The 243793-nt window shown below is 46.5% G+C and overlaps 2 protein-coding genes, 1 long non-coding RNA gene and 1 other non-coding gene across 7 annotated transcripts; 1 reads left to right on the top strand and 3 right to left on the bottom strand.

The window, feature by feature from the left end:
• Positions 1–3762: 3762 nt before the first annotated feature.
• Positions 3763–132770, bottom strand: LRRK1 (leucine rich repeat kinase 1). Of its 3 annotated transcripts, XM_070268221.1 has the most exons (35): positions 132601–132742; positions 127803–128021; positions 84130–84293; positions 76860–77031; positions 76638–76741; positions 72720–72899; positions 72138–72286; positions 51222–51448; positions 50023–50150; positions 49770–49933; positions 48796–48933; positions 46157–46269; positions 44752–44828; positions 39618–39747; positions 38853–38965; positions 38212–38426; positions 36047–36211; positions 35281–35453; positions 34035–34155; positions 33607–33766; positions 32915–33191; positions 29191–29362; positions 26737–26900; positions 25572–25711; positions 23459–23708; positions 20843–21009; positions 17714–17911; positions 16419–16696; positions 14610–14804; positions 13732–13883; positions 12500–12617; positions 10972–11088; positions 7500–8353; positions 6995–7096; positions 3763–5193 (listed from the first exon to the last, which is right to left on the bottom strand). In XM_070268221.1, exons 6-35 carry the CDS (start codon positions 72865–72867, stop codon positions 5016–5018), a joined length of 5583 nt encoding a protein of 1860 aa, XP_070124322.1. In that variant the 5' UTR covers positions 72868–72899; positions 76638–76741; positions 76860–77031; positions 84130–84293; positions 127803–128021; positions 132601–132742; the 3' UTR covers positions 3763–5015. The 3 variants fall into 3 exon arrangements, with proteins under 3 accessions (XP_070124322.1, XP_023507219.2, XP_023507220.2); XM_023651451.2 differs by lacking the exon at positions 76638–76741 and having other exon boundaries at positions 132601–132770; XM_023651452.2 differs by lacking the exon at positions 76638–76741 and having other exon boundaries at positions 7500–8350; positions 132601–132770.
• Positions 132771–132830: 60 nt separating this feature from the next.
• On the top strand, positions 132831–167753 carry LOC138924278 (uncharacterized). Its single transcript, XR_011439198.1, has 3 exons — positions 132831–133022; positions 166071–166212; positions 167623–167753. It is a non-coding gene; the product is annotated as an uncharacterized lncRNA (long non-coding RNA).
• ALDH1A3 (aldehyde dehydrogenase 1 family member A3) lies at positions 135664–173395 on the bottom strand. 2 transcript variants are annotated; one of them, XM_001490555.7, is made up of 14 exons: positions 173099–173395; positions 172522–172764; positions 167388–167492; positions 165238–165378; positions 160637–160766; positions 160262–160323; positions 157484–157612; positions 155743–155856; positions 153272–153374; positions 150735–150919; positions 146026–146190; positions 144462–144619; positions 143565–143639; positions 135664–137537 (listed from the first exon to the last, which is right to left on the bottom strand). In XM_001490555.7, the coding sequence occupies exons 2-14, from the start codon at positions 172618–172620 to the stop codon at positions 137465–137467; spliced, it is 1539 nt and encodes a 512-aa protein (XP_001490605.2). In that variant the 5' UTR covers positions 172621–172764; positions 173099–173395; the 3' UTR covers positions 135664–137464. The 2 variants fall into 2 exon arrangements, with proteins under 2 accessions (XP_001490605.2, XP_023507235.1); XM_023651467.2 differs by lacking the exons at positions 172522–172764; positions 173099–173395 and adding an exon at positions 168855–172488.
• A 33055-nt stretch (positions 173396–206450) lies between these two features.
• Positions 206451–206512, bottom strand: LOC111769676 (U7 small nuclear RNA). Its single transcript, XR_002802451.1, has one exon. It is a non-coding gene; the product is annotated as a U7 small nuclear RNA (small nuclear RNA).
• Positions 206513–243793: the final 37281 nt, after the last annotated feature.

Here is a 243793-nt window from a genome sequence, read left to right as displayed (position 1 = left end):
ATCCCTCTGGCTGAGGGTCCTGGGTTGCCCTTCCAGGCAGGGGAGAGGGTGGTCATGACCCAGGGGCAGGGAGGGAGTCCTGGCCCTGGGTTGGGGGCTAGGCTGGGGCTGTCACATATACGGTCACTCTTGGACCCTGATGGGGTAAGAACTGTCATTGTCATTTCACAGAGAAGAAACGAGGGCCCCAGAGGTGGCAGAGCTTCCCCAGGGTCGAGGATTTAAACTTTCAGGACGTCAAAGTTGGCCTTGGGGTGACTAGGATGCAACCCTGGACCCCTTTGTAACTGTGGTTCCTCCAGGGAAAAGAACTCTAGACCACGCATACCCAGCAAGCTCTCTTGGGGCACATCGGCTCACAGAATGTTCCAATCCATCATTGCTGGGGCCCCTGTGCCCGAACCTGAACAGAGCCTGTCAGGGCCAGCTCCAGAGCATCACTCATTAGCTCTCAGGGCCCTGGCTGGGCTAATGGAAAACGTACCTGAACATTTAGGAATTGCATTTGGCTGCTAGTAATAGAGAGCTGGAAAATACTGGCTTAAACAGGAAATGGTTTCTGGTCCATGAAGTAATGAGGAGACTGGAAGTTAGCAGCTGGGGCTGGCATGGAGGGCTGCCTCCCCACCTCTGTCCCAGGTCTTCCTGGCACCCCCAGGGGCCCTGCCCTCATGCCCTATCGAGCACCAAGGAGGCAGGAGCAGGCTCGAAGGGGCTCCCACGGAGTTGGCCATTTTACAGCGCTTCCCTGAAGCCCCACTCAGCCATCTCCATGTCATGCCTGGCCGAGTTCAGTCCCAGGGCCACCCCCCTATAAGGGAGGCTGGGAGATGATGCACTAACAAAAGCAGTCTGTTACTGAGGAGATGGGGTGCCGTGAGCAGTTTCTGTCACAGTGACTCTGCAAGTGCTATTATAACCGACTGCCCATCCCCATTTCCTTCCAGATGGCTCCATTCAGCCCAGGATGGGAAATACTGTCAGGCATTCAGGGATGCAGAGTTTGAGGCCCCAGGCCCACCCGTGCCAGAAGATGCAGCTCCTCCCAGGGCAGCAGCCTGCTGGCATCCGGAGGGGGTTCATTTTGCTGGGTTTCCAGAGTCTTGGGGTGTGATGGTTCTGCGTCACCAGGCCTCCTTTGGGGCTCAGCAAGTACTTTCTGCAGGAGGAGCCATAGGGAAAGCAGGACCCACTCTCAGCCCCTGAGGTGCTTTGCAGGGAGGGGGAAGTCTGGTGCACCCCCAGGCAGGTCATTGCAGAGACTCTGCAGGCCCAAGCAGTCAGTGGCCCTGGAAGTGGGTGGTGGTCCAGCCAGTGACCAGTCATCAGAAAGGCTGCTGCTTTCCCAGGTGCAGGGTGTGGGTGGGAGGAGGCTGGCTGCCGTCTGCTGGGGGCTGTGGGTGCTCTCAACGTTGGGGCTAGGGGCAGACTAGGGTCAGAGCCCACCTACCTTTGCTGACTGTCCCCAGCCCCTCCTGCCCGTGCCCCTCTTTGCACGTCCACCTTGGCCTGGGACTCTCTGCCTGCATCCCAGAGACAGCTAGGGTGGGTTCTGGTTGAGCCAGGCCACGTGGTCGGGTGGATGTGACAGATTATTGTCCCTGTCCCTGAGACCTGATAGCCGCCAGGGGGGTCAGCTGCCCCCACGGAGGAGAGTGGTGGACAGAGGGGGACTTCCTGTTATTACCTCTGGACAGCAAGGCCAGGCCAAGGGCATCCTTCCTGGGGTCCGGGGCAGAAGTCCCTCCCAGCCTGGTTTACCTCCGTAAAGAGGCCTGTATACAATCTGAACAGGCAGAGAGGAAGATGAAAACAAAGGGCCCACTCCTCTGGGCCAGCCCAGGATTCTCCTCCCCAGCGGCAACTAGTGTCCACCAGAGCCCTGGGCATCCTTCAGGATATTTCCCCCGTGCACACCTATGTAGCTGTATGACATTTTTTACGTAAAAGTAACTCTATACACACCACACTGCAAGTTGCTTTCTAGAAAATCAATGCCTTTATTATACCTCAGAGAACCTTTCAGACCAGCACTGTCAGCACCGCCCCGGAGGGCTGCAGAGTGTGCCATTGTTGGAGGTACGGGCATTCTGACTTCCTTCTTGATAGAGGTCTAGGTTGTCTCCTCAATATATAACTGAGACCGTTATATATTGGGGCCATTATAAGCGACGCTGCAATGACATTCTTGTTCTGTATCTTTGGGCATTTTCCAGATATGTCGGGGTCAAATACTTAGTGGGACTGCTAGATCAAAGTTTAAGTGCATCTGAAATTTTATGGATACAGTCAAAATGCCCTCTAAGGGGTGGGCCCAAGGTAGACTGCCTTCCTTTCAGTCCATCTTCTACTGAGCAGTCAAAGTGATTTTTAAAGACAACCATCTAACACCCCTGTTTAAAACTGCCAATAGCTTTGCCGGGGACCCATGCCTATAGTGAGGTGCCTAGCCAGCCCCTGAGCACCCCTTCTTCACAACACTCCAGCCACGCCAGACTTTCATTCATCCCTCCCACACAGCAGCTTATTCCCACCACAGGGCCTTTGCATATGTGGGTCCTTCCACCTAGTGCCCTCAGATCTCCACATGCCTCTGTCTCTCTTCACCATTCTCAAGTGGTACCTCCTCATGCCTTGCCCAGCCTCAGCTAAATGCAGCAGCCCCCTCAGTCATTAGCTCCTGACTTCCCGACTTTATGGTCTTTATGGTCTCCTAGCTCCATCATCTCATTTGTGTGTTCGTTGTCATCTCCATCCACTAGAAGTGAGCTCCTAAAAGCAGAGATTCTTGTCTGTTAGATTATCACTGTGTCCCAGGGACAGTGCCTGACACTTAGTAGGTGTTAAGTAAGTAATTGATGACTATTTAACATTTGCCAACACGAGGGTAGTAAACGGCAGTTGATTGCTGTTTTGTGACTATCTCCTCACTGCTGGCTGAGGTTGAGTGTTGATGGTTATGGGCCTGTCTTTGCGGTTCAGTTGCTCACTCGTGTCCGCTGTTTTCCTAGTGGGTTTTCTCTTTTTTATTGAGATGTAAAAACTCTTTGGATACAAGATAAATGAGCTATTTGTCTCTCATTTGCCACAAATATTTTTTCCCAGTTGACTGTTCATCTTTTGACTTTGTGACAGTTTTTCCACGTAAGTTTCTAATTTTTATGTAGGCAAGTTCATTAACCATTTCCTGTCTGGTTTCTAACTTTTGGGAAGACGTTCCCCAAGCTGGCTCTGGGAGGCCATGGGCTGAATGTGGGCCTCTCCCCCAGCAGCTTGGGCCTGGGGCCGGGCTTTGCTCAGGGACAGGAGGAGGTGAGGTCAGAAAGGCGGGTGGGGACCGGATCGTGGCAGCCTTGAGTGTGGGCAGAGCAGCCTGGCTGCAGGTGATGGAGAGCGCAGGTGTGGGGTATGGGAGGGACAGGATCCAGTTGGCATTTGGGGGGTTAACTGGGCAGCTGAGGGGTGCTGGGATGAGAAGAGGCGCAGAGCACTGCTGAAGGAGCAGGGTGGGGACGGTGGTGAAGTGGGCAGGAGGCATAGACCCTCGGCCCCCCGGAAGTCGGTGCCCAGGCTAGTAAAAGGAAGCGGGGGGCCTGACAAAGCGGCCATCTCTGCCCACGGGAACTGCTGTGGGCAGCCTGCACGGGAGCAGCTGTGGGCCAGGGAGGGGCAGCCATCACGCTGGGCCATGGTGGGCCTGGGCGGGATGGAGCCTGTGTGGTAATTACAAGCACTTTACAGACGGAGGCCATGACTCCATTCTTGAGAGACTCTGTTTATTTTCAGATAAAAGGAATCATATTTGCCCGCATACCCCAGCAAATCTTAAGTTGGATTTTTATAATTTAATTTTAGAAAAAGGTCAACAACTTGAACTGGAGTATGATCTCACATTCAAACCCCTGTTCTGGGTCAAATGGTGACTCTTGTAACGAGGTGGATACGTGTGTGTGTGTGTGTGTGTGTGTGTGTGTGTATGAGTGTGTGCGTGTAACTTATAAAAATTTGTGTCGTGGGACCTATAAACCCCCCTTAACAGTTTCCTTTTTATCTCTGCTCTACATGTGTGTAGTAAATGTCTAGCAAATACATAATTTGGTATAAGCCCCATACGATGTGATTTCACAACCAGAGGCCTGACCACTGAGATACTCTTAATTTGTTAAAATGATAAACAAGATTATTATGTGCAAACAAACGGGGCTTGTGCTCCAGCTGCGTCCGAGTTTATTTTACAAAGCTATAAACACAAGGCCCCTTCTCCGGCCCTGCCGACTCAAATTCTCCTTCCTTTTGTCGGCAGGAGGACGTGAAGGCTGAGCCGGTGTTCTCGGCACTGAGCTAGCCTTGGCTTTCGGCTGTGTCACTTAAAGGAACCCATTCATCCCCAGATTGGGCAGTGCTCCTTGCCGAGGGTCCTTCTGAGAGTTTCTCACACAGACTTTCCTAAGCGGGAGACATCTGATCTCAGCTTGCCCAAGCGGAGCCCTGGGCCCCGGGGACTCAGGATCTTGTGAAATGTGCTGAGAGCTTGGGGGCCGAGGGGAGAAGGGGCAGGGGTCACGGCCCTCCTCTCACCCTGCCCCGAACTGCTCCCCAACTGAGAGCCTTGAGTGTAATTCCATCCCAGACCTGGGGAGGAAAATGGGCAGACCCTTTATACTGGGAAGGCCAGCCTCCCCTTTGTGTGACCCAGTCCCGAATGGGGTCCCCCCCCTACTCTTGGAAGTGGATGGAGGAGGCAGAGGGAGTTTCTGCCAACCAGACCCCATCGTCTTCCCTTGGGGTGTAAAACCAGCAGTGGGGGAATGGGGGTCTCCAGGTAACTGTCCTGGAGAAGCAGAGAACCCCCGAACCACCACCAGGGTGGTCACTTCTCAGCATTTCTTAGCAGCACGTGGTTGATGGGAGAATCTGGTCCATCTTCTGGGTCCTCAGAGGGCTGCGCTGCAGGTGGAGGGGTCAGGCCACTGGCCCGGCTGGGCCAACTCCGAGCCACTGTCATTCCACAGGAATTACCTTCTCTTCCGCATGCAAGCCTCCAGCCGGCCCAGCTCCTCGTAGGACTGGTAGAAAACATCAAACTCCCTGGTGCCCCAGCCCCGCCAGACAGCCAGGCACCACTCCATGTTTTCGTTCTCAAAGCCGCACACAACTGTGTCCTTTGCCACCACGGCCGCATCCATGAGCACCCTGCAGAGAGGAGGGGTCTGAGAAAACTCACAGGGGTCCCTACTCTGTCGGGGCCGGGACCCTTGCCCCGCACCTTCTCAGGAGCCTCGCTAAGGGAGGCGTCGTGCAGCCCAGGCTGGCACCACCAACATGCTCTGATGCCCTGCGTCTCCCTGCTGGTCCAGCCTGTGGGCAGAGGCTTTCTAAGGTCTGAAGGGCCAAGGCATTCACGGGGATTGTGTGTAAGGGACTGACTCCTCGGAAGGCCACTGATGCAATCTGAACAGGTCACCTCTGTAACTGGACGCAGACCCCTAAGTGTCCAGAAAATAAAATCGACTCTGATTCCTGCTCGTCAATGGCCCTGATGGATGGTGAGCCTTAGCTCACTGCCCCCATCATCAGCTCGGGCGCAATTCTTCCCTCATTCTAAGTTTCCACACGCTTAGGAAAAACAGGGTAACAGATCAGGCAGGAAACCTGTGCCAACAAGTCCTAACTATAAGTGCTTTTCTTGAGGCTCTAGGTTGTTTTGCATGATTTGTGCATGTCCACAAGCTTCTCAGGGCCTCCACCAGGTTGTGCAGCCTACTCCCTGCCTTCACCTCCTCCCCTGGTACCTGGCACCAAGGCCAGCATGTAAACCAGGATGTCTGGGGCCTCTGCCTCCCTGGGGCCTTGCAGGGCCTTGCGCATGGCGGGCACTCAGGAATCAACATTGGAGACATGTCTCAAAAAGCTGGTGGGCTCAGGCTATGACCCTCTTTTCTGGCCACCTGGCCTGCTCTCTCCCTACAGCGAGTATGCCTGGCTCTTGGTAAACCTGCCTTTGGGGGCTGAATAGGAAAAACAATACCAGGAAAAAATTCAGGGACACTAATGGTGGGCGCTCTGAAGTCAACGGGCCTGGGGCCTATAGACCCATCTGCTCTCCCAGAAGCATGACCTTCACTCTGGGAACTATTTCAGCCCAAGGCTGCCACCCACAAACTCAGCCAGGGCTCAGCAGCAAACTCAGAGCTTGTTTCTAGAATCAGTGGCAGGGCAAGGGTCAGGGGCCCCAGCGACTCGGGCAAGGGGAACTGCTGTAGATGTTTCCTCTGTCATTTTCCTGCTCTAGGGGAAACAGGCTGAATGGGATTTCTCCATAAGGGAGACTTACCATATGGGGCTGGGCAGACAAAGTGAGGGGTGCAGACATTGCCAGCTGCCAGAGGATTCTGGGAACACCACCCAACACCAGCCTCCCATCTCCACAGCCATTCAGACCATGTCCAGGAAGGCTGTCCTGCCCAGAATGACTCTCACAGTGGAATCTGGCCTGCCTCCCGGTAGGAGACCCCAGCAGATGGGTACGAAGGCATGGCTGAGCCAAGGCTGGGGCACGGCGAGGGGTAGATATGCTAGCCCATGTGGCCCCACTCAGTGCTGTCTGGGCAGGTGGGGCACCTCAGGAAGGGCTCTCCTGCTCGGCAAGAAGGACAGTGAATTACCTCGCTCCCTATTTCAATTGCACCTGAACTCTGGTTGTGGAGACATACTCCAGGCAGGGCGCTTGGTACATAGGCATGCTGGGTACGCCAGAAACAGGCAGCCGTAACCAGGGGCTGAAGCGTGGTTCAGCTGGTATTTGCTGAGCCCCTGGGAGCTGCCTGGAGGATCCCATCTTGCTCCTTCTCTGCCTTATGGCCACTTTGGTGGATGCAACGTTTATTTGTGGAGGACAGACGGGTGGGAGGCCATTGTGCAGGGATGTGGCAATGGGACCTAGATTCCCCACCAGCCATGCCCCAGGTCCTAAGGGAGTTGCCCTCTGTCTTACCCATGCGGAGTCAGCTCGCGGGCTTTTAAGACGGCAATGACTCGTCCCCTCTGGCTGCCTGAATCCTTCTCCAGGCCAATGACGATAACATCTCCACCGCGCCTAAGAAACCAAAACCAAGAAGGGGAAGCGTCTTGTCCAGGGCTGTGCTCCCCTGGGGAAATGGAACCAGTGTGCAGAAAGGCTCAGCACAAACGTGCAGTTTCTGTGAATGGATTGAGTTTCCAGAGGGCCCCGAAGCCGGGCGGAGAGGCCCTCTCCAAGGAGGAAACTTGACCGATCAAGGTTGACCTCGGCTCTCCTCTGTGCTGCCCTAGCTCTCTGGTGGGAAGATGAGCTTTAGTGCAGCCCTTCTAGATTTGCTAAAGAGAGCCCTCCAGATCCCAGAGTAGAGGAAACAGCTCCCGATGGATGGATCTCGACAGTGGCTGAAAACTCCGTTCGCCCTGCCCTCAAGGTAGGACCAGTGGCAGCACAGGAGTGCATCCCCTGCCGGGAAACCTACCTGGGGACCCAGATGACATCTTTCACGGCAAGGACCTTCACAGCCTGCAGGTGCTGGCTGAAGGCCTCCCCATCCACAGGGGTCAGGTCGTGCTCAGACCTGTCGGAACCCCCGGTGGGCCCGTGCAGCCGCTCAGAGTCCTCGTAGTCGGTGGAGAAAGGCACGCTGGAGGAGCTTGCTGGGGAGCAGGGCAGGCTTGAGGAGGACATGGGGACCCGGTGGGGTGGGGACGAGGAGTAGGAGGACATGGAGCAGTAGTCAGTCAGCGAGTCCTGGTGGGTCAGGATCTGTGTGCCCAGCTCCTCGCTGTACATGATGCTCACGTCCGCGATGAAGTCCCCCTCTGGCTCCTTCAGGCTGGCCACGTGGCTGTCTGGGGACTCTGGGCCCAATGGGCGCACAGGAAACATGTCCCTGAGGGGACTAGGGTCCCCGCAGAAGTACCGGGCACACAGCTGGTAGGTGGCTGAATGGTACATCACCAAGGAGTTGGCCTTGTCGTCCAGGCACCAGACCACCTCCTCCCCCGTGCACTCAGAGCTGCACACGACTGACGTGACCACTGAAGGGGCCGAGTAGGGTTCCAGCCGCCTGCTGATCTCCAGGGCCGCACAGTTGATGATCAGCAGGCCTGGCCCATTGCTGTACCAGACCTCGGACCCACTGTTGACCACCTCCATGGCCTTCACGGGGTAGGGGTTCTGCCGTGCATCTTCGTCTGGGATGCTGAACTTGGACCTGTTGGCTGTGTGTGAGCACAGGTAGGAACAGCTGTCATCTGGGATACCCCGCACCACTGGAAACACTGCCACAAGCCCGTCAGCCAGACCCGCCAGCACCAGGTAGGAATTCTGCTGGGAGAAGACAGGCACAGGTGATGCTCTTTCGTCTCATGCATTATAGGAGAAAAACAGAGGGGGTGCAAGACTCATCTTCTGCACATATCCCAGGTGGGCATATGCTGTCTACCAGTATACCTCGGAGGAGTAAGGCTCCTAAAAAGGCAGGGGCTGCCAGTGGGAGCTTCTGGGCATGCTCCCAGAGGAGGTGCAACTCAGGCCCAGAGGAACCACACCCACCCTCCCTGCTGGGAGCAGGAGAGGATCGTGCCTTCAAAGAGCATGGCCACAGCACCAGCACCCAGCGAGAGGTGTGTGTCACCTACACTGCATGGCCCTGCCTCTGCTCAGGCTGGGTTTACTCAGGCTGGCTACTTGCAATGCAAACAGCAGTGAGCTGCCTTCTTCTGGAGGTCAGGTGTGGTTCCCTCCCCTCCGTGAACTCTGTCTGTTAAGGCAACAGCAGTTGGGGGCACCCTGTGGGTCTACTCCCTGCTTTCTGCCTGCTGCCCTGACAAGGTGGGTGCTCCATGAGAGCAAGTGTGGGTCTGGCCTGGCTCAGGGAAGGGCTGAGTCTCATTCATCTCTGTGTCCTCACTCCTGCTGAACTAATTCTTGAAGAAATTTTGCTTCCAACTCCACCCTCTGGTGGAGGCACTTCTTGGCTGCTGTGCCTACACTCCCAGCTTATCATGTCTACTCTGAAATGCCTGTGGTCCAGCTGACGTTGACAGGGTCCTTGGGGTGCCCTGTAACCCTGCAATGAAGTCTGAGCTCTTCTGCAGCCACCAGAGGTCACGGGGCCGAGACCAAAGTTGCAGGGACCGGGCTGAATGCTGGGCCCCATCTGAGCAGGTGCGCAGAGCTGGGAACAGAGTGCAGCTTGCGGCCTAGATGCCAGGTGGGCCTAGGGTGGGGGCAGCACGGGTTCAGGAGAACAAAGCCAGAGCCAGGACAGAGCGGGGGTCCAGGCCTCGTGCCAGTAAGCCCCCCTGTTGGGAGTCAGAGGGTCTCGGGAGGTTGGGCTGGCCAGGCTAACAAGCAACCCAGCGTCTAGCTCCACAGCAAGGTCAATCAGCCCTAAGAATGTTTATCGAAATCTGTCTTCAGGATTTTAGGAAAGAAAGCAGCCAAAGCAAACAGGAGCAACATCTCTATCTGGAGTCCAGGCCCCATGCCCCAGCTGGGGCGGTGGGGAGCCCCACATACCTGCTGTGTGTGGACGTGCACATGCAAGAATGCAGGGACCTGCCATCCGTGGCTGCGGGGCAGCACGGCCTCCGAGGGGCAGGCACCCTGGCAGGGCGGCTCCGCACAGAGCCAGCTTTATTCCCTCTGGTCGTGCAGGCGATGGTGCCCTGGCTCAGGGGCTCTGGCCAGCGGTGGGCTTAAATAACGCTTTGTGTTGTGTTCTCCTGTGCTCTGGTGCAGACCGGGTCCCCAGCTGCCCAGCCTTGTCCATGGGGCCACAGTCATAAATGACTCTAAGGTTGATCTCATTTTTTTTTTTAAAGAAATGGAAGTGGAGAGGTTGCAGAGAAGAGTGCATATATTTTGGGACTGTCAGTAAGTAGTAATAATGCTCACATGTACCCAAGTGCCCCGGCAGAGCTTCGGGGAGGTTATGCCCAGAGATTTTTCTCCCAATCTTATGCCCATTTTGCAGATGGGAAAACGGGAATTGGATGATGGCAGCTAACATGTTTTAACCAAGCAACACCAAAACCGACCCCTGAGTGTTGACTGTGAGTGGGGTGCATGCTTGCTGCACCAACAGGTGCCCCGGGGCGGACCAAGGGCAGGGCCCGGAGTCCAGAGGCCACTGAAGCCAGGGAATGCCACTGGGGGGCTGGGCAAGGGTGGGGGCAGCTTCTCAGAGCAGGGGTCATCGGACCTGGAGAACTGAATAGGAGGCAGTCTAGAAGAGGCGTATGTGGGGGTGCTGCTCCTGGAGGCAAGGGCCCCTCAGAGTGCGGTGCTGCATGGGCCTGGGTCTGACTCCGAGGGGTGGCAGAGCCACCCAGGGCCGGGGCGGGGTGAGCACACTTGGGATTCATCTGAGAAAGGCAGGGCCTGGAAGGTTGACAAGATGAGTCTCTGGAGCCATAGTAGACAAAGAGGGACAGAGGTCTGGGACTGACGGCGACACTCCAGAGGCAGAGGCGGGGAGGAGAGCTGGCTGCCCTGCAGGGACGGGGCAGGGCCTGCCAGAGCCTGGTGACTGAGTGGCCATGGGGAGGCACTGGCCCACGCGCTTCCCAAGCCACTGCCATCAGAAGGGGAAGGGCACACACAGGCAACTGCTCCTTTATACCATTTGTATCAGAAAAACATTTCACCAGAATCTGGGGAGGTGGTATTTGCATGTGGAATGCAAGCTTTCCACTTAGCCTGAGGTTTTACTGGTCACAGAAGTTCTCACAAACCCAAAGGGCACTAAGGATGGCCCAGGTCTCCTGTCTCTCTAAGGCTGACTGTGACCTGGGCTTGGTGGTCCCAAGAGGGCATGGCTTTGTTCCCCCCCTCCTCTTATCCCCCCTGCCCCCAGCCGGGGGAGGAGACCCATCCCAAGGAAGGGAAGGGAAGGGAGGGATAACCCAATGCCTGTGCGTGCGCCTTCCCCCTTACCTCACCTTTTTTATAACAGGCACTGCCAAGAAGCAGGTGACGATAGCCGGAGTGTCCAAAGCCCGCTGGGGCGTGTTTAAGGGACACATGCCCTTGAGGCTGTAGATGTAGATCTTCTGGTCCTGCAGAGGCAGACGAGCCAACGTGAGACCCAGGTTGCAACGCGCCTGCCATTTCCTACGGCGGGGCACTTGGTCTTGGGAATCCCTCTGTGTCTCAGAAAGTAACACGTATTGAGACTTTCTGGTTGGTTGTTTTCATATATCTGTTCTTTGCAGAAATTTTGAAAACTATAGAATAGTCTAAAGAATAAAAATAAAATCGCCCCCAGTCCATTACCCAGAGAAAACCATGACTGTGATTTGGGGCCCAGACTCAGCGTCCTGTGGGTACCTGTGTGTGTGCACATTCTTGACAAGAGGGGGGCCACACTGCCATGCTGTTTCCACCTTTCCTTTTTGTGTGATGACGCACTGCAGGCACAGGCCCCGTCCTCCCGTGGCCACGAGGGAAGGATGGAGGAGCACCGCTCCACCATCTGCCCCTCAGGTGCACCAGAACTCAGCTCATCTGCGGTCAGACGTTCAGTCTGCTTCCAAGTTTTCATGACTATGATTACACTGGGATGAGCATTCTTACAGACATGTCTGTCTGTCTGTCTGTCTGTGTGTCTTGATTATTTCCTTAGAACAAATTCTTAAACCTGAAATTACTGAGAGCTTACGCGGTATGCATATTTTTGAGTTTCTGATGCATATTTGAACCATATTTCCCAACTGCCATCTGGAAAGTTTGCATCAATTTATGACAACCTCCCCTCCTGCCCCCAGTAGTTTCAGAGCATTTGTTTTCGAGCATTCCTCTCTGTTTCTCAGGAGACGGCTCCTGTGCTTTCTGCTGACTTTTTTCTTTTTAAAGATTGGCACCCGAGCTAACAACTGTTGCCAATCTTCTTTTTTTTTTCCTTTTTCTCCCCAAATCCCCCCAGTACATAGTTACATATTTTTTAGTTGTGGGTCCTTCCAGCTGTGGGATGTGGGATGCCGCCTCAACACGGCCTGATGAGTGGTGCCATGTCCACGCCCAGGCTCTGAACCGGTGAAACCCTGGGCTGCCGAAGTGGAGCGCGTGACCCTAACCACTCAGCCACAGGGCCAGCCCCACTTTGCCGACTTTCTTGACATGAAGGCAAAGGGTCTCTGAGCTGAGAGGATTTGCTGTGTAGACCTGGCAGTATTATAAGAAACCCAGTCTCTTTACCACCCCACTGGGGTTCTCTTACTGCTGGGATTCTGTGCTTGATACTTATCTTGGCCGCATCCCAGTTGCCAGCCAGGGACAAGGCAGGTTCTGTCACCCCTGGTGAGATGCTGCTGGCATTGCTCTGGGGGTCTCACAGGTGTGAGCTGGGGTTACTTGAAATTCAAATGTACCTGCGTGTCCTGTATTTTCATTTGCTAAATCTGGCCCCCTAGGGCCATCCTGCACCCAGGTTGCCCGCCTCGATGAGAGCCCTGCACAGTGGGTGGTTACCTCAGTGGCTGTCCACAGAGAGCTCTGGACCTTGAGCTGGCAGCTCAGCTTCATTCCTGGACAGTTCATCCGCTGCACTTCCAGGAGGCCCTTCTCTGTGTTCACCACTGTGTAGTTCCTACAACCGGTGACAATTGTTCGGTCAGCTCACGGTGGCCAGGGGCCGCCTCCCTCACCCGGGCCTGGCCTGCATCCACCTTGGAGGAGGACTTCAGCTGCGGGCTACGTCCACGCCCTTGAGTCCAGGGTCAACTTTTGTCATGTTCTGAGAGGCCCACGGACTGTTCATAGTCTGAGGCAGAGCCGGGTTCTGCCTGCCCAGTAATGCTTGAACATTTGGGCAGAGAAAGGCCATTCCCAATGGGAAGGAAGATTCTCCTCTTTCTGCGACCTTTGAGGGCTCGAAGAGTTGCCCGCAGCGTGAAGAAGGGACACCAGGAGTCTGCAGCTTCAACAAGGCCACTCTTTACCCTCCTACCGGCTATATCTGCCCCACCCCAGTAACATAGGAGCCCTCCATAGCACGGTAGACCAAGTCAAGACTAAAGACAAGATGGGTGAATTTCAGAGAAGACTGGGGGCCTCAAAACAGGCCCCCAACACAAGTGCTCTGAGAACTAACAAGCTGCTGTTTGATGAGAGCGGCAGCTCACGCCAGCCTCAAGTGGGCCTCAGTGCTACACTGCAGTCGCCCTTGACTCCTGCCTCAATGCCCATGGCGCACCTTCTCTTTTCTCCTTGAGCATCCAAAACCTCTCCCCATGTTCTCAACCTTTCTGCCACTTCACTGAGAAAAAGAGATGCAACCAGAAGGAAAGGCCCACAAATATCTTACTCAGGGCAGCCCTCCTGCTTGGCCCTGGGTCCCCTGCCCCTCACACTACTCAGCAACTCCACTCCACGAACTGCCTTCTCTCCCCGACCCCCAGCACCACTGACCACTCTACCATTAAGCTGTGAACAGCTCCCACCTTAAACCAAGACCCCCCCCTTCACCCCCACCTACCATGTCCCCGGTAGACCCCAGTTTTTCCTTGCTTCTCTTAACCACAAACCCATGCCCGCATGTGTCTATGTGCAGACTCAGCGCTCGCTCTTGTGCGGACTCCATCAGGCTTTCAACTTGCCCTCCACTAACGGTCTCTCACCATGGTCATCCCTGACTGCTCCTCAATTCCACAGTCGCCCCCCACGCCGGTCCCAGCAGGGTGTGGCAAGCCTCAGGATGTTACCTGGACTCCTCCTTCCCATCCCAGAACACCACTGTATACTCCTGGCTCTGGGACGAGAAGAAGGCTGTCTGCTTCCCGCAGGGCAGCTGGTACATGAAGGTTGCAAAGGTCGGGTCCTTCATCTGGCTCACTACCGACAAGGCCAGTGGTCGCTGAGGAAGAGAGGCCACCAGGGCCATGAGCAAAGGTCACTACAGCCAGATTGATGCCCATTCTGCCCATAAAACCAATGGTCTTGAACCAGGAGGAAGGAGTGGAATCTGCTCATTCAGGATCCAATGAAAACAGGGGCAAAAACAAATTCAGGTGTCTGCGGACTGTCATCGTCATCGATGGCAACTCAAAGTCAGGTGGTCAGGTTAGCCTAAACTCCGGTATTCCAGACCCCTGCCCAGGGACACACAGTCTTGTCAAGAATTCTCCTCAGACCTCATTTACTCTCAATAATTTAAACTAGCACTTCCAATTTGACAAATGAGTTTTAACCTCGGAGCCAATAGCCTCTTCTGAAAACAATTAGCTTTAAAACGACAGCATTACATTAAAAAGAGATCCTCACACTCTCTCTGCTCCTACATGGGGAGTGAATTGCTCTCAAGGGGTTGGTAGGCTTTGTTTGCATGACGTAACACAAAAGTTGGGGAAGAAAAGAAAGTTCATTTCTCCCGAGAGTGACACACACATAAAGAAAAGGAACTGGATGTATTAGGAGCAGTAAATATCTCTTTCCAGGGGAGGTGAGCAGCGAAGGCCTGCCCCATTTGTTCTAGATCCTGAGGGAAGGGTGGGCAGGCAGCCATATATGTGCACTCTGGAGACCCACAGCCTCAGCCACAGGGGCGGGAGGTGCCAGGCCCCTGCTCTGTGCCCCCAGCTACCTTCTCAGGCTTCGTGTCCCAGCACTCCATCATGAGAGCTTGGAGCCGATGGAACTGCACCTCCTCCGGCTGCCCCAGGATTGGGCGGATGCCCTTGGACAGCTTCTTGGCAATCTGCAGCTGGTGGTGGCCCAGCGCGGGCCGCTGTCCCGACAGCAACTCATAGAGCACCATTCCATAGGAGAACATGTCTACCTGGGCAGAGAGGCAAGCGAAGTCAGCTCCCCTGCCTGGTCCCAACAGCTTTCACAAGCTGGCCCTGAGATGGAGGGAGCAGGGAGACACGATGAGATAAGGAACACATGGCCCTGCCCAAAGGGAGACAATCATCAATCATCCACTGATCCATCTGTGTTTCTCCACCTGTCCAAACATCTGACTAGCCATCTCACCATCCATCATTCTGCCCCTTTATCCATCCCTCTTCCAATCCTCTCCTTCCTTCTTTCTATCCATCCATCTACCTGATCACTCATCCTTCTGCACGTTTATCTATCTATCCTCCTGTCCACCCATCCATCCATCTCACCGCCTGTCCTTCTGTCCATTTACCCACCCATCCTCCCATCCTCCCGTCGACACACACTGAGAACTTGCTAACTGTCAGGCACTGGTTAAGTGCTCCAAGGATGTGCTGGTGCTTACTCTTGAGTATCAAGACAAGGCAGAAAAACACAGACCCCAGCCTAATGGCTTGGTACTAGAAAAGCAGTGTAAGCAAATCCTAAGGGGGGGAATGTCTCCTAGATCAGAACATGTTGACTCCTCCAATTTTAATGTCATAAAAGGCCCGGCAAGGAGAAAGTTACACAGGCCTCCATAAGGGTCAAGAAGTAACATTTTAGGAGGAGAATGGCTGAGATGGACAGAGAATTTTCAATGTGAAGGTTCCTGTTATAATCTTAGTTCCAAAGTGCCTTGTCTCCATCATCTGCTACTAAGAAGTTCTTATTTTTGTCACTCTGCTTTGCCTTTTCTATCTTGGTTAATAGTCACAGGTGCCAAGTTAACCCACACATGCTTACGTCATTCTTGAAGCAATTAGTCAATGACCCATCTGCAAATCACCAAATAATGAGAAATTATAGACCAGGGAGTTTCAGTGCTGGGTGACTAATTAACCAGGGCTGGTACTGGATGGAACATGAGCATTGTAAGAGAGTTTTAAGTTGTCCGTGTGCCTGCATCTACCAAGCAGCTACCAGACAGGAAGGTAAACATTTTGCCATCATCTCAGCCAAAGCCGGCCATGTGGCTGCCTGGGAGGCCATCTCATCCTGCCAGGATTCACTCTCTTCTCTGAGCTTTGGTGATGTGGTCTCTGGCATTCAATTCAGCTAATGCCTTGTGATCAGTACCTATGGACCAGGAGCCTTTACCATCCTGATTCTGTCTGCTCCTCATGAGCCCCTGTGAGGCTGGTCCTTTGTTCCCATTTTGCACCTCTAAATGGCAGAGTTGGGACTCAAATCCGGACCCACTTCTGTCTTGGGCTCTTTGTCCACTGTGTACAGCCTTTACCATGTCTCTGAATCGAGGTTTGAGAATTCTGAGGCTAAGGCACTGTTCCTGAAGCTAAGGAGACAACAACCTTGACTTTACTAGGTGGACAAAGGCCCCTGTGCCCTTGTGGTTCAAGCCAGAGTCCCCTGGTTGAGCACGGGAGAGGGAGAGAAGTGTGCCTGGGGGGACTGGGAGCTCAGAAGCTGCAGGCACCACCAGGACTGCCTGGCTGGCCTCACATGGGGCCTGTGCTCCTGCACTGCGGGGCTGGGCGGACCAGGGGATGGCAGTGGGCTGGGTGGGTACCTTCTCATCATACACTATGCGAGGCCTGATCTCTGGGGCCTGGTAGCCGGGAGTGCCCTCCACGCCGAGGGCACCCTCGTGAAATGACTGCCGTGAGATCCCGTAGTCCGACAGCTTGATGTTGATGTGCTCCTTGACGTCGAGAGACCAGACCAGAATGTTGTCAGACTTCAGGTCACAGAAGATGATGTTTTTCTTGTGCAGGTAGGCCAGGCCGGAGGCAATCTGGTAGGCTATTTTTTGGGTGAGCATGTGTCCCAGGGGCATAAAGGAAGAATCTTTGCAAAGAAAAAATATCAAACTATCATTGTAATAGCTGTCTTCTTTTCTTACCTTCTGTCTCCCCAAATACTTTATATTCTATTGACGTGTTCTCGTCATTCTCCACGCTAGATGTCAGAAGAGACAGAGAATGAGCTTCTTAAGTAGAATATTATTTAGGATAGATGTGCTTGTTGTTACCGCTTCATGCACGGTATCTCATGCCTGGAATTGTTGGTATGATTGATTTTGATTGTTCAAAATCAACCAATTGATATAAAATCTGGAGTTCATCTCAGAGCAAGTTGCTCTATTGTCAAGGGGTGAGCTGTAGGTATAAGAGCTTCATTAAAAAAAAATTCTCTTCCATTGAGGGAGAAATGATTGATTTTAACTGTATTTCTTATTCCTGAGTCAAAAGACAGTGAGCTCTCTCCCTCTGTCGGCTCTTTGGAATTTAGTTACCCATTTCTCAAGGTAAACTATTTCAAAAGTTCATTAAAAACTAAGATAGGATGAAACTGACCCCACGGTCTCAGAGTTTTAACAGCGGTGGCCCTGTGTGGCGCATTATACACAGTTAAAGGAGGGATTTACGCGGCTGGTGGGCTCTCGGGCGCCAGGCCGGGCTGCGTGGGACCTCTTGGGGGCCTCATCTGATGCTCTCGCCTGCCCTCCTGGGGGGTATGACTCTCCTCCTTTCACAGGCCAGTAAATTAAACAACTTCCTGCATTATGGGAGAGAACCAGATCTGGGGACACGGCTCTATCTGCCTCCATACCGTGAGCTCCTCCAGCCTTGCCAACGCTACCACACAGGGTTGACACCTGGTGAAGAGCCTTTCTTCACCCACACAGAGTTGGCCACGTGAGCCCAGACAGCTGGGCCAGGCCAGAGGGAGCCCCCACGCCCACCCATGGCTTCCCTGGGACCTGTGCTACCCGCTTCAGGCTCTTGGGTCTTCCAGGGGCTCGATCGGGCCAAGCTGGGCCCCAGGCAACGCCCTGCGGAGCGTTCTTAGCATGGCTGGTACCTTTGGCATTCTCCGACAGCACGGTGTTGAGGCTGCCCAGCGGGGCGAGCTCCAGGGCAAAGCAGAGCGGGTGGATGCTGATGCCGATGAGCGACACGATGCAGGGGTGCTGCAGGGCGTGCAGCATGCTGGCCTCCTGCCGGAACTCCGAGAAGTTCTTCATGGCGTCCGTGGCCCGCAGGTGCCTCAGCATGGTGTCTGCAGGGGAGAGCACGGCTGTCAGCGCTGCCTGGGAGGGCGGGGGACGTGGAGCACCGGCTGCCCCGCTGAGCCCTGCACTACCCGCCCAGGGAGCCCTCTGGGCCACTCAGGGTGGGAGCCCCTGCCACGCTCGGAGCTGCCTCACAGGCACTCGAGGGGCTGGATGGGGCCGGGATTTACAGTCTAAGGCTCCAGTATTGTCACCCAGATTTTGGCCCCAAATGGTGGCATTCTTCAGACATTCTAGGCTGATTGCTCTTCCTTGGGTGCAAACTTGTCACACTCAGCAGTTCCTGCTCCCTCCATGGAGGACTGCGCATGTCCCCACCCTCGTCACCCAGACCCTGCTCTCATAGCCTCGCCCCAGCCCACTGCCGGCCCTGTGAGGCTCACAGTGGCATCTTATTCCAATCCTGCATCCCCAGAGTGTCGCCCAGAGCCTGGTTCAGACGACATGTCGGGAATGTGACCAGGCCCCGACCACTCACTTGCAAGGATGCTGAAGGCTGGTCGCTGCTGCTCACCTTCCTCCCCGCCAAGGAGCAGGGACCACCGAAGGCAGAAAGGCCCACCAGCCTCTCGTCAGCCAGAGAGAACACGGTGGGGCAGCCTTGGGCCTGTGATGCATCATTTCAGGCCAGAGGAGAGAGGCTATGGGCAGAGGGGGGCCATTTCTAGTCTGCACTGTATCCTTCTCCCAATGCCCTCGAAATGTCTGCCTGAGTCTCCCTGAGGGGCCTCTCCTGCCAAGTGGAGGGGCAGGACGCCACCCACCGTGACGTGTCCGGCCCTGAGGCCATGGAGCAGGGTCCACCAGGCCCTGCTGATCCTCTTGTGTCCTGATCTGTCCCTCCCCTATGTTCAGATTTTAAAATTGGGGATCATTGGACATGGAGGTTGAAACAGTATGAAAAAAACCTTGGCAATTAAGATGCATTGATTGTGCCAGATCTGTGCTGGCCAAATTTGGGTTTTTTAAATTTTGTTTTGTTTTCTGAGGAAGATTCGTCCTGAGCTAATATCTGTGCCAATCTTCCTCTACTTTATATGTGGGTTGCTGCCACAGCATGGCTGACGAGTGGTGGAGGTCCACGCCTGGGAAATGAACCCATGAACCCTGGGCTGCCAAAGCCTGAACTTAACCAATATGCCACAGGGCTGGCCCACCAAATTTGTTTCTTAAGTGTAAAGGTTTTGTTTTCACATTGGGTCTTTAACCCATTAAGAATTTATTTTTGGGGACTAGCCCAGTGGCATAGTGGTTAGGTTCATGGGCTCTGCTTCAGTGGCCTGGGGTCTGCAGGTTTGGATCCTGGGTGCGGACCTATACATCACTCATCAAGCCATGCTGTGGCAGCGTCTCACATATAAAATGGAGGAAGATGGGCACAGATGTTAGCCGAGGGCTAATCTTCTTCAGCAAAAAAAGAAAGAAAAGAATTTTTTTCAACTATGGTGTGAAGTCTGACCTGAGTCTCCACCCCAATAGTCAGCCTTTCCCCTCTGACTCATGATGTTACCTCTGTTAAGTGCCAGCTTCCCACACACATGCAGGCTGAATCTGCTCCCTTGACTGGCCTGTCTTTGCCCCCAGAGAAAATGGCCTTAATGCTTGTAGACTTGTAAGTCATGATGTTGGCTGGGCAGGCCTCTTTCCTTCGTCTTCCATTGTAGAAATTTCTCAGCTATTCTTGGGTTTTTGTCATTTCATAGCCATTTTAGAATTAGTAAAATTTCCCTCTCTCTCTCACACACACATACACACGTCCCCTCTGCTGGGATTTAGATGAGAACTAAAAAGAATGATAGATGTTAATTATGCCTCAATACCTTATGGTTTAATTGCTGCCGTGGAGGATACTTACCAATGGGTCAGTGCTGCACATGGGATCGCTGCTGAATTCTGGTCTGAGCTCATGTCTAGCAACTTTTTTTTTTTTTTTTTGGTGAGGAAGATTGGCCCTGAGCTAACATCTGTGCCAATCTTCCTCTACTTTGTAAGTGGGCTGCTGCCACAGCATGGTTTGATGAGTGGTGTGTAGGTTCGTGCTTGAGATCTGAACCCATGAACCCTGGTCTGCTGAAGTGGAGCCTGTAAACTCAGTCACTATGCCACTGGGCTGGCCTCTCATGTCTAGCAACTTTATGAAACTCTTATGGGCTCTGATGGTTGTCAATAGAATTTCTTAGATTTTCCGTGAAGAAAGTCACATTCTCGTCACCTAATTAAAATTTTGTCTCTTCCTTTCTGATGTTTTCTTCACAGTATTCTATGATTCTAATTTTTCTACCAAGAGTATAAATTACCATTATGATCATAGAGATGACCATGCTAAGCCCGGGGCAGTGAGAAATGTGATATTCAGCCAGCTGAAAGTGAGGAGGCCTCCTAGCACTGCACTGGTGGGGCGTTAGGTGGTGACAGGTGCCTCTAGGTGCAGCCACACGTGATGTGTGGGCCTGAGTGTGTCAAGGCAAGAAAGTGTTGCCTCCCCCATGGGGGTTAGGAGGGATGGGGGTGAAGTCACGCTACACTGGCTTCCCAGGCCATTCATCTGGAGCACCCACCTTTCTTTCGTTAGTGGAGATGGCTGAGAGGGTCCTGCAGGGTGAGGGTTCCCCCTGAGGTCTGACTGTGTGCCCCCACGTGCCAGGCCTGTGCTGTGGAAACTGTAAGGATGGCCCCTGCTCTTCAGGGCTCACGTCTAGACAAGAAAGTCATCTTCAAAAGCAATTTCCAGGCCTTGCTCAGCCTGCCCTCGGGCCTGTCCCACATCCTGTTAGGCACAAGGCAGGGCGGCCCGCGGGACCCACGCTGGCCTCCCACACCCTCCTCCTGCCCATGTGGCCTCATGCTGCCCTAAGGGGTGCGAAGTTTGGACCAAGGGAGCACATGTTTGAAAAGCAAGGCCTCAGCACCATGTTTACCTGCCGGGACATTAGCGAAGTTTTTGAATTTCTTGATCTGGAATCGCTTCACAGCCACAGGCTGGCCCTGGTACCGGGCCTGATAGATGACGGTGCCGCTCCCACCCTGGCCCAGGACGCTGCTCTGGTCCTCGCTGTGTTCCAGCTTGCTGTTCTCCAGGAAAAGCCTGCCAGAAACACAGCGTGGGGTCAGAAGGGACCTCCCCAGAGAGGCCTGTTGAGCTGAGAGGAGGGTTCCGGGTGGGACAGACGCGAGGATGAGCTTGGTTATTTATTCCCATTGCAGAGGCACAGAGCAAAGCCATCTGTGGGGCCAGACGGATCTGGGATGAACCCTGGGTCTGGGCGGGCTAAGCAGCCTCGTCAAGCCTTGGTGTCCTCCTCTGTCAGGTGGGCTCCTAACAGGACCCGGCTCAGAGGTGCGGATGGTGACTGGCATGGGGTGAAGCCTTTGAAGGTGGTGGACATAGAAAAAGATTCCTCTGGTCTGTTTTCCTCCAAAAGACTCTGTGCTTTGAGATCTAGAATCCATCAGACAAACCACGTTTTCCTACTGCTGGGTTAGTTGTTTCCCCATTTCTGTTTATTAAGCAAAGAATTATCTAAACGGCCATGTAGAGCTTCTGATAGGCATGACCAGTGTCCCCACAATGGATGGCTAGGAGTTCACCCAAGGGCAGGGAGTTTAGACCTTCTCACTGGTCTGTGTGACTAATCCCAGGTAAAAGGGAGATTTCTGTGGGGCTTTTGGAAATACTGCACGCCACTCCTGGAAGGGAGAGGGAGGGAGGGAGGGAAGGAGAGAGAGAGGGCAAGGCAGCCTCGATGTCCTGCCACTTCAGGGCTGCCTCCTGCTCTGCTGAGGTCCACCGGGTTCCTCATGAGCTACCTTTGCCAGGTGTCTCCACGGGAGCCCTCTGGGCCCCACAGGCCGACACCCTCTTCCCTGGGGATGCAGTTGTTTCCCATGCCTTCCAGGAACAGATTCTGCAGCTGCTCAGACTTTGCACAGCTCAACCACATCAAACTCCAGGCAGATGCAACTGTACCCGTTGCAGCCCTTGGGGATGCAGCAGAAGATGAGCTGGGCTGTTCTCCAAGTGCCCACCCCAAAATGACCGGCTTGGGATGTGTGTGTGGGCTCTTGGGGGCCTCCTAGGATGGGCATGGGGAGCAGAAGGAAGGTTGGGGATCCCTTGGGGCTCTCTGTTAGGACTCCTGTAAACTCAAGGCCACAGGACAGGGCTCCAAGGATGCCAGGTGCTCCCGCCCCCACATGCCCAAACTCCCACTGGGAGGAGTGTGATGCTTCCGGGCCATGGTTGGACCAGTGCCAAAGTTTCCAGAGAACCTCTGCTGGATTGTGAATCCTGTTCAGATTGTCAGGTTTTTCAACTCCTGGCCAAGTACTTTAGTTTAAGAACCATGCTACAGCCTGTAATTAGATCCAAACCAACAGGGACACCAATCTGGCTCTCCAGATTCCACGCAGCAGTTCCACAGCCCAGATCCAGCTGGGGCATAAAACATAAGAAGGTTCAGCAAATAAATGAAAATTCTAAAATGTGGGGCTGCCTAATCGGGCACCATCCCAAGAAATCTGATTTATACGAATACAAAACTCTGCACATGGTCTCTGAGGAGTGAGAATCCTCATGTTAAAGATTTGCGAATAAAAGGAAGTCATCTTGCACAAGAGCGGTGTTTAATTGTCATTTCCACCGATGAGGTAACTGGGAGTATTGAAAAGTACGAAGCCGGGAGATGATCCAGGGCAGGGAGCGATTTCCTAATTTAATAGACTCATCCAGAAGCATGCTTTGGAACCCCAATTCTGCAATATCTCAGAGTACTCCACATCTATTTTCTTGGGATGGAGGAGCAACTTGGAAAAATGAGAATATAAATATTCTTACCCCCAAAATTTTCATTTTCTTTAAAGAAACCAGATATAGCGATTCTTTGAATAATAAAACAACAGGACTTCACAACTCCAAAAAAGTTGGTAACTACCAATGTCAAATTGTCTCCAGGGAGACCAAATTATAGCTTCCAGTTTCCATGACTACAGAAGATTCCGTCTTTTATCAAGCACTTGGATTTTGTGACCATTTCCTGTTGGATGGGACCGCAGTTTAAACGTTTTCTATTTTCTCCAGCATTCTTTCCCCAGTTATTATCTTCGATCAGCACAGGTAGACTCAACTCTACCAACAGGTTTAGGGGATCTGAAATGCTCAGCCTCAAGGCAGGAGTCAGGAGCCCTCGTTTGCCAAGAAAGGAAATGAGGCTGTAGGTCTGGGAGTGCCCCCTCTTGAACACTTTCTATTCCTTGAGTCAGCAGCAAAATAGGCCTCAGAGGGGAGGAGCAACTCAGAGGAAGGGAGCTCCAGTTAATGTGAGGGAAAGACCGGGTGGGGTCCCAGAACGGCTTCACCTTCCAAGCGCCCTGGCCACCTGGGCCTGTTGTGGCCTCAAAACCAGAAAGCCCAAACCTGGTTCCCTTCAGGTAGCCTAGGATGGGAGCCTGAAGACCCCATGATTGGGCAGGAAGCAGTGGCTGCAGAGGCTCCCCACTGAGGGTGGATTGCTGTGCGGTGTGGCATTGTGGCATACCTGGCTGGGAAGTCGGTCATGAACAGCTCAGGGACCAGCTCCTGGAGAGGCACAGGGAGGTCGGGGTGTCTGGGGCAGGAGATGAAGTCCCGCTCGATGGCCGTCAGCACACAGTCCTCCATGTCGAAGTACTGCACACTGTCCGATTTCTCACTTGGGTCAGTGTGCTGGGCCCAGGAGCTCTCGCAGACCGGGCAGGGCACGTACTGCTCCATGAGTGGCGTCCCATCACTCTCCGTGGCCGTCAGGGCTAAGTGAGGACAGAGCGAGAGACAGCTCACACAAAGGCAGCTGTAGGTGGGTCCCTTAACAGTACCCTGCAACCCCAGGCTGGGTGGGCCCTTCACAGGAGGGGTCTGTCTGCCCTCACCTGGACCCCAAGAGTGGCTGAAATGTGACTGCCACACTCCAGTTCATTTTTGGAGAGCACGAGCCTTGATCCTGAAAGATGCATGCAGGGAGGGGTCAGGGATGCAGGGATGCACGGGACAGCTGCTGGGTGGTCCTGACCCCGAGCAGGCTGGCTGAGGAGGGGCCGAGGGCTTGGGATCCCTCCTGCACAGCTGGGCCCTGACAGGATGCTGTGGGCTGGGTCTGAGCTATGCCACGCTCCAACGACCGAACCACAACCAGTAAGGAGCCATTCTTAAAATTAGAAACATAAGGCTTGCAATTACTATGATCCTTTCTAGCAGAGCAGTGCAGGGGGAGAAATGTGTACAAATTATAACAGACAAAACCTAGTCATTCTACACAGGTTCCCTTGGGCAAGAGACACACAGCTTTTCTGCACACCTCTGGAAGGAGGTGCAAAGATGACTCTCCAAGGTGCCCTGGGAGGCACCTTGGGCGAGCTGATGGCCTTCTTCTTGCAGGGTAGGAGGTGGACTCCTAGAACCTTCCAGGCACATCTGCTGTCCACAGGCCTGTGTGTAACACACCCTGCCAGCTGTCCCCAGGCAGCCCTGTCTCAGGCCCTCAGCCCAGTCCTTCCTGTCTCAGGCGACTGTCTAATGGATGCCCAGTCAAATCCCAGCAGTGCCAGCTGTGGGGGACCAACGGTCAGCGGGGAGCCACAAAGGGCCCAGGAGGGTTCACATGGGCCTAGCAGCCTCCCTTGGATGGCCAAGCATCCCCAACCGCCATGACTCACACGCCAAACTGCCTTCTCTCAGGCCCCTTTCTAAGCTTTTTTCCTTGTAGGTCACCCTTCCCGTCGACACCCAAAGGACCCCAGGCCCTGGTGTCTGGAGCACACATCTGGAGCACGTCCTGCCGCTGTTCCTTAAGCATTTCCTTTGACCCTCTCCTGGGATGCAGGGCCAGCGTGCAGGTGAGGGAGCCAGCTCGGGGAGGCTGGGAGACTGGCCCAGCAGGCCAGTGGTGGTGCTCAGGGTCCAAACCCGCTCTCCGTTCTCTCGGCCACCAGCCTTCAGAGGCTGAGGGCTCACTGGGTAGAGGCTGTCCCACTTGGCCCCAGGAGGCCTCCTCCCTGCAGGACGCCCTGTGGGTTTGTCTCCACTCCAATAGCAAAACAAACAGAGGACCTCAACAGCTTCACTTCAAAAAGTATTTTCTTTGGGTGGACTGTCAATGAAGACACTGATCAAAGGGTCTGAAAAAGGCCGGGTGGGTGGTTGATCACCTCTGGGATTTGAGGGTGGCGGCCAGGCAGGGAAGCAGAAGGGGGCCCTGGCAGGTGTAGCTCCCTTCTCTCCCCACCCCTGCACAAGGGGTGCATCTCCAGCTGTGGGGTACTCCGAGATTTCAGCAGCACTGTCCTCACTGCGCGAGGCTTACACTGAGGGTCTTCTTGGACCACGCATGGTACCCAGGGTTGTCTTTCTTCCCATACACTGTGGGCAGCCAGGAGGCCAGGCCCTCACACGCCTGACAGGGACTGGGCCCAGGTCTGTCCTTCCCATGGCGCCCCAACCACGCCCAAAGCTGGACTCCCCCAGGGGTCAGGACTCTGCCAAAGGGCTGTTAGGACCCCTCTGGTTTCCTTGGGCTGAATCCCAGTGGGATTCTGTTCCCCAAATAAGGAACCCTGCCCTAATATATAATGAAATATTAACATGAGCAAACACTTGGTTCAAGAACATTCTCTCACCGGGAAACCACTGATCGATCAAGGAATTGACATGGTCTGTGATAAAAGCCATCGCTGAGAAGTCCCTCATTTCTGATTGGCAAATGATTTTTATTCCTCCGCTTTTTTTCTTTTTCCAGTTCACATCCGAGGATTCCACACTGCAACCCAGAAACAAAAAGGAATCCGTTGTGATCTGGCTGTGGAAGGCCCTGGTGTGAGCTCCTGGCCTCCAAGGCAAAGACCTGACCCCCAGGGGCCCACAGGGCCTGGGCCCAGCAGGACTGTCGGGGGTCTCTCGCATTTGTGTACCAGCGTGCGTGGCCCTGCCCCGTCCCCCCACCACCCCCCAACATGGCCAAGTGGTCACAACAAGGACTTTGCAATAAGGGATGCTCAGGCTGGGATCCGGCCCTTAGGTGAGGCCCTGGCGAAGTTCTTTCCCTCTCTGAACCACGGTGTTCTCATCCACCAAGCGACAACTGGGAGCTCGAAGCGGGAACATCTATATGAAAGCACCAGACACCAAGAGCGGCCCAAATCAGGCCCTCACGGAAAGTTACTTTCCCCTTTTTCCCTCTCTTCTCACAGAACTGAAAAATATTTTGAAAAATTCGTCGTAAATATGAAATAATCTTGTGTATTTATTAAGCCTGATTAAAAATCACCTGTTAAACCTGCAGAGCTGACTTTATGTCTATCTCTCTCAAAAAAAATAAAGAAAACAGGAGAAGGGAACTAAGTTAGGTATTCTGTAATGTCGCACATGGCATCAGGGCTGGGGAAACCAGTGGTATCAGCTGGGGCATCATCTCTTAGGATAAGGGGGTGTGGTTGGATGGCTGCAAGGCCCCTGCAGGTTCCACCTAATGACCATGGGGGTGCCGGAGCCTCAACCCTGAGCTCAGTGGCCGCCCACCTCCCTCAAGTCCTGGGCTGTGGTCACCACACTGTCCCTCACCTTTCCTGTCCTATAAGGGGAGAGAAGGCCGGGCGAGGATATGGGGAACCTCTGGGACGTTTGCAGGGGGGGGGGGTCTCCTATTTGGAGCAAGATGCCACGATGAGCTGCTCTCGGGAGCAGAACCCTGACACCAAGTGGACAGTCTCTTGGCAGAGGCTGCCCCTGGGGCTGTCTCCACGGCACCACATTGACCCAGTCAGGTGGGCTCCCACATGTTCCTACCTGAGGTAGCCCCCGTCAAAAGTGACCAGGAGCCCTTCCTGCCAATAGATGGTCTGATTTCTTTTCACTCTGAATGTGCTGCAGCGATTTCTCTGGTTTCCTGTAAAACTGTAAATGGTGACTCTCTTGTGTCTGCTTTTAGTATTCTTCTTGTTTTCAAAAAGCTGAAAGACAGAGAAAAGACCCTGCTAAGTATTCTGGGCTCCTCGCTGGCCCTGGGCAGAGCCCTGAAGAGGCCACATCGTGATAAATGAGCACCGTTTGTCCCACCCGGCTCATCCTGCTGCCCATTTAAACGGCGCATTATCTGCAGGGTCTCCAGGAGGCTCTGGGAACACATTTTCCCCAAAGGACTGAAATAGGCTTTTCTTCTTCAAATCTTTTCTTTCTTTGATTTTACAAGCAAAAATTTAGTTTAGAAAATGTGGAAAATACAGAAAAATGTAAGAGAGAAAATAAAACACCAACTTAACACCAAGCAGAGAGATCATGAAATTTTGGTCTATTTTATTTTAGGATGTTTTCTATCTACATATATGTTTATAAAGCAGCTGAGGCCATATGTTCTAATTTTGTATACTTTTTACAAACCTCACTTTTCCGATGCCATTAAAAGCTCATAAAATTCATTCTTCTAAAGCTCAATATTTTATTAAGTATAGTAACTTCTGAATCATTTTTCTTTGGACGTTAAGGTTGGTTCCCATCTTTTGCTCCTCAAGCCAGATGAACATGAAAAGCAAGAAGCTTTCTCCGATTTCAAATGATTTCCTTAGTTCAGATTTTAGTAGTAGGATTCCTGGGTCAAAGGGTCTGAACGTTTTCAGGCTCTAGATGTGTATTGAGGAGTCGCGTTCAAAACAATTAGACAACATAAACGCTGACTGAGGTGTGTGACCATTTGGAGATTCTGCGGCTGGCTGTTAGGGCTTAGCTCTGTGCTCATTTGAGACGTGAACAGTGGCATCTCATTGATCCTTGAATTTGCATGCCTTTGATTACTCCTGAGACTCAAGCCTTTTCCTCATCTGAATTTCAATAGGACTTCTTTCCCAATTTGAGTGAGGGATGCTGCCAGGAAGGGGCCCTGCCTCTGTGCCCAGCTTCCCCCCCACTCCCCCAACCGCTAAGCCCACTTGGGAGCTCAGCCCTCACACGATGCTGGTGCTTGGTGACCTCCCACTTAGAACGTGGTGGGAGGAAGAGTTCAAAGGGAGGGCAGAGTGACCGAGCGGGAACGGAGGACAGCCAGCTCCTGCACCCACTCCTTCCCTCACTGCACCCTCCTGGCGCTACAGACAAGTCTCCCTGCCCGCTAAGATGTGTCGAGACAGTTAGGATTTTCAGGCTCTTGCATTAATTTTTTAACATTTCAGTAAAATGGGAAGATCAAAGAATATCTTTATTTAGCCCAGAAGCTGTAATTCCATAAGGGCCTTTTAATTAGAATGTGGCAAAAGTAAACTCACACTGAGTTTAATGTCAATTATTCAAAAGACCAGGTTTATGCCAAGGGTTCTCACATCACAGGGAGGGTCAGAATCCCCTGGAAGATGTGGAAAACGGAGTTCTGGGCTCCTTCCTGGAGTTCCTGATGGGGCAGGTCTGGGGTGGGGTGAGAATGTGCATTTCTAATAAGTTCCCAGGTGATGCTGATTCCGCTGGTCCAGGAACCCCTCTTTGAGAACCACCACTCCAGACAACTAGGACTTCCATATTATTGTCTTGCATTGAAATTAATGTTGATGGACAGCTGGGACTCCTTTCAACAACCCCAGGTGAACCCACAGAAAATAACTCCTTGGGTTATGTCTTCATTGCTTCCAGACCAAGTTAAAGTTCTATGCCAGGAGTTCCCAAGCTTGACTGGACAGTGGAATCACCTGGGAGCTTTAAAAAAACTGATGCCTTAACTGATCACATCCAAAAATTCTGATTTAAGTGGTCTGGGGTCTGGTCTGTGTCTTTTAGAAGCTCTCTGCATGAGTCTAGTGCACAGCCTGAGTAGCCAAACTATGGTTCCAAAGCTATGGTTCTCTAAGTGTGGTCCCTGGACCAGCAGCATGCCCTGGGGCAATGGTTAGATATGCAGATTCTTGGGTCCCACTCTACACCCACTGAATCCGAACCTCTGAGTGGGGCCCAGCCACCTGTGTTCTAACAAGCCCTCCTGGGAATTTTGATGTGAGTTAGCTTAGAACCACTGCTTTGAAAGGGAATATTCTAGATAAGCCAGCTGGGCGCTGATTTGGTATTCACAGAATGGTTCAAATGTATCCACTGGCCTAGAGAAGAGAAGGCAGCCAGGCTGCGCTTGCCTCCTGGCCTGGTCAGTAGCTTTGTTGCAGGAGATGGGTCTTTAATCGGGTCCCTCAGGCAAAAGGCACGTCCCTTCCTCTAGGGCACAGCTGCAGGTGCCTCACATACATCCCCCTGTGCAGAAACTGCAGCTACCTGGAGGTCCATCTCTGCCAAGCTGATCAGCATCCGTGCTATAAACCTTTGCCAGAAGCCAACGGGAACGAAGCTCATCTTAAACACCCTCTGAATGGTGTTGGCTGTGGGGTGCCGCATGCCATGGGTGTCCAGGCCAGGTTTGGATGGAAGGAGATGTGGCAGGAGATAGCTGAAACACATCAAAGGGGACCAGTGAACCGTGTGGCCCAAGCTCTGCAGCAGGACCCTGACCCTGGCAGACAGCCTGGCCCAGGGCAGGGTCTGCTGAGTCAGCCCCGACTGCCCGGGCGCCTTCCTCCCGGTGCCTTTGTAACTGTGGTTTTAGAAAGAGAGGGTAGTTTATATGCTGAGAATAAATGCTCCAAGAGAAAATGAAGATGAGCACAATGAATTTACTTATTGAAGTCTCTAAGGTAGACCAGGATGATGCTAACGGAAGACATGAAAACATCTGTGGTCATAGACGCGTCAGACATAGCAAATCGCACTCTGTAAACTGGGTTGTGATTGGGGAATCGCTTAAAATTAACTTTGGACCGTGAAGGGAAAACAAATACAGCTGCATAGTTCCAAGGACAATGGAGATATTGGGGTCAGAGTACCGTTTTTGGCCTTCAAAGCTATTTATTGTTCTTGGCCAGTTGAGACAATACAATTGCCTTAAAAATTGGAATGAGGCTGTTTGTGCAAAAGAGGGATGTTTTATTAGAGCACTCTTGCTCATTATAAAAGTGCTGAATCGCCGTGTCAGTGAGCCGTTCATGACTGTGGTCATTTGAGAACAGCTGAAACCGGGGAGGTCCCTCCAAGAGTGTGCCTGAAAACCAGCATCTTCTGTGTGCCGTGGAGCCGCGGGGCAGGCACAGGCGGCCACCGGCGAAGCCTTGGCTGTGCCCTTTTCTTAACAAAGGCTTTGCTTCAGCTCTCCTAATCCTCTTAAAATACATCAGTTTAGGTTTAGTAAAATGCCTTTAGAACATTCTGGATGAGAACACTGAAAATACTGTAGAAGGAAAACTCAATGACAGTCTGGTGGGCCGAGTGTACAGGCGTCAGTCCCGGCTCTGTGTCCTCAGCACATGGCTTCACCTCACTGAGAGTCCCCTGCCCCGACGTGGGAAGAGAAAGGATACTCACCTTGCAGCAGGGCTGAAGGACGGACGGGGCTGTGCGGTGAGGGCCCACAGCGGGCAGGCGGTGAAGTTTTAGGTCCTCCAGCCATTTCAGATCATGGGTGAAGGACCTTCTCAGCCACCCCAGCTAGACTGCCTCTCTCCAGCCCCAGGCCCTCTCCAGCAGAGCACCCTGATTTATCCCTTCATGTTTTGAAAAGTCCTTGCTTGTCTATCTGTTCAGTGTCCCTCCTCAAAACCAGAGGCCCTTGTCAGTGCCTAGTATGATTTACTCTGCTGCTTCCACCCACATCACACCCAGTGTGGATCTCTCGGCACCCCCTTACACTGGCCGTGCCCTGCAGCTTCCTGCTTCTTTCCCTCCTTGTAGGTGTGCATTGCCTGAGGGGAGGGAGCATGCTTTGCACCCAGGGGCCCCAGCATGGTGCACATGGAGCAGGTGCTTAGTATATTTTTTTTTTTTGAGGAAGATTAGCCCTGAGCTAACATCTGCTGTCAATCCACCTCTTTTTGCTGAGGAAGACAAGCCCTGAGCTAACATCTGTGCACATCTTCCTCTACTTTAAATGTGGGATGCCTGCCACAGCATGGCTTGATAAGTGGTGCATAGGTCTGCACCCGGGATCTGAACTGGTGAACCCCAGGCCACCGGAGTGGAATTTGCGAATGTGCTGCACCATCGGGCCAGCCTCAGGTGCTCAGTATTTTTGAAGGCAGAGATGACTTATAAGCCAGCATGGCAAATGAAGAAAGCCCTTCTAAAGCGGAGTGGGGACCCTGGTGAGACCACTGGCACCTGCTTGAGAGCAACTACTAACTGGAAAATCCCGACCCAGGGGATGACCAGAGAGTCAGCAAGATGGGAATGAAGAGGCCAATTCTTCACGTGTCTGTTGAACATAAAGCTGGGAAGACCTGGGTGGTACATGCATGGAGGAGCTGGCTCATGTGGCACCATCGAGATAGCCTCAGACAGCAGGGCAGGAGCCCTTCCCAAAGTGCTGAGAGTGAACGAGTCTCCGCCCGAAAGATGCACACATGCTCAAAAGAGCACGTGGGCTTCCAGGAGCTTCAAACACTCCCTGAAGGTTTCCAAGGGCCTGGAGGCATTTGTGGATCGCAGGTTGAAGTCTCTGCTCTCAAAGGAGTGCAAATGTGATAGCCTGCACTGTTCAGAGACGGTCAGCAGCACTGCTGACCATATAAGAACTTATGGTGCAAGGAGCCGGCACTCGCCGAGGGCACAAGGGAACCATTACACCTGTGCTAAGTCGGAAACTGCTTGGGTGTTCATGACTTCATATGGAACCGGACACTAGGCTGTGACTGCTTCGCACAAAGGAGGAGTAACAACAACAGTACTGCTAACAGCTGATGTCGTTGGAACTCTCAGGTGCAATGCTTTACATGAATTGAATCCTCACAACTATAATGCCAGCAGGTTATAGTATTATTCCCATTTTACAGATGAGAAAAGAAAGGTAGTTGGGACTCACACTCAGGCATTCTAGCTCCATGTTCTAACCCCCTGCAGTATAAGCTTCCACAAGGACTTGGCAATGGTCTGGCTGATTTTATTGGTCAACTGGACATACATGTATGTGTAACTGACTTGCTGTTACTGAGTGCTAATTGTCTCCTCACTCCTCCAATCTGTTGATAAAGTCACCAGCAAACTGTCAGATCTCAGCCATGTTGTCAATGCACAGGCTGCCTCATCTTGCACTTTTTAATGGACCAAAGTCAAGGACACCTCTGGGCCACAGGATGAAGGATCATGAGGATACTGAATTCCCCTTTGGGGTTTCTCCTTTTAGGACTCACTCACGGCCCCCACGGGGCTGGAGCATCAAGAAGGACTGAGCCCTTCCTCGCAATAGCTATAAGGCTAAGTGGAAATCTGAGGGTGCCTCAGGTGAAGGGGACCCAGGGCTGGCTCCCAGGAGGCCCCGTCTGTGGCGACGGGATCTCTGGGCTGGCTGCACAGTGTCCAGGCCAGCTCCCCAGGAGTCTCCAGCGGGCATCCCCCTCAAGATCTGGGGTTGGGGGGCAGGGTGGTACATGTTGTATGGTAGGCGCATGGGAAAGGTCTGTGGATTTGGGATCCTGGCCGCTGCCTCATGGCCAACATCAGCATCAGACCCAGGAAGTGGCTGAAACTGAAATTAGAGCAAGGAGACACTGTACTCAGCTGTACTCAAGCTGTTTAGGGCGGAGCATCACTGGACGGGACCCATGCCCCGCAGCCACTGCCCTCCCTACATTTGAAGCCAGGATGTGTAATGAGCACGTACATCCTCATCACTTACTCCACTTTTATTCAGCAAATAACCAATCAGTCAACCCCCTAAAAGGTGAACCAGTTATTTTTAATGCTTGCATATTTCCCTACACCTTTTCACTAAATGGATTTCTTTGAATTCCCTGGCCCAGAATTTCTTTGAATTCCCACCCCACTGTGGCCCCAGCCCAGGCAGGCAGGTTATCGCCATGGCCTGTCCCTGGAAATCTTGTTTAAGCCACCAGCGGCCCCAGTCCTGACTCTCTCCTCCAGGGAGTAGCCCGCACAGCTCGGTCTGTGGCCTCACCTGTCATTGGCGACGGGCAGGGCGATCTCAAACTTGGCCAGGAACTGGAAGTACTGCTCTTCTGTCTGCTGCGTGAAGCCAGTCCCGACCAGGAGCATCCTGAGGTCCTCCGCCCGGATGACCCCATTCTTGGCCACCGACCGGGAGCCCTTGATGTTGAAGATCCTCTGCAGACATTCGGACAACCAAATGGGGTCGAGGAAGTAGAGGTTCCTCAGGCCGTGGCTGGTGTCCGGGAAGTGGAGTAGGGTGCCAGTTTCTATGAGGAAGCTGATGGCTGTCCAGAGAAGGGGAGGAGGGGCAGTGTCAGACCAAGGCCAAAAGGGACTCTGGGTGACCTATTCCCAAGGTGGCCGGGTCATGAATTCTTGTAGGAAGCAACCAATACTCCCAACATGCAAGGCCCTTCAGACCTGCAAGCAGCCCCTCACAGGTTCTCTAACAGCACCGCGTAACTCTTGCCAAAGAGCTGATCTGACGGCCAGCTGGGGAGCTACAGTGGATCCACCCCCATTATTCATAGATTCCATCTTTGCAAATCTGCCTACTAGTTAAAATTTATTTCTGATCCCAAAATCCATACCCACAGTGCTTCTGTGGTCACTTGCAGACATGCACAGAGTGGTGAAAAATTTGAGTCCTGTTTCTGGGGGCCCCATGCCTGTGCCCGCCCACCCTCCTGGCCCACCCACCGGACTGCAGGTCCTCGTAGTCCTTGATGTCGTTGCAGGGCGTCTGCTCCACCAGCTGCTCCAACTGCCTGTCAGTCAGGTACTGCACGTCGTCGCTCAGGCTGCGTCGCTGCTGCTCCGCCAGCACAGCCTCCTGGAGGCTCAGGTAGCTCCTGGGGATCTGGGGGACAGGTGGGCAAGGCTGGGCCCCTCAGGTCCCAAGGCCCTGGCCAGCCCAGCCCCGCCTGCCACCCTCCTGGGGCTGGAGAAGGTGGAACGTTGTTTCCTCTCACTGCCCCATCTCCTTCCCCAAGAAACTGCTGACAGTGGGACCACCGAGCCCGGTGACACAGCATCAGTATTTTACAGTAGAGAGGGGGGGAGTATGAGTTCCCTCACAAATGGGAAGCAGGCCCCTCTGGTTTCAAGTGGATGAGGGAGGAACCCACCAGCCTCCCGGCAAGTCGCTGGCAGCCGATGGTGCTGCCCACGTCCTTCATGCTGCACGTGACGTGGAAGATCAGCTGTCGCAGCCCTTCCTGACCTTCCAGGCTCTTACAGGAAAGCTCGCTGTGAGTGCAAAGAAGAACCGTGCTTATCCATCACACCTCCCCTCTCTGATAAGCGTTGCAGCATCTCTGTTTTCCCAAGGGTTTCTTCCCAAACACAGGCAAGTGGGGGAACTCATGAAAGACAGAAATTTATTGAGGCCTTGCTTGGTGCAAAGCACTGTGCTTGGAGCTCCATGATATGTCACATTAGGCTGTCTTCCCAGTGTGCCCATTTTACAAAGGAAGCAAGTGCGGCACGCAGCTATAAGGTGACCCCCAAGGACATATGCTGGAAAGGAGTAGACTCAGGGTGGATCCAGGACCCAGAGCCAGCATTCCTACTATCACAGACTTGGGGGGCATCCTGAAGGGCACAGGAAGAATTCCTGAAAGCCCCACCCTGCATTCTGAGCCAGGCTGATGTGTCCCCAGGCTGGCCTGCGCATCATCAGTGGCATTCCATGCAGAGTGAGGAAACCGAGAGCCACCACTGCAGCTGCAGCAACACACACTTTCTTTCCATTAGAGAATGCTTATGTAACTCACTGAGCCTCAGTTTCATCATCTGCAAAGTGGGCACAACAATCCCCATAATCTACAGGGCTGTCGTGAAAGTCCAAGGACTGGAGGTAGGAGAAGCAACAAGCCCAGGACGCTGGTCCCATAGGCAGTGACCCATCCTGACCCTGACTCTGACCTCCCCCATCCCAGCCCCTTCTGGACCACTCAGACCGAATATGGGGCCAGGACCAGGACCACACCTGGGATCTGTTCTTGATCAGTGATCAATAGATGTAACGGGTGGTGAACAAGTTTACATCTCCTGGTCCCATGGGGGCTGCGCATGCTCGGCACTGGCCACTGTGGGGTGGTGGGTGGAGCCAGAAAGGAAGCACAGAGAGGACGTTTCCAGACCCTGCCCTGCCAGGCCTCTAGTAGGTTCTCACCCTCCCCAGGGCTGGGTCAGCTCTAGGGGTCAAGCTGCGACCCTTAACCCTGGAAGGGGCCCCAGAGGAGCCCAGCCCCTGGCTCAGGAGCCCTCCGCGGGCAGGTCCCAGGCATCCCCAGGAAGATGAAGAAGTGAGGGACTGGCAGCCATGCCAGGTGTGAGGTCGGAGTGAGCAGGAGGCTGGGGGACACTCACTGTAAGTGTTTGAAGGTGATGTCTGGGAAGCCGGTGGCCCTGGACCCGGAGGGCGAGCGGCAGAGCGCCAGCACGTAGGCCCGCAGTGTCGCGATTCTCTCCACACGGAACTTGGTTTCGATCAAGTCCAGGTGTGTTCCGACGACCAGCACCACGGCGTTTGGGGCCTTGGCCTGTGAGAGAGAGCCCTGCGGCTGAGCACCAGCTCCCTTGACTCAAACAAGGGACAGGAACAGCTCCCCTGGAGCACGGGTGTGCGACCCTGGACACCGTGGCCCTCCCTCAGCCTGTCATCACCCAGCCAGTGCCCTGCATTCCTCTCTGTAAGCCTTGAGGGCCTGTAATGACACTGAGGGGTGTGTGAGGCACCCATGACTCCTCCCATGAGGCTGGATTTCTGATCCCTTCAGACAGTGCGTCAGCTACCTGAGGCAGTGGCCTGCATCCAGGCGCCCATCACCTTTACACTTGAGAGTGGACGCTTCTCCCTTTTGAGCCCAAGGTGGGGCGGGGGGGGGGGGGGGGGGCTCTTAAATTTAAGGTAGAAGAAAATTCTAAGCACACCACCCACCATCTGGCCGAGAAGGGTTTTCAGGGCTTCCTTGTGACCTATGATTTGGGGGCCCTCTGTGAGAGCCCACCAAAATGCAAAGCATTTCTCCCTAACGATTTATTTTTTTCCTCAATAAAGGGGGATGCTTCAGAGAAGTGGCCGGACCCCTGTGACACTCTGGGGACTGAGGATGGAGGGCTGGCGCCTCCTTACCTCGATGTTGAGCAGCCAGAACTGGAGGTTGGCCACAGCCTCCTCCCCCAGCGCCAGGTTCCAGACTACCACATACAGGGCCTTATCTGTGAAGAAGCACTGGTTGACCGTGGCCATGCTGGCGGGCCCGCCGATGTCCCAGACGTTGAACTCCACGGACTCAACCTACTTGAGCGACAAGGCAGGGACAAGGAGGTGTTTTAGAAACCAAGATTTTAGTCAATCAAATTCAGGTAACTGATCGCTTTGAACACTGCACTTGGGGGCCTGAGAAAGACACGACAGTGGGAAAGCTTTGCCTGCCCTGCCGTTGGTGTCAGGAATCAGTAATCTAAGCGAGGGAAGGGGCCCAGAGACACAGAGGTGGGCTTCTGGAGGCTTCCCTCTCCTGCTAACAGAGCAGGGGACCAGGCCCTAGACGCCGGTTCCCGAGGGTGGGGTCGTTTGTGTCTCTCTGTGTCTGTGGAACATTGGAGGGCATTGTCCTGCCTCCACCTCGGCTTCAGATGGTCAGGAGCCATCCTGCTGGAGGAAGCCCTGGTGCTGACGTCAGCGCTCGCACCAAGGCTTAACCTCCATCTGTGCGAGGGCAAGGCCAAGGAGACGGGCCTCCGAACTCGTGTAGGTCAGAGGGCGGCGCCCACCAAGGATGATGGGAAACTGCCCTGACGGGGAAATCAAACAAAAGATTAGCTGTTGGGCTGCCGGGAAAGGCTGTCTAAACGGTGGTTTCTCTATCATTCTATGAGGTCAGAGTCTGGCCCGAGCAGCTAAGCCTGCAGTTCTCTGTAGCAAAGACTCGTTTCCACGATGCTGCAGTCTGGCCTGCTTTTGTACAGAGATGAAAACAGACAGCTGTTCTAAACTGGCTGAGGGCCCAGCCACAGAGAGAGTTACGGGCTCGGCGTTGGAAAGCTCAGGTGGTTGTCCTCCCACGAAAGGAGGGGGAAACTTTAATGATGGCAGAAGGGGGGGGGGTGCTGAAGGACAGCAAAAATGGAAATAATAATTCACCCCTCAGGCTTCTGACAACCATTTGCTAAAGAACAGAAGGAAGAAAGTGACAATGAATAATTGCTTAAAAATGCAGGAGGGAATCCAGGGACTGTGGTTACTTGAGAAAACCTTCAGACGTGAGTTAGCTGGGTTCACTCCTGGGGTGTTGGGGGGGTGGCTAGTATTGATTATTTGACTGTTCTGGCCCTAACAGGCGGACTTTGTTCTTCAGAGGACCATTTTCTGAGTCCCTGTTAAAATATAGACTCGGTTTAAATGCCTAAGGACTTGACTTACATCTCTCTGACTTGGAAAGTGATTTTGTGTGAAAGACTCCGCAGCAAAACCTGTCTGTAGCTGGCACGGGGCCGGGGGCTGTGAGGACAATCACGCAGCCTCTGGCCTCAAGGCCCCTTGGTTTTCCACAGCCTCCTTGCAGCTGGATCCCTGCGTGGCTCTGTGTAACCATGAATACGGCCACACGTAAGGGAAGCATTATCAGCGTGTGTTCGTTCCCCGCTCTGGGAGAAACAGCTAACGGCCCTGTGCTGTGTTCTGTCCCAACAGTATCCCACAGACTCCTTTCTCTGACTCAAGTGCAAGGCCATTTTCATTTTCATTTGTCGCATACTGAATGGAAAACAGGATGATTAACAGGTTCATTGAAAGATTCATTTTAAATTGGGCTTAAAAACTAGACTTTTCAGAGCTTGGGGTGAAAGCAGGTGTCAGGGAGCACAGTGCCCTCACTCCAGGGGTGCTTTCTCAGCCTCCCCATTTGGAGCAGGTGATGGTGTGTCTCACTGCCGATGGTAGTAGTTCGTTTGTAGGCCTGGGGAGCGGCCCTACACCAGACGACTTGAATCGCAATCTTTGGAGCCACTGCTGTCTTTAAAAGCTCATCAAAGAAATCTAACAGACAGCCAGAGTTAAGAACCACTGTCTCAGAGCCTCAACTTAGCTATAACAGAAAAACTATAAGGTCATGTTAAGAAATTATTCACTGCCCTTGGCAGGAGCTGGTTTGAAACAGCACGCAGTGGCCCCTGCAAATATCCTGGGTCTCAGACACCGGGCTGAGAAAATCTTGGACTGTGGAGAGAAGGGAGAAGGGGCCCAGGGAAGTTCCCTCCCACCCATGGCGACTGAGCACGCCGACCATCCTTGACCTTGGCTCTCGAGCCAGCTGGCCTCTGGAGCTCCCACTTGGTGGTCCTGATGGTGGCCTCGCCGTGCACCACCTGGGGGGCCCTCCCCGTCTGCAAGATCTCCAGGAGGGTGGACTTGCCCTGGCGCGGAGGACCCACAATGATCATCTTCATCAGCTTGCACTTCTCCGCTCTCCGCAGCTGGGCACGCAGGTAAGACAACATTGCTTTGGGGCCTATGCAGAATCACAGAAGGGAAAAGTAGATGCTGCCGCTGACCTATAGGTAGGAATATGCTCACATCTCTTGGAAACAAAATAGTGTCTTGAAGGAACATTTCTATGTGTTTTAATGGGGTGAGTTGAGAGGACTATTGGGTCTGATAAAGGGAAAGTGATATACCAATCACCCCAAAACTGAAGTCTAAAAGTCAAGGACCTAAAGACAACACCCTTGCCGTCTGTAGGGTCATAGTTTTATCACATGGTCAATCGCAATACAATGGCCCTCAGCCACTACTGCTTTCTGGATCATTATACAGCATCTTCACAAACACGGAGACCAGAGCTGGGCTCCACGGGTCCCCCAGGTATTTCCAACCCAGGTCCTTAACAACTGGGCTTGAGCTGTCTTTCCAAGAGAGTGATGCCGAGGAAACCTACCTTCTTTTCTGATCTCTGCAGGCACGTTGCTGATGTTCAGGTCTTCAACGTCCAACTGCCACAGGTTGCCCAGCTGCCCCAGCTCGGGAGGGAGCTCCCGGAGGCCAGGATTGCTGAGGGCACAAACACACCACAGGAGAACACACACCACACACACAGGTCAGCCTCTGGGGCCTGCAGGGGCCACCAACAACCTGCACCCCATGCCCGATGTCTTGGGCCCTGGTTTCAAGTGTTCCATTTAAATACTAATTCCAAAGCCTTTCTCCCTGGAAAGTCAGTGGTACAAATGGCAGCTCTGTCTTTGCACATCCCCATGGCTTAGAACTGGGTCCCCTCCCCCAACTTTCCTGTCTCTTCTATTCATTACACTACCATAAAGATTATTACTACCTCTTCTTGAAAAGCCAATGTGACCTGAATTACCTTATATCTTCACCAAGTTTTTCACACTGTCTGAACCCCTCCGCCCCCGGCAGTGCCTGGCTGTAGGTACTCAATAAATGAAAGGATGAATGATGGAGCAGTTCTCACTGTGACTGAGCATAGTGGCAAAGTGCACATCACTGCCTCATTACCCATCCTCCACGCCCCCACCCCACCCCATCTCCTTGACTAAGCCTGGTTCTAAAAATCCCACTGCTGCTTCTTGGTAAATAGATGGCTTCTTTCTCCCTGGCTTCTGCATCCTCAGACGGTTTACAGGAGGACATTCTGCCTCCCTGGGCAAGAAGGGCTAGAGGGCCAGTGCGGCTGTATACTTACTTCCCCAAGTAGAGTTCTGATAAGCTCTTCAGTAGGCAAACTGAGGGCGGGACTATGTCCAGGTGATTGTCGTTCAGACAAAGGACTTCCAAAGACTCACTTAGGAAGGCTGGAAATTCTAGCACGCATGCTGCAAAGAAATGGCAAAACAGGCGGTACATTTGAAAATATTTCTGGACTAGCATGGCGTGGAGGCCAGGTGGGTGTATAAAATGGTGCCACCTCTGGCAAGTCTGTCAGAACGAGATGCTCATCTTATCGACCTAGGGACTCTAGTTCTAGGATGTCCTACATACATCATTGCATGTGTGGCAGACGTGAGAACAAGGACACTCAGTGGCACACTGTAATGGCAAAGATAGAAGACAGCCACCCACAGGTGGTTGGTTCAATGTGTAACGGGATAATATACGACTATTATAAAGCACGGGGCAGGTCTACATGTACGGGTATGAAGTGATACTCAAGAGATACTGGTGAATCGAAAAAGCAAGGTGTGGAATCAGGTATCTAGAGGCTTAATTTGTATACCACAAAACGTGTGCAGACGTGAGCAAACACACACTCCATTTATGTATGTTATATACAGGTGTGTACACACACCACAGGTATATGCAAATATGTCACATGATGTCGTATGCATGTGCACACATACACAATGCATGTAATGTGGCATATGATGTTACAGGCATTTTTACACACATTGCAACACATAAATGCTTGTAAATATGTTGTATGATGTTATACGTATGTGTACACACACCACATATGTGCAAATGCATGTACATGTTATATGGTGTTATAGGCATACACATATCACATGCACAAATGCATGTGTATGTTATATGGTGTTACAGGTGTGTGTACACATGTTACTCACACAAACGCATGTACATGTTATACAATGTTACAGGTGTGTGTACACATATCACATGCACAAACGTGTGCATGTTATATGATGTTATAGGTGAGTGTGCACATATATGCACAAATGCGTGTGCATGTTATATGATGTTATAGACATGTGCACACATTTCACACATGCCCATATGCATGTATATATGTTACATGCGGTTATAGGCATGTGTGCACATATATATGTATATGGCACACATGTATGTTAGACACAAACATAATTGTTACCAGAGACACATGAAATTCCACAGTTGTCTCTGGGGAGGGGAATTACTAGGAGATGGGAGACTCATTCCGTGCTTTCTGGTACTGTTCAAAAGTGTTGTTTACCATGTACATGTGTTACTTCTTCAATTAAAAGAGGCTCGTTAACTAAAACATAATTATATGGGCTCAGTTTTCATACTTCCTAAGATGGCACTCTCTGAAAAACAAGCCAACTGTCTAGTATTTAAGTGGCTTCATTAATTAGGCTAATTACGAGATTACCATGAAAATCACGTCAAATCTGCTGTTTCCACGGGCACCGGAGTGTGTGTTGAGAAAGAATGCGGCGGAGAGCTTGGAAACACACCCTGATGGGAATCAGAGGTTTGGGTTTCAGCAGAACCTCTGAGGGCTTTATCCTCCCTCCTAAGGCGGGGAGAGGGGGCAGGACAGCGCAGCCCCAACGGTCCCTTGCAGCCCGGAGCATTCAGATAAAACAACTGGCTGACAGCCCTCTCCCTCGGTTCTCTGCCAGGCACGCGAGATAGAGACGCGGACTCTTTTGTTGGGCTCAATCGGTGTTCCTCTGTCCTTGATCACAACTTCCCCCTTAGCGCTGGCTTTTCTCCATACATGTCGCTGCGGCATCAATGGTGATGGGGTAACCTGGCCTCAGAGAATGTTCTGGGAGAGACGATAACAGAATGCCGAAATGGGCACCTGGAAAATCTGCCCAGCCAGCCGCAATGTGAACGGGACTCAAGGCAGTGCCCCCAGGGAAATAGAGGAACAGCAGACTCTAAAGATGGCTTTGTCCTAGACCCTGTTCCATAAGGAAATGTCCAAAAAGGCTGCTTTTGTTTTTCAATGAAAAAGAAGGATCAACTTTAGCTTGCCCTAATTCACATTAAAAGAACGTCAGTCATTAGAAAGGCTCACTTTCTTCCCAGAGGCCACATTCTGAGCACCCGGCCTCCGTGCTTTCCAATTTTAAAGTTTCACCTTGGTGTTTATGAAGCCTCTTTAAGCAGCAGACAGATGGAATAGGAGCTTGTACTGCAGACGGAGGCAACACCTGTCAGAGGCCCCCTGGCCCAGGTGGAAACTATGGAAACCGGAGTGGGGAGAGCACAGCTCGAGGTATTTATGAACTGCAGTTATTTATTCATAAGTTATTTATGACTCTGCTGGTCTAAATTTTACCGTAAAAATGGCCATCCAAATTATTTTTGGATGAGGCCACTGCACAAATAAGACTACTTGAACGTACATAAATCTACTTGGAATTTTACTATTCATCTGCAAACAAGTTATCTTTTATAGACAATTCCTTACCCAAGGGTCAACGGCCCCCCGAGAGAATAATCCTACTGAGGAAAAGGGTTTGCAATGGGCCTCCTTCTTTTCACCAGGGTGTGAGCCTCAACTTTCTAGACAAAATTTAAAAAATCAAGAGGCCTTTGTCATATGCCAAGGCCATGATCCATTTCTGCCAGGGAAACTCCCAAGAGGTGTGGCTTCCTCACCTAGCTCCCCAGACACGCTCCTGCAGGCCACCAGCAAAATCGTTTTCCAGAACATCAGTACATGTTCCTATGCGCTTTTCGTTATGTGCCTTTGTCCTTGTACTCTGGTGGCTTCCTGGGGGAGTAGCTGGCCCCAGTGGGGGTTGGGCCCACCTCCTCGTGCACTTCTGCATGGTCTGCATTTCTAAACTGGGGACATGTTTCTGGTCAACCCAAACATATGAGGCTCAACCCACAGCGATGGAAGCAGGACTGAGATCCATACCCGCAAGGCTTCTCATGCCCATCACCCCATTTTGGCATTAATGAGAAGAAGGTGTTTGTTTCTCCTTCCTCCTAAGTGAAATCCCTATGTCCAGATTCAATTTCCAAAGTCCTAAGTCCAAAGTTTTAAAAAGGATCAGTGATGAAATTCCTAATCATATTTCCCTATTAGTGTGGTGCAGGGCCTTTTCATTTGTTGCTGGGCCATCTGCACTTCCTTTTCTGTGAACTGTTTATATTCATTGTCCATTTTTTGCCTATTGGGTTGTCTTTTTCAAATCAATTTGTAAGCAGTCTTTGTATATTAAGGACTTAAGCCAATGTATGTTGCAACCATTTGTGTTGCCAATATTTCTTCTCAGTCTGTTTGCATTATGACTTTGTTTATGAGGCCTTTCACTGAACAAAAGCTTTTCAATTTTTACAAAGTCCAAGATTTTGGCCTTTTTTAAATGAGTTCTGGATTTCCCACCTAGTTTTTAAAGGCGTTCCCCATCCCCAAATTATACATATATTCTTTTAAATGTTTTATTTTTCTTTTACACTGAAAGCTGCCACCCCTGTGGACATTTTTGTGATTGCTGTAAGGTAGCATCCAGCATCATGATTTTCCCTTCCAGCCGGCCGAGCACTACACCAGCACCATTTACTGAAACAGTAAAACAATCTTTCCCACTACACTGAAACGCCTCCTTGGTCACATATTAAGTTCTCGTATTTACTTAGGTCTGTGTCTGGATGCTTACCTGTTCCACTGATGTTGTGTTCCTTTTTCAGTCATATGTACATACAGTCATACATGACTGACATGTGCATATCATATGTATACACACGCACATCAGATCATCAAAAAGGGCAACAGGTGGACAGACCATTTGGTTCACCTCTTGCAAAGGTGTCTTGGCCCCTGTGGCATTTCTTAAGCCCACCTCACATGATCTGTACTTAAAGGGCACTTGCCAACTTAGATCTATTAGGCTGAGGAAGAAAGTTGTATTACGTTTAAAATGACCTAAATATTGGTTCCTGTTCTATGGGGCAGCATCCTGAGGGGTATTTCTGTGAGCGTGGCTGGCTTTAGAAGGCTTAGCTTTCAGGTTAAAAAGTAGGGCTGGTTGTTTGTGAAGGACAGGTCCACACCTCCTCCTGGTACCTCACAGAAGACAACCAACGAGAAGAACTTGTTTTCCTAGAAACAGTCTCTGCTGAAGTGTCCTTGTTGTGTGACCAGTACAAATATTCTAGGGAAAGTTCTGTTTCTGATGAATTTGGGGACAGACCCCAAGCCCCTCTGGGATCTCAGCCTAGCCAGGACGGCCTGTGGGACTGGGGGTGGCTGTGCTCCCGTGTGGACTTCACGAGATGCTGCAGCGTGGCAGTAAAGACTTCATAGTGCTGTCCCCCTGGCTCCAGTGCTGGAGTCCCACAGGGCTAGCACGAAACCTGGCTCTGCCACCAAGCCGCCATGTGACATGAGTCAACCCCTCTGCTACAGACTGAATTGTGTCTCCCCAATTCCATACATTGAAGCCCTAACCCCCAATGTGATGGCATTAGGAGAAAGGGTTTTTGGGAGGTGATTAGGGTTGGATGAGGTCACGAGATGGAACTCCCATGATATTAGTGCCCTTATAAGAAGAGACACCAGAGAGCTTGCTCTCTCTCTCTGCTATGTGAGACACAGCAAGAAGGCAGCCATCTGCAAGCCAGCAGGAGAGCTCTCACCAGGACCTAACCATGCTGGCACCCTGATCTAGGCTTCCAGCATCCAGAACTGTGAGGTAATGTTTCTGCTGTTTAAGCCACATAGGCTGTGGCACTTTGTTATGGAAGCTCAAGCCGAGTAAGATACTCCGGGAGCCTTGGTTTCCTCATCCGCAAAATGGGAAACCACAATCTATAGCTCATGTTGTAAGGCTTAAAGAAAGACTCGAACATATTTAACGTGTCTAGGGCAGTGCTCACACGCAGCAGGCCATCCCCACACAGCAGCTACTAGTCTCTGGACTGCAGACAGGAAAGGGGGTTTCAGGATACTTGCAGGCCACACGTGTGACACGAGCAATGGGCACAGTTCACTTCCAGCCTTTTCAGTCAAACGTGACCATGTCTGGCACTCCCACAGGGCATTGCAGGGGAAAGCCCCATAGAAGGGCGACCCCCTCCTGGTGGAGCAGGGAGCAGCCTGCCCAGCTGTCTCGCCTCCCAGCTCTGACACACACCTGGCTCAGTCCCTGAACGCTGGCGGCCTCTGGTGGTGAAAAAGGAAATCCGCTTTGTTTTAAGTCCGTCTTCATTTCTGTAGGGGCAAAAAACGTCAAAATTTGAGGAAAGCACGACAAAAACATTATTATTTTGGCTATGACTATACAATGCCAAAGCATGCAGAGACTCGGGAGAAAATTCCATCAGCAGGGTGTTTGGGCTCCCCGCAGCTGATGTGTAAGCCTCAATAGCTACTGCCCGCTAATTGCACCAGCTGTGCTCAGGAGTCTTTTGGGGGAAAAACATCCACAGAGGGTGATCTAACGCTGGCATGACTGGTGGTTTCCATTCTGGAGCTTTTCCATTTCAGGCAGGTGTGAGCTTTTCTGTGCCTGGCAGGAAGGCCCATTCCAGTGGCTGCTCCAGTTTATGCTGCACACGGGGGACTTCTCTTTGGGGTGTGAGTTCTGCTGAGACACTGCAGAAGTGGCCTTCAGCAAGTGAACCAGGAAGGCTGGTCTCCTGGGCCCCGAGGGTCAGCTGGGCTTGTCCCGAGATTTTCACCTCTTATTAGAAGACCTTGGGGGCACACTTTTTATTCTATCTAGGTATCGGTTAGTGATCGGCAAAAACTTTTGAACAGAATGAGAGGTTAGGCTGAAGTGAGGAGATTCTCTAGGAGCCTTTAAAAATTAGAAATGATGGGGCCGGCCCCATGGCGAGTGGTTGGGCTCGCACCTCCGCTTCAATGGCCCTGGGTTTCACTAGCTCGAATCCTGTGTGGACATGGCACCACTCATCAGGCCATGCTGAGGTGGCATCCCATGTACCACAACTAGAAGGACCCACAACTAAAAATACATAACTATGTGCCGGGGGGCTTTGGGAGAAAAAGGAAAAATAAAATCTTTAGAAAAAAAATTAGAAATGGGAGGATACTGTTATGGGCTGAATTCTGCCTCTCCTCCTTGAAACTCATATGTTGAAGTCCTGACCCCCAGGACCTCAGAATGTGACTGCATTTGGAGATGGGTCTTTACAGAGGTGATTAAGGTAAAATGAGGTCATGTGAATGGACTGTAATCCAATCTGACTGATGTCCCTATAGGAAGAGGAGATTAGGACACAGACACACACAGAGGGACGACCACGTGAGGACCCAGGGAGAAGGCGGCCATCTAAGCCATCTATGTGCCAAGGAGAGAGGCCTCAGGAGAAGCCAACCCTGCCGGTACCTTGACCTCGGATTTCCAGTCTCCAGAACTGTGAGGAAATAAATGTCTGTTGTTTCAGCCCCTCAAACAACGCGTGGCATTTTGTCACAGCAGCCCTAACTAGCTAACAGAGATGCCACCCCAAGCATCTACCCGACTGTAGCCACACACATTTCAGAAGCTGCCAGGGATGGAGACCCCTACTTACTTGCCGAACAGGTTTCTGGAGAGATCCAGTGTTTTGAGTTGTCTGCAGGTCCACTTCTCTTGAGGTGGCAGTGCCACCAGCTGGTTTCCCTGTAACCTCAAGAACATGAGGGTCTGGGACAGACAGAGAGAGGAAAAGATGCTGTCAAATCCCAAAGGTGAGGAGAACTGAAGAGCAAGGTCAGGTCCGTGACAGGGCAGCCCAATGAGTACAGCCCAGTCACCTTCACGGTGAGTCCAGGAGTGTCTGAGAACTCAGGAAGTTATACCAAACAGAGCAGACGGGACAATTTACAGGAGGGCCCTGCCTCCAGATCAGTGGGAGGCAATTATTCCAGAAGGAAAGGAGTCCCAGTACTTCTCAGTGTGGAGGCTTCTTAAGAATGATGACTATCTGTGGGTCTGTCTTGGGAACAGCAACTGACTCTGAAGGTCCTGGAGGCCTTGATGTCACCACGGGTGGGGGCACAGCATGATGCTGCCTTGGGCTGGCCCAGGTGATGCCCCAGACAGGGCAGGGTGGCAGCAGTGACACCGAGGGTGACCTCCCCAGTCCTGCTCCCTCTGCTGGCCTGGTGCCCCGGGCCACTGTTGTGCCTGCGGTGCTCTCGTTGACCGCCTGGCCCCTGCCCTCTATGTCCACCAACCTCATGCAGGCTCTGCAGGCAAACCCATCACCGAGGGGAAAGGCTCTGCCCTTGGACTTGTTACGCGTTTTACTTTAATGAGAGCATAGGGGGCAGATTATAACTCTTTCCTGACGTCATCCCCAGGGACACCAACTATTCCATCCACAATGGGGGTGGCTCAGGGGGGCCAGCAGGTCACCCCACTTTAATCCCCTGTGGGGGAGGGGAATTGGCCACTCCAAGAGATGTCTCTTTGGCATGAGGATTTTTTGGGTCTGGTTACTTTTAATAAACTGCAGACAGGAAAGAAACTCTGAAAAGCAGAGTTTACTTACCCTTTGTGAAGGGGAATGACTTTATCTCTAGACACTCTTAATCAATGCCAAAGGCAAGGACTTAAATCTGCATCTTGTTTACTGTACTTGTGTGGTAATCTCCTGTAACTGACTTCCCCCCCCCCCAACCGCCACCAACCTCCTCCTTTGTCTTTAGCTGAGGATGATATTTAAGGTGGGGGCTTCAGCCATTTTGGCAAGTTGCTCAGGTTGCCTGAGCCTCTCCCATGTATACATGTTATAAAGCTTTGTTTAATTTTCTCCTGTTATTCTGTCTCATGTGAATTTAATTCATTCTCTGGCCAGAAGAACCCACAGCGGGTAGAGGAAATGTCTTCCTCCCCTACACTCCTTACTCTGCACACTTTTGTCTTCCCCTTTGTGGAAGGGGTCCAGGCCAGCTCCCACCATCAGAATCAGGGGCAGCTCCTGCGGCCAGCCCATCCACTGAATGTCTTATTAGAGCCCTGCCCATGCCAGGCCCAGGACCAGCAGTGGGGTAGTGGAGGCCCTCCCTGACCCCCATCTGGAAGAGGAACATGAATTCCCACAGGGCTGAGTGGTCAGGTCCTGTACAGGGCTCTTTCCCTCTTGATTTGCTGCTTCTGGCTGCGGTGGGAACTGGAAACCGAGTCAGCTAGCTGTTGGTGTGAAATAAGAGGAAACAGACTCAGAACAGGGGACCTGTGCAGGGGCTCTTCCTCAAGAACAGAGGTTGGGCGGTGGATGTGAACTTTTGGCCAGGGGTGCCCCTGTGGATAATAGTGACTGGTCTTCTTACGCACTAGCATCCCCCTGCAATGGACACACCCAGAGGTCCTTTCTTTGCCTCTGTTTGCCCCAGTACCTGTGACTTGATGGCCCTCCTTCCTGAGCACATGCATGTTGAAGGGCCTTCGCTGCCTTTTAGGGATCCCTGGACGTGGGGGGCCGTGCACTGGGCCTTGGAGCAGAGCCATGGGGCCAGGTGGCCGGCAGGGCAGCACTGGGGGCGGAGGTCTGTATGCTCAACCAGGGGCCGCCCTGTGGCTTCAGCAAACACACATCAGGCCTGGCTCTGGGGCTGGCCTGGGCGCCAAGTGAGGAATGAGCCATGCTCTGCCTTGAGAGGGTTGCATTTGAGTGGGGGAAAACAGACATAACCTGCAGTGAGAAAGCAGCCCCATGCTGTGGGGTAGGGAGGGTGGGCGGGGACACAAGGCTCTGGAAAAAGGCACTTTCCTGAATTCACGTCCAAAGAAGCTTCTAACCCCCAGGAATTCCAGTTCTGCCACCTCTGGGGAGGGAGGCAGGCACACGAAGGGCCCGCACGTCAGTGCTCCCTCTTCCTCATGCGCCGGCCACCTGGGGGGCCCACCCAGGAGCCGAGAAGGGGCAGAGCCAGGCAAGGTCAGGTAGAGGGGCTGGGGGCTGGGCTTACAATCGTCAACATTAAAGAAAGTCCTGGAGGATAAAAACCCATAATCCCACTGCCCTTGCATAGGTGTTCTCATTTTGCACGTTTTCTCTCAACCTCTGCTCATAACCAGGTATATTTTTGACAGTTAAACTTTTCTTTCAACCTTTTTTTTTCCTTTTGTCTCAGAAGCTCAGGAGAAGCACACAGACTTCACTGCAATATGGAGTGATTTTCTCACAAAAGCTGAAAACGACAAATAAAGGGCCATTAGACTCACGTCGAGCTGAAAAAGCCCCAGGGGAACTTCTTTGAGTTCGTTTTCTGAGAAATCGACATCCTTAAGATGATTTTTCCAAAAGATGGCCATTTTGTCTGGCAGAGATTCCAGGGCGTTTTTGGATGCTTTACAACATTTCTAGGAGTTTGACAAGAAAGAGAATGAGATATGAATTAGTTTTTTAAATGCAGTGGTGCCTATGAAAAAGACTGCTTCTGAATTTGATGTTAAAAATCAGACCATTACAATAAACCTCGAATAAATATGATTCAGTTAGTTGAGAGGTTACAAACTGTCATTGGCCCATTTTCCTGTCCCTGCTCCCAGGAAGGGACAGGAATGGTTTCCTGGGGGAGACAGGCGGCTCATAGTCCTTTCCCTTCCTTCCAGAGTGTCTGGCCCATTGTTCTTGGAAATAATGGGACAGTTCAGGACTGTGCTCTCGAGAGGAGCTAGTTTCCCACAAACATATGTTTAAGCTGGAAATGTTAATGCTAGTGATGGAGAATTTTCTGGTTTAAAACAAACAGCACTAAAACACAAATATTCTTCATGCTGTTCCCTTAGTTTTCACAAGCAAACTTCCCAAGAAGCAAAACCAGCGTTTAATTAGCAGTGCTATGGATGCAGGGCATTTCTTCTTCTTTTCTTTATTCTTATTTTATAGCTGTCCTAAGGGAACTGAACCCCCACTTTTGGGCAGAACTCATCCTGTGCGTTAACTGTGGACAGTTCTGTGGGTATTAAGGGTATGAATCTCAAGCCCAGAGCCAGTGGGCTGGCTTTCAGGTGAGTGACCCGCCCGAGACAGTCGGCTGCTGGTTGGTGAGTGACACTGCTCGCCTATACATGGGAACAACAATCCTGTTGCCCAGTGTGGCCGCCTAGGGGAGGAAGCGAGACAGCACCCGAAGAGTTCGGGGAGCAGAAGGGGGAAGCAGAGTGACTGCACCTTTCATGATTCCCATACTAACCAAAGGGCAGGCCCAGGCTTCTGGAAACACCTTCAGGTTGTTTCTAGAGACATTCAGACAATTGAGTGATTTGAAAGAATGAAGGAAAAGCGCAGGGAGTTCTGTCAATTTATTGTCAGAAATATCAAGTTCCTGTAGCTTCCGCAAACCAATCCAGTTAGTGGCTGGGGAAAAAGAAAGGTATGAATTGGTAAAAATATCCTATTAAGAAAAAAATGACAAATGAAGTCAGGTCACTGATGATAAAACATACCACTTTCTTCTTCAAACAATTTTTCTAAATAATTTTTTGACGCTGTCAGTTTTTGAAGTTTTGAGAGGTGCAAGAATCCTGGCGGGAGATGGGACAGCTTGTTGCTGGAAATGTCAACTTCTAGCAGCCTGTGGTTGGGGGAGAAGTCAGTCAAGGCATCAGAAGAAAGAGGTGAAGCACCATTGTAACATAGCTCTCTGTAAACGTATTTCTCTCTTCCTCCTTGCACAAGGCTAAAGAGGGTACATTGAAAATGCAGTAATACGATTTTTAATCATTGCATTAACTGTTACCATGTCCTGTGTAGACAAAGTAAGTCAAATCTCTCTCGGGCTGACCCTGGTCTCACTGACTGGTAGGGATGTGAACCTTTCTCATGTATGTGACAGCGAAATGAGCAGGTGCCCTGAGAGCTGCTGGAAGACCACAGAGCGGGGCTTTTAACTTTTCAGACCCTCGATGGCCCCGGTTAAGGACCTCCACTTGGACGGCACCTGGTCTTTAATTTTTTGTCTGTGGGCTTCCCCACGGTTCCTGCTGACCTTAAGCTCTTTCTAATGTTCTTTCTTTCTTCACTTAGAGGTTTAGCTTTTGAAATCAGCTCAAATCCTTTAGGGAACAAGCTTTGCAAGTATGTATCATCAACACATCAGGGAGGGTAAGGTCCTTCCCCTTGCCGCGAGGCCTCAGGGGGAAGGCTCAGACCTCTTCCAGGCTCCCAAAGCAGGAGACAGGAGCTGCCTACACGCCCACCTGCTGCCAGAGCCCTGCAGGGTTAACTCTTTCTCTGAGGACCTTCCCACTTTCCTGGGAGGCGGGATAAGAGCTGCTGCCTCTGGGCCCCACAGCCTCCGCCAGCCCATAAGTTTTCAGGCCCCCTCCTCTTTTTCCTGTCTGCGTCCACAAGACTGGGCATCTCAGGCAAGCGGGTGCACGTGGCTGCCAGTGAGCAGTGTAAATATGGGCCAGACAAACCACCCCTCTGGACCTCTCTGTGTTCACCTGGAAAGGAAGCGGAGACCTTGTTCCCAAGTGCTTGCACAGGGGCAGGAAGAACTTCCTTCTCCCATTTTAGCTGCAAATTTGTTGTGAAAATGACTAACTACAATTAGGGAACACATGCAGGAGGAGGACCGTGGTGGCAGCCAGGGCACAGAGCCTGTTCTCCCTCGGGGGGCCTGCGCGGGGTGGGAGCCCACCTGGAACAGATGATCTCATCTGATGACTGCACACTGGGCAGTTCCCCCAGGTGGTTGTCTGAGAGGTTCAGCTTCCGGAGGTTGATGAGTCCCCAGGGGATGACCGAGGGGAGGGAAGCCAGGCAGTTGGCAGAAAGGTCCAGCTCCGTGATCTGGCAGGAGATGTCTATGAGCCAGTCTAGATCCACCCAGGGCAACTTGAGGTGGGACCATTTCACACGAAGAGGCTGGGTGTTGGAGAAAGGGAAGAGCACATGTGGCGGTGAGCACAGGGCCAGTGTCGACTTGGAATAAAACAGTGACTCATTCAAGCGGGAGTGTGTCTGCTCATCTTAGCTGGGGTCCCAAGATGCTGGGACCACGTCCCTCCCGTGGCCGGCACTGAGGAGGGACCTATTCCCATCTGGACCTGCATCTCTCAGGTCATCTCTACATGGCTCCAGCTACTCACTCTCCAGCCTCTAGAGGGAGCACGTGGGTTCAGTGTCACCTTTTACAGGGCAGATCACAGCCAGGCAGGAAGTGCAGCAGGAACGGCCCCTGCTCTGTACAGAGGAGGCCATGCAAACTTGGAGGCGCCTCCCCAGACTGGAGAAGGCTGAGACCCAAACCTGGGTCTTCTGCCCTCCCTTCAGGGCTCTCTTCCCTGTGATGGAGCTGCTGCCGCCTGCAGCTGCCTGCACCACGCCAGGCTCTACACTGGGTGCTTGTGGACAGGCTGCCTCCAAAGTGAGAGATGAGTATGCAAACAGACCATGGCCAGGCCGTATGTGAAAAGAGAACTATGACCCAAAACCTGCAGCAACCTTCCCAGGAAACCAAGCCCCTTATCTGTAATAACAGCCCAGGAAGAGCTGAGGGCATACGATGAAGAGAAGAAAGTCTCTTTAACACATGGTGCTGCTAAAACTGGACAGCCACATGAAGAAGAATGAAAATCGACCATTCTTTTACACCAGTCACAAAAATAAACTCAAAATGGATCAGAGACTTAAAGGTAAGACCTGAAACCATAAGACTTCTAGAAGAAAATATAGGCAGTACACTCTTTGAGATCAGTCTTAAAAGGATCTTTTTGGACACCATGTCTTCTCCAAAAAGGGAAACAGTAGAAAGAATAAACAAATGGGACTTCATCAGACTAAAGAGCTTCTTCAAGGCAAGGGAAAACAAGATTGAAACAAAAAAACAATCCACCAACTGGGAAAAAATATTTGCAAATCATATATCCAACAAAGAGTTAATCTCCATAATATATAAGGAACTCACACAGCTCAATGACAAAAAAATAAAACAACCAGATCAAAAAACGGGCAAGAGACATGAACAGACATTTCTCCAAAGAAGATATACAGATGGCCAATAGGCACATGAAAAGATGCTCATCATCACTAATCATCAGGGAAATGCAAATCAAAACTACACTAAGATATCACCTTACACCTGTTAGAATGGCTAAAATAATCAAAACAAAAAATAACAAATGGAGAGGATGTGGAGAAAAAGGAACCCTCATGCACTGCTGGTGGGAATGCAAACTGGTGCAGCCACTATGGAAAACAGTATGGAGATTTCTCAAAAAATTAAAAATAGAAATACCATATGACCCAGCCATCCCACTACTAGGTATCTATGCAAAGAACTTGAGATCAGCAATTCAAAAAGCCCCATGCACCCCTATGTTCATTGCAGCATTATTCACAATAGCCAAGATATGGAAACCACCTAAGTGCCCATCAACTGATGACTGGATAAAGAAGACATGGTATATATATACAATGGAATACTACTCAGGCCTAAAAAAGGATAAAATCATCCCATTCACAACAACATGGGTAGACCTTGAGGGTATTATGTTACATGAAATAAGCCAGATAGAGAAAGACAACCTCTGTATGGCTCCACCCACACATGTAAATTAAACATATGGACAAAGAGAACAGATTAGTGGCTACCAGGGGAAAGGGGGCTGGGAAGTGGGCACAAAGGGTGAAAGGGTGAAGAGATGCACCTACAATATGACTGACAAATAGTAATGTACAACTGAAATTTCACAAGGTTGTAAACTATCATAATCTCAATAAAAACCAAAAAAAAAAAAATAGCCCAGGAAGGCAAACTTATAGGAGGGCAGATGGCTATCTCTAGTAACAATCCAGGAAGCTCAAGAATAACTTCTGTAACCATGGGCCCCGAATGGCCAGGACTTGATTAATAACTGACAGCTTCCCTAGGCTTTGTCCCCACTTCCAACTTAGACCAACCCAGAGGAAGCCAAATATGCACCCCGACCAATCACGTGGGACACCGCACCTCTAGTTGGCTGCCTGCAGCTTCTCCATCAGCAGCCTCCATCAGGGCACACCTGAAGCCTTCCCTTTTTTCCCCTGTGAAGCTCTCCCACTGCTCTGTCTGCCTTTGAGTCTCTGCCAAAACGCAAGTGCCGATGGCCGACTCTCTTGCTACCTCAAGCTCTGAATAAATCGCCTATGCTTTTCTCATTTGATTGGCCTTTGTTTATTTCCACAGGTGAGAGTCAGAAAGCCTGGTGGTTTGGTTCGCTGGTGTCGCGTGGTAAAGAGACCTAGTTAAATATACATGAACAGGCTTTTCTCTTTCTTCTTGAGTATCAAAGAATTTGGGGCTCAATTAGGTTTCTGGGAGGAAGAAATTGGCTTTTTGGCCTGTTTCTCCAAAGCAGTTGGAAATCCGTATCAGAAAATTAGAGAAACAAAACTGAGTGCTTCGCAAATGGGAAAATGCTACAACCAGGCGGACGGTGGGAAAGACACCAATAACATGGGATGTTTGCTCTCAAAATTGGCAGCAGCAGACAGACCTCCTTATCTGGCCAATAGATGGCGATGTGTGTCTTGTCTTTGTCTTCCTTGGCTAAGTAGCCAGGATTGGAAAGGCTGGGTCTACAACACTCTCTTAGAGCTCTCATCCTTGAACCAAGGGGATGAGGGACTCTGTCTCTGTCTGTCTGTCTCTCTCTCCATTCACCTGGATGAAGAGGGATGGGAGATAGCATACTGGATTTGGGGACAAGAGAATGAAGTTTTAGACTCAGTTGATCTTTTTTTTAGACAAGTCACTCTACTGCTTTGGGTCTGTTTTTATTATCCTTAATGTTTCCTCTCACGATTTTTTGCTTTGAAAAGTTTCAGAACCGCAGAAAAGGTGGACTAGAATACCCATTCATCTATCCCTCACCTAGATTTACCACTTGCTAATATGTTGCCACATTTGCTTTCTCTCCTTTCTCTCTCCACACATACTTTTTTTTTTTGGCTAAGGAAGATTTGCCCTGAGCTAACATCTATGTTAGTCTTCCTCTATTTTGTATGTGGGTTGCTGCCACACCATGGCCAACATCAAGTGGTGTAGGTCTGTGCCCAGGAGCTGAACCCAGGCTGCCAAAGCAGAACATGGTGAACTTAACCACTAGGCCATGGGGCTGGCCCCACACTTTTCATTTTTTGCTGAATCTTTTGCAAGCAATCTTGGCACCGCACCCCTAAATACTTCAGCATGTATCTCTGAAGAACAAGAATTTTTTCCTACATGACAACCATATACTTATCATTTCCAAGAAATGAAATCAATACAGTATCATCAAATCCAGTCCATGTTCAAATATTCCCAATTATCCCAGAAATGTCTTTTATAACTATTCTGTGTCCTGATCCAGGATCCCATCAAGAATCACACATTGTGTTTAGTTGTCATGTCTCTTTACTTGTTTTGAATCTAGAAGAGTCCTCATGCTTTTTTATGTCTTTTTCAACTTTGGCATTGCAATTTTTCACGTCATTCCAGTTGTCCTGTGGAATATCCCATAATCTGAATTTACTCAATTGTTTCCTATTGTTTAGATTCAAGTTAAGCATTTTTGGCAAAAATCTCAGACAATGTTGAGTCTTACCCATGGAACCCCACCAGAGGGCATCTGACGTCAGGTTACTCCTTGAATGGTGATGCCAAGTCTGACCCCTTGGTTAAGGTGGCGTCTGTCAGATAGAGCCCTCCTTTGTTAAGGTACATTTTACGCTTTGTGATTAACAAGCAGTCTGTGGGGTGATATCCTGAGCCTAGCGAATATCTTGTGTTCCTACATCATTTCACCCAATAGTTTCAGCATCTTGGCCTGACTCAATTAGTACATTCGTGGTTGCAAAGTGGTGACTTTTCTAAAACCACCATTCCTTCTACATTTGTTCCCTGGCATTCTTCCATACAGAAGGGTGCCCCCCACTATCTGCTCCTTTTAAGTATCACTATGGACTCATGGATTCCGTTTTATTCTAAGCATTATAATTCATTATTATCATTATTTCTTTTGATGCTCAACTAGTCCCCAATTTGGCCAGTGGGAGTCTCATCAAGGGGGCTCCTGGGCTCCTCTGACATATCCCTATCACTCTGGGGCACTTCCTTACTTCCTGGCAAAACAAGATGTTCCAGTCTCCTCTGGTACTTTCCAAGCCCCAGCCCTGGAATCAGCCCTGACTCCCCTTAGCAGAAAACGGCATTTAGAAACCAAGATCTGGGGGTTAGGTATGCTCACTGGTCCTGGGGAGTCACTGCTTCTTGGCCCATTGATCCCACACCGCTCTGTATTTAACATGAGTGCCTTCTGATGCCTCCAATCCAAAGCCAGTCACATAGGCGTCTTCCTAATCTTTCCATAATTCATAATCATATCATTCTTCACCTTGTTACTTTTGGTTTTAATCTGTTAAATAAGCATTTTGGACCAGATGATGCCCAGATCACTTCTGGACTCAGGATTCTTTCTGGCTTGCGGTGGTGAGGACAGTGGCCTCCCATGGGGGACCTTGGGGTAAGTATGACAGCCAACCTAGGAGTGGGCTGAGAGGAAGGTGGCCCTGCCAGTCTTTGCAATGCCAAGTCAAAAAAGGCCCTCCAAAAGCCTGGCTGCCTCCTCTTCCTGGGTTCTTGGAGGCGCACCCAGGCCCCGGGCCCAAGGCCGGACAGCTAGACACAAAGCCAAAGGGTCTAGATTGCGGTCTGACCCTTTCCACTCACCCTGTGTGGCCATTCTGGTCATTCAATATCAAATGGATTGGGCCAGAACTGAAACTGCAGCTAAATGCAAGACGAAAAGGAGGCTAGTTTGGGCTTTGATTTTAAACAACAAATCTTAGGTGTCTATTGAAAGTTTTATAAATAAAATTCTGTAGGACTATAAAAAAAAAACCAACAGAAATGAATCAGATTGTTATTGTGACATGAATCAAATACGGTACAAACGAATCTGACCTCCTTGGGGGATCAGCTTAGTGATGCTGTCCTGACAATGGCATTTCCCTCCTGAATCTCCTCTATGTCCTCTGAGCCTGGAGCTGCAGCCTAGAACTGCATAAGGAGCGAGGGTTTGACCTTAGGAGACCCAAGCCCTGTGGCTGCTTAACTAACTCTGTGGAGGACGTTGGCAAGTCTCGGTGGACAGGGGTACTTTCTCAGGCTCTGTCCGGCTCAACTCCCCTTATATGAACCTGCCCACTGATTTTGTGCTGCACTAACTCAGCCCAAGGGTCGTCTCCTTTGCCCAGCAGGCGATGTGGCTGTCCACAACCTAGACTGTGTGCGCCTCCAGTGCACGGCCTTGTCTTTCTCTGAAGTTCGGCTGCATGCCTAGCATGCAGCAGACACTAAATGAATGTTTGTGCGCTGAAGAGAATCAAGTCACCGAGACCTGTGATCCATTCATCACACCTCTAACCAGACTGAGCATCCTAAAATATCCAGGTCAGCTCAAAACGCTTCCACCTTCCCCCACCCCCACCCTGCCTTTAGCAGAACATCTTAACCCCTTCCCTGGGCAGCCCCACGCCTCCAAAATCTGCCCCAACCACTTTCCAACTTTATGTCTCACTGTTTCCTCTAAGACCTCTGCCTGCCCTCTGCATTCCTGCAGGCAGATGGCTTGTGAGGTTAACAATTTGTTCTAGGTAGAAGAAATTGGGGGCTGGGCACACTCCTTAAGCAGAGGATTCAAGGCCAAGGGGAAACTGCCATTAACCAGAAGCTGCCTGTTCATAAATGAATCACAGGGCTCAGAAAGTGGACCCAACGCTGAAATTCATAGGAAGGCTCTGGGGCCTGAGGGGGTATGGCCTCGCTGTCAGTAATTGGCTGGCCAATGTGCCAAACGGCTGCCGGTTGCTCTGCAGCTGCAGATGCTCTCCCTGGTATATGGGTTGTTATGGTGATGGGAGTATTTGGTAGGAAACACAAGCTTGTGGGCCTGGAGCTAAGAGAGCTTGTGCAAAAGCTTACTTCTGAGAGTTTGCCTCCTTCAGATGGTGGGTGTCATGAGGTCACTCAAGGATCCAAGATTCTGTAGGCTGGACTGGCCTCTATCTTCACACTCTGTCCTGCCACTGTGATGAAGGGGAAAGAAACCCTCTCCTGCCTCTGAACCCTGCTCTGTCTTCTCTCTTCTGGAACTCATGGCCCTCCTCGCTCCCGTCTAAGTCCTACTAATCCTGCAAGCCCTGGTGCAAGGACCACCTTCTTCACCCTAAATTGGAGTCCATGTGTTACCACCCCCACTTATATAACAGGGACGCCATCTTGCTTAACTTGTGTTCATACATTCATCAGCATTTACTTGAATACTGCTGGCAAAGCCATTCTGTCAGGCACTGGGGCAGATTAGAGATGTGGATGCTACAGATAGAAGCAACGCTCAGAGAGTTTATGGTTCAGAGAGAAGAGCAGTATGTGTGTGTGTGTGTGAGTGAGTGTACTGAACGTGGATCTGGTCACCCTGACTCATGGGTTTCTTGATCTTCATGGACTATGAGCATATGATGTTGACCACAAAGCCAAGAAAGAACACCTGTTGGGAAACCTCGTGTGCTTCCTTTTGGGGCATTGTTTTATCAGAAGAAATCATCAATAAGAAGTGAGCAGCTGTGTGTGCCTCTGAATTCCCCAGACATGAGGAAGAAGAGGAAGCAGACACTGCCAGTTCCTAAAATGGAGCTCTTTATAGGTCTCATGCCCACCAGAGTTTCTGTAGGGTTGACATTTGTTCAACGCAAGCCCCAGAAGAAGTTGTAAAAGCAGAAGTCTGCAAACATGATGACACACTCAGAATGTGGACACACTTGTGAAGACTTCTGGGCTGGATGGAGGTTGAAAAAAAGTGTAAGATTTCTACCTGGACTTGGGTTAGTTTGAAAACTTTCATTTACAAAACTTCTTTTCCTTTTAGTGCACAAACATTACAGGGTACTCAGATGTTTACAAAGCAGCAGAGAGGAAGGAGCAAGAATGCACAGTGAAGAAGGTGGCAGGACACTGGACAGCAAAACCTAGCCAGGCAAGCCCTGAGGCCCTCATTACTAATTTGTGTTTAGTCCAGGCGGGATCACAATAAACAAGGTTTCGAGGGAGAGAGGCCAGCAATTGTATAATTAACTCCATGCACACTGGACTGCAAAATCAAAGACAGCTGCACGCGGAGACCCCACCAATTCAACAGTGCCGTGGTTGAGGCATACCCACTCTGGAGCAAACAGATGGAGAATGTGCTTGTGTTTGACCTCAAGCATGCACCCTTTAGATTTCAGGCCAAAGAGGAGAAAGTAGTGCTCTCCTAGAAGGCACGGTGTGCTGACTTAGGAAATTTGTTTTCCGAGGCAGTGGCAGTGACTAGGGCCAGTTCAAGCAGGATTGGATGTACTTAAGGGCATTTGGCTCTTAATGCAGAGTGATGTTTGGGGGTGCTTCTGTGTAAGAAAGGTCTCCCTGTCTTGTGATGCAGCTTGTGGTCCAGGAGGACAATCATCCACCTTTACACAATGCTTCTTGAAATCACTGGACATAAAATATCACGGTGAATGAGCCACGGGCTCCAATGACATCTCTTATGCTTTTATGTTAGTGCAACCCTTAATGGTTGAAGAAAAATAATTGTTAAGTGAAGGACTGGAGTCTATTGCTTTTAGCATGGCTTTTAACCTTGAGAGCTGTGGGCTGGCAATCAGGATTGGAACAGACACAGAGAAGGATTCTCTGCTGTGATGGCAGGGTGCATACCTCTGCGATCTTGTTAGGTGCAGAACAGCCTCACCAGAGTGGAGTTCCAATGGTACCTCCTCGCTAGGTCTCTACTGAGTACACAAAGCAGAATTCATCCCTCTGCTCTCCGTGCTCCCAACTCATTGCTCCTGTGACCTATGGTTAACGGGGTAAGAATCTTCCCGCCTGGAGACTGTAAGTCCCTTGAGGGGACAGACGAGAGCTCAATGACAGCAGGGCATGATGCATGAAAGCAGTCAATAGAATTAGTCTACTCAATCAAGACACACATGTAAAAGTGAGGGGAAATACATAGAACATTATAAAACGTATTCATGAATCCTTGGCCCATAAAAAACCCAAGCCTTTCTTTTGGTTGTTGAACAAAGATTCCTGGGATGATGGCAGAGGGTGCCTCCTCCTTGTTGAACCAGCCAGGAAGACAAGAGCCACCTTCTAGTATGTGTAGGAGCAGTCAGAGCAACCAGACAGTTAAGATGAAAAAGCAGCGGGTCTAATCTAAACAGAGCAGAGTCACTAAAAGGCCTGAAGAAGGAGCCAAAAGAAACTCTAAAAACAAAGATGCTCAGAGTGGCAGAGCCAGTTGCAGAATCTGAAGATGCATCTCAGGTTACCTGAGTGATGTCGATGATTGTAGCAGGGAAGAAATATGGTGGCAGAAGGGGGTCTGTGGATGGATGCCAATAAGTTGGGGGTAAATTCCAAGCCTGCAAATGTTCTCCAGGAATCCAGACCATCAGAGGATGCCCTACATGACAGGGATTCAGCCGGACAGAGGATCCGCACACTGGTGACAGCAGCTCTGCCCCAGCCTCCTTGTGCATGCACGGGCTACGACAAACGAAACGGAATATGCCCGCTGTCCTTGCCCCCTCCACGCGGGGATTCCAACACCTACTGCTCAAGTCCCTGCACTCTGGTGGGGACAGGCTCTCAAGGAGAGAGGGGACATTTAAAATGGAAGGATGACCTTGACTGGCCAACTGCACGTGTAAGCAAGGTGGCCATGGCGGGTGGAACCAGGCCAAGGGCAATGGAGTAAGGGGCTCAGAAATGGTGTTATGGGTGGAACTGTGTCCCCCTCAAAAGATATGTTGAAGTCCTAACCCCCAGTACCTCAGAATATGAGCTTAAATTGGAAATAGGGTCTTTGCAGAGTGTAATCAAGTTAAAAATGAGGTCATCAGGGTGGGCCCTCATCCAATATGACTGACGTCCTTATGAAAAGGGGAGATTTGGACAGAGACAGACACATGCAGAGGGAAAACAATGTGAAGACACAGGGAGAAGATGGCATGTAGCTGGAGTGAGGGGTCTACAAGCCAAAGAATGCCAAGGGTTACCAGCCAGCACCAGAAGCCAGCAAGAAGCAAGGGAGGGTCCTTGCCTGAAGGCGTGAGAGGAGCACAGCCCGCCAACACCTTGATGTTGCACTTCCAGCCCCGGAAATTGAGACAATAAACTTGTGTTATTCTAAGCCAACCAATTTTTGGTACTTTGTTATGGCAGCACTGAGACAGATGGCAATGAGTCAAGTCAAGATAGGAGAAGTCAAGACCTGGGAACCTGGAACATTCCATTGACAGAGGCCCACAGATTACAAAAAGAAAAGAGAGAAACAGATTCTTGAAAGCCAAAAGGATGCCTGTTGAGATAATTAGATTAGAAATATAACAAAAAGATGAGGAAAAGGACAGAAAAGCCAGTCATTAAATTAGGGAAAGCCTGTGAGGACTCTACGGTATAGAAGGAGAATTTCAAAAAGGACCTGAGAATACTAACAGAAGCAAGGGAAGGGAGAGAGAAGACAAAAGCGTGTCTGCTAAAAATACCGCAAATATCAGAATTAGCAGTGGTTAGCTACTAATATAACTTAAACAAACAAAAAAAGGAGATATTACCATAGAAATTAGATCAATGAGAAATACAAGTACAAAAGTAACTTACAAGACAAATGTATAATGGCCTTTTAAAGAGCAGCCTGGAACAACCGTTGCCTCCAAGGGCACACTCAAGACCAGATGCTGTAGGGGAACCTTCTGGAAGCTGGGCTGTGACTGCATGCCAATACCTTCTTGGTGACTCTTTGCAATGCACACACAGCACTTTCATGCCCACTTTTTCAATGGACTCTCACAGGAACCCTGTAATGTCGGGCACAGTTTGCACAGAAGGAGCCTCAGAGAGGTGACCTGCTCAAAAGTAGGAAAACCAGGATCACAATTCAGGTGCCTGATGCTCTGTCTGGTTCCTTTCTACCGTATCACCATGTTCACATGGTCTTGGAAAAGCTGATACAGTTTCAAAGGCATTAGGAGAGAGAACTATAGTGATAAAGACACTTAACCAACCACAACCCCAAATACAACCATGCTAAATCTTTATGTTGCAACGCAGGATCAAATACATAAATGAAAAACTAATAAAAATTCAGGAAGAATATGAACAGAATATGCTAGATCAAATATGCAAAAAATTAATAGAGGAATCATAAAGCTACACGACACAGTAACAGTGGGAGTTCACCAAATGGTAGGAGTAGGAGAATGAATTCTGTCTTCAAATAGATATGAACTTGCACATAAATTGATTACATTCTGAGTATGAAGGAAAAGTAAATAGGAAAAAGTAAAAGGAGAAAATGGAGGGGAAAAAAGGCAAGTCTCTATGTATCTCATTCCTAGAGAGAGGCAAAGTCAAGGTAGAAACCAATGATGAAAGCAGAATTGAAGAGTGTCCCATTATTTAGACAGTAAAAATTCCCTTTTAAGTAAAGCTTGGGTGGGAGAGAAAAACCAATTCACAACAGCAGAATGTATTTTTAGAACAATAAAAGCATCACAAGTAATGGAAAAGAAAACACACAGCTCTGATTGCAGTCACGAAAAATAAAAAGTGAAACACATTAAAAGGCCGTGCCCCACTTAGAATGGAAAGCTAAAGGAAGCAGGAAAATGAGAACAATTAGACCAACCAAGAATAGAAAAACCAAGATGAAGTAAAAACAAGGAAGAGGATAAATAAAACCAATTCAAGCATCTCTGAAAAAATAATAAAGTTGATACTCAAGTGACTAAATTAAAAATGAAAGAAAATGTACCTTAATAATCTGGGAAGGGAAATGACAATCTAACAAGCAATGCAGAAACAATGTTTAAATGACGGGAAATGTTGTCCTTAGCCAGACCTAACATTACCAAATAACGATGCTGAGATGAGAGATTTCCTTACAAAAATAAAAATTCTCAAAGTGACACAATAAGAGAGAAAATAAAATAATGTGCATGAGAGAAACAAACACAGAAAATAGAGAATCACTCCCTAAAGGCTCCTCATTCAATACAATTTTTTCAATCAAATCTTTCAAAGAACAAACAGTCCCTATGTTACATAAATGTTTCCTTCACAGAGGACTCACTTCATTTTATCAGTCAAAACGAGTTACTTTGCAAGAGCCATTAAAATTTTAGGCCAATTACGTATGCACATGGATGCAAAAACTGACCAAAATCTTCTCTAATAGAAATCAACAACTGAACTCAAAGATTTAAGTTCTGAGGCCAAGAAAGACCTACCCAAAGAAAATAGCCTCATGCGAACTTAGGAAAGTCATCAGCACACTATGTCAAAGGAAAGTGGACCTCTTTTAATCATCTGAATGCCAAAAAGTGTTTAATTACATTTATCACTTTTTCTTCACTAAAATTCTTTAAAATAGGTATAGAGGGTTTTTTTTTTTTTTTTTAAAAAAAGAAAACATTGTGCTTTTTTTTTTCCAGTAGTATTTTAGTCATTCCTTTTAAAAATAGGAAGCTTACAAGAAATCTCCCATCACTAGTTCCAACTTAAGAATGTTGCCAATAGCTATTTGAGAGAGAGAGAAAAAAGTAAGAAATAAAAGTGTCTGCAGTTAACTAAGCTATCTAACATACTGTTGAGAGAAACTCAGTTTCCTCAACTTTTAAATAAAGACAAAAATTTCTACCTTGCAGGACTGTATAGGAAATTACAGCAGAATGTTTGGCAAAGTAATTTGTTAGCTATTAAAGTCCTATGTAAACAGAACGGAGGTTACTGCATATATAAAATTTCAACCATCCATGCATCCATCCACCTATCCATCCATCTACCCACCCATCCATGCATCCACCTATCCACCCATCCATGCAATTACCCATCCATCCATCCATCCATGGAACCCCCCATTCATCCTATTCTAGGCCCTACTCTAAGGGGCAAACACAGAGTGAGCAAAATTGGCCAAGTTCCCTGCTTTGGGGAAGCTTCCAGTCAAATGGGGAATTGACATTAAACAAGAATATTACCCAAACAGACAACCCCGAACTTTGTTAAGTGCTATGAATAAAATGGACAGGAAGCTCTGAGAGACATAAGGGGAGATCTGACCAGGCCTGTGGGTTAAGAAAGGCCTTCCTGAGGATGTCGTGTGGGGCTAAGATTGGGAGAGCGTCCTGGGATCAAGGAGCGGTGGTGTGCTGAGTGCTGAGGAGACAGGCACTCTTTTTCCTTGCTCTCTGGTGTCCACCTGCAAGTACAGCATGGAAGGTATAAGTTTCCCCTGCTACTGGACATTTGGCTTTCTTTCCCCTAGTTTCTTCTTATAAAGAGCAGTGCTTTGGCAATGTCTGTGGCTATTGTGTTTTTTTTTTTTTGAATTAAGTCCTAGAGGTATCTTTCAGAAAGGAAATACCAAATTTGGAACAATTCACTGGGAGAAAAGACTTTTATAGCTTTTGTCACATGATACCAATTACTTTCCACCCATATGGAACCAATTTACAACAGTGCCAGGAGCAAGGCATTGGTGTGCCCACTTCTGTACGACCCTGCCAAGTGTCTTACTCAGCATTTATATTTATTTTTGCCAGTTTAATAGGTATGTGACAGTACTTTCAAGCTGTTTTAATTTGAATTTCTGTAATTGCCAATAAGGCTGTATGTTTCCATGCCATGATTTACTATCTGTGTTTTCTTATTTGTAAATTAACTGTTCATTTCTCTTAACTTCTTACCCAATGGCACTTGTGAGCCATGTGATGGCAAGGGCTGTGGTTCTGGCTTGGTCACTGCTGAGTCCTAAGGATCTGGTAGGTGATCTATAAACAGTGGCTGAATTAAATGCAATTATCAACTGACATATAATTGTATCAATGACTTATTTTGGATTTAAGTTTCTGTCAGTTCTTTTTTTCAAATATATTCAATTGATTTTCTTCTTTACATTTCTTTTTGAAATTATATTTTACTATAAATAATTTTGCTTTAACATATAAATACATTCATCTTATTTCTGATTATATATCTTTGTACATCTGTATATATCTTAAAAATCTTGAAACATAATCATCTCCCTTTTATAACTTGGATAAACGTGCTTTAAAAAATATATTCTGATGAGTTTCCAATGCTTAACTCTTATCTCTCTGGAATTTATTTGCATCATTATGAATGTAATTCTCTAGGCCGATATCTAATAGTTCCAATGACACTTAATAATGTTTCTTCTTCTCTCTTAATGTTTTCCTGTTGTGTTTTCTAGTTTGCTACCTAAGTTCAAATAATACTTTTACTATTTCTGCATTTCTATTTTATTAATAATTTTCTCCATTTCTAACTGAATACAAGTGGTTTATACAACTGCTGCTTTATATTATGTCTTAAGATCCACCATGCATACCTACTTGAAAGATCATACAGAGTACTTGCTCACTTATTCTACTATGTGACCTTTGCTGTCTGTTCTCAAGTTCTAGGAAGCACTAACCACGTGGGTAGTGTCACAGTGGGGATTCTATTCATGGGGAAAGCACACAAACAGACCATGAGGGCAAAGAAAGGTTCGGTATTTGGAAACTAGAGAAAACAGATACATGTAGAACACTCAGGTAAATTCTTCGCCAGGGCACAAGAAAAGTGGACTTGATGGAAAGAGATCTGGAACAGTCTGGAGTTTGATTTCATGACTTTCAGAGGACTTTTTCTTCCTCTCACACACGTGAGTGGCGAAAAGTCTGGGCCACAGGCAGGCAGAGTCTGCTCCTAGTGCTGTCTCTTACCCACCGGGGACCTGCTGCTCCAGAGAAGGCCCATTCCCACATCTCCTACATGACACAGCACTGCCAGCTGTGAGGAGGGTGTTAGGAACCAAGAAGGTGGCAATGTGTGCATGTGGAAACGCTCTAGAAAGCATAAAACTCTAGAAAGCATAAAACCTTGCACTGAACATTAGGACAAGGATGTTCCCCAGATGCCTTAGTGTCCCTCAGAAAGGGCTGCCTGCCCATGGCACGTGAGGAGCTCTCGGGAGCAGGCAGCCCCTCCCTCAGCTGCCTCCATCAGCTGCTCACGAAGGCCCCAGCAAGGGCCGAGAGGCCGTGTTTGCTGTGTCCTACCCCTTCCGGGCATCCTGCAGATACTAGTCCACCAGATCATGCAGATGGAGAAAGGCTGCTTCAGCTCCAAAAATGTGCAGCCGGGATGCTGGTGCTTGGGCACAGACACAGGCATCTGAATGGTGGGTGACCAGGAATTTTTAAGGTACATAAGCCAGAGCTAATCCAAAAATTGACAATATAATAATAAATGTTCCTCTCTAGGTTAGCTGCCAGATTTGAAATCATTAAGGACTTTTAAAAGGAAATTAATAATTTCCCCATTGGCTTGTTTCAAAATTAATTTCAGCTCCTGTCTACTTCAAACACTCACAACTGCCCCAGCGAGCCCTTGGGCTTGACCCCCTAACTGCTGAGTGGAGGCGAACACTGTGGTTGTTCCAGGACCCGCTGAGGCCTCTCCTGGCATTGCTGAGTCTTCCTGCTCCTTTCTGGGTGTGTCAGCATCAAAGTGTTGTTATTTCTCAGGGCAACAGAGCAAACATTGACAGGACGTTCACCACCAACAGGCTGTCTCGTTAAAGGTTCAGGCGAGCTTGGCTTTCAGAGAGGCACCGATGAGCCAGAGCCAGGAAACCACTTTGGTTAGGTCTGACTTGGCTCTGCTTTTGCTCTTTTAAAAGTGTGTCCAGACCTCATGGTGTGGGCTCTCGGACCTTCTTCACCAGACACCAGCAAAACCTAAGCTCCCCCCAGCCGCTGCCGGTAGAAAACCAACGTGGGCTTCTCTGCAGCCCATTTGCCAGCAGAGGCAGGTCCTGGCAGCCTGAGAACTAGGCGATGCCTGACACAGGCGTGCAGGAGGGCTCGGAGCCTCAACTCCCACGGAGGCTGCAATTCCATTAGAAGTACCGACCTTCTGCAGGGGCAGGCAGAGCACAAATACACACAAAACAAGATGACTACTTCAGCAAGGTCACTGCCACGGATGCCAGCAAAGTCAAGGGAGTTTTCAGGCTGTGTAGACATGGCAGCAAAGCACCCTTTTTATGCCTGCCCTTGTCTAATTTTCTGAACTGAAAATGCCAGTTCAGTCCCACTGCACACCTGGAGAGACAGCAGCACTTACCTCTGGTTCCTGAGTCATCGTCCCGACTGCTGGACCCCTCTGGGCTGCCCCTCTCTTATGCCAGCAGCACAGAAGGAATGTGCTGTCACAGGGTAGAGATCACGGCAGCCACAACTGCCCACTGCAAGGCACTTGCCTTTGAAATTCACTTGAATAATAAAAATACCACTTGCTTTGGGGAAGCCCAAGGAGCCCTTATGACTCAGGCCGCACTGTAATTTCATTTTCCCTTCTGATTCTACCAAAAACGGCCAAGGAGAAGAAAAGCAACATTGTCTTTTCTTTGTCTTCTTGTTCTTGGAATGCATGCTCTGTGCCTCTTTTGGCAAATGTAGCAGGAGTTATCCGTAGAAAAGATCGCAGACATAGACGTCAACCATCTGCTTTCAACCTTTAGCCAAGAAAATCAAAGGCCCCAGCTCTCAATCTTGGGTGCACACTGGAATCACCTGGGGGAATTTTAAAAACTACTGACGTGGGTCCTACCCTAGAGATTCAGATTTAATTAGTGTAGGGTGTGGCCTGAGCATGGGGATTTTTAAAAGCTCCCAGGGATTCCACGCACAGAAAAGTGTGAGAACCACTGTTCTACATGAAACACCTGGAGGGTCAGCTCAGGAATCATGACATGGGAAAAGCCCCAAGTTCAGGAGGCTCAGGTTCTAGTCTGAGCATCACTGTTTAGTATCTGCTGTCTTTGGACAAGTAACAAAATGTCTCTACAGCTCAAGATTTTCATCTGTAAAACAGCTTATATTCCTTGTAGTTCTTACCAAGGCGTTCTAAGGATCAAATGTGATAAGAAAGTGCTGGAAAAAACACCAAGCACTACCTCAGTGTAAGGGTCAGGTGGTCAGTATTTCCTTTTGCAATGCAAGGCTAATATTCAACTAACATTTATGGAGCACTTCCTGTGTGGCAGGCCAACTGTACAGCTGCCCTTCATGGGGGACACTCTAATTATCCCTGTTTTATAACTGAGAAAACTATAACAAGGCACGGAGAGGTAACAAGGGACAGAAAGTAGAATATCAGTATTCTTTAGAAACCAGGAAACCTGCTAAAATAAGGAAGGGTAAAAAGAAAATAGCAATAGATATAATACAAAAAGATGGTAGGAATAAACCCATATGGCAGGTGAATTGAGTGGATTCCTCAAAGACACACTCTTGGATGGGATGAAAAACTGATTGCTGTTTATAAGAAATATACCTAAGACAAAGAAAAACTGAAAATAAAGGTCTGGGGAAACTTATACATGGTCAATGCAAAGAAAAAGAGGGCAGTGTGGCCATGTGACAAGGATATAATCCCACTTTTAAGGACAGAAGCATCAGTAGGAATAAAGTAGTTATTAGATATAATGAAACAGGTCAAAACGGGTCATAAAACCATAAACTGGCTATATGAAGCAACAACTTGTAGAATTATATGAAGAACTAGATAAAAATCAGTAGAAGTAGGAAATGTATATATTTATATACACTCATACATATGTATGTACATATATGTGTGTGTATTTCACGTTCTGATAAGGAAAGCCAGCACAAATAGACAGCACATGAAGGACTCGAACAATGCAACTGACAAGCTAAAGTTAGAAGGAAAAAAAGACTGAAATAAATATTTAACTCAATAAGTCTGAAAAAGAATTCCAATAATAATAGCAAACATCTCTTATGAACTTACCATGTGCCTGGCATTGTTATTAGAATGTTACAAATACTATCACATTTAATTTGCAAGCATCTCTCTGAGACAGGTATTTTATCTTTCTGTTTTACAGATGAGGAAAGCAAGACACAGAGAGGCAAAGTAATCAGAGGAAGGGCTTCAAGCAGCAAGGCCTGGAGCCCTGATTAGAACAGGAGGTCGCGTGCCAGAGCCTTGCCTAAACCACCACACCACAAAACACAACAGACATGTTCAAGAAGAAAATGTGAAGAAGGTTTCAGCACAGATAAAAGCTAAAATTAATGAAATAACAAACAGAACAAATCTCACACACACACAAGAAGTAAAATCTAGCAAGTTTCTTGGCAGGACCACTAGCATATATAAATTCCTGGCTGGTCTGATTAAGTTTGAAGGGAAAAAGTATAATTGTCCAACGTCATAAATGAAAAGGGAAATATAACTATATTATAGAAGAAAAGAAGTACCAAAAAAACGTAAACGCAATACACCATGATGGCAACTTAAAAAGTCTGAAGGAAATGGATGATTTTCTACCAAAATATAACCTCCTGAACTGCAAATAAGGGAAAGAAGATAACCTGAATTGACCAATGACCTCAAAAGCAGTAAAAAAATAAAGACCTGTTTTATCTAATTAACCTTTAACAATAAATAATTACTGTAAAACTTCTCTAAATCGTAATAAGGTGGAACGTTCCCCAAATCTATTTATAAAGCTAGCATAGTCTGATGACAGAATCTCATAAAAACAATAAAAATTAGAAATTATACATTGCTACCTATAAATATAGATCCAAAAATTACAAATAAAATACTGATCAAATCCAGCAGTAAAAATGTCAATTAGAATTTATTACAGAAATTCAAGGTTGGGTCAACATCAATCATCATCATTTATTACACCAACAAATTAAAGCAGAAAAGCTACATGAATATATCAACAGCTGCCAAAAAGGGAGCTGACAAATTCAGCAGTCTTTCATAATAAAAATTCTAAGCAAAAGGGAATACAGGGAAAGTACTTAAACATAACGAGTCTATTTACTAAAAATCTACAGCAAATGCCCATAAATTGCTGATGCCAAGACCTTTAAAATCAGGAAAAAGAGAGATATATCTGCTATCAGTATGATGATTCAACTTTTGAAATTTCTAGTGACAAAATAAGATATGAAATAAAATAAGTTACATAAATACAGTCATACATCGCTTAATGACAGGGATACATTCTGAGAAATTCATGATTACGCGATTTTGTCATTGTGCAAACATCATAGAGTGTACTTACACAAATCTAGATGGTATAGCCTACTACCCACCTAGGCCACATGGTACTAATCTTATGGGACCACCATCATATATGTGGTCCATTGTTGACCAAAATGTCATTATGTGACACATGACTGTATTAGAAAAGAAGAGACAAATCTGTTTTAAATTTGCAGATGGGGGCCAGCCCAGTGGCCTGGTGGTTAAGTTCGCATGCTCCACTTGGGCAGCCTGTGGTTCACCAGTTTGGATCCTGGGTGCGGACCTATACATCGCCTGTCAAGCCATGCTGTGGTGGTGTCCCACATAGAAGAACTAGAAGGACTTACAACTAGGATACACAACTACGTACTGGGGCTTTGGGGAGAAAAACAAAAGAGGAAGATTGGCAACAGATGTTAGCTTAGGTACCAATATTTAAAAAAAGAAAAAAGGGAGAAGTTGGTAAGGGGACTGGATAAAACATAAAGAAAGGAGCTTTTCTCTGTACCAGTAACATCAGGTTGGGAATGGAAATGGAAAAGAATTATACATATTCCATTCAAATAGTGGCAAAAACAATAAAGAAGTCACAAACTAACAAGACGGGTCCAGAACCTTTGTGAAGAAAATGACCAAATCTCATTAAAGAACGTAAAAGCTGCACAAATAGAGTCGCCGTAGGAAATGCACAAAATGGAAGGACAAATGTCTGATACCAGTCAAGATACATTTGAAAAAAACAAATAACGAGTAGGAAACTTGCATTAATTAATACATGAAATGCCTATTATCAAAACAGTATGGCATTTACCCAGAAACAGATGAATAGTCCAGTGCGCCAGTACAGAGAATCCCAAAATGTATACAGGTGGATAGTGGGGAAAATGACAATGGTGACATTTCAATCCAGAGGAAAAAGGAAGCTCTATTTTAAAAATTGTGCTGGAATAACTGACCATCTATCTAGAAGAGGTGAAAGCCAGACTCCCTCCCTCATACCACATACACAAATAAATACCAGAAAAGTTAAAGCTTACAATGTAAAAAAATAAAAGAATGTAAGTATTGCAAGAGATTCCATGGGAATATTTACATAAAATGGAGGTGGAAATGACCTGATTATATAACTCAGATGGCACAAAGGAAAAGATAGACATATTTGATTATATATATTTTTTATCTTTGGTATCACAAACAGACAGAAAAAAGAATGGATTGGGGAAAATATTGGCAACATGCATGATAAAGGTTTAAAATCTCTGACACAAAAAGACCCTCCAAGTGAGAAGGAAAAGACAAACAGGCTTTTAGAAAAATAATCAACAAACAGTAACAGGCCACTCACTTAAGGGGAAATGCAAATAGCTCATGAAGATAAGACAAGATGCTCGATATTCTTAATAATAAAAATGTGGACACTAAAACAAGGAGATGTCATCTCACTCATCGGACTGATGAAAATTAAAAGGCTCCTGGATATCCAGGGCTGGCCAAAGTGTGGGGACAGAAATTCCCACATAATGCTGGGGAAAGTGGGAATGAGCACAGCTTTTTGGGGGGCGTGACTCCAAAGCAGTCTGCTTTTAGGACTTTGATCTACGTAAGCATATATTTGAGAAAACCGGGCCATGTTACACGAGGCAAAAACTCAAAATAATCCAAATGTCCGCCAATAGGAGAAGCGCTGAGTCAACTCAGCTATATTCACTCTGTAGATTTAAGATACGTATTTAAAAGAATGAGTTGTAGCCACACTGACTGATCCAGAGGGAGTCCATGACAGCTTGCTAAATTTAAAAAGCCAAGTTTTTGTTATTAAAATGGAAAACTAACTAAAACTAAATCCTGTGTATTTTTCCAGTTTTATTGAGATATATTTGACATACGACATTGTGTAAGTTTACGGTGTACAATGTGTTTATTTGATACACTTATCAAAATGATGACTGCCGTAGTATTAGCCAACGCCTACACCACGTCACCTAATTACCATTTCTTTTTTGTGGTGAGAACATTTAAGATCTACTCTCTTAGCAACTTTCAAGTATATAGTACAGTATTATTAACTATAATCATAATGCTGTACATCAGATCTCCAGTACTTATTATCTTATAACTGAAGTTTGTACCCTATGATCAACATCTCCCCATTTGCCCCACCCCACAGCCCCTAGCAAAGTATCCACTCTGTTCCTATGAGTTCGGCTTTTTACACTCCACATATAAGTGAGATCATATGGTATTTGTCTTTCTCTGTCCGACTTACTTCACTTAGCCTAATGCCCTCAAAGTCTATGCGTGCTGTCACAAATGGCAGGACGTCCTTTCTCATGGCTGAAAAGTATCCCATTGTAGAAATATACCACCTCTTCTTTATCTCTTCATCCACAGGCAGTGACTACTCACCATCTTTCCCGGACAACTGCTGGGCAAGGCACTAGCTTCGATGAAATACTTCCTGAGGAGATGTTTGCTGGGGTCAGGACTGTCCAATAAGATGTAGGAGCAGAAAAAAGCCCCATGCCGAAGCAGGAATATGGCAATGTCTTCATTCCCTAAAAGACGGAAAATGGAAAGCTAAGGGCATTTCAGATGCAGAGCGTGTCACGTTGTCCAAAACGGGAGATACTGATGTGTGAAATGGAAACAAAAAGCGCCCTTATGCTGGTTGAGCTTCCCTATTGCTTCCCTTGACGCATCGAGTTCCTGTTAGTGAGAGAATCTTTGTGGGATTTTGCTCTTTAGAGTAGGTCCCATTTTGCCCTTTGGTCCCATTTGCCATAGTTGGTCCCTGTCCCTGAAATGCCCCTGCAGATGCGAGTAGCAGGGCATGGGGAAGGTGTACAGACATTTTGATAAAGAAGCAAAGAACACGAGTTGCAAAAGCCTCCACACAGGCAATTTGAGAGCCAGGGGTGAGTGGGAAGAACCGTCCCACATCTCGAAACTGCGATGGTTCTCGTGGGCGAGACTGACCAGGGGACCCACCTGACTTGATGGCCGCATAGAGGGGTAAGCGCACGATGACCGGGAACTCGTTCTTCCTGACCGCGTAGCTCTCCGGGTCAGCCCCGTGCGTCAGGACAAGGAGCTTCACCACTCCCAGGTGGCCTCGCTGGCAAGCCAAGGCCAGCATCCAGTTCAGCAGCCGCTGGGGGCTGCAGTGACCTGGCGGGAGACAACAGGGCAAGGGAAAGTCCCACTGAACGGTACTGGTTGCTCCCACTCTGATCTCCTCTTTGACACTTAATAAAACCCAACTGTCCTGTTCCCAGCTGAAAGTCGCTTCTGTTCAGTTGACCGTGTTTCCTGGAATAGTCCCTCTGAATCGCATGTGACAGTCCCCACATCATTATAAACCCACCTGCTTGTCCAATGACACCAAGTGAGGAAATGCATCATTCAAAACAGCATATACAGTGTGACTGTAACAATAAAAAAATGTATGCATGGCAACAAGACTAGAAAGAAGTACCTCAGTGTTGCAGTATTATCTCTGGGTAGTGGGACTGTGAACACTCCCCTAATTCCCTTCCCCATCGCCAGTGCTGACCTCACCCCTAGAGTAGCATGACACACAGGGGTCAGGGCTGTGGAGACAGGGAGGTGAGGGTTAAAATATTTTAGCTGTGTAATCTTGGGCCAATTTCGTAACCTCTCTCTGCTTCAGTTTACCCATCAGTATAATGGGAATAAGAACATCCATCCTCCCCAGTTTAATGTAAGGATTACATTAATTTAATGTAAGGATTAATGTATGTCAAGTGCCTGGCTCAATAAATTGTCATAATATGTGTCAGGTGCCTGACATAACTCATGTTATGTCATTATGTTCTGAGAGTAATAACACTTCTCTACATTTCTAAATTATCTGTAATACACATATATTGCTTTCATAGGTAAAAAAAATAGCTTTAATGGAAGAAATAGATCTGATTCTCCAGTGTAAAACTTTGAGAATTACTCCTTGAAAGAACCGCCTACTTAATTCCAGGATGAAATAACGCTTAACACATTGAGTGAAGAGGGACAGCGTGGGCTGAAATGTCACAATATCTTCAAGTTCAAAGCAGCACAATGTCTTTTGGATCTAGCTGCCATGGAAAAACGACCTCACCCTCCACACTGAACTTCCCAATTGCATCATAACATTGTCTCATTTCCAGAGGTGGAGAGTCCTTAGGAACCCAAGTGCTCCCAAGCAAGGAGAGAGTGGCCCTCTCAGCCACGATAGGAAATTGACCAGGAATTAGGGGTGAGGTCAGGATGGCAGGAATTAAAATCCAGCACATCAGGCACCTGGCAAAGAGCCTGGGCTACAGCAGGTGCTAAATAAATGTCCCTTCTTTTCCCTCCACTGATAACTTGAACAATTCAAAGGAGGTGGTACATGAACAGAGATTAAGGAGTGATCCCTAACTCACTTACTACAAGGATGGCTAGGTAAGAGAAATCCAGTCTATGCTCTAACTTCTGTTAAGGATGGATATGTGTCCGTGTTAGGAGCAGGCGCTGTATTTCATAGCCATGATTTTAATATGAGGAACCAAAGCTCAGAGAGATTTGGGAACTCGCCAAAGGTCCCACAGTTGGTAAATGGCAATGTCAAGATTTAAGCCCTGCTTTATCTAAAGCCAGAGGGTGCTCTCTTAACCATAGGAAACCCCATGTGTATTCTCTGAGGCCCAATCCAACAACACTGAGACAGAGCCCCATTTTGGTCTCCATGCTTCCTCTTCCTCATCCTCTCCATCCCTGCTCAGGTACAGAGACCAGGAATTACATAATGATGTACTTCAGATGATGCTCACAATCACATGGTGAGGTACCCACCCCTCGTAAGCTTCTCATCTCTCCTCTTCTGGAACCCTCCCTCGTCTCTAGCTGCCTCGTGTGTGTCTTCTGGTCTTACATTACTTCTGACAATGGCTGCCTTCCTCTACAGTTTGGGGATTCCCAGAGGGAGCACACTGTTTTGCCCATCTCCACACTTTCGGCAGGGCCCAGCACAATGCTCTGGACTCCTTTAGCCCTCAGCAACTCTGTCCCCAGTTGAAGATAGGATGCCCCTGGGAGCAGCTGAAAATCGTGCTCAAGTCCAGCCAAGCTCCCTGCTCTGCAAAAGCAGGCAACCCAAGCCCTTTGCTCACCTGTCTGACAAGTAAGCTCCTATTCACCCTGCAAAGCCCAGCGCAGATGTCAGCTCCCTCTGAAGACCCCACCCTTCACCCAGACGAGACTGTGTGCTCACAAATCGCTGTGGAAATACTTCCACCTCAGCAGAGTTACGCTGCACAGAGTTACTCTTTTCTGCCTCGACTTCCTCTGCTTGACCAGGAGCTACAAAAGGGCTGGGACCACCTTTTAAAATCTCTTTGTGTCTCTCAAGTTCTGCAGAATGTCCAGTACTTGGAAAATGTTCAATAAATGTAAACTGTACAATTCAGTGAGTGAGTCAGCTAGCATGTACTCTTTGGGGCTAGAACACAGCTACTCTTGGGGATCACTGAAGAGAGGTGTCAGACACTGGCTTCTCAAGGGCACCCAGGCTCCTCCTTGCTCTCCTATTTCTCACTTGACCCAATCTGCATCTCTGGGCCTTAACACTGCCCTGATTTCTATCTATAACTTCATTCTCCCTCCAGATATGTGAGAGGGGCACCAGCTTGGAACCAACTCTGAGCACAATATCTATCTCAAAGCACACAGCAGGACACCCTCTAACAGTGTGACTACATAATTTGTGGGGCTCCATGCAAAATGAGAAAAATTGGATCCCTTGTTTTAAAATTATTAAAAATTTCAAGATGGCTGGGGCTGGCCCAGTGGCACAGTGGTTAAGTTCGCACATTCCACTTCTCGGCGACCCGGGGTTCGCCGGTTCGGATTCTGGGTGCGGACATGGCACCGCTTGGCACACCATGCTGTGGTAGGCATCCCACATATAAAGTATTGGAAGGTGGGCACGGATGTTAGCTCAGGGTCAGTCTTCCTCAGCAAAAAGAGGAGGATTGGTAGCAGTTAGCTCAGGGCTAATCTTCCTCAAAAAAAAAAAAAAAAAATTCAAGATGGCGAGTGCAGAGTGTTAAACCATGTGTGGGACTTCTGTAAATGCAAGGCCCTGTGTGATTGCACAGTCACACACTCACAAAGCCGGCCCTGCTCCCAAGCAAACGCCTGTCTCCCAAAGACCACTGCTAAGGTAATGCCTCAGTCTATAGCTGTAGCGATGCCTGGACTTGCACAGTGTCATGGATCCAAGGCCACCATGAGAAATTAAAGGAGACCAGGACACCTTGAGTCTAAATTACTTGTTACTAAAAAAGCAACAAAGCATGGAACATCCAGACAGTGTAATATTCAGTGATAAAAAGTAATGCGCTCTCAAGCCATGAAAAGACATGGAGGAAACTTAAATGCATATTTCTAGGTGAAAGAAGTCAATCTGAAAAGGCTAGGTACTGTATTAACCCAACTATACGACATTCTGGAAAAGGCAAAGCTGTGCAGACAGTGGTTGCCAGGAGGTGGGGGAGGCGGAGGTGAAGAGGTGGGGCACAGAGGATGTTTAGGGCAGTGAAGCAGTTCTGTATGATGCGGTAATGGTAGATATACGTCATTATGCATTTGTCAAAACCCACAGACTATGAAACCATAATGTAGACTATGGACTTTAGTTAGCAGTAATGTATCAGTATTGGTTCATCAATTGTAACAAATGTGCCACACTGATACAAAATGTGAATAAATAGAGGAAACTGTTGGGGGTGGTATATGGGAATTCTCTGTACTTTCCCATCAACTTTTCTGTAAACCTAAAACTGCTGTAAAGAATAAAGTCTACTAAATTTTTAAAAAGGAACACAGATCCATATTCTTTATCAAACACGGCATGAGAGAATTTACCTCGTGAGTTAAAGAGAGTGAGGTGTGGGACGCGGTGCCGCCGTTGGCGGGCAGTTTTCCCTTTGTTTGGATTGTCAGCTGGATGCCCCAGATTTCTGGATCTCCTGATTGGTGGAAGTGTGAAGAAACAAGCATTTGGGGGTGAAGTCCCCCAAATGCCTGTCTGATTCCTAGGAAGAGGGTCTCCTGAGAGGTATGAGGGGCTCACGCCCTGGGATTTACCTGGCAAAGACTCGAGTAATTCCTGCACGACGTCAGTGTGCCCAAAATGCGCTGCTACCACGGCTGGGTTGTCATCGGTGGGCTCTGTTGGCAGCTGTACCCGCCTCTCGGTGAGAAGATACCGGACGGTCTCCAGATCCCCATAGGCTGCTGAGATGCTCAGAAGCTGGCCCTGGTCAGAACGGAAGAGGAACAGGACTTCCGTGAGATGAGCACTGGGCACTGCCAAGAGAAGTGACTCTAAATGCTTCACCAAGTCCATGGGCAAGACCGGAGCTGGGCTGTCCAGGATCACAGCACCAGCCACATGTGGCTGCTGAGGACTTGAAATATGGTTTGTGCAAAGTGAGAGGTGCTGAAAGCGTAAACTCACATGTGATTTCAAAGACTTAGTACAAAAATGGTAAACTTTGATTACGTGTCGAAATGATGATCTTGAATATATTTAGGTTAAACAAAGTAGATTATTAAAATTCCACCTGTTTCTGTTTACTTTTTAAACGCGGCTACCGGAAAATTTGATATTATAAATGTGGCTCACATTCTAGTTCATTGGGACAGTGCTGCTCTCTGCCATAAGCTGCAAGAGGACAGGGACAGTGGGAGTGTCCCCACCTGGCACCGAGTCAGAGCTCAGTAACCATCTGATACAAGTTGTGTGGACCTCAGGAGGAGAAGGCAGCCAGGCTCTCTGAAGGACCACCCTACAGGTTATTCATAAGTGGACGTGACAGACGAGGGGACTCCACAGACCTGAAACTAGGGACAAAGACCCTCCAGCAACAAGCAGTGGGATTCCTGACTTGGTGGCCCAAAGGAAAAGGATGGGGTGGAAATTGGACCTAAACCTGAGTTCTACGTGTTCCAGCCACTCTGGTATTTAAAGGCATTATGAGGCGGGCAGTATATTAATACATGGACAAGGACATGGAAGTTCAGAGAGGTTTCATAACTTGTCCAAGATCACACAGCTAGTAAGTGGCTGCCGTAGACTGACTGTGAAAATGGCCCTGACTTTTCCTGGGCTCCCTGGGTCTGCAAAAAAGATGCTCAGATCAATGCTGGATGCAGTGTTAGATTGCACTACTGAAACTTTAAGTCCTCCTGGAACTTGGCTGCTTCCCATGCCCTTGGGCATCAGCATTGTTCAAGGAAGCAGATGCAGAACCCACGCTGGAGTGAGGCAGCCTTTGCCATGGTCGACATGTACTGAGGACCTGCTATGTGGAAGAAGCTGGGCTGAACACTGACGATGCCAGGGGCAATTTCTGGCTTCCATGAGTTTACAGTTATGTTTGAGTGAGGAATTTGTGTAAAACAGCCACAAGGGAGCATATTTTCCTTGCTGAATAGGTTAGAAAACAAGTGTCTTTGGAGATCAACTTAGGGTGAGAAGGGACAGGATGGGTCTATGGACCCCCAGGGACGGGAACGGATATCTGTCAGGCTCTTCCAGGAGCCAGATTCTGCACTGAGTACTTTACTTGGCCACATTTAATCCTGATAACAGGCCGTATCTGTATTTCCATCCTATGGGTGAGGAAATGAAGGCTTGCCTAGGGGTAGGGAGTTCACAGTCGGCAGAACTAGCCAGGATTTGAACAGGTGGCTCTAGCTCCGAAGCCCACGTTCCCTCCCTTCTACCCAAGGCTTCCGGGGAAACGTGGGACTGGGAGGGAGGCTTGGGTGCTGTAAGTGGAGAGAATGGGCTGGCCATGTGAGGTATGTCTGCCAGGTAAGGCGAGGCACAGTCTAGGGGACTGGAATTAGAGAGTCACATATTCAATACGACCAGAAAAGAAAACCCCACCGGCCTGCACTCTGCCCAGGGCGGGGCCCAGTAGCCCTGCCATTCCAGGAAAGCACTCGCACGAGGGAGAAAAGCCACAGAGATTGATCAAATGATTCGCTGCACATCACCGGCAGCTGTCTAGACTCCAGCCGGTTAGAGGCTTAAAACCCCCCTCCTGCCGAGGTGGCACGTGATGTCACAGGAGCCAGCCCAAGGCCAGGGGGCAACCAGAGGGCCGAGGGGACAGGGCTGGTTCTCCGGCCAGAGACAGCCCAGAGGCTCTATAGTCGGCACTCATTTTAATTCAAACAGCATACACAAGTGTAAGACAAAAAGGAGGCCTCCCTCGGCGCCTCTACCTCCCAACCCCTCTCCGCTCTTACACAGCCTTCCAGAACATGCTTATCCATATATACACACGGACAATCCCATATGAAACCAAATGCTTTCTTCACTTCATTCATTGTAACTTTTTATTGGCATATAACATGCCTATAGAAAAGTACAAAGACGATGTGTTCAGTTTGACAAATTGCCACAAAGTGAACACATCCATGTCACGGCACCCAGACTAGGGAACAAAAGATGACCTGTGCCCAGTCCCCCTCCTGCCCCTTCTAGTCGCTGTCCTGCCCAGAGTAACCACTATCCTTACTTCTAACACCATAGATTTGTTTTTGCTAGTTTTTAAATGTTATAAACGTGGAATTATACTTCATTTCTTTTTTAACTTTATACTTTGAATTAATTGGAGATTCACAGGAAGTTGCAAAGACAGTACTGATAGCACTCGTGTTTCCTTCACTCAGTTTCCCCCAAAGGTAACACCTTACATACTTGTAGTTCAAGATCAAAACCAGTAATTTGGAGCCAGCCCTGTGGCATAGTGGTTAAGTTGGTGCCCTCTGCTTCGGTGGCCCGGGGTTCACTGGTTCGGATCCTGGGCATGGACCTATACATTGCTCACCAAGCTATGCTGTGGTGGCATCCTACATAACAGAACTAGAACGACTTACAACTAGGATATACAACTATGTATAAGGGCTAGAGGGAGAGGGGAAAAAAAAAAAAGAGGAGGAAGATTGGCAACAGATGTTAGCTCAGGGCCAATCTTCCTTACCAAAAAAAAAAAAAAAACAAAAACCCTAGTAATTTGACATTAGTACAATGTGTGTATATAGTTCTGTCACTTTGTCACATGTGTAGATTTGTGTAACCATCACCACAGTCAAGATACAGAACCATCTCATTATAATGAAGATTTCCCTCTAGCCAACCTTATGCTGCACCCACCCTTCTCTCCTCTGCCATCTCTAACCCCTGGCAACCACTAATCTCTCTTCCATCTCTATCATTTTGTTATTTTGAGAATGTTATATAAATGGAATCATAGAGAATGTGATCTTCTGAGATTGGCTTTTTCCCCCCTACTCAGCATAATGCCCTTGAGATCCACCTGAGTCACTGCATATTTCAGTGAGGGCCTTTACGTTGCTTGGCAGTATTCCATGGCATGGTCAACCATTCACTTGCTGAGAGTTTGTGGTTGTATCCAGTTTCTGATTGTTGCAAATAAAGCTGCTGTGAACAATCATGCGCTGATTTTTGTGTGCACATGAGTTTTCAGTTCTCCAGGATAAATGTTCAGTAGTGCAATTGCTGGGTCACACTCTAAGTGTATTTCTAGTTATTTAAGAAACTGCCACACTATTTTCCAGAATGGCTGTACCATTCTATATTCTCACCAGTGATGTATGAGAGAGAGTTTCTCTGCATCCTCATCAAAATTTAGTATTGTGACTATTTTTTATTTCAGCTGTCCTAACAGGTGTGCAGTGATAGCTCATTGTGGTCTTAATTTGCATTCCCCTAATGGCTAATGACGTCGAACATCTTTTCTCAGGCTTATTTGCTATCTGTATATACTCTTTAGCAAAATGATTCTTTATCTATTTCATACATTTTCTAAGTGGATTGTTTACTTTTTAATGTTGAGTGTTGAGAGGTTTTTATATATGAACTAGATATGAGTTCTTTGTCAGACGAGTGGTTTGCAAATATTTGCTCCAAGTCTGTAGGTTGTCTTTTCACTCTGTTAATAGGGTCTTTCTCAGAGCAAAAGTTTTTAACTTTGATGAGGTCCAATTTATCAATTTTTTCTTTTATGGATCATTTCTTTTTTGTATTTCCATGTAGACTATCATGTCATCTGCAAATAAAGATAGTTTTATTTCTTCATTATTTTCTTTATTTCTTCTTTATTTCAGATCTGTATGCCTTTCATTTCCTTTCCTTGTTTTACTGCATTGGCCAGAACTTCTAGTAATATACTGAATATAATTATGCTATAATTACTTTTGAATAAAACTTCCAGAATTATATTGAGAATGGACATCCTTGCCTTATTCCTGATCTTAGGGGAAAAGCAGCCTTTCACCATCAAGTGTGATGTTAACCGTAGGTTTTTGTTGATATTCATCAGATTGAGAAAGTTCCCTTCCATTTCTAATTTTATGAGTTTTTATCACGAATGGGTATTACATTTTTTTCAAATGGTTTTCTTCATCAATTGATACAATAATGTGATTTTTCTTCTCCAGTCTATGTCTTACTCCATTTGGACTGCCATAACAAAATACCATAGACTGGGTGGCTTATAAACAACAAAAATTTATTTCTCACAGACCTGGAGGCTGGAAGTCTGAGATCAGGATGCCAGCATGGTCAGGTGGAGGCCCTCTTCCTGGTGGCCAACTTCTCGCTGTGTCCTCACGTGGCAGAAGGGGTTAGGGAGCTCTGTGGGATCTCTTTTATAAGAGCACTGACCTCATTCATGAGAGCTCCACTCACACGATCTAATCACCTTCCAAACGCTCCAGCTCCAAACACCATCACATTATTCAATGTATGAATTTTGGGGGGGCACAACAATCAGTTTGTAGCAGTCTATTGATATAAAGTCTATACTACATATTGATTAATATAATCAATATTGATTGATTATTGCATACTGAACCAGTCTTGCATCCTTGGAATAAATCTCACTTGGTCATGGTGTACAACTCTTTTTACATATTGCTGAAATCCCTTTGTAAATTTTTGCATCTATATTCATGATGGACATTGGTCTGTACTTTTCTTTTTTTTACTGTCTTTGTCTGGTTTTAGTGTCAGAGTAACAGTGTTGCAAAGTGTTTCCTCTTCTTTTCCTGGAAGAGACTGTGTAGAATTGAGATTAATTCTTCTTTAAACCTTCGGTAGAATTCTCCACTGAAACCATCAGGGCCTGTGGATTTCTTTTTTAAGAGGTTTTAAACTATGAATTGTATTTCCTTAATAGTTAAAACTCTATTAAAAGTATGTATTTCATATTGAATGAGTTGTAGTTTCTATTTTTCCAGGATTGGTCCATTTCATCTAAGTTGTCAAATTCATGTGCGTAGAGTCATTCATAGTGTTCCTTTATTATCCTTTTGATGTCTGCAGGGTCTGTAGTGATATTCCCCGTTTCATTCCCGCTATTAGTGATTTTTCTCTTTTCTCTTTGTTAGTTTTGCTAGAGGTTTGTCAATTTTATTGATCTTTTCAAAAAATCAGCTTTTGTTTCATTGATTTTCTCTATTGTCTTTCTGTTTAATTTTCTATTTTTATTTTTAGTGTTTCCTTTCCTCTGCTTGCTTTAGGTTTATTTTGCTCTTGTAGTTTCTTTAGGTGGCAGTTTAGATGATTAATTTGAGACTTTTCCTCTTTTCCAATGTAAGCATTTAGTGCTATAAATTTCCCTCTCAGTACTGCTTTAGCTGCATCCCACAAATTTTGATATGTTGTATTTTCATTTTCATCAGTTCCATGTATCTTTTAGATTTCCCTTGAGACTTTCTCTTTGACCCATGGATTATTTAGAAGTTTGTGGTTAGTTTCCAAGTGCTTGGAGATTTTCCTATTATCTTTTTGTTGTTGATTTCCAGTTTGATTTCACTGAAGTTAGAGAACATATTCTATATGATTTCAATTCTTTTAAATGTGTTGAGGCTTGTCTTATAGCCTGGAATATGTGATCCATCTTGAGATATGTTCTGTGGACACTTGAAAAGAACGTGCATTCTGTGGTTGTTGGGTAGAATGTTTTGTAAACGTCAGTCAGGTCCTGTTGGTTGATGGTGGTGTTAAGTTCTGCAGCCTTGCTGATTTTTTGTCTAGTTGTTCTATCAATTGTTGAGAAACAGTGTCAAAGTCTCCAACTATAATTGTGGATTTATCTAGTCCTCCTTTCAGTTATATCAGTTTTTGTTTCACGTATTTTACAGCTGTCTTGTTTGGTGCATGCATATTTAGGATTGCTATGTCTTCTTGGTGGATGGATCCCTTTACCATTATGTAATATCCCTCCCTGTCCACGCTAATTTTCTTTACTCTGAAGTCTACTTTATCTGCTATTAATATGGCCACTCCTGCTTTTTATTGATTACTGTTTGCATGGCATATCCTTTTCCACCCATTTACTTTTAACCTACACATATTGTTGTATTTGAAGTCAGTTTCTTGTAGACAGCATACAGCTGCTCATTTTTAAAAATCTACTCTGCAATCTCTGTCTGTAAGCTCATGTATTTGGACCATTTATGTTAACATAGTCCTTTCTATGTTAAAGCTTAAGTCTGCCTGCTATTTTTGTTTGTTTGTTTTCTGTTTACTCCGTCTTTCATCTCTCTGTTTTCTTTTCCAGCCTTTCTGTGTTTCCTTAAACATTTTTAAAATTCCATTTTGATTGATCCAGTGTTTTTGAGAATATCTCTTTGTACAGTTTTTCAAGTGGTTGCTCTAGGTATTACATACATAACTTAACGAAGTCTACTGGTTTCAACATTTTGTCAGAGTGAAGTATAAAAACCTTTCCTCCTTTACAGCATACAAGGAATTTATTATCATATGGAAAATTCTTGATTAATATTATGTGAGAAAAAGCAGTATGCAAAACTATGCATACAACGTGACTGTATCTATATTAGAAACAACAACAACAACAACGCACGCGTGGATCAGCAGGCTGGAAGAAAATATACCAAAACTGCTAAGTGAGATTGTTTGGATGTATTAGGAATATGGTTACTTTCTTTTCTTTTTTTGCTACTTTTATATATTTCTAAATTTTCTGAGCATGTGCTATTTTTATAATGGAAAGAGAGTGTACAAGAATATACTAGGTGAAACCTTCAGAGTGGCATTTTGTTCCTCACATTTCAGTTACCCCTCCCCTGTCTCCTGGGAAGGCAGGAGTGATGTGCCTAGGGGATGACAGGCTAAGAAGTCACCTCTAAAGGACTGGCACCTGTACATTTACATGTAAAATGAGGTATTTCCAGAACACAATAAAAAATCTCCACTATGATTATGATGATAACAAGAAAATAATCTGAGTGGTAACCTTTGTCCCACCCAGGTCCCCAGTTTTGGCCAGAGGGGCCGGCATGAACCTACCTTTTCCAGCTGGGATATGCTCTCATCACAAGCCTCTCTGAGCAGGTGCCGGGCTCTGCTGGGGTCTCCTTGCTTGTAAGCGGCGTGAATGCCTTCTGTTCCAGGGCATTGCACTGTTGGATCACCGCCTGGCGTGGATGTTTTGCTGCCCATGTCCCCAGCACCTGGGTGAATGGAAGCACACACATAGTGTCAACATCACTGCCGGTGCTGCTCAGGGAATCACTGGAGAGGTAAGCAGGACGTGCTGTCCATGACATAAGTCTAGGGGCTTTAGGAACAGAAAGGGGCTGCCCAGAAATGCTGCCAATGTCACCAAGCACAGCAGACCCTGAGACCTGCACCCTACTGGAGGGACTTCCTGTGTGGGGCTGGTGCTGAAGCCAGGCTGTCTGTGAAGGCACTAGGCAGCAAGTAGAGCTCATGGGGATTCTACAATAAGACTATCCCCTGGAGCCGGTTCAGGGCACCCAAGGGCAGCTGCCTCGTGGGGAACTGCCAGGTTGACCTGACTGACAGCAATGGAGAAGCAGAGGCTTTGGTGGGAGAACTGGTGGTCCAGCCAAACTGTCTCACTGCTGTATCCGTAAGGGGGATATAGTATTTAGTGGAGGAAGAAAGACAAATCAAATCCTAGGGCTGTGAAAATCTATACCTTCTCTGCCTAGAAAACACCACAAAGGGTGTGGGATTTAGAATTGGCAGCCCTCATCCATACCTTCCCCTGTACAAATGTGCCATATTATGATCTTGGCAATACCCTGAAACTGTGGGCCTTGGGACACCCTTGAACCACTGGTGTGATTGGCCCAGGGCATCCCTAAGTTACCTCCTGGCTCTGCCATTCTGGTTATCTGAACTGTGGTGTTGCCATGAGCACCTTGCTATTCCCTAATAGTGGACACTGGCTTACTGGGTGGGGGATGATGCAGGGCTGCTCCAGGATAACTGAGCACCTGGTGCCACCTGGGAGGAGAGACCAGCCTTGCAGGAGGCCATGATGAGGCAATACCAGGGCATTCACTGAGCAGCCATGGTAGGCCAAGCACGGTTCTGGGTGCTGAAGATGCAGAAGTAAAGGAAGTCAGCCCTAACCTCATGGAGTTCCCACTCTAGAACAGGGGTTTTGTAGACCCCAAGGGCTGATGAACAAGCTTCAGAGGTTCCCTGAACATTTTAAAATTGCACACAAAACTATGTGTGCATGTGTATGTATATTTTTCTGGGGATAAAATTCAAGGCTTCTATCTGATTTCCAAATGTGTAAGTGAACCAGAGTTAAAAGTTTTATCTCTATAGATATTGCAGAAAAGACTGCAATGAATAAGGAGTTAAATTCTGATTGTGTTCAGTGACAGAAATAGGGAGAGAATCCTAGCATTCTTGGTCAAGTTCACACAGTCAGTAAAAGGCAAACCAGAACTGAAGTTTGGTCCCCCAGCTCTCAGGCTGGGGCAAAGCCCACCCCATGTCTCTGTGCCTCTTTGAAGAGATGAATAAAACAGACTTTTTTCATGTAAAAATATAAATGCTGAGCAAGGTTGGCTTCCAAACATTCCCATCACAAAAGCAAAAGACATAGCAGCTAACATTTGGAAAATAAAAAAATTTAATTTATTTACAAGAGCATAAAAATTACGTGCTTAGAAATAAATTGAATGAAAGATGGACAAGATCTGCACCCTGAAAACTATAAAACTCTGATGAGAGAAATCAACCAACGCCTATAGAAATAGAAAGACATCCATGTTCACGGATTAGAAGAATCAATATTGTTAGGATGTCAGTTCTCCCCAATTTTATCTAGAGGTTCAATGTAATCTCAACTATAATTCCAATAGGCTTTTTTTGGGGGGGTAGAAATTGACAATCTGATTCTCAAACTTGTATGGAAAGTCAAAGGACTTAGAATATCCAAAGTAATCTTACAAAAGAAGAGAGTTGGAGGATGTACACCACCTGGTTTCAAGTCTTATAAAGCTACAGTAATCAAGACAGTGTGCTACTGGTACAGAGAAATAGATCCATGGAACAGAACAGAGTTGAGAAATAGGCCCACACTTGTACATCCAATTGATTTTTGACAAGGGCACCAAAGCAATACAGTGAGAGAAGCAAAGTCTTTCCAATAAATGGTGCTGGAACAACTGGACATCCACACTGACCCATACACTTCTCACTACACACAAAAATTAGTTTGAGATGGATCATGGACTGAAACATAAAGGTTAAAACTTTAGAGCTTCCTGGAAAAAAAAAATAGGAGAATATCTTCATGATGTTAGAGTAAGCAAAGGTTTCTTAGATGGACACAGAGAGCAAGAAGTACAAAAGGAAAAATTGCTAAATTAGACTTCAACAAAATTTTAAACTTTTGCTCATCAAAAGATTGATCTACAGTTTAAAAATGAATAGGCAAGTTACACACTAGAAGAAAATATTTGCCAAAAATATATCCAAAAAAGGAATGGTATATAGAATATAAAAAGAATTCCTATAACTCAGTAATAAAGGACAAACAACCCAATTAAAAATGGGCAAAGATTTAAATAGCAGAAGATATTCAAAGAACTTGATGTCCTTAGCCATCAAGGAAATGCAAATTAAAACCACAAGGAAACACCACTACACTCCTAGCAGAATCACTAAAATGTAAACAGACACAATACTTGGTGAAGGTATGGAGCAACCAGAACACTCATACTTTATTGGTTGGAGTATAAAATGGTATAACAATTTTGGAAATAAATCTAGTGGTGTCTTAAGAAACTAAACATACACCTACCCTATGGTCCAGCAATTCCATTCTTAGATATTTACCCAGGGGAAATGTGTCTAAAAACTCATCCAAGAATGTTCATAGCAACTTTATTCACAGTATTTCCAAACTGTAAATATTCACAGTATTTCCAAACTGTAAATAGCACAGGTGTCCATCAACAGAATGGATAAACAACTACTATGGTTTAGTAACTACTCAGCAATAAAAGGAATGAACTACAGATCCATGAAATGACTGACGAGGAATCTCAAAGAATGAGAAAGTGAAAGAATGATTGCACAAAATGATTCCATTTATATGCTGTTCTAACCTATGAGTGGAAAAAAAAATCAGAACAGTGGTTCCTGGGGTAGTAACAGGCATGAAATTTACCAGGGAAGGGGCACGAAGAAATTGTCTGGGTGATGGTTCTACATCTTGGTGGCGATTTCATTACATTGGTGTTATTCATCAAGACTTATCGAACAGTCCAAGGAAGACATGTGCATTTTACTTTATATAAATTTCACCTAAAAAAACTATAAACAATATTGAACTGTAGTTAATAAGATGAATGCTAAATTATTTGAGGGTGAAGCGTACAGAAGTTTCTAACTCACTTTGAAATGTGTTAAAAATAATGGATTAAAAATAATGGATGGAGGAACTCTCGCCAAGATGGCGCCGTGAGTAGTCCTCTTTGTCTCTCGCCCTTCGAGTCTACAATTATTTGGACACTTATCGCTTGACAAAGGATATCCAGACAGCATCTCAGGACGTCTGAGACACCCACGCGACTATACATCGGAAGGCGGACGGACTTTCCTCCGGGAGGATGTGGAAATAGGTGAAAACTCTCCGACCCCGACGGGCAGCCTAGTACCCGCAAGCGGCTTTCTTCCAACGGACGCCCCCAGAGGATCCACACACATCTAGGGCAGGAGCGAGAACACAACAGAGGAGCGACGGTGGAAACAGGTGACCAGAACCCTACTTAAACCCCCCGCAATTACTCCTAAACGCAGAGGGAAACTTTGGAGTTGCACACCTGAGCCCGCGGGGAGAGTCTCTCCCCGCCATTGGCGGGGAGACCCGGCCTGGTGCTCGGGGCGCCCGGAGGGTCCCAGAGAGAGACACGGTGGGCACGGAGGTCTCCCAGCTGCCGTTACCCGCCCCGTGGGACTAGGGATTGCCGGAGATCTCGGAGAGGACCGGGGCGGGGGATCTTTCAAAGGCGGGTCCGGCGACCCGGTGGGGAAGCGCCGGAGCTCCGCCAGGCAGCAGACAAAACTCTCTGTCTGCCGGTAGCAGAGGGGCCACGCTGAGCACTCAGGGCTCCCGGCAGAGGGCCGGAGAGAAGCCCAGAGGGCGGGGCGACCCCCAGCTGCCGTTGCCCGCCCCGGGGGACTAGGGATTGCCGGAGATCTCGGAGAGGACCGGGGCGGGGGAACTTTCATCGGCGACCCGGAGGGGAAGCGCCGGAGCTCCGCCAGGCAGCAGACAAAACTCTCTGTCTGCCGGTAGCAGAGGGGCCACGCTGAGCACTCAGGGCTCCCGGCAGAGGCCCGGACAGAAGCCCAGAGGGCGGGGCGCCCCCCAGCTGCTGTTGCCCGCCCCGTGGGACTAGGGATTGCCGGAGATCTCGGAGAGGACCGGGGCGGGGGAACTTTCAAAGGCCGGATCGGCGACCCGGAGGGGAAGTGCCGGAGCTCCCCCAGGCAGCAGACAAAACTCTCTGTCTGCCGGTAGCAGAGGGGCCACGCTGAGCACTCAGGGCTCCCGGCAGAGGCCCGGAGAGAAGCCCAGAGGGCGGGGCGACCCCCAGCTGCTGTTGCCCGCCCCGTGGGACTAGGGATTGCCGGAGATCTCAGAGAGGACCGGGGCGGGGGAACTTTCAAAGGCGGGTCCGGCGATCCGGTGGAGAAGCGCCGGAGCTCCGCCCGGGCAGCAGACAAAACTCTCTGTCTGCCATTAGCAGAGGGGCCACGCCCAGCATTCAGGGCTCCCGGCAGAGGCTCGGACAGAAGCCCAGAGGGCGGGGCGTCCCCCAGCTGCCGTTGCCCGCCCCGTGGGACTAGGGATTGCCGGAGATCTCGGAGAGGACCGGGGCGGGGGAACTTTCAAAGGCGGGTCCGGCGATCCGGTGGAGAAGCGCCGGAGCTCCGCCCGGGCAGCAGACAAAACTCTCTGTCTGCCATTAGCAGAGGGGCCACGCTGAGCATTCAGAGCTCCCGGCAGAGGCCCGGAGAGAAGCCCAGAGGGCGGGGCGACCCCCAGCTGCCGTTGCCCACCCGGTGAGGCTAGGGATTGCCGGAGATCTCGGAGAGGACTGGGGCTGGAGAGAGTTCCAGAGACCCAGCTTAGTAGCCTAGGGGGAAACCCTACAGGCTCACAGAAGCCTTAGGGAAAGCCTCTGCACAGCACCAGTAGAAGGCACCCAGCCGCCAGCCACAAGGCTGGAAGACCCCAGGGCAAAAGCAGCATAGCTAGGTGTACTAACCACAGACTGTAGAAGATGCCAATAGCTCTCCTGCGACCCATAGAGGACAAGTGAGATTTGGTGGGTGCCGACAGCAACCGAGCGACAAATAAAAGTGATCCCACCCCTGGCCGCTGGAAAAGCCCATAACACCGTTGCAGACCCCAAGGAGAGAGCGCATCTAGGTGGGCAACAACAGTAGGCACCTGCAGTCTGAAGCCCCCCGTGACGGCCCCACGGCAGAGGAGGGAATCCAAAGGGCCACTGTGGCTACGAAGAGGGGCCCAGGCCCAGTTAGCAACTACGGACAGGGTTCCTGGTTGGTGAAGTATAAACAGCTGCTCCCCCCACCGCAGCAGCTGAAACAAGTGAAAGGAGCAACTAAACTCTATCTCCATGCGGAGGCACAAATCAACATCATCAAGCAATATGAAAAAATACATTAAATCTCCAGAACAGAAAGAAAGTAACAAATACACAGAAAACAATCCCAAAGAAAATGAGATATATAACCTAAATGATGATGACTTCAAAACAGCCATCATTAAAATACTCACTGAGTTAAGAGAGAATTCTGACCGACAACTCAACGAGTTCAGGAGCTATGTCACAAAAGAGTTTGATACGATAAAGAAGAACCAAACAGAAATACTGGAAATGAAGAACACAATAGAGGAGATTAAGAAAAATCTAGATGCTCTGAACAGTAGGGCCGATAATATGGAGGAAAGAATTAGCAATTTGGAAGATGGCAATATAGAATTGTTGCAGGCAGAGGAGGAGAGAGAAGCAAGACTTAAAAGAAATGAAGAAACTCTCCGAGAATTATCAGACACAATTAGGAGATGCAACGTAAGGATTATAGGTATACCAGAGGGAGAAGAGAAGGAGAAAGGGGCAGAAAACCTATTCAAAGAAATAATGGCTGAGAACTTCCCAAATCTGGTGAGGGAGATGGATCTTCAGGTGACAGAAGCCAATAGATCTCCAAACTTTATCAATGCAAGAAGACCAACTCCACGGCATATAGTAGTGAAGCTAGCAAAAGTCAACGACAAGGAGAAAATATTAAGGACAGCCAGGCAAAAGAAACTAACCTACAAAGGAACCCCCATCAGGCTATCAGCAGATTTCTCAGCAGAAACTTTACAGGCTAGAAGAGAGTGGAATGATATATTCAAAAATCTGAAGGACAAAAACCTACAGCCGAGAATTCTCTACCCAGCGAAAATATCCTTCAAATACGATGGAGAAATAAAAACTTTCCCAGATAAACAAAAATTAAGGGAGTTCATTGCCACAAAACCTCCTCTTCAGGAAATCCTCAGGAAAACCCTCATTCCTGAAAAATCCAAAAAAGGAAAGGGGCTACAAAACCAAGAGCAGAGGAGATAAGTAGAAGGACAACAACAGAGAGTAGCAGCTCTACATCAGAACAGATTAAACCATGGGACGAGAAACAAAGGAAACTGAAGAAAACCGGAAAACAAGACACAAAATGGTAGTGGTAGGCCCCCACGTCTCAATAATCACTCTAAATGTAAACGGATTGAACTCCCCAATCAAAAGACACAGAGTGGCAGGATGGATCAAAGAACAAGATCCAACAATATGCTGCCTCCAGGAAACACACCTCAGCCCCAAAGACAAACACAGACTCAGAGTGAAGGGATGGAGAACAATACTCCAAGCTAATAATGAACAAAAGAAAGCAGGTGTCGCTATACTAATATCAGACAAGGTAGATTTCAAAGCAAAACAGATAAAGAAAGACAAAGAGGGACAGTATATAATGATAAAAGGGACTCTCCACCAAGAAGACATAACACTTATAAATATATACGCACCCAACACAGGAGCACCAAAATTTGTAAAGCAACTCTTAATAGAACTAAAAGAAGACATCAACAACAATACAATAATAGTAGGGGACCTCAACACACCATTAACACCAATGGACAGAACATCCAGACAGAAAATCAACAAGGAAATAATAGAATTAAATGAAAAATTAGACCAGATGGACTTAATAGATATATATAGAACACTTCATCCAAAAACAGCAGGTTACACATTCTTCTCAAGTGCACATGGAACATTCTCAAGGATTGACCATATTTTGGGAACCAAAGCAAACATCAATAAATACAAGAGAGTTGAAATAATATCAAGCATCTTTTCTGATCATAACGCTATTAAACTAGAAATCAACTACAAGAAAAAAGCAGAGAAAGGTGCAAAAATGTGGAGACTAAACAACATGCTTCTCAACAAACAATGGATCATTGAAGAAATTAAAGAAGAAATCAAATATTATCTGGAGACAAATGAAAATGAGAACACGACATACCAAATCATTTGGGATGCAGCAAAAGCAGTCCTAAGAGGGAAATTCATCGCAATACAGGCTCACCTCACTAAACAAGAAAAAGCTCACGTAAGCAACCTCAAACGACACCTAACAGAACTAGAAAAAGAAGAACAAACAAGGCCCAGAGTCAGTAGAAGGAGGGAAATAATAAAAATAAGAGCAGAAATAAACGATATTGAAACAAAAAAGACAATAGAAAGGATCAATGAAACAAAGAGTTGGTTCTTCGAAAGAATTAACAAAATTGACAAACCCCTAGCCAGACTCACCAAGAAAAGAAGAGAGAAATCGCAAATTAATAAAATCAGGAATGACAGAGGAGAAATCACAACAGATACCAATGAAATACAAGAGATCATAAGAGAATACTATGAAAAACTATATGCCAACAAATTGAACAACCTGGAAGAAATGGACAAATTCCTAGACTCCTACAATCTCCCCAAACTGAATCAGGAAGAAATGGAGAATCTGAATAGACCAATCACAAGTAAGGAAATAGAAACGGTAATCAAAAACCTCCCCAAAAACAAGAGTCCAGGACCAGACGGCTTCTCTGGAGAATTCTACCAAACATTCAAAGAAGACTTAATACCTATTCTCCTCAAACTGTTCCAGAAAATTGAGAAAGATGGAGAACTCCCTAACACATTCTATGAAGCCAACATCACTCTGATCCCCAAACCTGACAAGGACAACACAAAGAAGGAGAACTACAGGCCGATATCACTGATGAACATAGATGCAAAAATCCTCAACAAAATTTTGGCAAACCGATTACAGCAATACATCAAAAAGATTATACACCATGATCAAGTGGGATTTATACCAGGGACACAGGGATGGTTCAACATCCGCAAGTCAATCAACGTGATACACTACATTAACAAAATGAAAACCAAAAACCACATGATCATCTCAATAGATGCAGAGAAAGCATTCGACAAGATCCAACACCCATTTATGATAAAAACCCTCAGTAAAATGGGTATAGAAGGAAAGTACCTCAACATAATAAAGGCCATATATGATAGACCCACAGCCAACATCATACTCAATGGACAAAAGCTGAAAGCCATCCCTCTGAGGACAGGAACAAGACAAGGGTGCCCACTTTCACCACTCCTATTCAACATAGTTCTGGAGGTGCTGGCCAGAGCAATTCGGCAGGAAAAAGAAATAAAAGGAATCCAAATAGGTAACGAAGAAGTAAAACTCTCGTTGTTTGCAGACGACATGATCTTATACATAGAAAACCCCAAAGAATCCACAGAAAAACTATTAGAAATAATCAACAACTACAGCAAAGTAGCAGGGTATAAAATTAACGTGCATAAATCAGTAGCATTTCTATACACTAACAATAAACTAACAGAAAAAGAACTCAAGAACTCTATCCCATTCACAATAGCAACGAAAAGAATAAAATACCTTGGGATAAACTTAACCAAGGAAGTGAAGGATCTATACAATGAAAACTACAAGACTCTCTTGAAAGAAATAGGCGATGACATAAAGAGATGGAAAGACATCCCTTGCACATGGATCGGAAGAATAAACATAGTTAAAATGTCCATACTACCTAAAGCAATATACAGATTCAATGCTATCCCAATCAGAATCCCAAGAACATTCTTCACAGAAATTGAACAAACAATCCTAAAATTCATATGGGGCAACAAAAGACCGCGAATTGCTAAAGCAATCCTGAGCAAGAAAAACAAAGCCGGCGGAATCACAATCCCCGATTTCAAAACATACTACAAAGCTACAGTGATCAAAACAGCATGGTACTGGTACAAAAACAGGTCCACAGATCAATGGAACAGAATTGAAAGCCCAGAGATAAAACCACACATCTATGGACAGCTAATCTTCGACAAAGGAGCAGAGGGCCTACAGTGGAGAAAAGAAAGTCTCTTCAACAAATGGTGCTGGGAAAACTGGACAGCCACATGCAAAAGATTGAAAATTGACCATTCTTTTTCACCACACACCAAAATAAACTCAAAATGGATCAAAGACCTAAAGATTAGACCTGAGACAATAAGTCTTTTGGAAGAGAATATAGGCAGTACACTCTTTGACATCAGTTTCAAAAGAATCTTTTCGGACACTGTAACTCCTCAGTTGAGGGAAACAATAGAAAGAATAAACAAATGGGACTTCATCAGACTAAAGAGCTTCTTCAAGGCAAGGGAAAACAGGATTGAAACAAAAAAACAGCTCACTAATTGGGAAAAAATATTTACAAGCCACTTATCCGACAAAGGGTTAATCTCCATAATATACAAAGAACTCACACTGCTTAACAACAAAAAAACAAACAACCCGATCAAAAAATGGGCAGAGGACATGAACAGACATTTCTCAAAAGAAGATATGAATATGGCCAATAGACACATGAAAAGATGTTCATCATCGCTAATCATCAGGGAAATGCAAATCAAAACTACACTAAGATATCACCTTACCCCCGTTAGATTGGCAAAAACATCCAAAACCAAGAACGACAAATGTTGGAGGGGTTGTGGAGAAAGAGGAACCCTCATACACTGTTGGTGGGAATGCAAACTGGTACAGCCACTATGGAAAACAGTATGGAGATTTCTCAAAAAGTTAAAAATAGAAATACCCTATGACCCAGCCATCCCATTACTGGGTATCTATCCTAAGAACCTGATATCAGATATCTCAAGAGTCCGTTGCACCCCTATGTTCATTGCAGCATTATTTACAATAGCCAAGACGTGGAACCAGCCTACATGCCCAGAAACTAATGATTGGATAAAGAAGATGTGGTATATATACACAATGGAATACTACTCAGCCATAAAAAAAGACGAAATTGGCCCATTCACAACAATGTGGATGGACCTCGAGGGTATTATGTTAAGCGAAATAAGTCAGTCAGAGAAAGACGAACTCTATATGACTCCACTCATAGGTGGAAATTAGTATATTGAGAAGGAGATCTGATTGGTGGTTACCAGGGAAAAGGGGGGGTGGGGGGAGGGTACGGAGGGGGAAGTGGTGTACCCACAACATGACTAACAAAAATGTACAACTGAAATCTCACAAGGTTGTAATCTATCATAACATTAATAAAAAAAAAAAAAAAAAAAAATAACTACATAATTTATGGAGCTCACTAAGACACTAAAGGAAAACTAAAAGTATTAAACCAATTATATAATTATTTTGATTATATAATTAATTCATACATATTTACAATTATTTACTTTTATGAGCTCATATTGATTTATAACATTATATAAATTTCAGGTGTATATCATTATATTTCAACCTCTTTATTGACTGTATCATGTTCACCAGCAAACATCTTTTTACTGTACTAGTAGACCTAAAAAATGGTACTATTCAAAAGTTATTTTCAAAAATTAAATTCTTTTTATAACATAACAGAATTTCACATTTCAGGAGTGATTTTTAAAGTCCACGTATTTATTATCTGAGAAAAGGAAAGAATAATTTTTATCAGTAAATATTTAGATAATGTAAATGACTTTCTTTGTCATATCTGTGTCTGATTTGGTATCACTGATATTTTCTGAAGAAAAAAAAAAAAAAAAAAAAAAAAAAATAATGGATGGAGGGGCTGGCCCCGTGGCCGAGTGGTTAAGTTCGCGTGCTCTGCTGCAGGCGGCCCAGTGTTTCGTTGGTTCGAATCCTGGGCGCGGACATGGCACTGCTCATCAAACCACGCCGAGGCAGTGTCCCACATGCCACAACTAGAAGGACCCACAATGAAGAATATACAACTATGTATCGGGGGGCTTTGGGGAGAAAAAGGAAAAAAATAAAATCTTTAAAAAAAAATAATGGATGGATACAAAAATAGATAGTTGGATAGAAATGTGAGAGGGCAATTGTAGAAAACATTAATGGTAGAATCTAAATGGTGGGTACATAGATCTATATGGTTCAATTCTTTCAACTTTACTGTGTGTTTGAAATTTTCCATAACAAAGTGTTGGAAGAAATGAATCAAAATATCATCCCCCGAACGCAGGGCCTGCTATATGGCATACTGAATGAGCTCCGCCACCAGCGCAGAAAAATCCTGCTCTGCAGAAAGGCAAAGACAGCTGCTTACAGGCCCTTGACGCCATCCAGGGTCTTTACAGCTCACTCTAAGCCATGATTTTCACCATTTCAAAGGCAACCATTCTGAAAACCCACGTAAGTGGATGAGCATCACACACAATCTCCATCATTCCCCAAACATCAATTCAGTGTAAGATGGCTGTGTCTCAGCAGAGATTCTTGTTTTCTTGGCTGTGTATTTTTGGAAAGAGGAATCAGAAAAGGGCTTACTGTGCAAGTGGTTATACATGTGAATGAGGCGGTTTTGCCTCCCATCACACACTAACAGTCCCCGTTAATTATTTACAATCAGAGACCCTGAAACATCAGAGAGCTGGCTGGCAGGAGAAAGGCCACTGGCAGGGGCGAACGAGAGGTGGAATCAGGAATCAAGAGCAGTGTCGCCCATCAGAAGGGGCACTTAATTATGTCATTGCTCAGCTTCCAGACTTAAACAGAATTAAACAGAATCTCTCTCTTATCTCCATAAAAGACAAGCGTGTGTGTGTGTGTGTGTGTGTGTGTGTGTCTGTGTTTGTGTGCACAAGCAAATGTAAAGTAACCTCTTTTGTTCACTTTACGAACGTAAATAAAAACAGTTAACCTTTAAGCCCAAGTTAAGGGACACTGAGAAGGTAGAACCAGGACATAGGGTGCATATGAAATTACAGGGGAAATTTTAGTTTAACTTGGTTTTTAAATAAAGCAACATATGTGAAGTAAATGATGTATTAAGAACCAAGACTCTGCTCAGTTCTATTTACATTTTTTAATGTAGCATTTTCAGTTTTGAATCTGACTTTCTTAAGTTGCATGGATAATGCTTGTCCATCTTCACTGACCCCAAGAGCTGGGGGTCTGGTCCAATCAAACTGTTGGAAGAACGTTATGGGGAAACGTCAGTTAATGCACATGCACTTAATTTAATCTGCCAACTTCATTTCATTTCCTGAAATTGTAAAGAGAATCGTTAACATATTTTTAAATTGAAGGAAAAAAAGACCAAAATGCTAATGATGATTACAAACGATGGGCTGGAGGGGCATTAGTGATAGGATTAGAAAAGATTTTTCTTCTTTATTTCCCAAGTTCCTCATAATGGAATTATATGACTCTTTTATTTAAAACTTTAAAGAAATTACACAATTAATTTTAAAAACCACATTCTCACTGAGCAATAATACAGAAGTACATCACGTAAAGGGCAGAAGCCCCTCCTCCCACCATCAGACACCTTTTCTGAGGCAAACATTTACTTTTACAGTAACTTTTTCCCCCAAATACTACAGTTTGGTATTTGAGAATTGGTCACCCTTGACTTAAATTTACAGCAGAGGAATGTATTTATACTATTTGAGATTATTCAGTTATTTGTGCCTACTCATCCACCATTGTCTATAATTATATTCTCTTATACTGTAAAACATCACAATTCTGAATATTTAGCTCCGATTTAAAATTTATGTTAGAAATATAACCCCCAAAAGTTATTCTGTTTCAATAAAATATTAATTTACCAAATAAGTAACTAGAACTAGTAAGAAAATAATAGTAAATGTTAGAATGTTTCTGTTTTAAATTGAGGAAAAAAATTCCTTTTCGTTCTCTATTTGTTGTCTAATCTGCGTCATTATTTTCCTATGTAGCAAAGAGAATTCCCTATATACATGTATATATAAATGACAAACAGGCATTTCACTTGCTTTTAATGCAAAGTTAACACGCATAATGCAGTAGGTAAGTAAAGCAGAAGAAGGGAAACCAATAGCAGTTTTTTTTTTAGAAGTGGGAACAAGTGAGAGGAATCTGTAATGTAGTAGATGGCTAGGGTTACGGATTCAGCACATGGAAATTTATTCAAGAATACAACAAGCATTTACAATAAGCTGTGAGATGATAAATGAACATATTCCTGGTTGGTGATAAACGTTAATATCTACGTAGCCTAGTATTTAAATATGCTAAACACAGACGGTAAATTAAAGTTCATTATGCGAAGAAGAATTTGGTTAAAAAAGTATTGAAGAACCTGTGGAACGAGAACATCATTTAATCCTTGATAATCACTTTCAATTTAGTATTCTATTTATAAACAAATACTTTCAGTGACACTGAAGTCACATGTTCAGCCATTTCTGGGAGAAATGTTTTTAGTTGCCAATACCTCAATCTCTAAATGTCATTTCTGTAATTCAGGTTTCAGAAAAACAGATTATTCTGACTATGGGAAAACTAACAGAAATTATTCTTCTCTTTTATTTTGGGGAAGTAATAAAACAGAATTTTATGAATATTATACAGTCTGACCATAAAAGCCACGTCACTTATACCAACAGTTCCTTGTGGCCTTCCCCATTTAAAGAGAGGCCTCCTTTGTCTGTCGATTCTGAGTGTGCTCTGTCCTTATATCCAAAGACGACATTCTTACTCTTTCTTCGAGAAGAATAGTTGTTAGATCATCCCTCCTGATCCAACAATTGGGATAAAATTCTCTCTCTACTGTTTTTTCCCTTCAAATCTAGGACAATGGAGAGGTAATCCAAAAGTGACTTTAATTCTCTAAGTTCTAAGTGTTGGCCTCTTATGTATATATATTGTATATTTAATTCTCTCATGCCCATCTAAGAAAATATGTACGATGGAAAGAATGCTGTCAATTCAAAACCTGTGGCATCCTCTGCACATCCTACAAAAGACACGATTTTACTTGTACCTTCTTGAATTTTTTTTTATTACATTCACCTCCAACAATAGAGTAGCAAAAAAGTAAAAATAGATCTATCATCACATGGTTAATTGCAGAATAAACAAAAGCAAACTTTAGGATGCTACTGACCTGGTCATAATTGTTTAACAACCTTCCGGTACCATCCTCCACCCAGTCCTCGTGTGGCCAAAGTCCAGGAGAAGGGGGCTGTCCCTCCCCAGAGGTGAGCCCTCCTGGCGCTGCGGGGGCTTGCCCACTGTAGCCCCGGGTGTACCAGGCTCCAGTGGGAAGGATGCTTCTTTCTTTGCCAGCTATCACTTTAGAGTTTTAGCTTCAGCAGCAGTTCTCATCTCTGAGTCACATTACAGTGAAATCCAACCCGTTATTTCTTCGGGGAAGATGCAGAGGTTGGGGGTGTGGAGGGCAACGTGACCCCCAGGGTGACCCTCGGCGGTAATTCTTCACCAGCTCCAGATGGCCCCCGATCAGCTCCATCACACTGGGCCACTTGGACCAGCCAGCATCAGAAAAGAAAGCAAAGATAGCAGTGGCATTCACCAGGGGCCTGGCTCATGGCTCACGGAGAACAGCTTCCAGCAACAGAGGCTGAGCGTTTCTCATACCAGCAAAGCCTCACAGCACAGATGTCCAACTTCTCTGTGGATATTGTCACCAAATCACCGGAAATGGGTTTTTGTTAATAAAAGGGGGATGGCCATTTATAAATACAAACAGGTCACCCTGGGAGAGACAGTAGAAGTGCTATTTTCTTTAGAAACAACAAATACAGTTAATAATAAGATGCCACGTTATATCCACCCAGCATAGTGAAAAAATTAATGGATTCTAACATTCACTGCTGGCCAGAGTGTGGTGAAATCGGTAGGTGTGTCATTGTGGAAGGCTTTGCAAATGGTATGCCTGTTTCAGAAAGCAATAGGACAATACTACACATTAAGACCCAGGGCAAGGTTCTGCCAGTTCACGCAGATTTTTTTTCTCCTAGGAATTTTCCTGAAGAAGTAATGTGGCACAAAGTAAAAGATAACATTCCTGAGCTATGACCCTGTGCTCTGCAGAGTCACCCACAACAGCGGAGGGAAGAACCCGCCAACCAGGTAAATGGCCACTGTCAGGGAATTAGGAGGCAGCTTACAGTAAAGGGAATCCTAGGTGGGCGGCACTGACTGGTGCTTGATTTATGTCATTTAAATGAACACTCACCTCAGTGCTATGAGCAGGTGTCATGGTTGCCATTTTACAGATGTGGGAGGCCAAGATGAAGACACTATGCACAGTGATACAGCTGGCAAGCAGCAGAGGAAAGAGTGGAAGCAGAGGCCGTAGAATTTCCCCTACTCTGCTTTCCAACTTAATATTTGTTATGGACTGCATGTTTGGGTACCCCCCCCCCCCGCCCCCAATTCATGTTTTAACCCTAATCTCCAGTTAGGGGATGAGAAGATGGCTGTCTGAAAATCAGGATTTGGGCCCTCCCCAACAACAGAATCTGCCAGCTTGCTCTTGGACTCCCAGTCTCCAGAACTGTGAGCAATGTCTGTTGTTTAAACCTCCCAGCCTGTGGCAATTTGTCACAGCAGCCGGAGCTGACTTAAATAGTGCCTCAAGGTACGTGAGAATGAGGAACTGGGACACAGCCATTAAAACCGACAACAATGAAGACTAAAGAGAAGTATGAAAAACACTTGTATAAAATTAACCTAAGAGAGCAGAATGTGGGGCACAGACTGAAACATGGAAAGAACACGTAACACAGACACTGCTTGACATTATTTGAAAATATGCAAAGTGAAAGAATTTATTCCAGGTTGGTAGATTATGTGTGATTAAAATGCTGTGGAAAAAAAAAGGAAAGAAATTTAGTCTGTCTGTCTCTCTGTTTGGAAAGAAGACCTGAAGGACACACATAAATAATAGTAGCAGCTGCCTTCAGCAGGTGAAATGACTGGAGAGTTTTTCTTTTTGTGTTTTTCTGTGTTTTCCAATATCTTTTTTTCCTCATCAAGCTTGTATTGATTTTGAAATTAAAGTAAAAATTAAAAGATGAAGTGTATCCAGCACAAATTTGACTACTTTCAACCTGACTTAGTGAACTAGTTCTTTGACGGTATTATCTAAACTGAAGCAACTCTTTGCTCTTGGATGTACCAAGTCTTGACTCAGTAGTTCTAGAAAAAAAGACAGCAAGAAAATCTCCTGGGACAATAACTGGCAAAGGTGTCCCAGACTTTAAAAGATAAAATAAAACGGTCTATGATGATATTTAGCATATCAGTAATTGGCGCTATTTATTGAGTATTGCCAGATGCTATAAGAAATGTCCTGTATGCATCCACCTTGCTCCTAATACCCATGCAAGGCAGCGGTTCTCAGCACCACTTTCCACAAGGTGCGCAGTGCTCTGGGCGGTTAGAGAAGCTGCCCCCACCCAGCTCCCAACAGTGAGCTGGGACTTGGAACCCCAGCACCTGCCATCAAAGCCTGACCCCCACTGCCCAGGCTGTGCACTCCCAAGCAAACTTGGGACACTTATTCGGCACGTACTGTGGTCGGCAAACACGTGGGAACTAAAAGGAGGGATGATCTTGTCTCATTAGATGGAAAAACCAGAGAGGAAATGGAAACCAATGCCTCCATGAATTTCCTGCAGCAGAAGAAGAGAAACACAGACATACAGAGCTGCAAACATGAATTCTTTCCTAGACTTAGTTCATCTTCCAAAAATTCATTTATTTATTGCTCATTCATTCTACAAATATTTAATACCTACTATGTGCTGAGCTAGACCCTGGGGACACAGCTTGATAAGCTAGGCAGGAAGAGCCAGATGGTGATGCTGTAGTCTTCGCAGATTTTACTTTTCAACATCTAGAATAGACACCACGCAGAGAGATGCGATGGTCAACAGAGAAACCCTGACCTGGTAAAGAAAGAAGAACCATCCTTCTGAGGAACTAAAAATCACAGAAGTAAGACATTTCCTTTATTTAATCCTCACACAATATAAAATGGCACGATCTGAAGATACTCTGATCTTTGGGGAGGTGACTGTGGTTGCAAACCCTGAGGAGGAGGCCACGCTCTGTCACAGCAATCCTGCTTCTGGGGAACTGACTCCAAGGAGATAATTCTACACGTTTAAAAAGCACTATGCAAAAAAAAAAAAGCAATATGCATAAAGATGCTGCCTGCAGTATTGTCTACTACAGCGGAGAACAGTGTTCACGGATTATCAAATGCCTTGAAACGCTTATCACGTGGAGCGCGTGGAGGACACTGCAGCACGGAAAACTGACAACAAGGAAAGACCCCAAAATGATAACACTGGTTTTTCTTATGCACTAGAGCTTGAAGTGCTCTTCCTCCTTTTTTCTGTTTTCCAGTTATTTCTCCATTACTGCTATGATGGAAAAATAGTTTTTTTAAATATTCTTTTCAGGTTAACAAAGTAAAATTTCTAACTGAATCTAACTTCCTCTTGGCAAAAATGGGGAGAAAGAAAGGAAGAAAATATCTCAGTCCCGAGGGAAATTTAGCATGAGACACCAAGATTTTTCCAGCAGTGTCTTTTACTGAGAATGTGAACTGTGCTAAAACACATGGTTATAGAAATAGAACCGTATTTAGATGCTAAGTCTTGGGTTCAAGTCCTAGCTCTACTGCTTAACCGCTGCCTGGTCTTCACAAGTATTTAAGATGTCTGAATCTTTTGTAAAAACAAAACAAAGCCAAAACGGCACATATTAAAAAAATTGCTAAATGCATGACCAAAAAAAGGACCAACAAACAAATGGGGGTTATTTCCTGGGGGCCTGTCCCTTTCCTCTCCACTCCAGGCACCTCTGAGGTAGCTACACTGCACTCTCATTTCCTCTACGGACCCCAGGCTCCCTCAGCCTTCACTCCAGTGTCTCTCCCATCTGGAAGGAACCCCTACCCATTTCCTGCTTATGGAAACTCTCCTCCTCCCCCCAGACCCAGCACTGATGCAACTTTCCAGGGAGGCCTGAGCCTTCCCATGGGCTCCCTTCTTCCTCTGCCTGCACCCGGCCTGACTGGGACCGTCCACCATGTGTGGTGTCTGTCTGCCTCTTTTCTCCTGATGGTGCCTGCAGGCTGGGCCCCGCTCACTCAGCATCGTGTATGCCTAGCACTGTGCCATGCACACAGCAGGTGCTCATTAAAAGCTTCCTGAATTCAATTTGCTGAACCTCCAGAGCTCTCCGTCACTAAGAGGTTCACCTAGAATCTTGCCCATATGCAGTATTGTTCAGAATGGCTACAGCGGCAGAGAATTCTCATGGTAAAAGAGGAGAAAGAGGCCCTGTTCAGGCCCTTCTGGATTTTTCTTTCCATGAACGGCGTCAGTTTGGCCACTCGACCTGCCTCCACCCGCCTGCTCTAGAATCTGGCTGCATCTGCACAGCGGTAGGGTTCACGCTAGGTCAAAGTTTAGACTGTTTCAAGACAATACTCTGGGGCTTTCCAATTCATAAAAGTATCCCAGGACTCATATGCACTGCCAGGGAAGGAAGCCCCAGAGCACAGCCAGCCATGGAGAGAAGCAGAGAAGTGTGACAACCATGTCACCCTTCTTTTGCAACCAGCAGGCCATGCATCTTCACATTCCCGCCTTGTGCCTCCTGGAGGTGATGGCAGCTCCTACCTTAGAGGGGTGGTTGTGAGGTTCAAATGAAAGGAAGCACGGGAAGTGCTTAGAACACTATCTGACCCTTAGTGGGCTCTGGACTCGTGCTAGCTCTTATCATTGTTACTTAAAATTAAGTTAGAAGTTTGGCCCGTGTCTAAAAACTGTGAAGTCTGGGGTTCTCATCTTACTCCTCTGGCATCTGAGATAAATCACGTCAATTCAAATGGATAAGCAGGTGGTTTTCTGAATCTTATTTACTGAGCTCTGGGTCAGATGTGAGTGGAGGCCAAATAGTGGAAAGCAAAGGGCTTGCCTCTAGCACCCTCACTGGGCTTGCAGGGGACCAGAGGGACAGAGGAAGCAGGGTACCCAACATGCCAGGGCATCAACTCCAGGCAGGATGGTATATGCCAGTGGACACAGCCAGGCCCTTGCCTGCTGCCCAGCACAGAGCCAAAGCTCCATAAACATTCAGTATAAATGCTGCTGGCCAAAATGAAGAGCCCTAACTGTTTACTCTGATGGTGCCCTTTTCTAAAAATGCTGCTGAAGGAGATCAGCCAAGGTTCAAAGAGCGGCCTTAGAGTTCATTCTGGTTAACAGATCTTCTTAAACAATTGTCTTAGTCCATTCAGGATGCCACAACAAAATACCACAGACTAGGTAGCTTATAAACACCAGAAATTTATTTCTCACAGTTCTGGAGGGTGGAAGTCTGAGATCGGGGTGCCAGCATGGTCAGGTGAGGGTCCTCTTCCAGGGGGCCAACTTCTTGTTTCCCCACATGGCAGAAGGGGCTAGGGAGCTTTGTATGATCTCCTCTATAAGACACTCACTCCATTTCTGAGGGCTCCATCCTCATGACCTAATCACCTCCCAAAGGCCCCACCTCCTAACACCATCACCTTGGGGGTTAGGATCCAACACAGGAATTTTGGCAGGACACACACTTTAGACCATGGCAAAGACCTTGCTTAAAAGCATGAGAAATGCTCAATAATATTCCCAAGTAGGAAGTAAGCTTATAGTTAATGTAGTTTTAAATCCTGGAGACAGTGTTCAGAGTTAATTGTTTGGTTAATCACTATAAGAATCCTTGATGGGAATATTTACTGGGATAAAAACTGAATATAACCAAAACCTGACAAGCAATTTGATACTTTCTCCAGGGAAAGGTGCCAGGACTGCATGCTGTCCCTCTCAGAGGAGAGGTTCACCCAGGACAGAAGTAGGTTCAGCAAGGATACCCTGCAAAGAGGAGCATGCTAAATGGGATACGTACAATTGGGCAGCCACAGGGGAGAGAGACTGTTAGAGTCATTCCTCCTGATCCAGCAGGGTAATTCCAAATGGATCAGAGACATGAGAGTAAAAAATGACACTACGTAAGCATTAGAAAAAAACAGGGGTGAGTTCCTTGTTAATCTGGAAGAGTGTGACTCAAAACCCACTAGCAATAAAGGATTGATAAATCTGACCACATTTAAAAGTAACAGCTTTATTAAGATGTAGTTCACTTATCATAAATCACCATTTTAAAGTAGGCAATTCAATGGTTTTTAGCATATTCATAGACTTGTATAACAACCACCACTCTTCTAACTTTAAAACGATTTCATCACCCCAAAAAGACATTTCACACAAATGGAATCATACAATAAGTGGCTTTTGTAACTGGTTCTTTCACTTAGCATGTTTTCAACATTCATCCTGTTGTAGCACGTTTCAGTACGTCATTCTTTGCTATTGCCAAATAATATTCCATTGTGTGGATATACTACATTTCTTTATTCATTATGAGTTAATTGACATTTGGACTTTTCCACTTTTTGGCTATTACGAATAATGCTGCTATGATCATTTGTGTACAAGTTCTTTTTGTGAACATGTTTTCAATTCTCTTGAGTACGTATGTAGGAATGGAAGTGCTAGGCCACATATGGTAACTCTATGTTTAAAATTTGGGGGAATGGCCAAACCATTTTACATTCCCACCGACAACGTATGAGGGTTCCAGTTCTCCATATCCTCACCATCACTTGTTAGTGTGTATCTTTTTTATGCTATTTATTCTAGTGGGTATGAAGTAGCATCTCATTGTGGTTTTGATTTGCATTTCCCTAATGACTAATGACGTTGAACATCTTTTCATGTGCTTATTGACCATTTTTATATCTTCTTTGGAAAAATGCCTATTCAGATCTTTTTCTCATTTTAAAGTTGGGTTGTCTTTTTATTGTTAACTTAGTTCTTTATATGATCTGGATACAAGCCCTTTATAATATATATGATTTGCAAATATTTTCTCCCATTCTGTGAGTTATCTTTTTACTTTCTTGATGATGTCCTTCAAGTACAAAAATTTTTAATTTTGATGAAGTCTAATTTATCTATTTTTCCTTTTGTCACGTGTGTTTTTGGTGTCATATCCAAAGTTGTGAAGATTTAATCCTATGTTTTCTTTTAAGAGTTTTATAATGTTATCTCTTACATTTAGGTCTATGATCATTTTGAGTGATTTTTTTGCATACTGTGTAGGTAGAGATCCAACTTCATTCTTTTGCATGTGGACATCCAATTGTCCCAGCACCATTTGTTGAAATGATGATTCTTTTCCCATTGAATTGTATTAGCAACCTTGTCAAAAATCATCAGACCGTAAATGTATGTGTTTATTTCTGGACGCTTAATTCTATTACATTGATCTATATGGCTATCCTTATGCCAATACCACACTGTCTTGACTACTGTAGGTTTGTGGCACATTTTGAAATCAGGCAGTGTAAATCCTTCAACTTTGTTCTTTTTCAAGATCGTTTTGGCTATTCTGGGTCTCTTGCATTTCCATATGAATTTTAGGATCAGCCTGTCAATTTCTGTGAAAATTTCAGGAATTCTGATAGGGACTGCATCTGTAGATCAATTTTGGAAGTACTGCCATGTTAACAATGCTGAGTCTTCCAACTCATGAACACAGGATGTTTTTCCATTTATTTAGGTCCTCTTCAATTTCTTTCAACAACATTTTGTAGTTTTCAGTATATAAATCCTGCATGCCTTTTGTTACATTCATTCCCAATTGTTTTATTCTTTTTCACAGTATTACAAATGTAATTGTTTTTTTAATTTCACTTTCAGATTGTTCATTGAGAGGACATATAAATACAATTGACCTTTACATTTTGATCTTGTATTCTGAAAACTTGCTGAACTGATTTATCAGTTCTAATTCTTTTTTTGTGTAGATTCCTTAGGATATTCTATATAAAATATTATGTCATTTGCAAATAGAGATCGTTTCATTTCTTCCTTTCTTTTCATTTCTTCCTATCTGGATGCCTTTTATTGCTTTTTCTTGTCTTATTGCTCTTGCTAGAACCTTCAATATAATGTTAACAGAAGTGGTGAGAGCTGACATCTTGTTTTGTTCTCAATGTTAGAAAGAAAGCATTCAATCATTCATAATTAAATATGATGCTAGTTTTGGATTTTTAATAGATGCACTTTATCAGGTTGGGGAAGTTCCCTTCTATTACCAGTTTACTGATTGTTTTTATCATCAAAGGGTGTTGAATATTGACAAATGCTTTTTCTGTGTCTGTTGAGATGATCACATGATTTTTTTTCTTCTTTATTCTCTGAATATGATGTATTATATTGATTGATGTTAAACACTGCTTGCAAACTTGCAATAAATTCCACTTGGTCCAGTATGTATTACTGAATTGGTTTGCTGGTCTTCTTTTGGAGATTTTAGCGTCTTCATGCATAAGCGATATTGGCCCGTAGTTTTCTTTTCTTGTGATATCTTTGTCTGATTTTGGTTTCAGGGTAACAATGGCTTCACAGCTTGAATTGAGGAGTGTTCCCTCCTCCCCTATTTTTTGGAAGAGTTTGTGAAGTTGATGTTAATTCCTCTTTAAATGTTTGATAAAATTCACCAGTGAAGCCATCTGGGCCTGGCTTTTCTTTGTGGGGAGTTTTTTGACTACTAACTCAATCTCTCTACTTATTATAAGTCTATTCAAATTTTCTCTTCCTTCTTGAGTCTGTTTAGGTAGTTTGTGTCTTTCTAGAAATTTCTCCATTTCATCTAGGTTATCAGATTTGCTGGTGTACAACTGTTCATAGTATTCTTCTATAATCCTTTTTATTTCTGTATGGTTGGTTGTAATGTCTCCCTTTCCTTTATGATCTTAGTAATTGGAGTCTTATCTCTTATTTTTCTTGGTCATTTCTAAGTAAAAGTTTGTCAATACTGTTGATTTTTTCAAAGAATCAACTTTTGGTTTCATTGATTTTTCTCTATCATTTTTATATTCTCTATTTCATTGATCTCTGCTCTAATCTTTGTTATTTCCTTCCTTCTGTTTTCTTTCAGTTTAGTCTAGTTTCTTAAGTTGGAAGAGTAGGTTATTGATTTGAAATCTTTCTTCTTCTTTTAATATAAGCAGTTATAGCCATAAATTTCCTTCTAAGCCCTGCTTTAGCTGCATGCCATAAGTTTTAATATGTTGTGTTTTTGTTTCATTCATCTTAAAGTATGCCCCAAATTCCCTTGCAATTTCTTCTTTAACCCATTGGTTATTTATCAGTATGTTGTTTAATTTCCATATATTTGTGAGTTCCCCAAATTTCCTCCTGTTATTGATTTCTAATTTCACTCCATTGTGGTCAGAGAACATACTTTGTATGATTTCAATCCTTTTAAATGTACTGAAGCTTGTTTTCTGGCCAAACATAAAATCTGAACACATAATGAAACAAACCACAAATCCCTATGTGTCCCAAAACACACAAACAAGGTAAAAAGACAAATGAAAAATTGGAAGAAAATATTTGCAACTTATATTCCAGACAAAGGGTTAATATGATGAAATAGGCACGCTTTTACATTGCTGGAGTTGAACGCAAAATGGTGCAACCCCTCTGGAGGGGAATTTACCAATACCTAGCAAAATTACATCTGCATTTTCCCTCTGAGCCAATACTGTGACTTTTATACATTTATACTAAAGATATGCCAGCAAAAATGCAAAATGATGTCTATACAGGCTATTCATTGCCTCATTATTGCAAGGGAAACAATCCAGATGTCCACCTACAGAGAACTGGCTAAATAAACAATGGGACATCCCCACAACAGAGTCCTAGGCAGTAGTAAGAAGAAAGAGAAAGAGTGCTATATACTTGAGAGTCATCTCCTATTGTTCTGTGATTCTCAGGGCAGTTCCCATTACCTTCTCCTGGGAGTGGGGCACACAACACCCCAGCTCCCCATGGCCCTGTGTGCCTACAGCTGGGCAGACAGAGGCTTAGCTAAGGGCAAATGAGGAGCCTGAACTATGCCCCCAAGTGGCAGCTCTGGCATAGCACAGTGCAGGAACTATGGCACGCGTGCTTGGCTTGGCTCTGACCATAAACTGACACTTGTTTGTAGAACAGGGAGAAGCCCACTCCCCTCCACCCTGCCACCATGCCCATGGGTCACACTGCCAAGGCTTCTCCTGATGCCTTCCATCATCTCTGTGTGTCTCTAAGTACTGATGGTGGGGAAAGAACCTGCAAAGGAGGTATCCCACTTCCCCTGGCCCTCTTCCCAGGCAGAGTCCCAGTGCACCTTCCTGGTGCAGGGTGGGAAGGGCAGGAGTGCTGAGGGGCTGAGGTGTCTGCACTGCAAAGGGCAGAAGTGGGGGCAGGTAGACAGACACACACACCAAGAAAGACTGGCTTTGGGAGAAGTACCTGGGGCCTTTCTCAGGAGAATGAGATTAGAAATTAGGACAGGGCTCCTGCGGCAAAGGAATCCAGCGGCTTGGCTGGTGCTCTCAGTGGAATTCCTCGTGGATGCCTTGTCAAGAAACTTTAGTAAAGATTTCAGCTGCTTTTTAATTTTGTTTTAAGATTCCAGGCTACTAGGGTTTCCTTTGAATATATCACTGTGCTGATAGAGGCCATGAAGTGGCTCGCATTTCCCTGGATCTCACATAAATATTCATTTCTCCTCTTTTTTAAACACAAATGGATTCTACTATAATTATGTTCTACAACTTGCTTTTCCCACTTAAAAAGTTCTTCTGTATCAGCACAGGGAGATCCAGCCATCCTTCTTCATGGTAGCTCTTTGTCCACACTGATGGACATTTAGGGCATTCCTAGCTAGTTCTTTGTAATTCCCTTCAATACTGCAATGAACATCCCCTATATGTATCTCTGCTCACCTGTGAACTACACCTCCAGGTTAAATTCCTAGCAGTGGAAGGAACAGAGGATATATCAGCCTTAATTTTTGTAAAGATTCCCAATTTGCTTTTCCAAAAGTTGCACCAATTATATCCTTACTTATCAACTCAATTATTAGTTAAAATATGAAAAACAGAGCAAAAATTATATCTTTGCCATATTAAATAATGCCAAATTTTCTGATTTTTTCCAATCTTAAAAGCAAAATAATATATCTCATTATTGGTTTTGGTTTGTGTTTCTTTCCATATGAATGATATTCAGCTTATTTTCATATATTTATCGATAATTTCTATCTTTTTCAATGAACTAAACTCTCTAATTCTATTTTTTGGTTCATCTGAAAATTGGAAGGTTCTTTTTCTCATTGATTTGCAAGTGCTCTTTGCAGATGAAGGCAGTTAGCTCTTTGTGGTATATGTTGAAAATACTTTTTACCTGTTTGTTTTATGTCTCTTGAGAGAGGCTTTGCTGGAGAATGGTTCTAATTGTTATTTAATCACTTTGATTAATCTTCTCCTCTATGTTACCTCGGTTTTGTGCTTTGCTTAGAAAAAAGTCCTTCCTTGACCCAAGAGTATTTTAATTTATCATTTTACTAGACTTTTAATGGTATTAACTTTTATGTTTAAATATTTGATTCACCTGAAATTGATTTTGGGGTGGAAGTGAGAAGGTGATATGTTATTTCTATCCTATTATCAAATAAACTTTCTTTTCTGGACTAATTTGAAATCCTAAGTAGGAAAGCATAATTGATGTGCATTTTGGCCTATGTACTAGCTGCTACTCTGTCCCATTGCTTTCTGTCCTTCTCTCTCTAGTCTTCAACCTCCTTTGTTACTGTGGTGTTGTAACGAGTTCTAACATCTGATGGAACTAATCTCCCTTCCTCTCAACCCACTTCCTCCCCATCTGAATTGTCCTGGCTATTCTCATACATTTGTTTATTTTTCTAGAGTAAAATTTATTAGAAAGTTCATGTTCCAAAAAAAACTCTGTTTGTATTTTAATTGCTGTTGCACTAAATCATAGAATCAACTTGTGGAGAATTGACGTATTTACAATGTTGTCTTCCTATACAAGAGGACAATATGCCATTCTATTTATTCAAATATTCTTTATGTCCAAGGTTTAAAGTTTTATTCAGAGGGGCCTGTATATTTATCATTGTTTCCCCTAGACATTTTATATTCAATTTATATTAATTCAATCACTAAGCAAGAAAAAAACCAAAACATTTCCACTGATAGTTCCTTAGACATTCAAAGTTTTCATTTCAGTTTTCTGGGTTCTTAAACAGATCTCGATAGGGCATCTAATTATGTGTTAACACCCACTAGATAGGATGCCAACAGGAAAAGCTCCTAGAAATTGACAAGGAAAGGTCAAAGAGCTCCGAGAGATTGATAAGCAAAGGTATGAAGAGAGGATTCAAAAGAAGCAACTATAACCAGGTTTGATATATGTCAAAATGTGCTAAGCCTCACTTCTCACAAGAGGAATGCACACAAAACTATACTGAGACACCCTTTTTCACATATCAGGTTAGGAAAAACCAAAGTTTGATTAAAAAACACTGTTGTCAGGCCTCTGGGGAAACAGGCAAGCACATACATTGTGGGAGATGGGGGTAAACAGGAAAAACTCCAATGGAAGCAATTTGGAAATACCCAGCAGATTTTTAGAAGCATATGCCCTTCACCCATCACTTTGGGAATTTATTGTATAGCTTTCCTTTATACATGTGAAAATACATCTTGGAATTGTTTGTTACAGTAAAATACTAGCGACAGCCCAAATGCCCATTAGGAGGAGACTGCTTACATAGACTGAGGGACATCTATGCAATAGAATACTATGCAGTTGTCAAAAAGAATGGTGGTGATGATGGTGATGATGATGACGATGACAGCCTTCATGTGCGAATGTGTGAAAGAAACAGGCAAGGCACAGAACACTGTGTGATCAGCTACATTCGGTGTAAAAGAGGGAACAATAAGCATCTATATTTGTTTTGCTTGTATACATATAAAGAAATTCTGGAAGGATATAAGAATCTAAGAATTGTAGATTGATACTCGTGGCTTTTGAACCGTGTGATTGTATTCAAACAATTACAGTTTTAAAATCTTGGCAAGGAAAAAATATGAGGTCATTTGCTCTTCCTTTTCCTCTGCATGTCTTCAGGCAGAGACACACACCCTCAAGTTCAAATGACAAAAATTGACTCCAGCTGACTCGCCTCAGTGCAGCGACTGCCATCTGCCCTCCAAATCCCAAACCAGGCACACAAAAAGAAGCAAAAAGGCCAGGATCAGGGGTCCTCTGTAGCTTGTAAAGTTGTAGGTTGATGTGTTTAATGCATGGATTTGAGGGGAACCCAAAGGGTGATTACAACGTGGCCTCTGAAAGGTAAAAAGCAAATGCCACAAATGCTTCCGCTTAAAAGATAATGCTTAACAGAAGTGAATGCCTCCCCCACCCCTTTGAGCTAAGACAAAAACTCGGAGATCTTCAGTCTGAGGCGCAGTTAACATTCCTGGGAGCTGCACTCCTCTGCCGCCAGGCTTCTAGTGTGTGGCTGAGTTGGACCCATGCTGCTCTGTGGTTGTCACATTCACAGCTATTTTTCCTGTATGGAAACTGTCCACTTGCGTAGTACAAACTTCTTCAGTTTAGTACAAACCCTGGGCGGATAACGACACAGCTTTGTTTTTCTGCGTGATAGTCTGATTATTAAAGTGAGGAGCTGCATGATTCCTCAGTAACCGCAAACATCCCGAGAATGCCTGGGCTCCGCTACCGTGGCACCTTGCCCACCGAAACCTGACTCACATACATCCCTTCATGATTTCTCTATGACCCGAGCTCAAGGCACTCCCTATGGACAGCTTGTGGCTGAACATTTAAAAGATATTCATGAATATTAGAACTTGAAGCTTTACTAGGAGTTTTCTTTCACATGACACAGATTTTAATAATTTGGCAAAAAAATGCATTCTGAAAATGAGGCAAGGAAAGATTTTGGTTTAAATGAAAATATTTTCATTTAAAACTTTAATTAAACAGTTTTACCTAAAACAATTTTAGTGATTAGATTTGGGGTCATCACATTTCAGCTATATACACACCTGAAAATGAGAATTGGCCATGTTTTGAATTCCATGCTTTCAATGGCTTAGAGCCAAATAAATCAAAGTCCCCTCCATTTTTAAGGACGTCCCATCTTTACCATTTTAATACTATTATCATTCACTAATAGAAATAGAGTCCAGGTGAGGCTATATACTTGCCCAACAGGAAAAGACAATGAGATCAATATTTATTGAGGGACTACTCAGCATGCACACTTGGCATGGTGCTAAGCATTCTGCAAGCAGATTCTAACCATGCCTGTATTACAGATAAGGACTAGGGTGCAGAGGGACCAAGATATAAACCCAGCTCCTTCCAATTGTAAAGTCTATATTCTTGCCACTGTCACTCAGTTATTTCTGCAAACTGCACACCTCAGAGATGCCAAAAGACAGAATCAAGACAATAGACCGAGCCCCGGCTGGAGTCACCACCTCCTGCGCCAAATCCTTAGAAATTATTAAAAGTATATGAAAAAAATACCAACAAGCCACATTAGCACAGGAAAATAAGGAGACCCAACAGGGCCAGAAACCATGGTACAGAAGGTGGGAAAGCTCAGGAGTGCTCCAGGGCTGCCTGGGGTGCATATGGGAAGCATGAGGGCCCCCAAGTCACCAGCATGAGGACTGAGGGGAGGGGGGAACCACAGTGAATCCATCTCTGGCCCGTGCTACGCAGTGGGGGCTAAGAGGAAGTGTGGAACCTCAGGTGTGGGTGACACCCAGGAGGCACACAGAGCCACCTACCCAGAAGACATACTCCAGGTGCACCCAGGGCAGCCCGCTGCAGTCTTCCTGTCCTCCTCTCTGCAGGCTGCAGTGATTAAAGCTGCATTCACAGACAGCTATGGGGAATCCCAAACACAAAGATCAACACCCAGCCACACACCCACAAACATCTGAGGAAGGTCAACACCATAAAGGAGAAGCACCCAACTCCACCAACCAAGCCAGCAAGGTGGGCAGGCCACAGATCGGCAGAAGAGACCCCTCCCCACCTTCCACCCCCTACACAGAAAGTAATGCTAAATTAAGTTTCCTGCTTATGTAGCCGTGGACCCCGCACCATTGGAAGCACAGTGTCCACCAGGGCAGGAGAAGACGTGGCATGTCTGACCATAGTTCCCCTTGGGCCTCAGAATCCCCAAGGGGAAGTGAGAAGCTGAGAGTGACAATCCCTGTGCAAGGAAGGGTTTTGCCAGATCTGAGAGCCTGCATTTCTTGCTCCACCCTTACGTTACTGCTCAGGAAGGAAACCTACACAAATAACCCAGGCACTGAGATAAGGGAGAGCGGGCAAACTTTGGACTTTCCTGGTTCAGGATTAAACTTGATATCAGCAACCACCACCCTCATCCGGGAGGAAGAGACCAAGTGAGTGCCTGAGCTTCCCTAAGCAGAATCTAGGGCTCTGGCTTTCCAGCATCTCAGGGGCCCACCTCCACCCAGAACCAGTGTTTGTAAAGCAAGAACAAGACCTCAGAATAAATATGAATGACACCTCAGAAAGATACAGGAGGGCACAGCATCCGTAAACAAGAATTGACTAAATGGCTCGGAAATTAAAACTAGAAGAATTGAACTATGGTAAATGGACAGCAGAGCAGAATAGACAGGGCAGGAGGACAAATCAGTAATCTGGAAGACCAAGCTGAGGGTGTAGCACCAGGACATAAAGAAGTTGAAAGTACAGATAAAAAATTAAGAGACATGGAAGATGATGCTTGAAGCTTTCCAAAATGTATCTAGTTAGAACGCCAGAACTATATGCTCAAATAAATAAGAAAAATTCTCAAGTTGAAAAAGATGAGTTCTCAGAAGTGAGAAGATACTACTCAAGAAGTTGAAAACGGGAGGAGTGAATTTAGAAAAAAGAAGAAAATAGAAAAGCAGAAATCAACTAAATAGGAAGCAGAGAAGTAAAAAAGAGCAACAACAAAATTATCAAAGTTATCCTGGGGTCATGTCAAAAGATAAGGAACCAACCCAAAGAGGCTTCTGCTGGCCAAAGTTGAATAATTTTAGCATCAAAAACCAAGTAAGTTAAGGGGCCAGCCCAGTGGTGCAGTGGTTAACTCCGCACATTCTGCTTTGGCGGTCCAGGGTTTGCCAGTTTGGATCCCAGGCGTGGGCCTATGCACCACTTGTCAAGTCATGCTGTGGCAGGTGTCGCACATATAAAGTAGAGGAAGATGGGCACAGATGTTAGCTCAGGGCCAGTCTTCCTCAGCAAAAAGAGGAGGATTGGCAGCAGACATTAGCTCAGGGCTAATCTTCCTCAAAAAAAAAAAAAAAAATCAAACAACTTTAAATACATGAACTAATAATGATACTAAAAATAAAACCCTCATTGGTTGCCTTTAAAAGATGCTAGGGAATCAATTCACTTTCAAGAAAAAGGAATAAATAAATTAAGAGAAAGATTCATTTATCCTGACTTTGTCATTCAAACTGTAACTCAAGGTATCACAGAGTTGATAGGAGAAAGTCTTAGAGATAGATTTCAGCTAGATGTAGAAGGAATAATAGACTTCAAATATCACCAGTTTACAACTCCAAATGAAATAACCGATCTAAGCAATGATTAATGACCGATAAAACCATTAGGTGAAAAGCTGAAAAACCCGTGGGATCTTTATAATGAATTATCAGGCTGAGGACACCTGAAATCACCAAAAAGTCTAAACATCAAAGAGAAACAATTAGACAGCATTCGACTCCTGCGGTGATGTAACAGGAAGTACACTCCACTGGTTGTCTAAATGTTCTTGCGGAAACATCACTGAATCTAATCAAGCCTCTGGATCTATGGAAGCACAGAGGAGGGAAGAGCTTGTGAAGCAACACACCAGATGCAATCACCAAAATCCAGACTGTGGGAAACTGCAGAGGACAAGCAATGTGGTTTTACCACGACTGAACTGCAAGGAAAAAGAAAGTGAGGGAGGGAGGTGGAAATTAAGAAACTCAAGAACCATAGGCAAGGACCTTGATTCGTAAAGCTGATTCAAACAAACAAATGATAAAAACAAATTATGAGGGAATCAAGGGCATTTGAAAGCTGATTAGATACCTGATGTTTTTAATGAAATATTTTTATATTTTTAAAAAGTGTATGTAAAATGTATTGTGATTGGGTTTTTTTCTTTTAGATTTCTTAACATATGAAGTCTGGAACAGGGTTCTAAATAATCGAGAGAGAAAGGGAAGGGGACGTGAGCGGATCAAGATCAGCTATGTGTGAAAGTTGCTGAAGCTGGGGCAATGGATACAGAGAGCTCCATGATAGTATTCTCTCTATTTTTGTAATGTGTTCAAAATTTTCCATAATAGTGAAAAAACTAAGATAAAAATAAAACATTTCAAAATTCTGCCAAGGCTAAAGATTTGTTCAAAGAAAAAAAGCCATTTCAAATCTAGGCCTAAGAAACTGTGGTTTTTGAGGGGAAGAAAAAAAAGAGGGAACTAACTATTGTCTCTGATTCTTCAGAGAAGAGGGGAACTAGAAGATGGGGGACTGGGGTGGGAGGGAGTGCTTTTCATAGTAACTCCCTTTTGTACTTTTGAATTTTACATCAACTACATGATTTACTTACAAAAAATGAATAAAATAATTTAAACCCTGAAGCACTATGAACTTTATGCTAATATATTTGAAAATCTAGAATAAATGGCTTACTATCTGGAAAAATGTATGGCCAAAATTAACTCAAGAAGAAATGGAGAATTTAAAAGTAAAGCTTTAGGCTTTAAAGAAATGGAATCAACAGTGAAAAAAATCTACCCATAAAAAAGCACCAGGCCCAGATGGTTTTATAGGCAAAAGGTTTTATCCATCTTCTTGGAAAATATAGCTCTTATATTGTACAAACCTAATGTTGATTGAAAAAGAAAGTTACAAAAAGATTGGCACAGTGTGAAAATAGTTACTTAAAACTTTTAAACATGTAAACTGTTCTGACAGGAGCAGGATTGCTGATGCTGTGATGGCCACACCGGACATTTCCCAGGACCGCAACGCCCCCCCCCCACCCCCCCCAGGCCCTGGCACACCTTCCTGCAAGAGGACGAGAGACTGGGGACCACGTGCAATCCGTCTTGCAGACCCAGGCTTTGTGATCTCCTTTCAACGAAGCCTCTCCCTTAACCCAGGCGGGTGACACGGTAGAATTTATGCCGACCACTTGTATACCAGGCGGCAGCCCAGAGGGGACCCACTTGGTAGGACAGAAACAATACTATGTATTTATGGGTACATATATATTCAGCAATAGTATAAAGACGGTAAAGGGTTCACACTAACTTCAGAATAATGGCTACCCTTGGGGGCCGACGGAGAGCAGCAATCAGGGAGAGCGCCAAAGGGGGCTCTAAATATACCTGCCATGTTTTACTACTTAAAATAATTTTTTGAAGTAAAAATGGCAAAATATTAGCACTGGTTACATCTGAGTGGTGGGTACATCCTCGAGTCCTCTTTCTTTTACTCCTCACGTCAGGCCATTACCAAGTTCTGTGGTGTACTAAGGATGGCCATCTGCTTTTTGTGGTTCCTCCCCTTGGGAGGTGGAATCTGTTTCCGGTCCTGCACTGATCTGGACTAGCCTTTTGGCCTGTTTTGACTAACAGGAGGGGGCAAAAGTGAGGAAGAGACGGTTCCAGGCCGAAGCCTGAGGGAGGCCTGGGAGTTTCTGCTTCTGAACTCTGGGAATTCAACTGCCGTGCTGTAAAGAAGCTCGGGCTAGATGCCTGGATGACGAAAAGCACGTGGAGAGAAGGTGACGTGGAGGAGCAGTGAGGCGGCAGACATGCGAGAGACACAGGAGCAACCCAGCTTAGCCCTGCAGACTCCTGACCCACAGAATCCTGGGAGATTATAAATTGTTGTTTTAAGCCCGTGAGTTAAGGGGTAGTTCGTTACATAATAATATCTAAACATGCCCGCCTCTCCAGCCTCACTCGGTGCTTCTTGAACTCTGCTCCAGCTACATAGGCCACCTTGCTGGCACTCAGACAAGCCGAGCTCATCCCACTTCACAGCTTTTGCACTCCCTGGTACCCTTGCCAGGTGCACCATTTCCCGGCTCTTCATGGGACTCACTTCCTCACACCATTCACTTGATTCTGCTCACACGCCACCTCCCCCTAGACGTCTTCCCTGACATCCCATCTGAAATAGTGCCCTTTGTGCATCACTCTGCATTCCTGCAGCCTGGTGATTTCCCTGTGGCCTCTTTCACTCCCGACAGTAGAGCACATGTCTATTTATCGTCTTTCCCTCTTGGAAGATAAGCATTATGAGGTCCTTTCCTGGTTCCCCAGCGCCCAGACTGTAGCAGGCTCTGATATAACGTGGGGGGAACGAATGAGCACAGGAAGGAGGGCTGGGCACATCTTTCTCTATTGTCTTCAGTATGTTTGAAAAGCACTCTTCTTCCCAGGCTTCCTGTCGCCCCTGCCTTCTGGTCAACCCAGCAGACCTGAGGTTGAATGTCACTTCCTCAGAGAGGTCTTACGCAATAACAATTAAACATAGCCATGTGGTGCCTCTTCAGCACATCGCCTTGCTGTAAGGTTTCTTCACCAAGCATCACTTTCTGAATTGCCCCTGTTCCTCGTTGTCTATTTTTCCTGCTAGAATTACAAGCCCCATGAGAGCTTAGGCCATGCTCCTGCCATGTCCTCAGAATCTAGAACAGTGTCCCCCACAAACAGATGCTCAATAATTGTTGAAATAAGAGTACTGAATTAATAAAGACAAACAAAAAGCCAGGCCTTAGCAGAAACATAGATAATGCAGGGCATTAAAAAGAACTTCAAAAATAAGTGCCAATGAAAAAATATTTTCTGCCAGCATTTTTGCTGACTTCTCTTAGCATTGAGGGAAGTTGCTTCCCATGTAACTTACAGACATGCTCTGCCTCCAAAGTCAGCTGATTGCAAATTTCCCTAATAAAGTTGGAATCATAGAATTATTGGTTTATCTGGAATTCACTGTAAAAATCTTGATTTTAACCACCAAATTTGACACTAAGAAATAAATTTAAAAATTAACTGAGAAGATAAGATTGATATGAAAATAAAATAAATGCTAATTAGGATCCTCAGGAGAGTTCAAGAAGACACTGCATATATAAAACAGGAACAGAATGCTATGAAAAGGCACAGTCAAGAATAGGAAAGAGCTTCTGGAAATTAAAAATGAGAGCCAGCATGAAACTTTCAGTAGGGGGTTGGAAGATGCAGTCAAGGACATCTCTCAAACTTTAAGAGAAAGAAGAAGAGTTGGAAAACGTGAGAGGAAAGATAAGCAACATGCATCTTAACTAATAGTAGTTCCAGAAAAACAACCAAAACAAAACAAAAAAGAAAAAAAGCAGATGAGGAAAATAACATAAAAAAAATACACGGACCTTTCCAGGCCTGAAAGGGAAAAATGGCTGGCCTACCCAGTGCCAAGCAGCTTGGATGAAAAAAGACCCTCACCAGGTCTTTGGCGAGGAGAAAAAAAGCTTTCAGAGAGGAAAAAACAGGTCAGCCACAAAGCAATGAGAACCAAACCACATCAGAGCAAGCAGAGCAGACCCTTCCAAGTTCTGGAGGCAGACGATTTCCAGTTGGGATCACGGGGCGGGTCAAGCGAGCGTGCTTTCAGGAGTGCCGAGCCTCTGACGTGTGCCTCCATAAGCCCTATCCTAGGAGTTTTCTTGATGGTGTGCTCCTGATAAACACGGGCTCAGAGTAAGAGGTGGAATGGGGATGCAGGTAAAAAGGGAAGAGGTGCTCACCTCCTGGGCCCCACAGAACAAGGATGACACAGAGTCCCCAGGCCACATCATGGTGATGGGAACACATAGCATTGAACACTACAAATGCAACCTAGAGATGAGTCAACACTGACAGGATTAAACGTGGAGGGAGCAGCAGGGCTTTGCGGTGTGAAAGTGAAGGCAGGCAACAGACACTGTCTCAACAGATGGAGCAAGAGAAATGGTAATAACCTGAAGAACTAGAACCAGAAACAGGAAAGAGACGCCCTTTTGGGAGCTGGCACCGGGGCTTTGCTTATAGTCTGTCATTTATCACTTGCCTCTTTAAGGAGTGTGTATTACTTCAATAATTTTTAATGTGCTTATTCTTTGATCCTGCAATTCTGCTGAGGCATAAGCATAATAGTCAACCCTTATGATAATGAGCAAAATGTGTAAAGAATCTAAGGGTACTTCAATAGGGGATGGATTAAATAAACATTGTTGTATTCTCACTACTGAATTTATTGCACATGAAAAAGACTCCAAGACTTAAAACTCAAGGGAAAAATGTTGCACAGCATATATACAATTGAATATCATGTATGTAAAACCAGGAACACGTACAAAAAGAATCGTGTGTTTGTGTGTGTTCGCAGATGGGCACAAGTGTAGGAAGAGGTTGGGAAGGAAACACTCAGCTAACAGTGATCACCATGGGCGGGATGGAAGGGGCCGAGGAGTACTGTGACTCTGTGTGTATCATCTGGACGTTCTAGGAGAATGTGTGTGATTATACACAAATAACTTTTTCTGAACTTCAGGGAGCTCCCTGCCCACTCAGGGAGGGGCTCTTTGCTTGCTGTTTGCTTTTGGACCCAGAGGTTTGCAGGCAGACAGGGCAATGGCCCAGGGGAGCCTTTTGATCTCGACAGCTGGGGCAGGGGTGGAACGGCCTGAGGGTCCGGCCCTGGCCTCCCTCCATCTCCAGCTCCCACAGGTGTGGGCCGCCTGTGACCACCCACCTGCCTCTAAAAGCTCACAAGGCCATCTGAAGTCCAAAATGAGCTCCTAAAAAGAACTCTGAGTGTCATGCTTGTCTTTTTGTATTCAAATTCTAACCTCAAATTTACATCATCACATACTCTATATTCAAAATAATGGCCTACAATTTTTCAATGCCCTTAAATATCTCTAAGTCTCTGATAAATTAAAAGTGCCAAAATTATTTTTGTTCTTCGTTCTCCTGAAATGACCAGGTAGGTGATTTTAGCCAACACCTGGCGACATGTCCTAGCCACTGGGTCCTGGATGCTGGATAGATCAGATAAAAGCTCTAGGCCTAACCCTAGAGAGAATTAGCAAAATGAAGTGTAACAAGAAAAGTTCTTTACAGTTGACAGTAAATTTCTGACTAGCGTGTGACTCTTCTATATCATCAGGGCTATGGGCTCAGGAAGGATTCTATTGCATGAGATGCATGTTTCTGGTTTTGGGTTTTTTTCTCTTTTTTATGACAAATGTCACTCAGTAAGTAGCAAGATGGTTAAGGGGAATCTGGACAAACCAAACACAAGGATGGCCAGGATGGTGAACAGACTCAGAACGTGAACTTCTCAGGAATATTGGAAGCCCCCTATCGTCATTCATCGGGGTTCCTAAAAACACGTGTGTGAGATTCATCCACTAGAGTTTGGATTTCCATGTTCTTGTTGGGGAGGGGTCCATTCCCAGAGAACTACAGAATTTCATATAAATCCCTAATTATGGCTCCTCCAAGGTCTGACTCACGTGGACCAGGAAACCAGGCAGGTGGGAGACAATCCCTGTCCCTCTGGACTGGATCCTGGTGACGTCCACACAGGTACCTCCCTGCTCACAGGCCACTGACCTCTTCAGTGGGGGCCGGAGCACATGGCTGGAAAGAAAATCTCTCTTGGTCACTGAATGCATGCCAGGTGGGCCTGGGTTGCTCCCCAGCGAGCAAGGGCCAAGAGGGGGCCTGCCCTCTCCACCTCTCATAAATGGAGCCAAGTCAGGGGCAAATGCTGGGGACAGGAAAGGCAGGCAGCGGCTGAGGCCCTGGGTGAGCTTCAGGGTCTGGCACCTAGAACGTGTGGGGGTGGGGTGGTCCACCTGAGAGCCGGCCCACGGCAGGGTCGGGGGAGGACGTGGGAGGCAGCTCTTTCCCTGGGCCCAGGTGGCCATGGCCTAGTGGTCTGTCCACAGACTAAGGAGCAAAATCTCGAGGATATCCGAGTGGAACCTGTGAAGTTGCAGGCTGCCCGCTCTTGAAAGTAGTGGGATGGTTTACTCAGCCTAAAAAGGAATCCACAGGGAGGGCAAGACATCTCCTTTAGTTGCTGCAAGAAAGGGGTCAGGGATTCCAATCAGCCTAGATAGGTGAAGCCAGATGCGACAGGGGCAGGACCAGTTTCCGCAGCATAAACTTCCTAATGGGCTTGCCACAGAAAGGCTAGCATTGTTGAAGAGGTAGTCAGCTCCCTGTTGCTAAAAGCAAGCAAGCACATTCTGGACAAATAATTGGGAGAAGATCTAAATCTTAGATTAAGGTTAACGTTAAAAGCCCCCTCAAACCCAGAGCTTCTGTAGTTGGGGGTGGCTTTGTGTGCGCATGAAGCACAGCTGCCCACATGACAGATGCCTGCATGGGGCATGACCACAGCTGTTTTCTCCCACGACCCTGGGCCACCGCTCAGCCTCCCTTCCCTTCTCCTCACTCAATAAGGGATTCCTTACTGGACACTGGCTATGGTCCCTGGAGGGCTCAGGGCTGCTCCTGCGGCCAGGCTGGAGAAGGGTGCCCCACTGACCACAGTCTGCTTCCCAGCAAAGCTCTGTCTACCCCTCCCCGCTCCCACGGTGTGAACACAGCCCAGCAGGTCTAAGTAGGACACCAACTCCAGGAACAGGTTAAGGATGTGGGCTGGCGGTTACACTCTGAAAGGCACTCATCAACGTGGATCTGTCCCTTGCAGGATTTCCTACAGCAACCCACCAAGAAAGCCCACTACCACCTGAAGGGCACTTCCTACTTCAGTCTACTTCCTACTTCTATTTCTGGAAGGCAGGAAGAACCCCACCTGAGCAAACCATTTGACTCTTATATTAAGAAGTTATTTTTAATACAGATTTGAAAAAGCCAAAGGAAAAGGAAAGGAAATTGAAAGTAGTTATGTAAAAACCTGGGAACTGAAGACCCTCCGGAATGTTCCTTCTCCTCCTTTGGTCCATGCTTGGTCTGGTGGAGGACAGTGCTCTGAGAGGCAGGCAGCTGAACTTAGGACCACTCACAGAGAGGTGGGGCACGTGAGCCACCTCGAGTGATGTCTGTCCAAGCACCCCTCACCCTCCATGATCCAGAAGAGTCTCGCCAAATGTCCTCAGCCTGAATTGTCTAGAAGTTTCCTCACTACTCTACTTTCCAGGGAGCCTCGCCTCAGCTGGCAAGACAGGTTTTTCCACTCTGACTAGTGTCAGACAAGGGCAGCGGAACTCTAATGACATGTCTGTCAAAACAGATTGCCTGCAGCCCCAGCCCCGTATCTCATCTCATCGACCCTTGTTCCATCAGCTCACACGCTCTAAACTCATCCACGCTTTCCAAACATGCCCCCTGCCCAACAGGCGAGCGGGCTGCTGACGGTGCTAAGGAGACGGTGCTAGTAAGGTTGCGACACACCTTCCTGGGACACAACTGTGCTGTACACACACAGGACAGGCACATACAGACCACCTGGCACTACACGGCAGCTAGCGAAGCACTCACACATTCGCAGGCTTTGAAAGAGCTAATCTTCTAAACAAGGACAAGGTGGGTTATGCAAGTTGGAAAAGGCAGGGGCAAACACACCTAGAAAAAACACACACAAAATGCCATTACCAAAAACCTAAAAGTAAAAAACCAGTCTTCACTGATTTTTATCAAAGTCTGGATCTTTGTCTAAACTATACTTGGAAGTATAGCCATAACTTTATCCTTTCCACAGCATTTTAGCTTCCAAGGATTTTTAAAAGGTGAGAAAGCTGTTCCTACATCTAGCATAATTTGAGTCTCACGGGTTTTCTTTCTGGCAACTGACTTTCCTTAGGCAGTGCTGGCAATGAGGTCTGGAACAGTCTTCCCTGGGGTGAGGCTGGTGGACGGGGCGGGGGGAGCAGGACTCCCCACGACTCCAGGGCGTCTGGGCAGAAGGTAGGACAGAACAGATCCAGCTCATCTGTTAGGTGGGCCCTGAGGGAGGGGCAGCTGTAGCCTCACTGAGTCAAGCATTTCCCCATTTGTTCCGGAAAGAAATTACAGGGAAAGAGGGCAGTTGAAGCAAATTTGACCTTGGATGTGAGTACCGAGGTGTGCCTTTTAGATCCTAATCACAAAACATCAGCACTTAAAGAAACAACGATTTTTAAAACAAACTGCAATATTATTTTTCTGGTTGCCTAAGTAATGCAAAACAAAACACTAGCATGCGTGCTCCTTGTAGAAAATGTTAACACTACAGATAAGCAAAGAGCAGTGGCTGTAATCCCCACGTGACTGGGCTACCCTTTGAGTGTCACCTGGCCCCAGGCTGCGCTCTTGGTGCATATAATTTACACTTTGTGAAAATGAAATCTAACATGGGATGTTTTAAAATTGGGCCTGCAGAGCTCCTGGGTCAAGGTGAAGAGCAGTGGGTGGGATTCACCACTGCTACCCCCTCACCAGTGCCCTCAAAGCAACTCCACTTTCATCTAGATGTTTCATAGGCTGGGGCTCCAGGCAAGACTTCATGCAAGAAAAGGGCTCTGCCGGCTACTTAAATAAGTAAATAAAAATACAGAAATAAGATACACTTTTTTTTTTAAAGGATTGAAGCTCACCAAGTCCTATATGGCAGACTGAATAACGGGCACCAATCCGTCACCGTGGCCTGCATCCACAGCCTGGCCATGACCTCCCTGTAGACAGAGCTCTTTACTTGGGCTTGGCCATGTGACTTACTTTGGCCAAGGCACAGGGGTAGAGGAGACAGCATGCCACTCTGGTGGCCCAGGCCTTAAGAGATATGACATGTTTCTGCTTTCTCCACTTGTGCCTCTGCCACTGGCAATGGAATGCCCCCTGCCAGACTGCTTGTCTCAGGAGCATAGGAGTCCCGTGGAACAGAGCTGCAGATGGCAGCATGCAGCAGAGTGCCCCAGCCACACAGTGACCTAAGGGCCAGGAACAAATACTGACTGGTGCATCCCAGTAGATTTTGTGTCTGTCTGAATCAGGGTTTAGAGAGGTTAAGCCACTTGGCCAAGGTCGCCCAGGACTGAGAATTGAATGCAGTCCTGATAAACGCCACAGTAGGGTCTTGAACCTCTCACCACACTGTGTGAGTCCCAGAAGCTTCTCCCCATCCCTTCCTGCTCAGTGAAAGGAAACACAGTCACAAACTACCTGTGGGGTTCTAAAGACCACAGTGATGAGCAGTGCCCATCTCCTTAGCTCACGCACAGTTAGTAGCGGCTGCTTAACCCAGAGCCATCGGTAACGGCTTCAGCATTCCCAGCACCCATGGAGGTCTCCACAGTGACACTGTCCTCCCCTGGAGGGGTGGGCAAGCAGAGGCAGGTCCTCCTCTGCCCTCGTTCCTCCACTGCGCCCAGCAGGACTGAACAGCGGTTGCAAGAGGCCAGGAGGGGCTTGATGCCTGGCCACCAAGAAGTAGCCCATCACCAGCAGGAGAGGGTGTTGTAGGATCTAAGCCCTGGGGGTCCAGGGAAGGGCTCCCACACTCAGTTCCTCTGCTATCACCTATAGGACCTTTAAATTCTCAGCATACGGGCATAAATTTGTACCTTTTTCATAGGGATCGTTATGAGGATTTAATAGAGAATATAATTTCTGTAATGCTAAGCCATTGGACAGAATTTTCTGATGTATTTCAGGCCACTTTTCTTTCACATTCTTTAACTCTCTGGTTCTTGTGTTTGGTCCCTGTGTGAACACCTCCTCCAGCATCAGGGGTTCACAAGACGTCAGCTCCCCTGTGAGCACCTGCAATCTCTAAGCACTGGGAACAGTACCCAGTGGGGCTGCATGATTCCCATTGTCTCCTGGACCCTTGTGTGCGTCCTGAGGTCACTCAGAACAGGGTGCTGGGAGTCCTGAGATTCCACTGGGGAAAGAGGCCCCTCGGCAGAAAAGACTTTTCTGAGCCCGCTTCTTCCAACCTGGTGATCACAGCTGTCAGGGAGAGGGAGCCCATCATCGGAGCACTGTGAAGTTCAGACACAGATCTGTAAGGGAGGAAATGGGGGCTGGGAACGTCAGTGCTTTGACCTCTCGGGACACAGGATCATTGTCTGGTTATCGGTCCTACCTCAAGCTTAGAGACAGGGCTGGTTCCGAGTCTGTGCAGGGTCCATTGGCCCAGGTCTCCAGGACCCGTAAAATCAGTGGGGATCCCTGGACACCTTGGAAAGCTATCATCTCAGCCTTGCCACTCTGTTGGCAGACCACGACAGTGGCACGACCCAGGAGTCTGTCAGGGATTCAGACTCTTGGGACCCCCAGACCTCAGAACGAGAATCTGCATTTCACCAAGATCCGCAGGGAACTCACACATTCATTGCGATCTGAGAAGTGCTGCTCCATGGGACCCAAACCATTTAGAGCAGTTGGTTCTCAACCCCCGCTGCATATTAGAATCATGGAGGGGAGAGGAGCTTTTAACAAATGCCCCGGCCTGCCCCTCCCCGCGAGAGCCTGCTCCAGTGGGTTGAGGTGGCGCCTGGGCTTTAGCAGTTTTTGAAGCTTCCCAGTGATTCTGGGGACCAGGGTGGAGAAGCGCTCATTTAAGACCACCAGCTCTTGACCAGGAGGGGAAGGGACAGAATCCCCAGTCGGGCTTTTTCGGATGACACAGTAACCCATGAAGCAAGCCCCAAATGGAGCCCACGTCCCTGCCCCAACGCTCATCCCTCAGGACGGCTAAGAGGAGAGGCAGGTGGGCTAATGGAGCTGAGAGCACCCTGGAAAGGTAGAGTCACTCCCCAAAAATCGGGAGTAGCATTCTACTACACGTGTTGCCATGATCTCGCGCTAATAAGGCCAGGCCTATCTAACAAGCAACTGAAAAAGACACACGTCTGAAAAAAGGAAAAATAACTGTTCAAAAGATGCAAGTCAAACACTCTGGGAACATTTAGTGCTGGGCAATGTCAAGAGGCAAATTCTTTTCCCATTTCATAATTTGATTTATGTGCAAAGAAATCTTCCAGAAACATCACCCTACTTAGCTTTTGGGCATTTTTGATGGAGAAAAAACACTCAAGCAACTAAGCAAAGTGTGTGCTGAGCCAGGTACGACGTTGAATCACTAACGAACGCAACTGAGGATATAAACACACAAACCCTCTCAAAGCCAACATATGGGCCCTCTCCACCCATGCAGGATGGCCTAGCCTTTGACGCCCAGAGAGTTCTAGGGTTAAGACAGGGTTCAAAGTACAGTTCTGCCATTTACAGGTTGCTGACCTTGACCAAGTTTGACCTTGACCTAGACCTTTCTTACTCTCATGTTCCTTAGCTATAAAATAGGGAAAAACGAGATTATTTCCTAAGGCACTGAATGCAGTGCTTGGAAGTTACTAAGGGTTTAACAAATATTAATTGTTAACAACAATATCAATGATATTCTATTGGTGTTAAAAGTGGTGTAATTCTAGGGGAAAATCTGGCAATAATGCAAAGAGGCGTAAAAACACTCAAACCCAATAATTCCACTTCCGTAAATTTATTTACTGAAATACTCTCAAAACCATGTATAAAAAGATGGAAGTGCTCACTCGTTTGGTAAGAGTGAACAACTAGAAGGAACTCAAATGTCCCCAAATGTCCAATAGATGTTATGCTCCCACATAAAATGATGTTTCACTTGACCACATGAGCTAGATGACTGATACAAGGTTAGGAGAAAAAAGCAGGATACGAAATTATGTACACCATTATAAGTAAATAAAATTAAAACAAAGTCTCTGCAGCCCAGAGAAACTGACTGGACGAGAACACATAAGATGTTAACCGAGCTTGTGTTGAGGGTATTAGGACTCTGGGTGAATATTTTCTACTTCCTTTTTTTCAGTTTTTCTTTAAAAAATATGTATTATTTTTATAACAAGAAAATAAAACCAAATCCCCATTTAAAAGAAGTCTTTTTAACCAACATGAAGCGACACACTGATTCTTAAGAGCTTTCAGTCCACAACAAATTTTGTCCCATGGTCCTTCAGTTTTTGGAATTTAAGTGAGAATCCCAAGATAAATTTTATAATGAAGAATTCACGAAATAATTGGCACTTTATATCCTTTGGTTGAAAACCCCTTGCTCTTACATACCCAAGACCCCCCACAGGACATGCACAGCAGGCTTGGCCAACCCGGCCCTTACCGTGATGCGTCTCCATGGCGCGTTCTGGACACACGGCTGACCCCTCCGGCCCCACACACCAGTACATGCTGGGTGGTCGCTGCGACATGCCAGCCATCAACCCCCAGGGTGGTCGCTCTCCCAAGTCAGTTCTGGCTGTGGTCACTGCCTCCGCCGCTGCCCGAGGGTTGGACTAAAGCATGGACACACAGTCATGGCTGAGCAGAAAGCTGTCTCGTTCTGGTGGTAAAAAACATCACAAAATCAGAAAGCTTTTCTTAACTGTCAAGTCCCTTCCTTCACCCTTGCCTATATTTGCTATTTATATTGGTTCATTGGTTTTTCCCCTCTCTTTTGTGACATTCCATCTATCCAGCCACGCCTGGCCAGTGGGAGCCGTGAGAGGACAAAGCTCTCCCCACTCCACCTCGCAGCTGGGCTCTGAGCATGTCTACCTGAGAAGAGTCTGGAAGAAAACCCAAACAACTGCAGGACATCCACTGGTAAAGGGTTCAGTCATTGTTCCATCGAAACATATTCATTGTCACTTGCACAGTGACGCCAAGAAAACTAAATGAGGCTCCTGCCTTCAGGGGCTCACACTCCAGTCGGGATGGGACAGACACACTTATATTTAGTCACAAAGCAAGGGCCTCCCTTTGCCCAGGACAGACTCTTCCGGAAGCCCAGAGGCCAGCATGGAATTCCAAAGAGGCAATGAGGCAAACAAACCCCAAAGAGAACGGGTCTGGAATGCACTGGTACTGGTTATGAAGCCAAGTCAGTTTGAGCCCTGGGGAATAACAGAAAGGAGCCCTATATATTTTGCCTGTTCTCCACCACCCCAGGGTACATTTGGCAATGTCTGGAGGCATTTTTGGTTCCCACGTCTGGGGATGGAGGTGCTATAGGCATCTACTGGGTCGATGTCAGGGACATTGCTGAACATCCCTCAATGCACAGCGCAGCTGCCCCCACAGACAATTATCTGACCCAAATAGTTTCAGTATCCAGAGAAGCTGATCCAGAGTTAGATGGAGGGTCATCTCCTAAAACTAACGAGGCTCCGACGAACTGCCATGGCGGGAGCTGCTCTCTCCTGCTGGGCTCCCCTGAGCTTGGGGCTCCTCCAACACACGTGCCCATGCTGCTCTGGTGATTAAATGACCAGAAGCCTCGAGGGCAAGGCCCAGGCCCAGCTCAGGCTTGGCACAGGGTAAACTGCAAGGGGAAGGGTATCACCATGTGAAACGCATGTGTTTCTAGTAGTGTTTGTACAGAATACATCACACGTCAAGGACAGGGTAATTAGCAACCGTTCTCTGAAAGAGAACTCTGAAATGGAGAGTAATACAGTAGTCCAAAAAAAGAAAAAACAAAGTCACGTAAATGATGCCCAAGACAATGTGGAAAGGAAAAAGCACCATCTGGATGTCAAAGGCTTGGATTATCTCTGTCACATGTCAGTGGTGTGACCTCAAGATGAAACTCAAGTGTCTCAGTTTTCTCATCTATTAAAAATAGGCATGCACCCCCCTGCCCAGGCACCCTCGCAGGTTGCTGTGAAATTTCACTTAAGGTCAAGCTTCTGCAGTCACTTTCGACAAGAGGACCAGAAGCGGTTCTTTCCTGCAATAACAGCAGGATGATTGTGCTGGCTCCCCAGCGAGCAGGTTCCAGCAGGTGCCCTGAGCAGGGTGGGCACTGAGCAAAATCCGCCTGAGACACAGACAAGGAGGAGCCACAAAGCAGAATCTCCATTTTAAAATAAAGGCTCCAAATCGCACAGTAACATTCAGAAACCAAGAAACAGAGTTGCTAAACGCTTTCAAATGCCTCTCAAAACCAGCTACAAATATACCCACAACACATCAACACTCCAAAAGCTAGTAGCTGTTCCTTCTGAAAACAGAAGCGTCTTACCATATAATGGTTTTAAGTTTAAAAAAATTGTAAAAATATTTTCGGCCAACCCTCACCCAGCACGTTTTGTTCCCCTTTTCATTTTCAGTTTCCTTTTGAAAATCACTTAACTAATGGAGGATTTTGCCACTGGAGCATTTTTTCAATTATAATTTGTATTTTGGCATCCACTCTAAGGTAGAAGTTTTAAGATGAGGTAACTCAGGTTTTGCTCAATCTTTGCCCTCAAACGGATCTTTGCTTCTTCCTGCTTCATTGGGTCCAGACCAATGCAACAAATTATGGCTGTAAGTTACATGTTTTCTTTTCACTATGGTGCATACATCCTAAAGAGGGCGTCAAGAGGTTGTCTGCAATAATAATTAGTTTAATAATTTTTAAAACCGCACCAATTTTCTTTGAATAAAACTAAATCTAAATATATAATGAAAAAGAAAAGAAAAGAATAAATCTAAATGCTTAATGAGATTCGTACTACAAATGTTTTTATTGGGCCCTTTCCTTGAGGAATGAACTTTACGAGCTCATGAAACTTACAGCTTGTGGGAAGGGCAAGGTGACATACTTGCTGTAAAGTTTCCGACAGGGAAGAAACATAGGAGACCCTGAGCCTGCTCACCTGTCTTTTCAGGAGGCTTGGAAAGGATTGCCAGTACCAAAGAGCCGGAAGCTACTTGCAAGTGAAGCATGTCAGAAATGCTCATATCGTTCAGCTCTTTTTTTGAATCAAAAGCTGGTTGAGATGGTTGGCCCATGGTGCTAAACACGCCTTTGGCATTATTAGCCTCTCTTAACCAGTACTGGCTTGCCTACAAAATGTGTTTAGTGGATTTGTGGACATCAAAATATCATGGAGCTGCACACTGGTGAAATACACCGTTCTCAGTCCTGGATGAACACCCAAGAAGTCCCCAAGTTCTCCACACCTTCTCCCTCGGACCCCCAGAAGTCCCTAAGTTCTTGATCACCGTGGCCTTCTGATCCTCAAATGTCCCCAAATTCTCCATCACCATCTCCTCTGACCCCCAGAGGTCCCCAAATTCTCCAAGGGTTTGGGAACAGAAGCCCTTCATGAGTCTGAAACCACAAACAAGTTAAGGGTGTCCATTCACCATTAGGTCTATATACCAGGATGCACTAGGCATCTCCTGGATGGTTCTGGAAGTCAAGATGCAGCAGTGAGCAAGGTAGGCATGTAGGAACAATCTCTGACCCCTGGAGCTCCAGTGGAGACCTCCAGGTAATTAAAGGAGAAATCAAACAGATAAAGTAGGAACACACACAGACAGTGGAGACTGCAAGAAGGATGCAGAGAGATGGATGTGAGAGAGAGGCTGGGTTTAGAGACGGTGGCTGGCCAAGTGAAGAGTCAGGGGGCAGCACTGCAGAGGTCACGTGCTGGAGAGGCAGATGGGCCAGGGTGGCTGGGGGGCAATGCCCAGGTGGTCTGAGATGGCAAAGGCTGGATCAACTAGGGGGTGTGAGGGGAAGGAGGTCTCCTGGATTTCATGCCAAGCAAGCACAAGGAAAAGCTAGTGAAGGGTTCCAAGCAGAGGAGCGACACTCTCTGATTTACCTGTTCTAAAAAAACAGTCACTCTGGCTGCCAACATAAGAGAAAAAGACACTAGTACCTTGGACTAGGGTGGGGCTGTGAGAAAGAAGGCGACAATGGACCCAGATACATGTTGGAGGTAGACCCAACAGGACTTGCTAACAGACTGAACTCAAGGAATGAGGGAATGGGATGGAGGATGACTCCTAGGCTTTTGATCTGAGCAGCAGAGTTGACTATGAAGCCACTTGCTGAAATGTGGAAGCCTGGGGAGGGAAAGGTTTGGCAGACCCTCAAACCTCCTTTATGGACAAATTAGGTGTGAGGTTTGGCTGTTTTTAACTTAATTTTTATTCTTCCAGGACATAAACAAAGATAAAGTCAAACCACAAAAGGCATTGAATGTCAACGTTTCCCAAAATTGTGCATGATCTGGCTGAGCCTTCAACGTCCGGTGAGTGAGCGGCAAACTCTAACAGTGGTGTATTTGGTGAGAGGCACGCTAAACACTAACTCCAGGATCCCATTTCTCCACCTCTCCGACCTCTGCAGGGGGACGTGCTTGTGGGAGAAAAACTTCGCGGCTTCAATCCCTGAAGGGGCAGGTTGAGCTGGCTGCAGAGGTCCCCAAATTCTCCGTCACTATCGCCCTCTGACCCCGAGGTCCCCATATTCTCCATCAGCATCGCCCTCTGACTCCCAGAGGTCCCCAAGTTCTCCATTACGACCGCCCTCCGACCCCCAACCTCCCCAGGCTCCCCTCCTGCCCCCCCGCCCCGCACTCCTCTCCCGCGCCCGGGTCAGGGAAGGCCGCCCGCTGAGACCGCGGTAGAGATGGCGGTTTTCATCCGACCCCGCCAGAGGCGCGACCCTTGGGCAAGAAGCACACCCGAGACCCTGAGGAGGGTGAAGGCGCGCTCGGCCATCTGTAATCCCCAGGCCTCCCCCGGGCAGAGGGAGACCCCTGTGCAGTCCCTTCCCAAAACACATGCACTCACACTCACACTCGATCGAACCCGCGTACACGCGCCCATACGGCCGCCCCAAGACGAAGGAAGGAGTTTTCTCCAAAGCGGAGGAAGCATGTAGACGCCCTGGTGTATTTTCCTACTTTTGTTTCTTGCCTCTGCTCCCCCCGCCCGACCCGGTCCCGGGCCGGGTTTCGGGGTTCCTCTCACGGGCCCCGCACGCCCCCCGCCCCGCGAGCGCGGCGTGGGGCAGTGGGCAGTGAGACGGGGGTCGCCCCGCGCCCTCGGCGGCCCCTGGGCAAAGGCCGCCACGCGGACCCGCTGCAGGAGGCGACCAGGCCCCCGGACGGGGCGCCGGCCCGGGCAGCGCTTACCTGCGGCGGCGGCGGCGGGGCAGGGCCGCGGGCGCTCCAGGACGCGGGTCTGGGCGCGCGGGCCTGGCCGGGGGGACACCAGCGGGTCGGGGCCTGGCCGTGCCACTGCCCTCCGCCCCCCGCGCCTCGGGCAGCGCGCGCCGGGCCGGGCCGGGCCCAGACGCACTTCCTCAATCCTGGGCCGGCGGGCGGGCGCGGAGGGCGGGCAGCGGGCGGCGCGAAGAGCGCGCAGGGCAGGAGTCGGCCGCCGCTGGTCCTCCCGGAACCGGCGCGAGGCGTCCCGGTGGGGCCCGCCTCAGTTTCCCTAGCCGTAAACCGTGGACGATCAAATTCACCGCTCCCGCCCAGGAGACGACAGGGCCCTCGGGCCCTTCCAGCGCGAAGTCTGCTCCAGGTCTGGGTACCCCCTCTCTCCACGCGAGGTAGGCACAGCGATAAGATTGGCGGGTTCTCGGCTCAACCCAGTTTTCACGGTCTCTCTGTTCTGCTCAGCAGCAAAATCTGCGGATTAACCTCTGACTTGTATGTTGGCCGTGTACTCTGTCAGTAAACACTGAAAAGATGGGGAATATTCATTCATTCTTTATAGGACAGTATAGAAATGGGTATTTTTAAAGCTTTAATATTCTGCAAACCGCACCCCCTCCACCACATGAATGTACTAATTATGGATATATGCAAAGATGCCGCTATTTGGTGAGTCATTTTAAATTGGGGTTTTTTGGGGGGATAGATAAAACATGGTAGAATGTTGGCAATTTATAACATTTCAATCTAACATAAGGATGTTCATCACACCATTGAGGCCATTCTCCAAAAGCAGACCATAAAGATGCACGTCTGTGCTGCAGGCAGGCCTCAGATTCGGCTCCAAGTGCCCGCCAGGAAAAGAGAAGCCTGCTCAGAAAAAGCAGACGGTTCTGCACCCTAGCATGACCCGCACCCTGGGCTCCTCTCATGTGATGTCAAGATTGGAAAATTCCCAGGAGTTAGCACGAGGCACAGGTACAAATCGCTACCACTCTCACTGTCATTTCATGAAAACAGAGCAGCCGCAGGGCCCCCACACCACCTCGTGGACACTCTGGGCGCAGAGGCCACTTGGAGCGGCTATTTGGGCCCCTGGTTGGCGAGGGGACCACCGGGCAGCTTTGCTGTGCTCCCAAGAGGCTGCCCTTCCAACTCTCCCGCCACGGGAAGCCCTTCTACAACGGTGAGCGCGGTTTTGCAATCCTGTCCTCACCCCTCTGCGGTCCTAATCCAGTATGCAAAAAGCAGCAGTATGATTGCTACCGAAAAGTCCCTAATAATTTGCAGGGCGTGGTGTCCGCGGTGCTGAGTGAACGCCGCGGCCGCGGGCTGCGCCTCCAGGGCGCGCGGCCCCGCCATCTAGCGGCACAGTGAGGAAGCGCAGGCCCAGGGCCCGGGCAGACACTGGAGGGGACGTGGCCCAGGCCCATGTGGGCAACTCAACTTCCCTTTTAAATGAGCTTGGGAATCGGCTAGAAAATATCTCCAACGTAGGAAACAGCCGGGATGCTCGACACAAGGGTGGCCTGTTTCGAGCTGGTGATAGCCTAGCACTGAATTCTCTCTATTAGGCGTGCGTCAGTCACAGGTTTGCATGGGGTAGTTCTTCACAGGTCAGTTACGGTTTTTTACTGCTGTTTCTTGACTCCCACTGACGCGTGGTCCTCTAACTTTTGCTCTGCGCCTTACCAGATTCTCAGCATTGCATGTTGGAATGACCCCTGCTAGGGTGGGGTCAGCTGGAAGCTACTCCCTGGCCTAGCATTTCTGCCTTCTGAAGGCATAGTGGCTGACTGCCCCCTCGGTGTCTTCTAGTCATCTTTCTTCAGCTGGGTACTCGGTTTCCTTAGACATTCCTCCTTGGACACTTTTTTTTAAAGGTCCCTCATTATCCACCTTCAAGCTCAAGTCAGCATGTGCTAGGAGTAAAGAGAGAAGGAAGTAAGGGCATTTCAAAGGGTCCACTCTTAGAGAATGTGCCCATCTACTGCACCCCACCCCTACAGGCACACAAGTGCACACGTGCACACGCACACACACCACAGCCGGTCTGTGTCTCCAGAATGGTTCCCTTCACAGAGTCATGCTTTGGCAAATCAAATGAAGGAAACTGTCATTTTCCTAGAATTTTCTGCTCACATTTAGACTGAGAAACGGGCAGTTTCTAGGTGCATTAATGCACAGAGAAGAGCATACATTAACAGCGATCTGATCCAAGACTCCCCTAAGTCTTCTCTTAAAGGGTGGTGCTTTGTCGCTGCATGGCTGAAGAGATCTGGACTGTCCACATCAAATGCACAGGTTGAACCTGGTGGACCTAACCAAGTACAAGGAATGTTCTTGATCTGACCTCAGTGTCAGCTCACAGCTTGGTGACTGAGGCCTCTTGGTTTGAAGCCTTAGAAACTTTAGGTAAGTTCAACCCAAACGCCTAGATCCTCATGGAGAAAAATCACAAAAATGGATACTTGTGCACACGGTGGGGGGATGGTTTTCCCTAACTTCCCATGCAATCCTCCCTATCATTTTCCACACTCATGTCCTCATTGTTCTATGATAAAAAGAGATTCAGGCAGCTTAGATGACAGCTTAAATGTCACCAACAAAGATGAGAGTCTCTGAGATGGCCTCCCTGCCTGGTCTACCCCCAAACCACAGACGTGGGTTGCACTCAGGCTAAGTGCTTGGCCTGATGGACTGAGCAAATGTAATTTTATTCTTAAGTAATTGGTACTGCTCTATTACAAGCCATAGTGTACCGAAGGTCTAAGAAAGAGAAAGTCAGTCACAGAATTAAAAGATGGGTTTGGTCTTTAAATAAAGAAACAAACAGGGGCCAGCCGGTGGCGCAGCGGTTTTCACATTCTGCTTCGGTGGCCCGGGCTTCACCCACATATAAAGTAGAGGAAGATGGGCACCGACGTTAGCTCAGGCCAGTCTTCCTCAGCAAAAAGAGGAAGATTGGCAGCAGATGTTAGCTCAGAGCTAATCTTCCTCAAAAAAGAAAAGAAAAGAAAAGAAAAGAAACAAACATTTCTCAAATATCCAATTTTATTTTATCATTGCTGCATTGTTGAACACAATCTGCAGTCAGGATCAGAATTCCCAGGCCAATAGATTTTAAAACTCTACCACAGGAGTAAACCATAAAAAGAAGTGAAATCTAATACTATATAGATTTCCATTTCTAAATACAATATATTACAGAAGGTTAAATATATCACCTCTGTGTACTTACAACTATAAAAAGATACATTAACTATACCAATTATAAATAATGTAGCATTTCATATTAAAGTCATTATTGTACAATGAAAGAATAAGAACCTTCTAATGCATTACTATCAAGGTTAGTGTCTATAGTTACTTGAGATAAAATCCTGAAAATTCAGTGTATGAAGTCAAATCCTGATTTAACAAGTTACTCATAGTGTAAGTGATGTGTTAATTAATGGAGAGAAGGTGAATTGTGTATTGCATATTTCTGATAAGAATAACTCCATTTCATATATGACTTTCTTTATACATATGCTGTTTTCGACACAGACCTTCATTTTATTATTGCTCCCCACAATTTAATTCTCAAACATAAGCACCATTAGAAAAGTACTAGTTAGTAATAGTAAAAGTATCCGAATAACACAATTTAAGTTTGGTTTTGTCTTTTTTAAAGCTATATGGGAACGCTTGTAGTTTTCCAAGTTGAAATATGGAATTGCACATCATTTGGATTCACAAAGGAGAAAAGACAAACTCACAACCTGTTAGTGCAGAACTAAGGCCACTTTAGTAGGAGACCCAGTTCCTCCATGGAGTCCGGGTGTTATTTGTTAATTAATCACTAATTAATATCAAAATAGGACTTGAAAAACCAGGGCTGTGTTATAACAGCAATCTTTCCAGTTGTGAATATTTTACTAATCTAGAATGGATAACCAAACTGGAGAAAAGAAAACTATATAGGCTTAGCATAAACCAAAATGCATGTGATAAAAATGCATAATTTGTAAAAGTGAATTACGGCTCTAATTTCTAAAATTCGAGACTCAATTATCCTAGGATTTGCTATGCTGCTGTAGTGTCAGAGCACTGGGTCCTTAGCAGTGATGGTGACACTAGGATGTTTTCTACCTAAGAAAGTGCCTTGGTTAAGGTAGACTGTGACATGGTTTTGGATAAGCTCTTTGAGCTGTTGACTCGGTCACATTCCAGAGGCAGTATTGATTTGAAACTGAGTCCTATGGTAAGGTCAAGATGCAGTCCTCAAAGACCCATGCCCGTCCATGGCCAAGGCCTCCAGTCCCCTTCTATGGCACACGCTTCCCCAAAGCTCCCCACATCAGATCCTCGAAATCCTGTTTGTTTGTTTGTTTTTTTAACTTAGTGCTAATCCTTTCCCACTGAATGGTAGGAGGGCTTGCCCTGTGGGCAGGGACCCTGAGGAGACCACAGGGGCAGGGCCCTGTTTGCAGAACATGCAGGGAGTTTTTTCCAAATTCTTACTGGAGTCAGAGTCAGCAAAGCATTTTTAAGCAAGTGCTGGACACTTCAAATACCACTTTCTGTTGCAAAGCCCTGAGCCTCTTTGCTGTCCCTGGGGCTTGGTGGCAAGGGGAGAACAGAAAAGACCCATTGCTCCATCCCCAAATCCACACACAACATCCTGGTCAATAAAACAGGAGTGTGAGAGGAAACACAGATTGTTCCAATCCAGTAGGTTTGAAGTCTCCAGAAGAAAGCATCCCGGGAAGGTCAGAAATGCGCTTTTTTCTTCGGCAAGTTTGATCTGCCACATTCAGCTGTCGAACTTTGGAGGAAGGGGGCCGCCTCTCCTTCAGGGGTTCTTGTCATCGAGTTTGATGGTGACAGTTTTCACTTCGGTGTATTCGGTCAGAGCATATTCACCTCTGTGATCACAGAAAAGAGGAGAATTCAAAATGGGTGGTGCTGTGGGACCCGCATCCCAGTCTGGATAGGTTAGTGTTCTGTCGGGCAGTCTGGAGTTTACACAAAAGGTCACAGTGCAATGCCCCGATAGAATAGTGGCCAGGACTATAGCACCATTAGTAAGTTTAAGTAACTGGATATGGAACAAGTTTAAATATCAAGTTTTTTGTGTGTGAAGCTTTTGAAATCTTCAGAAGGACTAAGGGCTTGCCTTTAAAGAATAAAGGGAATTAAAAAGAAGAGGTGATTTCTCTGGGTGGGGGAGTAGAGAGCTAGAAGAGAGGGTGAGCAAAGAGGGTGCTGAGGAGCAGACATTACACTGGGTTTATAACATTGGCAATTTGGAGCCACTTGAAGAGACAGAAGAGGCCGAGGCCCAAAGCTGTTGACTGGGGATGTGGCCAGAGGATCTACAAGGGGCAGGGACACAGAGGGCCTGGAGCTGGCCTTGGAGCACGTGAGGTGGCCTGGAGCAGGGAGGGGAGCAGACATTAGCAGAGACTGGTCACAAGGAGACCACAGTCTTGGAATTAGATCTTAGGTATATGCCCTTTCTTTAGGTCCTGCAGAGCCCAGGGGACCCGTCTCAGGCGTCATAGGCCATCCTCAGGGCAGCTCCCCTTCTGAGAACTGAGAGGCAGCTTTGGATGGATTTAAATGCCTCAACAGCATGTGCTGTGCTGTCAAGCAAATCAAAATGTATACTTGTTTAGGAAAACAGGTGGAAGCAGAGGTGGCCACTGGAGGTTCTGTAGCTAGAAAGACTTGAGACAGAATCCCATCTCATCCCTTAGCCCAGTGCTTCTCAAAGTGTGGGCCCCAGACCAGCAGCAGCAGCCTCACCTCAGAATTTGCTCAAAATGCAGATTCTCGGGCCTCCCCAGATCTACTGTGGTAGGCAGAATAATGCCTCCTCTCACACACAAAAACCTGTGAATATGTTAGGTTATGTGGCAAAGGGAAATTAAGGTTGAGGTGGAATTAAAGTTGCTAATTAGCTGACCCTAAAAGAAGGAGGTTATTCTGGATAATCTGGGTGGGCCCAGTGTAATCACAAGGATCCTAAAAAGTGGAAGAGGGAGGCAGAAGAAGAGTCACAGGGAAATGAGACACACAAGTAGGTTCAGAGGCACGCAACATTGCTGGCTGGGAAGATAGAGGAAGGGACCACCAGCCAAGGAATGTGAGAAGCCTCTAGAAACTGGAAAAGGCTAGGAGACATGTTCTTTCCTAGAGTCTCCAGGAAGGAACGCAGCCCTGCAGACGCCTTGCTTTTAGCTTGTGAGACCGTATCAGATTTTTATCCTACAGGACTGTAAGATAATAAATTTAGGCTGTTTAAGCCACTACCTTTGTGTTAATTTGTTGTAGCAGCAATAGAAAACTAATGTACCTACTGAATCTAGGGGCAGGGCCCAGAAATCTGTGTTTTAACAAGTAACAACCCAGGGGATTCTGATATAGCTTAAGTTGGAGAACCACTGGATTAGAGCGAGGTGGCTTCAGCAAGTTCTTTGCCTTCCCTGACTCTCAATTTCATCATCTGCAAAATGGGAATACCATTACCTCCTTGTAGTTATGATTAGAGATGATTCAGATAGAGCATCTACTGTGTGCTACGTAAAAAGTGAATGGTAAAGAGTAATATTATTATTTTATTATTAATATGTCATGGAGATTTCTTGGTAGTTTCTTAAAACAAATAGTTTAAGAACCCACCGTAACGAATGAATTATTTTGTAATCTTTTCTAAACATGACGCAGAATATAAAAGCCACACACAGAATGCTACATTCAACTTTTGTAGAGGAGAAACTCCATTCCAAAAAAGCCAAAGACAAATGACAAACTAGAAAAAAAATTACACTGACAACCCTATGTGAGAAACAGAGTGCTGTTTTCCTTAATATACAAAGAGCTCTTACAAATCCCCCCCAAAAACCAAAAACAACCAAATGGAAAAATCAACAAAGGACATGAATAGGCAGCTTGCAGAAAAAGAAACATAGATTCCCAGTAAGTGTGAAAATGGTGCTCAGCCCCCTCACAATTAAAGAAATGCAGGGGCTGGACCTGTGGCTGAGTGGTTAAGTTCGCGCGCTCCGCTGCAGATGGCCCAGTGTTTCGTTGGTTCGAGTCCTGGGCGCGGACATGGCACTGCTCATCAGACCACGCTGAGGCGGCGTCCCACATGCCACAACTAGAAGGACCCACAACGAAGAATATACAACTATGTACCGGGGGGCTTTGGGGAGAAAAGGAAAAGTAAAATCTTTAAAAGAAATGCAAACCCAAAGAGTAGGGAGCTCATTTTTCATGTGGCACATTAGCCAATTTTAGGAACTTATTCTGAAAACAATGTCCCACGAGGGCACAAAGATTATGCACAAGGGAGAACATCAGCATCCTTTGTAAAAGCAAAACCCCTCGGAAATAACACGGAAGTCCAACAATCGGAAACGACCAACGAGAGGGAAGGCAGGATAGCCAAAGCCCATTCTTAAAAGCAAAAAATAGTTTGCTCTTATTTCACTTGAAAACCAGAAAGAACACACATATTTATGTCCATCACATGCATAGAAAACACACAATAACCTTTAAAAGTGAGCATATAGTATTGCATTGTAAAAATTCAAAGTAGATAATGAGTTATCAACTTAGTAAAGGAACAAAAAGCAAACCAAGTGATGAAATCATGTTGAGTTAGCGCATGGCCACTAAATCCAGTATTAAATCACCCCTGTAAGACTAAGTGCAGGAATCACTTCATTCTTTCTATTCCTGCATCACTGTCCTAGTTCAAATTCTTGCCTCCCTTATTCAACCCACTGGGGTGTCTCTGAACTGGCTTCTCATCCAGTCTCAACTGCCTTGGTGTGCAAGGCCATCCATGAGCCAGCCTTTCTCCCAGCAGAGCTCCAGAAGTGGGAGGGGAGAGGGACCGCGACGGCACTGTTCACTGCTGTAGGCTCAGAGCCCAGCATGTGTCCAGTGCATCAAAGGTGCCCCACAATATTTGCCAGGTGAATGAATGAGCAAACAAACAAACTGAAGGACCGCACGGTGGTGACCTCTAACAGGTGGGATTGAGGGTCAGGGGAGCGAGGCCTGGACTCTCCACATGTCTCTACAGTGTGGATATTTTTGTTATTGTATTACTTTTATTGCAAAGCAAAACAAAGAACTAAGAAAAGCACCCAGGAGGAAGAGAAATTGCAGGCTTCATCCTAAGACCTGCGCAGGAAGAGATCCTGGAGGCGCCTGTGGGTGGGCGGCGGACAGCCAGCGGAGCCCAGGCGGCTGGGGCCGGGGAAAACCATGGAATCCACCGCACAGTGCTCCAGCATGAAAAAGGGGAACTTGGTGCAACATGAAGACATTCATCAGAGACAACTGAAAACGGAAATTGGTTTTCAAGGCATTTTCCAGGCCCCTTGTGAATTATGTTACTTTATCAAAAGTCTTGGGAAAATATATGCCAAGAGTCAAAAAAACAGACATTCAAAAAAGTCCCAATTGTGGCTAGCTGGCAGGATGACACAAGGACCGTGTTTAGCGAATACGCACCCACCCTGTTCTGTGCTGGGTGGGGGGCTGCTAAGGAGCTGAAGCACTGTCAGGGGTGGGAAGGGAGACGGAGGTGACGTCGGTGAAGAAAGCAATAAGCAAATAGATGGTGTGAGTCAGTACACACTAGATGTCAGGTGAGCCCCACACATTCTTCCCGCAGCTTTGACACCCAAGGACATCTGCTTTGGGGACTGAAATTCTTGCTGGCGGAGGAGGCTGTGCCTAGCCTCTGGGGGTGGACTTTGTGGGGTTGACTGGCTGACTGGTTGAAGGCAGCAGGTCAGAGGAGACAAATGACCATGAGTCCCCTGGCTGGCTTCATCCGAGGGGGCTTACAGAGGTGACCCCTGCTGAACAAGGCCCTGTGGTGTGGCAGGTTGAAGGGCTCAATCCCAACTCTGTCGCTTACTGGCGGTGTGACCTGGGAAGGGCAGTGGAACCTCCCTGGCATCCCTGGGTCTCCCCCTCTGAAGACAGGGGTAGCTATAGTACCCACCTACAATGGACTGAATGCTTGCGTCCCCTGAAATTCATACGTTGAAGCCCTAACCCCAATGTGAAGGGATTAGGAGGTGGGGCCTCTGGGAGGTGATTAGGTCAGGAGGGTGGGACCCTCATGAATGGGAATAATGCCCCTATAAAGGAGACCCCAGGGTGCTCCCTTGCCCCTTCCACATGTGAGCACACAAAGAGAACATGGCCATCTACGAACCAGGAACGGGGTCCTCGCCAGACACTCAGTCTGCCAGCACCTTGCTCTCGGACTTCCAGGCTCCAGAACCGTGAGAAATAGATGTTGTTGTTTAAGCCACTCAGTCTATGGTGTTCTGTTCCAGCAGCCTGAACGGACTAAGACCGTCTCATAGACTGTTATGAGGATGGCATGCATTAACACGTGCAGAGCGCTCACACAGAACCTGGCCGAGTCCGTGCTCAGCTAATGCCAGTTTTTGCCAGTGCTATTGCTGTTGGGGGGCCCTGGAGGGGACCTGGGTGACTCTAGCTCAGGCCTCATGTCCCTTGTGGGTAGGTGAGCGTGCAGACCTAATGAACAGAGGCTCACAGACTGCAATGCAAACAAGCCACTCAGGGGAGGAAGTGAGGTGTCTGCAAAGGGCCTCCATGGCCAAGAATTTACTGAGGTTCCATGCAGGGGAAGCCATAGGAATTAGGGGGAGACCAATGGACACACTCTACTCAGATATTCAGCTGGCTCTGGCGTACTTGCCATGAGTCAGGAATGGACTAGAAAGAAGGACTGAGATCGGGGAAGGAAGCCCAATTCCATAGAGACTGGGCAAGAGCATTTTCTCAGGGATGGAAGCCAGCCTTGTTCTTCCATAAGATCTTTATGAAGAATCTGGACAGGGAGCTGCCCAAAGGCCGCGCCAAGGCCCAAGCAGAGGAGAAGCATTTGGGTGTTCCCACTGGAAGATGAACAAACAAGTACGAGGTAATGCGGTTGTATATAAATAATACAAACTGTTTAAATAAAAGAAGAGCTTGGAGCCCTTCAAGATGTCCCAGGAATGGCCTTGTATGTTGTCACAGATAGTCCCTCTGGGAAGATTGATCCTACAAGCTGTTTGTCCACAAAGCCTAATAAAACCCCAAGTACCACCAAGAAGGATACGGGAGAGAAGGCAGCGTCCAGCTGGAAACCACAGCGTGTCCACCCCCAGAACACTCTGTCCAGCTCTGTGCCTGGGCCTTTCATCTTGGGCCAGACACAAGAAGGCCTGTCCATTAGTCTACGCCTGTGGAGCTCATCTTCCCAACAGGCAAAAAAGAAAGGAACCGTGAAGGAGTACGTGGTGGGTTTGAAGGAGCCATGGAGGCCCAGCAGGTGATGCTGCAGTATGCTTCCCAAAGAGGCATTGAGAAGGAGCCAGAGTCGCCTTGGGTCTGTCCCAAGGGCCTCTGCTGGGCTCAGAAAGCAGGGGGCCAGAGCTGGAGCGCCCCCGGGGAGAAAGCCTATCTTCCTTGCTGAGGGCCAGGGTTTGTGTGAGTGATTACATCCTCCGCCTGGCAAAAAAAGTGCACTTTTCAGTTCTGCCCCTATCTTCATCCAGCAAGCCTATGTCAAGTATCTACTGAAAACACCCTCACGTGTGATGGATGCTGGGGAGGACACATCAGCTGAGGCTGGAGGGTGATCCTGGGGCCCAAAGGAGCACAGCATGAGGATGACAGTGGGGAAGGGCAGAAGTGGGAAGGCAGGAGGAGGAGAGAGGAGGGGAGGGATCCAGGCCAGCCCCAGAGGGAAAGGACCACCAGCTTCCCTTACATGACTGACAGACTGACACACAAGAGCCCAGGGGAAGGGTGAGTGGACCGGAGCACACGCCACCACCTTATAAATCTGGTGCATTTTTCATTCACCTCACTGGCAAGCGTGGAGTGACAGAAACACTTACAGTTCTCTGCCATTTCCAGACATTTTAAAGCCACCAAATGGAGCCTGCGCGTAGAGGGCATTGTAGCAGTTGATCCTAGAGAAAGAATGAAAAATGGTCACGATTACCTGGAGAAGACCTAGCTGGATCTTGGCCCTTCTGGCTATTGGGGGCTTGATGCAGATTTTTGCCTAATGAATGAGCTTTTATCAAAGTTTTAATAATGAAAACTGTTCTTTCAACTTCTGCTTTCTATTTCTTGCCACTAGAAACTAAAATTTTGAATATTTAAAGCTTTTCCTTGAGATAGGAAGGGAACGACAAGGGGGGAAGAAAGAAGACGGAACTTATGGCATAGAAGAGTAAGAATTAGCTTTGAAATGAGACAGACCTGACGTGAAAGTTCTCCTGCTTCTTGGCTCTAGGATTCCATGCTTGTTACTCAACCTCTCTGAGCCCCAATTTATCTTTATCATCTAATATCATCTTTAAAATGAGGATAGTGTAACTTGCAGAATTACTGGTAAAGCAACAACTTCCATCCGTACTTGGCACAAGAGCATGCGCTGATTTTAGAATCAGAATCAAAAAGAGTGCCACAGGGGGTGAAGTCCGAGGGGCTGTCCAGCCTGGTGGTCAAGACCATGAGGCACCAGAGCTGGACGGCTGGCTCTCAGCTCCACTCTGCCATGCACTAGCTGTGTGACCGTGGGCAAGTCACTAGGTCTCTCTGCGTCACAATGTCCTCATCTGTAAAATGGAGACACTAAGGGTACCCACCTCGGAAGGTGGTTATGAGAATGGAACAAAGCGCTTAGATGGTGCCTGGCACCCAGTATAGGACTAGAAGCTCACTGTTAAGAGCAGAGTAATGAAGCCAGCAACGCACGAGAGCCAAAACACACACGCTCTACTCACCAGACAGTCCCAGCCTCTAACGCGGAAGCCAGCTTGAGTGCTTTGTCGAGGTTTTTTGTGAACACAGCTGCTGTGAGTCCATATTCAAGGCTATTTGCTCTTTTTATCACTTCTTCAATACTTTTGAACTTCAATATTGGCTGCACCGGTCCAAAAATCTATGATTAATTGCAAGAATGGCAGTGAGCGGCATGTTCGAATGAAACGTGTATGCTCTGAGCGGGTGTTTCATGTTACGCCTTTTTCATAAACCCAAAGTGCTCACATGCATGAGAAACAATGATGAGAGAAGAAAGCACGCCCAAAGCCCTTTTTAGCTGTGTGATGGCTGAAATCTGAAGGGAAGGATTCAAACGAAACAAAAATAAAAATAACCAAAAGTGTAGGTCAGGTTTAAGATCTCTCGCTCTCATCAGGGCTTCTGAGAAGCCCCAGCCCTTGAGCTTTGGATGGCCTCTGCATCCTGGGATGCACAGAAGACAAAACCCTGGAAGATTCTCTTGGAAAGTTGTCTCGAAGGGTGTTTACAGGCATAGCTGTGGGACGCACGCCCCAACGTCTTGGTGCTGCACTTTCCACCAATGAAGATGCTCCGGAATGTTTCCCTAATAACGCCCAGGGGAAGGAAGGAGATCATGGTCCTTGCAGTCTAGGACACAACAAAGAAAAGGAAAGGAAAGAGCTAAAGGCTGAAAACTTAAAAGTAATTTTGAAGGGAGCCTGTAACCGATTCAAGGTTTAGCACGATTATAACCCAGCAGGACGAGGCCAGCTGCTGAAATACCTTCCCAGGTTCCCCGAGCTCTTGCCATAGAGAGGTTTAAAGAGCTGAGTCTCAGCCATGGAGGGACAGTTAATAACCCATAAAAGTCTCAAGGAGAAAGTCTATAAAATACCCACACAGGAAGCCCTCAGCAGTGATTCACTCTTTCATGAGTCCCAGAAGGCCACATCCCAGGGTCCAGCCACCCGGGACCCAGGCAGGAACCCCTTTCCATCTAGCTTAACAGTGGGATTGAAAGACAAAATTAGATTTACACTTTCATGGGGTCTCCTTAATTTCCACCACTTCCAAGGATGCCCACGATGGAACATTTCAAAGAGAATTCTAGCCATGATGTGTTCTTTGAATGAACACTTGTTTAAGTTTGGTCCGGGAGACTGAAGGCAGCTTTGAGCTCTGAATCCATGGCTTGATTCCTGGCAAAACCCACAGGTGGCAATAGCCTCCCACCCCCGGGCTAACCCAAGGACACATTAGAAGATGGAAGAGGGATTCTTGCTCCCCAGAGACAATGAGTGAGGAGTGGACACATGGGTTAGGACAAACTCTGCTCCTGCAATACAGTCCTCAGGGTTCACCAGAGGCAGCAGGGCAAAATGGCTTCCCTAAGGGCCCCAGTGGAGAGGGAAAATGCAACAGGAGAAAGGAAAATATTCCTTTCGCAAAGATTTCTGGGATCCTGGGGCCCTAGAGAAGATTCCTATTTGAAAGGCCTACCCCTCTACCCCCAGCTTGGCCTGAGGTCCCATGCGACATAGCTTTTCCTGCAGCCCTCAGTACCTCCTCTCTGGCAATCCTCATGGTGTCAGTAACTTCTGAGAAGACAGTGGGTTTGATGAAGAGGCCCCTGTCTTCCATGGCTGAGCCCCCACATTCCAGCTTGGCTCCCTCTTCCTTCCCACTGTCAATCAGATCGAGGATTTTGTTGAACTGCTTTTGGTCAATCTGCAAAACACAACGGGAAGTACAGTCCACTTTCCTTCTGGGCAGAGGCTGCCATCTTATACGTCCAATGGCCTTCAACGTGATCAGCTGTCTACCCCGAGATATTCTTGCCAAGTCATAATTCATGCAACAAATGTGCCTTGAATGCAGATGATCCTTGGATGCACAAATCTAGGCTCTTTGGAGCAGAGGAGAGCTGGGAAATCCCAGATATGGGATTTATTCATACATTTGACCTCCTCCATGCTGTTAAGCAAATCCGTGGGTGAAAACAAGATCTGAAGTAGTCACCTTCTTTGCTCTCCCAACACTGCATCCTGCTTAGGGTTGCCATAGTTAGCAAATAAACCTACAGGATGCCCAGTTAAATTTGAATTTCTGAAAAACAATAAATGATTTTTTTAGTATGTCCCAAAGAATATTCGGGGTATACCTATGCTAAAAATGTATCTGTTGTTTATTTGAACTTCAAATCTAACTGGGCGCCACACATTTTATCTGGCAACCCAGCCCCATGCTCACAGAGCACCATGGATCAGGGTAACTGTTACTGGAATTCTCCGTCCATGGTACAAAGGAGAAGGAATGCTGACCACCTTCCTCAGCGCCCCCGAAAACAGAGTGGACTGAGGCACCGGGTTGGGTAGAGGGGCTGTTCCTAGGTTGGTGGGGAGCCCACTCATCAGAAAGGCTCCACCTTCTGCTGCCTTGTCTAGGCGTCTCCCAGGCCAAGAGTGCACACTGTACCACCAGCCTTACATTCAGTTTGTGGCCATGGTACCCAACCAGCTGTCAAAGAGCACCCCTTTCAGAGACTGCGCTCAAGTGGGGAAGTGCTCTCTCCATCCCCACTGGCCCTTCTTCCTGAATCCATGGGAGCCCTGTTCTTGACCGTGACCTGTTGCTAGTCCCCTGCTCTTCGACTGAGAGAGACAGAGGTTTGATAGGTTTGCTGTAGCTGAGATTTTTAGATAGAAAAACTAGTTTCATCTAAACGACTTTAAGTAAAACAATAAGCAAACTCAATGGTGCATTTAGATGACTGTCTGTCCCTAAGGAGCAGGCTGGCTTTCTCAGTAGGGGTGGACACAATCCATGCACGTCACTTGACCAGTCATCTCGTGAAGTGTGGATCCAGTGTCAAAATATCAAGCTGGATCCAGACCTCACACCTTATACCAGGATAAATTCCAAACAGATCAAAGTCTTAACCATGAAAAATGAAAGCATAAAAGTTTTCAAATTCTCTCATGTGGGAGAACGCCTCCATGAACTTGGAGTGCTGATGGCCTTTCTATGACTCGAAATCCAGAAGCCAAAAAGAAAAGATTGAAAAATTTGAGTATTGTTAAAAAAAAAAAAAGGCGGAAACATCAGAAGCAAAGTTAAAGGGCAAAACAACAAACTGGAAAAAGTTGACAAGTAATATTATAGAAATAGAGCCAATCCCTTTAGTATGTAAACAATTCTTAGAAGTGATAGGAAAATGACCAGCAATACGAGAGAAAAATATGCAAAGCACAGGCACAGCTGATAGAAAAGGAAGTCAAGTGGCTTTTAAATACATGAAAAGAGGTTCTACCTCACTCATTGTAAGAGATACATCCGTGTTAAAACCAAATGAGATAACATTTTTAACTATCAGATGGGCAAAAATCCGTATCCTGTTAGTGAGGCTGGAAAAACAGACAAGCTCATACAAGGTTGGTAGGAACTAAGTTGGTTCATCCTCTTGGAAGATAATTTGGCAACACTTCTGGAAATCACCAGTGTGCTCCCACTCAGCAGTGCCACTTGGGGAATCTGTCCCTGTCCCAGGGATGTCCTTGCCTGTGTGCGAAACTACCTACTCTGCGGCATCCTACATGACTGCACACCCATAGGGTCATCAGAACATGATGCTTGAATTCTGGTGGATTCACACAGCAGAATTCTATGCGTGCGTGAAAAAACAATAAGGCAGGTTCCTGTGGACTGGTATGGAAAGCTCTTCAGGTTTCTTGTTAGGAGACAAAAACCAAGGTGCAAAACAGTATAGAAATCACAGTTATCTTTTGGGTAAAAACAGGGGAAATCAGAATACATACTCATATTTACTCATATACACATAAAGAAATTCTGGAGAGATACACGAGAAACTAAGAACATGGGACACCCATGGAAAGCAGGGTAAGAACCAGACCTATGAATGGAAGGGGAGAAGGAAGGGAGCCTGTTCACTATGACCTTTACATGTGTTTGGGGTTTTGACCCATGTGTATGCTCTCCCACTTAAAAAAGGAATTCAAATCACCGCAATGGATCCAGTAATATCTCCAGGTTCTCTCAGCTTCCCTCTGAGTGAACCAAGTCTTGGGGTGAAAGTCCAAGGTGTTGCTCTCCTCCTCCTCGGAGGCCACAAGGGCTTTCAGGGTTCCATCTAATGACAGAGTGGCCACTGACCATGGAAGACAGGCTGCAGGCCCGTCTGTCCTGCAGGCAGCGCCAGGTCGCTGTGGAAACCCTACCTATCCAAACTCAGCTCTCCCTGGCGAGTCCATGTGAACACACTGTTTAAATCTAATCACCCATGAAAGGTCAGAGCAGGAAGAAGAACCTGCCGGAAGTGATGGACGTGGCAGGGCACAGCACCAGAGACAGAGAAATATGGCCCTTGAAAGACCAGCTGGAGGCTGTGCTTGGCTCTGCGGGGAGGACGCCGATCCAGCCTCCACCAGGTGGCCTGCAGTGTTGGTCATGTACCTGGTTGCTCAGTTGCCACATAAACCTGAATGCTTTTGGAGCATTCCGACGAGCGGCTGCCTGCAGTGGACGCGGATCTAGGTCAGCTAGCTGTTTTACAGGCATGAGACAGACAGGACTATTTGGACAGATGTAAGTCCTCTCAGAGTAAAACCTTATTACCGTAGATGAAAAAGCACTTTGGGGAAAAAAATCCAACAGCATCCTAAAATAATACGCTGAGCTTGGACAGCTTAAGTGAGCTTTCAAAAGGACTTGCAGCAGCAGCATCAAAAGCACTGATGAAATCAACACCCGTTCTGCTCGGATCTGCCCTCTTGGAAGAGATTTGTACATCTGGCTTCAGAAGTTAAGCCCAGAGCCTTGGAAAGACACTTAGGAATAATGATGGGGTAAAAGGGTTTCCTTAGTGTGGGATCAGCTCACATATTTTCCATGGATTCTGGATTAGTTTTAAAATCATGGTAGATTCGATAATGACTTGTGACTGTGTTTGTATTCAAATCTGAAATCCAACCAAGGCCACCAGACAACTTTCATGTCACTGGCCGCTGGTCTGGAGCTGAGGCCTGGCAGGATGGAGAGTGGCCACAGTGGAGACACTTCTCTCCACCAGGGTCACGTGGCATCAGAGCCACAGAGCATGTGGGCTGGTGCAAGGCCAGGGTGGGCAGTGTGGCCAGAAATGCACCTTTTCCATGTGGTCGCCCCCCCTTCTCAGGGAGACCCCACAGGATGGTCAAGCAAGACCCGACCAACACGGCTTGAAGTCATGCCCAGACATTCATTGCCACCTAGATCAGGGAGCTTGTCCTTTAACGCTCCCCCTTTAAAAAATAAAAACTTATTAGGTGCCCTGAAATTTTCATTGATTACTCCCATCTTCCAGATGAGGAAACTGAGGTTTGGAAGGAGTAAACATGGGGTGTGGAGGCAGTGGGCTAGCAGCAAGCTCCCGGGATAGACGCAGGTGGGTGAGTCCTGACATGCGATGTGACACTCCACAGCCGGGGCAGGACTTCGGCTACAAGCAAAGTGGGTTTCTGTTGAGCTCCATTTCAATAATGCATGGGAGGGTCAGCCTGCCCTCTTTTAAATATTTATCATCTGCTGCACTGCATAATTAGTAAGAAAGTGATACAGGATGCGCCCTTTTAAAGAGGTTGTTAAACCTCGTGGTTATGATCATTTTCATACTGGCGTTGTTAAGCTTTGAAAACCAGGCCTCGAGACATGCTCTTCCTGCCTCGAGACGCAGCCCCAGCCCCCGAGGGAGGGGACTCTTTAGTTTCTGATAGTTGTCTTGTCCTGTAACTGATGTGGGCCCGAGGGCCTCCCGGCTGAGACGGCCAGCTCCGGGTACTGCCTCCACCTGCACTCTGCTGCCTTTCAGTCAGGGTTACAGCTCCCCTTCTGCAGGGAGACCAGAAGGGAAGACAACCTCGGCCTGAGGCTCTCTCCTGGGACCCCGGGGCTCCGAGAAGGGATGGTCCTCTGGCTGGAGGTGCAGCCACATGGCCTTATGAACTGGAACGCCTTCCTGCTGCCAAGACCCTGAGCTCAGCATTATCTGCTGCAAAGAGCAAAGCCCCGGTGTGTCCACCCTGTTTTAATAACTCCCCCGAGACCTGATGGGACTGCACTGTTGAGCAGTGTCCAAACAAAAGCCTAAGTGGCAGGGCAAGGCAGCCTGCCTTCTGCTTGGAGAGGGACCCTGGAATCGCAGAGCACCGGGGCTGGACGGGGCTGAACCAGGCAGCCCCCTGACATGAACCGCAGGTTCTGACACTTCAGTAGGTTACCTGGGGCCCCTGTTCCGTTCTGACGTCGAAGGGGTCTCCGACAGGCCGTTTCTTGGCATACTCCACGCTCCGCCTGACAAAGTCGGCGTAGACCTGCTCCTCTACGAACACCCTGGAGGCAGCTGTGCAGCACTGGCCTTGGTTGAAGAACACTCCCTGATGGGCGCACTCCACTGCCAAGTCCACTGGAGGGAGGGAGGCAGCGGGGGCAAGAGGAAGCGATTAAGTCGTTAGGGCGGACTGGCGACAGCTGCAGCTCTAATTGCCCACACCAGAAAACAGGCCCCAGAATGGCTGCGTTTCAGAAATTAATTTTGTTCTCAGCATTTTCCAAACAGAGAGGATGGGAAAAAGGATTTTCGAGTCCACTGAGTTTAGGGTTAAATTGGTCCCCTGACTGCAGGAATTCTCAGGACCTTTACTATGACAGTGAGCTCAGATTGTTGTGGAGTTCCCCATTTCACCTGCCCATGGGTCCCTCCCTGGCCTTTCTGCAGACTAATGTTCTACAGAATAACCTTTGGTAAATATTGATGTCAGCCACTGGTGAGAACTTTTAAGGGCGCCAGAATTTTCCACCTTGAGCAAAAGAAAGGTCTTATTAAGTAACACAACACCATTTATGACTTATAAGGGTTAAAAAAAATGCACTGATTCTGCCTGATGAAGGCTGAATCTGAATTGTAGAGCTGACACTGAATTAAAACCAGTTACTAAAATGAACCAGAAGGTGCTTAGTGAGATTTTGGGGGACATGCTTAAAGGATGTGTGCTAGTGGGATGCCATTTACATTCACAGAGGGGCTTCTAGCCCCACCACTGGCTGGGTTTTCAGCACCCTCCCTGCACCACCCCCCCATGCACCCCCACGCTAGCTTAAAAAGCACAGCTTTCCTCTGCACAGAGCAAAAGCAAGAGCCCTCTGGCCAGGGGCAGGTGACCCGCTGACATGCAGTACTGCTCTCTGGGCAGCTCCCAGGAGCACTGCCCTGGGCTTTGAGAACCACGCTGTTGCTATCCAGCAGGGTCTTCTGTGTAAGTTGCTGTGGCAGCAGGACAGCATCACAAGGTTCTTGCCACTCCCCGCACCCCCGACTCTCTCTGTGCCAGCTTAAAACTGCCCCTCCTCCAAAAGAACTAATTCACTTCCTGCACCCTGATGGGAGCTGGGGTGGCGGCTGCAGTGGTGGGAACGGTGGCGTGTCACTGTTGGTATCATGCCTGGGATGCCAGTTATGTCAGGATTTAATTTTTTGGACTGGCACTGCCCAGATGAGGAGTAGGAGATGGCTACATAGGGTGTGTATGACCTTGTCAAACCAACCCTCAAACAGGAGTCCTGGGGGTTAGTGGCAGTTTCCTAGTCACTAGGAAGAAAAGAGCATGAGCTGAGGTGCAGATGGGGATCCCAGATATGGTGGCACAAGAATGAAAAACAGGAGTCCTTGCTCTTTGAGATTGGAGTTTGGAACTCCAAACGTGGGTTGCAGTGGGGCCACACCCACTGCTTCATGTGGCTCCAGAAACCATTAGTAACACGAACGATGTTCCACAAGGGAGCACCAACCCAGGCAAAAAACCAGCAGTCCAACTTCCTGCTCAGATTCCCTCTCCTTCCTTGGAGCCTGTTTCTTCACCTAGGCCTCTCTCCCACGGAAAGCTAGTGTCAAGGATATCAGTCATTTACACCTTAGCAAGAAATTGTGCCAGGGTCATTTTTTTCTCAGGAATATTTGCAATTCCAACCTTATCTGAGTGTAGAATGGAAGGCTTTGTTTGCTGTGAAAGGAATTTCTGGCACCAGTGGGCTGGTGGGGGAGGTTATTCTTTAAGGCACAGGTGCTTCAGGGTACTTAGGAAGTTACGCCTTTTGACAGCTGACCCTGTCAGCAGGTGAATGAATGCCCGCGTGGTCCTTTCTTCCCTCTTCTTGACACGGCAGCCAAGAATAGCATATATTTTAATACTGTGTCACAAACTGCCCCCAAGCTGCTGGGCAGAGTTGCTTTCCCAGGGAAGAGGTGGTAGAGGCAGAGACAGTACTCAGACCAGGGGGTTATTTTTAAGGGTCAGCTGCCACTGTCCTCCTCTGATATGTCAGGCCTGAGACAAAATGGGAAGAAACATCTCAAGTCTTTGGAGAGCCTGAGAGCACGACAGGGAACCCTGACTCGGGGATCGGATGCTCGATGCCTGTGAGCAGGGAGCACCTGTCCTGTCCCCCTGCTCCTGGCCCTCCCCCTGCACAGGGACTCTGGAGAAGAATCCGGCCTGCTCCTCACGGCCCCAGCTCTGTGGGGACCGGGAAGGTGAACTTAACCTTGAAGGGCAGGTCCTCCTCCGACGCAGCTTTCTATCAGCAAGAGAGCTCCATCCCCACCTGCCTGTTCTGGCAGGATGACCACGGTGGGAAAACGTCCCCATGTGTATGTGTGTGTGTGTGTGTGTCTTGAGTGAGTCGGAATCCAGGCAAGGAAGTGGGGAGAGATTTATGGACCCCCTAAAGCCCCAGCAAGGCCCAGAGGGGAGAGACTCACAGTCAGCGTCGGCACACACGATACAGGGGTTTTTCCCTCCCAGCTCCAGCGTCACCCTCTTCAGATTGCTCTGGGAGGAGGCTTCTTTAACCAGCTTTCCAACCTTCAGGATAAAAAGCAGACCAGATTAAACCTCGAACGTGGCTGGACGCGGCCCAAACGTCCTGGACATGCCGGGAGGCAGTGAGTGCTGTGTGGCCAGACCCCCACCTCTCTGCCAGGCGCCCTGGGCCTTGATGCTGCTGCCTCACTTCCTGGCCTCTCTCAGCATCTTCTCAAAGCTCAGACCTTGACATGGCCGGAATCCTTGGTCTGAGCTCCACTTACAGAGGTGGAGCAGGAGCCTTTGGAAGGCCCAGTGACTTGTCACACAGCTGGCTAGTGACAGAGCCGGCTAGTCACCTGTCCTGGTGGCTGTCCCTCCCAGCAGCAGGCTGGTCCAGCTAGTCTGGTAAAGAGCTCAAGGGGACGAAGGGGCAGCTCTTCCACCTCTCAGCAATGGAGCAGGTGGTTCTCTGTGTCTCTTTGGTGTAACCTGAGGGAACCTCTGAGAAGGTGGGAAACAGGGAAGCTGACCCTCAGGATGAGAAGGAGACAATTCTCTGGAAACACTCTATGACTGAAGCTTCCCCGGGTGTGGGGAGAGAATTGGTGTGCTCTGAAGTAACAGAAGGACCACTCACCAAACTGCTACTCAGCCGCCCCCATGGACCTCAAGGGTCTCTCCTATCACCCTGTGCACTGTTGGAGGGCAGGCTGGACCCAGCACACTGCAGTGACTTGCCTTGGGCCAGACGCCAGCAACTTAGAGCCTGGAAGACCTTCAGAGACCAATGTGCACAGACAGCTAGCAAGCAGGGCTGGCTTCTTCCAGCCTTGTTTCCCCAAAACTGAGGGGTGAGTGCATTTTAAAAATCAGCCAGCTCGTGAATGATGGACTGAATGAGGTGTGGAATAGATCCACTGCGGCAATGACTGTCCCCAGGGAGATCAACAGAAGCAAAACCAGTCTGCCACAAGCTGGCGATTCCTGGGATGGGTAGAGGTGTGCTCCTACAGCTGGATGCAGCGGGGGTCCTAGGGCGAAAAGCACCCCTGTTACGGAGATGCCTGCCATCGAGCAACCCCTGCGGTCACAGAGGCCACTTTCTCATCCGTGAGGTCGGTTGCCGAGCGAGAGCACCACCCTGCTGGACCTCTTCCCCACCCCCCCCCCCATCTCCTGGCCGCCAAGCCAGGCTTGGAGCTGGGGCTGCTCCGGTCAGTGTGCTGAGCGCCGCTGGCTGTTTTAACGTCATGCAGGGCCCCCACTGGGTCTCGCTATGCCTCTCTAACAGTGCTCACCCTGGCCAGCACAGGAGGGCGGCGGCAGTATTGTCCAGCAGGACAGGGCTTGGGCTTCTGCTGGACCAAACTAGAAGGAGATGGGGACACTTGTTGCATGGGAAGTGTTTATTCTTTTCTTTTTTAAGGACAGAGGAAGTACCTTCTCATTAAAAATAATCCCACATACAGACGGGTGTGAATTGAAGGGGGACAGTTTTGGTCTCCCCTCGCCCCGTGCCCCAGGACGTGCCTCAGAGGTCGCCACGGTAAGAATCTCTTGGGAATCCTTCCAGACAGTTTCTATTTCTCTACACACGCACTTCTACTGACAGGCTCATATTGTGTCTGCCTTCCCACTGTTGACGTTTTTTGTGCTTCAACAATAGATGGCGGACAGCTTTCCTTATTGTAACGGCTGTCAAACACTGTACAGAACGGATACGCTCGACCACTGGAAAAGGCGTCCTGGAAGGCTTGTGAGAATATTTCTCTAAGTAGTTGCTTCGAGATGGAATTTATGAATCAAAAGTTTCCCACTTTCAAATCTATGGCCAGTGCCACAATCCTGCCCTCCCCCTCAGGCCCAGGGTGGGTCACAGGCTGTTTTCTCGGAGCCCCAATTATACCGGATTTCGGTTTTTACTGATCTGACAGACAAAAGAAGAGTCCGATTTTCATCTAACTTTGCATTTCCCTCATCACCAGTGAACCAGGCGAGGCCTACTGGGCATTCCGTCTTTCTCTTCTCTGAATTCCCATTTTCCACCATTCAGTTTGCCTTTTCTCATTGATTTTTAGGGGCCCTTCAAATATGAATTTTAACCTTTGGAGAGCTGCATAAATTATGACTATTTTTTCCCCCAGCTTATTATTTACCTTTTAACCTTGTTTATGATGTTGTTTATCCTATGGATGCTTTACATTTTTATTTTACCTTATCTATCAATCTTTTCTTCTAAGGCTTCTGAGTTCTACTAAATATTTACTTAGTTTGGAAATGGGACCAGTGACTTTTTTTTTTTAGCTGATTGGTATGTGCTAAAACGTGGTCAAATTTAGAAGGATCATAAATCATAGTTTAGCCTCTCAGAAGAAAAGCCCCCAGGTCTCAAATCATGCAGTGACTGAGCCCGTGAGGAAGTTACCTCTGTGGACCCAGTGAAGGCTATCTTGCTGATCTGAGGGTGAGAAGAAATTGCTGCTCCCGCTGTGGGCCCAAATCCTGGCACGATGTTCACCACGCCTGGAGGGAATCCAACCTGGGAGGAAATCGAGATGGCATTCAGAGGAGGAGGATGGGCCAGTGTCCACCCCAGACCCGAGTGTCTGAGAGTGCCATGGCTGTGTGCCGTCCCAGAGCAGAGCAGCATCCTCTGGGAAGTCCTGGGAAGTCTGGGCCCAGTGTGCGCGCTGGGCCAGGGTGAGGTGTACACCCCTCCTTCCAGGCAGCACTTCCCATCCCCAAAGGGCCTCTGAGCAAAATGGTGGTAGAGCTCCCTAGCAGAGCACCATTCTGCGTGTGTGTGTGTTTGTGTCTGTCCGTGTGTGCATCTGTGTCTCTGTGAGTGTCTCTATGTGTGTGTGTGTTTGTGTGTGTATGTGTCTGATGTGTGTGCATCTGTGCATGTGTCTGTGTTTCTGTGTGCCTGTGTGTGTCTCTGTGTGCTATCTGTCTGTGTGTTGGGGGAGGCGGGACACCTCGGTCACAACCTTCAAGGCTCAGAGGCACCTGCAAAATATCCTTCCCCAACGTCAGCTTTCATTTTTCAAATCTGCCCCATTAATGTTCTAAATGACAACACAGTATCCCTCCCTCAAAGTTGTTGTGTGTTGAACCCGGGCCACACCTGGAGCTGGCCCTTCCCAAAGGTAGGGGCTGCCGTTCCTTTCACATCCATGCCTTTGCACGCGTGAGGCATCTTTATCACCCAAGAAAGAACACCACAAAAGAACGAGGAGGGGATGCTGTTCCCCACATGCCCAGTGTCTTACTTAAAACACATTATTTTAGGCAGGCAAGATATTAGGGCCTGGTGCTCGAGTCTTTAGTTTTTCTAGATGCTGTGTTTTAAGAATTATGATTTTGCAATCTGTAAGCCTTGTTAATATGACATAATTATGTCCTACATCACAGGTCAAAGGAAAGTGGAAGACGGATCATTTACTGGCTGCTGCGACCTTGCATCTAAGCAGCAGAGGTCGTGCTTCTGGTCACATTAGCCCAGCTGAGAAGAGAAGCGAGTGGGTCATTCTCCCATCCCCCTTTCCTTTCTGTTTCTTTTTAAAACTCCTTGTGACACACAAGCTGGGGACAACATGGCTGAAACATGTTGCCAGGTGTGTCTGAAGCAGGTGTCCCTTTGTGCCGCTTGTTTCCCTGAGCCGTGGCTGCCCAGGGGATGGTCTCCAGAGCAGAGCACTGGTGAGGGGGCTCCGGGTGAGGGAGCCTGGCTCCACGGCAGCCCCTCAGTGGGAGCTGGCAAGACCCCCCTCCCAGAGAAAAACAGACTGCTTCACACACCACAAACGTGAGGCCCGAAGAACCTCCCGGATGTCTGGCTCCTTCCAGAGTGAATCTCCTGCAAATTCTCTAGACAAAACATTTGGTCCTAAACCATAGGTTTGAGCCCATAATAAGAGTTAAGTATTCTCATTAGGCTCAGTGGGAGGAAAGGAGTTTCTTCTTGCTCAGTGACCACAAGCAGGAGAAAGAAAGCACAGCTGCCAAGTGAAACACAGGAGTCATCCCCTCCCACCGGTGTGAGCAGGCTGGCCCTGTCACGCACGTACAGCTCCGCGGGCAGCTGTATCTTGTGGTGGTGGCCTGGTTCCTAGGAGCAGCAATGTTATCAAGAACACACAATATTTTCCTTTCGGAGGTCTTACCTCTTTGATCAGAGAGCCCAGATAAAGGGCAGTGAGGGGAGTCTGTTCGGCCGGCTTCACAACCACAGTGTTCCCACAGCAGAGAGCGGGCGCCAGCTTCCACACCAGCATCAGCAGAGGGAAGTTCCACTGCAGCAGAACATAGAGGAGTTCGGAGGGCCCAAATCAACCCCACTACCCTGCCCGGGAGGCCCAATGATGCCTCTACGGAGGACACTTGCTTTTCATGGTCTAGATTTGGGGTATAAAGGGTAGCATAGGAATGTACAATAATGAGAGCTGCATTCCTGCTAGGAGCTTCCTAAACTGCATTCTGGAAGATGCTACTAGGTAGTCTTTGAAAGAGGATTCTGCAGTACGTGCACTACCTTCTCCTCTTGGAGGTTTATAATTTCATCAGCTTGTTAAAGGCTCTGAAAAGTCCTGCAGAAACAAGGCCTGCCTTTCCTAAACTCAGACGCCACAGGATCTTTTTCTCTTCTTATGGAACATATATGCATCCCCCCCACCCCGATTTGGTGTTCGGTGAAATTCATTTTGGGAAATGCTTTTCTTGTCGTCTTTCATCTACAGAGGCAAGGATACCGAAAACGTTGTGACAACAAGCCTAACAGGAGCTAACGTCCACTGAGCATTCACCACGTGCTGGGCGCTGTTCCAAGGACCTCACAAAAACTTAACTCATTTGATCCCTGCAAACCCATACGAGGTATTATCGCTCCCATTTACAGATGAGGGAACTGAGACACAGAGGTCACCTGCCCAAGGTCATGAAACAGCAGGCAAAGACCAGGATTCACGGCCAGGCTTGTGTCTTCTGCTATACTGATGCTCAAAGTGTCATCTTTGATGAGATGAGATGAAACCAAGCATCTCCAAGAGAGCAGTTAGTTTGAATCTAGCCATCCCACAACCTCCCCCCTAAAAGAAGAGTCTGTTTGGCTCCCTCTGCTCCAAGGATGTGGACAGAGGAGCTCATGTGCATGCCCATCCCCGCGGGGCTGACCGAAGGTGGCCACCTCCTGGGACAGCCACTGGAGTTTCCCCCACCCCTACTCCATCTGGAATTCCTACCATAGACAACAAACATGAGATGCTCGTTCCCAAGGGCCTGTGTGCTCTGATAAATGACAGTAGGCATTGCTTCTGGGCTCCCCACCAGCGGCCAGGGTCCCCTCCTCTTCCTGGATTCTACTCCTTAGCACACAAATACCATCATCTCTCTATCCTGCAAACAAATACGCACCTTCCCTCAGCCTCCGCCTCTTCTAGCAGCTCCTTCTCTCTCAGCACAACTTCTTGGAAGAGTGGTACCCACGTGCCCGGCTCCCCTTCCGGAAGTCCCGGCAATTTGGCTTACATGGCACCTGAGACCCCCTGACACTGCTCTCGGTGAGCAAACCCAACAGCTGTGTTTCTGTTTTTAATTTCTGGGTAGGATATGACCCCATTGACCACAGTCTCTTTCTGGAAATGTATTCCATCCCTGGGATGCTCCTGACCCTAGCTGCTCAGACTTCTCAGTGGGGTCCCCTGGTGGTCTGTGGAATTTGGCCCCTGGCCCTCTTCTTTGCTCACTCTACACCCCCTCCTTGGGTGACTCCCCTCCAACTGCCTCACCCAGCTTGATGGGCAGAAATCCCTCTGGGCTGACCATTGCTCATGGGTAGCTCCAGCCTCGGCCTCTCTCTTGAGCCCCAGACCCAAAAATGCAAATGTCTAATGGGACCCTGTGCCTGGCTGTTTCCACTGGCCCCTCAACCTCACCTGCCTGGAATTACCATCATTCTTCATTTCCCTCCACCTCCACCTCTACTTCTCCCCCAGTCTCCCCATCTCACCGGTCGGTAATACCATCCACCCAGTTCCAGTCAGGACTCACCCCAGTGCCTGATTAGCCACCAGACTCTATCAACTCTACCTCCTCAGAAGCTTTCAAATCCACATCTCTGCGTGTTCCTCAAAGGGGTCCTGTCTTATCATTTCTCCCGCCATGAATTCCTCCTTCTACCTGCCCTGCAAGTTCCTCAGGGACAAAGGCCGGGCCCCTTCCCTTCATGTCTCAGTACCATGCCTGGCACGTAGTGCTTCTCAAAACTCTTTGCTGAAGGGACAACATCTTCCTTGCCTCCACGGAGCACTTTTCCAATCCTCTCTCCATGCTCCTACCTGTCTCCCCAGCTCCCTGCCCAGCTGTTGCAGGGGCCCGGAGTCTCCTCCAGCAGATAGGCAGCATCCTAGCACCTGCAAGGCTCCCCGCTTCCCAGTGCATAAAGTCTGGGCCCTTGGTGGCCAAGGTCCACTGGAAGCCGGGCCCACAGCACCTGACGCGTGTGCTCATCCTCTTCCTCACTCTTTCCCCCGCCGCCTGAGCTTGGCTCCACCGGCTGGCCTACTGCCTTCCAAGTCACCCAGGCACTTCCACACCTCGGCTCAGGCCATTCCTACTGCTTAGAAAACACTTCTTCCCGTTGGACGATTCTTTCCTATACTTCAAGGTCCAGCTAAGAGACCACTGCCTGAGGGTTGCTGGCCACCCATGACCCCTCCGTTTGGAAACCGTGGTGCCTTTTGCTGTACTCCTGGCCCCTTGAGAACAGGGATGGGGTCCAATCCATCTTGATAATCCCCAAGTACTGAGCTCCATGCCACACACATAGCAAATGCTCAATTAATGCTGGTGTGATCAAATCAAAACACCCTAGAAATTGGTTCCAAAGGCCACAGGGGAGTTGGGGGGCTCCATATAGATCTATCTGGAAAAGCCGCCGTACTTACGGGAGTGATGGCCCCACACACTCCTACGGGCTCATGCCTGGTGAAACACACAACGTTGTCATCTGGAGGAGAGGTTCCATGGAGGAGAGGAAGACACTCGCATTAATCTAAGTTAAGAATTTTAAGTAGTAAAACGCCAAGAAAGAAACCCAGAAACCCACAAAAATGTCAGCTCCAAGTCTTGTCTATACCACAAAGAAGCGATTTTAAACTCAATTTCAAAAGTAAAATTCCTCAGAACGGGAATCATCATGGTGCCACTTCTTTTTTGGGACGGGGAAGGATGCCCTGGGGCCAAAGACCAGCAGTACCCTGAAGAGAAGACAGAGCCCCAGAGAGGCCCCAGGCGGGGCTGCGCGTCCTGCAGTGGCTCACCGGTGGGGATGGTCCTGCCCTGTATCTTGTCTGCCCACCCTGCGAAGTATCTGAGGGTTTTAATACAGCCCTCCAGGTCAATGAAAAAGGCATGAAGGAACGGCTTCCCCGAGTCCATCGTTTCCAGGGTCTGCAATGACAAGATGACATGCGTCTCAGATGCAGGTTCTTTTCTTTTTAACTGCCAGGTTGTTAGGGACAGGGGGTGGGCAGGGGGAGAAAGCACGGTCCCAGGACATGGCTCTCTCACCTCACGGTCGTATGTATCTCTTCAGAGAGCAAGGCACAAAATTTAAAATAAGGCCTGTCCTAGACTGTCAAGGACCGCTTTTATTTCAAAACATCCAAAGCTGGGGGGTCGGCAAGAGCACGGGCAGCGTCCCCATGAGGGAGGGCGGATGCAAGGCTGATGTGAAGCCTCGTAGGAAGGAGTATAGAGACAGAGTTCGCATTTGGTCTTCTGTCCGGAGCACAGTTGCCTCAGCCATGTGACCTGGCCGGATGGGTTTGTCCCAGGGGGCCCTGGGAAGGTTAGCTGGCTTCGGGGTGGCTGAAGAGGGGGCCGGCTTCCTCTAACAAAGGAGAAGGGAGGGCACAAGAGCCGCTGTGGAAAGAGTGACGGAGCCCAGGAGGGTCGCAGCACCAGCACAGACACAGTCCTCCCCATGGGCTGTGGAGCCCAGGAGGGTCGCAGCACCAGCACAGACACAGTCCTCCCCATGGGCTGTGGAGCCCAGGAGGGTCGCAGCACCAGCACAGACACAGTCCTCCCCATGGGCTGTGGAGCCCAGGAGGGTCGCAGCACCAGCACAGACACAGTCCTCCCCATGGGCTGTGGAGCCCAGGAGGGTCGCAGCACCAGCACAGACACAGTCCTCCCCATGGGCTGTGGAGCCCAGGAGGGTCGCAGCACCAGCACAGACACAGTCCTCCCCATGGGCTGTGGAGCCCAGGAGGGTCACAGCACCAGCACAGACACAGTCCTCCCCAGCCGGGCTGCGGAGCCGGATGCTCAGTGGGAAGGGAGCAGACTCGCCCTCGGTGGTGAGGGAGGTGATTACCCAGGGCGAGTGGGCAGCTCTCAATGGCAGGGATTCTTTTCTATTTCCAGCCTGAGTTTAAGAGAACTCCTTTGTCCCTCAGACAAGCGGCCCCAGTGGAGCCCAGCGCTGAAACTGCCCGTCACCCGTCTCTGCAGGAAGTGGCCACCCTGACACAGCCCAGGGCTGGATTCCTGTTTCAGAGTCGAGAGAGTGAGAGGATGGTTCACAAAGGAAGAGAGGCCCCTCAGCGCACACCCACGTGTGCCCCGCCTCTGAGCTTGGCATCTCTGTCCCCAGTTCAAGGGGCAGATGCCAAGGCTGACAGAGCCCAGCGACTCCTCCAAGGTCACCCAGCGGGTCAGCAGCACGGCCGGCACTGCATTCAGGACACCTAACTCCAGCCAGCACGGTGGCTGCTCTTCAGGCCACCGCCCCCGGACATGCGCATCTGGACAGATTGTAGGACGGCCACGCAAGATGCTGCAGCTGCTCGGTCTGACTTTTGTTTCAGGGATGAACCAAGCATTCTCTAACTTCCCCTGGTGTGGGCAAGTCCCTGAAGCTCTCTCTCCCTCAGTTTCCTCAGCTGTAAAGTGAGAATGATAATAGTAACAGCACCTACCTCACAGGGCTGGAGTGAGGGTTGGAGGAGTTAACATACATAGAGTGCTATCCACACTGCCTGCCTGTAGCAAGGGCCGCGTTCACTGTTAAAACCATGAAAGTAATAGCTGTGCGGATTACGATTATCTTCCCTTTTGGGGTCAGACAGGTACACTCGGCAATCCTCATCTGGGGACACCGAGAAGACAGGGCTGTGAGTTGCTGAGGACAACAGGGTTGGTCTGGCTCTGGGACGTGTCCCACCCCCAGGAGATGCTGCTCAGGGACCGAGTCAGGCCAACGTGATATCAGGGCACTGTGCCTGCAGCTCCTATTGACTCATATTCCAACTTGGAAATTTTATTTTCCCCGGGGAAATCCAACAATTGCAAATAATGCCCAAAGGTCTCCGGGGCTGGGCTGCTCCAGACAGCATCTGCACATCTGTCAGTGAAACCAGGAATTTATTCTTGGCCCTTTTCTGGGATGGGAAAGGGAGAGAAAGGAGGGGGACAGCACCATAGTATTGTGGCCATTGCAGGGCATGGGGCAGGTGGGGCATCTCTGGCTGGGTAACCCTGGACAGGTTACCTAACCTCTCTGGGTCTCAGTGTACTCATCTCTGAACTGGGATAATAATACGAGAGGTCAAGTGCCCACAACAAGCCTGGTGCGTGGTGTGCATTCAACAAGCATCGGCAATCTTTCCTTATTACCTTGGGCAAGTTTGCTTAGTGGAGGGACGACATGAATTTGCCAAGTTGGGTTTATGGAACCTGTCCAGGCAAAATGGGGTCACGATAGGTTTAGACAGAAAATTCTTAAAAAAAAGAAAAGTTAAAAAAGATTTGCAGATGAGTACACAGGCATCCAGCTGACAAGTCAAGTGTTAGCTACTGATTGGGAGTTTCAAACAGTTATTGGCTGGACCACGAGTAAACCACAGCTGTTCCTAAGTTTATTTTCTTTAACATCTTAAGAGGAAAATATGCCTTCTGAAAAATTAACACATGGGACCCCTCCGATACGAAAGAATGAGGGAACAGTGCGTGGGAGCCTGCCCCCAGACTCACAGGGTGCTGAGGTTTGACATAAGGGGGCCCAGAGTGGGGCTCAGGTTGAAAAGAGAGTAAAAAGGGAAAACCCCTATTTGGGGGCTCCCCCAATGGGCACCCGAAGAGCGAGAGTCTGTGCCCAGGTGCCTCCGTGAGGGGGAGAAAGGTGGGCTGCTGGATTCCCCATATCTGTTTCCAAATATTGAGCACAGAAGTCAATATAAGCTCTGTACAAACCAGCGAGCCAGCAGGAGAAGAGGACAGAGAGAAGCACTCGCTGTGTGAAAACGCAGGAAGACGTATCGGGGTGCAGAGGGAGGGTCTGAGCTTTAAAAACCATATTTGCCAGTAATTCTTTTGTCCTTTCATGATTGGCAAAGAGCTGGATCTTAGTTCTCCTGGGCAGTGAGGTCCTCATGACAGAGGCCACTGGCTGTGCCCGTTCTCACAGCCCAGTCCTGCCGGGACAATGCAGCAGCTGACGGTGAAGGTGGCCTTGCAGCCACTGCTCCCGAAGATGATGCTGACACTTGAGGACAGGGTGGGGAGGGTGCCCAGGGCACATCCTCTCCAGCCTGCAACTAGTCCACACGGACATTGCAGACTGGTGAGCTCATGCTGGGTGAAAACAGAAATGTTTTTGAAAAAGCCAGTTTGGCAGCTTGAGAGTTGAGGCTGGCTTTCACTGCAGGAAGAAACCAGAGGCTCCACGGGGTGAAACGCTGACCCTGGGAGGGAGCCGCCCTCACGAGCATGCGGAACAAACATGCAGGATGGGCCGACTAGGGAGGGAGGAAGGTTTGGAGCAAGTATTAAACAGGAGTCTGAGCCACATGAGGCTGCGTGTGTAGGTTGGAAAAGACCCCAAGGCATGAGGTGGCCCAGAGATTTCTTCTGATCACCCACCGTTAGACCAAAGGACGGTCTGAGGATGCCTTTAAATAATGCATTTACCACTTATAAATGTCGTCACAACCCCATCTCCTGGCAGTAACCCAACCTCATGCAGCGAGCTGAATTAATATCCCCATTTTGCAGTGGAGGAACTAAGGTGCCTAGAAATTACTGGCCAGAAGGGCATGTAGTTGGAGTTACAACCTGCATCTTCGGATAGCATTATTATGAGGACTGCTATTACTAATCATAGCTATCATCTATTTAGTGCTTGCTGCATGCCAGGGACTCTGCTAAGGATTTTAACTGGATCATTCTCACAACTCTTAAAGAAATACATGCTCAGAGATGTTAAGCAACTGGTCCAAAGTCACACAGCTAGTAAGTAGCAGAGCTGGGATTTCATCCTCTGAGGTTTCCTATAACCAGTTTACCATTCCCTCACCATCATCCCACACACACTTGCACTGCCCAGTTCAGGGGTGAAACAGCAGTGATTTTTAAGTTATATGGGGTCGATTTTTTTCTATGTTAAGTAATGGCATTTATTTTAATAAGTATTAGAAAAAATACAACTAGCACATTAAACCTGTGATTTCATGGATATTGCCACTTAGGATGAGGTTAAATTTAAGTTTAAACGGAGTTCACATAAAAAAAAAAAGTTAAGTTCATAAATGTGCAGGTAGGACCAGGATACAGCCCAGCCACCCCAGCAGTCTGTAAATGTCCCAAGTCTGGGAACCACTGACGAAATGACTTCCTCTAGACAACTTCTTGCTCAAGAGACTGTACCGCACGGGGCAAAAGTCTGCCTCCAAAATGAAAGGACGAAGTCCAGGGGCATGACACCTGCCTGCCGCCGGAGAGCTACACCCCAAAGGACTGAACAGACCCACCGCCACACCAAACCAGCGCTCCAGATCTCTCTCCTGGACCCCACGGGGGACGGGCCCCTCCGTGAGGTCGGCGAGTCCCACACCTGCCCCCGCGTGCATGTACTCACGGCCAGGACAGCGCGGTCCCTCTCCACGAGGTCAGCCAGCTGGTGCAGCAGCCGGCCGCGGCTCAGGGCATCCAGCCGGCGCCAGGGCGAGCCCCTCTGGAAGGCAGCTTGTGCGGCCTCCACGGCCTTGTCCACGTCGGGCTGAGCAGCCGGAACAAGAGAGAGAGTGTGTCACCTTTGGATGCGACTGCCGTTTGGGACAGCTCGACGTCAGTTGCAGAAAACAGCAGATGCCGCCTCTGCCGTGGGGCAGAGGAAGGAGGGGTGGCGGGCACGCTGAAAGCAGCTCGGGGAGGTGGGGGGTTAAATCGCTGAAATGGCTGGGGGCCTTCAAGTGATCTTTTTCTTCTTCTTTACATCTTAAGTCTCTTTCAAGATTTCTACAATGGCCAAGTGTGAACTTCCTTTCTGATTATAAAAGCCGTTTAAAACAGCTTACAAAAAATCGACCTCCATTAAGTATTTTCCTTGGTGACCAAAGCAGGAAGAGGTTTTCCACTTGCTAGCTCACAATCCCACAGTTCACAAACTAGGGGGACACGTCTGTCTTGGCACTTTATTCCGGCTGAGAACTGTGGTCTGGTGGTGAGAGGGGGCCACGAGTGCTTCTCTGGATCTCAGAACCGACTGTATCAGCAAAGTCCACATACGGCGGGGACCAGGAACTGTTTTCTCCCTTCCGCCTCTCCTACCCTATAGGGGCAGAACTGTCTCACCTTTTTACAGACAAGGAGCTGGATCCTCTGTGCGCTAATAGAAGAATTAACAATCAAACCTTCTTAAAAGGAAAAAAGTGAGAGCTGTTTAGTCATATCACCCATTCCTATTTTCAGGAAAATGGTGCTCCAGGTTCTGATTGCTGCCCAGCAACGGCTCATCACCCAGACTGCCCTGAGCCTTTCTCCCCAGTGGATGCCCGACTCAGTCAAGAGAGACAGTCCCTCGAGATTCCGTGTCTCCGAGGCGTGCTTGGAGGTGAGCGGAAGCTTTGACGGGGGAAATATCGGGACTCAGAATTCCTTGTCCCAGGCTCTGGGGTGGAGGCCAGGACCCCTCTGGCTGCGGGACAGGGCAGCCTCTGTCTCTGGTGCTCAGAGCAGTCACCAGACAAAGGAAAAGCCGGAGCCTGGGGCAGGGGTCCATTTTCCTCCCTGACACCTGTATACTGCACCTGGGCATCGCCCACTGGGAATCCTGCTCAGCACCGTGCCCCCCCACGCCCTCACATCGGCACGGCAGCTCGTCGGTGCCGCTATCTTCGTAAACAGCGCTTAGCAGGAGGGGCTGCATGCGGGGGCCGGTACAAGTGGAAGCACTGTGCACTGCACACCATCACAAAACTCTCACGGTGGGGTCAGATTCAAGCCTGTGCTCCATGCATCGTTCACCCTCTCATGCTCGGTGTCACGCACACGCTTACTAAGAACATCGGCTCAGCGCTCCAGTGGTCGAAGGAGAGGTTTACGTTTTGTTTCCCTTCTCTCCTTAGAAAAGCTTTATCTCCAACCTTCCCCCCAATGGCACTTATATGCCAAATAGACTTTGTGACCTTGGCATGAATCAGGGACACATCCAGAAGTCCCTCAGCTCATAGTATTTTACATATACATATATATATAGTAGAGCTGATATTATAATTTATACCCTATATTATCAAGTAAGGTTATAAAGACCACAGCTTTACATGATCATTTAAGTGTCTGGTAGAAAAGAAATGTGGCAATTGTGTGACACTATTACCCCTGCCTGACTTGGTTAGCAAGTCTTTTTCCCTTCAAGCCTATTTTTTTTTAAGTGTCTCCTGCCAGAACACTGCATTTGGTGAAACACACCAGCCGGAAATACTTTCTGGAAAGATTCTTTAATGCCTCCAGTTCAAATAATTGATGAAAACCTTTCCTTTAGCCCCGTGATGAGGATAGCTGAGGTCATCCTCATAGACGGAGAAATAGCTATCAAAGGCTAGCGACTCTCAGCAGTGGATCATCCCTAATTGATCCCATTCTGGGCCGTGCGTCTGAGAAACAGCCAGCCCCCGCCCTCACCCAAGCCTGGGCCGGTTCTGTCTTGTAGCTAAGCCAAACCATTTCCTTATCCTTTAGTTATCTGTAATTGAATTACTTAGGAAGGAAAAAAAAAAAAGCACCCACCTTATCTCCTTCTTCCACTTCACATATTTTTTCTAGAGTTGACGGGTTATACGTAGCAAACTTTTTTCCACTCTTGGATTCATGCCATTCGTTGTTGATGAATATCTAACCAAGAAAGGAAGTTGTAATGCATTAGGTTTAAATCAAAATCATATAATTCCAACATGCTGAGGACCTTAGGTAACGTCTTGTCCTTCCCTCTACCTGCTCCCGCCCCCTGCCCACGGATTTATAGATGGGACGCCGACGGGGGACAGAGCGACACATCCAGCCGGGAGCACACTCAGAATTAGAATCCAAGTCTCTTGACTTTCAATACATTTTCAGAGAATTATTTTTTGTCATAATAAAACTAAAGTCATTTGGAATTTTTTCTAAAATATTCTTTTTCTAAACTGTTACATGGATTCATGAGGAATAGCTGATTAGATAGTTTAATAAAGGGTATAAGTTAAATCCTATATGATCGTAAGAGTTTGGGGGAAGATTAAATAGGTTTATATACAAAGTGCCACCCATCTGCCTGCCCCTGAAGGGCACGTCAGCAGCGAGCACTTCCTTCTCCCTCCTTCCTGCTACAACCCCCGGCTAGATGACTGAAGAGCTTGCTCTATACAAGGATCTTACTGTCACCCCTCAGTATTCATTAATGCACTTCACCACCCCCTCCCCCATTCTCTTTAAAAATGTCTATTTTCACGTTGGGCTTAATAAAAGCCAGTGTTGGAATACAAAGATAAATATCCGGGTTAGGAAATATTCTGGCTATATTAATAGACATAGCAAATAATTGTTTATATCCAGAACCAAAGAATTAACCCACAAAAATCACCCAGTTGTGGGAGCTTCAATTATTTAGAACGCAGCTGAGAATAAAGACATTGAAAATAAAACGACATCATGAGCAAACTAAAAAGAATTCACAAAGCCCACACGCTGAAATGTGCATACTATTTACCCTTAGTTTACTCTAAGTTCTAACTGCCTGAAAAGTGCCACATTAAAAGAGAGGGGTTTTGGAAAGAACTAGGAGCAGAGGTGACACATAACGTAAAAATGCGTTCCGATACGTCCTGGCTACATGGCAAGAGGACAGACAGCCTCCTGCTGCACCAGCTTGGGATGGCGCATCCTCACAGCCCATCATAGTGTCGGAAAGACTCCAGTCTCGGAAATGCGCAACATGCTATAGAAGCATTTCCATCTCATAAAATGCCATCACTAATTTCTAAGTACAAACTAGCTCATCAGATTCCATTTCTATACCTATATGCCTATCTTTTGCTCCTCTTCAGGTTGTTTAAAAGAGGAGTTAACTACAAGGGCTAATTTCAGTTGCAGTGAACTGTACTCATTTGGAACGCTTGACTCTCCAGTGAGGTAGAGGAGAGGGGAGTCGTCTCATCCAGTGCACGGCTGGGTTACATTCTCTGTCCTGGGCTCTCCTGCAAAAACTGTGAAGCTCACCGGGAAGGAAGCTCGCTCTGGGAAGCTGCTGGTGGAGACCATTTTGATAACGTTCCCCAGAAAGCAGGCAAGTCTGCATCTGATGGGGTCGAAGCACAGAAGGCGGGCTCCAGCTGGGCAGGTCAGGGCGCACTCTCCCCAAACCCCTGTGTGGAATCCAGAGCTGAGAGCATCCCTCGCCCGTGGGATGTGCCCGTCCAACTTCTGGAAGCTCAGCGCCTTCAACGTGAGGCCAGGCCCCCAGGGAAGCACGAGGAAAAGACCAGGCTACAATTACAGGTTTATTCTTCCAGCTGAAACCAAATCCAAGAGTTCACTTTTGCCATCCAGCAAGCAATCACTTGGTAACAGCGAGAAATTAATAAGTTGAGAAGAGGAGTTGAGTTAGCGTGGGGAGGAAAGTGCAGCCAGGAGGAGAGGCCCATTTGTCGGAAGATGAAATTTCGTGGGTTAGATAATAGAGACTGTCAGTGAAAACTGCTGATTCTAGGTCCTTCCTGGTATCAATTCCAAGGGGCAGGGAAAATGAGAAGGTGGTAGAAGAGAATATAAATAAGGGGATGGAAACAGATTGCAATGATCGGATGTCTGTTACACTTCATCTCCAAGCATGTTCCTCCAAAAAAAAATGTTGCTTGGTCGTTCATGACATTGATCCATAGTCCTTTCTAACCAGCAACTTAAAAAAAAATTCAGACTGCTCAACTCTAAACATATTTTCCCATCACAATGTTTCTAATTTAGCAATTTTTTTTTCCTTATATTACTCTAGTAAGAAATCCTGTGAGCGGTTTCTACTGTTGATTTTCTCTCCACTAAAACAAAACAAAAACAGAAATAAGGAAGGGGTCTGTGGTGTGGCCTACCAGTTATGCTGGCTGTACTGTCTTGAACCCCAAATCAGGATAAATGGGTCTAGAAAAGAACTGTTCCCCTTGGCTTGTGAATTGGTATGAAACAAACCTTACAGAGATATAAAATTAAGTTACATTAATCTGTAGACAGAATTCACATGTTACTGGAGGAATGGAATGGCGTGCCCTCTGGATTGAGCTGGAAAACCACAGCTGCTCTGAGGAGCCGGGCATCCGCAGCGGAGATGAAGGTGCTGATGCCATTTACCGTAACTGCCATGGACCCCAGCTAAACTCAAAAGGAGTATGTTTTCAGAAAAGGAGATTTGAGGGAATTTTATTTTTCATAAAAGAGATCCTAAAAACTGGTGTTTTAATGAACTAGAAAATGTCAAAGAGAATGTCTGCTACTAGAATAAATTTTATAAGGAAAGGACAGGGCCCCCTAAAGTGAAAGGGGCCACTACCCTCTGAGATCTGTGTGGGGGTTCTGGGGGACCCTCTCCCCACCAGAATCACACAGCCGAAACCAATGTTAAAATGTGACAACAAATGAAGGAGCTTGGACAAGGTTGTCCTTCTGGAAAGTGGACTTACCCCAGGAAATGGCACCCCCAAGGCTGGGACTCAGACCCACCATCTCTGGCGTGTCCTCCTTTAGCAGGAAGCGCCATGAGTCAGGTTTGAAAAGTAACAGATCATAATGGGTTCACATGCTCCACCCTCCCGACTGCCCACCCTAGGCCTCCATTCTGCAGTTCTTTTTTTCCGGCTCTTTCCTCGGCCCTGTTGGCTGCCTCTGCAGACACAGGCTCCCCAAGCATTGCTCTGACCGGCTGCTCACCCTCAGCCACAACGACACAGGCTGCCTGCGCCCCACAACTGCTGGAAGAGGCCTCTGGAGAGGTGGGCCCAGAGAAAGGACAGAGCAGGCAGAGGCCTCGCCCTCCTCAGGGAGGGAGTACCGTGTGGCCCGGTGTCAGGCCATTGCAGCCACCATCGCCTGGGAACTGCTCAGGATCCTGGCTCTCCTGCCCGTTCCATCTCATCACCCTTCCTATGCCTTAACCACACACCCAGGTCTGTTCCACCGGGCAGAGGAGGTCCACAGCAAGACAACAGACACCAGTCGCAGCTCCATGATTCTGCTGGAGTCCTCCTCTATATAGGCTGTATTTACACTTATAAAGGGCCATAAAGAATTGCAGAGAAAGAGGGAAACTTTCCATATGTTGCTGTATTGCTCTGATGGAACTCAAAAAGGTAAAAAGTAAAAGGACAATAATATGTGTAATTTCTGGTTTTTATATTGTTTTTAAAAACCCTATAAAACAAAACATCACTACCACCACCAACAGGCAAGTTGTTAGGGTTTTTAAAAATTTAGGTACTATTCTCACCGTTCCCAGAATTTGTGTTGGAATTTTCGCTCTGAAGCCGATACTACTAAGGAAACTACATTAAAAATAATCTCTAGCAATTATGGTGAAGTGTCTCTGTTGATTACAGAGCCCTCTGAAAACAGTTAATTTAAATGTCATATGATCAGAGGCCCAGCCGACATTAAGTGCCAAGAGACCAAAATCTGAAGGCCACACATAGTGGCCTGCAACTTTCTCTGCTTGATTAAAATTATTTGAGAGACATAATTGCTACTTTTGATAGTAAAATTGATGGGGGAATTTTCTAAGTGCTGTGTCAGCTGCAGTTGGGGGCTATGGATTAGACGCAAAAATAAAAGGAGACAAAGTCGGGGAAAGTGAGACAAAGTCGGGGAAAGTGAAGCCAGCTGCGGCTGTCGGCCTGCACCCCTGAAGTGCCCCCAGCTCCAGCCCACGGCCTCCAAACAGCCTCAGGCTGTCCCCCAGGGGACGCGCTCAGAGAGCGACGACGGGGCTCAGGCCTTGCCGCCTCAGGCTCTGCCCCAGGCAGGTGATCTCACTGCTGTACCGACCCTCCAGTCCCCTGGCCGGCAGCGCGAAAAGGCAGAGAGCCTCGTGGCTCCGAGGCGCAAGGGGGCCTTGCCTCCCGCGGCTTCCTAGGCCCAGATCTGAGACCATCTGGGATCGCGTTCTTCGTCTGTCAACACCAGGGCCTCTGGGCTCCGGAAAAGTTTCACCGGCGATCACCTTCCTACTTCTCCTCGCTCTACTGATAAGCCGGGTACAAGCTCAGCACAGAAGGTGCCAGACGTTTCTCCCGTTGCTCCTGATGACATGTTTCTGGAATCCCCCTGTTGCAGCGTCCCCGATGTAGCCTGAGCTCTCAGAACAGCTCTTGGCGTTCCCGGGCACCCTCTGACCCTCCCAAAGCCCGACCCGTTCAGCCGTGGAAGCCAAGTCGCAGGGTCTGCAGAGAGACCACCGCGCCCGAGTCACCGCGGCCGCGCACCGCCGCTCGCCTTCAAAGCGGGCCTTGCGGGGCACGTCGGGGCCGCGCCCGGCTGCAGCCTGGCACCGCGCGGGCGCTGCCCAGCCCCCCTGGCTCGGCTTCGAGGCTTAAAGCGCTGAGCTCCGCCGCCCGACAAGCCGTCTTGGGATGTGGATCGTGGAGTCCGCTTCGGGGTACGGGATGGACGCGCGCAGGATGCCCTGTGCTGGACGCGGCTTCGGGAAATCCCGGCCCGGAGACCCGGCTTGGGTCACCGGAGCTCCGGGCGAAATCAGCTGCGGGCATGTCGCCCGCAGCGCCCGGCACCCTCGGAGAGGAGCGCCGGGGCTCCCGGCATGCGGGCCCCTAGTCCCCGCCACCCCGAGCCGGGCAGCCTAGCTCAGAGCCAGGAGGCCGTCGAGCGGGATGGGCGCCCACCTCACCTTGGTGAACTTGACCTCCAGGTTGCGGATGGGGCGCGGCAGGGCAGGCGGCTTCCTGTCCGGCTGCCCGTTCTCCACGGCCCCGTTCGTGGTGGCCATGGCTCCTCCGCGCTCCCTGGCCCGAAGCGCCCGAGTCCGCGCCGGCTCCGGCCTGGGCGGTGCGCAGCCTGCTCGCGGGGTGACAGCTCCGCGCCGCTTTATGGAGCGCCCCACGCCTCCCGCCCGAGGGGGCCGTCTAATTGGCTGCAGGACGAGAGGAAGGGAGGGAGGGCGGGCGGGAGGGGAGGGGGCCGGTCCGCCTCACCCCACCCCGCCCGCCGCCCTTGCGGGATCCCGGCCACCCCCCGCCCGGCCACCGCGCCGCGCGCTCCCCCGCCCCGGAGGCTGCCCTTGGAGGAGCTCCCGAAGCGCCGCCGGGCCCCGGAAGTCCGCGGGCTCGGGCAGCGGGCCGGGGCAGGGGGCAGGGAGCAGGGGCGCGGGGACCGCGGCGCCCGGCTCTCTCCCCGATGTCCCGAGGTCGGGCGAGTTCGCCCGCGGCACCTGCCGCCCCCTGCCCGCCGCCGCTCCGCGCACTCACCAACTTGGGTCGGCGCGCTGCGCTCGGGAAGGCGCGCCCGCCGCCGGGGACCCTGCGCCGCGCCCAGGTTCGGGGCCTTCCCCGTCGCTGCCCGCACGCCTCGGCCGAGAGTCCGGCCGCCGGGTCCCAACCTCGCAGGACGGACGCCCACCGCGGCCCCACTCGGCCCGAGGTGGGACAGTAGGCAGGCGCGCCCTGGGCCCGGCTGACCCGGAATTTCCCCGGGCCCTGGGGCTTCACACGCCGAGGGGCAGAAGGCGAAGGAAAAGCGTCCGGCCCGCTGCGCCTGGGCCTCTCACCTTCACAGGCGCACACAGCCCTCCAGCCCGGGGCCCTGGGATGCAATTCTTTTGATTTTTAAAATACATAAATTATACCTCAGTTTTTTAAAATGAGAAAAAGAAAGCACACGAGATTTTGCAGCTTTCTGTTTTAGGAGTTGAAGCTTTTGTTCCATAGGTTGCTCATAACTTCCCAGAGAAGCAGAGGCTCGGCCAGCTCCTCTTCTTTTGCCTTTTGGGAAACGCTCCACCTCCACCGATCCCAGGGCCTTGCCCAGGTCCCATCTGTGATGCAGAAGCGACTCCTGCATATCACCCCTCAGGTTTCCAGAACAATGATGTGGGGAGCAAAATCGAGAACAAAAGCAGTGGTTTAATCCCCAGATAGGCTCCGGCCCTCAGTCCACTTCCTTCTGTGAATGATCTCTAGCAATCAGCAGTGGGGGCATGCCTTATTGTCCTGAGGCTCCTTCTGTTTGTTTTGGGGGTCTCAGTGTCTATCTCTGTCCCCTGTCTCCTTCCTCACTGCAGTGCTGCTGAGGGTCCTTCTGGATAGCAGAATAAGCTTTTAAGCTTTTGCAAACCCCTTATGAGACCACCTGTCCTCTGGGGATGAAAGGATCCTATGCTGCTATGTGTTAGAATGCGCAGGTGAGGCAGGGAACGAGGATAATGGGTCGCCTGAATGGGTTAGGGCTGCCCCACATCAGTGAGTCTGTCCTCCGTGCCAGGCTCGCTGACAGTGATGAGTCCCAGAGCCACGAGGCCTCTTTCCCCAGCTGCTCCTGCCAGCGCCTGGGCTCCCTGTCCTGCCTTGCTGGCCCCACGGCCCCCACTCAGGTCTCCTGGGAACATGTGGGCAGATGTCTCATGTCAGGGCCCCTGGCTGGATGCTGAGCCCCAGCATCTGGGTGCCTGGGCCCAGGAGGGCCTGCAGGGTCTGGCAGCAGACCCTCCCTGCCCCGGGGCCAGGGACCAAGACCTGTGGGTGCACCAAGTGACAAGAGGCTGCAACTAGAGACGCTTTTCAAACTGAACTCCCGTTCCAAGAGTCTCTGGGATCCTAGCTGGTTGAACTTATGTCACTCATGCCAAGGCAAAAAATAAATAAATAAAAATCTGAAAATTTGTAGAGGAAACTGTTGATTAAAAAATTGCTGGCTAGATGGGTGGAGGCAAACGGGGTGGGGGCTCAGAACTCTGCTCCCTTAGGGTAAGAGAGCGGAGCCTGTTTGCTCGAAGGTGGCCACTTCGCTCGGGTGCTATGAAGTCAGAAAGGGAGGCTGCCTCACCTGACACCCAAAGACACCCTCGTGATCCACAGCGTCTGGCCTTGGGGGCCAGTTGCAATGACGCTGACTGCCTCACCTGCAGCTCCTCCTGTTGACACCTACCCACATGATCCTGGGAGCCTGGGATGGAGCGGGGCCCTCAGCCACAGCAGGCAGCTCCAGAGAGCAGTTCAGGAGGATGGGCCTGGCTCCAAACTTGTCCAGACCGGCAGGCAGCCTCTGCTCTCCTGTCTTGCTACCCAGTGGGAGGGATGAAGGCAAGATGCTCATCTCCCCATTTTACAGGTGAGTAAACAGAGGCATGTGGATACTTGCCCCAGACATCACCAGGGCCAGACTGTGTGGGGGTGGGTGGTGCTGGGTGTGGAGAGGAGGGCTTTCTCTTGCATGCATCTTTCACCAAGGTGGGCACCTTTGTCCTATGGCCCACTGTCACTGGGGCAGCACAGAGCACAAAGAAGGTTCAGGTTCAGATTGGTAGCAGTGTCCCTCTCAGCTTTGCCTTTCATAGGAATCAAACCCTGGGGTCCTGGCCTCAGAGGTTGTGACCATAGGTGCTAGGAGAAGAGGAAGGACCATTTTCTCCCGCAGTGAGCCCCTGGGTGTCTGTGTGGCATGAGGTTTGCCTGAGCATCCAAGGTGCCGGACGCCCAACCCCTTCTGCCCACATGCCTGACCTGGATCCCAGCTGTGGGCCCTTGTGTTGGACACTTCATCACTCAGCTTCAGTTTCTTTTTCTATAAAATAATCTCTTACTCACTTGAGAGTGTTTGAGGAGACTTAAGCCAGCAAATGGTGTGAAGGGATGCTTTATAACCTGGAAAGGACTGAATACACGCCAGTTCTTAATTCTCCTATTCTTTCTGGAGACTGATTCATCTTAGCAAGCTTTTCTTCTAGGAAGTTAGCAAGTCCCTCTGGCTTCTCTCTGGCTTCTGGAAGCTTCCCTGGTCAACAGTCACTCTGCTAATTTTATTGTAAAAATGATATTTTTATTTTGTATTCGGCTTTGTGACGCTGCTGTGGTCTGCTGCTTGGCTTCTTGGCGTGTCGAAGGATCTGAGTCTGAGACATTTTGTGCTGAGGGCTTATTTGTTCAATGAACATCCGATAAAAATAAGCATGAATAAAAAGACTACGATAAAATTGAAGTTAGTTATCCCCCGCGAAAGCTCAACTTAATTCCCTTTTTAAATGTGTAAACATTGCGGGAGATGTTGCAAACCTAACTGATAATGATGGTGATGATGATCGAGCCCCCACTGTGTTTGACTTCATTTCAAGTCTGGTACCTAAGCCTCACTGGGGGTGCCCAGATGCCTTCTGAGGACCCCCAGCATCCCCAGAGCTGGTGGCTAACTGCCAGCTGCCTCCCACAGGCCACTCACCTCAGCCAGCAGCCGGGAGTCCGGGCAGGGCTCTGGGATCTGGGGAAGAGCTAGTGTCCTCAGGGGAAGGTGGTTCTCCGAAGTAGGGACTCAGTGTGGCTCTTGAGTGACTCAGAGCAGGTGACTTAACCTCAGTTTTCTTGGCTATAAAATGGGCTGACAGGTGCCCCTGAGGAGAGGAAAGATTGACTTTACTGCGAGCACCTCCCCCCTGGCCCCCCACTGGTGTCAGTGAAGCACATTCCACGTTTCCTGTGAATTGTCCGACGTTGCCCAGACTTGACTTGAGGAGGGGAACACTTGCCTTCCCCGCTCGCTGGAGCTCAAGCTCCGCCCAGCCCGCTCCGTGCTGCTACCTCACTCTGTCCTCCTGTCCTCGGGGAACACGCACCCAAATCTGTTTGCTGTGAGTTTTCATCAGTGATTACATCCAAGGCAGGAGCACCCAGGCCTGAGGAAGAGGAGCCAGGCGACACCCAAACCGTGTCAAAGGGAAAGGGCCACAGCACAGCTTCTTTCTTGACCCCTGCTGGTCCTTTCTGCCGGGAGGGAAGATCCTGCACACACAGTCTTGGTCTGAGGCAAGTCAGTTTTAGACCAGGCAGAAGCAGAGAAATAAGGACATTAAAGCAAAGCAGATACATCAAAAGATTTGGGGGTCAGGACTTGATGTGGCCTCACGCACGCTCAGTCTGACAGTTCATGGCTGCTGGAACTTTACCCCGGCCCCCCTGCCACCAGTAGTCCCCAGGATTAAGAGTTATGACAAGGCTGGGAGAGAGCATGGCAGGTAAGGTAAAGACAGCTGATGGGTCACCCACTTCTTCTCTTCTTTCCTGCCAGTGGAGCTTCCTATTATTGAGGGCAGCAATGTACACTGATAAAACATACTTTCCAGCTTCTCTTGCAGACAGGAGTGGTTAATGAGATATAAGCCAAAGTCTTTTGTTTGGGCTTCCAAAGAAGCTCTTTACATGGGGCTGAGTCAGCTGAGAGGCTCTTGTTCCTTCCTGCTGCCAGGAACATAGACATGAGGGCTGAGGCTCCAGCAGCCATCTTGTGACCTTAAAGCAACTCTGAGAATAGAAGTTATACGATAAGGAAGTTGGAGCAGGCACACAGGAAAAGCCTAGGTCCCCAATGACCCTGGAACCAAGTTTTCTGCACTCTACTTCCTTCCTTGGATTTCTTTCACGTGAGCAAAGGGTAAATCCCTGTCTTATTTAAGCCTGCTATTTGGCCTGTCTGTTATATGCAGCTGAATCGAACCCTAAGTGATAGACCTTGCTAGTTAAACCATGCCCCATCACCATGACTAGAAAAACAAACTTCTAAACTCAAGTGGAATAATTATGTCGTCTTTGTATTGAAAGAGCAGCACAATTTTAAAAAGTCCTCTCACCATCTCTCCTTTTTTGGCTTTAATCAAATGCTCTGAACATTCTGTGCTTCCACAGAATGGGAAACTATAAGGTTTATAGTAAATTAAAAAAACAAAGACAAAACTAAGCCCAGATTGGAATAAATGAAGCTAGCTCATTGATTCAACCACAGCCTTAGTTGCCTAGATTGTATAGTAAGGTCCTACCCGGGGAAGATAATCCTTTTGTACAAAGGCCCTCATGGGACTGAGCAGATAGCCTGGCATCCTACGGTGCCCCTGAGGAGGGTACCAGCACTCAGAGAGCTGATGTGACTGCACAGGTGCCCCCACCACACAGACCTGGAAGCTGCTGGGCCAGGCCAGCGCTTGATCCGGGCAGCAAGGTATCTGACTTTCGGTTTTAAAGCATACAGAATGTCACTACACACAGTCGCTGTGGCTCACTGGTAACACCCCAGCTTCTTGACACTGCCATCGATTTTCCCAGTGGCACAAAGAGTGGTTTGCAAACTTTCCAACCCTCTTAAGAATTCAGGGATTCTGAGTTTTGAACCAAATGTGAACTATTTGGGGGTTTGAGTTCAATTTATTCTGGACAAAACACACTTCTTGCTTAGAAGGAAAGTTGTGAAAGGGGCTTATAAAAGAGTTCTGGAAGATTCTTGGACACAAAGTGGCTCTCGCTAAACAATTGTGTTGAGTTAAGCCTAAGTGAATCAGAAACATACATATTAAATTTCCCTTGAAATCCACATGGGTATAAAAATGTCGGGAAAGGGGGCTTAGCAAGATGGAGTTTGCCAAACCCAAAATGTTTGAAAACTAATTTGAGTGCGTTCGTTTGGCAAATCACTCTTGGGCTTATCTATCCTAGCCCCACAGTGACAAGACTTTCCTCCTGCCCTTCGGCCAGGACTCCCTGCAAAGGAACATCAATTACCAAAAAATCTTCTTCTGGCTTTTTGCCATTATTTGAATTCTGGGGTGGAGTTGGGGTGGGGAGTGGAGAGATTGTTAAAATCTGTGTTCTCATGAGACAGCCTGGGGCTCCTCTTGTAGCTGTGCCTTTGTGGTGGGAAAGTTACTCAGGCAGTGCTCCTGAGGGGCCCTGTGAGCAGAAGGCCTCTATAAAGCACATCGTGTCTCGTCATGTTTAGCCGTAACACATGGGAAGCCTGTTTATGTGTATTTTGATCTAGTTTCTCTGATAGGGCATTATGGAAATCCTAAAACATTCGCCCCACTCCCAGGGGAATAGATTAATTAGGAAGAATTAATATTAATATGTTAATATATTATGTCTTATCATCATAGGTTATCAATTAAAAGAAAATGAATGAGATAAGGTGTATTTTCCACCAGTGATAGTAAATAAGCATAAATACCAGCAACAAAAACCAGAATTATAGACTTTGCATGGCTTAAGTGTGCTTCTTATGAATTCCATGGACACTTCAGTTATCACGAACTTCAGCCTATCTTTCATCCCAGAAAGTACCAGCCTTTGCACCTGCTGGCGCTGTCCTGGGATTCCATTGCACTCCTCCGCTTGGCCACTAGATGTCATGGGACCAAGTCAAGTTACCACTAAAGTTTTTCCCACTATAGGAAGCAGGAATTCCCCAACTTACAAATAAATGGTGTTGCAAAAGCTTCCTGACACTAGACTGTCCCAAACTTCAACTGTATCATAGACGCAATGCTATAACTGGAGCTGAGTGCCCAGGCTAGCCCACAAAAGCCCCCTCACTTCCTAATGAGTCTAAAAAGGGATCCTAGCTTTGAGACCAGACACGTGTGGGTGTGACTCTCTGCCCAGGGAGTGCTTGGGCCTGGCATCTGAGCTTTATGGGCCTCTACTTCCTCTTCTGAAAATGGGAGTAATGATTCCTGCCCAGCAAGGGGATTGTGGGGATAAACAAGAGAGCGAGTGTGACACACCAACTTTACACTTGCGGTAAAACAGACAGGAAGACATCCCCACTTCCCAGCTCATAACTGATCTGACAGACGGCACCACGCCCGAGCCCTGGCCCGCCTGGCTTCAGCTCCCAGGCATCACTCCCCTCGGGTGCCCCCCAGTCCTGATCCCCTCCTGCCCCTTGCACAGGCAAGACAGCCGAGGACCCTCTAATGGAAATTTGCAAGAGACTGCAGGAAATAGGTTTTTTAATGCTGAAGGATAAATAACTCTGAGCCTAGGAGGTCGGCCTTGCAGGCAGACAGATTGGGTAGGATTCCCACTAAGGCATTTACTAGCCTCATTATTTAGACTTCTTGGGTCTCAGTTTCCTCATTTGTCAGAAGGGGATGGCAGGACCTCCCTCATAGGTTGAGAAGCCTAAATGAGATCCCCCAGGTGACAGGGCCAGTCTCTACCTAGTGTATGGTGGATGCTCCAAAGATGCCACCTGAGACTCTCTTACTAGGGAGACAGACCCCAGTCCCTTCCTTTAGGCCTGGCCAAGAAACTACCTGCTGGGCAGGCAACTTCTCAGCCCTTCTAGAACCTTCTTCCTGGTTTTCTTTCTGATTGAAGCTACCAGTGGCTTTCAGAAGCTCCAAACCCTAAGGGACAGAGACCCTCCTCTGGCTGGCTCTAGGCCTACTCCCCCTGAAACACATACTTGCTTCATCCCAACATAGGAGACACTTCCTGGGCTCCCCCTGGGATCCTTCTAGAAATCTTTTTGGTTTGGGGGCTTCTGAAAAACTGATTTTACCCTGACTTGTTTCTCTCTCTCCTGTTTCATTAGCTGTATGTTAGGGCTGATTCTTCTCAATCTTTCTAGTCCAGACCAGCCACAAGGTTTCTTTCCCAGGCTGACTCTTAGGCATTAGTGCGGCACTTGCAGCACTGTGCAGAGAGGGATCTTGACTCAGCACCGGCGTGGTGATTGATTAGCTGTGTTTGCTGTGGGCACAGCATGCAGGGAGCCCTGGAAACCAGCCTTCTCACACTGTATCGGGCACAGGAATCACCTGGAATCTTGTTACTATGCAGATTCGATTCATAGGTCTGATGTCTGAGGATTCTGCGCTACTAACAAGAATCTGAGAAGCGTCCTCTCTAGATTGGCAGCATGAGCAGCTCCTGGGAGCTTTTCAGAAATGCAGCCTCTCAGGCCCTGCCCTAGACCTACAGAGACAGAATCTGCATGTTAACCAGAACCCCAGGACTTTCATAAGCGCATCACGCCATGAGAAGGGTCGCCAGGCTCTGGTCCCTGCTTGGCCAATACCTGGCCTCTCATGAAAGGCACCTCCCAACCCTGATCCTGAAGCCCACCTTGTCAGGATGGCTGAAAGGAGTCCTTCTTCTCTTCCTAGCTCTCTTTTTCTCTTCAGAGCGGAGATGACTTTGCATTTTGCCATGAGCCCAGGAACAGTCCAACAACCATCCCAGCCAAGACCCAACTGCCCCCACGCTTCAGAGGCTCCTTACAGCCAACCCCAAGGGAGTGGCTTTGCGGAATTTTAATCAATACAGTTTTACAAGATCAAAGCCCAGAACTGCCAGGGCAATATTATGAAGAGGAGGTTATGTTTTCATTACGTGGAATAAAAATCACTCTTTATACTGATCTTGAATTCTGGGCCTGGAGGAAGGCGGGCTTCATGGGGCGGGATACAGACTCAGGGAAGCAGGAGGGACTTTCAGGGCACTTTGGAGGTTAGGCCCTGAGCCCACTGCACCAGCTGGGATGGATATTACTAGGCCAAGAGGCCCACCTGGGGACATGAGACCTGCTTCCATTCAAAGCAGGCAATGGGGGTCAGAGCAGGGAGATGGCGCCAAGCCTCAGGCTTCTTTGGAAGAGTGTTGACTCTAGGCATCGTACGTCTGCCACCTCATGGGGCAGCTATATCCTCGTACACATGGGAATTTGTATAGACTAAATTATACTTGTGTATCTATTTGTGTAGTCATTGATTTGATATTGGTCTTCTTTTTTTCCAAAATGGTCAGAGGTAACTTCATTTTTTTTCTTTTTTGCTGGGAAAAGTTTCGCCCTGAGCTAACAAGTGTTGCCAATCTTCCTGTCTTATTTCCCTCCCCCTCCCCAAAGCCCCAGGACATAGTTGTATATTCTATATATATGTCGGATGCCGCCATAGCATGGCACATGGCAGCTGACAGACAAGTGGTGTGGTTCCATGCCCGGGAACAAAACCTGGGCTGCTGAAGTGGAGCGTGCCAAACTTTAACCACTAGGCTGTCAGGGCTGGCTTGATGTTGGTCTTCTTTACTAGACTGAACTCTAGGAGGGTAGGAACACTACATAGTTTCTCCAACAGGGCCTAGCCAAGTAGGCAATACAGTGGACATGCAAAACAAATTTTTTTAAAGCACTAAATGTTGAGTCAATGCATTGCTTTCACATTGTGTCGTGGACTTACAGAAGTAAAATAACTGCTTATAGGCATCCTGGCTCCAGCAGTGACTGACTGTGTGACTTGGGATGGGTCTCTAACCTCCAGCTTCCTCGTCTATAAAATGTGACAGTTTAGCAGGGCACAGCTCTGGGGATGGCCTGGTGTTAAGATGCTGGGCTGTTCTGGAAATGGGCCTTTCCAGGTGAGGGTGCCTTGTCAGGCCGGGTATGTGGTCACCCTTCCTCTCCTCAAGAAGTGTTCTCCAACGCCACGGTGCATTCATTGGCCAACGTCAGAGCTGTTTTGCCCCCAATAGGATGGAATGGAAGGTTGATTAAGGGAAGAGAAGTTTTTCTGAGATACCTCAGTAAAGGCTGGAATAGGAAGAAATACTGTCTAAAGAGGAGCTGACTGAAGTCTGAAGGTTGCACAAGAAAATGCGGGAATAGCAGTACCATGTCACTCTCCTTTCTGACTCCTAACCCCCTCCCACTCTAAATCAACTCCTCCTTCCTGGCAAGGCCTCTCATGATCAGCCTCCATCCTGTGCCACATTTATGCCACACTGTGTCCTCGCCAGGCGCCAGCCATACAGGGCGTCTTTCTGTTCTGAAAATGCAGTCGTCTCATCTCCACCTCAGGGCCTTGGTGACTGCACTTGTCTCTACCTGGAATGCTCTTTTATGACCTCTTCTGTCGTGAGAGTCTCAGCTCAACTGCTGCCTTGTCAGAAAGGCCCCCTAACTAGCCTGTCTAAAAGAGTGTCCCTGTCCTTCCCTCACAGCATCCTGTTCCATTGATGTTCTATTGTCTTTAAAGAACCTGTCCTACCTTTTCAAGTTGTCGGTTTGTTGTCTGGATGCTGCTTCTAGAAGCAAAGTGCCTAACTGCAGAGGCCCCCCCACCCCAGCCACCAGGCGGCGTCATTGACCCAGGGCAGCTTGGTACCAGGCATTGCAAGGTGCTCCAAAATACTCAAAATGCCAACAGCCGTTTGTATGTTTATATATTTGGCGTGTTCATCAACTGTGAGTTGGATAGTTTATTGTAGGTCTGCAGTGGATGCATCATGGCTAATTCTCTTTCTAGAACAAATTAAAATGGGGCCTTGGGTTGGAGTAATAAAAACAAGTTCTGCTTGTTTTCCTGCCCTTTCCTGGGATGTTGTAATGAAATAACATCATCAATGGTTAGCTGGTGTTGGAGACCGGGGAGAGACCATAGAGATCTCCAAAACCTATTTCTTTATTTCACAGGCAGGTCAACTCTGGCCTCGGAGGGCCAGCATTTGTCTCGGATGGTGGAGATAGTTGTGACTGAGCCAGGACCAGAGGGCCCAGCCGCTTGACTCTCAGTGCAGAATGTTGTCCTCCACACCACAGGGAAACCCATGACCCCCAGGCATATGCCAAAGTGCCCTCTTGTTTTGAATCTTGCAAGAAGTAGAAAGGTCAAACCTGAGCAAAGCGGACTTCTGGTGAGCTGAAGAGTTTTATGCTTTGTTAAAGCATTTTATGAGCTGGGCATGATGATGGCAGAAAAACGAGACATGGTTTTTGTTCTCCAGGAGTTTGCCATTTAGTTGGGGAAACATGTCCAGGAGAATAATTAATTATCAATTCAAGATATTATGCCATCCTAGAGAGGAAGGGGTGGAGGCAAGAGGGGGTAATCCTGGGTATAGGGAAGATTTTACGAAGAGAGAAATATTTAAGATCATACGCTTGGACCTTTGTGGTCACCTTGCTTTGACAAAATAATAGCCAGTAGCATTGGTTCAACTGCACCAGAGGTGCTAGAGGCCCTGCTTCACCTCTGGGCAAGGCTATAAGTATCACGCCAGGGCCACGGGGCTGGCAAGCCTTGGCCCACATATTGCTTAGGCACTCGGTCATCCTTCAGATCTGCCGTTGCTGCCTGGCCCCCAGCATCTCCCACATAAGGCATTTCTAGTGTGTGCTTTAAAAAGGAACATCTCCTCAGGGCCTCCGCAAATGGCTGTAAACTCTGAAAGTGCCAAAAATAGGCTTGACCTGGGCTGTTACTAGGTAGTGCCTTGACTACGCCTTTGGACACAAATAAAGGCCACCAACTTATAGCAGAGTCTCTTCCAGAGCAGAGGGAGAGAGAGCAGCCTGCACCCCTGATCTGTCACCTCCATCCTGAACTGGCGCTCGGGAAGCTGTGTGATCAGGCTGCTTGGCACAGCCACGCTGGGTGGACTGTATTCGGGTTGTTGGTTCTCAAGAGGGAGAATGTGTTTTAGCTATTGCTTTTCTTGAAACATAGCACACAGCTATGAGCTGTCACTAATAGCTATTTTGGCTCTGTCCTGTATATAGGGATTAAAAGACAAACACTTTTTCTCCTCCAGTTGTGCTGGAATTATTATCTATTATATGCATTAAATATAAAAAAGTCTTGAGTGTGGGTGGTCTGGCGTCCCCCTGCCTGTAACAGTTCTTACTTACCTATAGTCTTCTCTTACCTTTCAAACGATCTAGCAACTTCCTTTGTGCTAACCTTTGTGATTGAAGGAACTTATTTTTGGTAACGTTCCCAACCCACAAAACCAATCCCTTTTTAAGGTGGAAAAGTACAGTGTAACAATGGCATCACTGTTTCTTTGTGGTGACGTGAAAATGTTTAAGCTTGACCCTAACACCGGTCACTGTTGAAAGGTACTGCCTTGTACAAAATAACAAACCAAATCCCAAACTGTCTGTTTGTGGTCATCACGGTTCACTTCATTAAGCCATAACTCTGATTACATTCTTTCTGCCCTACCCTGAGGGCTGAGCTCGGAGGCCAGGGGGCCCGGCTTGCTCTTCCCTGGGAAATGTGCGTCCAAAAACACATTTGGGAAAATAGATGGAGGGTGGACAAAGGAAACTCTTAAGGTCTATAGGGACCTCACTTCAGGGGCTCCTTCCGGGCCCTGGAGTCATGCTTCCTGCTCTCCCCTCCTGAGCACCTCACCCCTCTGAGGCCCCTGGTTCCTGCTGCACCTGCAGAGATTCAATTGGGAGATTCTAGCCAAGGAGACAGAGGATGAGGTAGGAAAGTGCACGTGGGAAGATGTTTTGATCTGTGATAATGACGCACAGGTAGAAATCTTAAAAGAATGGAATGGAATAGACAGAAGGAGCCAATGGCTGTGGGTGAGGGGAGTGTGGATGTCCCTGACCCTCTGTGTGTCAGCCCCGCCCTCAAGTCACCCTTCATCTTGGCAATATTTTCCCCAGGGTCCCATCGCTGCTGTAAGTGATAGATCTACACGTAGGAATGAGGGAGCTGTCTTCAACCCCACTCATGCACACCCTCGACAACGTGCACTTTGGGAAGAGTTCTGACCTCGAATGCACCTACAGGGACATCCCTTTGTGCGAGAGGCCAAGTGAGGAAGAGGAGGGAAGGGGGAGGCCAGGCTGTGGAAGTGGGTTGCCCTGGGTTCTAATTCGACTCTTGATGGTGTGGGACCAGGGCCAGCCCCTCTTTCAGCCTAGGCCTCCTCATCTATAAAATACAGGTCATCACACCTGCTCATGGGGAGTGGCAGCAGTAGCTGATCCCCAAAGATGGCTCCCATGAACAGTGTCTCCTGATGTTTATGTCCTAGTGCAGTCCCCTCCTGTGCTAACTCTGGGCTGGCCCTGCCGCTGCCTTAACTACAGAATGTGCCAAGTGACGCTGGGCTGGTTCTGAGCCTGACCCTTGGAAGGCCTGGAAGCTTCTGTCTATGCTCTTTTGGGGGCCTGACTCACCATGTAAGAAGTCCAGATGTCCTTCAGAGAGACCATGTGAAGAGGCCACTTAGGGAGAGATCCTGAGACCCCAGAGAGTGACAAACCCAACTGTCCCAATGTTCTGACTGAGCCAGGTCTCCCCTCTACCCGTGCTAAGGCTCCAGGCCTATGAGTGAAGCCATCTTGGACATCCAGCCCCAGCCATGCTCTGACTGTAGCTACATGAGAGACACCAAATAAGACCAGCAGAAGGACCTTCTAGCTGAGCCCCAGACAACACTTAGAATCATGAGAAATGATAAAACGCCTATTGTCTTAAGTCACTGAGTTAGGGGGCAGTTTGTTGTGCAGCACTAGATCACAAGACTTGGGACATACCCTAGCATAAGGAGTGCCAGCTGCCTATACAATATCCACTGTGAGAATTGGAATATTTTTCTGTTTAGCCCCAATATAGCACCTGGCACATAGCAGGTGCTCAAAAAAGGCCATTTTATTGTTATAAATAAATATAAATAGATGGTTTTTCCTCCTCTGAGCCCTAATTTGTCTAAACCCTGACTTCTCATGGGCCCCGGCTCCTAGTATCCTAGAATCTTGATTAACTCCCTGGAAAGTGGCTCCGAGTGTGCCCACCTACAGGCAAAACCACATTTCAGGGCCTCTCATTCAACAAACATTTATAAGGATTCTATTATGTGCCAGCCTCCAAGCCAGGCATTGAGGCTCCAGAGGCAAAAAGAACAGATACATCACTGATCTCATAGCTCTTACATACTGGGGAGAAGGTACACTTGGAATGAGAAATCGCGAGTGTGAATAGTGGTCTGGAGAAGTGCAGACGGAGGAGGGCTTAGGTTGAGTTTAGCTGCTCATGACAGAGACTAGAGACCATGGTGACTTGAAGAAGATAGAGGTTTATTTTCACATAAAAGAATTATAGAGATAGGAAGTCAAGGGCTGGCAGGGCAGCTCCACAGTCATTCATTTGAGAGCCTGACATCTTCTCTCTTTCCTCCTGCTCAGACGTCTTAGCTTGTCACTTCCATCCTCAAGTTGGTCCCAAGATGGCTGCTGGAGCTCTGAGCATCATGGCTACATTCTAAGGGGAAAGGCAAAGAAGAAAGCCTGCCTCCATGTTTAATTATTCCCCTTTTGGAGAACTTTCTCTGAAGCTCCCCAGCCCCCCAGTGTCTTCTACTTACATCTTCTTAGCCACAGATGTCTGTAAACCTGGAAAATGTAGCTTCTTAGCTGGGCCCATTGTGCCCCCAACGATATAAGGATTTCTAGGTCAAGAAGACAGAGGAATAGGTATTGCTAGGCAACTGGCAGCCTCTACCACAGGAACCCCTGCTAGTCACAGAAGGCTGTCCTGGGGAAGTGACATTTGTAAGCAGAAAGAAAGTATGAGTCAATGAGGCAAAACCCATTACAGATGCAGAGAACTGTTGCATAAATCCTAGAGGTAAGAAATCTCATGGAGCCTTCAAGGAACTCATAGGAGTCCAGTATGGACCTTTTGCCCCTGAATATAATCCCTCACTGCCTAGCAGGAGCTTATTTTAGCTTAAGACCTGTGAAAACATGATCCTCCCCATCCATCCTGAGACAAAGCTGGGGTCGCCATTCACATTTGGCTAGGAGCAAGTTTGCAGTCGTTTCAGAAGAACAGACTTGTAGGATGAGAGAAGGCAAGGAGCTGATGTCCTGGAACGTGGGTGAGGGAAGGGGAACTCTGGCAGTTAGGGGAGACAGACCCTTGCCTCCCTCCTCTGGGCAGAGGTGGCTTCTGAGGGCAAGGGTCACAGGTGGCCCTCTTGAGCAGTGGCCGGAGAGGCTACAGCTGTGAGACTTCCAGTAACTTCCAAGAGGACCCAGCACGCTGCTACCTGTTTGCTGATTTTGTATAACAAATGCATGAAACAACATTTCAACATTACAGCCTCCTTAGCTCTGGGCGCTGTAGCAATAGCCACACTACATTCCTTTGGTTCTGCTTCTGCACGTCAACTCAGCATGTGAGGGGTCTGCAGGGAGCTCAGCTAGATATGCAGCCCAGACAAATGGAAAACACGTTGATTTTTTTCTTTTTCTTTTCTTTTCTTTGTGGGTTTTTTTTTTTCCTTTCAACAACTGGGCCTGCCAAGCCCACTTCAAGGAAAGGAACTGCATTTTAAGTTAGCCCCACTTTTGGAACTGGTGGGAATGTCTTCATTTTTCAGGTTTCCGCCTGTGGTTACCTTGCGAGGCTTCTCCGTTCCTCCGTGTCCGCTGTCCTGCTGCATCCTGGCTCCTCCTGGCTGGAGTTCCCATCACATCTGCTGTGGGCTGAATGCCCAATAATTTTCCGTGGATGCCTCCGTACAGAGAGGCCTACACAGCTGCACAGCTCGAGATGTAATGACCCGACACCTTCACTCACCGCCTGGCCCCTCCAACCCTGGCCTGAGAGCCGTCGGACGCTCATGTTTACTGGGAAGCGACTTGACTTTGTATCTAGGTGATCACACCATCCTGCTCCATGGGCCAGCGCAGCCTCGAATTTTCCTTTCTCCCATGAACTTCCTGTCCCTCCCATAGGTGCTGTTTGGAAACGTGTGGCTCAGGAAGGGAAGTAGAAGCTGGTAGCATCGTAATGTGGGAATGAAACGTATCCACTTACTTTCAGTAGAGGTCTGGTCTGCTGTGCATATTGGTCAAAACGTTTATTGTTGCTCCTTTAAAAAGTGAGCTATAATTCTTTAAACTTGCCCAAGTCATCGCTCTCAGGATCTGACTCTCATCTCTTAGAAGGCATTACATTGCTTTAATATGCAACAGTCTAACATAACATTAAATCATTTTTTAAAGTTTCATCTAGTTGAGCCTCAGCCAAGGTATTCTTGGGTTGGGTTTGCACATCCACCCTTTTTTTATATAGTTAAAAAGAAACACACGACAAAATACCTATCCAGTGATTTCACCCTTGCCAGTGTCCAAGAGTGATCTGCTTAAGTGGGCCCTTTTTGTTTCCAGGGGCCCCACAGGATGGCTTCATTGTCAGGATCAGCAAGTATTCTCTGAGGGCCCACCACACACAGTAGACTGCACACTGGGAGGTGGGAGATGTGGCGGGCTGGCTGCTGGGGTGCCAAAGACCTGGAGAGACGGGCTGACCCAGGGGTGGAAGAGACCAAGTGTTTTTGCCCCTTTTATGAGCCATGTTTTAGCAAAGCCTTCATCTCACGCGTGCTCTCTTCCCCCTCTGCAAAATCCTACTCACCCCCGGAGGCCCCAACATGGGGAGGGCCCCTCAGAAAGGCTTCCTTTCTCCTGCGCCAGACCTCCCCCTTAGCCCCTCATTCAGCCCTTTGAACCTTTGAAACAGCCCTCAGGAGATTCTGCCTTGGGTTATGTTCAGTTGTTCACATGTCAGTCTCCCCAGCTGGTAAGAGAGGGGCTGTGTCTTGACCATCCTAGAATCTTGATGGCCTTCCAGAGTCCTTTGGTGACGCAGTGTATGCAGCAGAAGCCCCTAAATACACAGCTGGGAAGAGGGGGAGCTGTAGCTTCTGTTACAACATCTGGCCGGCCACGTGGCTCTCAGACAGAGCAGCACCCATGCCCCATCCAGGTTTCCTTCGTTTCTCACTTTGTCTTGACTCCACTTTTGTCCCCAACCCTCTTCCACCCACCTTGGAGCTCCTCAAGCCCACCTTCCCCCACCTCGGCTCTTCTTCAGAACCTCTAGTCTAGTCGGTGGGAAAGATAAACACGGGGACATCTGGTGGGTGTGAAGGGAACTTCCTGCCAGTCTCAGCCACCTCTGGAAAATGGCCCTGCGCCCTTGGGCCTGGGCAATGATCAGGAAGAAGCGGTTGGGTAAGCAGAGGGCTGCCCAGAGTCTTGGCAGGAAGCTCGTCGTCAGGGGCCCAGCAATGTTCTGAGGACTTGCCAGATAGTCCACATTCTGTCCTCATCCAGGGACCTGGCCCCCTAGGAGCCTCTTCCTGGGCCTTGTACTGCCTTGGCCTCTGCCCAGATATGGGGGCGCTTCTAACTCCCCCTGAGCCGCCATGAGTCGCCAAGGTCCTGTGTCGCAAGCGGGGCCTCTTCCCAGTACTGGGAAGACTGTCTCCCTGGCCCTGGCTTCTCCTCCCCAGCCGGCTTGGCCAGTCTGGAAACAATGACTGCGGAGAGAAACTGCTTCTCACGGGTGTTTTGGAAACCGCGGCTGGGCATCAGCAAACAGCTTTTGCAGAGGGCTGTGGCTCCCGAGTAGATGCTTCAACGCTGGGAGGGTGGAGAGGAAGTGACAGAGACAATAGGCAGCATTGTGTCTTCTCCCAGGAAGCTCTGCTTTGCGTGGCTTTCGGGGAAATTGACTCTGGGGCAGCCCAGTCTGTTCCAAAGCAACAGCTTTATGTGATTATGTTAGTCCCAAGCTAGGAAAACCCGTCCTTCCTACCTCATTAACAACGCCAGCAGGGACCAGCCATGCCATGGGGGGCTCTGTGTCCTAATTCGTCAAGCAGGGGCTGAGCGTAGGAAGTCATAGCAACAATGCATCTTAGAGCAGAAGCTGTCTGTGGAGGGAGTGCAGCTTTGATGTGAGGCCCTGTCCTGATTAGGGCTGATGGCTGGGCCCCGTCAGTGCTCGGGAAGGTGGCATAAGCCGGGATGGCATTTGGGATGTGGGTTTTTGCACCTGGGTCTGATGAAGTTTGATGAGGTTTAACACATGCAAACAGCGGCTTTTGTTCTGCAGGACAAAGGCCTCCCAGGCCTGGGCCAAGGCTGAGACCCCGTGGCACCCGTTTCCTCCCCGTCGCCTCTTGTCACTCTCCTTGTCGAAGTTTAATTAGGACAACGAGCTTTCACAGGCTCATTTCTCACTCCAGCAACTTTCTAACACTTCCTAACGAGGAGGCTGGAGCCTGAGGACTGGGGGAGAGGCGGGGGCTGTGGGGAAGGAGAGAAGGACCGTTGAGGGGGCTGGGAGGGGCCGGGCAGGGGGTGTGTGGAGGAGAGCAGAAGAGGCGCAGAGGAAGCTCAAAACCACACCGGATCCTCGGGGAACTGGGGAGTGATCTGGGAAGAAAAGAAAATAAAACAAATCCTAACTGGTCTTTGTTTTCTGGGTGGCCAGACGGTAATTTCCCCCAAATTCTCTATGGTTCCGGAAAAGAAAGCAAATGATCAATCAGTGTTGACTTTGTGACTTTCAGAACTGGATCGCATGGGCCGTTAACACCTTAAACTCCTCTAACTCCCCCGCAGGTGTTTCCCATCTGCTGGGTTCTAAACACCAGGAGCCACAGTGACAGTGCCCAACCTCCCAAGCGCTCCTGAACCAGGCTTGGACGCAAGAGAGTGCTGTTCCCTGTGTAGACGATGGGCACCCTTCATTAAGGGTACAATCCTCATGACTTCAATGGAGATGCTGGCTTTCTCTGGCCCAAATAACAGGAAGAGACAGAGGTGGAGAGATGGAGGATCCTGTGGATCCTTGTGTATATTAGTCAGTACAGTTCAGGTCATACTGCAGTAACAAACACCCAAAATGTAGGTGATTCAAACCTGCAAAAGTTTATTTCTTCTCTGCTATGTGTCCATGGTGGGTCAGCTAGGAGCTCTGCCCCACATCACCCCACTCTGTGCCCTAAGCTGATGAAGCATTGTCCCATTATCAGAAACACTGGTGATTGGTTTGGCAGAGGGAGAAAAAGATGGTGACAGTGCAGTGGCTCTTGAAGCACATTCACAAAGGTGACACACATCAGTCTTGCTCACATTTTATTAGTGAAATAAAGTTACATATACACATCTAGCTTCCAAGGACGGGAGAGATGTCCTCCTGCTGTGTTTCTGGAAGGAAGAGCCAGCAATATTTGGTTCATGGTACAAATAATCTCCCGTTTTACTTGTCTATTGCTGTGTAACAAGTTACTCCAAAACTTAGTGTTTTGAAACGATAAATGTTTATTTTCTTAGCAATGTGGGAGCAGCTTAGCTGGGTGATTCTGAGTGGAGGTCTCTCTTGAGGTTGCAGTCAAGATAGCTGGGGTTACACTCATCTGAAGGCTTGACTGGGGCTGAAAGTTCTGCTGCCTAGATGGCGCACTCATATGGCTGTTCACAGGAGGCCTCAGGTCCTTACCACGTGGGTCTCTCCACTGGGCTGTCCAAGTGTACTTGTGACACAACAGCTGGTTTTTCCCCAAAGCTAGTGATCGGAGAGAGAGAGAGAGAGAGAATAAGCAGGAAGCTGCAGTGCCTTTTATGACCTAGTTTCAAGCCATACACCACTGCTTCTGCTTTCTCCTATTTGTGAGAGTAGAGACATTAAGTCTAGCCTATCCTTAAGTGGAGGGGAATTAGGCTCTGCCTCTCTAAGGAAGGAGTGTCAAAGAGTCTTGGGTCATACCTTAACACCTCCACAACAGCTCACCATGAGCTCCCTAGCTGACTGTCAGGATCCTGGGACCAATCTGCAGGGCTGAGTCCATCTGGCCCTGGGGCAGCCCAGCCTCTTCAGTTGTAGCTGGGGCCTCCCCATCTGTCCCTGTCCCTCTCCAACTGGGAGGAGGGTGAACAGACGAGTACACACCTTTCAAAACAGTCTTCTGGTGAAGAGAGACAGAGGGAGAGAAAGAAGGGTAATACTTAAGCCCTTGGAGTCGCCCTAACCTCTTCTCCAGCTTAAGCCAGCTCTGCTCTGCCACTGACAGGTGTGACCCAGGCAGAGCGAGACGCCCCGTTATGCAGATGGTGAACAGATAGCCAGGGGCCTTGACCTCAAAGCTCTGGCCTCCAAATCCCAGCTGTGACAGCTCACACAGATCCTGTCAGTGGAAGACTCTCAATCTGGAGAGGGAGCAGCAAAAATATTAAATTTCAAAAATGACATTGCGCTGGTTGTTCAGAAAAGTTGTAAGTAAAGAAGATCGTCTCATGCCAGCCTCCACCTCCTTTACTTCTAGAATTGCTGGTGGGGGGATGGTGTTTTGGGTTCCCACCCACCCTGAGATTCTGGCCTAGTTAAAGCCCAGAGCCCAAAAGCCTTCTTCTGGGCCCCTCCAAGGGTCTGAGTGTAAGTAGATAGTTATTGTTTTCCCCAGAGGGCGGGAAGGACATGGAGAGGGCAGCAAGGCCACTGTGGGTTGGGGGGTTGCTGGCCACAAGGATGGCAGATTTCCTTAAATAGTCCCACCATTTACTTTTTGGTCAACAACTAGAAAAATTCCTGGAAAAAGAGAACATATGGAATTTGGTCCAAGTGAGAAGAGTTCAGATGACTTATTGGATCAAGTAGGCAAGTTACACAAGTGTCGCTCTTTGGGGCGTGAACGCGACTGGTGAGTGTTAGAGGCAGCTTGACCCCAAGAAAGTCTCGCTTGTCCAGGGAGACCCTTAGCCATGCGCAGGTGGCCAAAAACTCTGAGGGTGTGAGCTGTCCCCCAGCCCCACTGGCCCTTACTCCCCAACCAGCGTGGGTGGGAAACAGTTCCCCGAGAGAGGCCCTAGGACCCTGGCCAGAGCCTGCTTAGCTGGGGCCAGCTCTTTCCTTGGGAAGTAGTTTTCATTTTTAAAATATTCTTCTCTCCTCTCCTATTGCTCGGTCTCGGTGTGCTCCCTTTTGGGAACAGTCCAGGCTTTGCTTTCATTGATGAGACTGCACCTGTGCTGCCATGTGAAAAGAGCTCAACGGACTTCTGGTGGGAGAGCTGGTTGATACAACCTCACTGGAAAGCAGTTTGGCAGAATCTCCCAAAGCTGCACATACTTGATGCTCCAGGAATCCCACTCCCACCCGAGGAAAACAAGTACTTACGTTCACCCAAAGACGTGGATGAGAATGTTCACAGCAGCTTTCTTCCTAAGGTCAGGGACACGCCCAAAGGTCCGTGAAGGTAGACTGGACAAAGCGTAGTGCATCCACGCGAAGGAAAGCCACGCTGCAACGAGCATGCAAGAGCCCAGCTCTCCAGGGCAACGTGGATGGAACTGGCACACAACCTTCCGAGAAAGAGGCCAGACAGGAAGCGTATATACTTCACGGCTCCATGTATGTGAAATCCAGGGACAGACAAAACCATTCTGGGAGATAGAAATCAGGACGGGGGCTCCCTTGGGTGGAGTTTTGACAGGAAAGGGTTGAGAGCCTTCAGGGGCCAGAAATGTTCTCATTTTTTGTCTAGGTTTATACGTAGGTGAAAAATTCATCAAGACATACATTTAAGATGTGTGCTCTTTACTGTGTGTGTGCTATGCCTAGAAATAAGAATAGTGAAAATGGTCAACAGGTTTCTTGTATGTTCTGGCTCTTTCTGGAGCTTTAAGACATATTTCTTTAACAATGAAGAGTTGATTGTTCCATAAAAAAACAGTATAAATGTCACGTTACCTCCTAGACTTTAGAGTCTTTCCAGGAAGAAATAGTTTGGGGGAAATGACATTCTAGTTGTAGAACTTTCTCCCTCTGAGGAGGTGAGCCCCGCCCCCTCCTCTCTGTGTCAAGGTTTGTGCAGCAAATAGTTTCAACTTTCAGACGTCGTCTTCCAAGCAAAGAGTTCTCATTATGGTCTAATTACCTTGGCTATTGGAAACAGGAAACGAATAGCTGAGCTATTGAACTTGGGAAAAAAGAAAAGAAGAGAACCGCTTCCTACCAACATTTTTAAAGTTTCGGAAAGATCACTGCTTAGTCTCCTCAGGGCTGCTAGGTACATTAAAAATCTGCCTAATTATATATTTTAACAGAAAACCAAAGGAAGGACCAAGAAAGTGCTGTTTCAATCTTTTGGATAAATAAAAATAAATGTGTGGGTGTAAGCTATAAATAAATACATCTTATATTTTAAAATGCCTAATCACATATTTGCTTAAGGAATTTCTGGACATCATGGTAAAAACAATATACGTCATATATTTTCCTCTGAAAGATATAAATATACAAATAAATATAAAACACTCAATTTAAAAAAAATTGTGTAATGAGTTCTGGTCAACAGGGTTCCTTTTTCTTCACAAATTTGTATGGTTTGTGTGAACAATCTGAGCAAAGGAACTTTGTGAAAGAGATTGTGTAGTGACAGAAAAATCCCAAGAAATGGGGGGCGCTTGTCCTTCTGTCGAGGACTTTGTAACACAGCTGTCTACCCACCACCCCTACTTCTACCGCGGAAAGCATTTCTTTTATGGGGACGGTGCAAAGTGGATCTCTAACTGATTTCTCATTGTTCTCGTAAAATATACGTTACGCCTACAAGCCCAGAGAATGGCCCCCAGCAGAAGCATTTCCATGTCGCTCTGCTGCCAACCTCTGTGATATTGGATACTACATGAAAACTAAGAGAGCAAGGAAGATCGACGTGGAAACTCTGGGAAACAAAATCTGTATATTTTATTTCAAAGGGAAAGTCTTCATGAATGTCTCTCCCTGGCCTGTTGGAGACGCGTTGAACATAGGCATACTTTTAATCAAGTAAATTAAACTCCCTTTAAAGCCAAATGAAGCAGCCGAATGCATCTTGTTAGAGGGATCAGCTTAGATGAGTAAAAACACACCGGGTCCCTTGAAACAGGACACTGGGCAGGAAATAATTAATAGTACCCTTACCATTTTAAGGAAATATTCTGCAAACTGCTAGAACCCTTTATCAACAGCTGATAATTTTTAAAGGGTCAACCAGGTGTAGACTCCCAATCACTTTTGTGCAAAGGATAGAGGCTTAAGAGTGGCTTTAACTGGTTTTCAGTCCCTCTCAAATACATCTGTGTGTTCAGCAAAAGTTAATGCGTTCTATTAAAATTTATTTAAAATGATTAAAAATAGTAAGAGTTCAATGGTAGTGCGAATCCCACCTTTCTGTAACAAAGTATGCATTTCTCAGTTTTGTTTTCCCAAATTATCATCTAAAGTGCTATGAATTAGATTACTAATGGGTTGCTTAGATTTCTTCTTGATATTCCCGTGTAAATGATTGAAGTAATGACACAATAATTAGCACACAGACAGAATTACACTTCGTTGTTACTTGATGGGGGGGAAAAGCTATCTTCATTCAACTACCTTAGATACTCAGAGTCAAAGATGGGAATATCACCAATGTGGGAAATTGCCTGTTCTGTAGGCAAATAACTGTCACTAGGGCATCCATTTTTAACTCAGTGTGGCCTGAACCAGCAGCCCTGGCATCTTCTGGGAGCTTGATAGAAAAATGCTATGTCAGATCTGACTCTGTTACTGACTCTGAATCTGCACCTCCCTGGGTCCCAGAGCACTGCTGTGCGCGTGAGGGTTTGAGAAGACTAGTCCTAGAATTCTGGATGACTGCTAAACACCCCATCCAGACATTGTAAATGAGGGGCCCAAAGATGAGTAAGAGCTGGTCCCTTCCAGCAAGGACCTTATATTTTATTAAGATAGACTATAAAATGTGAGCAAAGATGGGATATTATCTTCAAAAGTTACACCGGTGTTTGGAGGGGCCTTTGCCTTGGGATTGCCCTGGTTCTCCAACTGAGGAGTGGTCCTGTTCTCTTCTCAGCAAGAAGGAGTCAGGTCCCAGTTCCACATCCTGACCCCTACAACACCAGCCTTGACTTGGGCCTCCAAATTGTCCCCAGTTAGGTTGCTTTGTTACTGCTGGATCAGCCATGGCATAAAGCTAAAAGAAGCAACACAAGATTTTCTTCTGGAAAGTAAACGTTTTGAAGCAAAGGTGGAAACACGGGGTTTTGTTGGTTTCCAAGGGAAGCCATCTACGAGTAGGCACACTGATTGACCCCATGCCAAGAGTTTGCCTGCTCTCACGGAGGCACTGCCAGCATTCTCATCTGGCGAATGCTTCAGGAGGGTGAGAGTGGGCTGGGGGCCGGGGAGTAGGTTCCAAGTCTCCCATCTCTGAATCCTCAGCGCTTCCTCCTCTGGTGGATGTTGCCTCAGAGTGCGGTGGTCCTCACGATGTTGTCCTTCCATGTAGAGGGACTCCCTCTGCCATTTGGCTATAGCCAACTGCCAGGTCTGAGGAAGCCGGGCCAAACGGAGCCGGGAGGAAGCTTTGGGCGGGGGCTGGCCCTCCACAGGCAGGGATGTGATTGGGTCCTGGGAGCGCCCTCTCCACTGTGGGCCCGGGCATGGCCCCCTGGATAACATGTTCCAGGTGTTCAATCTCAAAACAAAGAAGCTTTTCTCTGTTGCCTGAGAATGAAGAGTCCTCGCTAGTTGCATAAAGTTTTTCCAAGATGGTAATATTTGGTTACAGTAAGATCTGTTATTTCACAGGAACCCAGCAGAGGTGCCCGTAATTTGATTCATGTAGTAACTGGGAAAACTCAAAGCAGGGAGCTGGGGGGAGTGGAGAGCCCACCTTATTAATGCAGCGTTCAGCGGGGTCAGTGTTCAGCCCCCTGAGCAGAACCTCATACAATAGGCTGCCAGGTCTCCAGCCACCTTTTGAAATCAAGGTCACCATGGAAGTTTTGCTGGCATTATTCTAAGTATAACACTCCAAACAGTTTCCATGACCTGCATGATTTCATCTGATTTACTCTATCTAGAGATTACTAATGTGCAATTCTAAAGCCTGAACAAATGGCATTATGTACCAGAACTAAATCCAACATTTAAGTCTGTCAAAAGTCAATTGCTACAAGTTTGCTGGAGGTGCTCTACTATTTGGTACCTGAAGAACATAATTTTATAAAGTACCCAAGATGACTTGAAACAATACCTACAGGTTTTCCTATTAATTACATTGGATATAAAATATTAATTCATATCTTTCCAGGAATTGGTCTTTATAGCACTACTATATCAATTAAATAAATCTATAAGTTGGTAGAAAGTAATAAAGATTCACATCAATTAACAAGAATGAAATTAATATAATTGGATATTCAATTTATGATGTGTATGAATGACTTCAAATCTAATTTATTGGAATATATTTTACCTGAGATCAAGAGCATTAAGAAACACGTGTAATGTGAGAGTGAGTAAAGACTTTTCTCAGTGTCCAGATCTGCTGATTCAATTATTTAAGTGCTCTTAAAGAGTTGGTTCTTGCTGTCCAGGGCCAGCCAGCGAAATGCTGGAGGAGTGAGACCCTTTTTGGAACAGCTGTACAAGCCCTCAGATCCACTCTCTCTCCCCATCCAAGGAGGTGCCCGTGGCCAGTTTCTCAGATGCAGGACAGGGACAACAACTGGAGAACTTTAAAATATCTGGGTGACAGGTATTGCTGCAAACTGAGTTCTAATGATTCTGTGTTTGTCTATCCCTCTTTTGAGTCCACTTGTTGGGGAACCAGGGCTGATGAGTGGTGGGCCTTCCTGGTGACCCACAGTCACCAATTTGAGGGGTGGGGGGTTGGATGGGATTGGGGGTGGAATACATAGGGGCTTGAGAAGAGGATGGAAACCGTGAATGTGGAGGCTTTGAGTTATTAATAATTTCCACATCCATGCTCTGGCCTGACACCTCTACCCTGGTCCTCCAGGTGGACATACTCCATGCTGGATGTGGACATGTACTGCAACTGGTCCGGCCGGAGCACATCGTCGGGTCACCAAGTTGTCATCTGGAAATACCCGGCTAATGACTGCTGAGAGGTGCTTTGGTCCATTCATGCTGGACCTAGCTTACCAGAGTTATTTACTACAGCAGGTGTTGCCTGGTTGGTATAAATTAAGTACAAGTACTCGATAAAACCATCACATGCCACCCTCTCCCCACCCTTTTCCTTAGGCTTTTATGTTTTGCCTTTTCTCCGCTAGAGTTGTGTGGAACTAAACTCACTTCTGTCTGTCCCACTTACCCTTCCAGTAAAGTTCCAGATCTTTCTATTCTTCACTTTCATTTGTAACATGGACCAAATACACTAATCACTTACATTTATACATGCGACTATCAATATTATTAACTTATTAAAATTGGTAAACAGTTAAAAATAATTAGTAAAATATTTATGTGCTTTACATTTTAATTTTTCCAGCTATATAGAAATTGGGAAAACCATAAAAGGATAAGCATGTAATGGGAATATTCAGAACACTATATTTTAGATAGCTTTTAACTATTAAGTATGCTCACCTTCTTCAACTTCAAAATGAGAAGAGTTGAGCCCTAGGCTATCACAGGGTCCTCTCATTATTAAAATTTCCTGTTCTAAGATTTTGGTTGTGAGCCTCTTTTTAGTCAGCACACTCCAAAATAAGTATAGCCAGATCTATTTTTTTTATAATTTGAATTATGAAAAATTGTAAACATACAAAAAGGTGAAAGAGCAGTACATTGAATAGCTGTGTGGCACCACCTAGATCCCGCAATTATTAAGATTTGCCATATCTGCTTTATCTCTGTGTGTATATGCGTCCTTGTAAACCATTTGAAATTAAGTTGGGACATCATGAGCCTTTACTCCTAAAGCTCTCAGGGTGCATTTCCTAGAAATAAAGACGTTCTTCTGCATGGCACGACACAGTCATCACCGCTAAGAAAATGAACGACACAGATAGCACATCACTGCAGTCCCTGTGATACTGTCCTGGAACCCTAGGAGACATACCGTGTTTCCTGAGGCTCTTTTCATCTAAAACAGCCATCATCCCTCCTCTTGCACCTTCCCCCATGACATTGGTATTTTCTCGAGATTAGGTAAATGTCCTGTTTGCTCGAGTGTTCTTTCACTTGTGCACTTAGAGCTCAATCTAAAGGCTGCCTTAGATGTGGGTCGCGTGTTATTGGCAGGAATCTCTCCTCAGTGAGGCTGTGCACTGGCACCTCTCTGGAAGGCACTCACAGCAGCCTGAGAGGCTAGATTGCTGTCCACAAAGAGAGGTGGCACAGGCCCAGCAGAGTGTGGCCCCAGGAGCTTGACTGTCTGGCTTCAAACCGTGGCTCCCATCCTGACTTGGGTGGGTTACCCGCCTCTCTTTGCCTCAGTTTCCTCATCTGGGGAGAGGAGCAGAATCTTCTTGTAGCTTTGTTAAGAGACACACTACATTAATACCCAGAAAGTGCTTAGTACAGGGTCCGGCACACAGTAAGCATGGGTTAATGTGGGGTTTGGAAAAACATGTATTTAGCCAGAGAACATCAATCACCAGAAGATGTAAGCGCCTTTCAAACAGCTTCTGTGAAGAAACCCCAACACACACAGTGGGGTTCATTGAAGGCTGTGTGTTGAACGGATACCAGACACCGGTTCTGTATACCCAGCAAAAAGACATTGCGGGAGGCTATGGATGCTGAAGTCACTTTGTGGGACACATTGATCTCTCCATCACATAAAACTCCATGTTCACATGCATGTTGCATGCACAGCACAATTCCACATTGCTGGTACTCTCATCCCCAAGCTACATCATCAGAAACATGCAGGTGAATATGATACTGGGAACCTGTTGAATACGGTTAATTATGTTGCATTACCCCTATCCGCCTGCTGCTAGGTTTACTATACTTTTTCTTGAGTGGCAAATAAGAAAGCTTTTTATTTTAAATGACAGCCGGGGGAAGAGTCAGGTTGCTAACTTCCCTGAGACGCATGAGGGTGTAATGACAGACAGAGACTGGAGACCAAGAGTCATTTTCCTTAAAAGATATGACTTGCAAGTCATTCTTTGAATGACTTGGATCTGACCTAGTGAGTTCCAAGGTCCTAATTAAAAACAGAAAGCAGGAGAGTGGAGGAGGAAGGAGAAACGGTGAGATCTAAGTGGGTAGTGGTCTGGGGTACGTTTCCCATTGGGACTGAGACTATTGGTGGCCACTTTTGAAATGCTCTCTGATTCGAGTCACCAGAAATTACAGGCAAATGTTCGGATTTCCCTTTCAGAGGCAGAGGCAGACTCATTCTGGGGCTTTTGCCTGAGAAGGAGAAAGAGGTGGAGTCCCTGTTTGCTCTGGATTTCTCATTAAAGCCTCAGCAGGTCTCGGCTGGTTTGTCCATCCTGTTCTGTTACTGACCTGATTTGTGACTCAGGCAAATGAGCCTCAGGTTTTTCTTGTGCTAAATAAAGGATGTGGGTAAAGTGTCTCCTGCTTTCCCCTCCTCCTCAGGTCTTTCTGAGCTCTAAAACTCTATGACTAGAATCAGCTCTAAATTCTGTTTTATATTTCTTTTGATGTTTTATTGTTTTCCATTGTAAGCATTTCAGAAAAAATATGACATTTTGAATACCTAATGATCTTGCAAATCTGTTGGTATTGTGCGGAAGGTTTGCCCACTTGGGTTGGCAAGGTTTGTAATAAACCTGGTGCTGCTTGTGGGGGTTGCTGCTGGTGGCACAGGAATGGGTCCTATAATTTTGAGAAGGTAACTTGGTGATATATATCAGGAAGCATAAGATATTCCATACCATTTGACTAATATTCTCCCTGGGAATTTATCCTAAGAAAACCAAAGAAAAATACTGTATATGTGATGGTGTTGACTATAGCGTAATATAAAATAGTGGAAAAGCTGAAACTACCAAATTTATAGTATGATATCCAGCAGTTAAAGATTATGTAAATGCTCAAAGTGGAGAAAATATTCATGATATAACGTTTTTTGAAAGAGAAGACAATAAAATTATATACACATTGTGATTACAATTGTGTAAGTCTATGTGGGAGAGTATGCAGAAATAGAAGGGAGTCAGGCTAAGATATCAAAATTACAGGTGCAGTGAAATGAAGGCATGCATGAGGACAGTTTATTTACTTTGTAGAATACCCAGCAACAAGGAGGATAAAAACAAAAACAAAGAAAGTCAGGGCCATGTCACTGACTGTCAACTAGTGAGCCTGTTTTTCCAACACATGGTCCACTCAAAGCAGATACAGAGGGTGGCTGGCATGTCAGCTTTGGGTCAGACAGAGCTGAGCCTGAGTCCCAGCTCAGACCCTTCCCAGCTGGGTGGTCTGTTTGACCTGAGCCTCATTTTGCACATCTGTGCAATGGGAAGACGACACTTGTCTGTGCAGTGCAGAGGTGGGGCTGGTGATCACGTGCCTGGTGAGTGTGGACTCTTAATAAATAGCAGTTTCTCTTTTATTTTTAAATTATTTTTTCATTTTGATTTCTGTAACATCCATCACCACACATAGTTACAGAATTTTTTCTTGTGATGAGAACTTTTAAGATTGACTTTCTAGGCAACTTTCAAATATACTGTACAGTATTTTAACTATAGTCACCATGCTGTATATTCCGTCCCCAGAACTTGTTTATTTTATAATGGAAGTTTGTATCTTATGACCCCCTTCACCCATTTCACCCACCCCCGTCACTCCCACCTCTGGCAACCACCAGTCTCTTTCCCATATCTATGAGACAAGCTTTTTTTTTGATTCCACATATCAGTGACATCATACAGTATTTGTCTTTCTCCATCTGACTTATTTCACTTAGCAGAATGTCCTCAAGGTCCAGCTGAACATGTTTATTTTTCCCCCTTATTTTCTTTGGAAAAATATATTAATATGTACAACCAGATGGTTTGAAACATCGGTTAGCTATGAAGCATCCTGCTGGACCACTCAGGAAGCATGACCTGCTCTGCCCAATGCTTCCCCCATCCCACCTGCCTGCCTGAGGAGAATTGCTTTCTTCTCATCTTGAAAACAAGTTTAAAATCCCAAATCTGCATATGCCCTAACCATATCAGACAACATTGCAAAGCGTTCTGAAATGTCAATTTCTGGAAGTGATGAAAAGAGAGAAGCTATTTCTGAGTGCGGCTACTACTTCAAGAAAGTTGAAAATATGTCGTTTTGTTGTTTATGCATTGGATTGAGACATCTTAGGTAAATGAAAAGTTATTGAACAGAACGTAACCATGAACCAAAGACCAGAGCAGTCTTAGGATTCCTGACTCCCTTCTCTCTTTCTGAAATACCCAATTGGAGAGTTTCAGTGTGTCTGAGCTTCTGCTCCCTGAGAAAGCTGTGAAGCACAAGGTCATACCCAGCTGTCTTCTGGCCCCTCACACCTCTTTCCTCTGCATCCCTTGGTGATGCCAAAGGCCTCCCTGAGCTGCTGGAAGCGGCACCTGTGACCTGGGCTCCTTCAGGGGCAAATCTTGGTCATTAGATGGAATCCTCTTAAGTGACTCCATACGACCTTGGAACATGGCCCTAAATGACCTCAGGACAATGGCTAAGTGTGGCTTAGGTGAGGCGAGGTGGTTTACCAAAGCATCCTGTCCGTATTCGAATGCTGTTTCGCCCTTCACTAGATCAGATTCCAGAACTCTGACACCAGGGGAGTATGCTCTTCAGGGTGTGCACCACACGCTGCACAGGTGTCAGCTGAGGCCATAAGGCCGATGCTTAGAAAACACACTGCTCTCACACACGCAACCCATGTTGTCCTGGTGGGAGTGGACCCTTCCAGGCACCGACGCTTAATTCTCGCCATCCAGCCCTGTCTAACACATAACCAGATGACCCGGAGCAGGTGGGGCATGATTTTGATTTTCCTCAGGGGGTGACAAATCTTTGTTCTTTGAGGGTGGGTTTCATGTTTGAGAACAGTTCTAAGATCATTCAGATCTGGTAAAAATAAACACACACACACACACAATCACACTAGGTAACACCATTTTTTATTTTAAAGAATCTTATGATCTTAAGAAAAGTAATGAGACCACTTTTTTGGTGAGATTTGTTAGATAGCACTTCCAAGAATATTCCAAAGCTTTACCGTGGGAGGGGGTGTCCAGCCTCCCAGAGAGGCGGTTTCCACAGGCAGCGCCCAGTTGAACCTGCACGTTTGGGCTGGCTCTTTGGGAACTAGTCTGTTTATTCACCGTGCCTCCTGCTTTTCCAACACAGCTGTGTCCTGAATGAGACACCCATCAGCTTGACGTCTATCTGACTTCACAGCGTTTCCCCACAGACTGACCCACACACATTTTACTTGCATCCAGGTTCAAGAAGCATTTATCTACACAGTAAGTTCTATAAATTACTGAATTTCCTCAGCCAGAGATCATAGCACTGGGATTATTTGAATTATTTTCTCCTTTCCTTGAAAATGCTGTCCCAGGGCTATGGTGGGGCAGTGAAATTTACAAGTGATACTAACATCAAGATTACTTTGAATTTAACCGAAAAAAAAGGATTTTTTTACTTCTAACTTTATACCAGAACCTTCTGTTACTATGTCCATATTACCAAGCTCTTTCTTGTTAATTTCCCATAATCTACATTAAAGAAACAAGGCATGTTCCGGTTCAGTGACTCGAATCTATTTTTATGAACAGAACTCTTGATGCTAAAATAGTCAGGGTAAAGCCAATAGTCCAGCTGTTAAATATAAAAAGTTTCACATTTCTTTTTGTTATGTGGTAAAATATTTCCTTTCCAGAAAGACAACTAGAGTTCAGTGGTCAAGCGAAGCAATTTCTCCATGAGTTGTAGGACACTATCATTTTCCTCTAAGAGGCTGTTTAAACTTTTAACTCATGTTGCTGATTTCAGATAGGGTGTGTATGTATTTTGGGGAATGTGTGCGAGCTTCCATCTTGGCTGTATTTATATATGATGTTTATGTCGACAGAGCAAAGTGGTAAATTTGCCTGAGCTCAGCCTCAAAAATGCAGGCAGGGCTGCCGCTGCTTCTGAAAGCACGATGATGATAGTAGTGAGGGAAAGATGCTCATATCATAAATAAAGTTAGAAACAAGGAATTTAGCCAAAACATGGAAAATATGTGCACACAATTTGAAATGGCTCAGTCCAAAATTAAACCAACCTGGCATGAGGAAGGCTCTGAGACTCGCAGAGGTTTTAAAGGTTTCCTTCTCTGATTGTTATCTGCTGCTGATTACCTGGTTTTGAAGGTAAAAGAAAAATGTGCTCACGCCTCCAAGGATAACATTAATCCCCTTCGCAGAAAACCTAGCATCGCATCCAACGTGGGCGCTCTGGCTGGAGAATTTCACTTTTTGCTTTATCTCTGCTGTCCATCTGGGCTGTCAGGCCTGTCGCATACCTGCAGCCTACAGCCTGGAAATCAGGGACTTTGATGTTCTAAAGGATGCTTTATCTTGGGTAATTTTCGCCAATTCTTACGTTATTGTGTAGGATGCTCAGAGATTCAGAGAATGAGCGATGGCTTTGTCTACTAAGATCAGAGCAATTTGCAAGCTTTACTGCGGGACAAGGTCTAATAAAGGGACTTTTGAGCTGGAGTCTGTCAACACCACTGAGAACTGGCATGACATCAGGCGCTACGATTATTGATAGCTTAAGCATCACTGGGCAGAGAGAAAGGCTGTGGGAATGTGGAATTCCTCCTAGCCAGAGCAGGGACGCTTTCAGCTTATTACTGGCTTAATACTCGATTTATTTTTTTTAATTAAAAAAGGAATTCATACACGTAGGGGGAAAAAGTCAAGCTGTATGGTGAAAGGCAAGTTTCCTTCTGTCCTAAATTCCCCATTGAGTTTTCCTCTCCAGAGGAGTCATTGCCCAATTTATGTGGGTGTAAACATTCCAGGAGTTCACAAAGTGTGGTCCTCACCCACCTTCTACACCAAAGAGATTGGCCACTCACCCACTTCTGCCTCCTGCTGTTTTCCCTTATCCATGTACTTTGTAGGTTATTTCTTCACTGTGATGATGGCTAACTCTTACGTGTTCTTACTATGCACAGCACACCGTGCTTAGTGCTCGTACATATATTTTTAATCCTTTTAACAATCTTATGAGGTGGGGACAATTATTAAGCCCATTTTACAGATGTGGAGACAAAGGCAAGGACGGAGGCATTACTTGTCCAAGGCCACCAGTCTGAAGGGGCTAACCCAGGATTCTGAGCCCAGAACCCGTGTGTGACCGCTACACACGTGATGTTGTTGGCTAGAGCCACTCATTCCTTAAAAACAGCTATTGTGTGATAATACTGGATAGATACAATAGACTATATAAGAAGTATGTAATGTTAATCACAGTAATAAAAAACCTAGACCCTTGAATCCACCAACCCAGCTCAGAATCAGATCTTGTCTAAATCTGTAAAAGTTCCCGCATACTCTCTTGCTTTATAAAAATTGTTTTACTCCGTATGTAATAATTCCTCAACAATATCTTATTTAGTTTTGCCTTCATTGTTTTCCTTTATAAAAATGGTGTCATATATCCTCAGTCATTTACACAACTGTGTAGTATTCCATTGCCTGAATGTGCCATAATTTACTTAGCCAGACTCCTAACTAGTGGTCATTTAGTTTGCTGGGTAAAACATTGTTGCCACGAACCTCTGTTCGTGTATCTTTGCACACCTCTGTGAATTACATGAAGGATGAAATCCCACGTAGACTGAGTCAAAGGGTAGATAGTGCCAAATTTACCTCCCGCGCAGTTGCACCTTTCCCGGCTGGTGAATGAGTTGTGCTTCCTCACGCTGCTTCATCACAACAGTGTGCAAAATTAAACTTTGTTATAATTGCCAATTTGAAAAGCAAAAAAAGTTTTGTACTTTTAAATTAAATAAAATTTATTTGATTATGATTAAGTTTGGGCAGCCATTTGTACTCCTTTTTATGTGAAAACAGCCTTACTTATCTCTCTGTTGTCATTTCTTAATGAATCTCAACAGATTATGGCATATTATGGAAATCAGCCCTTTTTCATTCTTATATGTGACGAATATTTCTCCCCCATTGTCATTTATGTTTTGCGTCTGTTCATGATAATTTTTTCTAAACAGAATTGTATGGACAGATTCAAACTCTTACTATGTCAGGATATTATGTCTTGTATAGAAAGGCCTTCAGAAAGCACTCAAGGATATTTATGTTTATTTATTTTTGTTGCTTATTTATTGTATATAATAATTGCTTTGTGTCTTTTTATGTTACACTACAATTTCTTTTTTTGAGTTCTTCTTTATTTTTGGAAAGGATCTTCTGGTAAGGACTGGAAAAACTGCCAGACAAATTCTAAAAGAGCTGTAACACTTGAGTTCTTCTTTTTATTGTGTAAGAACATAACATGAGACTACCCTCGAAACAGATTTTTAGGTATACAACACAGTATTGCTATCCATAGGCACAACGTGGTAGAGCAGATCTCTAGAACGTATTCATCTTGCATAACTGAAATTTTATACACGTTCATTAACAACTCCTCACGTCCCCTTCTCCCCAGCCCCTGGCAACCACCATTCTACTCTTTGTCTCTATGAGTTTGACTGTTTTAGACATCTCATACAAATGGAATCATACCATATTTGTTTTTCTGTGTCTGGCTTCTTTCACTTAGCATAATGTCCTCTAGGTTCATCCATGTTGTCACATATTGGAGAATTTCTTTCTTTTTTAAGCTGGATAATACTCCATTGGGTGTACATATATTTCTTTATCCATTCATCCAAGGGTATTTCTTTAAAATGTTCCTGAGTTTTGTTCTAATATCTCGGCAGCTTCATCTTCTGTATGTGTTTAAATTTTTCATCCATCAAGAAAGTTTTGGTTAAATGGAATGAGATAAAGATCTCCAAATTATTTTTTTTTGCAAATTGCTACCCTTGTGCCCGAACTCCACTTTTGAATCATCTACCATTTTACCCACTGATTCGAAATGTAATTTTTTTCTTTTTTCTTTTTGCTGAGGAAGATTAGCCCTGAGCTAACATTCATGCCAATCTTCCTCGATTTTGTACGCGGTTCACTGCCACAGCAAATCGCTGTTGTGTGTCTGTGAGTGTGTGTGAGTGTGTAAAATCATGGTGAGTGCCTGTTTCTATTGTATAAAGATATTAAATTAGAAATTATGTTGAAATAGATAAATGCCTTTTCTAAAGCTATGGATAAATTAATTTACTTTTTCTCCTTTGACCTACTCTGTGCTATGTTAACAGATGATCTAAGCTGGAACAGGCTCACATCTTGGGTTGAACTCCAGTTGGCTGTGATGTTTTTCTTCTAGAGCATGGCTGGATTATTAGACCTTTTGGAGCTATGTTTGTGAGTGAGACTTATCTGTATCTTGCTTTTGGGAAGCCTTGTCAAATTTTGTTATCAGTATATAATTTCTTGCCTCATAAAAATTATTTGCCAAATGCCACACAGTATCTTGGATTGGATTCTGGAATAGAAAAAGGCCATTAGTGAAAAAACTGGTGAAATCCAGATAAAGTGTGTAGTTTAGTTAACAGTTTTATGCCAGTGTTAATTTCTTAGTTTTGACAAATGTACTCTGCTTATATAAGATGTTGATATGAGAGGAAGCTGGGAGAAGGCCATAAGGGCACTCTCCGTACTATCTTTGCAACTCTTCTATAAATCTAAAAGTGTTTCAAAGTAAAAATTCTGAAACAAAAAGTAATTTGTGAGATTTCCTTCTTACTTTATGATCCATAGCAGTTTAAAGAACACTGAAGGTATCTGCACTTTGGTATTTGAAGGAATTTGTCTCTAACACCAATTGCACTCAGTGTTTTCTGGAGAGTCGCTTTTTGATAACTTTAAAAATTTCTATTATGCAAATCATTTTGTTTCTATTTCTATCTTTTCTGGTTTCTATTTCTATCAATTTATATTTTTTAGAAAATTATTTAATTTTTCACATTTATTTTTGTAGAACTGAGCAATCATTTATTATTTTAAAATTTCCCCATTTCCATATTTTTCTTTCTTTTTGTGATTTCCCTTAATTTGGCTAATTGTTTATTTTATTTAATAATTGCAATTTAATTATTTAATAGTTATTTAGTTTAACTCTTTTTCCTTGGAAGGGGAACAGCTCCTGCACTTATTTGTAGGCTCTACCATTTTTTTCTCTTTTCTTCTTTTATTTTTACTATTTCTCTCCCTGTGATATCCTCACATGTATTATATGGCTCTCTCCCTCATTTCTTTGAGCGCATATACTATTAATTTAAGTACTTGAGGCTATGAAACATCCTCAGAGTACTGCTTTGGCTATATCATAGAGTTTCTGGTACATATATTTTTATTATTTTTATTTTCTAATATTCTACTGTACTATTTTCAATTTCTTTTTGTACCTGAGATTTGTATAAGAGAAAGTGTTTAAGTTTTCAGGAATCTGTTGCTTTAAAAAACAATACTTATTAGACTGATTATATTTATTTGTGAAAAAGTCCTTATAAGTGAGTAACCACTGTTAATTTTTTCTTTATGAATATTATTTGATCTTGCATATTTATGTCAAAAACAGATAGAACGAAATTCTTTATCTTCATTTCTGCCATGCCTGCCCACACTTTCAGAAGTTCAAATTCCTTTTCCCACCTTATTTAACTGTACTTTCACAATTTACCAGGGGTAAGATTGAGCTCTCAGTTAAATGAAAGGAAATGCGTAGTTAGATCATGTTATTTTGAGAGATTGTATAGGTTTAGAAGTTTAGGTTCAATGAGGATTTAGAAATAAAAAATACAATGGTAGAGACATATGGGACAAAAAGGGGAGAAAGGAGCAATGAAATATGCTCTTAAATCTGTGAATTTCATATCATAGGAAGCCAAGAGACTCCAGCCCCCACCACTAAGCTAGGATGTTCTTGGAGTCCCTGTCAGAAATAATATAGGCCCTTTGGTACGATGCAGAATGACATTACTTATATCACTAAGTGTGTGGCAAACACTTTCAGCCCTACTTCCCAGCTAGGGAAATTGAGAATCTAGCCAAGAACCTCAGAACAGATCAATTTGACCCGCTGTGGAGTATCACCTCCGCCAGACAGACACTGTTCTCTCTCCACCCCTTGGCCTTCAGAGTGATCGTATTGCATCCCTTATCTCTTCCTGTGCCACCATAGAAGTCAAGAGCCTCTTCAATAGTTCAATCTGAGATGCCTTCCTCCTCTGCTGCGTGTCTCTAAGGGAAGGCGTTGCTTCAAATCATTAGGAAATACGGCATATAAAACTCAACATGGACTTTGTAAATATTCACACACAACCTATAAAACTGTGACTTAGCCCTGAACACTTTCTTAAGTAATGGATTTTGACTTGCTCCCCCAAATCTTCTCACAATGACTCAATCTGATGAAAATGATATAATTCTCAAAGGATTCATTTGGTTCCATTGCCCACACCGTTTGCCATTTTCCACCCTGTCCCCATGTGGTGGGTCTTTGCTAGTTGTTTCATTTGGCTGATTGCTGTCCACATCTTCTGTGCCAGCCCTGGGGTGTACATTCTTTCTCAAGACACATCACCAAATCCAAATACTGTAGTGAGCTTCCCCTTCCCCCTGGGTATTTATTTATTTAGGTATAAGGAAAAATGACAAATGTGTTTTGTATTACATGCTATCAACTACAGTGGGCTGTAGTTTCATGGGGCTGAGGGGTGTTTGGCCTCTAAGTTGCCCCTGTGAGCCAGGCATTCCTCCTACTGCCAGCTGGAGGGAATGGCCTGGGTCCTTCAAGTTGGTCAGCTCAAAGTTGAGCCTAGAGTACATGACCTATTTCTCCCCTTGTATTTTGCCTTTTTATGTCCTTTTGTTTCTCTCCTTCCACAGCTTCTTTTCTTTAGAGCAAGCACAGCTGTATGAGGATTTCAGGGGAGCTTGCTCACGTTCCTTGTAAATTCCACCAGTGCTTGACTTCAGTGCCGTATAGTAATGATATTTTATACTAACTACTATTGTTTTATAATATGAGCCAAAAAGAAACCAGGCATTCTAATGCTTAATAGCTTATAATTAAATTCAGTTCTTTGTGTTCTGTGTGTGTGTGAGAGAGAGAGAGAGAGAAAACAAAACTATGTTAGGTTCAGCACTGATTAGTTCATCCATCAGCTCATGAAACAATACAGTGTTTCCCAATTTGAACATCTTCAAGGTATCCTCCATCAAATAACAACCATGACAATAAGGACACCAGCTGAATTTTGTGGAGTCTTCACTCCACATCAAGTGCCCGACATATCTTACATCGGTTAGTCCCCACAACAACTCTGTAAGATAGGAATTTTTATTCCATTTTACACGGGTAAACGGAGCTCTCGGCAACTAACTCATTTAAGCTGGGAATGAGATAAAAACCCAGATCTTAGAACACGCGATGGCCAGAATACCGTAAAGGAGACCGAGCCATGGCTACTAAGGCTTTTCTCTAGGTTTCTAAGAGTCTTTTCTCCCGGAAGTGACAATATACTCCTTCCCAGAGTCAGGTAAAGAGTCTGAGGATTCAGAATGGAAGGAAGCAATGTTTGGAGCAGAAAGGACAGTCTTCTGAGTTCCCACCTCAATTCCTGTCTCGCAAGAGGGCCCACCTTCCTACCTGGTCTATTTTTTTACTTTATGTATTTCTCTGCTTATCTAATCAAATTGATATAATTATAGGGTTTTAGGCTATTTTTCTTGTTATGTTATGAGTGCTAATTTTTATAACCTGTCATTCCTAATTTTGTCTCATCACACCATACATTATTTTATTTCCCATAGTTATAAAGTGGAATCTAAGCTTTAGAGAGCATCGTTATTATTCAAAGTAAAATCTCACTTCACACACGATTTATGTTTGGTTTACTGGAAGGTCATTCTTTCTTCACTGAATAAATAGTAGATCAAAGCTGAGAACTGCTTCTTAGAAAGCTTCAACCTGGAAGTCATCATCGCCAGTTTTCTTGGATGTAGGCCCCGGGAATACGGGCTCTGGGCATCAGGGTTTTACCTTTTTACCTTACATTAACCTTATGATTAATGCCAGGGACGTAAAAATTTCTTAAATCGATCGGACAGAATGTTTGTTAGGCGCTAAGGCCACCCAACGGGCAGCGTGCGGCTGGCAGCGTTCTGGGGCAAGTTCGGGGACTCCTGTTTGTTAAATCCATTCCATGACTACTTTCATCCCAAACGGTCATTACGGAAAATGATCTTTCATAAGAGACGCATTTCAGAGCATGCCCAGGAGATATGACTTTTTCCTTTAACACGCAATCAAGAAACAGACTTTGCTGCTTTAGTAACAACGAGAAAGACATTTTTAGTCTTTCACAAGTTCAGTTCCATGTTCAGAATGATATCTCCTATGGCTGCAAAGCTCAGGAGACAGTGATCCGGACCAACAAGGAGGTGCGAACATCACGTCGATGAGAGCCAAGGCCTGCAGCTCGCAGGAGGGCATGAAAGCTTCCTTGGCTGCTCTCTCGCGCTCACTGGAGGGCAGCTGTGTGACGACCGTGCTGCCGCTCGCGGAGAGGTGCACTCTGAAATCCTGCACTGTAATTGCCTGGGCTGCCCTATAATTTAGGGTGCTGAGTGTGATATAAGAGGATCATTAAATCAGGACATTAACCATGTCAGAAAGTAAATGAGCTCCTTTGTTGGATGGGCTCTGTGGTCTTAAATCACCAGGGTAAATCATTCGCTTGAGTACGGCTCCCAGGAGGAGACTGCACAGGCAAAGCCTGTGGGTCTGCACAGAAGGAGTGGGTTTCGTATGCATCCCACGTTATGTGTACACATACACACACTTGCACACAAGCTACACTCCACAACTTACGAGGACAGTTTTCAACTTCAGCGGAGGTCAATGCATTTTTACAGAGCCCGTCTGACCACTAACTGGAGTAGAGGAGGGACCTATCTTGGTTCTACAGAAAGGCAGGGACATTCTTCTCCGGAAGGCTCTCAGAGGGGTCACTTTGGAGCCAGTAATCACCATTCTTAAGTGGCTTTGAGTTAGGGCTGCAAACTTTACCTTGTGATTCCAGAATTTAATTTCAGGTAATAGATACTAATCTTTGGCTTTGTTTTGCAATGTTATTTTTTCTATGAGTGTGTGTGTGTGTGTGTGTGTGTGTGTGTATTTTAAACCAATATTTATTTATTCATTTTTCCATGAACCACATGCCAGGCCCAGGGCTAGGCCCTTTCACATATATCTTCCCATTTTAGATAAGAAAAACGATCTTCAGTTTACAGAGAGAAAGACTGATATAAAGAGGGGGTAAAAAAATTCGTGTCAATATTGGCCAGTAGTTAGCACAATTGAACATCCATAAGCAAAAAAAAAAAAACCCTAAAAAACTAAAAAGTCCTTGACCTAAGATTCATACCTTATAAAAAACTAACTCAAAATAGGTCATGTAAAACTATAAAGCTCTGAGGGGAAAACAGGAGGACATCTTGATGACCTTGGGTCAGGCAAAATGTTCTTAAATCTGACATCAACAGCATGACTGACCAATAAAAGAAAAACTTCATAATTTGGATTTTATTAAAATTAAAATCTTTTGTTCTGCAAAAGGCACTATTAAGAAAATGAAAAGACAAACCTCAGACTGAGAGAAAATATTTGCAAATCATTTATTAGATAAAGGACTTATATCCAGGATATATAAAGAACTCTCAAAACTCAACTATAAGAAAATAAACAACCCAATTTAAAAAATGGACAAGATATTTGAACACACGCTTCACCAGAGAAGATATAAGGATAGAAAATAGATACATGAAAAGATGTTCAACATCATTACCCACTAGATAATGCAAGTTAGAACCACCATAAGATAGCACCCCACACCTATTAGAATGGTTTAAATAAAAAATGCTGACAATACCAAGTGTCAGCAAGAATGTGGCAACAGGCATTCTACTACATGGCTGATGAGAATGCAAAATGGAATCAATTTGTCAGTATCTTATGAATGTAATCACAAACTTACCATATGACCCAATACTCTCACTCCTAGAGAAGTGAAAACATATTCACACAAAAACATGTTCATGAACACTTCTAGAAACAATATTCATAATTTCCCCCAAGGGAAATAATCCCAGTGTCTTTGCAAACTATGGAAATGTATACAATGGAACAACTCAGCAATGAGAAGGAATGAACTCTTGATACATATGACAACATGGATGAGTTTCAGAGGCATTATGCTGAGTGAAAGAAGCCAGTCTCAAAAGGTTATCTACTGTATGAGTCCATTTATATGACATTCTGGAAAAGGCAAAACTATAGAGATGGAAAACACACAGTGGTTTCCAGGGTTTGGGGTGTTCGACTGTAAAGGGGCAGCAGGAAAGAGTTGTTTGGGGTGATGGAACTCTCTGTAACCTAATTGTGGTGGTGTTACACAAATCTACACACGTGTGACAACTCATAGAATTGTACACCAAATAAAAGTCAATTTTACTGTATGTAAATTTAAATATTAATAGTAAAAGCAAATAAGCAAAAATATTGGCCAACATTTACTGAACCCTAACTACCTGCCAAGCCCTATTCTAAGTGTGGTTGGTCCCAGGTCATGTAACTCACTCATTTCAATCTTTGTCTCTCTGACTCTGGCTTTCCACTGCACCTCAGCTACCTGCCTTTTCAGCTAAACTGGCATAAATCCCAAATGGTGATTGTTCTTAAAATGACCTTTCCACTTGCTTTTTTAGTTTCTTCTTCAGTTCCACAAATTGGTGCATGGGATTTGGTCTCCTACTATTAGACCTGGTTTCCGTGTTCAGGCGTGAGCTATGGGCTAGCTGAGGTCTGCAAATACCACCGAGGTAGACTCAGGTGTGGGCCAAGAGGCTGAGCAGATGACGGCCATCCCCAGTAGTCAATCCTCTGGGCACACAGAAAGTATTAAACTACAATTCTTGATACCCGTGTAGTATGGGAAAGGGCCACCCTAGTTCATGGAGAGTGCTTCTGATCAGGACTGCCAGGGTGTCCTGTTAGGACTCAGTAAGATGAGCATTGCCCTGACATAGATAAAAATTAAAAGCATTCTGCGCAAAGTTTATAATTCTTCCTGCAAACAGCGCAGGAGGTGGGCTTCATCTGGCCAAAGTCAGATGTCGAATTCAGAGCCTTAATGTGGTTCAGGGAAGGTTCTGGAGTTGATTTGTGGCTTCAGGTGACTCTGCTCTGACTCTCTGGAGCTCTGCCAGATGAAGTGTACCTGCGCCATCCCATCCTGAGGGTGGGCAGATATCTGTGAGCCTGTCCGTCTCCACGGCCCCTGCTGTCTGTTAGCTGACCTTGCTGGTTGTAACCGCGAGTCTCCCCGATCTGCCATGAAGGTCGTGGGGCCCTGACAATGTGTGTGCGAAAGGCCGGTCTTGTGAGACTGGCTGGAAGCTTCTTCACTGAGTGGAAAGACCACTGTGTGTAGGCTGAATGAGTGAGATATATGAAACATATAAAACACGTTTTGTAAACTGAGTGGAATTTCAAAGGCCTGGATTCCAGAAATAACTTACCAAACGACAGATACATGCTTGAAGGGTCTTAAGACGTGGGGACTGTTTCTCAGACAAAGATTGTGAAGGTAGAACAATTAAGTGGGTTGGGAACGGAGAGGGCCCTGCTTTATTTTGTCAGGGAAAGCACAGGGTGGATAAGATTACCACAATCACTCAGAGCAGAAGGTAATGTCATTAAGTGAACGGAGAGCCTTTTGGGCAGGCAGGGGGGTGCTCACCACCATTCCAGCTCCCCTCCCTGCACCAGAGAGGCCAATAGCTCTGCAGGGCCCCAAAGCAGGGCAGCATGGTGAGGCAAGCTTGTGTTGCATGACTTTGTGGGGCACACGAACCACTGGGAGTCTCAATTCCCATGTCTGTAAATGAGGGTTAACAATAGTGCCTGCCCCATTGTGAAAATTCTACAAACATGGGCACAGTTTACGTGCGTGTTAACAGTCTATGTGCATGCTGCTGGTATATGTACATGCTAATGGTCTATGTGCACGCTAATGGTCTATATGCACGCTGACTGTCTACGTACACGTCAACAGTCTGTGTGCACGCTGACAGTCTATGTGCACGCTGACGGTCTATGTGCACGCTGACAGTCTGTGTGCACGCTCACGGTCTATGTGCACGCTCACGGTCTATGTGCATGCTCATGGTCTATGTGCACGCTAATAGTCTGTGTGCACGCTGACAGCCTATGTGCATGCTCACGGTCTATGTGCATGCTAACTCATGTAACACCAATGCATAGAAGGCGGGCCAGCAGTCCAACTTGTTACTGTCCCAGTTTCTTTCTCCTGGTGGCTCTGGAAGTTAGGTTGCTTGTCCTGGGTCAAAGTGCATCTGAGGTGATATAAAGAATGTGTAGCACATTATTTACAATTAACAATAAAATAGGCAGTACTCTTTATTGTAACTTCCACATAGCCATTCTAGCCTCATAAAATGCTTTCACTGCTTTTGCCAAATTCTTGGGTCCATAATGATAAGTATAGTTCTTACATGGTTGTTAGTTGATATTTTCATTTATGTTAATAAGTAAGACAAAAGTGAAACAACAAAGAATTTTTTTTGGAACTTCATTCATTTTGTTCATAAATGACTCGAGCAACTTCTTTGCTGCATCACATATTTGTTTCAAATGCACAAAGAATGAATATTTTCTTGTTTTTTTCCTGCAATTGACAATATCATGACTTCAAACGTGACACACTTCAAAGTTTAATCTGCATTATTAACCATTTCTTCATTATTTTCTTAAGTACAGACAATCAAAATAACAAATCAAGGCCTGGTTTGTGGCTTTTGCCAATTTCCAGTGTAAATACTCCTACTCTGGCCAATTTCAATCTACCAACGTGACTTCACTGCACATAGGGTTGCAAAGAGATGTGCAACAGCACATATTACATACTTCTACCATCCAAGTACAAAAAACACAGCCTCAAGAACATAAACATTAGTAAAATGTACTATAACTAGAAAGAGATGAATTTTGAGTATTTGTTTTTAATATAATTTATTTAATTATTAGTTTATACAACTTAATTTTTAACAAAACGGCTGTGGGTAACAACTGGAATGCAAAATTCCTGAATATTTAACACTTGGCTTCCACGCCCTCCCACTGACTGACAGAGCCCTCCCACCTACAGTCCCGCACCCCACACCAATTTTCACCCACAGCTTTGAGGCCTGCTGCAGAGCCACTGGCCTCAGATTTCCCTACATCATTATCCTACACACTCCCTTTCCCTTCTTCTTCGTTGGATCTCATTTCCCGGAACCTACGTCTTCTTCCTTCTTGGCTTACTCTCTCATCTTTGTGGAACGCGTCCTCTAGTAGCTCCCTGAGAAAAGGGAAATGGAATTTCTCTTCTCAGACCATCTGGGCACATACTGAATGAAGTGTCACTTGTCTCAGGTGTTAACCATTTCATTGTACAGCCTTCATTACCATAATTAGTTAGAAGCCATCACTCACTCTTTCCTGCATTTCTGATCATTTGTTCAACAAACATTGAGAATCTATTATGTTGTATTATTTCTACCCTCTTTGTTGTAGTAATGAACATTCTTTTGCTGCTTAAAGTCTTTCATCTGGAATATTATGCTTTTCAAGTCTTTGGCTTTGATATTTTTACCTTGCAAATTCCATCACCTAAGAACAGTCATTCGAGGCTTGTTGGACTTCATGTCCTTTCCTGTCCCTGTCTCAAATGCTGCACACCACACCATAATTTGTTGTCAGTGTGATAACATCTTTAAAGACAATGCTAACGTTTGACTTTGCATGTGGCTTGTGTGCCGGTTCTAAAAGGTGTTTGGCTGAGACAGGGCATTATTTATTTGCCCTGTATTTATAATCTATGCCCTGATTTCTTCCCTTAAAACGAAGGCATGTGACTTAATGACAGTTTAGGGATTTCTCACTGTAAAGTTCTAGAATTCTTTTTTTATGAATAATCTTTGAATAAACTTTATCCTGGGAAATCTGTGAAAATAAGAGAGAGAGACAGAGAGAGAGATGGGGAAATCAAGAGACAGGAAAAAGAAGCAGAGAGCTGAAGGTGGAGGACACATCAACAGAACCCGTTGCTTGATATGGAGATCTGTAAGAAAACGTCCACTCACACCAACATGTTCTGAAAGAAGCTAAAGGAATTCTTATGGATTTCCAAAAATTGTGGAAAAAAATCCTTTACATTTCAGACAATCCAATCTGGGTCTATGATCTGTTCATTTACTGAGTTATACCCTGAGGACCAGGGCTCAATAAGAAACATTTAAAACATCAGCATCATTGGAGATTATTATCAGCATCATTGGACCTTCTCACTGGTTTCCTGTGCTTCCAGGGGTTGGTGCCACTCCTGGAAAAGAAGTCAGGTAGGGATGGACGAAATTCTTGAGGGCATTTGGCTCTTACCCTGTGAGGCTGGTGGAGCTGGCCTATAGAAACCTGAAAATTGGCAGTTCCCTGTCCCCTCATCCTTTACTTGCCACTATTCCCTTCCCATCGAATCAACCATCTAGCATCCTCCGTGTGTGCTGTGGGACAGCCCACCTGCTGTCCCATTCCCGTGGATGCTCAGGGTTTCTCCAACCACCCCAGGACGGCAGCACCAGGATTCTATTTTTCCTGGCCTCTGGGGCTCTCCTAGCTTTGCATCCATCATCCTTGCTCCACGCTCTGTTCTAAAACCCCCCTGGGCCTCAGACCAGATTCCCGTGGGTGGAGCTGTGTCCAAGTCATTCTGGAGGCAAGGCCTGGGGGCTCTTGTCCAGAGTGGTTGTGCTGCCTAAGGAGGAGAAGGTCTCACATTTCCCCTCCCTTTCCTGTGCTCCTCTGGAGGCACTCCCAAAGGGTTAGGGCCCAGCTGTGGGCCGTGCCCTGTTTCTGCTGACACTGCTGAAGACAATCATGGGACCCAGAGGGTGTGGGCTGCCCAGGAGGACTCATGCCACAAGGAGATGGGGGATCTTCAGAGGGGCCAGGACTAGACAGGGCCAGAAGGTGAGGATCAATGAGCAGGGGCAGGGCTAGCAGAGGAACAGGACAGGTGAGGGGGAAGGTGGCACAGGTGCCGTGAGAGTACTGAGATGGCTGCTGTGGCCACAGTCTCTTCCAAGTGCTGGGGGAAGCGTTGGGGTGGACAAATGGGCACCTGTCCTCAAGAATGCGTGTGGTCAGGGCACCAGGGGAGGGGTTTGCTCTTACCCCTCCCCATAATCAGGGGCATGGCACTGCTTTCTCTTGTTCCCAAAGTTTGAGCTTACCCTCCCCAAGGGCTCCAGGTGGAGGAGTTGCTGCGTGCACTCCAAGGAGGGGGCCCGGGAAATGCAGGGACCTGTTTGCGCTGTGCTCCCAGTACATGCAAGTGCCTCCTCCCCAGGGGGCAAAGCCTGCTCTTCCTCCCCCGGTCTCCAGGGACAGGTCTTACTCTGCACAGTTCATGTAGCAATTTGCATGATTCGGACAGGTCTAGAAGGACTTTGAGCCACAACGTGGACCTCTTATTTTTATGTAATTGTGGCTGTCGAAGCTCGCCTGGCACTTCCGCCGCCTTGCAAGCTCCCGGGGCTCTGCAAAAGGCCTGTTTTCAAGGGGTCACCTTTTGAGCAGGCACGCGCATGCGCCTCTTGATAGCTGAAAAGACCATCCAGGATCAGCTCCGCCCCGCAACCTCGGCCCTTCGGCGCTGGGGGCCGCCTCAGCCTGAGGTCCCAGGGCTCTGGTGGCCACACAGGAGTGTCCACGCATTCCCGCAGCATGTGACATCAGCCTGGTGGAGGGATTGCCCTGCCAGCCACCTCCTGCGCTCGCTTCCTCTGCCCTGGTCCTGGCGAAGACAGATGAGGGGGTCCCTCCCTGTGACTGTGCCGGGTCACAGGCCGACAGGAGGCTCCCTGTCTTGCCTCAACGGCCCCAGGTGACAACCCCCAAAGGCAATCTGGACATTTCCAGGGTTCTGGCTGCCCATGTTTATCCGTGGCCCTCTGATTACATGCTTTATGTCGTTACAAAGGCGAATTATCCATATTACCAGCCTGGTGCTGGAATTCACTTTTCTGTTGATGGAAACTCTGCAGTTTTACATTAATTATAACTTGAATTCAAGATTGCTTACGAAAGGTTTGCCCTACCAACAAAAGTTTGGGAACTACTTATGCCCCCAAAATGAGGGATGAGGGGGATGGCTTCACCACCATCAGTGATGTGACTGGATTTGCTATTAATCCTTTTTTTTTTTTTTTTTTGCCTCTTTTGAATTTGATCTTTATCTCAAGAGGAGCAAAGCAACTGAGTGGATCAAGTTAATGAGTAGAATCAAGAAGCAATGGGAAAATTTCCACCAAAGTGAGGGGATTTTCCTTCAAAAGTCTCCTCCCCTTTACTTTCAGATGCAGGAGGAAAATTCCAGGGACAAAGGAGAAACCGAGGGGGCTGGTTAGGGTCTGTCTTGGACTTTAATGGCAATTTTAAAGAGGATTGTGATCTTGGTTTTATTCTGCATCAAAGAAGGACACATTTTCTACCGTTGTCTACTGCAATGACCTAACTTTTTCTTAAAAAGGGCACAGAGGATACGAGATCCTGTGCAGTCCCATATAATCTAAGCCACAAGCAGAGGCCCCCTGTGTAATTACTGACACTCAGGTAATGGTTACTTTTGGGAATCCCTGGGGAATTAACAGAGTAAAAGAAAATGAATTTTCCTCAGGGCCAGAGACCAGAGGTGGGCTGCCGAGGAAGCAAGCCCGGAGAGCCCGCCCCTGGGGTCCCGTCGTCAGAAGCTGGGGCCGCTGGGAAACTGCAGGCATTTCCTCAGTGGAAACTTGCAGTTTCCTGAAAGATCAGCCCAGAGATAAGTACATCTGAGGTCTATCAATTACAGGATTTAAATTCTGCAGATTTTTGGATGTCTGATATGGAACATTTGGGGAAATAACTTCTAAATCCAACAACTTAAAAAAAATGCGAGGTGATAAAAGATTACCTATAGCAATAGTTTCCTCTGTGAGAAAATAGAATTATTATAGTCTCTGATGATCTTTTCTTTTTAAAATGTATACTAAACTACCTGGGGGTGACTTTTCTGCTCTGGGACAGAGGTGGAGATACAGAAACACTGGGGGAACCTGCATCTCTAATGATCTGGGGAATTTGTTTTCCGTTACAGCTGCTCACAGGGTGGAAATGGCAGCTCTGGGACTGATTTGTGTTCTTCACTGTTGGCTTGTGAGGTCTCGAGGTATTGAAGGCAGAATGGTGGGGCACTTCTGTGGCACAGCTGTGGAGTTCCGGGGACAGAAGTCCTGCGGCAAGGACACTGCAGTTGACCCTTGATGCCCAGAGTAGGGAGGCTGGACTTCCATCCACCACCAGAAATGGTAGATTGTACGCCTCCTTTCCCAACTGGAGCATCAGGGAGGATTTCAGAGGAAAGTGAGCTGGAGAAAGGGACCCTTCAAACCTGTATGTGAAGTGACCCCAAGTGACCCACACATGAAACTGACCAGAATTAACATGAAAAAAGGTTTGAAACTACAGTAGGGAATACCACCCAGGTTTTCAGATTAGCACACAAATGAAGCAGACTAGACCTGCATGCTAAGTCTAAACAGACGACAGCCTGCTCAAACGGAAGATTTTAATAGGACTCAGAGTCTCATAACATAATTCTCAAATGTTCAGGATATGATTTTTAAAAATCATCATTATACCGAGAACCAGGAAATCATAACTTGAAAAAACAATCGAGAGATGCTAACACTGAGATAATTCAGATTTTGGAATTTCTTGACAAGGATTTTAAAGCAGCCATCATAAAGATGCTCTAATAAGCAATTAAGAACACTACTGAAACAAAGTAAAAAATAAAAAACCTCAGCAAAAAAAAAAAAAATAGAATATATGAAAAGAACTAAGTGGAAACTGTAGAACTGAAAAATATAATGGCCAAAATTTAAAAATTCTGGATGTGCTTGATAGCAAAAGAGAAATAGAGGAAAGAATCTGTAACCTTGAAGATAGATGAATAGAAATTACTCAATTTGAAAGAAAGACAAAAAATAAACTGAAAAAAAAATTAACAGAGCCTCAAGGACCTGTGGGATAATAGCAAAATATCTAACATTTATGTCATTAGAATCCTACGAGGAAAGGAGAGAGAATGTGGCTGGAAAAATAGTCCTAAGAAAGAATACCTGAAGTCTTCCCAAATTTGGAAAGAGGCATAAACTTAGATTCAAGAAGCTGAGTGAAACCCAAATAGGATAAATCCAAAAAATCTATGCACAGACGCATCATAATCAAACTTTTGAAAACTAAGGATGTAGGAAAAGCACCAGGAGAGAAGTGGTGCATTATCTATAGAGAAACAACAATTTGAATGACAGTGGTGATCAGAAATCACCAAATCTAGAAGGATGTGGCACATTTTTCAAGTGCTGAAAGAAAAGAACTGTCAACTCAGAATTCTATATCCAACAACAATATCCTTCAGTAATGAAGGGAAAATGAAGGCATTCTAAGGTAATGGACAACCAGGAGAATTTGTCACTAGCAGACCTACCCTAGAAGAATGACTAAAGGAAATTCTTCAAACAGAAAGAAAATGATAACAGAAGGAAGCTTGGAACATCACAAAGGGAGAAATAATGAAGTGGGTAAAAAATGGAGTTAAATAAAATAGGCTGTCCTGCTCTTGAATTTTTAAATTTAAGTTTGATGGTTGAAGCAAAAATTATTAACATCATTCAGTGTGGTGCTCAACGTATGTAGAGGATATATTTAAGACAATTATAAAGTGGGGTGGAGTGCTAAAGGGACTCAAATGGTAAGATTTCTACATTTTACTTGAAGTGGTAAAATATTATAAGTTATGTTATACTGTTATAAGTTATGTATACATATTTTAATACCTAGAGCAACCGTTAAGAAAACTACACGAGATATACTTAAAATACTTCAGATAAATAAAAATAGAATCCTAGAAAATGTTGAAATAACTCACAAAAAGGCAAGAAAAAGGAAACAGAGGAATGAGAAACAGAGAGACAAACAGAAAACAAGAAAGAGGCAGACTTAGGCCCCAGTACATCAATAATTACATTAAATTGTAAATGATCTGAATGTGCCAGAGATTGGCAGAATAGATTAATCATCATGAGCCAACTATATGCTGTCTATAAGAAACTTACTTTGGATTAATGATATGGATAGGTTGAAAGCAAAATAATAAGCAGTAAGTTGGGCATTCCTAGGTGGACAGGGGATAAGCAACGTCTGATGCTAAGTCAACAAATCAGAGATGCCATCAAGTTCAGAATCAAAGTCAGAGGGACAGTTCTGAGCTCCCACTTTGAAACAGGTTTTTAATAAATATTGTCCTCAGCAATCACCACTGTCCTCCAATGTCGTGCTATTATCCCAATCATTGAAGAAACTGTCAATTTAAGTCTTGACCCAAGACTAGATCGCTAATAAGTAAGAGACTGGAGCATTAACCAAGCACAAGTAGATTTTTTTCGATTCTGAACTTCAGGTAGAGCTGGAAGGCAAGGAGAGTGGACCAAGTAAGGGAACTTGAAGGTTAGAACAGTGGGTTCTGGCGAGGTTGTCAGATTTCTAGGATGACCCCATCCTGGAACTCAGAGCCTGAGCCCTGACCCACAGCTTTTGCCTCCCCTGCTCTAGCGCTCACATTCAACAGAAATCTTAGATATTTGATGTCACTAAGGGCTTTCTCTTAACAAAATTTACATATGGTAATGACATTGTGCTTATTATCATTGTTTTCAGAATGAGTCTTTAACTTTTTGGGTATGTGTACTTTGTTGTTTACAGACAAAATGATATGATATCTGGGTTTTGCTTTGAAATAATCCAGTGTGTGTGTTGGGGGTGGGAGAAGTCAGTGTGTAGATGTAAGAAGCTTATCCATGATAATGTTTATTGAAGCTGATGATTGGTATATATGGGTACATTTGTCTAGTCTCTCTACTTTTCAGTATATTGAGAATTTCCATAATAAAATGTTTTTTAATGGTCCCCAGAGATACGCTGGAAAGGAAAGAGAAGTCATGTGCCCAAGGGAGCAAAGGAGGCCAGGCCAAGATTCCACAGGGTTGGGTGGGGTCAGGTGGGAGGGATGCTATTGATCCGCTGACTAGGTATAAATGAGATTTGAGTGTTTCTGGGCATGAACCAGCAGAGTTTGCCCATCTTTTGTTGCTAAGCTTGTCTACTTCTCAGTCCAGGATGCCTAGAACCCCAGGCCCAAGGAAAGCTGTGTCTGCCAGGGGGTCCCCCCAAGAGGCCATCCCCTTTGAGGATCTGGAGATCTGAGATGCACACCCCAAATAAAGCGGACAAGATAGAAGCCTGTTCCACGCTGAGCTGCATCCTTTCCAAGTTTCGTCCTCCATCCCTGCTCTCCTTCCTCCCCTCCCCCCCACATCTTGCCTCCATCCACCTGGCACTTATATATTCAAGCCCTTTACATTTTCACATTTTGTTCCTGTTCCACCCTTTTTCTAAAGCCATGTCTGTGCTGGAATGCCCCCTCCCCGCCAGCTAACTGAAGCACTCTGCTTTCCAGTTCTTAAAACATTCCTGAGATACGTGCCCACTAAGAAATTCTCCCGATATTTAGATAAGGCGTTTTGATTTCCCACCACAATTCCTTCCTCACACATTGCTCCACTAAACACACTGACTCATTTGCTTTTCATTAATGTAAAAACATAAACCTCAGTTTATTAATTGATGTCTGTTTCTAATATTTTGATCTGGCACAGTGTGATCTGTGCTGATGTGTTAGCTGCCAGGAGGTGGGAACTGTACCAGTTTTTTTTAACTCACTCTGTCCAAACAACTCAAGGAAGGCACACAGTCAGACACCTGACAGGTGCTTTGGGAGAAGAGGGTCATCTTTGCAAAAAGAATGATGAGCATTGAGGTGTGGGGCATGCCCTTACTTGCCCCTTGCTGCTCCCCTTCTCTCAGGCCCCCAGAACGTTGATGTAGCTTCCTCACTAGGACCTCCCCAAAGTCCTAGACCCCAGGTGCTTTCTTCCCTGTTGTCAAAACTTCTCAGTCCCATCTCTCCAGGGCTCTCCTACTTGATGGAATAGCCAACCACTTGAGTGGTGATGACTCAGTGCATTACTCCATCCTGGTTAACATTTGCATTTTAATCCTTTGGTCCAAAGGGTAAGTATTTTAGGTATTTGGGACATCTTTGGAGGCCAGTGGAGGAGATATTTCAGAGATTAGGTGGTTTCCAGATCCATTCATATCAGTGCATGGGGGCTGCTGCAAGAAGCTGGCACAGTGTTCAAGTTGTAAAACGCCCAGTAAGTTGTGACAAAGCAAAACGTTGGCAGGTCATCTCCAACCAGTTGGCGAAGCTTTATGAAGATAAGCTTTGTATGCACTCATGAGGAACAAGGGAGCCTCCTTGAAAAACTGGAGTCCCAAGGTGAACACTGTCTCTGGATACAACTGGGTTTGCCTCTGAGGTGCTGGCGTGGATGGGGGCCTTTTGCCTCAGGGTTCCACAGCTTGGGAGGGAGTTCACTGTGGGCTCTGTTGGGAAAGAGAAATATTGTTGGAAAGAGGACAAGACAGGAGCATTCCAGCTCCATAATCCTGGGCTCCTTCCAAAGGATGCACTCGGATTTTTGACTGAGCTCCCACGTGCTGTATCATAGTGAACTAATTTGAAAAGGTAAAAATTCTTATCCTGAACAGCATGGGTCAAATATCTCCTTCAAGGCAGCCACGAATTCCGGGAGGACCCCTCCCTCTCTTCCTCTCCAGTTTCGGCCTCCTGACGTCAGTGAAGGTTTTCCTGGCCTATCGGCCTTGGCCTTGGGCCTAGAAAGCATCATTGTGGACAGCTCAGACTTGAGGCTGATGGCCCAGATAATTGGACAATCTGGGCTGAAATGCTAGTTTCCAAAACCAGAGAGATTTCTGTGCAGCTTGACCTATCATTTAAGCCAGACAGTAAAGCTTTGACATTTCTACCCCACTCCCTCTTTTTAAACAATATAAAAATCCTATTCCACATGTAATTATACCCAAGAAATATGACAACTGTAATTTTACGTATACGATGCCCACAAAAAAATTTTATAAAACTTACTGACTCTATTCATCAATAAATTAGGTATAATTAAGCATTCTAAAATGATTATTTTTCTTTTTTCCTCATTTAAAAAATGTTTTAGCTCATTGGTAAGTTTCATGTTACACAATGACTTTAGAGATTCAAAACATGTATATGTTAGATAGATATATGTTATACATATAACTTGAAAGTTATACATATTTGTAATGCTTTAATTTATATACAATAAAATTAACTTATCTTCGTGAACAGTTCTGAGTTTTTACATATGCACAGATTTCTATAACCACCATCACAGACAGGACAGAGAATGATTTCAACATCCCAAAATAATTCTTTGTTTTGCCTCCAACTTCTGCCTTTAAGCCACGGCAACCAATTACCTCTTCTCCATCACTACAGTTTTGCTTTCTCCAGAATGTCACATAAATGGAATCACCCAATAGGTGCTTTTTGAGAGTGACTTCTTCCACTAACCGTAAGGCCCTCAAGATTCCTCCAAGTTGTCATGTGTATCAATAGCTTGTTGTAACAAATTGTCAAACAATTTTTCAGAGTGTCTGTACCATTCTGCATTCTCAGCAACAATGGATGTATGAGAGTTCCAGTTACTTTCCAACACTTGGTATGTTCACGTTTTTGTTTTTTTGTTTTCTATTCTTTTGCCATTCTAATAAGTATGCAGTGGTTTGTCATTGTGATTTTAATTAGCATTTCCCCAGTAGTTAATGATATTGAGCATCTGTTCATGTATTTATTTGCCATCCGGTATCTTCTTTGGTAAAGTGTCTGTTCAAATGTTTTGCTCATTTTATTATTCTTATTTTTCTTATTGTTGAGAGTTCTTTATATATTTTGGATACAAGTCCTTTGATATATTATTTGCAAATATTTTCTCCCAGTCTACGGCTTGTCTTTTTATTATTTTAAAAGTATCTTTTACAGAGCAAAAGGTTTTAAGTTTGATTAGGTCCAATTTATCATTTTTTTCTTTTATGGAAAAAAATTTCGTTTTGGTGTCATATCTAAGAAGGCTTTGACTACCTAGGTCCTGAAGATTTTTCTCCTAAGAGTTTTTATAGTTTTGTGTTTAGGTCTACGATCCTATTTGAGTTAACTTTTTCTTATGGTGTGAGGTGTAGATCAAGGTTTTTTTTTCTTTTTTGCACATTATGTTCAGTTGTTCAAAAACCATTCACTAAAAAGTCTGTTCTTTCTCCATTGAACTGCCTTTGCAACTTTGTCAAAATTCAGTTGGCTATGTTTGTGTGGATCTATTCCTGGATTTTCTATTCTGTGCCATTGATATGTGTGTCTGTTCTTTTGCCAATACTACACTGCATCGATTGCAGGAGTTTTATCATATGTTTTAAAATCAAATTTTGTTCATCTTTTCCAAAATTGTTTTGGTATTCTAGTTCCCTAACATTTGCCCATATACTTTAGAATCAACTTGTCTATATGTACAAAGAATCTTGCTAAGATTAAATCAATAAATCAATTTAGGGAGATTAACATTTTAAGTAAGTCTTCCAATCTGTGAACACAGCATGTCACTCTAGTTATTTAGGTCGTCTTTGATCTTTTTCATTGGTGTTTTGTATTTTTTAGTATATGAATCCTGCACATATTTTGTTACATCTATGTCTAAGTATTTCATTTTTTGAGGCTATTGTAAATGTTGTTATTTTTAAAAAATATCAGTTTCCAATTGTCCCTTATTATATAGAGATACAATTGATTTTGTATATTTCTCTTGTGTGGTATGACCTTGATAAAGTCAATTGTTAGTTCCAGGAACTTTTTTTTAAAAGGTTGTTTGGAATTTTCTACATAGATAATAATGTCATCTCTGAATAAGATGATTTTCTTTCTTCTTTCAAATCTGAATGTCTTTTATTTCTTTTTCTTGCCTTATTACATTTGCTAGAGTTCCAACATGATGTTGAATAGGAGTATTAAAAGCAGATATCCTTGTCTAGTTCTGAGTCTTAGAGGGAAAGCATTGAGTCTTTAACTATTAAGAATTATATTAGCTATAGTTGTTTTGTATATGCCCTTTATCAGATTGAAGAAGTTCATTTCTATACTTAGTTTGCCTAGATTTTTTTTAAAAATCGTGCTAAGATGCTTTTTCCGCATCTATTCATATAATCATGTGACTTTTCTTGTTAATTCTGTCTGATGGCTAATTTTATGTGTTAATTTGGAGGGTTTTAGGATGAGATTTAAACCAGTGAACTTTGGGTCAAGCAGATTGCCCTCCACAATGTGGGTGGTCCTCTCCAGTTGATTGAAGGCCTGAGCAGAACTGAAAGCCTGGCTTCCCTGAGCAAGAAGGAATTCTCCAGTAGACTGCCTTCAGCCTTTGTCTGTACCTGCTCTCCTGGGTCACCTGCAGGCCCAGATGGTAGATTTTGGACTTCCTAGACTCCATGATCATGAGCCAATTCCTCAGAATAAATTTCTTTATATATATTCTATTTATCTATTTATAAACTTATATTTATATGACTTTATTTCTGGTAGCAGAGAGAGTACTAATAGTCTATAGCATGATCTGGCGATAGAGATATGCAAAATGTCACCATTGGATAATCCTAATCAAACATTTATAAGAAGCAAGGATTTGGGTGACCATGTATATGATACTTTGAAGCATTTTTGTCAAACTAATAAGTATAATGAGATTGGCCGTTTGCTCCTAACATCACTGGGCAAAGTAGGGAAACAAAAGGATGAGCTCAGGAATTCACATTCCCAGCTCAAGAGCTGAATAAATGCCCTGAAAGCTTCTATGTCTGCCCTGAAAGAAACCCTTATCTCCAGTAGTCCCGGAGCTGAGGTTGCTGAAAAGCCAAACCCAGAATCTCATCCCATGAGTGGCTGATTTACAAGGCACGTTGAATTCCCAGTCTTGCAGGGTATCTACTGTTCCTTTCTTTGGGAAGGAACGGAATTGTGCAAGTTAGAATGGAGGTATGTGGGAAGACCCCGAAGAAACTGGGGACATTGGGCCCCTAAATTCTGATGAGTCTTCTTTGTCAGCCGAAACAGCCTGTCCACCATCTGAAGGGATTAACCCTGCATTGCCAGAGGAAACTGTAATCGCCTCCCTGAGGCAATGGCCATACAAGATAATGCTGATTTTCCTCAGGATCCCCATTTCTCTCCCTCATACCAACACACACACACATACCCCTCTTTGCTTCTAGACCTATAACTAGACTCAACCTTGGATCAAAGCCCTGCCATCCTCTGCAGACAGCTACTATCCTTTTGAGAGACAGCTCTTGGCCTGCTACTGGGCCTTAGAAGAGAATGAATGCTTAACCATGGGGCTCAATGCTACCAAACGACCTGAGCTGCGCATCATGAACTCAGTGTTATATGACACACCAGACCACAAAGTTCAGTGTACACAGCAGCACTCTATCATCAAATGGAAATGATATAGATGTGATTGAGCCAGAGCAGGCCTTAAAGGCACAAGTAAATTACATGAAGATGTGGCCCAGATGTCCATGTTCCCCACCCCTGCTACACTACCTTATCTCTCCCAGTCTGCACTATGGCTTCATGGGAAGTTCCCTACAACCAGTTGACAGAGGAAGAGGAAACAGGCCTGGATTACAGATGGTTCTGAATGATATGCAGGCATCACTTGAAAGTGGACAGCTACAGCACTACAGCCACTTTCTGGAATATCCTAAAGGACAATAGTGAAGGGAAATCCTCCCAGTGGGCAGAACTTCAAACAGTGCACCTAGCTGTTCCTTTTGCTTGGAACTAGAGATGACCAGACATGAGATTAATACTGACTCATGGGCTGTGGCTAATGGTTTGGCTGGATGGTCTGGGACTCGGAAGGAGCACAGTTGTAAATTTGGTGATAAGGAAGTCTGGGTCAGAGTTATGTGGATAGACATCTCTGAGCAGACAAAAAATGTGAAGATGTTTATGTCTCATGTCAATGCCCACCAAAGGGTGACCTCAGCAGGGGAGGGTTTTAATAATCAAGTGGATTGGATGACCTGTTCTGTGGAAACCAGTCAGCCTCTTTCCCCAGCCACCCTTGTCACTGCCCAATGGGCTCATGAACAAAGTGGCCATGATGGTAGGGATGGAGGTTATGCGTGGGCTCAGCAACATGGACTTTCACTTGATGCGGGCTCGGTGAGTCAAGGAGTCAAAAGAAAGATTTCTTGGACTCTCAAGGCCTGGCAGTAGTGCTCCTTTATTCAGAGAATAGCATGGGGACAGGACCCATGGGCAGTAAAGAGCTGCAGGCATGGGGACATGACCCACGGGCAGTAAGAGCTGCAAGGTGTTGAGGTTAGAGCCAAATTTATAAGGCATAGGTATGTGAGTTATTTCTTTACAAGACAAAGGAAAGATCATGAAAAAAATTGTTAAAATGGTAGCAGTGTGGGTGGGGTCTGTTTATTGGGTGGTCCTATAACTTTAGATAAGAAATCAGATCGGATTAGGTCAGGATGTCCTATGCTTCCGGAAGATGATATAGATCACTATGTAGGGCAGGGCACCTTGGACTTCTCTCCCTGGGGCAGCCTTGATTCTCATCACAATGGCAGGTGCCCAGTCGGCCAGCAGCAGAAACCAACAGTGAGTCCTCAGTATGGCACCATTCCTTGGGGTGGTCAGCCAGCTACTTGGTGGCAGGTTGATTACACCACACTGCTTCCATCATGGAAGGGGTAGCGTTTTGTTCTTACTGGAATAGATACTTTAGACACGGATTTGCCTTTCCTGCACACAATGCTTCTGCCGAAACTGCCATCTGTGGACTTAGAGAATGATTTATTCATTGTCATGGTATTCCACACAGCCTTGCTTCTGATCAAGGAATACACTTTACAGCAAATGAAGTGTGACTGTAAGCCCATGCTTACGGAATTCACTGGTCTTTCCATGTTCTCCCATACTAAATCAGCTGGCTTTATAGAAGAGTGGAATGGCCTTTTGAAGACTCAGTTACAATGTCCAAGCACCAGGTGGGGTAATGTTTTTCAGAAGGCTGCATGTGTTCTTGTGGGGGACTGGAATTGGTCACCCCAAGATATGTCTCTTTGACATGAGGATTATTTTGGGCTGGTTACTTTTAAAAAACTGCAGACAGGAAAAAAACTCTGAAAAGTAGAATTTACTTACCTTTTGATAAGAGACATTTACATTTGTAAAGGAAATCTCCATCTATAAAGATGTCTCGGTGCCAGCCCAGTGGTGCAGTGGTTAGGTGTGAACATTTTGCTTTGGCGGCCTGGGGTTCGCTGGTTCGGATCCCGGGTATGGACATGGCACCGCTTGGCAAGCCATGCTGCAAGCATGCTGCAAGCCATGCAGCCATCCCACATATAAAATAGAGGAAGATGGGCACAGATGTGAGCTCAGGGCCAGTCTTCCTCAGCAAAAGGAGGAGGATTGGCAGCAGATGTTAGCTCAGGGCTAATCTTCCTCAAAAAAAAAAAAATTAAAAAAAAAACAGTTGTCTCCCTCTCTGTACCAGGAATAAGGCAGGATGACCTTATCTCTAGAAACTCTTATCAATGCAGAAGGCAAGGACTTAAGTCTGCATAATAATCTTACTCTTGTTTACTGTACTTGTCTGGTAATCTCCCGTAACTGACTCCCCCCTCCCCGCCCCGACTCCCACATCCTCCTTTGTCTTTAGCTGAAGATGATATTTAAGGTGGTGGTTTCAGCCATTTTGACAAGTTGCTCAGCTTGCCTGAGCCTCTGCCATGTATACATGTTATAAAGCTTTGTTTAAGTTTCTCCTGTTATTCTGTCTCATGTGAATTTAATTCATTCTCCGGCCAGAAGGACCCAGAGGGGGTAGAGGAAATGTCTTCCTCCCCTACATTCTAAAGCATCCAGTAGCAAAATTTTTACTTTCTGTCCCCACGACCTTATCCTCTGCTGGTCTAAGTTCCAGAGGAAGGAATGCATTCACCAGGAGACACAATAATGATTCCATTGAACTTGGAGTTAAGACTGCCACCCAGCCATTTTGGACTCCATATGTCTCTGAATCAATAGGCAAAGAAGGGAGTTACGTGGCTGGCTGGGGTGAGTGATCCTGATTATTAAGGGGAAATAGGACTGCTGCTCTATACCAGAAGCAAGGAATAGTATGTCTGGGCTACAGGAGATCTCCTACAGTGCCTCTTAGTGTTACAATGCCTTGTGACTAAGGTCAATGGAAAATTACAACCCAATCCAGTCAGGAGAACTAATGACCCAGGTCCTTCAGAAATTAAGATTTGGGTTACCTTACCAGGTAAAGAACCATGACCACCTGAGGTCATAACAGGCTGAAGGCCAAGGGAATATGGAATGGGTAGTGGAAGAAATAGTTATGAATACCAGCTGCAGCCACATGACCAGTTACAGAAATGAGGACTGTAATTTTCATAAATATTTCCTCCCTATTTTGTTATGAATGTGTTTGTGTGTACAGGTATGTGTATCCTATTGGTTCTGTTTCTCTGGACAATCCTGACTAATATGGTCTGTTAATATGGTGAATTTCATTCTTTACTTTTCAAGTGTTGAGCCATCTTTATCTCAGGATAAACCTCACTTGATCATAATATATTACTCTTTTTAATATTCCCATGTTCAATTTGCTAACATTTTATTGAGGATTTTTGGATCTATATTCGTGCGGCTATTGGTCTGTGGTTTTCTTCTCTTGTACTTGTCTTTTCTGGTTTTCTGATTTATATTGCACTGATTCCTGCTCTTATATTTCTTATTTCTGCCCTTCTCCAGCTCCCATGGAAAGACCAAACACTATCAAATATCAAACTAAACTGCAAAAGCTCTGCTGTAACTTGCAGCCTCACTGCCAGTTATTCTGAAACAGGTTTGGGGATGTGTGTCTCCCAACGTGAGCCAGTGTAATGTGTGCCAACCGCGGCAGGGGTAGGTGGGAATGCGGGCAAAGAGCAGCTTTCTGCCCTGGTGTCAGGCTCTGAAAAGGAAAGTTTAGAAAACAGATTGAGCAAATCTTTCTTTAGGAGAGCCTTTCTAAGCATCGTTGGAATCTGGCTTGAAAACAATACACTTAATAACATTTTAAATTTCCTCATATTTTGCCAAAAGGTTGTAAACTAAGGAAGGTGCTGCTTCGGGTGGGAGATTTGAGGCTCAGCAGGTTGGCCCTGGAGTGATTCTCTCCTGCTCTGACCTCCTGGGCCTTCTCTGTTTTTCCAGCCTCGATGGCCAGAGGCCCCAGAGCTGTCATCCACGTCTGCCTCACACTGGACATCTGCCTCAAGAACCACTCCAATTAAAAGGGCAGGAGGCTCCCCCGTGGCTGCTTAGCAGGTCCCACGTGGACTGATACCTGATACCTGGCCTGGGGAGGGATAAACTCGCTTTCGCCCACAACTACACGTTTAACAGGTCTCCGAGTGTTTATTCACAGTGTTCCTGGTTGGTTGGATTTGAGTTTAAACCGTTGACAGGAAATAATGCCTTCCGGCCTGATAGCCCAAATTCATCCAGAGCCTGAGGGTGGAAACTCAGACTATGCTTTCCAGGTTGGTTCACCGTCCCTATAAATAAGCATAATGTCTTGATTCATAAAGACCCACTGCCTCCAAATAGCTGGAGCTTGAATCGACGTCCTTAATAAACACCCAATGCAGCGGAAGCAGCCCTCTCAGCACTGGGGTTCTTAGTTCCCTCTGGCTGCTCTCAGCCACTTGTGACCCAGGGTGGACAAACAAGTCCCCCGGCCCAGCCTCTAGGCCCACAGGAAGCTTCAAGCCCACAGATCTTTGTGCACGTGTAACTAGCCAGGCAAAGGCCACCGCAAATTCCCATACACTCTGCTTAAGGAATAGCTTGGGAGAAATGGCCCTAAAGAGCTTAATTAGACCCAAGGATGGGAACTGCCTAATGAAATCAATAGGTCTTTTGTGTGGTGAGAAAAGAGAGCAGTCAGGGCCCCGAGAGGTTCGGGGCTGTCCTGCTTCAGTGCTGGCCGGCGTGGCAGGGGACGTCCCACCCTGCTGTGGATGGAGAGCCACACCTGACAGGCGCCCCGCAGCAGACCGCCCCCAGGATTTGCTGCTGGGGGCTTTGCGTTGGTGCCTGAGCCATCCTCATCTACATGGCACCTGCAGGCCCAGCTCTAGCACAGCCTGGCCATGCTAGGAATGGCGTGTCTAACCCTGAAGCTGAAATTCCATTCCACTATCTTGTCCTGTGCTCCTGTCATCTGTTTCCAGAGACAAGGGAGGGTCAGAGAACCCCCTGGGGCCACTGAAATGCATTTGATCTGCTGTTGACAACCTCAGTCACAACGGCAACTAGCCCCCGCCGTGATTAAAGGACAATGCCACAAAGGAGAGGTGGGCATGGCTGCACCGGCTATCAGCATACCTTTCATTTCAGCTCGAAGCAGACTGACCAGGGAGTGGTCTTGTGGCCCTGGGAGCTGTCTATATACATGGCATTGGTTTCAAAGACAAGATTCTTTTTTTCTTTACTTTGTTTTGTTTTCGCCTTGATTGTTAAATACATGTCATTGCCTGCTCTGCTTTTCTCATGGGAAATGCTGTGACCTATTTATGAAGGTAAACACAAAAACAAACACAGGCAGAAGGGGACATCCAAGGACACCTGAGACTGTTTAACTTGTGCTTATGACTAAGGGGAAGTGGGTTCTAACCTGGCCACCTTTGATGTGCGTTGGAAGGTAGCCCTGGGCAGCCAGGCCAGTCACGCAACGACATTTCTGGAGGCCCAGGCGACCCTCCCTAATGGGGCCCAGGAGATGGCAGTGCTGGGAAGGGCTCCTGGGATTCCTGCTCCATGTCCTCACGCTCAGCCTGGGCAGGCAGCCGAGCAGCCCACCAGGTGGGGACAGTGGTCGATTGTCTGGTTGAAAATGAGCCTGCGGGATTGTGTGTCCTGGGGAAGGAGATCAGCGACTAATCTCCGTCCGCAGTGACCGGGGCACCTGGAGCCCTGTCAGAATTGCTGCTCCCAGGTTTCCGGCTGAATGGCCCAACAACGCTTACATCCCCTGTGCCCCTGGAGTGGGTGCTTGAGAGACCCACACACCTGAAAGCAGAGAGGGCTCTCGGTGTGTTATTAGACCCCAGGCCGCGGGGCCCTGCTTGTCCCAGGCAGGCTGTGGACAGGTATGCACCAACAGACACCCAACACCACACAAGGGGGTGGTGGGGGACATGCACACACACACTGGTCTAGGCTGTGCTCCTCACAGGTACAAAGCCACTTGCCTAGAGGAAACTTTTCACATCTGCCAATAGTGATCATTACAAAGATAATGATGAAAACAATCTTCATTACAAAGATAATGATGAAAACAATCTACGGGTAGCTGGGTTTCTTTTGAAAGAAAATGAAGCTCATTCCGGGGCACCAACCCCTCTCCTATAGGTCTGAGCAATCCAGCTCCAAAGACCACGGATCTTTTGTGTGGTGAGACTATTCTGGAAATTTTCAGCAGTCATTAGAGCTCAGTTACAATGGCTGAAATGCACCAACAAAGCAGAAAACACTCAACCTTGTGGGTGGCAGTTGTGTCCTCCGTAGGCCCAGGAGTCCTGGTTTGGGGGCGTCATCTGAGGATGCCAACAACACTCAAACGCCATGCCCACTCCCGCCTCCATGGGGCCACAGTTGACACTGCCAAATTAACTCTGAGTCCTAACAGATGCTTGGATTTTATAACTGTTGTTCCTGGACCCCGGACAGCCACTGGCTTCTTTTTATTTTCTCCAGAAGCCCCAGATTTTTGTCCTCAGAATGATTCGTGTCTCTAATTCTCAGTTCATTTGGCGCTGCCTGCCCCTCTAGGTTGTGCTTCTCTCCCTGGCCCACCCAGGGCTGCCCGCTGGCCAGATGGATGGAAGGGAGCCCCAGGCCCACGCCCCTTGCTCACACCGAAGCACAGAACCTCCTCCTTGCTTCCCTCCACGTCCCTGTCCTGCTCGCCTGCCTCCCCACTCTCTGCTCACCCTTTAGATGTGATGACTGCGATGGTCAGGCTGACTTTTGAATCCCAGGGCTTATTCCAGGACTTGGTTTTGCTTTCCCTTACTCCCTGGCTCCATTCTCCTTGGCTGCACTGGGTCACGTATCTCCTCCCTGTCTCCCCAATTCCCTCTCCTATCCCCTATCTGTTTAGTCCAGCCCCAGGACCCCCGCCCAATGTGGTTGGCTCTCCCTTTAGGCATGAAGCCCAAGTTTCTCCTCAGTCTCTTTTGCTCTATTTTTTGGTTTTAGTGCATGAAATGAATGACCAGTGAAGAGACTAGTGAGGCTAGCTTAAGACCTTACAGCAGAATCACACTTTTACAAGTCTTCCCCCATGTTAAATCAAACGCCCCTCACCCCTCACTGGATGCATGTACAGTTTACTGCACGAGAGTGGAGTTGCACCGCACACGCAGCGGGCTTACCATTAACTGGGTAGACATTTGATGGACCCATAGTGATTTCTGTTTGCAAACTTCCTCCCTTATTTTTGAGCCGATGATTCCTCCCACATCTTTGTCCTTGAGTAGCAGCATCTGGTAAGTTCCCTTCTTACCAGTTCCCTGGTAAGAGCCCTTCACAGCCATGAGGGCTCCCGTGGAGTCCCTAGTTTCTACCCAGCCCTGTCCTAAAATCTAGGTAGACACGGTATACCGGGGGAACTTACTTGAAACAGTGGTGAATAAAATGACAGAGATTCCCTCCTCTTCCTGGGCCAGATATGCAAACTTCCCACCATCTCCCATCACCTCCCAAGTTCTCCAGAAACTTACTGCTCCAGAGACCATCAGTAGGCTTATATTCTGCTTCTTACCTGAGTCCTTCCCATTGGCTTTTTTGCACTCAGATCTCTCTCTCCATTAAAAAAACACAACAGAATGAAACTGCCTTGTTCTCACATCTTCCAGCTACTGCCCCTCTTTCTTTTCCTTCACAGCATCCGTCTGGAATTTGTCTTTTTGTGTCCGAGTACCTATTCCCCAGGCATCAGGATGCTGCCTCTGTCGAACACCGCATTCTTCAAATGCCCACGCCTGTTTCTGAGCTCTCCATTGTCTCCCATTGCTCTGCTGCCCAGTGTCTGCACAAATACCACTATTTTAATTACTCTGGCTTTGTCAAATGGCTTAATGTCTGATAGGGTGAGGTCTTTGATGATCGTATTCAAAGTCAACTTGGCTGTTCAAATTCCTTTACTGTTTCATATGAATTTTAGAATCAGTTTTCCAAGATGAATCAAAGAACCAAAGAATTTTAACTGAAATTGTACTTAATATACATGTTTATTTGCAGGAAAATTGACTAGATCTCTACAATATGGAGTCTTCCTATGTATAAACTGTGAATATCTAATTCTTTGTTTTCCTCTTTTATGTCTTTCAGTGTTTTGTAACAATCTCCATGAAGTGTGCACATTTTTGTCAGGTTTATTTCCGGAAGTTATATGCCTATGTTTTGCAATTGTGAAATTTTAAATATTACATTTCTAGCTACTTATTGCACATTTAAAGCAACATTATTGATTTTTATAACTTTATGTTGTATCTATATGCCTTTCTTCACTGTCTTACTAATTCTATTATTTTATCATTGATTGTTTTCTCATTTTTTTATATAGGTGATCATATCATCTGTAATTTTGTCTACTTTTCTAATTCCTATTCTCAGCTTAATGCATCATTTAAGAACTCCAGTACTATACTAAATAGTAGTGGATAACAGGCTTTTTTTTTTTCACTATTAAATATGTTGTTTGACTATTAGATTTGCTGTCTGCAGTAAGTTTTTGATAACTACTAGTTGTTGTTTTCCAGAATTTTCCTTTTATGTTTAGGTGTTATAGGTTTTTCTTGTGACTGGGGTTTAAATTTCATTAAATGCTTTGTCTGTGTTTTTTCAGAGGTCCTTACGATTTTTCTCCTTTAACATATTAATAAGATGAATTATAGCTACGTTTATTCTAATGTCAGAACCATCTTTGCATGCCTACTATAAAAGCTTGACTTGGTCATAACAAATTATTATTTTAGTACACTACTGGACTAGAATTGCTAATGTTTCCTGTGGGATTTTTACAATTATATTCCTAAGTGAGGTTGTGGAGATTTTCTTAGGGAGACTACCTAATTTTTATTTTAATCCAGATTATATTTGCCTCAAAAATGAATTAACAGATTTGCTTATTTCCTATTATGTGGAAACCTTGTAAAAATAGAGATCATCTGTTCTCTGAAAATTCGATAAAAAATACCTTAAAAAAAATCAGTGACAGGTTGTGGATTGCCACCTGATTTTTCTTAATTATTATTGATTTATTCAAATTTTCCATTACTTTTGTCAATTTTGGCAATTTATGTTCTATATTTTCTTTATCTTTTCAGAAGTTTTAACACATTGTTCATCTCTTTCTTGATGAAAAAAATTCTTCTGTATCTGTAGTTATTTCCTTTTGTAATTGCCAGATTTTTTTTACCTTCTTTTCCAATTGGTTAGTCCAGATAAAGGATTTTTAAAAAATTTTATTAGTCTTTTCAAAGAACCTTTGGTTTTACGAATCATCTCTATTGTCTGTGCTCCCTGGCCCCAATTTTCATTTACTTAATTAATTTCCACCTCTTTATCTATTCTAAGTTCTTTTTTTTCAGTCTTTCTGACTTTCTACTAAATATGTTCAAACTGTAAGTTTTCCTCTAGGTATTATTTTGGCTGTATTTCATATTTTTTGATAGGTAATAGTTTTATTTTCATTCTGTTGAAAAATTATAATTCCATTATGATTCTTTTTTAATCCATGAATTATTTAAAACTATGGTTTTTAGTTTTCAAGCAGAATATTTTCAGCTAACCTTTTTCTGTTGATTTCTAATTTTATTGCCTCATGAAGAGGGAATGTAGTCTGCATGATGTTGGTTATTTGGAATTTGTTGAGATATTTTGTGGTCAAATGTGTGATCAATTTTCATAACTTTTCTGTGTGCTTTTTGTTTGTTGGATACAAAGTTATATCAAGTTTTTAATTATATTATTCATTCTATAGCCTTTCATATTTTTCAGTCTAGTCGGTATTTCAACTTTTGAGAGGTTTGCTAACATCTTGTTTTATTTATTTATTTATTTATTTTATTTTTTTGACGAAGATTAGTCCTGAGCTAATTGCTGCCAATCCTCCTCTTTCTGCTGGGGAAGCCTGGCCCTGAGCTAAGATCCGTGCCCATCTTCCTCTACTTTATGTGTGGGGCACCTACCACAGCGTGGTGTGCCAAGCGGTGCCGTGTCCGCACCCGGGATCCGAACTGGTGAGCCCCGGGCCGCCGAAGCAGAACGTGCACACTTAACTGCTGCACCACCAGGCTGGCCCCGCTAACATCTACTATAATTATGGAGTTTATTTTTCTCTGTAGGTGTGTTGTTCATTTTATTAATATTAATTGTAACTCTTTGTGTCTTTTAACACTTTTACTTTTGCTTTTTAAATTTTAGTTTGTGTGATGATATTTCTATTCTAGCTTTCCTTTTGTTCATATTTGCTGATTTTTAAATTAACTTGTTTGTTACTCCATTATTAAGTTTTATGAGTATTTTAAGTGTCCTGGGCACTAGTTTTTTTGTCAGATATATATTTTGTAAATATTTTCTCCCATTCTGTGGCTTGCCTATTCATTTTCCTTGTGGTGTCTTTTGATGAGCAGAAGACACAAATTAAGAGGAAGTCTAATTTATTAGTTTCTTCTTTTGTTGTTATTACTTTCTGTTTTGTCTAAGACACCTCTGCCTACCTTCAAGCCATGAAGATATTCTATTACTTTTTCCTCTAAAAAATTTATAGTCCATTTCAAATCAATTTCTATGTGTGGTATAAGACAAGGATCAAGATTTTTTCTTTTTTGTGTATAGATATCCAGTTATTCCAGCACCATTTCTGAAAAGATTTTTTTTACCTTTTGGATTACTTTGGCAACTTTGTCAGAAATCAAATGACTGGATAAAAGTGTGTCTATTTTGATCTTTTTTCTGTTCCGTGAATCTATCTGTGGATACTTAGGCAAGTAGGAGACAGTCTTGGTTACCATACCTTTAAAAGAAGTATTGGAATCAGGTATTATAAATCATACAATTTTGTTCTTCTTTCCTCAAGATTTCTTTGGCTATTCTAGTTACATGACATTTCCATATATATTTTAGAATCAGCTTGTCAATTTCTTTAAAAAAAAAAGCTTTCTGGAATTTTGAGAGAGATTACATTGAATCTGTAGATCAATTTGGAGAAAATCAATGTGTTAGCAATGTTGAGTCTTCCGACATGTGAAACTGGAATATTTCTCCATTTGGTTAGATTTTTAATTCCTCTCAGCCATGTTTTGCAGTTTTCAGTGTGGAGGTCTTGCATGTCTTTTGTTAAATTTATTCCCAAGTAGTTTATGTTTTCTGATGATATTGAAATGAAATTATATTTAAAATTTTAGTTTTCACCTGTTTGCTGTCACTGATTTTTGTGTATTAACCTTGTATTCTGTGAATTTGCTAATATGCTTGTGATTTTTAGTGGTTGATTTCTAGGCTCTTTCAGGATTTTCTGTGTAAACAACAGGGTCACCTGCATGACATTTATGTCTTTGACTTCCTGTTCTTGCCTCCTGCTAGAGGTCTAGGTTCTCCAACACAATACTGAATGAAATGGGATGGTAGGCCTCCTTGACTTTTCCTGATGTTAGGGAAAAAGCATTCAGACTTTCATCATTGAGTTTAATGTTAGCTGAAGGTTTTTCATAGATACTTTTTATCAGATTAAGGAAGATCTCTTATGTTGCTCAATTCTGAGAGTTTTGATATGAATAGGTTTTAAATTTTGTTAACTGTTTATTCTGTATCTATTAAGATAATTGATTTTTTTCCTTCTTTGGGAGAGTGGATCTGTTAACATGTTGAATTAAACTGATTGATTTTCTAATGCCACACTAACGCTGCATAGCTGGGATAAACTTTACTAGGTCATTATGCAGTATCCTTCTTATGCATTACTGGATAATATATTGTTAGGTGTTTGAAGAACAGTGGATTGTGATTTTCTTCTTCTTTCTTTCTTCTGTAATGTCTTTGTCAGGTTCTTATTTGTATTAGGGTTATGCTGGTTTCATAAAATGGGAAGTGCTTCTTTCTCCTCTATTTTCTGAACAAGTTTGCATAAGATTAGCATTGTTTATTCCTTAAATCTTTGATAGAATTCATCTGTGAAACCATCTGGGCCAAGAGTTTTCCTTATGGGTAGAATCCAGTTTCTTTAACATAGAGTTATTTGGAGTTTTTGTTTCATCTTGTGTTAGTTTTTCTCGGTTGCATTTTTCAACGAATTCGTCTATTTCATCTAAGTTGTTGAATTTTTGGCCTAATGCTGGCTGCTCGTCATATTCTCCTCTTATATTCCTTGAATGCTTGTAGGATTTGTAGTGATGTCTCTTCTTTTACTCTTGATATTGGTATATTGTTAACCTGTTTTTTGCTTTCTCTCTCTCTCCCCTCCACAAATTTAGCCGGCATTTATCATTTTGTTGATATTCTCAAAGAACCAACTTTTGCCTTTAAAATTTTTCTCTATTATTTTCTATTTCATGCATTTTTGCTGTTTATTTCTTTTTTTACTTACATTGCTCTTATTTTTCTAGCTTCTTAAGGTGAAATCTTAGATCATGGATTTAAGATCTTTTTTCTTTTTTAATATAAGCTTCTAAAGCTGTAATTTTTCTCTAAATTCTGTTTTAGCTGAATCCCAAATTTGAATGTGTAAGGTTTTTTTATCATTCAGTTTGACATATTTTGAAATTTTCATTGTGATTTACTCTTTGACCCATGGATTATGTAGAAGTATATTCTTTGTTGCCAAATATTTCGAGTTTTCCTAGCTATCTTATTTGTATTGATTTTTAATTTAGTTTCATAGTGATCAGAGAATATATTCTATATGATTTAAATCCTTGTAAATTTATTTAGATTTGTTTTATGACCCAGCTTATAGTCTATCTCAATGAGTGAACTATCTGAACTTAACAAGAATGCAGTTTTAGGTATATTGTTCTAAGAATATTTAGATCAAAGTACCTGATAGGTTATTCATGTCATTGATCTCTTTACTGATTTTTTTTGTCTTGTTTAACTACTCCTGAGAGATAAAATTTTAAGCTTTGTTTGTGAAATTGTCTAATTTTCTCTTTAATTCTGTCAATTTTTGCTTCCTGTATTTTGAAGCTCTATTATTAGGGCTATGCATATATATGATTTTATTTCTCCTAATGAATTGTTGTGATGTGCCCTTCCTTATTGCCGATAATACTATCTGTCTTGTGTTCTATTAATACAGCCATTCCAGTTTTACTATGCTTGCTGCTTGATGGTATATCTGTTTTCATCCATTTACTTTCAACATACCTGTGTCTTTCTATTTAAATTGTATCTCTTATAGACGGTTTTGCTTTTCTATCCATTATGACAATATCTGTCTTTTAAATATAGTGATTATTCCATTCACATTTGTTGTTATGGTTGAATTTGAGTCTACCATTAATTGCTTTGAGTTTGTTCCTCCTGTTTTTTTTCTTTTTTCTGAAGAAGATTAGCCCTGAGCTAATGTCTGCAACCAATCCTCCTCTTTTTGCTGAGGAAGACTGGCCCTGAACTAACATCTGTGCCCATCTTCCTCTACTTTATATGTGGGACGCCTACCACAGCATGGCTTGACAAGCAGTGTGCAGGTCCGCACCTGGGATCTGAACTGGTGTACCCTAGGCTGCCAAAGTAGAGTGTGTGAACTTAACCGCTGCCCCGGCAGGCTGACCCCTGTTCCCCCTGTTTTTGTTCCTCTGTTCTTCCTCTCTTGTTTTTAAAAGTTATTTAAATATTTTTTACAATTTTTTTCAATTTATCTATTGGCTTTTAGCTATACCTCTGCATTTTTACCTGCTTATTTAGGGATTACAATATACATTCTTAACTCTTCACAGTTTACTTTCTATTAATATTGTACTGTTTACATAAAATGTAGACACCTTGGAGTCATGTAGATCCACTCTCTGTTTCTCTCTCTTTTATTTTATGGTTGTCAGATATGTTACCTCTACATACATTATCCCAGAAGACATTGTTATAATTCTTTTTTTGGTGAGGAGGATTGCCCTTGAGCTAACATCTGTTGCCAATCTTCCTCTTTTTGCTTGATGAAGACTGCTCCTGATCTAACATCCATGTAAATCTTCCTCTATTTTTGGTATGTGGGATGCTGCCACAGCATGGCTTGATGAGTGGTGTGCAGGTCTGTGCCTGGGATCCGAAACCACAAACCCCAGGTTGCGAAAGCGGAGCATGCAAACTTAATTGCTACACCACCGGGGCAGCCCCACAACATTGTTATAATTTTTGCTTTAGAGAGTCTTACGTATTTTAAAGAAATTAAGAGAAACCGAGTGTTTATATTTACCCATAAATATACCATTTCTGATGTTCTTCATTGCCTCCTAAAGATTCAGTTTCCATCTGGTGTCATTTCCCTTCAACCTGTAGAGCTTCCTTAAGCATTCCCTCTACTACAGTTTTGCTGGCAATACAGTCTCCTAACTTTCCTTTGTCTTCAGATGTCATTTTTTTTATTTTGTTCTTGAAAGATATTTTAACTAGATATTAAGTTCCAAGTTAACCATTTTTTCTTTCAAAACTTTTAAATACCCTCTGGTCTCCATAGTTTCTTATGGGAAATCAGTGATAATTCAAATATTTTTTCCCCTGTACGTGTCTTTTTTTTTCTGGCTTATTTTAAGATTCTCTATTTAACAAATTGTTTTTCAGAAATTTGATTCTGTTGTACCTTGGCTTGGTTTCCTTTGTGCTTGTTTTTCTAGGAGTCCACTGAGCTTCTTGAATCTCTAAATTTATGTCTTTTACCAAATTTATGAATTTGGGGCTACTTTTCTTTTTTTGTAGAAACCATTAAAAATTTTTAATTGTGAATAAATATATAGAACATAAAATTTACCATCTTAATCCTTTTTAAGTGTACAGTTTAGGTGTTAAGGTCATGTCGTGTAACCATCACCACTATTGTCCAGAGAACTCTTTCATCTTGCAAAACTGAAGCTCTTTTATATCCTTTAAACGATAACTTCCCATTGCCTCCTCCCCTCAGCCCTTGGAAACTACCATTCTATTTTGTTTCTGTGAATTTGACTATTCTAGATATCTGTGTAAGTGGAATCATACAGGATCTGTCTTTTTATGACTGGCTTATCTCCCTCAGCCTAATGTTCTCAAGCTTCATCCATGTTGTAGCATGTGTCAGAGTCTCCTTCCTTTTGAAGGCTGAGTATCATTCCATGGTATGTACATACTGCATCT

This window comes from Equus caballus, chromosome 1, assembly GCF_041296265.1.
Source record: "Equus caballus isolate H_3958 breed thoroughbred chromosome 1, TB-T2T, whole genome shotgun sequence".
In the NCBI taxonomy this organism is placed as follows: domain Eukaryota; kingdom Metazoa; phylum Chordata; class Mammalia; order Perissodactyla; family Equidae; genus Equus; species Equus caballus.
Note: the sequence above shows the minus strand (reverse complement) of the source record. Positions and strands in the feature narration are given on the sequence as shown.

Coding starts and splice junctions, on each gene's coding strand:
- LRRK1 (XM_023651451.2), bottom strand. CDS start 127,899: ATGGCTGGCATGTCGCAGCGACCACCCAGCATGTACTGGTGTGTGGGG. Junction 26,901..29,190: donor TGGCAGAGATGGACCTCCAG/GTAGCTGCAGTT, acceptor TCTGTCTTTCAG/CTTTTTGAAAACAAGAAGAA. Junction 12,618..13,731: donor GATGGGAAGGAGGAGTCCAG/GTAACATCCTGA, acceptor CACCGGTTGTAG/GAACTACACAGTGGTGAACA.
- ALDH1A3 (XM_001490555.7), bottom strand. CDS start 172,620: ATGGCCACCACGAACGGGGCCGTGGAGAACGGGCAGCCGGACAGGAAG. Junction 165,379..167,387: donor AAGTGGAAGAAGGAGATAAG/GTGGGTGCTTTT, acceptor CCGGCTGCTCAG/CCCGACGTGGACAAGGCCGT. Junction 146,191..150,734: donor GAACGGAACAGGGGCCCCAG/GTAACCTACTGA, acceptor TGTGTTTTGCAG/ATTGACCAAAAGCAGTTCAA.